Below are 277,914 nucleotides of genomic sequence, written 5' to 3'. Positions count from 1 at the left end.
CAAGTCTCAACCAATGAGAAGTCGGCAGCCATTTTGAAAATTGGTTTTTGGAAAAAAAAAATGTGGGATGCACAACTACATGTTATACTGATCATGTATACCAAGTTTCATTAAAATCGGAGTAGTACTTTAGGAGGAGTTGTCCGGACAAGCCTCAACCAATGAGAAGCCGCCAGCCATTTTGAAAAATGAATTTTTGAAAAAAAAAATGTGGGATGCACAACTACATGTTATACTGATCATGTATACCAAGTTTCATTAAAATCGGAGTAGTACTTTAGGAGGAGTTGTCCGGACAAGTCTCAACCAATGAGAAGTCGGCAGCCATTTTGAAAATTGGTTTTTGGAAAAATAAATGTGGGATGCACAACTACATGTTATACTGATCATGTATAACAAGTTTCATTAAAATCGAAGTAGTACTTTAGGAGGAGTTGTCCGGACAACTATTGCGTGACAGACAGACAGACGGACAGACAGACAGACAGACAGACAGACAGACAGACGGACGGAGGGTAAACCTATAGTCCACCCGTTTTTCAAACGGCAGGGGACTAATAATTGCTTTTGGACCTAGTGAGAGTTGTCTCCCTTGAAAAATGAGGAAACTCTAGAAAGGGATAGTTAAACTTCCACAGGGAATCTAATACCATGTATTACTATGCCTTTCAACACTCGCAACATAAACTTAAAATAATGTTCTTAGTCCAAAGATTAACTCCAGGAAGGGATAGCCTTACTCCAGAGGGACTCGACTACCAAATATCAGCACCCTAGTACAATTATAAAGTGATGTATAAAACCTTTTACCGCTTGCACCAAAAAGTTAACCCAGAAATATTTTAAGTCCAAAAATCTGTTTTTTTCCCAAAAAATCTTTTAAGTTTAACTCAAGCAGGGGATAGTTTACCCCCCACAGGCATCATATCTACATAAATTACTATGGCCAAAAACTTAACATTTCAAAAAACGGCACCGATGGCGGAGTGATAACATGAGCTCTTCCTCTTCTTCGAAGAGACGAGCTAAAATTAAGATTTATTGCCTGTTTGTAGAGTTGGATTGTACAAAAATAGATTTCAAAATATCTTTACATGATAAAAATAGTTTCTATCAGTTATGACTTATTATGAATTTATTAGGGTCAATCATGTTTAACCCTATCGCATTTGACCTCTTACTTGGTAACCCTTCATCCGAAGCTGCTAAAATAGACGTACGGACGATAGACCACAGACGTAGGGCAATTTGAATAGCCGACATTTTGATTGGATTATCTTTGCAGAGTTATTGCCCTTACATGTTTATCTCCATAGATTCTCACCCTCAGGTTTCAACAATTACATTACATTCTCATTGGAATAGTATTGTTCCAACTCGCGGTAAATTGACTACCAATTAAAGAATCGTAACTGCAGAAAGAAGTCACTTTCGTACAAGTAAAATTCAGGGTATATGTCTATAGGTACCGAGATACACGATGGGCAATAACTCTTCAAAATATAATCTAGAGGTTATCTTAGAAAAGAAATAACATTAACAAATCTTGTTATCTTCAATCTATTTATTACCCTGAAAAATTCCAGGGGCACCTTAAGCAATTTTACACCATCTTGTAAAGTCAAGCTGACCAATTTTTTACACTAAATATGCTTCTTCATGGGCCAGTGGAATGGTCTTTACCAAAATGGATTGTTGATCTGTAAGGGTGAACCATCAAACAGTCTGGCTCTATTTGGGGACCTATAAAAATAAAATTGTATAATTAAACTGACCATCATGTCAGACACAGTTTGAATATTGAAATAAGTTGAATGTTCTTGTTTTTATTAATCTATTCTACTAGATCTAAGTATCCGATAAGTATCCTGTATTCTATGTATATTGGAACATTTCTGTACTTTTCTTCTCTTTATATCTTATTGACTATTTGTTCCACTGACAAGACAAACTCATAAAATATAACTACTATTTCAAACCTGAACATACAAAAGTGGAAACTGACATTCAAACTAGATATTTGTTTAAAGATAATCATGTTTGTTGGGTTTATCGCCTCGTGAACAACCAGGATCATTGAGGCGGGGTCTCCTTGTAGTAGTTGGTGACTACCTCACTGAACAACATACGGGAGGCCCGTCGCATGCCATCCAGAGCAATAAGGGTTAAGTGTCTTGCCCAAGGACACAACCACGACAGTACTAGCTGGCCTGTTTCTCAGCTTCCAAAGAAACATGAACCAACATGGGTAGGGAGTGTCGAACCAAGCACCTCGGATCATCAGCTCGGATCATCACCTCGGATAACATGGCCGGCACTCCGAGCTATCGCAGCCCCAAGATAATCATGACTCCCCTTGGAAATCTGAAGAACCAATGCAAAGACATTATGTTTCCCTACATTTAAAGGGGAGACATGTAAGAGGATGTTAGCCAGCCCACATAAACATACATTTATGTGTATCGTATTTATCCTTCAATAAGTCCCTTCCCATGGTGTTAAAGCTTAGTGTAAGTTGGAGGAGGGCTATTTTTTTGCTAAAATCAAATCAATGGTTATGCAAAAATGAGGGGGCTAATTATTGGGCATGGGTTTATTTGCGGATAAATACGGTAAGCTGTTACCAGTTCTGCCACGTGGAGGCCTCCTCAATAGAACCAGCTGAAACAGAAAAACGGGGAAAAAATAAAAAGATGGTCTGAAAATATCTAAAGCATCAAATCAAAATATATGATAAACCAGTAAAAAACATCACCGCTCCAGTAGCCCAGGTCTGTTGCTCCTTTCCAGATCTGAAAAATTATCAATCTAAAGAGTGTTATTATTTGGAAATATTAAATATAGTGTCGTTTTACCAAACAATTGTTTAGTCAAATCAATGATACTAGATTGAAATCGGAATTTTTAATTTTCAATTTAATTTTAATTTTTAATTTTTTAATTTTTATTTTATTTATAGTGTTTTTCGTTTATAAAATTCATAATCTATTTTTTTTAATTAGATTTTATGCGGGGTTTTTTAATTGAGTTTACTTATTTTCTTTTATTATTTATATAATTCTTTAATTGATTTATGATTGTTAATTTTAAATTTACTTATTTTTTAGACGTTTTAAATCTAGTTAATTTCTTCTTGTTTTTATCTTTATTTTATTATGTATGTTTCACTTTTAGGTTTTATTGGTATTTTTTTCTTTATAATTTAATTTAATTTTCCTGAAACTGAAAATACATTAAAAAAAACTTTTTTACAAAATATAACTCACAAGCCAACTAGTCCAATCTGCTGCTGGTCTAAAAAATGAACAGTAAAACTACATTACCTATTTTGTCCGGAAATTAATGTAGCGTTGTAAGAACTACAACAGCCATCAGACAGAAAAAAACTACATTACCTACACTGTTCGACTGGATATCCTTCGGTCATATCTCCGTCGTGATCCACTGGGCGGCTGGTCCTTCCGGGATCTGCAATGTATTGATCTAAGAAGCATTAGAATGTGAAACTATTGAAAGAACGTATCGTTTACCAAATCGTTTCGGTATAAATCGGCGATACTTAATATACAGCGCCGCAATAAAATCGAAAGATACTTTTGGACAGATTTGTATCACCAGGCCGCGTCACTGATGCTACAAGGCACTATCACTTGTATCAAAAGATACTGTTTATAGGGAAAGGGAAGCAAATGTACAGAAACATCATTCAAACTTGGTGCATTCATAACCATCCGTTAAGGTTTGAATGTAGCCTTGTAAGAACTTGAATCTGACAAATAATCTGCCCTTAAGTCCTACAACAGCAAAAAAGAAAGAAAGAAATCATTACCTAGACTGGCCGGAAATACGTGACCGGATATCCGGCGGCCATTTCTCCGTCGTGGTCCAATGGGTGGCTGGTCCTTCCGGGATCTGCAATGTATTTATCTAAGAAGCATTAGAATTTGAAATTTATTGCAAGAACGTATCGTTTTACCAATCGTTTCGGTAAAATCGGCGATACTTAATATACACCGCCGCAATAAAATCGAAAGATACTTTTGGACAGATTTGTATTACCAGGCCGCGTCACTGATGCTACAAGGCACTATCACTTGTATCAAAAGATACTGTTTGTAGGGAAAGGGAAGCAAATGTACAGAAACATCATTCAAACTTGGTGCATTCATAACCACCCGTTAAGGTTTGAATGTAGCCTTGTAAGAACTTGAATCTGACAAATAATCTGCCCTTCAATCCTACAACAGCAAAAAAGAAAGGAAAAAAATCATTACCTAGACTGGCCGGAAATACCTGACCGGATATCCGGCGGCCATTTCTCCGTCGTGGTCCAATGGGTGGCTGGTCCTTCCGGGATCTGCAATGTATTTATCTAAGAAGCATTAGAATTTGAAATTTATTGCAAGAACGTATCGTTTTACCAATCGTTTCGGTAAAATCGGCGATACTTAATATACACCGCCGCAATAAAATCGAAAGATACTTTTGGACAGATTTGTATCACCAGGCCGCGTCACTGATGCTACAAGGCACTATCACTTGTATCAAAAGATACTGTTTGTAGGGAAAGGGAAGCAAATGTACAGAAACATCATTCAAACTTGGTGCATTCATAACCACCCGTTAAGGTTTGAATGTAGCCTTGTACGAACTTGAATCTGACAAATAATCTGCCCTTAAGTCCTACAACAGCAAAAAAGACAGAAAAAAATCATTACCTAGACTGGCCGGAAATACCTGACCGGATATCCGGCGGCCATTTCTCCGTCGTGGTCCAATGGGTGGCTGGTCCTTCCGGGATCTGCAATGTATTTATCTAAGAAGCATTAGAATATGAAATGTATTGCAAGAACGTATCGTTTTACCAATCGTTTCGGTAAAATCGGCGATACTTAATATACACCGCCGCAATAAAATCGAAAGATACTTTTGGACAGATTTGTATCACCAGGCCGCGTCACTGATGCTACAAGGCACTATCACTTGTATCAAAAGATACTGTTTGTAGGGAAAGGGAAGCAAATGTACAGAAACATCATTCAAACTTGGTGCATTCATAACCACCCGTTAAGGTTTGAATGTAGCCTTGTACGAACTTGAATCTGACGAATAATCTGCCCTTAAGTCCTACAACAGCAAAAAAGACAGAAAAAAATCATTACCTAGACTGGCCGGAAATACCTGACCGGATATCCGGCGGCCATTTCTCCGTCGTGGTCCAAATGGTGGCTGGTCCTTCCGGGATCTGCAATGTATTTATCTAAGAAGCATAAGAATTTGAAATTTATTGCAAGAACGTATCGTTTTACCAATCGTTTCGGTAAAATCGGCGATACTTAATATACACCGCCGCAATAAAATCGAAAGATACTTTTGGACAGATTTGTATCACCAGGCCGCGTCACTGATGCTACAAGGCACTATCACTTGTATCAAAAGATACTGTTTGTAGGGAAAGGGAAGCAAATGTACAGAAACATCATTCTAACTTGGTGCATTCATAACCACCCGTTAAGGTTTGAATGTAGCCTTGTAAGAACTTGAATCTGACAAATAATCTGCACTTAAGTCCTACAACAGCAAAAAAGACAGAAAAAAATCATTACCTAGACTGGCCGGAAATACCTGACCGGATATCCGGCGGCCATTTCTCCGTCGTGGTCCAATGGGTGGCTGGTCCTTCCGGGATCTGCAATGTATTTATCTAAGAAGCATTAGAATTTGAAATTTATTGCAAGAACGTATCGTTTTACCAATCGTTTCGGTAAAATCGGTAAAAAATACTTATATACACCGCCGCGATAAAATCGAAAGATACTTTTGGACATATTTGTATCACCAGGACGCGGTACTGATGTTACAAGGCACTATCACTTGTATCAAAAGATACTGTTTGTAGGGACAAGGGAAGCAAATGTACAGAAACATCATTCAAACTTGGTGCATTCATAACCATTCGTTAAGGTTTGAATGTAGCCTTGTAAGAACTTGAATCTGACAAATAATCTGCCTTTCAATCCTACAACAGCAAAAAGACAGGAGGAAAAATCATTACCTAGACTGGCCGGAAATACCTGACCGGATATCCGACGGCCATATCTCCGTCGTGGTCCAATTGGCGGCTGGTCCTTCTGGGATCTGCAATGCATTGATCTAAGAAGCATTAGAATTTAACATTATTGAAATTTATCGTTTTACCATATTATTGGATTGGCCATAATGTTGCTGCAGTCATTCATAGGTCCGGGATCTGCAATTGATCGATGTATGTAAGAAGAGTTAGCATCAGTAATTATTGAAAGCATCGTTTTATTAATCCGGTTATTTTACCTGGATTTATTGGGTTTTTATTTTATTTATTTTCATTGATTTTATTGAGATTTTTTTTTTTTTTTTTTTTCTCCATGTTTTATATTGATTTTTTTATACAATTCATTCACTTATTGATTGATTTTTAATTATTGATTGATTTGCCTATTTATTTTTGATAAATTTTAGTTTTTATTTTTATTTTTTTTATTGATTTATTCATTTTATTTCATTTATTTATTGTTATTGTGTTATTTCAACAGTTTATTGTAGTTTAGTTTTAGGGTGATTTTATTTCATTGTTTTAATTTTATTGCTTTTGCTTTTGTTTAATTGTTGTTATCTGTAATTGTTGTCAAGCAAATTTAATTGTTTTGTAATTGAGATGTTACGTCACCTTCGAAAAAACAGAAACAACTTACCTAAGTTTTGAAGGTAGTACATCACCAGGCCATCAATCGCTCATATTGTCACTCCTGTTGTACAGGTCCTCTGTTTCCATGATCTGCAATTTGCTATTCTAAGAAGTGAAAAAAAATGAAAACGGTCAAATTAAAACATATATACAGAATACACATTGCTACAGTAATAAAATATTGAGTTCTTAGTATAAAGGCTCAAGCCCAAGAGCAGCAATCCGATTCTATGTATTTAAAATAGTCAGTTAAAACATATATACACAATACATATTGAAACAGTAATAAAACTTCAGATCTTAGTATACAGCCCCCCTCAAATATAAAACCCCTCCCACAAATCCCCCCCGTTCCCCCGAAAACATTTATGCAAATAAAACGGTCAAATTAAAATGTATACAGAATGTATGGATACAGTGAAATATAATATTCAATTTAAATACAAGTTCTTACTATACAGCTCCCCCCCCCCCCCCCCCCCCCCCACCCCCCAGCAGCAATAAAAGATTCAAGTTCTTACTATACAGGACCCCAATAAAAAATTCAAGTTCTTAGTATATAGGAACCCCCAACCACACAAAAAAAACCCAAACTCAGTTGATATATTTAAAATGGTCACATAGACCTACAGGACCCCCCTCCTCCACACCAGTAATAAAACATTAAAGTTCTTAGTATACAGGACCCTGCCCCCATTCAGTCATTCAAGTATAAATGCCCCCCCCCCCCCCCCCCCCCCCCCCCCCCCCCAGTAATAAGACATTGAGTGAAAATGTTCTTACTATATAGGATTCCCAATAAAACATTGAAGTTCTTAGTATATAGAAACACCCCCCCCCCCCCTTCCAAAAAAACCCCAAACTCAGTTGATATATTTAAAATGGTCACATACACCTACAGGACCACCACCCCTCCCCCACACCATCAATAAAACATTAAACTTCTTACGATACAGGACCCCCCTCCCGTCAGTAATAAAACATTAAATAATAAAGTTCTTATTAGTATATAGGAACCCCCCTCCCACTAGTAATAAAACTTTTAAGTTCATAGTATAAAGTAACCCCCAGTAAGTTCTTGGTATTAATGTTGATACTATACAGCCCCCCTCCCCCAGCAGTAATAAAACATTCAATTTCTTTGTATACAATCACCCCCCCCCCCCCCTCCCACCAGTAATAAAACATTGAAGTTCTAAGTATAAAGGCCCCCGAGTAATAAGACATTAAAGTTGTTAGTATATAGGACCCCCCCCCCCCCAACAAGTAATAAAACATTCCAGATCTAACTATAAAGTAACCCCCCCCCCCCGAAGCAGTAATGAAACATTCAAGTTCTTAGCATACAACCCCACCCCCACCCCCGCCCTCCATGAGTAATAAAACATTAATGTTCATACTATACAGGACCCCAATAAAACATTCAAGTTCTTAGTATACAGCCCCCCCCCCCCCCCCCCCCCCCCCAGGAATAAATTATTAAATTCCTTTGTATAAAGCCCCCCCCCCCCCCCCCCCCCAGTAATTAGACATTAAAGTTCTAAGTATAAAGGACCCCCTCCCCGTAATAAAACATTCCAGTTCTAAGTATACAAGACCCCCCCCCCCCCAACAAGTAATAAAATATTGAAGATCTTACTATAAAGTACCCCCCCCCCCCACCTGTAATAAAACATCAAAGTTCTTACTATACATGAACCCCCCCCATACCAAACAGCCCCCACCCTAGAGCAGTAATAAAATATTCAAGTTCTTAATATAAAGCCCCCCCCAGTAATAAATTATTATATTCCTTTGTATAAAGAACACCCCCCCCCCCCCCCAGTAATAAGACATTAAAGTTGTTAGTATACAGGACCCCCCTCACACACACACACACACACACACACACTCAAGTAATAAAACATTCAAGATCTTACTATAAAGTACCCCCCCCCCCCCCCCCCCAAGACGAGTAATAAAACATTAATGTCCATACTATACAGGCTCCCGACACCAGTAATTAAACATTCAAGATCTTAGTATAAAGGACATCCCCCCCACCCACCCCGTAATAAAACATTAAAGTTCTAAGTAATAAGGCCCCCCAGTAATAAGACATTAAATTTCTTAGTATAAAAGACCCCCTCCACGTAATAAAACATTCCGGTTCTTAGTATAAAGACCCCCCCCCCCCCCCCCAGTAATAAAACATTAAAGTTCTTAGTATAAATGACCCCCTCCCCTTTTATCTTAAAACATTTAAGATATTACTATAAAGACCCCCCCCCCCCCCCCAGTAATAAAACATTAAAGTTCTTAGTATAAATGACCCCCTCCCCTTTTATCTTAAAACATTCAAGATCTTACTATAAAGTACCCCCCCAAGACGAGTAATAAAACATTAATGTCCATAATATACAGGCTCCCGACACCAGTACTAAAACATTCAAGATCTTAGTATAAAGGACCCCCCCCCACACCTGTTATAAAACATCAAAGTTCTTACTATGCAAGAACCCTCCCCCCCTAGAGCAGTAATAAAATATTCAAGTTCTTAATATAAAGCCAACCCCCCCCCCCCCCCCCCCCAGTAATAAATTATTAAATTCCTTTGTATAAAGACCACCCCCCACCATTAATAAGACATTCAAGATCTTACTATAAAGTACCCCCCAAGACCAGTAATGAAACATTAATGTCCATATCATACAGGCTCCCGACACCAGTAATTAAACATTCAAGATCTTAGTATAAAGGACATCCCCCCCACCCAGTAATAAAACATTAAAGTTCTAAGTAATAAGGCACCCCAGTAATAAGACATTAAATTTCTTAGTATAAAAGACCCCCTCCACGTAATAAAACATTCCAGTTCTAAGTATAAAGGACCCCTTCCCCTCCCCATCAGTAATAAAACATTCCGCTTCTTAGTATAAAGGACCCCCCTAGTAATAAAACATTAAAGTTCTAAGTATAAAGGCCCCCCTCCCCGTAATAAGACATTAACGTTCTAAGTATAAAGGACCCCCCCTCCCCATCAGTAATAAAACATTCCAGTTCTTAGTATACAGGACCCCCCTCAACAAGTAATAAAATATTGAAGATCTTACTATAAAGTACCCCCCCCCCCCCCCCCCCCCCCCCAACCTGTAATAAAACATCAAAGGTTTTACTATACAAGAACCACCACCCCCCCACCAATACCAAACAGGCCCCCACTAGAGCAGTAATAAAATATGCAAGTTCTTAATATAAAGCCACCCCCACAGTATAAATTATTAAATTCCTTTGTATAAAGAACACCCCCCCCCCAAGTAAAAAGATATTAAAGTTGTTAGTATACAGCCCCCCCCCCCCCCCCACACACACAAAAGTAGTAAAACATTCAAGATCTTACCATAAAGTACGCCCCCCCCCCCCTAGTAATAAAACATTCAAGTTCTTACTATACAAGAACACCCCCGCCCCGCCCCCCCCCCCAGCAAACAGGACCCCCCTAGACCAGTATTAAAATATTCCAAGTTCTTAGTATACAGGACCCCTCCACCCAACCTGTAATAAAATATTCAAGTTCTTAGTATACAGGATACAGGACCCCCCAACTTGTAATAAAAACATTGAAGTTCTTACTATACAAGAAACCCCCCATACCAAACAATTATTAAAGTTCTTCGTATAAAGGACCCCCCCCCCCCCCCCAAGTAATATTCAAGTTCTTAGTATACAGGACCCCTCCCCCCAACCTGTAATAAAATATTCAAGTTCTTAGTATACAGGACCCCCCAACCTGTAATAAAAACATAATAAAAACATTAAACTTCTTACTATACAAGAAACCCCCCATACCAAACACGACCACCACCCCCCCCCCCCCCACCCCCCAAGACCAGTAAAAAAATATTCTTAGTATAAAGCCCCCCCCCCCCCCCCCCCAGTAATAAATCATTAAAGTTCTTAGTATACAGGAACACCCCCACCCCCCAACAAATAATAAAACATTCAAGATCTTACTATAAAGTAACCCCCTCCCCAACCAGTAATAAAACATCAAAGTTCTTACTATACAAGCCCCCCCCCCTAGAGCAGTAATAAAATATTCAAGTTTTTAGTATAAAGCCCCACCCCCCTCCCCAGTAATAAATTATTAAAAGTCCTTCGTATAAAGGAACCACCAACCCCCCAACCCCCCAGTAATAAGACATTAAAGTTGTTAGTATACAGGAACCTCCCCCCCCCCCCCCCCCCCCCCCCCATCAGTAATAAAACATTAATGTACATACTATACAGTAATAAAACATTAAAGTTCTTAGTATACAGGACCCCCACCCTCCGAGACCAGTAATAAAATATTCAAAGTTCTATCTATACAGCACCCCCCCTCCCTCCCCCACCAGTCATTCAAATTCTTAGTATAAAGGAACCCCTCCACCCACGAGTAATTAAACATTGATGTTCATACTATACAGGAGACACACACCCCCACCCACCAGTTATAAAACATTAAAAGTTCTTACTATACAAGAATACCCCCTCCCCCCCCCCCCCCCCCCCCCCCCCCCCACACACGAAGTAATAAAACATTCAAGTTCTTAGTATACAGGACCCTCCCCCCCCCCCAGACCAGTAATAAAATATTCAAAGTCCTTTCTATACAGGACCCCCCCCCCCCCCCCCCCCACCAGTCATTCAAGTTCTGAGTATAAAGGACCCCCCCCCCCCCCCCCCCCAGTAATAAAACATTCAAGTTCTTAGTATTGTTGTGACTCTATGGGGCGAGTTGGTTTGCAGTGGTCCGAGTCTGTAGGTATATCTGGACAACTCGCCCGAAGGTGATGTGTGGAAGTACTCGTCACTCGTCCAGGTTAGTCTACATATGGTTGTTCTGGTATACGGACGTGTTTCACACACCGCACCTGACTGACCGTAGGCTCGCCGTATTGCACGGCATTATATATATACTATATCCTAGCAGATATTGCATATTCACGGCTATCTTGCACAACATTGGTGTCAGAGTTTAAACGGGTTTATATAGGCGAATTTATTTTCACTGTCGATACAGTCTTACTGTTCAGTGACAGCTGTTTATAGTGTGTAATAGCCCCGGGCCGTTACTCGGCGCACGGTAATACGGCTATTTTTAGAATTAAAAAAGTGCTTACTGGCCAGTGATATCTATACGTATATCACTCTCTACGGAAATTGTCCATATATTTGGTTTGGAGTTTGTTTTTTGGTAATCATTTGTTCTATATCTCTGCTGTATAATATCTGTACGTCATATATTTATATATAGGAATTTTCAGGAGAATTAGGTTGTATTATTCATTGGAGTTATGGATATCAATACGGCTTCGGAGGCAGATCTTGGTACTATCCACCAAATTGGAAAAAAACGAGCTAGAGCTATTATAGAGAAAAGGGAGGAGTTGGGGGAGCTAACCCTGGCGGATCTCAAGCAGATACAGGGGGTGCCTAGCACAATTTGGGATCCCTTGCTCAAGACGGGGGTTATAGTTATCCCATTGGATGAGTCGGAAGGGGTTCCGAGGGAACCTAGCGCGGACATCAAAACCATGAGAGCGGCTCTAGAGAAGATGGAAAATGTTATCGATCAGCAAAAGCGGGAAATGGGGGAGGCTAGAGAGGAATTTCGGAGGCAACTCCAAGACGCCGAGATCGATTATAAGAATCGTGTGGAAAACCAACGTAGGTGTTATGAAGCCATGTTTGCAGAGGAAGAGAAGAAGCGAGAGGTGAAGCTACAGGCAGACATCCTTAATAAAATTGAAGAGGTGGCTCCCAGCAATCAGTATGGTGGGCCGACTCACAGATCAGCTGGGAATGAGGAGGCGACACAAGGCAGCAGGAATAGCCATTCCAGTGTAAGGCCGGACGGAAAGGATGTGGAAAAAAGCCTGAGGGTGAAGGTGCCGCCCTATGACGGGAGGAGCGAATGGAAACCGTATTTGATCCAGTTTCAGCATATCGCGAATCGACATAGGTGGTCAGAGGCACAGAAATTGGACAAGATGGTTGAATGCCTTAGGGAGAAAGCTCTGAAGTTTTTTTAGCTCCCGGCCCCTGTCTGTACAAAATAATTTTGCCCTTTTATGTGAGAAGATGAACAGTAGATTTGTAAAAACCGATCTTCCGCACATTGTGCGCAGGCAGTTACAGGATATCCGACAGTCCACAGAGGAGTCGCTTGAGGAGTATGCTGAGAGGGCCCAGGTACTGGCTTCGGAGGGTTACGCTGACTTTTCCGAAGAAGGAATTGAGACTCTAGCAATAGATGCCTTCCTGAAGGGTGTTCAGGATAAACATGCTGCATTTTCCGCAATAGAAAAGAATCCTCGATCATTGGATGAAGCAGTCAAGTATGTCCGGAGCGCAATGACGAACCAGAAGATTATTTTTGGTAGCAAATCCAGGACAGAAATCAAAAGAGTTTCTTTTGATGAGGAGAACATCAACCACGAGTTGTTGGCTAGGGTCGTTCACAACGTTGATAGGCCACAGGCACGTCTAGGGTTGGGACTGGAGGAGCGTATGCGGCGGACTGAGTGTGACATCCATGATATAAAGGAGGAGCTCCGGAAGTTGGGTATTCCTGGGAATACAGGTAGAGGTCAGTCTGTCCAGGGTTCACCATCGAAGAGGCTCTCGGTGTGTTTCTTTTGTAATAAAGAGGGCCATTTTGTCAAGGATTGTCCTGTGAAGGCCTCCTGTGTTGCTGATAGATCTCGCTCCCCTTCCCCATCAGCTGCCAGGAAGAATTTAAACTTCAAAGGGTCGCAGATGTAGGCCGATCAGCGATCCTCCCTGATGACAATAGCAGGCCATCTCCTTTGGCGTCACATCAGCCAGTTGTGAGACAAGTAGGGGTGAAGGACCAGGATGTTGAGAATATAGAGGTCGCGTATAGGGGATTAATGATAGAGGGCGGTCCTAGGACTATGATACTGAATGTCGTGGTTGGGCTTCGCGTCATACCCGCTGTAGTAGACACTGCAGCTCAGGCCTCTATAATTAATCGGAGCATATTTAAGCAGTTGCTGCCCGACAAACAATCTGTCGGCCGATATGGTCTAAAGGGTGTAGGGCAACAGTCTCTTCTTGAAGCTCAACGGGCGTCCGATGTGCATATGAGCATTGGGGATTCAAACTTTAAAATTGATCTCCTGGTAGCTAATATAGCTGATGAGCTTATCTTAGGAATAGATTTCCTAGAACGACATCGAGCAGTCATAGACTTCTCAAACTATTCAGTCATGTTGAATGGCTACCGGTTTCAGGCGGAATGTATGCTTAATAATGGGAAGGAGCCTGTGAAAGTGTACAGATTGGTCGTTGGGAAGAGAGCAGTTGTCCCACCAGACTCAGTGAAGTTTATTGTGGTAAGGACGACAGGGCGAGAATCGCCGGAAGGGGATATCTTAGTCCAGCCTTATCAGGAATTGGAAGGCCTGCTCATTCCTCGCGTACTTCATCGTGGTTCCTCAGTCATGACTGTTGTCGTGTGTAATCTGTCGGATAAGTTCATCACCCTCAAGGCGGGACTTCCTTTTGGGACGGGGATGCAGTCCGAGGTTACGCCCGAGGTTACCACCGAGGAAGACACGGCGGAAAGAGGACAGTTTAGTGTCAGACACACAAAGATGGATCGGTACGGCAACCCAGACGATGGATTACGAGCGCTGGTCGAGGAGCTGCCGGAATATTTGCAGGACCTTTTCTTCCGTTCTACTGCCAACCTACCAGCCGGCCAGTCAATACGGGTCGCTGAACTGTTGATCCGCTTCAAGGGCGTGTTCGCCAAAGATGACCTGGACTTGGGGCTTTTCAATGGGGGTATTAAGCACCGCATAGACACGGGAGACTCTAGACCGGTTAGACAGAAGATGAGACGTACTCCGTTGGGGTTCGAGGAGGAGGAGGAGGAGGACCACATTCACAAGATGTTGGAGAAGGGGGTGATCCAGATGTCCACATCTGAATGGGCTGCCCCGCCTGTTTTGGTCCGGAAGAAGGATGGCAGTCTCAGATACTGTATAGATTACCGGCTTCTTAACAAGGCAACTGTCAAGGACGCTTTTCCTCTTCCTGCCATCGGAGCCTGTATAGATACCATCGCAGGAAGTATGTTCATGAGCACTCTAGATATGGCAGCCGGGTATTGGCAAGTCGAAGTGGACGAACGAGATCGTCATAAGACAGCTTTTATTACGAAACACGGGTTATTTGAACATGTGCGGTTGCCATTTGGCTTATGTAACAGCCCAGCGACCTTCAACAGAGTTATAGAGCTAGTGCTTCGTGGACTGACTTGGAGGGATTGTTTGGCGTACTTGGATGATGTCATGGTCCTTGGGAATGATTTTGACTCTCATATTCGCAACCTAGGTGAAGTACTGACGAGGTTCCAGAAGTACAACCTCAAGTTAAAACCAAAGAAATGTCACCTTTTCCAGACAGAGGTCAAGTTCCTTGGGAAGATCGTGAGCGCAAGCGGTGTATCAGTTAATCCTGAGAGTACAGAGGCTGTCCGTAACTGGAAGGTTCCGGTGAATAAGCGGGACGTAGAGTCCTTCCTGGGATATGTGAACTACCATCGCGAACATATTCCAGGATTTGCTCAGCTAGCGATACCTCTCCATGACCTTACGGGTAAAGCTGATTTCTGCTGGGTCGAGCGGCATCAACAGGCATTTGAGGACTTGAAGAATGCTCTCATCAATGCCGTGGTATTGGCCTATCCGAATCCAAAGGACCCCTTCATCCTGGATACTGATGCCTCCGACGGAGCAATTGGTGCTGAGCTGAGTCAGGTCCAGGATGGAAGAGAGAAGACCATCTGCTTTGCTAGTAGAGCTTTAACACCAGCGCAAAAGAGATATTGTACCACACGGAAGGAACTGTTGGCTATAGTTTCCTTTACACGGCAGTTCAGACATTATCTTCTGGGAAAAACGTTTGTGGTCAGGACAGACCATAATAGTTTGAGATGGTTGTTAAATTTCCGGAACGTTCAGGGTCAGCTAGCAAGATGGTTAGAGGAACTCTCTTCATACAATATGGTTATTCAGCATCGGGCGGGTGCGAACCATGTCAATGCGGACGTGCTCTCACGATTGTCCGATCCCCTCGAAAGCTGTTCTAGCTATCAATGTGGGGTTCCATTATCCGCGTTGCCTTGTGGAGGCTGTGCATTCTGCACCCGAGCTCGTAACCAGTGGGAGGTGTTTGAGGAGGAGGTTGATTATGTGGTTCCGCTAACTGTTAGGCGGGTGTCGTCGCCTGACACCGAAGTCAGCTCCTTGATATATCCGACATGGACGGATCACCTCTCAGAGGAGGAGCTGCGGGCTAGACAGTTGAAAGACCCAGACTTGCGACTTGTCATTGGGTGGTTGGAGAACGAGGAGAGTCCATCAGAGGTCGATCTCAGGCTCGCGGGTAAAGAAGTCCGACATTGGTGGAATTGTCGAGATCAATGGTGCAAGCGGGGTCAAGTCTGGTTTTATCGCTGGGAGGACCCTATTACTCCGAGACTATTACTTCTTCTTCCTAGGTCCTTACGGCTTCTAGCCCTTCAGAAGTCTCATGATCTGCCCAACTCGGGACACCTAGGGGAAACAAAGACCCTTCAACGTGTTAAACAGAGTGTTATCTGGTACGGGATGTCTGGTGACGGCAAGAAGTACGTATCGTCTTGCAGGGTCTGCGGACTCAACAAGAAAGCAAGTATCAAACCCAAAGCTGCCCTCGGACAATACCATTCTGGGAACCCAATGGAGAGGGTTCACATGGACATTTTGGGGCCTCTTCCCGTTACCCCACGAGGGAACAAGTACATCCTCATGGTGATTGACCAATTTTCAAAGTGGTTAGAATGCTACCCATTGCCGGACCAGAGCGCAGAAAGTGTCGCACGGGCTGTGGTGGATGAATTCATTTCCAGATTCGGCTGTCCACTGGAAATCCACACGGATCAAGGCAGGAATATGGATGGGTCTCTTGTAAGGACAGTTTGCAAATTGCTTCAGATCACAAAGACGAGAACAACTCCATACCATCCAGCTTCCAATGGTCAGATCGAAAGGTATAACCGGACTATTCTACAGTCACTCCGATGTTTTATCGACGGGAAACAAGGTAGTTGGGATCAACATCTACAGCAGCTTGCAGGGGCCATAAGAGCGACTGTGCACCGGCAAACCGGGTTCACTCCTAATCGGATGATGTTGGGTAGGGAGGTAACCCAGCCTCTTGACATCTATCTGGGCACATCTAATGTTAAGTCTCAGGTAGAGAGTCCCGCTGAGTATGTGCTCGGTTTGGAGGAAGTGTTAGAGGAAGTCCATCGGATTGGACGCCAGAATCTTGGCGGCGCGCAGCACAGGCAGAAGAGGGATTATGATCTCCGAGTTCACCAAAGAGCCTACCAGGTGGGGGATGTAGTTCTGAAGGTGGATTCTTCTACGACAGTTGGGGTATCGAAGAAGCTGAAGGCTCCTTGGAAGGGGCCCTATTTGGTGACCACGGTAAAATCGCCTGTGTTGTACACCATCACCGACCGGAAGGGCAGTAGTGTTATCCATCACGATCGCCTAAAACTTTGTAAGGACAGAGAGTTTCCGGTCTGGCTGAGGAGAATGAGGAACGAACTCCTCAAGGAGGTGGAAGTGGAGTCGGCGGCTGATTCCCGGGAGCGTGAACATGAGGGTGATATGGGACTACGGAAGTTGTTTTCTGGTCCTGGTTCCACGGCAGGGGCAGGAGAACCCGATGAGAACGGTCAGGTAACACAGAACTCTCCGACCCCGCGGAGTTCCCGCCGGAGGAGGTCCCCTAGGTATCTGCAGGATTACGATCTGTCATTCGGGAAGTGATGGGCTTTGTCGTATGAATCTGGATAGGACATGCGAGTTGCTCAGCAACTGTCGAGGACATGGAACTTGGTCTTTGTTCCAGCGACTAGTCCACATTTTATAAAATGGGGAGGAGTGTTGTGACTCTATGGGGCGAGTTGGTTTGCAGTGGTCCGAGTCTGTAGGTATATCTGGACAACTCGCCCGAAGGTGATGTGTGGAAGTACTCGTCACTCGTCCAGGTTAGTCTACATATGGTTGTTCTGGTATACGGACGTGTTTCACACACCGCACCTGACTGACCGTAGGCTCGCCGTATTGCACGGCATTATATATATACTATATCCTAGCAGATATTGCATATTCACGGCTATCTTGCACAACAGTATAAAGGAACCCCTCCACCCTCGAGTAATAAAACATTAATGTTCATACTATACAGGACTCGATTAAACTTTTCCTTATAGATTTACACTAATATGATAAAATGTTTGACCCTGAAAATGAAAATATGTTGCTGAAAGAAAATTCAAAATCTACAATGGCTTCTACTCAACAAAATACTCACATCCAGCCACGTCTTCTGAACAGCAAGTCTCGTGCAAAAGTGACGCTAAACTTCAAAACGCTGAACAAATTTCAATCTTTTCTAACCGATTGACAGGCATCCAGTGAAAACACTGGTTACATAGGGACAGTTTGTAAGCAACATTTTCACTGTTCAATATGGTCACGTTGGAATGAATTAATACGCAAACACGTGATATCGGTCCCCTGTGTCGCGCATTGTTACAACTGTGAAGACAATACCTATCATAAAGTGCGCACAAAACTCGCCTTAATTGTCTGTCTATAATATACATTTCCTGAAATTTGATGATATGAATAATAGGAAACCATTCATAGAATAAGTATACGTAGGTTTGAAAGACTAAAGCCTTGCGTCTGTGAAAAGTATTGTCTCTACACTTTTTTTATGTTGTATATTTGCACGTGCAGATTGTGCGAGATGGACTGGCGTCACGTAGTGACGTGTACAGGAACAAATGGCATTTAGGAGATAGGTATTATCCCCCGATGTTTATGGTTTTTGAAGAAATGTAGTTATTTGTCATAGAATGAATTGATACTGTACGGCCTGTGATTTTAAACTTTTATTGGTATTCAACATCTTGTTTAAATAAATTTTAAAGTATCCTAAGAAATGATATGAAATATCGATTACTGATTTTTTAGGTTTGAATATTGTATATGATTTTATCAGTTGAATTGCACCGCCTTTGTGGAGAAACATTTGTGTGTGTTTTGGGGTTTTTTTTCTGTGCAATTTATCACTGGCAAATCAAAATATATTTCAAGAAATGTGAAATGACGAAATGACATCATTTTTCATCGTTATATAAAAATATAGAAGCTGTCTGTTTAATTAACCGTGTATGTATCACTGAGTCATTTTCGCATTGTTGAAGGATCCCGGAACTATTCCCTTATTTAGGATTATATTAATCAGTTTCACATATATAGGTATGGCTAGTGTGGAGAATACTGGAGTACCTGGGAAATTCCACGTGGTCTGGCAGGTGACGCCATACCTTCACGTCCGATCGGGGAATCGAACCCCGGTCGTCTAGGTGAAAGGTAAGAGTATTACCACTGTGTCGCCGACCACGCAACATTCTTGACCAGTAACTAATCGTTCTAGCTTTTATTCCTATATAGACATATCGTGTTTAGCCTGACACCGACACGGACTTCGACGTTTGGGGGATATCTCAAGATATAAACTCAACAAATCTTGATTATAATCAAATTATATTCATATACAGGTTTTGTTGTTCCCAAACGCTGTGTTCATGCATGATAGCACAGGGACTTGACACAAAATCACAATCCATGGATAAGCCGATGTTTATGCGTTTTAAACTATAGCCCCACTCGATAACTATGTATGTATTTACATCTCTCCCTTCTTCAGCTTAATAAGGCCTGACTGAGAATAAATTAGCGTATATGTGTTGAAAAAAGGCTCAGCGGATTAATAAGTGCGGGAATCGGTACCAGAGTTACGGCAAAGTTAACTAGACGGCCCAACCTGTTAATATACCTGATTAGGTTCAACAGTGATATATAATAATGTTTGGTTATGAAGAAAAAAACAATAACAACATGTAAACGCATTGTTTTATATAGTATGCATCAAACGTGTATCGGAGTGCTGAAATTCGTACATAGACTAGCTAGTGCAGGTCCTGATGTTACTAATATAACATTGTCTTGATCTTTGAATTCCTTATACATACCTGCGATGACATGTGCACTGCATAATGACATCAGTATTCTATGTCACATTCCACCCGCTATGTAAGGGTAGAATAGGACAGAGGGTACAACATGATTTTTAGCGCTAAAACCTATGGTTTTAGCAGCTAATGTCACCGCTTTTGAGAGATAAGCACGCAACGCGCTTTTTTAACCCGCCAGTTGATGTTTTGTAAAATTACTTCACTATTGTGATATCTATGGTGGCAAATTTTCACAAATATGTAACACTGTAAGGTTTGTCATCATTCTGTTAACTTATTTTGTAATGAAAATATAATATATAGATGAAATTGGAAAGAAAAGAAAACTAATGTTAGACTGAACAGATTCTTATTTATAAATTATCCACTGATTAGTGTAAGCCCGGATAGCTCAGTAGGTTAAGCAGAAGCTTTCCAACGTGGAGGCCGGTGTTCAATTCTCAGCGGTGTAAGTTGTTTTTTTTTTTAAATAAGAAATAAGAAATCCTGGGACGAATCCCTAGCGGAGTCACAGGGATATGACACATCAATAAAATCCTAGTTTGGATCCCTATCTAAGTCACAGGGATATGACAGAATTAAGAAACAACCTGGCGAAGACAATGTGACATAGCATTATGAAGAAATCTTCATAACTGATCGCCAATATGTCGTAATCCTGAATAATGGGGATGACGTCACAATATCGATAACGTTATGAGGCAGAATCTTGTTGCCGTCACGTGATTAGAAGAAGCCTTCTCTGACAACGCAAGACCTAGTTTTCTTCTGCGATATATTTCTCATTAACTATCAACAACTCCACTAGAACCATGTACAGACTATATATCCCCCAGGCTAAATCCCTGGATACCTCACTACAAAGGTAGGTATTTTGTTTACTTTGTATTTTCTCTTCTACAAAGCTTTAGATCGAGAGATAAACTTTCAGCTGCGTCAGACTAATGAGTGAAACTTTATATACATGTAAGTTGATAAGTTTTATGTAAGTTGATCGTGTACTAAAATAGCAAACTATAAAGAACGAGTTCTGTTGGTCATACTTCTGTAGCGGAACTTCTGGGCTAATCGCCGGTGACTTCGTAGCTCAGGTGATCAGATCATCCGTCTAAGGTTCCGAGGTCCCTAGTTCGAGTCCCGGTCTGGTCGTTGCAGTTTCCTCTCCTGTAACATTTAGCGCCCAACTGGTCGTTGGATTAAACCTCTCCTATTACACTTCTAAACTTACCGAAAGCAAATTTGAAATTACTGTTAATCACTTCGATTTTCGCGAATGTTTTTAGTTCGCGAACATACCTTTTCAGACATATTCGCGAATCTAGAAATGGCTTTAAAATCGCCAATGATAAGCTATTAGTCATAAATTCTACACGACTACTAAATGGGTTATGAACGTCTTTATTTTCCTGACTTCCTTAATATGTTCAATACTCTTTGGGAATTTCACTCATTTTACTGCAAGCATACATGTGTAATATAAACAGGTCGGTGTGTATATACAATGTAAATAAAAATAAATTGTGTTAAACACGGTCTTTGTCACTCAGCTTACAGTGGATTTCTTTGGTTCAAGAGGCAGAGCTTTGGATTATCACGCGGGACCCGGGTTCGATTCCTGTCGGGGCACCCGACAGTAATGTTTTCCCTGTTCTCTCTCGAATGTAACTGTATATTTCGATTAATGTTAACCAGCAAAGAGGTTATTCAAATGCACTAACATCATATTGCTCTTTATCTAAACAAAAACAATAAACCTGGATCGCTCATTTTTACTATAACCCGTTCTAAAACGAGATATCATTAATCACGACACTCTCTGCAACCCCGGTAAATACAAGAATACAAGTCGCAATATACCGCTCGGCTAGATGTCAATCGGTTGAGCGTAATACTAGTAAGCCAAGGGTCACGGGTTCGATCCCTAACATCTGTGTCAACTTAAAACTCACAACCACACAATTTGCTCAGCATTCCATCGCTAAATATCATAATTCAGACAAGAGATAATTAGAAAGGCAATAAAAAAATATTTTGATAATTGTATGGTATATTGTGATGTTTAAACAGGAAATGTACAGCTGTATGGAGCAGTTACATATGGCGGCACTAATCTTATCTTCAACTTTTATTTGATGTTTATGTATTTATTTAATTCCTATTTATTTTTTGATTTATAAATCAATTAATTTATTTAATTTATATCTATCTATTGATTCATTTATTTATTATAATTGACAACCTTGTTTACTTTTTTATTTTCTTTATTAACTGACAACATTTGTTTGATGTTTATTTATTTATTTATTTATCTATTTATTTATCTATATATCTATTCATTATAATTGACAAAATTTGTCTGGTTATATGTAGTGTTGACCGTGTACACAGATACGCTGATTTGATCAAGGATCACGTGACTACACCGGTGACGTTATTTGATGTACCATACCCTGTCTATGTCTTAAAGAAAATTGCGAGCGACGAGAGGATTACCTACCAGGGTAAATATATATACAAATGTTTCTGATATAGATTATTATTACTATCATCTTTATGTTTTAAATTAAGATTGCATCAACAGAATAAACTCAATTAAATTACACGCGTACAATAAAACAATCATCATATTAACCATTCACATTATTATACATAGTAATTTCACAAGGGAAAAGAATTGAATTATTTTTCATACCAAAGTGCTTTATACTACATTAGCCCATATCTTTAAGTAACAACCCCTTAGATAAATCACTCTTAATATACAAAGTCACATACAGTGCGTAGCCCCTCTAATACAATACTGTAATTAGACTTACATTAAAATCACACTTACAATACGTACTCCTTCTTATACACTATTGTAATTATTATTACCCCCTGTACACTGTTGCATCCCTTGAACAGGTATGCATGACATTGTTGAGAATCTCAAGGACACCGCTTATATAGCATGCGCAGGAATGACGTCATCAAACAGAAATGGTACCGTGTACAAGACTTCCGGATGCACGTAAGTGAGGAACGTATGAAGTTATTTATTAGGATAATTAATGGATGCAGGCTGGAAGCCTCTATATCCATATCAACAATATATGTACATAAAATTTTATATTCTGTAAAAGTTTGTATGTTTCTTTAGAGAGTAAATAGTGCATGGAATTTTAATGTGCGCCGAAATGGCAGCTCCGGCTGTATTCCCCCCAGGGAGACGAGAAACACATGGGCCGGTTGAAAAGGCCCAATAACCACGGATAATAATTTGTGAAGCGCTTTTAGACGGCTATATTTCTGTGATATAGCAGTATATAAAACTCCAAATAATTATCATTACTTATAATAATCTAGTCAATGGGTAGTATATTGTAACATATACATGTACGGCATTACTATTAATACGACAGACACATTATATTTAAAACATGGAAGTTTATGTTATAGTGGCTGTATATTGATGTGTTAATGCCTTTGATTTTGTAGATTTACTTCATCCGAGACTAAAGACATATACTTGATGGTAGCGGAACTAAACAGGCGCGCCACTTCACACCAAGATATTCTTCCTCATCTCCAGGATCTGCAAGAGGTATGATCTCCGAAGACGAGAGAATTGTTTCCGAATGTACTCGAACTTGTCCTATTGATAACCTTTATATATAAACTTTTCATATTCATGCACGATTTGCAATCTTAAAGTTGTAACAGCGAAGCACTATACTAGACTATCTTGGCAAAATAGTAAAAATTGTATTCGTAGAAATTACACTATATTTTTATTTTTTAATTTACCTGATTGTTTTTTATCTTTTTTTTTTTTTTTTTTTTTAAGAAATTTCATTTTATTTCTATTTCTAAACATACAAAACTGACGTTTTTGTCGTGAAAACTGATCTAAATATTTCTCGTATCAGCAATGGTTGGATAGTTACAATCACCTGACAAAACGACAGATCATACTGAAGGCACAAGAAAAGAGGATATCTTTGCTGGGAAAAGACCATGCTTCTTACGATGGAGACATGAAAAGATGGCTGAATTACAAATTGAAAGTAGAAAGCGCCATTTCCGCCCACAACACCACAACTAAGAACTTCCAGGAAATGTTGTATAAAGAACGGCGGTTACGCCTTGATTTGGAAGAGGTATTGGTACATTGAAATTTGTCAGAACAAGTCTAATCTTATCATTCAAGTAATTCTTTTAAGTTTTCTCTTACGAGTCATTGAAGAGTAAAGCCCAAATTTTATCTTGAAAGTTTATTAGGAATTGACGTGTAATAATAAAAAAAAAATTATTTGTTACAGCTTGAGCAAGAACTCCGCCAACTTCTAAGCGTGAATATTGAAATCAGACTCCAGAAAACTCTTGAAAACATGGCGAAGACTATAGACCTCGTTGACCTAGACTGTAGTAACATAAGGTCAGTTCTATAAATAGACATATGAAACAGACATTGCGTAACTGAATTTCATAAAGTATGGCAATGCTTGACACCTGTACATTTAACAGTTCAATAAAAAAATCCCATCTATAAAACAATGTAAACAGTAAAAGTAGCGGAAGCATGTGGGTGTTGTTATAAAACTCGGAATAGACTCAGTCTATCCAATTTCAGCCATGTTTAATCGTGAAATTGCATACAGTGTACTTGTGTTTGAATACCCTCTATCATTAATACTGATAATGTTCTGTTACATTTACCACAGATACCAGGTTGTGAAATCTCGTATACAGAGCGTCAATGCACGAGACATCGTCGATAGTTTGCTTCGAAATTGCTGCATGGAATATGAATACCCAAACATTCAAGTGAGTGAATTAAAAGCAATTAAACATCTTCATTGAACATACGATGAAGATTCATCGAATCGCTCTCGTCGTACAGTAGCCAGTAGACGAAACACCCTTGTACTGCGTCACGCGAAGAACAGGAATTGTAAATTGATTTTTGTGATCAGGGACTTGACACAACATCACTATAAAGTCCGCTCTCTTCCAGTTCAAATTGACGGACCACAGGTATGGAATTTGTGCGGAGTCCCTGTGTTTTTGTATACGTACAGTATACACCCGTAACAAGGCCAATACCAGTACTAGAATAGGCGGTTTTCTTCATGGAAACTCTATAGAAACTGCTACTACATCCCGCAACTAAAGCTTTAGATATGAAAAAAAAAAATTGATATACATAGTGTTCTACACATATATATAATATATCTACTGTCTGTTTGGTCGTAGGAGTTCATCCAGACCACTGGATTCTCGGAGCCGTTACCAGGTGGTGAAATGATCTGTCTGTCACGACACAGGAAGGTCAGAATGGGTGACAAAGAATTCCTGACGTCATTTCCGCGGAACTTTGGTGACGGTACGTATGAATAATGTAAACCTGTAGATACGTATACGTCATGTTAGACATCCAGTACTACATGTGGTGTGTCAGAAAAGAAGGGCAAAACAAACGAAGGGTTTTGCTTGTTTTGTTTATTGCCCCATGACAGCCAGGTTCATTTTGAAGATGGGTCTCCTTGTAGTAGTTGGTGACTACTTCACTGAACAATATATGGGAGACCCGCGCATGCCATCCACAGTAATTTGGGTAAAGTTTCTTACCCAAGGACACAACCACAACAGTACAGATCGGCCCGTTTCTCAACTTCACGGGAAACACAAACCGACACGGGTAGGGAGTGTCGAACCAAGCACCTCGTAACTTCAAATGCAGGGATTTGTGTAAAAGTAGTATGTTTTGTATGTTTAAGTCATTTTGCTTGACTGTTTAATGAAAGAACTTTTTCCGGAGAATTGCGTTAAAAATGTTTGTTTTTTATTCGGAATGTGCACCGAATTGTATCTGTCTAATGGTCATGTACAAAGGAAAAAATCGATTAGTTGTTTTTTGTAGAGTTTATGTACACGTGACGACTGTATGTGACTAATTTTAATAACAACTTGTGTCACAAAAACTGTCTTTGTAGTATAGGAATGCGACATATGTACATGTATATATAAACTGTGGCCAACACATAATGCGCAAGTAATAATGGTTCAGCCTGGCACGTTTTTTCTTATTTTAAATTTTTTAAATTTTTTATTTCATTTATTAATTATTTTTTTCCGCTTTCTCTTCCCTTTTTTCTAACTTCCAAAAAAGGAATATTCTACTAAATGAAATATATTTCTCATTTCTAAACAATCCATTTTTCTTTCTCTTAAATGAACTTGAATCCTGTATTACAGATACCAGTGTTGGTATGGACAGAAACACAAACAATGGTTGCTACCTCAAGGCTGTTTGGTCGAAACCTTCATCCGGACCCGGGTTTTTGAAGCTAAAACGAGGTACGCTGTCATGTATGTACAAGTGTATGCATTATAATTTATCTAAGTGTATACGTTCTGTAGTCAAAACTTTACAGATATTACTTTACAAACTCGTTTGGCAAAATATTTCTCAAATATAACACAATATTCCACTTGTTGAAATATACCTAAGATGTTTACGGTTTTTTTTTCAGATCATATATTCAAACAGAAATTGACAGCCATGAACGGCGAGGTAGCGTTTGGCTGGTCAAGAAAGGGACGGATTGGTCAGAAGAGTTGGGGATTCTACGACTCCCGACTGGTCACCAGGGTGGTGTAACTCCGGACTCCCGACTGGTCACCAGGGTGGTGTAACTCCGGACTCCCGACTGGTCACCAGGGTGGTGTAACTCCGGACCAAAGATTTGAATTTGCGAAAAAAAGTGATGTCCAGAAGAAAAGAAAACCAGTTTTAGAGCAAAAATTCAGAACGGACATTCCTCATTTGTCAAAGATTGCAGCTTTGGACCAAATATTTATTTTCTATATACACGTACAAATTGTCTGAGTTTATATATCATTTCATGTAATGTTATAATTATATTTGTTTGAATTATAATGTATTGAAAAAAAAAAGTTTTTGTTTTTTTAAATTAAACTGGTAGGGGGGGGGGGGGGGGGGGGGGGCACAGTTCGTCTCCGATCAGGTGTGGAAAGGTAGGAGGGTCATGTTGTACCTACAAGATAACGTTGAGGATTTTCCTGTTTTCCAGCATTATACGACGATAGTATTCCGGCCTCCTCGATAAAATTCTGTTGAATCAAACTCTTCAGGGATATCAAAAAGAATAAAAGACCAACACAAATCTACAAGCAAAAACACAGACAAAATTGCAAAATTTTACTCAACCATTTTATAATATACAAAGGAATGATGTCTACTACATGTACATAGATCGACTACAGCAGTTCGGAAAATGACGAAAGTACTAGGAGTCAGCTGAATTGGGAAACCCCTTCAGAATTGGGAATTTGCTTCCGTAACTTATTCGGAACGCTAGAGCGTCTTGCTTCAATCGCATCAACGGTAGCATCATTTCAGGTCTGAACGTCCCTATCTCCTATTGTTTCTTACCTTACACCTCCAATACATCCTGGTTCTATTGTCTTAGAGTTTATTATATGTTCTTTTCCTCAGACCGAGATAACTGAAAGCCTGTCCAAGTACTTGATAACCCCTTGCTTGACGTTGGTTTAAAGGTTAGCGAACAAATGCCTGGATCATTAATTTGTTGACAGTGTAATGTAACCGGGTTGAGTGTTACGTTACTGTTTCTACGTATGGTATATCAATGTGATGGCAATATGTAACTACAGGTCAGTAGCCCCATCATACTTAGATATTGTCTTAAAACAACTAATGTTTATAGAAAGTACAACGAAAACTAACCGAACCAAAACAAGCCTAAATATTTCAAATAAATACACAACTCCAAACAAAATACAACGGAGCCCAACTCGTCATGCAAACATATTACAACCACAAACCTCACTTTTCAACCTAAAAGTCATACAAATGGCTACATTAGTTTTCAACTTCCTTGTAAATGTTCCATTTATAGATAGTACTTATTCCTGCTTTCCCAAACGGAAGTTTTTACAAATGTTCAGTAAAAGTCTTGTTCCAAACATCCATATCTTAGAAAGAGGTGCCGGTTGATGGAAACCTTGCTAATGCTTTTTGGTCGACATATTATTATCCCCTCGCGACGAAAGTCGGGGAGGGGATATAGCGTTCCGTTCATACGTAAGTACGTTCACTTTTGTCAGCGCTCTTGCGACTTCACTTTTGAACGGATTCTGACCAAACTTCATATATGGGTCCAGCATGGGAATACCTCAAACGAGTTCGTGTTTCAGGGTGCCAAGGTCAAGGTCAAGGTCACCGTTACTATTTATAGAAAATCTTTGTCAGCGCTCTTGCGACTTCATTTTGAACGGATCCTGACCAAACTTCATATATAGGTCCAGCATGGGAATACCTCGAACGAGTTCGTGTTTCAGGGTGCCAAGGTCAAGGTCAAGATCACCGTTACTATTTATAGAAAATCTTTGTCAGCACTCTTGCGACTTCATTTCTGAACGGATCCTGACCAAACTTCATATATGGGCCCAGCATGGGAATACCTCGAACGAGTTCGTGTTTTAGGGCGCCAAGGTCAAGGTCAAGGTCAGCATTACTATTTATAGAAAATCTTTGTCAGCGCTGTAATGCGACTTCATTTTTGAACGGATCCTGACCAAACTTCATATATGGGTCAAGCATGGCAATACCTCAAACGAGTTCGTGTTTCAGGGCGCCAAGGTTAAGGTCAAGGTCACCGTTACTATTTATAGAAAATCTTTGTCAGCGTTGTTGCGACTTCATTTTTGAATGGACGCGAGTGGATTTGTATCGTTTGCGATGCCTTGTTTTTCTTTGATTGGTGATTTTTGTGGTATCTTTATCTAGGAAATTCAAATTGAGAACACGGCTACTCTACAAATGTCATGACTGTTGCGTAGATAACAATCATATTCTGATTAGAACACAGATATTTATTATATACCACGTTGTAAAGATCTGACGGGGGCGTGTAAGGGGTCATATCCAGTTGACATCAATACCAACCATGTAACGGGATTTTTCAGCCAATCAAAGTGCGTCTCCTGTAAGCCTGTTAGAAAGGTCGGACAATCTCAGCAATTAAAATGTTAAATTAAATCTGTCTGTGAGTATGAAGGAATAAAACACTCTCTAGCATTTCTTGTAAGTTGCGTTTTTATTGGTTACTTGAAATGTCATGCAACCATGTGGAACAGATCGAGATCGCGCGCGCAACCGGGACTCAAAGTCGGTGTAGTGGGAAAAAAGTTCCCAATTTCAACACCAACATGATATTTAGAAAAAAACAATTGATGCCTCTATACAAGATGGAAAATTTACTTCGAGGCCCTTATACCAGCGAATTACAAGCGAACAGCGAATTGAGGACAGAGAGTTAATATCTATATACCTATCTTGTCTACGTGTATACGTGGCAGACATTTGTTACCGTACAGATTCCGTATCTTAGTGATTTGATATGCATGCCAACTGATAAATATAGAACATAAAAAAATAAACATGCAAAATGAAAGTGTAATTATCATTAGAGTTCTGTTCGATCATGTAGTAGTTATAATACAAATCTGTATTTTTTTGAAGCAATTCAATCTACGTGGCTCTATCTCGTAAGGGTAAATGCCTAATTATTTGCTGAAGTATATATTTTATTTCCCGTAAACAGGGCAATGTCTAACTACATTTTATTTTCCTACCAGTGTTAATTTACTACAAGGCGATACATTCTATATTCAAAACAGTGTTTTATTACTTCAAAAACAATTCAAAACATTCAGATTGAAAAAAGACAACAAAAAAGAATTCTTAAAAAATGCAATCATTCAACATTTACACCCATAAATGATCTTTAAATAAACAAAAATCATCTAGCGTGGTACTAAATTTCGTGTTGATTGTCATACAAAAAGGAAGAAAACAAGCATGACTATCGAACATTAACACCAGATTGCATCAAACACCATTTCACCGTAGACGTATTTGGTCTAAAAAAGACGATAACTTAAGTTAATTGTGAAATAACTTACATTAATTGTTAAATAACTAAAATTAATTGTTAAATTAATTGTTAAATAACTTAAATTAATTGTTAAATAACTAAAATTAATTGTTAAATAACTTAAATTAATTGTTAAATAACTAAAATTAATTGTGAAATAACTTAAATTAATTGTTAAATAACTAAAATTAATTGTTAAATAACTTAAATTAATTGTTAAATAACTAAAATTAATCGTGAAATAACTTAAATTAATTGTTAAATAACTAAAATTAATTGTTAAATAACTTAAATTAATTGTTAAATAACTAAAATTAATCGTGAAATAACTTAAATTAATTGTTAAATAACTTAAATTAATTGTGAAAGAACTTAAATCAATTGTTAAATAACTAAAATTAATTGTGAAATAACTTAAATTGGTTGTTGAATAAGTGACGTAATATGTTCCTGTTCCTTTTTTCCCACGACGAGCCTTTTGATGGATAAATATTCTTAACGTCGTTCGTACATGTATAACAATGTCCGTGTCCACCATACCATTAAGACATTAATCGAGCACGTGAAGATAATGCGTCTGGTTATGGCCAAGCATTGTAGGGTGTTTTATGGCTGTACGATTCACAACACGATTTTAGCATAAATTATCACTAATGTCTTGTAATAAAGTTCTTTCAAACATGGTTTCACTTCCTGTGTTCCGCACTGCTTCTCACAAAAAGTATCCTGAAAGAAGTCTTTTAATTTGATTTCATAATGGGATTCAAAAAGTTCATACTCTTAGATTGTGTATTTACAAGGAGCAAGTACCAGAGAATCTATATATGAACCTCTGTCGTAGATTTTAATGTTAAAGCGATTTATACTTTATCGTTAAGATTGATTGGATGGTCGACTGGCACAGTGGTAACTCACTTGCCCTTCATCTAGACGGCCAGGGTTCGATTCTCCGATCGGATGCAAAAAATGGTATGGTCCCCATCCCAACCAAGTGAGTTTTTCCAGGGTTTTCTGGTTTCCTCCCACAGTAAGACCCCGCGCGCTTACATCTGGACCAATTGTTGTAAAATAAATAAAGTTACATTTAAACAAGTAATATCTTTAAAAAGATACACGGCATAGTTTTAATGCTGGTGGTTATAATGTAAAACTGCTGGTGAAATAAATTTACGAACTAATTAATAAATGCGTTTCAGCCCGGATAACAAAATGATATCAGTTTGAATCATTTTTGGTGATAATAAGACTGCATTTGAATCAGGAATATAATTTTATTAATGTGTCATTTGAATAGATACATCCACTTATTCAGCTTGCACTCAATCTTCATTTGGTTTCGTCTTTAACTGCATATTTGCATTTTGCGTTTACCGCTACATTGACCAATCACGTACTTCATCTTGACCAGTAACGCCACCTTCCGCGTCATATCCGGGTCAAAAGAAAATGATACGGCTATGCCGAAAAAGAGGTTTACAGCGTTAATAACGGAGTATGACAGCATCAATATATCTTCATTGCGGTTCTAGTGGTTTCTCAATGTTACTTATCAATCGACAGAGCAGACACGGGTGTGTTGGTTATGCGTTGGTGCCTATCATTTCGTTTTTCTGATTGGTCGTAAATGAATCATAGCCAATGTAAGATATTATCCTGAAAATCAACAGTGGATTGAGCCGTGTCTTATACTTTATTAAAATTTAAGTAGTCTGTCATAAAATAAAGCGTTTTGTTTGCGAGGCGTAGATCAATATAAATTATTTACAAAAGCAAATATTGGCAGATCGGCAGGACAACCAAACACAGACGATAGACACATCTCTCATTAACATCATTGTCTCTGTTATAGAACGCGATATATTATTTTTCTCGTAATAGCCGAGAAAAAATAGATTGCGTATCTATATATGTGGGTAACAATTTACAGCGATATCAGATAAACCTTTTCAATAATGGCATTGTCAAAGATATATATATTCTATTATTAAGCTTTTTGCTGATTCTCCTAGATTAAGTACAGACATTTTGAAGACTGATCTAAACAAGATCTATGATGGGTTAAAGGTTTCAGAAGTGGTCGGTCAATTTAAATCCCAATTAAGCTCAATCAATATGCTGAAAACTTTGAACTCCGTTCATACCCCTTGACTAAGGATAACGTTACTGAGTTCAAGCATCTAGGTTTATTTCTATCGAGTAATGGAGGTCTGAATGACCATATATATAAGTTATTTACAAGTTATCATAAGACCTGGTACAAAATAAATACACTCCGGTCATTTAAATTTACATTACACCGCTGCTGTCATCAAAACTTATATTTTAATCTAGGTCGACCCATACTATATAATATCGTGATAAAATCTGGAAGCGTCTATAAGAAGAAGACAAACATTTTGAAGCAGCACGTATGGTGACTAGTGCAACAAGGCCGACTAGCAGACACAAGGCCGACTAGCAGACACAGGGCTGACTAGCAGACGCAAGGCCGACTAGCAGACACAAGGCCGACTAGCGGACACAAGGCCGACTAGCAGACACAAGGCTGACTAGCAGACACAAGGCCGACTAGCAGACACAATGCCGACTAGCAGACACAAGGCTGACTAGCAGACACAAGGCCGACTAGCAGACACAATGCCGACTAGCAGACACAAGGCCGACTAGCAGACACAAGGCCGACTAGCAGACACAAGGCCGACTAGCAGACACAAGGCCGACTAGCAGACACAATGCCGACTAGCAGACACAAGGCCGACTAGCAGACACAAGGCCGACTAGCAGACACAAGGCCGACTAGCAGACACAAGGCCGACTAGCAGACACAATGCCGACTAGCAGACACAAGGCCGACTAGCGGCACAAGTCTGACTAGCAGACACAAGGCCGACTAGCAGACACAAGGCCGACTAGCAGACACAAGGCCGACTAGCAGACACAAGGCCGACTAGCAGACACAATGCCGACTAGCAGACACAAGGCCGACTAGCAGACACAGGACCGACTAGCAGACACAGGGCCGACTAGCAGACACAGGGCTGACTAGCAGACACAGGGCTGACTAGCAGACACAAGGCCGACTAGCAAACACAAGTCCGACTAGCAGACACAAGGCTGACTAGCAGACACAGGGCTGACTAGCAGACACAGGGCTGACTAGCAGACACAAGGCCGACTAGCAAACACAAGTCCGACTAGCAGACACAAGGCTGACTAGCAGACACAGGGCTGACTAGCAAACACAAGTCCGACTAGCAGACACAAGTCCGACTAGCAGACACAATTTCAATTATTTTATTCCGTATGCAAATAGCATATAGGATCACAATATACATACACATGACAACAATTTACATTTGCGCAAGACGGCGGAGAACACAGCCAATGTAACACCAAGTATTATACATTTCAATAAAGCATGTGTTAATATTTTTTTTTTTTGCCATCACAAAAAGTGTATATCATACAATTACAATATTACAATTGCAATTTTAAACTACACGAATTTTTAAGACATAAAAAGACAATCACATACTTGAAATTATATTCCTAGACATATTTTCTCTAGGAGGTTCTGATAAAGAAAAAAACTATTGTGCAATTACTAATTAATTTACTATTAATCAAACATATAAATACTTATTAACTAAGTAACAGTGACTTCCTTTTGGCCGTCGCCTGAATTAAATATTTTCCAAAATTTCTTAAAGTTTTTACATTGGTACTACAGAACAATTCAGTCATTTTGAAAACAGATGGACGGCGATAAAAATATGGTTTTAAATACTTCACCCTTAAATCCAAATACTTTGGACATAACAAAATAAAATGGACTTCATCCTCAACTTCATGATTATCACACAAGGCTGACTAGCAGACACAGGGCTGACTAGCAGACGCAAGGCCGACTAGCGGCACAAGTCTGACTAGCAGACACAAGTCCGACTAGCAGAGTGACACTCTATACCAACAATGGATGGCTTCCTCTCGAGCGCAAGCGCGAACAAAATGAAATAATCAAGTTTCACAAACTGGATCATAGACTGATATTTCAACTCCTTCAAGACATACTTCCTCTGCCTAACAATAGAATACACGACCATAATGCTTGTGTTCGTAATAATCTCCGTCATATTGCTTGTTTCACCAATTTACAGCTGGAATATCGTTTTCTCTGTGAGGAAGGCTTTGGGATCTGTCCCCAGACCGAGACATACATATAATGTACCAAAGCCTTTAAAAATGGTAGTTGCTACCCCATGTTTAGTGCTCATCATTCTGGGAGTAGGACGAGTTTTCACCCGTTGTCAATATAAAGTGACTGGATGGAGTGTCCTACTGGCTGTCTTAGGCAGTATTCTTCAGTAAGGTAACACTATTAAGTCGGTATCCTCTCCGCGCTATCACAATTAGACGGAACATAAACACACCGCAGCCTCCAAAATGCACACGCATTCAGTCATACACCTCACGCATTCATCTTGCCTTTTAGAGGCCGTCCTTAAATGACCTTAGCTGTTGATAGGACGTTAAACAATACTGAGCCAAACCAAATCTATAAATAACCTAACAGGATACACAGCAGGCCAGACACATACTAAATCTTTATAGGAAATATTCACAGTCTCAATTACATGTATATCAAATACACCACATAAGTTCTCACCGATAATGGGATAAACATATTAATTAAACATATTAATTAAATATATTAATTGAAAACAAAAGATAAAATATAATATAAGTATAACAATATAAAAAGTAAAAGATATATGTCATCACCTAATCAAGCAAAACCTTGAATATTCAATTTCTGAGAGAAACAAAATACAACTCTAAGTGAAACATTTCATAGTACATGTACAGTATTAGTTTTGAAACGAAGTTTACGAATTGCACCATACAATTGGAGTGAAAGATGCAAAGATCTTGCAAAAAGACAATCTTCCTTTTGATAATAAATGTTATCCGAATTTTTTTTTTTTTTAAATTAAAAATTCTTGGATGTTTTGATATGAATGTAATAAACCTTGATTAAAATTGATATAAATGAATGTAATAAAATATATACATGTAACGAAACATAAAACATTGATATAAATGTTATAAACCCTGATTGAAATTGATATAAATGTAATACAAAGATGATGTACATTACATAATTGTGATACCTACATGGAAAAAAAGTTATATAAATGCAATACACCCTGACAAGCATTCATATCAATGTAATAAAACAATATAGGAATTTTTATGAACATAATTAAACATGAAACACATTGATTTGCAATAGAAACGATACACACTTATATAAATGTAATAAAACATATAAATGCAGCAGAAACGTTATATACATAGAAATAATGTTATACAATCATGCTATACAATGATTTAATGTATAGTTGGTAACATTTGCAGGATTGATACAACACGAATAGGAATACCCAGCGGATATTATTCTTTACAAACAAAACTTAACAAGTCAGTGCTGCACGAAATTTAATACCTACGAACAAGTTCCGACAAAAATACTTGCCCCGCGGAATTTAGTAACTTTACAGTAAATGTAATAATTAACATAAAGTGCTCTAAGTGTAATCGTTACTATGTAGGCCTATATCATATTAGCAAACATTACTATTTCAAATGATATGTAGCTCCCTGCAAAATTCAAAATGAACGTTGTTAATTGCTTAGAGGTAAATGGTAATAGAGCGACTGCATAAACTTTTATGTCTGTCGGCCAAAACAAATTCACTGATACTTCACGAAATATGCAGTTTAGAACAAAAATCAAATTACAGAGCACAACCCCATTTTTTTAATAATGACGAAAGAGAGTCTTCAACTTAAGAGAAATAAAATTATATAGCGGATCAATTGTTTTTTAAAATCAAATACAAGAATGTTATTTTATATTATTTTTTTATTTGGGTGTAGAATTTTGTTTCAGGATACACCTGACTGGATCACAGAAGACTTATCATTTATAGGATTCAGGGAATTTATGTAGGAAGACTTACAGGGGACCTCCCTTTCATATGCGTTTCATGATAAGAATATAAGAATTTGTCACTTAACTGAGCCTCTGATGAGTTCAGGCCAAGATATATATATATTTTGATAAAAGAAACTTAACATGGACATGGCCATCACATGTAGTAAGGCATATAGTCACATAAATAAACAGGCGCATGCTTTGATCATATATACATGTATATATATACATTGTATTAGTTTTGTCCTACAAGAACTTCTTTATGTAACTTTTAGACATATAAGTGAATAGCCCGAGTTTTCTCTGGCCCTGTCACCATGTCTGGTGTAGGGCTAGCCCGAGTTTTCTCTGGCCCTGTCACCATGTCTGGTGTAGGGCCAGAGCGCACTACTATATGAAAACGTGGAATTATCCGACACCGTTTGGTGTCGCTAAGAATTTGATGCAAAAACAATAAAATCGGGTGTGACATAACACCTACCTTACATATATGGATAAATGAGATATTTATGTACCCCAAAACACCCATTTAGTCTCATATAGGTGTTTTATTCCGTCCGTATAGACCCTCGCTTTACGCTAGTCAAAATTTCATACTTGACTCGACGCCATATTGCTAACTATGTAGGTCGCGGTCCGCCTAATTACCCTAATCTGTGCGCGATGGAGCGAAAAGAAAAAAAATACAACATTTATTTTTATATATTTTACCGCTTATAATTTATAAATAATGATTTTTTTAATGGAATATAACATCTTTTGGGAAATAATCAACTTAGTTTTCATAATTTAAACTTTGTAAGAAGAAAAACACAATAAATGATATGTGGTCTTTTCGGTCCATTGCGTTCCGATTTGGGTGGTTAGTCGTACTGTCACTTACAAAATGGCGGGTCAACAGTATGAAATTTTGACTAGCGTAAAGCGAGGGCCTGTACGGACGAAATAAAACACCTATATGAGACTAAATGGGTGTTTTGGGGTACATAAATATCTCATTTATCCATATATGTAAGGTAGGTGTTATGTCACACCCGATTTTATTGTTTTTGCATCAAATTCTTAGCGACACCAAACGGTGTCGGATAATTCCACGTTTTCATATAGTAGTGCGCTCTGGCCCTACACCAGACATGGTGACAGGGCCAGAGAAAACTCGGGCTACACCTGATCATGAGTTCAGTCAATTAAGAGATACGGTTCCTGATGGTCTAGCTCAATTGGTCCACCTCGGTATTTAGCCCGAGTTTTCTCTGGCCCTGTCACCATGTCTGGTGTAGGGCCAGAGCGCACTACTATATGAAAACGTGGAATTATCCGACACCGTTTGGTGTCGCTAAGAATTTGATGCAAAAACAATAAAATCGGGTGTGACATAACACCTACCTTACATATATGGATAAATGAGATATTTATGTACCCCAAAACACCCATTTAGTCTCATCTAGGTGTTTTATTCCGTCCGTATAGACCCTCACTTTACACTAGTCAAAATTTCATACTTGACTCGACGCCATATTGCTAACTATGTAGGTCGCGGTCCGCCTAATTACCCTAATCTGTGCGCGATGGAGCGAAAAGAAAAAAAAATACAACATTTATTTTTATATATTTTACCGCTTATAATTTATGAATAATGATTTTTTTGATGGAATATAACATCTTTTGGGAAATAATCAACTTAGTTTTCATAATTTAAACTTTGTAAGAAGAAAAACACAATAAATGATATGTGGTCTTATCGGTCCATTGCGTTCCGATTTGGGTGGTTAGTCGTACTGTCACTTACAAAATGGCGGGTCAACAGTATGAAATTTTGACTAGCGTAAAGCGAGGGCCTGTACGGACGGAATAAAACACCTATATGAGACTAAATGGGTGTTTTGGGGTACATAAATATCTCATTTATCCATATATGTAAGGTAGGTGTTATGTCACACCCGATTTTATTGTTTTTGCATCAAATTCTTAGCGACACCAAACGGTGTCGGATAATTCCACGTTTTCATATAGTAGTGCGCTCTGGCCCTACACCAGACATGGTGACAGGGCCAGAGAAAACTCGGGCTAATAAGTGAAGTGACACAGACATGGTCGTATGATATCGCTGAATCGATACATGTATAAATTGGACTATTGTCAAGGAGCAAGGGTGAATGGTGAAATCATACACCGTTCTGTAGTACTGTAAACGTGATTATTTTCGCGGGGGGAGGGGGGGGGGGGGGGGGGGGGGGGCTTGAGGTTAATTTCGTGATTTCAATACGTAAACTATACGCGTGATGTTATATTTCGCGATCGATCCACTTTCGCTTGTAGTTCAAGATTACGCAAATTAATATCAAAATAATACGCATGGGGGAAATTTTCGCGAACAAAAGGAGTCCGCATAATTAGCGTAAATTATCCCCTCGCGTAAATTTTAACGTTTACAGTATCCTTATTGTGTCGTCTGCCGAGACACGATTCAAACTTTTTATATATACCGTGCAATCAACATTCTGCCTATTGTGCAAAAGTAGCAAGTTAATAAAGGTAAGTATTAATGATTAATGAAACCAATTAGCAAAATAGCACACGTGGAATGAGGCAAGACTGTACTTTGAATTAATAATTTGATCTATCGACCAAAACCTATATATAATAGCGTTGAAAGAGAAACTAATATATATTGTATGGCTACTATTTGGAATTCAATAAACAGCGACACACAACAATTAACCCCCAGTGTTAGTATCCATGGTGTCAGAACACCTCTACAAACCAACTTTGAATGAATTTAGACAATATGTAAATGAAGAATGCCAATTTTGGCAATTCCGCGGCCCACGAGTAATAAGTAATTTATTTTTGCATGAAGATAGCTTAAAGTCAGTTGTACAGGGTATGTTATTTTAAACTTCATTGTTTGTGAGCCAAAAGAACGTTTAGAGGGGGCAGAATAAAAGAAAAAGGTTTATACAAATTCAATCTTGGTTTAAATGTGAGAACTGGGTTCATGTTTAGCTAAAAATTGTACCAGGTTAAAAAAAAAAAAGTTTAAAAATATCAAAATTAAAAATGTAGGTCACAGCGACCTTGTGTTATGTCTGTTGTAGTGTGGTGTCAAATACCTTCCAACAATGACAGTATAACCCCGGCCTTGCAGGTCCTCTGCAGTGCATTAACAGATTTAACCAATTTCTTCCATGAGATTTAAGGTCTGGTTGTAATTGAACGCGGCATCATTGGCATGTCTTAATGCCTACTCGGCCTCAAGGGGCACGAGGGTCGAGGACGGGGTCACACTTTGAATCACTATATTAGCCAACCGTTTGCCTACCCAGATTATCTTAGTTTGTTGTGTTGATGGGTTTGGTTTGGTTTGTTTTTGTTTAGCGTCATATTAACAGCCAGAGTCATTTAAGGACGTGCCAGGTTTTGGAGGTGGAGGAAAGCCGGAGTACCCGGAGAAAAACCACCGGCCTACGGTCAGTACCTGACAACTGCCCCGCGTAGGTTTCGAACTCGCAACCCAGAGGTGGAGGGCTAGTGACAAAGTGTCGAGACACCTTAACCACTCGGCCACCGCGGCCCCCACGTGTTGATGGGCTATTAAGAATACGGTAATAACACTATCTTTTACGTTTAGTTACTTTCAGTTTTGATTTAGAGATATCAACAGAATAAAAACATAAGCAGACCGAGAAATAATGATATACTACAAAAAAATGTTCTTGAATATGGACCTAGACACATATGTTTGATCCATTATAACCGTATAAAGTATATAACATCTATGTTCATTTTCTTAGAACCCGGAAAATTTATTTCACTTAAGTGCCTTTTGGATATTGTCTAGGGAACAAAGGTACACATCAATGTAAAAACAATGTAATTCTATGGATCTTTGCACCCAAACGATGACTTAATCAACGTTTTATTTATGTGCCTGACGTACCATCATCCGGGTCTTTTTGAGTGGTACCTTTCTAGGAGATCCCGGGAAATACCACCACGTAATATGTGCTTCGTTGCCAGTGTTCCAAAACGCAGTCGTATACAGTCCATTCAAATTGCTCTGATGACAGTAGTTGAACCACCACCCTCCTCTTGACCTTGTAGGAACAGGATTTAGCTTTTCCTTTGTCACTCGTAGAGAAGGTTGTGTCATCATGATATGCCATACAATCACCTGTAAAAGGGAAATACATGTAGATTAATATAATGGTTTTGTTCTGTGGGCAAGGATATATCAACCCTCGTGTAAGAGTTTGGCTGAAATTAAAACAAATTTAAGATAATTTGTATCACATAACGCATACAGCAGTAGCCATTTGGTTGCGCCATGTACAGTTCATGATTTGTTTGTTTGTTTTTGCTTAACGTCTTTTTAACAGCCAAGGTCATTTAAGGACGTGCAAGGTTTTGAAGGTGTAGGAAAGCCGGAGTACATGGGAAAAAAACACCGGCCTACGGTCAGTACCTGGCAACTGCCCCACGTTGGTTTCGAACTCGTAACCCAGAGATGGAGGGCTAGTGATAAAGTGTTGGGACACCTTAACAACTCGGCCACCGCGGCCCCAGCTTATGACGTAACGTCATTGACCATATGATAATATGCAATAAAAAATATTATACATTAAAACTAAATATCACAACTCTTTCAATACATTAACATGTAATCACAGTTTTGAGGCATTATTTGTCTTTGTTGTAATTGCGAGCAATTCTAGTATAAGAAACATCAAGTTACCCAGCTTTTTGGACGGTCTGTCCATATAATCATTCAATTTAAATCACGTGAGGTCGTCAGTTGACACAGAATGGAAAATCTCTCGGATAGCGTCACCGATCGCCATACATATACGTTATACAGTACGTATACATCGTGTTCGAACATAACCTTCGAGCTATAAACAGTGCGAATTCACTTTGGTTGCATGTGATGTGCGTGTACAGAAATAAACGATAGATAAGGATGCGCATGACATAGTGACAAGAGCTATACGAAACCATTTACTTCGGTCCAACCACTACAACGGAACGCTCACTTGCGCCGAGTCGCCATTTGGAAGCACGGCTCAGAATACTTTTTTTTTAATTTTGTTTTACAATTTTTTATCTCTACGATTTTACTGATACATAAAGAATGGTCACCCAATCACTCACAAATCATCATCATCATCATCATCATCATCATCATCAGTCAACTCATCAACAACATATTACCATACATGAGATGATGATCATCATATGATAGGTAACACTTCATATTTCATAGTATCATCATTTAACACTCTAGAATACTTTTTGCTATCGGCAGATGCAGTCACACTCGACAAAATAGCCTGACTATAGTAAATGGTCGACGATCCAGCTCGCTATGACCTTCATCAATAGACTAAAGAAAAGGATGAGAGATAGTTACTCACGCGTAACGTTGCCGGAATATCCTTTGACAGACAAACGGTAGCCCCCTTTTTCATCATCGATTCTGAACGCTGCATACTCGGCATACCCCGCGCGATTGTTAAATGATCCCAATTCTATCCTCAGGACTGTGGGTGTCTGCGTCAGAGCGCTTATGACGTCATTTCCTGTGCACACAAACATTTCAGTGGTACAATACCATAGTATACTTTTATGCAATAAAACAAAATTGGTATTATTTTTTTAGTAAATACCAATGCAATACATTTTATTTTTTCAAATGAAGATGATTTTAAGAGCTATCTAGTGATCGTGAAAGCTGGTTTTTGGGTTTTTTTTTTTTGGGGTTTTTTTTTTATATATAAATATATATATATATTATAATGATGTGCTCATTCGCAGTATTGGTAGTTTGTTAATTTCTAATGCTTATACAAATGCTTGATGGATGTAAAAGACACATTAATCGATATTTTATCAGTTCGATGTACATGTATATTAAATTTTGATTTAGTAATATACTTGTTTACTGTGTATGTAAGTTATTTTGGAAACATATAACATTTAACCGCCAAAAATTGTAATGTGAATCTTGTAAAAAGTTGGCCGCATTCTGCCGGTATGGAATATAGTATAAAATGCTACATCTTCCTTCCCACATGGAGCGGATAATGAACAAGAAACTAAGAAAATTACAAATAATACATGTGTTTACATATACAATGTAAGTATTGGTCTTCATCTTTATCAAATCTTCATCAAAATATATCGCTTATTCATCGAACAACTACTTGTTTATACATACATGCAATCCACGAGACACACTGTATAAAAATATAGTATAGACACATGTTTTCATGCAACAAACGTAATTTACCTAGCCAAAACTCTCCTTTAAGATCACCAAACCCATTTTTATAAGACGCCCATTTCTGTCTGAAATTCACACTGCCATCATACCGGTTCTGTATAACCTGTAACAAAATCATGCTTTGTATAACACAGGCACTGCACATGCATTTCATATTTATGTATGTTTGAAGATTATGTTATACGCTTAAGCCTTTGGCTACTGATTATGGAATTCCCGGTGAAGAAAACCTGGTCTGAAGGCACAGTGGTAGCACACTTGCCTTTCACTTAGGCGGCTGTGGTTCAATTCCTCAAAGAGACAATAAGATGGCGTCACCTGTCCAACCCATTTTTATTTTTTTTTTAATTATTTTTTTGGAGGGGGGCACTTGTTTTCTCCATCCGGGCAACAAGAGGGAAACATATAAGTTGATATACTTGTTTCGCAATTTATAATACATAAATATAGCTTACATGGTACAAGAAGGTCTAAAATGACTTTACAATGCATAGTTTTGTACAGTTTTGTTAGCCTTGCTGTCACTTCATTATCAATGGTCATTCATCTGAGAACGATATCTTCGTGTACCCAAGGAAGTATGTGTTGAAATGCTGTTTTCAAGTGGCTTCAATATGTTAGTTTGAGACTCTATTGGTTAGTAGCTTTATAGTGCTAATTCGCCCATGCATACTGCTGAAGACATCGAGTACGATACTTCACTATTCCATATTATACTGAGACAATGGGAGAAAGCAGTCGTCCCCCTCCTAGAACACTGAACCAAAATGTGGGAACTACAATGTACCATTTTAACACTCGGCCAGGGGACATTACCCCACTGTGATGAGAGTGCATGAGTGTGTTTTGGGAGGCTTGGGTATTTTCGTTTTTGTCTCCTCTGGATATTGCGGAACTGTTGCCAACTTCATAGTAGCACTCTGGTATGTGATAGCCTAGGGGATAAGCAAAAATCAAACTCACAGGGGCAAACGCTCAACTCTAATCGAAGAGTAAGGCAGTGTCAAGGTAGACATTCGGAAGACGAACAGTATTTAGAAAGAGGGGGAAAAGATCATATCGCTTTAGTAGCCTCTCCTCTCAATATCTTTTACACCCTATCTGCGAGGCAAATTAGACGTAGAATCAGATATGTTGTATTTCGACTCTAAAGAAGAAGACAATAAAAATGCTAATAAATTAGCAACTATACAGTCAAATTACGTGTACACAATTAACGACAAAATAATAAAACTGAAACATAAATTCATATTTAGTAAAGAAATCCATATTTTAGTTGAAATAAAATAAATATTTATTTAGGACAGCTTTGCGGGCAAATATCTTTGTTGGAGTTAATAAGCTGACAATTTGTTTCTCGGGTGAATGCAAATTGTCCAAAAATGAATGTAACAGTCTAGAAATGGCAATATTTTTGAAAAATGTCACGTTCCATGCTCGTTAATATACCATGTGGTATTGTTGCCGAAGTTCTTACTTTGAAAAGATGAGATCACGTGATCTATAAGAGGCTTAGTATTCTAGTTATTCTTTAACTGTCTTCAAAATATCTGTTATCAGTTCATAACATAAAAAAAAATACGTCGTTTGTTGGTAACGTCACTTTTTAATGTTATAGAGGCATAATAATTGAAAGGGTCAATCAATAAAGTATATTTCACAGGGATTAAGTACAAGTATAAATCTTAAGGATTAACATACATACATTTTTACGTTATGGAGTCATACCACAAAAACTGGAGTAAACACTCATCATCAAACCTTCTCAGTTTATTTAGGATATACTCATTTTTATGCCTCTATAACAAAACATATATCAAAGTCGATGCGTAAATCATCAAAAGGATTTGCGCTACATGAACGCTTCCTGTTTCAAGAGAAAAGTTCATCAGATAGGTATATATATAGGAAATTTTCACAACTGATATTTTATTTTATTATTATGAAAAGTTTTATGGTCTAATTATTGTATATTTTATATGTACCAGGTAGCTGCTCGATCTTAACATGGACATCACGAATTCCCTTTATACCATTCGAGACTATAACATAATAGAATTATTAAATGTAGAACCATAAATAGTTCATATTCCTCTTAACAATTAATTAAGAAATAATTAACGATGATTCGTGTATTATTGCAGGATATACAACGAGGACGAGGATATTTTGCAATTAAATTAATTAAAATTGCAAAATATCCGAGTCCGAGTTGTATATCCTGCAACAATACACGAGTCAAAGTTGATTATTTCTATTCTACCATGTACTGTTTAGTTCTGAGATCGACCTCTTTCTAATAGAAAAACTGCAAAGAAACCCCGGGAAAACCTTGTAATTTATTTCTTGAGTATTACATTATTTGTTGATGAAATATACAGGCAATACAGTACTACGATCAAGAGCATCTATCATATGGCATTGATTTTGAAAATTAAAAAAAAAAAAAGATAAAAAAAAAAAAAAGAAAAAAAAAAAGAAAAAAAAGAGGGGGGGGGGGGGGGGGGGGGGCCTCCGTAGGATTCGAACTCGCGTCGTGATAAAAATAAATTGAAAGACTAACCCATTAGCCCACTCGGCTATAGTAACCTTTTATAAAACGGGTGAATATTAGATATTTAAAATTGTAACAGCCGTGACTCACGACCGTGTATTATTGGCACGAGCGTGGGTTATTGGAAAATAATACATGGTTTTAAACCAATCAAAACTGGCGTTACATAGCAAACATGGTAGAATTAATGATAAATCGTTTGTTAATTTACTCACTGTCCATGGCCCATCGGCGCTGTCGGTGTCACAGTATACACTGACCTTATCCCCGGATGGAAGAGTGATTTGGTAAACTCCAGAAGGAGACGATAGTCCAACATCAGAACAGTCTTGCAGAACTAGAAATGTATAAAAATATATCTTTCGTTATTTCTCGATCCCATGCCAACTACTTATTTTCTTTGTGAAATACTATATAGATAATCTCTCATGATTGAAATTAAGGGTTGAAATTCTGTTGAGAAAACCAAAGGAGTTACCACCATTTGATTTAAACCTAGAACAACAAGATACAATTATGATCGCATCTAGTACCACCAATATGCATTTTATTGTCTTTCACAGACTACAAACCAAAGGAGTTTGCTATAGAACTATATAGGTTTATTTAAACTATTTGAAGACGCTAGGTAGTTTTTAGTTTCGTATTTTTAAAAGCTGGGCAAATGTTAAAATGAGAAGTTTGCCAACGGTCATTGAAGACGTTACGTCAAAAACAATTAATCTGCTTTCCTTTAGACTCTTGAGGAACTCGAGTCTGATACCATTCGGCAAACACGCCAACACGCATAATCGGGGTATTGTTGATTTATTCTGGCTTTTCGTTCTAAGAAACACTGATGAGTCCTGACGATCAACCCCCCGAATTGCAACCGGATATCTTCCTATCTGGGGTATGTTTGTGTGAATTGTTTTTGTTTGATTTAGGTATCCATCTATATAGGACAATGGTCTCTCAGGATACTCGTCCTCATATGACCCTAGTCTCCCATGACACCCGTCCCACTATGACCCTAGTCTCCCATGACACCCGTCCTCCTATGACCGTATTCTTTCATGACACTCGTCCTTCTATGACCCTGGCCTCTCAGTACATCCGTTCTCATGTGAACTTTGTCTACTAGCACAGCAATAGTCGTATGACTGATTGTTGCGATATAGTCAAACCCAAATCAGCCAATCATAGATCATTTAACGACCAGTAATGTCGTTATACTATTTCACACACATACGAAACAATGCAATGCTACACCACCGCTAGGTTTTTCTACGCGACTCAAAACATCATAACTAGATACTATTTAACCACCATATGTTTCCAATTGTTTTCAATTTTATTCGTCAATACTTAAATGCTACAAATCATTATCTACAACATTGACTTATATACTTCTTTATTAATATGATTTTCTCCCTCCCATCATTCAGAGATTTATCTCCTGTTTTACCCGTTCTAGATTTTTGTCACCCCCTAAGGCGTGGTTTCGTTTTTGCAGTATTTACCATGGTCATCATACCAATGTACATCTGTACAATATCCCTGATTGGCTTATGTAAATTATATCATTGTTTTCTTTCGCACTTTCATGATGCTAAGTTAATCCCCCATGAATATTATCAAATATCCAGTATGATATTTCCTGTATTCATTGATCAGGGTGCCAAAGAAGAAACCATTCAAAACATCGTCGATACGGTTGGTGTATATGGTTATTTGACTAAACATTGTATTCTTATTGTTTCATATTTCCTTTGTATGTTCATAATGTTTCTATCATACATTTTAGATGCCTTGACATGTTGTGAAAATCTAACGCAGAAATCATAGAGGAAAGTTCTGCTGGGAAATTTGATGATTAAAAATTGCCTTTAATCACAAGAATTAAATAAACTCACCTTTTGAAAAGAACGCTTTAGACTTTGATCCAACGTTGTTTTCTTCCGTGAAAACACTCGAATAAGTGTCGCACCTGTTTTCTTCATCAATGTACGTGAACGATGAACAAGAGTTCTCTCTACAAAACTTGGCACATTCTCCAAGATTTCCAATTTCAGTGTTAAAATTTGTTCTGGTGTCAACGTAATTCCCAATTGTTACATTCATTTTTCTATAGAATCTGCGGCTGTTGGTCGTTGTACTGATTTTCAACATGTATGCAATCAGTAGAAGCAACACTATTGAATAAGTGTTCATTGTTTAAAAATATATTGCAATGAATTGCAAATACAAATCGTTGATACGAATGTTCAAATATGTCGAGTCTAGCAAAATCTGAAATATTTGTAAAAGTTTAAATGTTACTGCTTTTTATCTGCATTCACAAGAGAGTCACAGTTTTAAATTGTATACCTGCGACTTAATCCCAGACAAGTAAGAACAATACAGCAGTTTTGGATATCAACAATGACATGAATATTCATTAAGTCAGGTATCCAGGTGTCATCGGTATAGAAAATGTCAATCATGCGTACAGTATTTATCGCTATCAGCACATAATCTCTGATACAAACCATTGACTCGATCAAGTTTGTACTTCACGGTCGGTGATGGTGAGCAGAACCATGACATATCTAATCAAATTACGGATGTTATTTTGGTCTTCACGAATATTTTATTCATCGCGATTTTAGTATAATGCTTTAATAACAGTCAGCATCATTCAAATATCCTTCGTACCTGAATCTCGTCTAACGATATACATGTATATAAACAATATAGATCAAAGATATTTTTTGTGTATCATCGTGTATGACACGTGTGTGGTTTGGAGAAGGCTACGATATGTTCCAAGTTACAGTCGGCAATATTCAAACATCCTTTGAACCTGAATCTCGTCTAACGATATACATGTAAATGAACAGTTATAGGTAAAAGATACTTTTGTGTATCATCATGTATGACACGTGTGTGGTTAGTGTGTGGTTAGTGTGGTTAGTGTGTGGTTAGTGTGTGGATGGTTAGGGAGGTTACGATATATTCCTATTTGTCTGCCTGTGATAGCGCCAAATTGAAGGCCACTTGGCTACGTTATTCTGACAAAGGAACTTATTGAAATGTGACTTACTGTGTAACTTTCCAGAATTACTTTCCTAGAACTTTATCTTATTTACCCTTCCCTGGAAACTAACACCTTTTTGATTTATTTTGTTAGTTTCCCTACTGAGTAAATTAAACCAAACCTTGTGACGTTCCTCGGGGAACTGCTTAAAGCGCATTCAACAGGAAACCACGCATTTCATCCTAATCATTCCATTACTGAGCACACAAAATATAGAATCTGCCATCTGTTTTTAAATATCCCGAAAAAAAGAAGTATTATCCTAATGTATATATTTTACTACTGTTACGTTGTAGTCATATGTATGTGTAATTATAACCATCACTGCGCCACTAAAACGTTCTTTTCAGAACGTGGATTTGGCGATGCGGTATAAACTGCGGGTATTTCTTGCTAGGCGATAGAATTTGCCGTAGATCGTGTGTTCGTACGACTGTCAATTTTTCCCCAATATTCATGCATAAACAATGAATTCTCCATTAAACAATGCTGAAACAAAATGTATGGATCGTTAGCATGATACACTGAATGTGACTTACTTCCTCAACGACATGTGTGATATTAGATTGCTTTGAGATACCATGGCAACATTTGTAATTCAGTTATAATTTCAACTGCGTTGCGGTTTTCAGATTGGTAATCCAGATTAGGCGTATACATCTCTCGTTTTACTTGATTGCAGTGTAATTTAAACCCCCTTTTGGTTTTCAGATTGGTAATCAAGATTAGTTGAATAATCTTTCGTTCTTCTTGATGTAGCTAACGCTATCAATGCCTTACATCTTTCAAAATGATAATTTGATATCTAGCTGATGTAACAGGTGCCCCTATAACTGGCAGACTATTTCAAGTATTAAGTCGCCATACGGGTCTTACTTCCTAAATTGGTAGATAGCACCAACCTTTTTTTTTCATTGACCATGAAATTGCGTCATCCTCGATAACGGGCAGGTGTATAAAAGACGGACAGCCAGCCGGCTGAAGTATGTCCATGTGCTCGTCGAAACCCAATAGACAGAAAATGAGTTATTTGTTCGTTGTTATGATTTGCTTGCTCGCCATGTCCTTCTGCTACAGACTTGTAAGTACAAACTTTTATACAAGTAAAATATATTTTATTTCATGATTGTTCATAATGTCATATAATTTTCCAAGTTAAAACACCATCATATCATAACAGGTAGCAAGTTCAAAAATATAGATAAATGTATGAAACAAAATGTATTGTAATGAATCCGGGAGACATGTAGGTACATAAGTGTTTTTGTATCAACTGCAACATTTTGCAAAAGGCAAATCATTTCTTTTGCTGACTGCTATTGATTAAGGGTTCAATAACAATAAGTGCAACCGTTTATGCTAAACCTTTCCAACTAGCTCTAAACGGTTAATTATTGAATGTACATGTGTGATGGGAAGGAGTAATGAAAAATATACAGCCCGTGCTGGGGCTCTAACTAATGACCTTTCGTACTAGGCTTAAGGGAAATTTTAGTTAGCCTGAGCTATTACCTGTAAGATGACCTTATACTGTCCACTTTCACACTAATACCTCCTTCACAAAGTCGTCAGCCTCCGAGGACAACCAAACCCGGGTTCTTTAGCTCCAAGGAAGCCTCTCAATCTCCTATAGCTTTCACTTTGAGTGGTCAAAATCACTTAATCTAAGAGGAATGGAAAAATTAATGGCTGACCGAGGTTTGAACCCGGGACCTCCGATCATTAGCATGATGCTTTACAAATTTAGCTACCTGGTCGCCGATGATCGACCAGGTCCAGTTTCGCTACACTCTTCCCTCCCTTTTTAAGTCTTCGATCTCGAAGAACCAAAAACTCACAACCAAGGTTCGGGTATTTCCTTGCTAAGTATTTGTTACTGTTACACTAGAAGCAACATCTGGTCACAGACCCCAAATGTAGACAGAAGGAGTAATGCAAAATACACTGCCCGCTCTAGTGCTCCAACTAGCTATATTTTTGCTCTCAAGGCAAACATTCTACCTCTAGGCTAAAGGGGAAAGGCTAGTAAGTGCTAGTAGGTGATCTTATACTCTGAACTTTTACACTAGTTGGACATCAATGTGAAATCTTTTCAAAGTTTTCATACTTCTCCTGATATTTTTACACTATTCCCTTGGTTTTCCTGAGAGTTACCCAAATGCTTTCAATACCACCACCAAGGGATTTTAGTTGGGCGACAACGTGAAAGAGCAGGGACAATCACATTACTGTCGAAGGCCGCGACAGGAATCGAACCCTGGTCCCCGGCGTGATAAGCCAAGGCTCTACCTCCTGAGCCAGAGAAGCATGCTCAGTCAGCTGTGTAACAGAGGCCGTATTTAACACCATGTACAAAATCCAACCCATTCCTTTTGCAATTATATACTATGAACATGTTATTTTGCAATTATATACTATGAACATGTTATATGACTGCCCTGCAGGTAGGGCGTAAGAATTGTACCTGCTGCCCCCATTGCATGATCGTAAGAGGCGACTATATTTGGGATCTTATCTTTTCTCTTCTTTCTTAACAACTTTCTTCTTCCTAATGTCTCCCTTGACAATGCCTTACTTTTGGCCTTTAGTTGAGCGTTCGCCCAGAGTCTTTAAAAATGGTAGTTGCTGCTCCTGCTTAGCGCTCAGCAAATTAGGAGTGGGACGACTGGTTCGCCCGTTGTCAGTATAATGTGACCGGGTGGGGTGTGCTGCTCGGTGTTTTCGGCAGTATGCTTCAGTGAGGTAGCACTCTAAATCGGCAAAAGATCCGGCCTATCACAAGGAGACTTAACACAAACATACCGCAGCCTCCCAAAACACACATACGCACTCATCACACGCATACATGTCGCACGCACGGGAGGCCGTCCTTAAATGACCTTAGCTGTTAATAGGACGTTAAACAAAATAAACCAAACCAAACCAAACATGTTATATGAAGGCTCAAATTAAATGTAAGACAGTGTCAAGGGTGATATAAAGCAAAGAAAAACAATCAACTTGAAGAAAAAAGGACAATAGAAATATTGCAATGGGGTAGCAGAGCTTTCGGATTTGCAATCACTTAAATACTGTAAAAACATAAAACTTTGTTATGGATTTATTTCGCGGTTTTAAAAAATTAAAGAAATAAACCCCGACGAATTTTTGACCACAGAAATAAAAAAAGTATTTGGAATATTAACTGGGTAGATTATTCTTTGTTAGTTTGTAGCGAATCATCATATAGCACATGATATGAGTACAAATCCAGCGTTCTGCATATTAGCTAACATTTGGGTCAATTAGAGGTCGTGTTTTCACACACGTGACAAGTTCACGGCTTATAGTTACCTGAAATTCACGTTTTCCTACCAAAGCTAAAGAAGTTCATACATATATTCAGTAATCAAGTTGGTGAATTGGTAAAGGTGTTATTTTGACTGTTTCTTTTCTTTTTTTTATCAAAATACAGCAGAAAGCAAATCCAAAAATGTATACAATATTCCAAAATTAATCGGGAATAGTGGGGGAAAGGTACATATTGTCTTCATTACCCGACCGGTGTTAAAATATCTATCTAACATTACTTTCTGTAAAATTGAACGCAGAATGAAGACGGGAATCGAAATACCAAAAGGAGTAGCGACCTCGGTCCAGAGCCCCTAGGGGCCGCAGACAAACCAGAGGGACATGAACTACCAGATCACCTAGAGGTAAAGACTAATATAATATTTTATTGGTTTATTACGTGGACAGGAATAATTCACCCTGGTTGTAAGAGACTTGCACATGTATTATATAACTCTGTGTAATATTGCCATGATTTTTATAAGGTTGCTTTGAGACATCTTGGCGACATCTGTAACTCGGTAATAATTTAAACTTCGTTGTCATTTTCAGATTGGTAATTATGATTCGCTGCATGCATCTCTCGTTTCACTTTTTGCAGTGCAGCAAGGCGCTATCTATACATTTCATCTTTCGAAACGACAATTCGATATCTACCTGCTGCAGAAGGTCCACTCTGTAAATGAGAGGATATTTTAAATGATTGTGTACTCCATCTGACAAATGAACCTAGGATTTAACAAAATATTACGATAGAAATGTTTATGAAATATATGGGATGGAGCACTGTTGGATTGTTAAAACCTTTAGAAATTTTCAAACTTTCCCTCATCAAAGTGTAAAATTTCTTTACTAGCAAGTGACTGGTTATAATCCCTTACAATATTTAACTTGGCGAAATATCTAGGTACAATATGATTTCGTTGCCTTGGAGGCAACTGTTGCTGTCCGTTGACCTTGTAACAAGCGCCGACATTCTGGAGTCATAGAAGTCACACGAAATGTAGAACAGAAGAAAAATACATTAGTACAGTCAAACCTGTCATATATGACCTTCCAAGGGAGGCAATGAAAAAGGTCACATATGACAGGTGGTCTCTTAATCCAGGTTCAAAAATAATGACCCGAAAAGTAAAGTTCATAATTATTCTGTCACATATGTAAAATTTATCAGCTACAAGTATCAGTACAATTATGAAAAGGAATTTCCTTAGTCATCAATTAAGATTGTGAATATAATAAAATCTGTAAGCGACCTCTCGAGGAAAATAAGAGAAAAAAATCACTATTCACTTAATGAAACAAAATGCCTATTATGATGAATGTATGAAAATATCCCCATTTTGACAGATATATACTTAAGTATTTGTTTATATGAGAATTGAACGGAAAAAATGGAACATTTTCGTAAATCAAATCATTTCATTGTGTGCATCCTATTATTCAAGGGTCCGATAAAGGAAATTGCTAAAGCTTAATTTTTCCAAATATCACTGAACGATAAGTAAATGAATGTTCTATGTCAAAAAGACTTAGTCTGAAAAGTTTATCTTAAGGCTTAAAGAGAGGCAGCGTCAGGAGAGATAAAAAAAAAAAGAGGCATGTTTATTTGAACCCAACAAAAATAAAGACTGAATATTGCAATGAAGGTCACAGATGAAACTCAACAAGGCGTGAAGGCTTTCATAAAAGTTGATAACATGCATAACAGCCATTTTTAATTCACGGTATACATACATGTACGTGTACATGTACCACAGTTCTTGTCACAAACTCGCAGAGAACATATTGTTTCTGCTGTAAATACAATACTCCAATGTCTGTCATGACTGGCTGCGTGGTTTCGTTTGTCCGGAGACACCGTAATGTATACCAAGGTCATGTCCAGTCGCGCTGTCTCTGCTCCTGAACTATCTGACTATGTTTCTGCCTCTGTCCTCATCTGCCAGATGTCCTTCGTGAAGGACACAGATATTCGATACATGCTTTTATTTGCCTTGTATTCGATATTGTAACCTGAGGCACAGGGGCTTGGCACGATTTTCCAAATGATGGTCCATATATATATGTATTATAGTGACAATACATATATATATATATATGGACCATCATTTGGAAAATCGTGCCAAGCCCCTGTGACCTGAGGTGACAAAATTATGTTAATTTCAAAAATAAGTAATTATTTCAATTGAGGTCATTTTAGTAAATGACTAAATTGTAACAAAGCAAACACCTAAAATGCCTAATTTAAAAAAGTAATAATTATCCTGAACATTAAATTAAAAGTCATCTGAATTAATGACCAAATTGTTCCACAAGCAATCACTTAATCCGCCATTTTATCATTGTTCAGGATGAATCAATACAAAACAATATTGCAATTATTCAAAAGATATATATATATATATATGTATTTATTTAAAATCAACTCATAAAATAACATTTGGTTCTATTTCAGAGGGATGAACGAAGCCTATTGACTTTGATGACAGACCTGCAGAGAGGTGTTAGAAAAATCCGGATATACAGGAACTGAACATACCGATTATCCGCGATGACGTTTCCAGTCTATCTTCTCTCTTTAATTTCTCTCTAAATAAATATCCATCTTATTGCAACAATGAGCCTACATGTACTTATTAAGATATGATTTTCAATCAGAAAATAACTGGTAAATTTGATGATTAATCCCGTGAGATGACTAATCCAATAACAATATGTTATAATTTTAAAGTGTATCTTTAGATTATGTGGGTGATCAGTTTTTGTTTAATTTTGCTAAATAACAGCAGATATTTAAACTTAAACAAAAGCAGAACAATAGGTTATTAGCTATTGTTTACCTTTAAATATAGACGAATATTTATCGTTTTTATTATTTTGTTGAATTACAGTATAGGTAGTTGTACCTGTATTATTTACTTTGAATAATTAGGCCATCTAAAAAGAACACTAACACTTAACGCTAGTATTTTTTATCAATCTTAGTTATCTAAAGAATCAACCCTTTATCAATCCTATTATCAAGAACTGCTCACTTTGCTTCAAGTTGACAGATATTACATATACATGATGTATATATAATTGGAGACTTCAAGACGTATGTAATATTAGAATGACAATATTAACCGCCAGAACGGATTTCGAATTTATGTCAGGGGGTGTTTACATTCAAAGAACTTATATGTAAGCAAACATTAGTGAAAGGCGAGGCGCTGTGCCTTTTGCATGGTTACAACCCTCGTTTTAATTAACTGCATGTAGGGTACCTAATAACGTCACCTATTCGTCGTTACATCTCTTAAAAGGATAGTTTCACCTCTAGATATAACAGCTTGTATGTAAATATTTTTCCAGAGTTATAACAACATACTTATATTTCAAATATATCTATTGTTCATTCCGTACTTTGTCTGTCATATCATGTGTAACGGACCGTTGGTCTGTGGTGAACGCCGACGACCAGGTAGAGCATCCGGCTAGTGTTCGGAGGTCCCGGGTTCGAACCCCAGTCTGGCAGTACACTTTTCCTCTTCTATTACACATGTAACAAAAACAACAGAGAATACTGACATCATCACGAAACGATATTTTTATCCAAACAAAAAAAAAAAGACAAAATAGGAACAATAATAGAAATTTGCATTGAGACCCTAGAAATAGTACAGAGAGATTAAGTAGTGTTCCAGGAGGATAAGCGTCCTCGCCTTCATCGACAACATCCACCATACAAATCTAGGTCAAATCGACAACATCCATCAAACAAATCTAGGTCAAATCCACAATATAAATCTATGTCAAATCGACAACATCCACCATACAAATCTAGGTCAAATCGACAACACCCACCATACTAATCTAGGTCAAATCGACAACATCCACCATACAAATCTAGGTCTAATCCACAACATCCACCATACAAATCTAGGTCAAAACGACGACATCCACCATACAAATCTAGGTCAAATTGACGACATCATCCATACAAATCTAGGTCAAATCGACGATATCCACTAAACAAATCTAGGTCAAATCGACAACATCCACCATTCAAATCTAGGTCAAATCGACAACATCCACCATTCAAATCTAGGTCAAATCGACAACATCCACCATACAAATCTAGGTCTAATCCACAACATCCACCATACAAATCTAGGTCTTATCCACAACATCCACCATACAAATCTATGTCAAATCGACAACATCCACCATACAAATCTAGGTCTAATCAACAACATCCACCATACAAATCTAGGTCAAGTCGACAACATCCACAATATAAATCTATGTCAAATCGACAACATCCGCCATACAAATCTAGGTCAAATCAACAACATCCACCATACAAATCTAGGTCAAATTGACGACATCATCCATACAAATCTAGGTCAAATCGGGGGTTAAGTCAAAACAGGAACGCCAAGTCGATCGCAACGGAACCACTAGGCATGTCAACATGCATGGAACATGCATTATGCAATCGGCGCAGTAGGTAAAATTCTTCCACCCTTCCCTCTTTTGGCAATTACACTCCAGTTAAGTCAGCACCTTTTCCGCACTATCACAAGAAGGTAAACTAGAACATACTGAAGTACATCGTAGGTAGGGTGTAGGAATTTACAGACAGGATGGACAAACTACAGGATGAAGATGTAAGTCGATGATGGTTGGAATCCACCGGACCACGCTGTCAACAGTAGACTAGTATCCAGAGCTCCATGTTACAAAAACCTGACCAAGAAAGCGTTTGAGTTCATCAACAGCAGTTGATAATTCGACATCCGAACATGCACCTGTGATAATCAACCATTATTAATTAATGAGCTAATTAATTTTTTATGCATACAGCCAATATCACGAAACTGATAAACAAAGCTAGCACTAGCAACAAAACCAAACACTCTCGGATCTCTCTATAGCGACAATGTTAAACGAAGGGAAGTAACTCTGATAGACCAGTAACACTATGTTAAATACTGATCCCATCTCGTGTATCATTTAATACCGCGGCGTATTAGGGCCACTTTAAAAATATCTTTTACGTACAACTTAGTACCGTGAACGTACAAGTTACTAAGTTGTTAGTACAAAATATTAGCTTGTACGTACAATATACTAAGTTGTTAGTACAACATAATAAGTTGTACGTACATGATACAGATATTTTAAAGTGGCCCTAGTAGGCCTAATTTGTTGTATTTTGTTAAAAGGTTTAACAGCCGTGAAAACATCCACGCTGTCGTTCTCGGTGCACGTGTACTGCTTAGATTAATAGAGACAACAGTCGCACTGGACAGTATTTTGTCTGCAGACTGCAAGGGAGACAACTCTATTATGAAAATGCATATCTTGTGAAGAATGGAATCAAATAACATAAATTTCCCCCACTTTCCTTTCACTCCATATTGTTAGGTCATCGCAGTATAACCTTTCCCTGGCCTTTTTACAACGTTAAGGGGCATCTAAACAGCAAATCCAGTCAAAACATTGATATTTTACAAGCCTATAAATTCCTATGGTGCAATTTAACAGAAGTAACAAGTTGAACTTTTAGTATGTATCATGTCAAACCGTACAGACAAGGCATACGCGTTTTCGAGACTAAGACGAAGCAGACACAGTTTGAATGCTACAGGAACATTTCGGAAAATGGCTTCATCTACAAGTTTCGATAATATGGATGAAGAAGTGCTGGAGAGGAGGTTTGTTTTTGAAAAAGACAGCCCTAACACGCAACAAGTAATAAAAACGGCAGCTGGCATACTGAAAGGAACGCCGCCGAAAGTTTATCTTCAGGAAAAGGGTATTTGGCACAGTAGAAATAAACACATGCAATAACCGTATGTACTATCGCTAGTTATTTTTCCAAAGTTACAAAAAAACATGAGCTATTTTCCTTACAAATGACAACCGTATGTTGTATCTCCTCTATATCTTAAATTCGTGCTGTACAATCAATGTAGATCAATTAGTGATAGTTTTCCGTAACTTACCATTTGAATTTCCAGACATTTTGTCCAACGTCCCTATCTATAGCCCAAGAAGTACGGGGAGTTGCGATGTCCTTTTCCTCCAATACCGTATACAGCATCAGTTACTATGACTTTGAATTATATTTAGATAATGCACGGTCTTCAAACGTCGGCATCCACAGGGCCTTGACACAAACTTCCAGCCCAGGTATATGATATTAGCATTTCATGAATATTTACAACATATGATAAATATATATCGACCGTTGGTCGGAGATTGGTACCAAGTCCCTGTGTCGATACCTACTTAAATCGGCTCTTTATGCTTTTTTCATAGTGTCATTTCACTAAAATGTGATATATGAGAAAAAAATGCCTACCATCTTTTCCGGTCCAATATCTTGCAGACACCGGAGTGGGCCAGTCACGTTACACAAAAATCATAGCTGTTTTTGCGGGCTTCCGACAAAATCTAATCACACATTGTATCAATATGTATAAGCATCAAGGTTTAACACGCATGAAATCCCAAGAATATTGCAGTTTTACTAGACAAAATGTGTCGGTTCTGTTTTGAGTAAGTGTTTAAGAAGAGTGTGGACATGTCTTTTCTGGCATGAATATTGATTTATCGGGTAAGAGGTAGTGTGTGATTGTAAAAAACAATTGTCACGGGTACGTTTATGTTCAGACACTTCAATCTGACGTATATATATATATATATATTTATTAGTGTAACTGTTCCATGTTCTATGTCTATATGTGATCGTATGTAATTTACCTGTGTCTTGATAAAGGGGCAGATTGCCTCGAAAATTCGACAATTTACTTGTCTGTACTGTCGTTATTACTACTTGACAATTATATTATCTATTTCTAGTAATACGCATCCAACATTTGTTTGTTAGGATCCAGTACCTATATTGGTTTATACCGTCGTTATTACTTACTAGACCCTATATATATATATTTATATATACATGTAGATACAAAATTACAAATTACAAGACTTTGCCGCTAGGCCTTTCTGCCCTCTCGGGCTTCTTCAGGCGGACTGATATATATATATATATTTTTTTGATTACTTTCACATGGAAACAAACTATTTTTTCACTTTATATATATATATATATATATATACATATTGTATCAAGAAAAATGCAAACTCGACAACACGTCTTTAGCGTTTTTGTCGCATTTCTGCGATTCTTCAGACTGATTGATTGTATATCAGATATACATAGTATATACAGACAAGTCATACGGTGACAACTCACACGGTATTAATGGATTGTGTGAAATCTCTTGCGGCGCGTGTCGTAAAAATATGAATTTAGTGACATAATACAAATATAGAATTGTATCGCGTGATAGACCGTGGGGTCGCCTTTCCTCACCAATATACATTTAATTCCTTCAGAATGAATCGCTGAGAATCATTAAAAACGGATGGATTCGAGAGTAGCGACCAGAAATCAACCTCCCCCTTATTAAGTACAAATTAAAATTAAGCCGAATCTAGGCGGCGTCTGTCCTAAATATGTTATCTCGAAGTAAGGTTGAGTCTGTCCTGATTGCGTTAGTAAGGAGTTAGATGCAGTCTGTCCTCAATCTGTTATCTCGAAGTAAGGTCGAGTCTGTCCTAATCTAATTAAAATTAAACTTGTGATTTCCTCTCCTCTACGAGACTCTACGATACCCTGCAATATTGTATTGAAGTGTATCGTAGAGTATTGTAGAGGAGTGGAAATTACAAGTCTAATTTTAATAAGATTGAGTCTGTCCTAATTCCGCTAGTAAGAAGTAAGACGGAGTCTGTCCTAAATCTGTTATCTCGAAGTAAGGTCGAGTCTGTCCTAATTCCGTAAGTAAGACGGAGTCGGTCCTAATTACGTTAGTAAGAAGTAAGACGAAGTCGGTCCTAAATATGCTATATCGAAGTAAGGTCGAGTCTGTCCTAATTCCGTAAGTAAGACGGAGTCGGTCCTAAATCTATTATCTCGAAGTAAGGTCGAGTTTGTCCTAATTCCGTTAGTAAGAATTAAGACGAAACCGGTACTAAATCTGTTATTTCGAAGTAAGGCCGAGTCTGTCCTAATTACGTTAGTAAGAAGTAAGACGGAGTCGGTCCTAAATCTGTTTTTCTCGAAGTAAGGCCGAGTCTGTCCTTATTACTTTAGTAAGAAATAAAACGGAGTCCTAATTCCGTTAGTAAGAAGGAAGACGGAGTCGGTCCTTAATCTGTTAGTAAGAAATAAGATGGAGTCGGTCCTAAATTTGTTATCTCGAAGTAAGGTCTAGTCTGTCCTAATTCCGTTAGTAAGATGTAAAATGGAGTCGGTCCTAAATCTGTTATCTCGAAGTAAGGTCCAGTCTGTCCTAATTCCGTTAGTAAGATGTAAAATGGAGTCGGTCCTAAATATGTTATCTCGAAGTAAGGTCGTGTCTGTCATTTTTTTCCTTAGTAAGAAATAAAACGGAGTCTTTCTTAATCTGTTCTCTCTAAGTCAGGACGAGTCTGTCCTAATTCCGTAAATAAGACGGAGTCGGTCCTAAATCTGTAATCTCGAAGAAAGGTCGAGTCTGTCCTAATTCCGTTAGTAAGAAGTAAGACGAAGTCGGTCCTAAATTTGTTATCTCGAAGTAAGGCCGAGTCTGTCCTAATTCCTTTAGTAAGAAGTAAGACGATGCCGGTCCTAAATCTGTTATCTCGAAGTAAGGCCGAGTCTGTCCTAATTCCTTTAGTAAGAAGTAAGATGGAGTCGGTCCTAAATCTTTTATCTCGAAGTAAGGCTGAGTTTGTCCTAATTCCTTTAGTAAGAAGTAAGATTGAGTCGGTCCTAAATCTGTTAGTAAGAAATAAGATGGAGTCGGTCCTAATTCCGTTTGTAATTAGTAAGATGGAGTCGGTCCTAAATTTGTTATCTCGAAGTAAGGTCCAGTCTGTCCTAATTCCGTTAGAAAGAAGTAAGACGGAGTCGGTCCTAAATTTGTTATCTCGAAGTAAGGCCGAGTCTGTCCTAATTCCTTTAGTAAGAAGTAAGATTGAGTCGGTCCTAAATCTGTTATATCCAAGTAAGGTCGAGTCTGTCCTAATTCCGTAAGTAAGACGGGGTCGGTCCTAAATCTATTATCTCGAAGTAAGGTCGAGTTTGTCCTAATTCCTTTAGTAAGAATTAAGACGAAGCCGGTCCTAAATCTGTTATTTCGAAGTAAGGCCGAGTCTGTCCTAATTACGTTAGTAAGAAGTAAGACGGAGTCGGTCCTAAATCTGTTTTTCTCGAAGTAAGGCCGAGTCTGTCCTAATTGCGTTAGTAAGACGTAAGACGAAGTCGGTCCTAAATTTGTTATCTCGAAGTAAGGCCGAGTCTGTCCTAATTCCTTTAGTAAGAAGTAAGACGAAACCGGTCCTAAATCTGTTATCTCGAAGTAAGGCCGAGTATGTCCTAATTCCGCTAGTAAGAAGTAAGACGGAGTCGGTCCTAAATCTATTATCTCGAAGTAAGGTCGAGTTTGTCCTAATTTTGCTAGTAAGAAGTAAGATGGAGTCGGTCCTAAATCTATCATCTCGCAGTAAGGTCGGGTCTGTCCTAATTCTGTTAGTAAGACGGAGTCGGTCCTAAATCTATTAGTAAGAAATAAGATGGAGTCGGTCCTAATTCCGTTAGTAAGAAGTAAGACAATGTCGGTCCTAATTCCGTTAGTAAGAAGTCAGATGGAGTCGGTCCTAAATCTGTTAGTAAGAAATAAGATGGAGTCGGTCCTAATTCCGTTAGTAAGAAGTAAGACGATGTCGGTCCTAAATCTGTTATCTCAAGTAAGGCCGAGTCTGTCCTAATTCCGTTTGTAAGACGGAGTCGGTCCTTAAGCTGTTTTCTCGAAGTAAGGTCGAGTATGTCCTAATTCCGTAAGTACAAAATACTAACGAGTTCGTCCTTATGCATTAAGTACTTGTGTACAAAACAAGGCCGACTCTTAGTTTCGTCAATACGATAAACAGTTGACTGAGTCTGTCACAATTCCGTTAGTACGAGTCTGTCTTATTTCCGTTCGTATGAAATAAGGCCGAGGCTGTACTAAATCCGTTAGTAAGAATGAATACAGCTTATGACCTGCTTGTTAAGAATCAACTTAAGTCGTTGAGTCTGTCCTTATCCGTTAGTTAAAAGTGTTGCCGATTCTGACCTAATTTAGTTAGACCAATTAATACCGTCCTAAAAGTAATTACCCATTTCTTACCATGACGGTATGGAGTAAATCGGAATCTATTAGCCCCTGTAAGTCTATTCTCCTCCGCATTCCAACGCCTATGAGAATTTACATATTGTTATATACATGTGTAAGACAACCAGCAGGTATGACCGCTCTAACCACGAGTACACGTACGTAATCCGTGTGTACGGGTGTACGGAATCCGGTGTACGGGTGTACGGAATCCGGTAGACCGACAAAAGGTTTAACCCAATGTTTAGCTTCCTGGTCGTCCTCCACGCATGTTACACATACATAACGATGTTGGCATGACTAGCGATAATGTCGGAGATATGGCATGAGCTCTACCAGCTCCGGCGGCTGTACTCCACCGACCAAACTTTGAATCCTTTATTTATTCACAGTTTGGCATGACTCACGTGCAAACGATCGTGCGTTCACGTCACTGAACTTTCGGAGTTTCATTTCCTCTAATGTGGACGTTCAGTTTACACTGAACTGTCGTTTCCTACACCGACCGGAGTGGAGTTAGATCCCGGAGGGTGAATAAGTGCTTCGAGAGCTATTCCCATCTACAGACAAAGGCGAAGCCAGGTGTAAGGTAGGACTAATTGATAGCCACGAAACTTTGCAGTAGTTATGCTAAAACTACGAATATGAATCCTACAAATGAATTTCCTGTAGATAAAAGTTCTTTACGTTTACCAAATATTTTATGAAAATATCTCATCATCTTTGGAAATCCTGAAAACTTCAATCAGAATACTTACTCGTTTTTATTTTCTGTATAATTGTGTAAGTATATATGTACATGTACGACAAATTATCTACCGCTCGATAAGCAGTATAATCTATACGTTTTTGTTTAAGCTAAAGTGCGTCTCTTATCTTTCCCGTTAAAAGGTTTTCAGCTGATCAGGTGATAAGAAATTTAACATGTATGTACTAGCTAGTTCGTTAAAATACTTTGTCTCAGCTAAATGTGTCCATTTCTAAATGCACATTTCGTTATTAAAACTCTCCAACCTGGTGAAATTTTCTATAATCACTTCCACAGGGATCCTGGAATTTGTTAACACAGCCAATACTCCTAAACTCTAACAAATAATCATGCCCCTGTGATCATACAGTGCACCTGTAACAATGTAGCACGTCGTAACGCCATATACACAGGAACCTGGCACGAATTACCAACCCACGATACATATTACATGCATATGCATGGACCGTAGCTTGGGAATTCATGCCAATCCCCTGTGGTCTTATCGTTGAGAGACGCATTTAACCACAGGGTCTCCATGTAAACTTTCTAACACGAAGGTCGTATTACATGAGATAAGTACGGACTGCGTAATTGTGGATTTGTGCCAAGTTCCTGTGCTTTGTTTTTTATTTTATTTTATTTTTTTAATTTATTTTTTTTACATTGCTAAAAACTATATCGCTTGTTAATGAACCTACGAAAACGTACAAATCGTATTTATTTTGCTTTTGATTTCACTGCCCCCCTCAATTTTACTACATACGTGCATTGTTGAATTATGTTAATGACTTTCATGCCATTTTGAAAGAGATTTTTCAATAACGAAAATATCATCAATTTTCTGTACATGTACATACAATACATAATGTACTCGGGCTGTGAACTTTGAGACTTGGCATTTATAGTTGATGTGAATGCAGACTGGGGATAAGTGTCACGCTCAAGGTCGCTAACACATTGGTCGTCAGACAGAGTGTAGTTTGTAGTGATGGACTTATGTTGATGCAGTGATTGAATGGTAATGTCATTATGAAATGATGAGGATGATGATGAGGATGGGGAGGATGATGATGATGATGATGATGATGAGGATGAGGATGAGGATGGGGAGGATGAGAGTGATGACGATGATGAGGATGAGGATGAGGATGCGGATATGGATGTGGATGTGTGAAAGCCTTGCATGAAAATGTGTCTGTGAAAGCCTAGTGAAAATGAATATATGAAAAAGAAAGTTCCGCAGATGGTTGTTCTTGTAAACCTACCCGGGGTAGGAATCTAATAGTCTCGGGCCACATCGGCTGTCAGGTTTCAAGAAGTAAGGGAAGTAACTCTAGATGCGTTAATCCAATACCCTACTGACTGAGCTCTAACAGTCTCATTGGTAATATTGCCACAACCGAAATTAGACTTTACTAGCAGAGTTTCCAGTACGTTTTCCAGAATTCATCTCCAAAGTGTTTTTATTCCACCGTGGCTAAAAAATACCTGTCTACGTTCATGACGTCGGTGAAACCTGCGTTCGCGTAACGATAACCAGTGTGGGCAGGCTTATCACGGAAACGTCAGTTGATCAGTCAGCGTCCGTGGCCCTATCACAAAGGCACCAGCTTAGCCAGCGTTCTCGGTCCTATTACCGAAACCCCAGCTTAGCCAACGTTCGCGGCCCAATTTAGAAACTCCTGCTTAGCCAGCGATCGCGGCCCCATTACGGAAACCCCAGCTTGGACAGCGTTCATGGTTCTATTACGGAAATCCTAGCTTAACAAAGTTCACATTAACGGTCCTATCACGGACACACCAGCTTAGCCAGCGCTCGTGTCCCTATCATGGAGGCCCAGCTTAGCCAGCGCTCGTGTCCCTGTCACGGAGAACCCAGCTTAGCCAGCGCTCGTGTCCCTGTCATGGAGATCCCAGGTTAGCCAGCATCCGTGGTCCTATCACGGAAACTTCAGCTTAGCCAGCGCTCGTGTCCCTATCATGGAGGCCCAGCTTAGCCAGCATTCGTTTCCCTATCATGGAAACCCCGGCTTAGCCAACATTCGAGGCCATATCAGTGACATCAGCACGTGGCTACTCATCTACCCTGCTACCCTATATCGTGGGATCAGACTCTCTAGACAACTCGACAGTGGCATCGCACAGCAGAAAAGAATATTTCACAACTGTACTAACACAGACAGACAGACAGACGAGCGGACGGACGGACGGACGGACATGCGTGAGAACGTGCAAACCCGGAATAAATATACATACAGATACACATCCTCACACGTACAAATGTATGTGTACATGTTTACGAGGAAAACACAGAGGAATATAGTTGTAAACTCCGACATGGATCTATTCTGTTACATGGGTCGGTTTGTTGTAGATGGTATAGATGTCACTACGCTAGAACATGGCTTTGTCGTGTTAACGAACGGAGCCCATTATATGTGTGATTGATGTAAGAGCTAATCAGTGGGTGGTTTGTTTACGTAGCAATATCGTACCTCTTGCATTGCTGTGTATACATACACGTACAGGCTATTTTCGTTATGTCAATTGGTGAACCACTGCCGTAGCAATTGCTAGCTATATGATACACTGCAACTTATCAACCGGCCTCCCTTACTATGTAGAACGCTGTGCGAGAATGCACGGGTCGTGTATATTATGATATCTACTTGATTTCTGCATTACGACATAATGACACAATGACAGCAGAAAGTGCGTTATTTCTCATAAATATCTCGTCAACGAGGACGTTCTTGAGAATCATATTAAACAGGACCACATGTAGCAATGTGAGCGGTGTTGTATCAGCTCCCTGTGATACTCATTGGGTACCTGTGATTGTAATAGAAAGGGGTAATGAAAAATACCCTGCCCGCGCCGGGTTTCAAATTAGCGACCTCTAGCTTTCCGAGCGGACATCCTGCTTCCAGGCTCAAGGGGAAATCTCGCTATTCTTAGTGAGTATGATGACCTTAGTACGGTGGCTAATTTGTGCTATTTCGTCCTTTCGTCTTTTCGCCCCGAAAATTAAGGTTTTTAAATTTCGTCTTTTTACCCCGAAAAGATGAAAATGAACAAAACTTGAATTTCGTCTTTTCGCCCCGAAAAGATGAAACATCATACGCGAAAAGACGAAATAAATGCACGCAAATTAGCGACTTTCATTCTCGTCTTTTCGACTGACGAAAGGACGAAATGGCCCAAATCAGCCACCGTACCTTAGGCTATACTCTCGATCTTTACACTACACCCTCAATCACAACATCTTCATCCCCCGAAGACAACCACAATCAGGCGATATAGCTCTAAGGAATGAAGCCTTTCAATCTCTTATACGTTTCACTTGGATTGGCACCGAATATATTCAACGTCCTATTAACAGCCAGGGTCATTTAAGGACGTGTCAGGTTTTGGAGGTGGAGGAATGCCGGAGTACCCGGAGAAAAACCAACGGCCTACGGTCAGTGCCAGGCAACTGCCCGACGTAGGTTTCGCATATAACATAAAGGAGTAACGAAGCCCGCGCCGGGTTTCGAACCAGGAACCTTTCGGTCTCTGAGCTGATATCCTACCACTAGAATAAAGGAGAAATCTCGCTAAGTGAAGACAGTTCAACGACATTGTACTCGCCACTTTTGTACCATCTCAATGTTCCTAAATCTAATAAAATAATAGCAGCATGTGTTATTAGATGCATTTATGCACTAACGAGTCTAAAGACTAGTGCATTGTCAAAACTTGTGATAGTTTTTGCCCGGCGAATTAGGTTGAGTGGGATATATTGTGCATGTCCTTTCAATGAGGGAGCCAGTCGAACAGAAATAGCGAACGTCTAGCGGGGAGAAATGGTACCTGTTTACGGCCAATGAGTCTTACAGTGGTTTTTATGATAATACCTCCTTATGTCAACTGACAAAACCGGTTATATCCAATTTTGTTACAGGGATTTTAGTTTATATTGCCTGTTACCTGAATTTACATTATTACTACTATTACTATAAACTGTATAGTTACGCTGTAAAAAACTGACATTCCAAATCGCTAAACATGCTTGTACATTAAATGTTTGTAAATTTCATTTTTTTATTATCATTATAGTTTTATTTGTTATATAGTCGGTTGTAAAAGCCTGGACGGCTTGTGTTGCCATATTTTATATATGTACCGACTTTAAATCCAGTTTTACTTGACTTTTGTTCTGGTAACGTACGATCTAACAATGTACAAATGTACTGACAATGTTCCTCATCCTTACAAATATACGAAACACTTTGGATTCTTCCATGTGTGCGTTTTGTTTATGATGAATTCACACGTGTTGACTGTAAATATAATCTTCAGACTGTTTTAAATAATTATGCATATTTCTTAACATGTGGAAATATTTATATCTGCATTACCATGTGGTTTGAAGCCTAAAAAATGCTACGCCTCTCACTCACCAGCTTGTTTACACAAAATGAAAGGAGTAGATGATAACGCCAACACTTTCAGGTTAATGGTCGTCGTTGTTCGTGACCCGTTCCAGCTCCAACAAACTTGGTAGCTGGGATATTTGTTTAATGAAATATCTAAATATAGTACATAGTTCGCGATACGTGTTTGTCTTCTCTCATCGGTCTTGCTATTAACGAGATGGCACGTGCATTTCACGAGCAGTATATATGTAGCTGGCACGTGCTGTAAACTCGCTATAATTGCATAGTTTATATGTGATATCATTTTTGTCGTCGCTGATATAAATTTTGATTTTTTTTGTATCTGAAGTTTGACATATGATGTAGTGAATATCTGTTTTAAAAAACAAAGCACGTCACTAAAGATCATGTTTTCTAAAAGATATCTTTAATTTGTTCACTTACACAAAAAGGTTTCATTTCGATCATTGAAAACTGCTTTTAACGATTTAAGGGGCTTTCAAAAATCTATTATGAAGGAGTTCCAATCCGAAGTTTTTGATTTGTTAGACGTCGCAAGTAAAGCTAAGACATTTCTAAACCTAACTTACGAGATTTACGAAGTTTCCACAAAGGATGAAAAGGGCCAATATATATATATGTGTGTGTGTCTGCAAGTCGTGATTACAACTCCGATGTACATGTAGTTATACTTACTGCTCGCCGGGTGATGGGTTGGACCCTCCTATGCCTGAGGAAAGTTATCAGAGATAAACACCAATACACGCCTCGATAACACACACTAAAAACGTGTGACTCAAGATTAAAGAATTCGGGGAGAACTTCCCAAACAAAAATCTCCTGAATAATAATAGGTAGTCTGTCCATATCAACAGTGGATTGCGGGGCCTGAAATATCTTTTTCGGGGTTTTCCAAAAACACGCGTTGAAATGTCTTGTGTGTTAAAGAGACACACGTAGTATCGAAATACAGATTAATCTTCATTTTATCTTGCAATGAATTGTTGTTTTTTATGATACGGTTAAGATAAAGCAATGCTGGATCAACCATTGACAAACGTGTATGGATAGCAAAATCTACAGATGATCGTAATATTTTTACCAGCACCTCAGCATCAAATAAGAAATTGTAATTTCATGGTATATATGGATTGGAATGTTGGAACTGGAGGAAAGATGATGAGTTGGTAATAAAACGCGTTATATAATATATAGATTTGGTAATAAGCGGTGTTATATAATATATAGATTTGGTAATAAGCTGTGTTATATAATATATAGATTTGGTAATAAGCGGTGTTATATAATATGTAGATTTGGTAATAAGCGGTGTTATATAATATATAGATTTGGTAATAAGTGGTGTTATATAATATAAAGATTTGGTAATAAGCGGTGTTATATAATATATAGATTTGGTAATAAGCTGTGTTATATAATATATAGATTTGGTAATAAGCGGTGTTATATAATATATAGATTTGGTAATAAGTTGTGTTATATAACATATAGATTTGGTAATAAGCTGTGTTATATAATATATAGATTTAGTAATAAGTGGTGTTATATAATATATAGATTTGGTAATAAGCGGTGTTATATAATATATAGATTTGGTAATAAGCGGTGTTATATGATATATAGATTTGGTAATAAGCGGTGTTATATGATATATATATTTGGTAATAAGCAGTGTTATATAATATATAGATTTGGTAATAAGCGGTGTTATATGATATATATATTTGGTAATAAGTTGTGTTATATAATATATAGATTTGGTAATAAGCGGTGTTATATGATATATAGATTTGGTAATAAGCGGTGTTATATGATATGTAGATTTGGTAATAAGCTGTGTTATATAATATATAGATTTGGTAATAAGTGGTGTTATATAATATATAGATTTGGTAATAAGCGGTGTTATATGATATATAGATTTGGTAATAAGCGGTGTTATATAATATATAGATTTGGTAATAAGCGGTGTTATATAATATATAGATTTGGTAATAAGCGGTGTTATATAATATATAGATTTGGTAATAAGCGGTGGTATATGATATATAGATTTGGTAATAAGCGGTGTTATATAATATATAGATTTGGTAATAAGCGGTGTTATATGATATATAGATTTGGTAATAAGTGGTGTTATATAATATAAAGATTTGGTAATAAGCGGTGTTATATAATATATAGATTTGGTAATAAGCTGGTGTTATATAATATAAAGATTTGGTAATAAGCGGTGTTATATGATATATAGATTTGGTAATAAGGGTGTTATATAATATAGATTTGGTAATAAGCGGTGTTATATAATATATAGATTTGGTAATAAGCGGTGTTATATAATATATAGATTTGGTAATAAGCGGTGTTATATAATATATAGATTTGGTAATAAGCGGTGTTATATGATATATAGATTTGGTAATAAGCGGTGTTATATGATATATAGATTTGGTAATAAGCGGTGTTATATAACATATAGATTTGGTAATAAGTGGTGTTATATAATATATAGATTTGGTAATAAGCGGTGTTATATAATATATAGATTTGGTAATAAGCGGTGTTATATGATATATAGATTTGGTAATAAGCGGTGTTATATAATATATAGATTTGGTAATAAGCGGTGTTATATAATATATGGATTTGGTAATAAGCGGTGTTATATAATATATAGATTTGGTAATAAGCGGTGTTATATTATATGTAGATTTGGTAATAAGTGGTGTTATATAATATATATATTTGGTAATAAGTGGTGTTATATAACATATAGATTTGGTAATAAGCGGTGTTATAAAATATATAGATTTGGTAATAAGTTGTGTTATATAATATATATATTTGGTAATAAGCGGTATTATAAAATATATAGATTTTTTCGCTGTTTGTTCCGTTGGAATGAAGAGGAAAGAGCTGGATCAGTTTAACATTGAAATTTAATGTAAGATAACTTTCTGACTTGTATGGCGGGCTATGACGGAAAATCAAAACTAAACCCGATGTGTCCCTTACGAAGTCCAGGACTGCTTACAAAGCATGCATATCAAAGTTAAATAAAACACAGGTAAAGTATGAGATATTTATGCGACAGATGTCGCTATTTGTAACGTCTAAGAAACCTATTTTGCGAAATGTTTATTTAATTACAAAATGTACTAAATTAACATGATCACAAATAAATTTAAATTAAAAACAGTCGGAGTCAGTTTTTGCACTTTACTTTTTTATCACAATTCCCTTGTGATAATTCCTTCCAGTTTCAAAAATAGACGTATGTTGGGTGCTGTTCGCTGTTTTATGGGAAGTAAGAGTTCATTACGTAATCGAAATGCACGTGCAGTGTTCAAATGGCCACTGTGATGTCTTCAGCGTGCGTTATTACTACAATTCATTTTATTGACTTTAAGCTTTACAGCTCATCAGTATATATAACATATATATTACAATTAATACATTGACGGTCACTTCAATATAGCAGTGAAGTATCAATATAGAGAATGGACAAATCTGTGAACAAATTTAGATGTTATATTATGTTTTCCCTTAATATTGCGTTACATCAAATATATATTAACATAACATTTTTAAAGCTTTAAAGCTTGTACAAATTAATTGGAATATGAATACTGATGGTTTTTTCCAGAAGTCCTTTTCAATACATCTTGATCTTAAAGTTTAAAAATTTGGACAAATTAAGAGAAAGTGATATTCATCTTCTAAGTTACCAGAGTTGTAAACTCTACACAGGCGTTCATTTCTTCATTACTTGCACGTGGTCTTGACTGTTTTGCGTCGTGGATGTGACGCTTCTGCTTGGAAGCACTCCTGATGACGGTGGCTTGATGGGACGCGATGTATTGTAACTGGAATTGCAACTACATTATACTTTTTTCTAGTCGTGTAATTTCAGCTTTCAGTTAATATATTTCAGAAGAGAAATTGTCATTTTGATTTCTGATGGCGTTATAGTCTTCTGTGATTTGATATAAATCGTATTCCATGATGTTGATCTTGAGGTCTTTGAATTTTAATTTCTGTTGCATACATTGTTTCACTTCGGCAATTTCACTCTGAATTTTCGCGTTACAGTTTGTCACATCGGATTGCAGTTTTCTGATTTGGGTCCTGGCCGACTTAATGCTAATTTTGTTATTGTCGAAGCTAATTACATTCACAATTTCTTCATTGTGCGGGGAGGGTGTGCGGTGGGGCTGAGGGTGGGGTTGTACTGATATTTTCTACATTTTTTTTTCATCTTACCTAAAACATATAGACAATTTATTTTTAAGAGAATTTCTCTTTCCCTTCTACGTTATTTGTCTTTTTTAAATATATCATTTCAACTAAGTTTTTTGATAATCCCTGAACACAGCAGGGACGTAAAACCAGTCAACAAACCAAGTTCGAGGGACAGACAGGGGAAAGAGACAGGAGGGGAGAGAGATAAAATGACGAGAGAGAAAGGAGGGGAGAGATAGTGAGGGGAGGGACAGGAGAGAGAGACAGGAGGGCAGAGATAGAGTGAGGGGAGGGACAGGAGGGGAGAGAGATAAAATGACGAGAGAGAGAGAGAGAGAGAGAGAGAGAGAGAGAGAGAGAGAGAGAGAGAGAGAGAGAGAGAGAGAGAGAGAGAGAGAGAGAGAGAGAGAGGTGGCAAAGATAGAGTGAGGGGAGAGACAGGAGAGAGAGATAGGAGGGCAAAGATAGAATGAGAGATACAGGAGGGAGAGACAGGAGGAGAAGGGGAGAGACAGGAGGGAGAGACAGGAGGGAAGAGGAGAGACAGAGGGCAAAGATAGAATGAGGGGAGAGACAGGAGAAAAGGGTAGAATGAGGGGAGAGACAGGAGGGAGAGAGAGAGACAGGAGGGCAGAGATAGAACGAGGGGAGAGACAGGAGGGCAAAGATGGAATGAGGGGAGAGACAGGAGGGAGAGACAGGAGAGAGAGAGATAGAAGGGCATAGATAGAGTGAGGGGAGAGACAGGAGAGAGAGATAGGAGGGCAAAGATGGAATGAGGAGAGATACAGGAGGGAGAGACAAGAGAGAGAGAGATAGAAGGGCAGAGATAGAGTGAGGGGAGAGACAGGAGAGAGAGATAGGAGGGCAAAGATGGAATGAGGAGAGATACAGGAGGGAGAGACAAGAGAGAGAGAGAGACAGGAGGGCAGAGATAGAATGAGGAGAGAGACAGAAGGGCAGAGATAGAATGAGGGGAGAGACAAGAGGGCAGAGATGGAATGACGGGAGAGACAGAAGGGCAGAGATAGAATGAGGAGAGAGACAGAAGGGCAGAGATAGAATGAAGGGAGAGACAAGAGGGCAGAGATGGAATGAGGGGAGATACAGGAGGGCAGAGATAGAATGAGGAGAGAGACACAGAGAAAGCTTTATTGTACAAGACTTGCACATGACAGTGTACCCAGACAAACAAAAACACGGGGCCAGTTAGGATAGACATTAGAGTATTGTATAAACAGAAGACACTATACAATCACTGTGAGTTTGTAACAAGAAATATGGTACATGTACATGTAGGTATGTATACTGTGAATAAACTATGTCTGTTATCAACTATTATGCAAGAGTTCACGCCTTGTTGTGTTAAAGTAGCTAAACAATTTCTTTTTTTATTTAAGATCGTCCACATCCTATAGATTTACACACCCCTCCTCCTCCCCACCCCACCCCACCTCCGGCTAACCGGAATAACTTACGTTGATTCCTATTGTTTGCATAGTCAACTTCGTCCGGTAAAAAAAAAACTTTATTTATTCTACAACGTATACAAACTTATATTAATCACCTTTGTGGGCCCGGATTGAAGCGCGAGAGATCTTACCCCATACCTTTTCACGTCCGATCGGGTATTTGAACCCCGGCCGCTTAGTGGAAAGGCAAATGTGCTATCACTGTACCACCCGAACACCTCGTCTGATGAAAGGGTGGTTGGTATTAAAGGGGAAATTCCTTTTGGTAACTATGCAGTCATCCGGCCTTTTGGCTTTAGGAAATTACATCTTACGTTACATTTGTAGGTAATATGTTAGACTGGCTCCCTGTCTCTAGAATATTCAGATTATAAATAAAATTGAGCTTTATGATTTTGGTCCCTCGGATATGTCTGATTCTGGACCCAAGTTCCAAACTAGGGGGAGATAATCTAGTATTAGAATTTAGCTTCGCAATTCTTTACAAAAATGACTTAGGGTCTGTGGCCAGTCTAGTAATATGCACAAATGTACGTTATACATGTACGTTTAAAAGGAAATGCATTTTGTAATGCCAACTTTGGTAATTGGACCAATATGACTAAAATTGAAAACGGGGTAAAAAAAATCCGATTTTGACCACTTGGTTCTATCTTTTCTTTCGTACTGAAATTCAGTTGTGCAAAATGTATTAAATACTAGAAATATTGTAAGTACGCAAGAATAGTATTAAGTACGGTATGCTTTGTAGTGCGGATCTAGTGAACGTGCACATCAGTGTACTTCGCTTTTATTTCCATGGTATACACTGCTACCTTCAGTGTACCATTGTGATAATATCCACTGCATTAAGCAAATCGGAAAACCAATCGGGTTTTATCGTCAATATTTTCGGAAAAACACCCCGAGAAAAGCCGGAGGTGTTTTTTCCCCCGAGATATGACGGAAAGGCCCGAATGGTTTTCCGATTGACATTACTTTATATAAGCGTAATTTCCGGTGCATTTCGATATTAAAGCACTACAGAGTTGGCCGTCTAAGTCCCGACACCATGTTTTGGAATCAGTAAGGAGCTAGGACTCGGACAATGCGGATAGATTTTCGGTGATTTATGAGATGATAATTAAGTTGAAGGAGTACAATATTGTCCAAGTGATCTGTCAGGTCGGATAATCTTTCTCGGACTAATCCATGGAGACTTTTCACATTGTCGATAAAAATCAGTAGTGTATTGTTTCTCAGAATCATTTAAATTAAAACAATAAACTAGTGTTTTCTTCAAAAATATTGAATTTGAAACCTACGTTTTCATTCTTGATAATCGACTACACTGTACAAATTGGCTTGGTTTTCATCTGTTTATTGAGATTGAAACAATAGGCTGGAGCTTACTCCGAAAATATTGAATTAATACCGAATTTTTCATCCTTGATAGTTAATGTCATATAGGCCGATGTTTTCCCTGAATGAAATATATTCAGATTGAAACCTACATTTATAAGAAATTGGTGGCCTATTGAAACTTTAGATAACATACGGTTCTCTATACAGCTTAAAGACATATTTTAAATTGAAAGTTCTGTTTAGAATTTAAACAAGGGTATTTTCAGGGTAAAACCGTATGGAAGTTATTTACATGCTAAATATCTATCGTACAGTACTTCGACAAATTTCTCGCCCTACAAGACATTTCGTCTCCGTTTTTAATCGAAATAGCAAATTCGTTTTGTGTTGACGTTGTCTAGACATTTTGCAGCTACTAGCGATAACCGAGCGGCTCGGAGCTGTTAAATACATTCTGCTGTCTGTAGCATAATCGGTCACAATGGCGTTTGTGTGAATGTTGTGGTTGCTGATTTACAATGCATAAAAATCGCTGAATGTATTCATTACATCATAAACGCAGCTTCAACAAGTCTACATTCAGGTGAAGGTGTGGCCAAGATACCTCTATTCTCGATTTAATACCTACGAGTGTTGGTGAGCCTTTTGATTGTTGTATGTGTTTGTTTGAAAAGTGTCTTCTGCTCGATAGCCCGAACGATTCTGTAAGTAGATGATCATATTATTGCTACAAGTAACTATCTGATTTGTGTTGGCACACTCAGTTGTAAATTTCAAATCAGTCTGCTAAGACGTGCGACTCCAAACCGGGTGGTGTGCTCAATTTCGCGTTTCGACATACATTGTATCAAAGAGTTCTACCATATTCGCCAATTACAGTAAGAATCATTCGGACTACCTGCTCCAATACACAACGTACATATACCATAGATTCATCCGCAATGGTATTTTTGGTAACATGAAACCTTTATTTTTCAGAATCATGGTACTTGGACTTGCTGATACTACAATGCCATATAAAGGACAAAAGTACTACAAGATCAAAAGCTCGTGCTCACGTGCTGATAAATTATTTGTTGACAAGGAGTTCCCGCCCTCCGGAGCCTCCCTATTCTTCAGTCGGCCTGCCCCAGCCGATATCGTCTGGAAAAGACCCAGTGTGAGTTTATTGTTCTAAAAATTTACTAACTCTTTTTATTTTCAATAAATTTATAAAAACAAAATGTTCTAATGTCATTTTCTCAATATATCAATCGCTAATTTCTATTATTACAGTTCTTAAAGGTTTCATTTTTTCAATTTTATTGATACATAAATATGTCCACTCACATTTGTTTAGCTTATTAAATATACAATTAATTCAATACACAGTTGTATTTACATTGTGTATTTTATCAGAAGAAGAAAAAATAATAAAAAATTAATAATAAAAAAAAAAAATCAATATTTCATTCACACCGTATGTAAACACAATCCATGCATCACTATATAGATATGTTGCAAAGTCATTCGACTCATCACTAACACAGGGTCATGATAACTCGGTTAGAGCGTTGACCACGTGATATCAGGTGAAGGTCCGAGGTCCGTGGTCAGACACTCCCTACTCGTGTCAGTTTGAGTATCTCGGAAAGTCGAGCAACATGCCGGTCTGTGTTGTTGTGGTTGTGTCCGTGAGCAAGACACTTACCTTAATTGCTCTGAACGGTATGCGACGCGACGTATGTTGAATGAGGTAGTCACTAACTACTACAATGAGACTCCGCCTGAAAATGAACCTTGCTGTTCACGAGGCGATAAACCTAGCACACAAACACACAAATTATCACTTTTACAAAACAAAACAATTAAAGCTCCCAAAGCACTTTCCATATATGGCTAAATGCATTTATTACAAGATCTTTTGAAGTCCGTAAAGGACGAGCAGAAAATCAGTATATCAATATTCAGCAGATAAAGAAAGTAAAAACAAGGGCTTCTTGATTATGTATGAGTACCATTGTCTTCTATGGTGGTTATATATTTCCTTATTTTCAGGATATATGTGCCAATCCGAAGTTTTTTACGGAGGGAGCGAGTGCCGACGATTTCTCCCAGGGCAGTCTTGGTAATTGTTGGTTTGTAGCCGCGTGCGCCTGCATCGCTGAGGATCCGAAACTCTGGAAAAAGGTGTGTGGACATGATAAATGTGAAGCTAGAAATTGGTACAGGAGCGTGTAACAATGTTTCTTGGGGAGTCTAATATACTTTAATTGGTATAGTATACTAGACTTCCCCAGAAATATTGTTACATTCCTCAGTGGAAATTGGCACACGTCTCTATACGTAAAATCCAATAGGTGGTTTGGCAAGGATGATTACGGGGTCTTAGTGTCTACAGAGAAAAACTTTCAACCAAGCTTTTAACAACCTCTCAAGCCTTCTCGTATTGATACATCTTAAAGATTGATCCTCAGGTTACAAGCTGTGTTTTTGTTTCTTATGTGGTATACCAACACATGTGTTGAAAGTCAGACATTTAAGACACCGTTGTCTATCAGATTATCTTAATCATTTTCAGACACAATGAACTGTTTAACTCTAGTAGGAAGAATAAATACAGTTCGTGTTTGTGCTGGTCATGACTTCCCTAGTTGATATTTCTGAACAAAGGTATAGACACATGTTATATAATCTGTCTTAGGAAAAGACGCTAAAGCGGCATGTCTTGTGGTGTGACTTAGATATAAACGGTAATGTGGTGTGTCTTAGGTAGAGACGGTAATGTGATGTATCATAGGTATATACAATAATCTGGTGTGTCTTTAGTTATAGACAGTAATGTTGTGTGTCTTAGGTATAGACAGTAATGTGGTGTGTCTTAGGTATAGACGGTGATGTGGTCTGTTTTGGATATAGACGATGATGTGTTCTGTCTTGGATATAGACGGTTATGTGGTCTGTCTTGGATATAGACGGTTATGTGGTGTGTCTTAGGTATAGACGGTAATGTGGTGTGTCTTAGGTATATACGGTAATGTGGTGTGTCTTAGGTATATACGGTAATGTGCGGTGTCTTAGGTATAGACGGTTATGTGGTCTGTCTTGGATATAGACGGTTATGTGGTGTGTCTTAGGTATAGACAGTAATGTGGTATGTCTTAGGTATAGACGGTTATGTGATGTATCTTAGGTATATACAATAATCTGGTGTTTCTTAGGTATTGACGGTAATGTTGTGTGTCTTAGGTTTAAATGGTAATGTATTGTGTCTTAGGTATAGACGGTAATGTGTTGTGTCTTATGTATAGACGGTGATGTGTGGTCTGTCTTGGATATAGACGGTTATGTGGTGTGTCTTAGGTATAGACGGTAATGTGGTGTGTCTTAGGTATAGACGGTAATGTGGTGTGTCTTAGGTATTGACGGTAATGTTGTGTGTCTTAGGTATTGACGGTAATGTGGTGTGTCTTAGGTATTGACGGTAATGTGGTGTGTCTTAGGTATAGACGGTAATGTGGTGTGTCTTAGGTATAGACGGTAATGTGTTGTGTCTTAGGTATAGACTGTGCTGTGGTCTGTCTTGGATATAGACGGTTATGTGGTGTGTCTTAGGTATAGACAGTAATGTGGTGTGTCTTAGGTATAGACGGTAATGTGGTCTGTCTTGGGTATAGACGGTTATGTGGTGTGTCTTAGGTATAGACTTTGCTGTGGTCTGTCTTGGATATAGACGGTTATGTGGTGTGTCTTAGGTATAGACAGTAATGTGGTGTGTCTTAGGTATAGACGGTTATGTGGTGTGTCTTAGGTATAGACAGTAATGTGGTGTGTCTTAGGTATATACGGTGATGTGGTCTGTCTTGGGTATAGACGGTTATGTGGTGTGTTTTAGGTATAGACGGTGATGTGGTATATCTTAGGTATAGACGGTAATGTGGTGTGTCATAGGTATATACAGTAATGTAGTCTGTCTAAGGTAAAGACGGTATGATGTTCTATTTTAGGTGAATAATCTGGTGTGTCTAAGGTATAGACGATATTGTGGTGTGTCTAAGGTATAAACGGTAGTGTGCTGTGTCTTAGGTATAGACGTTAGTGTGGATTGTCTTAGGTAGGTATTGATGCTGATGTAGTCTGTCTTAGATATAGACAGTAATGTGGTGGGTCTTAGTTAAAGACGGTTATGTGCTGTGTCTTATTTATAGACGGAAATGTAGTGTGTCTTAGGTATAGACGGTAATGTGATGTGTCTTAGGTAAAGACGGTATGATGTTCTGTCTTAGGTAAAGACGGTATGATGTTCTGTCTTAGGTAAAGACGGTAATTCGGCATCAATTTGGCATAGACGGTAAGATGCTCTGTCTTATGTAAAGACGGAAAGATGGACTGTCTTGGGTAAGACGGTAAGATGGTCAGCCTTAGGTAAAGACGGTAAGATGGACTGTCTTGGGTAAAGACGGTAGGATGGCTTGTCTTGGGTATACAAGTATAGACAATAATGAGGGGTTTCTTGGGAACAGATGATGACGTGTTATCTTGGACGCAGACAGTAATTGAGTAGCTTTGGCAACTAACACTTGCTAAGAAAAATGAGTCGTCTCGTCGACTGTATCAAACCTTTCTTGTCAGAATGACAGACATACGAGAAGTTTGTCTTTAAATTTACATTTATTGGTGAATATTTCGCTGACATCATGCACATTTTTATCTTTTCTGCCCAAGAATAAACAACATAGCTAACTTTTTTTCCCTTGTATATTTTCGCAGATAGCGGTTTATTTACATTATTCAGGCAGCTGACATTGTTGGTACTGCCACGCATATTTTTGTTTGTTATTTTATTTGTCTTGACACGGTCCTTTGAAATTCTGCAGTGTTTAAAGTGGCATATCGTTGTAATCAAAACAATTGAAATACGAACGAATTATAAAAGTTTCATACAGGATGAAATGATATTGAATTATTTTAATAGAATTGACATTCAGATTTGAAATTATTTCGTTTTCCTGCCAGATCACACTCTATAGTTATCTGTGGAGTAGAAACAGCTGTCTCACTCGGTGTGTGTAACGCATTGATGAGTCATATGTAGAGGGGTATTTGTTTTAGAGCATTTCGGAGACTTATAACCCGATAGCGTAAATTAAAGTGTCAAACAAAATATTTTGTTTCACGCTGCTTTAAGAATAAAACTCATCAAAATTCAACTTTCTTGTACAGAACAAATCAAGGCTTGTTCATCAGGGATGGAGCGATATGGAAAGTGCACGCAAACAGAAAAAGTTCTGACTAAGCAAAGAGCGATAAAATATTGAGAAATATTTTATATGTATCAAATTAAGAGACTAGACAGGCGCATGCGTGCTTACAAATCCCGTCTGTTTGGTGATGCAGTGATGTATACCGCCTGGTGTCGGCGATACACGCCCCGCTGTTTACGCCAGCAATGAAACACGTCTGAAACATCTATCATGTCTGTAATAAAGTTTTTTTTAAAAATCGAAGTTAACACTTCTACGCATACTTTCCAATGGTGTCTATGTCCGTGTGTGTAAAGCGCGTGCGATCTTAACCTGGCAGAGCGCGTGATGCATTTCTGTATATATATATAAACGAGGGCGTCATAACTTCTCTTCACTTGACAGGCGCCAGGCATCGATAAAAATATACTTAAAAGTATTCCATCCTTCTCTGAATCATCTTCAAACCAAAATCCGTAAGGAAAATACCGAACATTAATCATATGTATGTTCGGTTTTGTGTGGTTTATTTGTCTGCACCCAGATGATAAAAAAGTACGCCAAATAATTCCGAAAACTAGATTGAAATTGAAACAACGTACTCTGATAACAAAATTATGCATAAAACAGGAATCTATAATGGCAATTTCATTAAAGAGCTTGTAAACGGCCTGCGATAAGACTTTTTGATGGCGTAATATCTCTATCAATTAATTGACTTATCAGTTGTTTATATATTTATGATATGGAAGATCACTCGCTGAAGATAAAACGTTTCATGTACATAATGATTTGAATATATGTGCGTGAGTGCTATGCTAGCGATTTTACAATCTACTCGAAACTCACATCAAGTTAATGCCCTGTCGTATTCGAAATCACGGTACAGTTGTTACATACATTGATTTAGTTCTTTGTCCGTACACGCGAAATAAAATACAGTATTAATATTTATTGCATTTTTGCTTGTGGAGTATAGAAATTTATCAAACTGATAGAACTTACATTTTCACTGCAGTGATCGAGTAGTGAAAACATTAGTTTTCCGTTTTTGACCGATCAGAGCGAACGTTGTATTCACATTGTTGAAACTTGCCGATTTTTTCCCAATCGAAACGAAGGCAGACACATGTAGATGGGTTATTTTTCTGTATTTCTGAAATATTCGGACTGGATTTTTTGTAAAAATACTCACTTGACGTTACAATGCAGCTTGTCCATGCACAGATTCTCCGATAACAGCAGAAAACGCTTCAATTGGGCTGATCAGTCCTTTCAAAATGGCGCCGTCATGTTGACGTGGAGTAACGTCACAAAGACACAACGTCATGAATAATGTTACTGATTTCCGCACTTTTTGACACTTGGTTAATATTTCGATGTTTTTAATTTAGTTTTTAACATAAAAATGCAATAAAAAGAAAATTGAATGGTTTCTCCGTTGAATATAACATATATTTCACTCATATGACAGAATATATCGATATTGTTTCACTTGTGCCTCGCACTCGTAAAAATATCGATATTCTGTCATACTCGTGAAATATAGATTATGTTCAACATGATACCTTTCAATCCCTCGATTTATTGTTTGTCGTGAATTCTTACCCGTTGTCGTCAATGCGCCCGTTCTACAACACGTTAATATATGTTGAGAAACGTTCTGATTGGTATTTACTGCATATCTAATTAATCCTCAAATAAATTCATTTACAGTATGATGTCGCTGTGATATAAGAACTGCCCATTATCCTAATCTATTGTAATTTTCAGATCGTGCCGGACCCCGAGGAACAAGAATGGCAGACTGGGAAAAAGCACGCCGGTATTTTCCACTTTAAGTTCTGGCAATGTGGCCAATGGTTAGACGTTGTCATCGACGACTACCTCCCCACCCGATACGGTAGACTCATCTTTGCACATTCCAAGAGCGGAAACGAATTCTGGCCTGCACTACTAGAGAAAGCATATGCAAAGTACGTTTAGTTTTCATCTGCAATAAGACGCATGCATGTGTTGACATTCGTGTTGAAGGGGCGTTAAATATGCTTCATCTCCGACAAAAAAAAGCAATCATGAACGATTGGAAACAGCAATAGGAGTGTGTATGTTTTTGTTATAAAAATCATGTTGCAACCGATATGTAACCATATATGGAGATGTCACCATTACTCCTTAAAGAAAAAAACGATTAAGTGTCATCAATAAGCTAAACCAAGCCTTCAACGACACTAAGACTGTGATTCTGTGATTCATGCTTCACAATATCAACAACCTCTATAATGCTCTATTTTCTTAATTTTTTTCTCCAAAAGAAGTGAATAAATAAAAGTGCATTGCATCCCAAAGACATTTTGTCGCTCTCTACTTCTTTTTTTTTCTTAATGTAACTTTCCGAATTCTTAGGGATCATTTTTATGACGTTTTATTTTTGTCAGTGGTTAGTGTTAGATACATTTCTACAACAGTGGTGTTATTACTAAAAAAATCGCGACAAGTAGTGTACGCCGCTGGTGACGTAGTACCTCTAACACAGCTTTAAAACCCTATGGACTCAAAATATTAAGCTTTTTATATTTTCATATTATTTATATTTCTTCACCTGTCACATAGATCATTAAAGGCAGGATTACGATGTAGACCGTCCTTCATCATTTGCGTATCAATGTTATTTATTTCAAAATATATATAGCATATACACATAACTGACAAAGGAAGACAATTTTATGACTCGTCCCCTGACGTCCCTCGTCATGACGGGAAACCATTCCATATCCTCTATATATTGCTTGTAGTGAATTCTTACCCGTAGTAGTCAGTGTGCCCCTTCTACACTGCCGCAGCTAACCCCCTTGTCAAAAATACCTACAGAGCTGAAAAACAAAGAACGTTTCAATGGTACATTGATGGTCGTCCCGATACCCTGACATGATCATAGTGACAAATCATGTATTGGATTATATGAATAACTTAATATATATCTAGATTACTTTAAATACTACAATACCCCTTTGGTGTCATCAGGTTGTTCGGTGACTACGAGTCGCTGATTGCTGGGAAGGCTCGCGATGCTATGGTGGACATGACTGGCGGGGTAGGTGAGGGGATAGAACTGGAGGACTATCGCTCCGAGGAAGACAAGAAAAAACTCTTCAAGATCCTCAGGAAGTCCTTCGAAGACAGATCTCTTATGAGCGCTTCCATCAGGGTAGGTCGTCTCTCTATATATATCCTTTGGCTTTCTCTCGTAAAAAAATGTCAAAAGTTGATTATAAATCGAATCCCCTAATATCTTTATAACAAATCTGCCATTTATTTTTTATAAGAAACACCGTTATTGTTCTTTGGAAAAAGGTAAATTTGTTAATTGAAACGTCAACAGATGATCAGATAGATGAAATGAAACATTGAAGGTTGATTTGAACTTTGGTAAATGCCGTTTTCGATGACCGACGTTTTTGAAGGTCGATAGATCTTTGTAATGCAATGACATGTTAAGATTAGGAAACAATTATAATGTTAAATAAAACATGATTTAATGAATTGATATTGACAGGCTACAGGAACAGAGATGGAGTCCCAGTTATCGTGCGGATTAGTGAAGGGACATGCTTATAGTATTACAGCCGTCAAGAAAATCAAGTTAGTTGGTAAAAACCTATTAGCCGTATTCAACCGCCCGAAGATGAACATGATTCGTCTCAGGAACCCCTGGGGAGGAACAGAGTGGAGAGGACCGTGGAGTGATGGGTAGGGTTGAACACGTGATTGTTTGTTTTTTGTTTAACGTCCTATTAATAGCCAGGGTCATTTAAGGACGTGCCTGGTTTTGGAGGTGGAGGAAAGCCGGAGTACCCAGAGAAAAACCACTGGCCTACGGTCAGTACCTGGCAACTGCCCCACGAAATCGCCACCCAGAGGTTGAGGGCTAGTGATAAAGTGTCGGGACACGTTAACCACTCGGCCACCGCGGCCCCTATTTGAACACGTGACCGACTAAACATGAATTGGAAGGATTAAAGTAATGAGTAGAGCATGGCCTATATCACCATACATTAAAAGAATTGAATTGATAACCGCCAGAACATAAATACTGGAAATCGACAGTTTGCATTTGAGTGGTGCCAAAAATAGAACTTGAGAAATAAAATGTGCATACGTTGAAATTAATAGAGTTTCAGCGATGGATGATGCTGAAATAGCGATATAATGTATTAGATAACGGGAGATTCATATGTTTTAAGGAATGTGAATGGCTTGACATAAAATACAGAGCTTAAATACATACATATGTATGTAGCTGGAACTATCGGGTTTGGGTGATGGACGGTCCACGACTGAACATAGATACCTATAAGTATATACACTGTTGGTTATGGGCATTATAGATCAAACATAGAAAAATAATCACCAAAAATAAGCATTGTTTGTGTTGTGAATATTGATAAAAATTCAGTTTCGCTTCATATTCATGATTTTTTAATTGCAGGTCTTCTGAATGGAAAAAAGTCAGTGAAAGTGACAAAAAGGAGCTTGGGTTGACCTTTGATGACAACGGCGAATTTTGGTAGGTTGACTACAAAGGTATTTCGTAAAAAAAAAAAAAAAAAACGAAAAAAACGAAAATACCTACATGTTTAGCAAAATGGCAATTCTATTAGCTCTATGTAGGTAAACATGGGCAAAATAAAAAATCTTAAAATCTTAAATGGGTAACCTTGAAGAACACAGGACGGACATTAACAAACTATAACTTAGTCAAACGGATGCGATGTAATGTCATTAAATTAAGTACCGACGTGGTGACGACGGAACCTCCAAGTATTCCAATTGATATCGATATCACAGACGCCTGACTTTTCAACTTTTCATTCCTAATTCTTCAACCTGCGTCTTTCTGAGCTGTGCGATTAAGTTTTTTCCTTCAGCTGTCGAGTTCCTCACTCAATCATGTTATTGGTAGCAATCCTTTCTGCAATGACTGCAATAAAAGAATCTTTATTTGCGTTGTATTTATAACAATAGATTTTGTTGATTAGCCATACATTATAGATAGTGATTCGATATTGCTTTATTCAATTTTGCTGAACAGTTTTATATTCATGAAATGGATTCATTCGCGAGTTTATGTGTGGATTGCATGCATTTTATTTACAAATTGAAATTCTTAGTTTGGAGTCAATCGATACTGAGAAAGCCCTTTGTTGATGTTGGTTACTATGGAGACTAATTAACCCGTCGCTGTTATTTTGGTGTGTGATACTGTAGTTGTTGTGCATTTTTTTGTGAAAGCAAATTGGAAATTTTCGAGGTATACCTTTGAATTTGTGGGATGTTTTCCCCACTGAATACATGTTACTTAGTACTGGAGACGACATGTTTAACATGATCAAATATACATTGTGAAAGATGCATCATTGTCTAATTGTATCATTAGATTAGGAATGTTGTTGGACTAATTAAATTGTTAAATGCATTAATATCCATGAAATCAACCAAATGTCGGTAGACTCACCTTGAAAAGATTTATTTCTAATTCGTGTAAGATATGTTTTTTTCGGAACAATGAATTCTGATGCATCTTTGTAATTGCATACTGTAAAACTAGGTATTCTAGAGGGATGAAATTTTAGTCAATCGTCAAATTGAGTCATTAATAATCTGATAGAAGCACTATACAACGAGATAACGTCATAAAATCATGATATAACGGGACAATCGGCGATGTATTACGCCACTAAGCATGCATATGATGTATATGGCTATCCAATGTTACATCACTCAACAAGTTTACGATAAAAATGTATCTCCAGTGATGCATGACTTCAGAAAGAATATTTGAAGAAAACCAAAGATATCCAGTGATGCATGACGTCAGAAAGAATATATGAAGAAAACCGCGATGTCCAATGATGTATGACGTCAGTAAGAATATATGAAGAAAATCTGCGATATCCATTGATGTATGACCTCAGAAAGAATATATGAAGAAAACTCGGGATATCCAGTGATGTATGACATCAGTAAACATGTATACGATGCAATAAGATATTCAGTTATGTATGACTCAACAATTTATACCAGGATATTCATCACTTGAAAAGAAAAAAAGAAGAAGTTTTTTGATGACATCATTTAACTCTTACTTATATACAGCTATGATGTCGCTGCTGTTGCACCGCCGACGTCCTCAGTCAAGGCCATCGTCCTCAGTCAAGGCCATCGTCCTCAGCCAAGGATGGCCTTGCAATTGGCTGAGGACGTCGATGGAGGAGCAGCAGCAACATCATATCTGTACATAGGTAAATGTTAGATAATGTCATCAAACTTCTTTTAATGGGATATTTACTGTTTTTTAAGTCGCCTTTTTGCATCTTTTCCCTCCAGGATGGCGTTCGAGGACTTCTATCGGTACTTTACCTCCATGGATATTTGTCATATGATCAACACGTCATTCTTCTCCTTCAAGAAAACCTGGAAACAGGGCAAGGTGTTTGGTGAGTGGAAGCGTCCGGACAGGTGCGGCGGATGTGGAAACAATGGATCTTTCCTTAACAATCCTCAGGTATTGATGCTACACATATATGTATATTTTCTGGTACCTGTTTCAGAAATTTTCGTTAATTTAAGGAAATTATTTAACATAAAAAATCCCGTCACTACTTTTTTTCTTCCTAAGACCCGTTTATGATTTACTATGAAAACTTTGAAGTAAGGAATTTCTCTGAATAAAAAGAACATTTTTGAAGCCGGAGCCAGATACCATAATGTTATTTTAGATTTCACAAGATCACAGTATGTCCACGTGTAAGCGTTGAGATGTAAGTTAGTTTTCTCCCTTTTATAAGATTGACAATCCTTTTCCCTCGTTCTATTTAGAATGACCTATTTATTTACTTACCTCTATCCAACTGCATTTAATTGATACTCATGGATTATAAGTACGGTTGATAACTTTCTACAAACCGGCCAAATTATATAATACCATGGGAGTCCGGTTAAGACAGAATCCACTAAATATTGTATATTTTTTTGTGTTGAAAAAATTTGGTTTGGTTCTCTATTGTTTAACGTCCTTGCAAAATAATACGTTATTATCAAAATGCATCCTTTTGACCATGTATTTTTAATATCAATGATATTTCTCCAGGCCTTCTGCAGATAAAAAAGATGATACAACATATAGCTGACAATTAATCATTGATTGAATTGGAAGAGAATGCGTTGGTGATTTATAATATTTCACTGTTTTCAGTATGTATTCACGGTGGAAGAGGACAATGCCGAAGTTTTATTGTCACTGGAACAATGGGACAAACGTATCGATAAGGACAAGGGGAAAACCAACGATACAATCGGCTGTACGGTGATGAAGGTATTGGACAATTTTAGTGAATGATTTTTCCTAATCCAAAAACGGACGCTATGCTTTTATTTCAACCCATGATATCCTTTGGAGAACTTGCAAAATAGTAATACATATGAATGCCACAGAAATATACTTCGATATCATAGAATAGCATCAAACTTAATCCAGGCGGCTATTTATCAAAGATAATATAATAGATAAAATTAACCGGACGTGAAAACTTATCATCACATTTCGTTACCCATGATTTACACTACCTAACGGTACACGGAAAATGATAATACTAATAATTGTATTTTATGTTTTCCAGACTGATTTAAACCGGAAGTACCGTATGCATGACCGGATGGACAGGATACATTCCGGCCCGTTCTCTAACGCGCGTGGTGTGTTCGCGCGAATCAACCTACAGTCCGGTACATACTGTATTATACCATCAACGTTCGAGCCAGGCAAGATAGGGAAATACTTACTTCGTGTCTTCTGTACTACAGCCCCGTTGATGAGGTACACTCAGTTTCTGAACGATTAAAAAACCCATCCTCTCGAAATATTTCCAAACATTCAAAAGTTTAATCGCAACTAATTTTGGTTCTTTTCTTGTAGTTACTGATCTGATTCTATATTAAATATGTAGTAATTAAAGACATGCGTACTTAATACCCTCCTACAGAACTGCCTATGCACGTACAGGCATGCGTACTTAATAGCTCCCCCGGTATTAAAATGTCACCTGCAGTAAACTATCCGTGTTCATGTGAAGCGAACGTAAAATCCTAATTATTATACGATATTTGAATCGGCCAACGTTCATCGCCGGTCTCTAGACACAATATAACTATCAAAAATATGTAGAGCAAACAAGGTAATCGCAGAACTGTGACTATATTAGAGATATATAATCAGTGACAATAATTTGTTTTGACGTAGGGAGCTTGTCAATGATAAACCCCTCCCACCACAGATCTGCGGCTTGAGAGGGATCAAAAAGCCGAAGGTCGCCGCTACACAAATTACAGTTGTACGTGCTGAGGCTCTAGAGGCGCAGGATTGGGATGGAGGTAAGCTTCACTAGAGGAATGACAGTGCAGAGTATACTGTAAACCTATACATTTTGGAGGTTGTGCAGAGAGAATACTGTAAACCTATACATTTTGGCGATAGTGCAGAGTATACTGCAAACCTATACATTTTGGAGGTAGTGCAGAGAAAACTGTAACCTATACATTTTGGAGGTAGTCTTATTTTAGCGCTGAAAGACTTCGCTAAATTATGATTACGCTATTTGCAATTTCGTGATATTGTTGCAATCTTGTACGCAAGTACATCATTGAACTGACGTTTGAATTTAGTTCGGCGCTTAAAAATTTAGCTCTCCAGTATAAATGCGTTTACAGTATACTTATGATCTGTGCCCTGATAACTTAGCATTTTGTCCATATAACATTAAGCCTTCAGATAATATTGTTACCAGTTTGTGAATATTGGGTGTTTAATGTTTATGAAGAGGTGATGAACCGCCATTGTGGTAAAATGTGGTCCTATTTTTATTGGCAGGGTTACAAAGAAAAGGGGATCAACTTTTGTGGTATATGTTAGGATTTAAGTTACCAGTTTAGTGTTTTATTTTGATAATTTCTATTAAAATGTTTTAAAGATACTTAAGTAATTTGGTAAATATTTTCATTCAAGGTTCTGATTGCAATTTTTCAAATACTGTAAACGAAGCAGATTAGCGGAATAATGAATTAACGCGCCAATAATTATTGCCAAAGAAACCAAAGTAGATAAACTGCAATAATTAAGTGAAATCATAATTTAGCAGAATACTTCCAGTGCTAAAAATGCTAAAATTAGATTACCGCTAAAATATCTACGTTTACAGTAAATGTCACCAATGTAGTCAGTATACATATTACATTTCCATTTGATTGTTCTCCGACACTTCTGTGAGTTGTTATTGTGATCAATATTTTGCCTCTGTTTCCAGCTGCAGATCCCTACTGTGTTATACACTGCAACAAGAAAACCCAACGGACTAAAAGCATCCCGAACACAGTGAATCCGGAATGGAACGAAAGAGTGACGTTTTATAGACAGAAACCTGACAAGGACATTCGTATAGAGGTAAACTCTTGAAAACATGTACATATCCTAATAATCCATAGCTCTTCAAGGTAACTCTCTCAAAATATTCAATCACCTGCTTAAAACAGCTTATGCAAAAAATATACATACTCCGTTCAACAGTTTAGAACAGTTTAATGAAATAAGAATCATAAAAAACAACAAGAAGTTGATATCAATATGTCTAAGAAACAGAATTCGAACTTATAGGCTCATTAAAATGAGGACGAACGATGAACAAGATTACAAGATTAGATACAAACACAGATTCCCATAAAATAGTACAAGGAGAATAACCGTGTGTAATAACGATAAGATCCTAATACCTTAGGCGAGACCTCGTCACTTTGGGTTGCAATTTGTAGATATCTTATGACATTTTTGTTCTTTCCTTGACATATTTTTCTTAGCCATTGTATAATCTAAACCACATATACACCGACCGAGTCCAAGTTCTGTAGATTATTTGCAGAATCTTTCTGATTTGATATCTACTTTTGGTCATACACTTATTTGGACTTGCTTATCGACATAAAACTTCTGTCTTCATAAGAAATAAGAAAACAACAAAGATTTCTTTAGAGTTATTCCTCTTTTGTAGATCATTCATGTCGCCGAATAAAATGTTCTATTGATAGATATATTAAGAGTATCCAAATCAAAATTATCTCTGTAGATCACAAAAGTTAGTATTCCATACCAGAAATTAAGGTTGATTAACTATAGCAAGGCTGTGCCAAAGTGGCATGGGATTACGAAGAAAACAAAGACCTCTAACCTTGCCAATCACTGTAACATAGGCGGCATTGTGCATGATTTCTTGTTAAAACTCATTGTAAATGTTATGAATAATTAACATAATTACCTATAATTATATAAACCTATCAACCACACAGCAATATACATAGACAATTTATCGATAACACTTTCATTGGGTTTTCACAACAATCATGTGATATAATTTGAAAAAGAATAAGACAGAAATATAAAACAAAAATATTCCCGAAAACCAGTACCCCTTATCACCACGCCACATCATATCTCCAATTGTGCTTCAGAATGAAAAGCGGCGTGGATACAAAAGACAGAACAATGGGTATCACGTGATAGAACATAAAGAACAATGATAGAACATAGAGAACAATGATAGAACATAGAGAACAATGATAGAACATAGAGAACATAGAGAACAATGAGTATATAGGGAACAATGAACAATGATAGAACATAGAGAACAATAATAGAATATAGAGAACACGGAGAACAATGAGTATTTAGGGAACAATGATAGAACATAGAGAACAATGATAGAACATACAGAACAATGATTCACAATATAAAACAACTCTGGTGAACTCATAACATCAGAAGACAGGGATTTACAACATACACACACAGAACAGTTTCCTATGGCAGATATTCATTTGTAATATGAGGGAAAACATTGATCATATGTTTTTTTTATTGTTATTGTTTTAAATTAGTATTTCACGATATTCACATTTGTCACGCTCCGTGAGCTTAGGCAGTTGGGATGACTAAAACTGGTCTATGACCTGCGCGAGTGGTATAACAAGTTCATATCTACAGACACGTTCGCCATGTAACTAGTGTGATGTTCGATAGTGACGCCAATATTTGTTTTTGTATTCTGTTAACAGACAGTGTATGTACAAATGTTTCTTTCCTTCGCAAAACGTTTATTGTGATATTCTACAGCATGTAGTGCTATTACGTCAAAGTCCACGAAAGCTCGATCGATTATCTTAGTACTCTTAGCACTGTTAACTTAAAATGGTGACTAGAAACTATTTTAATTACATGCACTTTTTGTTTAAAGTTGATCAGAAGTCAATTATATACAATCGTTTCAAGAGCTTGCAAATGCAAGGTGTTTGAACAAAACACCTTCTCTGGCAAATAAACCAGCACATTCCATCGGACACGACACGCTCGCTGCCCATGCATGATGATTCTTTGTTTTTCCTATATAGCATCCAACCTCCAGACTACTGTGTCTTGTAGATTACTTATTAATCTATATGATCCATAGGGGACGTAAGACAAGGATTTCTCTTACTTTGACAGGGATATCCGCAGTTTTACTGGGGTGAGATTTTCTTATCTTACCCTAGGGGAAAGACAAGCTACGCGTGCTCTTTTCACGTTCTCAACAATTGCATTTCGTCACGTCAAAAATACCATGACGTCACGGCAACAGTACAATGACGTCACGTCGACAATTCAATCACGTCACGTCAACACTTCCTTGCAATGATGTAACGTCAATATTAGATACATAAGAGGGTAAACATGGTAAGAGAAAAATAATTATTCACCCCAATGGAAGTGATACAGGGGAATCTCAACCCTCGGGGTAAGATAATTAAGCTGCCAAACACTCGACAAGCCTCGTGTTTAGCAACTTAAGAATCTTCCCCTTGGGTTGAGATTCCCGTCTCGTCCCTCAAGGGGGTGAAAAATTATATTATTCTCACATACTTCACAGGGTTATCCGGCGGTTGCTAGGGAAAAGATAAATCGATCTCGCACAGCGGGGTAAAGACAGCCGGCACGCGCTATATGAAGCTACTCACAATAAGGTCACGTCATCATTTTAGGTTCAGTAACCAAGTCGTAAATGCATGATGACGTATTAAATTTTGACGCACATTACAAGGAGCATTGACGATGGCGCGGTGAAAAACTTACATTTTGTGGAAAGTAGGTGAGAAAAATAACCAAATGACCAAACTCTTACACCCGGGTTGATATATCTCTGTCCACAGAACACACCCATGTTAGATTCTATTAGTCCAACGCTTACCATTTGACTCGCATTCGACCATATATCACCAATTCTTGTAAACGTCTTATGCACAGTGTTGAAATTGTGATAGTGTTATATTCCCGATAGTATTTCGATCATAATATACAGAGCTAAATGCTCAATCTGTTCGTTGTTAAATTCAAATATTCTTAAATGAAATTAACTCAGATCCCCGAATGAATAGAAAGATGAGATTTTGTACCTGATTTCAAAGCAGTTCTGTGCTAGTATCTATGGCAATTTATTTTTACTCAAGCTCATCTTTTGTCTTGAAGCCGATTCCCTATTCATCATATAATATGTCTTTTTTTTAAATGTTTAATATCAAATCTGCAAGTTATCCGAATGTAAACAGAAGGCGAGTTAAAGGAAAGGTATGTGTTTTTAAGGATAAATGTTTCCATGCTTCAGATGTCGTTCAAGATACTGCAGGTAATCAATACCAATACATCTATGACTTAATAACGACTTCCTAACCATTAATATCGGCATTTTTAGCTTAACACTCGCTATCGATAACAGCATTACTGAATTTAACGACTCGATAACCTCGATAAATGTCATTGTTACTATAAACGACTCGTTAACCACGGTTAACCGTTCTTACGGAATCGGTTTTACATAAAATCGTTGCTAACCATGCTTCTCAACTTCTTGGATTGCCATTCATGATTCATTGACCTGTGTACATGCATACTGTATATTGCTGGGCAGTCAAGCATTCCTACAAGGTTTTGAGTGGCATTGCTAATTTTTATCGTTGAGTAATTCATGTATTTCTTGTAATAAATAAACCAGTCATGGTTAATGAACTGATTAAATTATTACTTTTCAGGTCTGGAATCACAATATCATTAAGGATGAGTTCATGGGTGTTTGTGTGTTACCAATGTCAGAAAAGAATTCTTACAAGGGAGGTAATACCATCAGACGATATGATCTCACCGGCCGCGGGAAGGAGAGTACAGTGAAGAGACGAGGCTACCTCTGGCTTAAAGTGTTACACAGTGGCGATATGAGCAAGGTGTGATGTAGCTTGTGATAGGATGATAAACTAGAAGAAACCGCCTTGCTCCCGACCTTTTCACACACCTATAGGCGCCTTTATCAATATTTACAGCAGATCTTCTAAACGTGACAGATATTTCTGTCAATAAACAAACTCTGTTACGTCATATAGGCAATGAAGACAACAAGACAACAAATTGGAATAATTTGAAGCACCGAAAGTATCTAACGCAGAACATCATTCATTACAGTGGTCAGCTTGGTTGATTGGTTGGTTGGCTGGTTTTACGTCTCCTTCCACTTGACAGCCATATTCATTTCTTTATATACATTTGATTATCACGTGGTTGTGTAGCAGTCGAACATACATACAAATGCTAAACTACGTGACAACGTATCTTAACTGCCCTTTACAGTGCTAGCAAAAGAACATATATAGAAATATATCGAAAGGAATATTGAGATGGATTTTGTGAACAAATATATAACGTTTACAATGTATACATATATATGTGTGTGTATTACATATTTCATTATTGCCCCATCATATTTTCACAATTATTGCCAATCAATGAAGGATGTTCTGTTGAGAATATTGTGTAACAAACAGTCTTTGCATCAGTTGAAATTAAACAGTATGGGACATCCAGGAAACCAATATTATTATTGTTATCCAATCAAAAACATATATACATACTTAAAACCATGGAGTTTACTTGATTCCCAGAAGACTGTGTACAAGCTTGTAAATCATTTACAACAGTTCTGCGTTGTGAAGGAAGGCTAATGTTATGGGCATCTCTCTTTATGAACCTTTTCACAGACATCTTCTATAAATATACGTGCATGTCGGATTTATCAGACCGGCGATCTCCCCACGTGTTTGCAAAACGTGATCTTGTTCCGTCATAAAAAATGTCAGCTACATGTTTATCTTAACGTTACCTTATTATGTTATACAGAAACGTTGCTGGAATTCCAACGTGCCCACTTTATGTGATAGGTCCTGCCATACATTTACGCATGCGCATTGAAATTATATATATATTGATTGTGTAATTAACGGTGTATACAGGCTCAAGGATCAACGCTAAAGGCTACATATCATAATATATTTTATTATACAATATTGCTGCGCTTGTTGCCATCCATTTTTATTCTTAGTCAATTATTTTTATCAGTCTCGAGTTATATGCATATCTATATATAAATTATAAGAAATATTTTAGCCGGGTAGATGCGTGTTTGATTTTTAAATCTGTATCAGAATAACAACCATAAATGTGTGTATTATCAATGTTAGAAATGTTTTCTTTACAAACGTCTCCTTTTTAGCAAATGTGCAGTGGTTCCAAAATCTGAGCCTGCGCCAGGGATGATAAAGGATGATAAAGGAAGTTAAAATTAACGCCGAATAGGCTGTATATTAAGCGTATTTAAACTGACCACTAGGACGAACAACAATAATTGTTTGGGCATTTAAGACCACATTAAGATCCTTTGGCCTGGTTTTAGAGAATATCGTCTTGTACAGGGGCTATAGTGACCAGATAGCACCGTGTTATAGAGGGATGTGTGATACAATAGACTGGTGGTGTTTCACGTACCTGTATAATGTATTGTAGAACTTGAGACACTTTATAGAGATTATTCATATAATGTGTGGTACATGCTTTATATGAAATATAGAAACGCTGATAGTTATATTATTTATGTTATTGTAAAACTGAAGGATTTTCACTACGGATATAAGTGGTCCTTTGGTCACTGCATCACTTTCTCATAGGGAAACACAACATATGTATAGATAAATTGACACGTTTTATTGACAAATAACGATAGTTACACGTCGACACATGCATCATCAGCATCCTTACTATCACTCCCATCCAATTCATATCTAACATAATTTCACTAAAACACAAGTCTAATAAATACAATACTACATCTTGCATATAAAAATGATATTGTTTTCTTCTTCTCGGCACATACACGTATCGCCTCTGCTCTTCCCTCGCTAAATAACACACATTCTACCTAATCGCACAAACTGCACGTGCAATACAAACACAAACACGCCCCTATGAGAAAACTCGCAACCTAAGGGGAAATTATTTACGTATGATTCGCTCTGCTCAAATTATGTAAATTATATTAACACTAATTACATGCTGGCATAATTTGTATTTATCGAGTTTTACAATTAAAGTATTATATACTCATGAATCTATTTCATAGATCATCATCATTCATATTGTTACTGAAAGATTTTGCTTTTTTACATTCTTATTAAAAACTATGCAAGTTAACAAAACTTTGTTGTGTTTGTCTTTATCTTTATTACATTCTTATTACAGTATCTTCAATAAAGAAACAATGTAATCACATTATCACATTCAGATAACAGAGATACGTTTTGCTTAAAGAAAATACCCTCAAACGAAATTGACTATGCATGCATTTACACATATACATAACTAATATCGAAAATGAGATAAATATATAATCATCATTATGATATAGAAATACCAGTAAAATATTTGAATTTAATAAATGTTACATATCAGCCGAATTTTTAGACTGGATACAGAAACTACACAACTCCATCAATGGCTCTCACGCTCTGCTCTTTATTCGGAACACACAGATAACATTAAAGGTAGATAACAGGAAAGTGTTCCGGGAGGTACTAAGAAACATTAAAGATGCTGACCTCACTATATGTAGCTAAACTTAATTCACTTCAATATCTATTTAATCCATTGAAAGGCTAGCATGTTGAGTTCCATGTTGAAATATTAGAAAAGATTGTACAAAACACAACAAATATTAGCACATTTCAATACAAATTGATGGTCAGATACAATAGATCCAAAATTAATGAAACTCCATCATTCAACTGCTTCGTCCTTCTGGGACACGCCAGTATGATGCTAAGGACATACAGTGTTTATTACTAAACAGGTGAGTGAGGAAATTAAAATAGGTCGAAAAACTGTCAAAGTCTTGGACGATATTGGGATGAGGGGTAAAATATACACACAATTCAATAAGTATGTTCAATATTTAACTACATGTGCATTTGATGTGATTTGATTGAACATCAATACTTTAGATGCTGTATTATTATAAGATATTGATAAATCATTGTAGTGTTTTAGGTAAAAAAAAAAGTAAAAAAAAATTGACAAAATCAGCCAAACAAGGATTGATATCAGGGAACCTACTGTACAGGTCATAGCATATTAACCTTTACTGCTTATATATATGTTTAAAGTATTGACGAGTTCACATACAAGGTTTTCCACCTTACTGACAATGTTATTGGTTTAACATAAAAAGTATAATATATGGTTAAGTACAATATCTGGACTGACGTAGCGACAGCTGTGGACAAACTTGCTTACACAGGCGTCGGACGTTCGTAAATATTTCCCCACAAACGCTAACTTGTTTGAGAATATTGGTTATAGCCTCGTTAATGGAAGAATCGTACAAACGAAATACAAAATTATAACTATAGAAATTGCGAGCAATGTACAGTAGAGCAAAATCCAATCTAAATTGTACCATACAGCTTTAAGGTCCTTCTATGTGTCGTCAGTAATGCTAAGTGTCTAAAGTATAGATGCTTAGAAAGCGACAGAGTTAAGTCAAAATTCAGGTCGAAAAATGTCTCTAAATGCTGAAGTCAATAGCCCAATAATTTATTCAATTTGATAATATTTGATATTGAATTTCAAAAGAATGTAAATAAAATGAGTCTATTCTGAACCGTGGAATAATTTATAACAATACATTATAAGTTATACGTGTCGCTCTTGTGATTCTATAATGCAAGAATCTCATATCAGTCAGAATCCTAAAGTTGTCAAAATGGCATTCTAGCAATAATGAGAAAATACAGAGTCTCGATGATATTCTTAAAAACTACAGAAATCTCAAACTAATCTAAAATGATATGTGTACCACCATCTTAAATCGGATAAAACCTCCACATTGATGTATAACGAAACATTACTGCAACATATCATCCCGATGATATTCCTGATACGACGGACGCCTGTGCTCCTTCCGTGACAGGTCTATCAATAACATACGGATTACTAGAGATCATTGCTATAAATAAACACCTGACATTAGAACCAGATTGATATTTCAGTTTAGTTTTGTGTTGACGGTAAGGCAACAGTCTGCTAAATATTGTGTCGAAGCGTTCTAAGTTCCAATAAATCTTCCGTCAAAATGTTTGATACTGGACAATCTTGGGGGAAGCTGTTTTGCCTACTATTTACCTTTGTGGTGACCTTTATTCCATGTCAAGTTTCCGCGAGACCGGTGGGAACAGGATTAACAGGTTGGTATAAATAAACCTTTAAGAATTTTTGAAACCTATTTATGATGTACTCTTCGCGACATCATGCAATAAAAAGTAAGGATATGACTTTAAAATCGGTCCCATTTGACCTTACCGAAAAATATTATATAAAACCCTGACAAATACGAAAATAATACGTATGTTTCAAGGCAAACGATATTCAAAGCAAAAGAAGAATTCTTTAAATATATTAGTAAGCGATAATATGCCCGTCACTTGTTTGTTATTGTGAGTTTTAATTACATATTCGTACTTTGGTGTCATGTTATAGGTGGGATGGCTAATGATGGGTATCCACCTTCTAACAATGAGGACATATATCTCAGGTTTAGACCCAGGACCCGGCTTTCTGGTATCCAAACTGAGGATAAAGTTCCTGCAGTCCTATTGCAAGACGTCAAGGAAAATACCTTTATTGATGACGCTAACGACACAAACAACCTACCGAGCAACGTCCCTAGCAACGTCCCTTAACGATATGCAGAGTGGGAAAATTGATGAAAATGAACCAAATATACCAAGTAACAAAAACAAGGAGCAAAACTTCGTAGAACTGGACAATGAAGATGGCGCATATCAGAGCGTCTCCGAAGTGAAAGAACAAGGCTTTGATGGAGACCTAAATAATGATGATGTCATGTCCGAAGTTCTGTCAAACGAAACACCTGATAGAGAGCAGAGTCAGGGATCAAATGTAGCGTCCAATTGTTGGCGATACAGCGGAAATGCTTCATGAAATAATTACGGGTGATGTTGATGTAATTGATAGCATTATCACAACAGAGGGAGATTTAAAACAAGAGAACAGGGTCAGAAGCTGTAAAACCAGAAACATCAACAGGCCCTACAGGAGACAATGATGAATATTTAGTATCTTCGGAAGATGTGCAGCCGGACGATATCGACGATCTTTTGAATGCACTGGGGCAGATGATGTCGAATGGATTAGATGAAGAAGGCAATGGTCATGTGATTACAGGTATCACGACTAAGGTTTTTGTTTACCCTGACGGTAACGTAATGTATGAAGGACGTCATGACCCAGAAAAAGTCTTGTATGAACCAACTGGAATTTCAGAACCGCGTGAGATGACACAGAGCTCAGTTAGTAAGGAGAATACAAACGACGATGAACAAAAGTCGGGATACCAAGGTTTACCAGCCATGCTTGATCTCAATCAAATTGAGGCGAATGGAATCAATGATGGTATCTCTGGAAATATCATTTCAGACGTTGAATCACTAGCTAGACCCTTTCTCAAAATTGTGCAAGATGTTCTGAATAATGACGAAAATGACATCATCAGCAAAGAAGAAGGATATACTTCCGTTGATGATCCGACTCTGGCTGTGGAGGAAAACAATGGAAAACGCGATGATTCTATGGATTTTCCTCTTCAAACAGTAAACGAGATCGAGATTATTTATTCGCTTTAAAATGTAACATTATTTTCAAACGTATTTGGTGTTTCATCAGCAACACTCGATATGTGTTGCTTGTTTTCATGTTTCGTTGGAAATACTTGTAAATCTTAGGAATGTTCAACTGCTGGAAATCCGCTGTATATTAACGAGAATCGAAGGCTTTTAACTCACTTTCTGCTTACATTATACAAGAATGCAATTATAATATCACAATCTTGGGTATTGATATAAATCATACCATTAGCCATTCGTATGCCTGACGCTAGTGATATGTTAGATCTCGCCGGGACTTGTATGTATAAAAAGAATTCCGGATCGACATTATTCAATAAATATAGGTATATGGTTACGTGAATTTTACAAAATACAATATTAAACGTCAAATATAATGTTTTGTAGAATTATTATTTTATAGGACTGTATAGATACTATAACATAGTTGCTATGCAATATAATGAACAAATGTCCTTCAAGTTGATAGTACTAAGCATTTATGGTAATACGTTGAGTTGATCCAATTGGAAATGCATGTGTGATGTTTCGCCGATTAATCCTGTACATTAGACAAAAGACCTATGATGTGTATTAAAACAATAAAATCGATAGCTTTATTTAGACGCAATCCAATCATAGCAGCATTAAACAGAGGGGAAAAAAACCCAACGAAAACAGAGACCATCGACGTTTAAACAAAAACGATGACGGGGCAAAAAATGAACGATAGAAATATTTACACGGGGATCATGATAACTTGAACAAGACCAGATGTTTGCAAAGGTCAAGCGCCTCCTGCTAACTCCCCGTGTTAATCTAAGTTAAACCCGAGGAATGTCATGCTCTTGAATGACAACATGATTAAATAGTTCATTTACGCATATCTACAGTCTACGCGTAGGTATAAATAACTACTTATAATAGATAGTATGAATTGATTGATAATCAATATCAAATGATTTTAAATAATCATGAAATCAAAATGGGCATGTCAACAGCCGGTATCGAACTATCTTATTTCATCATACTATTAGTAACGTCAGAGGTAGGCGGCTGATGTAGAAATTATGTAGTGAACTGAAGTAAACGAACGACGTATTTAATACATTTAAAAAAAATTGTTAATATATATCAATAAAACTAAAAATCCTGAAACAATAAAACGTAAATTTTGAACATGTTATGTTCGCACGTTCGCAGATGAATCCGGAAAATTTTAATCTAAACTGTTGAGAATCGTGAAGGTGATCATGATATTATCTACAGCATGCTACAGTAATGCCTAGTAATCGATCTATGACAACAGCTGGTGATCACCCCTCCTCTATAAGCCTTTTTGTCCGACGTCAGATTTGTCAATAATTTAAGATGACGAGGTGAGGACACACGTCGACCACACCACGTACACAGACTTTAAAACGTAAACAACACAGTATATATAGACATGATAACATAAAGATTAGTATATATATATAGTTGATATTGTGATACGCTTGGAATTAAGACGTAAGTGACATTTTAACTAACTTGTATTGACATATAAGTGGTGTTTGTACATAAGTTTTGATATATTTCGGGACCTTAGGCCAGTCATAATGTCTCCGGCCAGTGTGACTGCGATTCTTATTCTACTGCATTGGACAGTCGATGGAAAACCTACACTGGAAGGTGAGTATATTTCTTGCTGTCCAAAATGATTTATTCTCGCAATTATATATATCTTTACAGAAAATTGCTAATTGTAGTGATTATTTTAGTAATCGTTTTACGTTTCAGTTTGTTAACATGTAAGAGATATGTTAATATGTGAGAGATAGTTATGTAAATATGTGAGAGATATGTATGTAAATATGTAAGATATGTATGTTAATATGTAAGATATATGTACAGTGGAACTTCGTTAACTCGAACTCGGATAACTCGAATACCCCGCTTAACTCGAAGTACCTCGCCGGTCCCGGCCGAATTCTCTCTTTATCTTAGTAAAAAAAACTCGGATAATTCGAATTCGGATAACTCGAAAAACTCGGATAATACGAAGTAAAAATTTGGTCCCAACAATAAAAATCCTACTTGAAATGTTCGAATAACTCGAAGTATAATTTTCGTCGATCGGTGGCAAACGCCGACATTTTTTAAGAGCTAAATTCCGTTTGTAATACTGAACATATCGGCACTACTAACCTACATGCTATTATAAGTGTTTCATAAATTCATAAAAGAAATTGTCGGTTGAATCTTATAACAACAAGTCTTGGTGATAAAAAGTACTGCTTTACTTACATCAGGTAATTTCCCAAGGCGGTCGCCGATATCAGTACACACGATAGTCAACAACTCATCTACCCGTTCGCTCAAGCGGAACTAATCTCTGACACACCGGTAGATCTACCCGGCTGATGTTTTTACAGGTGTAGAAATGACATAGTCACCGGCGCCTATTAGATCTTTAAACTGCTGAAACAATAGCGTAATTACTAAATCTTTAAACTGCTGAAACAATAGCGTAATTACTGCTGAGGTGTTCAGAGTACAACTGTAACGGTCAGTGCTGTCTATTAAATCGGATTAAACGCCAACTCAGTTACAGTAACATTTTATACGCACATGCGCAGCCCAACTTCCGGTGCTAATACACATGGAAATGGCGTGGTTATCAATAAAAAGTAAGTAGGCCGATCAAACAGTATTTTATATATGTCCAATAAAAGGTAATGGTTCTGTTACGTTTTATATGCAATCTGTGTTAAACTTAAACGGTTATTTGTTTTGACATTGATAACTTATTTTGTCGAATTCCGTTTTATCGTTTACCTTTTGCAAACATGACTTGCACATCAGATCGTTATTGAAGTGACTAAGTGAAAGACACTTTATCGTGACTTTATATCGGCAAAATTACACCAAATTACAAGTGACATAACGAAACATTACATATATATTTACATGTATTGACCAGTCTTCACACTAAACTGATGAGCGACAGAGCGAAGTTATAATGATTATATAATGTTGACAAATATTGACCAAACTTTTCACCAAAAACGATAACTCGCTTAATTCGAACACTCGGATAACTCGAAGTTTTTTCGTGGTCCCGTCGACTTCGAGTTAACGAAGTTCCACTGTATATCAATATGTAAGTGATATGTTAATATGTGAGAGATATGTATGTAAATATGTATGATATGTATGTTAATATGTAAGATATGTATGTTAATATGTGAGAGATATTTATAATAATATGTATATGTATGTTAATATGTAAGATATGTATGTTAATATGTGAGAGATATTTATAATAATATGTAAGATATATGTTAATATGTAAGAGATATGTATATCAATATGTAAGTGATATGTTAATATGTGAGAGATATGTATGTAAATATGTAAGATATGTATGTAAATATGTAATATATATGTTAATATGTGAGAGATATTTATAATATGTATGATATGTATGTTCAAATGTAAGAGAATTTGTATGTTGGCATATCAGAGATTGTATGGTTTGTGTGAGAGATGTATATGTTATTTGAAGATATATCTGTTAATATGTAAGAGTTTTGTATGTTTATATGAAAGAGAAATGTATGTTAATATGTAAATGATATGTATGCTAATATGTAAGATATTTAAGAGATATCTAGGTTAATATGTAAAAGATATGTTTGTTAATATGTGAGATATGTATGCAAATATGTGAGATATGTATGTAATTATGTGAGATATTCTAATATGTAAGACATGTGTTTGTTGATATGTAAAATATGTATGTGATTATGTAAGAGATATGTATGTTGATATGTAAGAGTTATGTGTGCTAACATATAAGAGATATGTTTGGTAATATGCATGCGATTTGTACTGTGTTTTAATATGTAAGAAATATGCATGTTTTTAAGTACGAAATTGTATGCTGATACGTAGGAGATACTTATGTTTTATGCGAGAGATGTGCAAGTTACTATGTAAGAGATTGGTGTGTTGATTTGTAAGAGATTTATATGTTGATTTGTAAGAGATTGGTATGTTAAAGAGATATGTATGTTTAACTTAATGTTTAAGATATATTTGTTAATATGTAAGAGATTTATATGTTGATTTGTAAGAGATTGGTATGTTAAAGAGATATGTATGTTTAACTTAATGTTTAAGATATATTTGTTAATATGTAAGAGATTTATATGTTGATTTGTAAGAGATTGGTATGTTAAAGAGATATGTATGTTTAACTTAATGTTTAAGATATATTTGTTAATATGTAAGAGATTTATATGTTGATTTGTAAGAGATTGGTATGTTAAAGAGATATGTATGTTTAACTTAATGTTTAAGATATATTTGTTAATATGTAAGAGATTTATATGTTGATTTGTAAGAGATTGGTATGTTAAAGAGATATGTATGTTTAACTTAATGTGTAAGATATATTTGTTAATATGTGAGGGATATGTATTTAACTCCTATTTGATATAATCGTGTAAAGAGAACGTTCCAACTGGAGATATATTTCTACGGTGGCTGGCAACGGACAACCAATTGTCTTTCGTTCGAACGAAAATTTCAATAATATTCGTTTACAGCCACCGAAAAGGAAATACGTTCAAGCGTACATGGACATATCACAGACGTATACATCTGGCTAGTATTTGAAGAAAAAAATATTAGCCCCTACTCTACTGTATCTTATATTTTTCGTATAAATACCAACCGGATGCAGATGCCTGTTGGCAAATGAAGATCAATGATATTTCGTTCGAACGTTTTTTCTATGATCCGAGCTAGCATTTATGTGGGACATTGCAGATACACTATACATATATATAAAATATAACTATTCCGAAAATTCATCTGGAGTTTCTCATATCAACTTTAAACAAGATTACATGTAAAAATCTAAAATTTAAACGCAAAATTCAAAAATCGATGAAGCTATGACAATGCATTAATGGTATGAATATATACAAACAGATTTCCGGTGTTTTTAAGTAAATCTGTATTTTGTTTGCATTTTGCACTCGTTTTGTCAATTTTGCGTAAGAATTGAGTACAAGTACAAAACAGAGTACCGTAATATATAAAGTGTTTGCTACCATTTCGATTGCTGACAATGATTTTTTAGCTTTCGATCCTCCACATTCTTATTTTGAACAGATATTGTAAGCATATTAGGTTTGATTTGGTATCTAACAGATGCGTCTTTATTTATACAGGGAAACTGGTTGGGCCGTGTGCAGACGCTGACGATCCAATGGCTTGCATGCATGGGATTCTCATGCATGGAGACAAAGTCAGTGGAGAGAATCATGATGCGGAGGACGGGTACCTGAAATTCAAATCCAACCTAGAAACAGGAGCGAAGGCGAAGGTTGGACCAACAGATGCCGAGGAGATGTTCCACGGCGCCCTGATGCATGGTGATGATGACACAAATGGTGTACACGAACACAAAGACACAGCCGTAGTAAATCCAGAAAGTCCAAAACAGGTCAACCTTCCCGAAGATATCGAGGATTACATGCATGGTGTTCTAATGCATGGCGATGACGAACCAGGAATTGACCACAAGAAAGATCATCAGAAAATGAAAGAAGAAAAAGGTGAGAGCACAAATGTTGCTACAGGGCCTGATGATCTTGAGGACATGATGCACAAAATGATGCATAAAGATGGTGATATATCCCATGATCACGAGAAAGATGACGCACCGGCCGTTGCTAAGGGGCCAGCTGAGGACCTTGATAATATGATGCACAAGTTGATGCACAAAGATGGCGACATATCCCATAACCACGAGAAAGATGGCGCTCCAGCCGATGCTAAGGGGGCAGCTGAGGATCTTGACAATATGATGCACAAGTTGATGCACAAAGATGGCGACATATCACATAACCACGAGAAAGATGGCGGCTCGGCTGTTGCTAAGGGACCAGCTGAGGACCTTGATAATATGATGCACAAGTTGATGCACAAAGATGGCGACATATCACATGATCACGAGATAAAATCAAGATTCAAACGTTGATAAGGGACCAGTCGACCTTGATAACATGATGCATAAACTCATGCATGCAGACGGGGACATTTCACATGATAACGAGGATAGGAAGGAAAATCAAGATTCTGACTTCTCAAAAGGGCCAGGTGATATAGATAACATGATGCATCGATTGATGCATAAGGACGGAGACCTGTCACATACCACTGATGACAAGGATCATCATCAGCAGACTGGAAGCATAGGTCCTGATTCGGATGACCTCCACGGCCTGTTGATGCATGGTGACAAAGAAACCGGACATGTGCATGAGCATTTCAGCTGGCAGAAACCATTCAAGATGGACAAGGAAGCACTACGTAAGCTTAAAATCGACGAAGACATCCTGCGATCCGTGGGTTTGGAGTCTGTTCTTCAGGACCTTGAAGAGTATGACCAATGGAAAAAGACCAAATCCAAAGATACTAAAGACGATATGGACGATATATCGGAGAATATTTTGTCCGATATCGAGGCTATGAAAAAACGCTATCTAAAAAGGGCACGTGAAGTGGACTTCAAGGCAAACGTAGGAATTACGGAAAAGGAGTCCTTGGACCATCTGGCGAAAACTTCCGGTCATGAACACGTTGTTGATGACGCAACACATAGCCTTGAATTGATTGGTAGCACCGAGCCGATCAGTGAGCGTCACAAGTTATTCAAGGAAGGGAAGCCATCGGATGATTTATAGAATGTGAAATTATATACGTTAATGAATGAATACATTAATGTGAATGATAATATTGACATTTTGTATTATTTATACTATTTTCATTTGCTTTCATAAAATAATGTCTATCACAATTTTGATGTTATTTATGACTGATTTTTCTTTATATCATTCAGGAGCAGAAGTCTAAAGCAACCAACTTGAAATTCCCTATAAACGACAGTCCTTTGACAACGGTGTCCGCACCAATGTCATTCTGAGTCGTTTTCAAATTTAGGTTTCACTTCATTTGGTTAAAATCCAATCAGGGTTTCAGGAGGAATAGGCTTTCAATGGGCAACACAAAACGGATGCAGGACATTAGTTACACGTATATGACCCTTAGAGTTTGATGTGGACTCATAAATAACCAAATAAAACTTATTGTCTACAAATATTACTCGAAGTCTAAGTACAAAGAACATCTCAAATCTGCCATTACATATGCTAATAATTTTATTAACAAATAGATGATCATATGTATAAATGTATAATTACAATTAATGGATACATATCTGATTCAATGTACAAATGGATAACTAAACTATATTTCATTCAAATAGATTTTTCAAAGATTATCCCAAGATAATTCAAATTATCATTGAACAATTGAATAAATTCAAATATCATAACGGAAAAATAACATAGAAATTGTAATTAAATATCTGAAACTAAAATTCAGGACAGGCAACTTTAGAAAACATATTTCAATGATCACTGAAGCTACGGGGTAATAAAACATAAAATACTTTCCAGTTTTTAGATATTTTTCTTAACAACAGATAGACTACGGTGTAAGTTTATCTAAGGGGTAAGGGACTCATGTAATAGCTACAGTATTTGTTGCCTTTTATAGCTTTTCAATATACAGTATGAATAAAGGTATATGGGGCAGATAATATAGGAGTGTGGAAAGAGGCTGGGCTTTGGGGTGGTCTACAATAATAGATACTATTCAAAATATCCAGGAAAAAAAATCCATGAGATCAGGCAAATACCTGGTCTTGCAACTTGTGTTTTATGACACCTTCAAGCACAGCACCATAATATGCAATCCGACATGATACATACCGATTTCATTGGGATCGGATGTTGATAAAGTTTGTAATTACACTGATCATTAAAATAATTAACTGAATCTAAATCTGCAAATCTAGATGAAATTACAACACCTATACAAAAATCCATAATAATTTGTTTAGGTGGTTTTCTAGACTCGAAACATTTTGTATGTAGAAATTAAAACAATGATAGCGAAACAGACAACAAGATTGCATGATTTATATACAAGTTAAGAAATATGCAGGAAAACAGTCAAAAGACGAATTCATATCACAATTACAACTCAATATCATTTTCTAATATGATGTAAACCTTACTCTTTTTCGTTTGGACGGAAACATGGCGAGTAGGGGAAGCCTAAAAAGGGTTTCTGAGATTCTATAAACAGGTTAATCGATATTTAGAACTCTTCAACTTGTAAAACAGTATTTTTTTAAGATAGAAGAGTACAATTCTCAAACACATTCGTCATCATGACATTTTTTTGACTTGATAAACATCAATCTGTCATATTGTAAGACTTCAATTTTTCATAATTTCAAAATTTCAACTTTTAGGTTACTTATCTTCATCATTATGGGTGTAATGCATCATTAAAACCTCCATGGACTAAAATCTGAAAAGTCATGATGTAGCTGTCCAAGTGGAATACAACAATGAATTACCCATATCACTTGATATGTTCAATAATTTTACACTGCATAAAACATTTGGATGGAATCAGTTAATATCAGAAAATTCACAATAGGCACTAACAACAGAAATTTTTAGAGCATTAACAAAAGGCACAATTGAAACAATAATTCAAAATTACATGAAAATTCTGAAGCATAAAATTCTTAAAATCCAATTCATAACAATTTTAAAACACTCAGTCGGTAATTTTAAAATCAGTATTCACAAACATTATTAGTTAAAATTGTACTTTGATATGTAATATCTGCATACATATTATGATATGTACAATGTATATAAAACATAAAATTCCCCAGAAGTGTAAAGTGACTGACAGGAACATCATTTTTATGATGAAAAACATGTGTCTGTATCCATAAAGGTATGGATATCTCCTAATGGGACATAATCATGCATGACTACCGATATGTACTGGTCAGGACGGAGACTAAAGATTTAAACTGACATTATGATATATAATATCTAAAATTTGTAACATCAGTATTATGTCTGAGAGTGAAAAGTCTTATTTGGAGGGCACTATCTTTTCTTAAAACTTGAAAAGTTTGTACATTTTATAAATATCGATCTGCATGTAACAGATCGTGAGAAGGGTTAAATATTGAAATGATCTTGGTACTTACTTAATAGAAACCACAAGAAATACATTGACATAAATTAGATACAAATTATGATCAAGTTTAAATTAATGTCTTAGGTATATCACATTCTTACATTAAAATTTTGATTGGCAATCATCAATTAAAAGCACTATCATGGCCAATGCACTTTATGTGATATAAATAAAAAATAACTTAATTTCATGAAGTAAAAGGAGCTATTTGAAAAGTCCATGTGTATATATAGAGTATTCCCAACAATAGATGTTGGTTTCAATATAAAATTTGTGACTTGATTTAAATTTCATTTATTTTTGTGACACAACATGAAAAGTCTGCATGCATATATTCACTGATATGAATGAAATGTCAATTTCATTTTACATAATATCTTGCGCCTTTATGAGTGGCTACATAATACATCACGTTATATATTTACAATTCGAAATGTAGCTTATAAAATCACTGTAGAAGTCACTTAAACACAAGTTCTGCAGCAATACCTGTTAACAACCATTTCAAACAATACCCTGTGGTTTTTTACAACCATTTCAACCATATCCTGGTTTGTCTACAAAGATTTCAACCATATCCTGGTTTACTTTGTTTACAACCATTTCAACCATATCCTGCTTTGTCTACAACCATTTCAACCATATCCTGGATTGTTTAAAATCATTTCAACAATATCCTGGTTTGTTTACAACCATTTCAACCAATATCCTGTGATTTGTTTACAACAAGTTTCAACCATATCCTGTTTTGTTTACAACTGTTTCAACCATATCCTGGTTTATTTACAACCATTTCAACTAATATATGGTTGGTTTACATCCATTTCAACAATTATCTGTTTTGTTTACAACCATTTCAACAACGTTTAAAGGCAAAAGTAACACATGCTAACAATATACAGTCAAACCTGCCTTTAAGGCCACCTCTTCATTACAAAACCCTGTCTATAAAGGTCAACTGCTTAAGCCCCCAATGTCACACAATTCATGGTATATAAACCTCTATATAGAGGTCAACTGCCTAGCTAGATTGACCTTAATAGACAGATTGGACTGAATCAGCATTTTTTGTGTAATAACTTATATAAAAACGACTTTTACCTGTACTGATGTAGAAATCAGTAAACAATATTGATCATTATATTAAACAGAAGATTTCCACAGGTTACCATGAAATCTAACAAGCCCTAGCATTTAAAAGATACCATTTGGAGAGGAACTGAGTTTGAATCCTGTCTAAAGAAATATGTACATTTTCATTTGTACAAAAAAATTTGGCAAAGGACTTTTAAATAGAAATTGTAATGGAAATTAAAACTGCAAAAAGTGTTTAAATGATGATATTATTCTTTGTGACATTGGGAAAATAAATTGTTACAATTCCCAATGTAATGATAATAAGAGTGATTACAGTTTCAGTGTATGACAGCCATTTACCTGACTCTGTGTAAAATCTGCCATCAATTTATAGCATTCAAGCAGATACATCTCTACAACAAACTATGTCAAAACTAATCTCTCATTAACAATGTATACTTAATGGACGGTAACTTCAAGCACAACCTAATCTCACAAGATATATAGGCACAGTATGTAAATTGATGTAAAGGCTGTTCCAGTATAATATTTATCCAACGAGAGGACTCCAGATCTGCCGAACAGGGACCACACAGAGAAAATATTTAATTAACAGTACTGTATAATAGGCTGTATTTCTTCAGCACCTGTCATGTATATTATTCCTGTATTTCTGAATTTGTCCCATTGGATATATTTTCACAGGAAAAAGCCCAAAAATGTTTAACTGAGGTAAAAATATGTATGTCTTGTATATGGAAGCCATATGTTTCACTACCAACACATCATAACTTCGAGGAGATGAGCTGTCGTCATTGTGCGATTCAGACTTGGCTATTTCACAGGTTGGTGTCCAATAGAATAACTGGGTTTGGAGGTACTTGTTACGGATACAGGTAAGTATGGCAAGCATAGTGAACTAAGATTTATATATTGTCCAAGTCTAACTCGTCATCTAAACTCACATCGGATATATCTGAAGTTGATCCTCGGATCAGTGCAGACCTTGCAGGAACAGTACTGGCAGCTGTGGATAGAAAAAATATAGTGCAGGACTTGTCTGGAAAATACTTCAACAATGTTATACTTTGCTGTGATCACAATAAAACAAGAAATGGAACCTATATTATTATGAAAATGCATGGAATAGAGAAGAAGAAAAAATCATGCTTTGAATTTTCAAACGTTTTTAAGGGAATCTATTTTGTGCCCCTTTTCAAGGATAAAATTGTGAAAATAGAATGATATACTATAAGCAGAGAGTCAACTTACCCTTGATTGTTTGTTTTCTTTAAAATATTATAAACAATAGAATTGGAATAATTGCAATTCCATCAAATTTTGAAGAAAAAGATTTCCTCTGTTCTATAACTGTTCAGTACGACTTACCTTTGGATGAAGACCCCCAGACACTAGTTCCGTAGGTGTTGGAGGTATCAGATGCGTGGCTTCCCCTCACCGGTAATGGCGCCTTCCTGTCAATGGTAATTGAGATTATGATTATAAAATCTATAATGTACACATTTTAAGACAGAATTAGTCACTGTGCATGTACAAGCAATATACAAAAACATAGGCAGAATTAGATACAATTTACAACCAAGACGAGACAAAGTTTAAAAACCAGAATTAGACAAAATTTGACAAAATGTCCCATAGACAAAATAGACATAAAACACAATTACATTAGGGAACAATTCTCGTGAGCAAGATGTATAATTATAATTGACTGGGCTTGGAAAGCCATCTGACTTAATCGGGAGATCCACACAGGCCAGTGAGATTCACTTACAACAATTGACTTACATGTACTAAGGAGCAGTTGATTTACTTGGATCTAGCAGATCTAGTGTGGAACATACACTGCGACATTTGACTTACTTGTGTCAAGGTAGATATAGTAGGGGTTACTTATATCATTTAAAAAATTGTGTTAGAGGATCTAGTAGGATTCACTTACAACATTTGACTTACTTATAATAGTGCATATTTTAGTAGGTTTTATTTTTTAACATTTCACTTTATATGTACTTGTGTTAGAGCAGATCTAATAGGGTTCACTTACAACATTTGACTTACTTGTGAGAGAGCATATCTAGTAGGTTCCATTTTTAACATTTGACTTACTTAGGAGCAGCTCTGGCAGGTGAGATATCCTCTTCTACTGAAGACACATCCCAGTTACTGTCAGATTCATCCTGGTGAAAAAAAAAATAACTTGTGTAAGTCTACTTAAACACAGATCTGCCTTAAAAGTTAATGTAACAGTCGAGAGTGAAATAAATGTTTATTCAATTTCAAATTGGTAAAAATATTGCATATCTTTTAAGATACTGCAGAAATTTCCTGTGTCATTGACACAATATCAGCTGTGTATTAATGATTTTTTAAGTCTCATATATATATATAGTCTTAATTAGTTGATTTACCTCATTGTTTTTATTTTTTGACATAACATCTATCCCTCCTACTGGCTTTGCTGCTTTCCTTCCCTGTAAAAGCAAACATCATAAATGTAGACATGTACATAAAAGACCAATATTGCTTTCATCAAAATAGCAAGCATACAGGGTATAATCGCTAAAGGAATACATGTCCCCTACCAGCCCTGCTAAACATAGAAACAGTGACCTTGACCTAAAAATCCCTAAACTCAAACTTGTGCGAGATATTACAGTCCTATATCATAGTGTGAAGTTTGTTCAAAATCTCTCAATGAATGAAGCCGCTAGAGCGCTGACAACCATTCGCATTACATACATATATATATATGTACGTACAAGACAGACTGAGAAGAAACCTATAGTCCCCCTGGTTTCACCGGTAGGTAGGGGACTAATAAAATCAGTGTTATTGAAAGAAAAATAAATTATTCTTAAATATTTTAAATGTGTTGATAATTCTTCATTATTCAAAAAATACAACAACAATATCCTTTCTTGAGAATGACTTTTGGTTCTCAGTCCTTTTGAAGGAAATGTAGCTAAACACAAAAAATAATCCAAACTTCAACCTATGATTTTTTGGCCAAATAGAGGCAAACAAGTGTTTAATAGAAACATAATATTAAGATGTCCTGAAAATTCTTTCATCAAACATTTTGAAAATCTAACTCGGCTGAATCAATATTGTAAGATATTCTAAAGAATTAATAGTGAAGGGAATCAGTTGAAACTTCCTGATCAAACATCAGTTTTGTCTATCCAATCGGAGATCAGTTAACTAAAAATAGATTAATTAAACAGCAACCTTAATCAAGTGATAGATTGTGACAAAGTTTTTTCTCACATGTTATACCAATCAGTTAATATTCTTTCATGTATTATGATGTCGAGCATTTCTGATGAAACAGATTTCTTACTCTTTTCATTGGTCAAAAACCCCAAACAAGTGATACTAAAAAAACTTGATAAATGAATCGGAACACCATGAATAATCAATATTAGTTCTAAATAAATAGATTACTAACATCACAAACCATGTACTGACCGAAACATAGACATAAAATCAAAGTCTAGCCAACATTTGATTGACAGACGGACAGCTGTATGTTAAAAGATTCAAAAAAGGGGGAAAAAATATTGTTGAACCATCTCAATACACAAAGTAGACACCTCATACACAATACAGGTAACAAATACACATAATTCACACACTTACAGCTAACTGGTACTCAATAGATCGAGAGAGTTCTGCGACCTTTTGACCTTTGGGCTGTACATTGGTTGGTCCTCTCATAGGCAGACTACTAGATCTCTGAATTGCTGGCTTACCAAATCCTCCCTGGTCCACTTCACTGGAAAAAAACAAAACCTCTTTTACAATATTTCATTAATAATAAAAGCAATTGTAAAATAAGCTTGTCCCAGGAGATTCCACTCAACAAGTTATATTTAAATCTGTCTCAATTTCACCCGAATCGGAGTCTACCATAGATTGTATAATTACTGTGACAACAATTAAACCAGGTATATTGGAGACTCATAAACTGTCCACCTGTGAAATTTCTTGCACACGCATGTGGGTTAATGTTGCGTCCCGTTTTGTTGCTCATTAGTGTATTCATGTAAAAAATACATTGTTGTACATTGTTGCAACTTGTACATTCCAATGACGTCACATTGTTTACAGATCCCGCGTTGTGTCTGCACTGCCTGACACGAAGGCTTCATTCTGTGTTTTTTAGTGTTTTTGTTAGTTTTCTTACAATTCAATTGATCAGGTATGATTAAACAACCCCAATCAATATGAGGTGTGAATGCAATTTTAAGTTTAAACGGCATGTCGCGAAAAATACTTCAACTTTCACTTTGACAGTGCATTCGTGATCGGAGCTTCGATCGGCTGTCATGGCAACGACGAGGACGGTGGTTTTATCACAGTGTCGAATTTACAAACTTGCATGTACAGCCGAAAACGTCTATACCTTATGTCTTTGGAAATCATCTGTAAATAAGTATTTGAATTAATTACGATCCATTGCATTCGTTTATTAACGTTTGTTCTTTTCTATATGCCGATTTCGATACGTAAAACACTGAAGAGTTCCAATATTGGAGAATGAACATTAACACTTGCTCTATAAATCGTCCCAGAGCACCCGACTACCCTAAATCAATAATTATGAAACAGGTAAGAGCGTAAAGGTCATTGTATGAGAACAACGAAAAGTGCTGTACATTCTTACGAAAATGACAAACATCGTCAAAATTACTTAAAAAGTAGTCAATTAATCGGCACTTCGTCAATTAAGACCAGTTTACAACGCCGTTATGTAACCATACTTGAATAAATAGAAGAATGTACAGCACTTTTTCTCGGTTTCTTAGCACGATGAATAAGTGCATCATATCTGTTTGTACGACAAAATACGTTGGTCGGGTGCTCTGGCCATATTTACCGACCAAGTGTTAATGTAGTCCTTCGTGCCGGTCACGTGACCACGCGAGAACACGAGGACCGACGAAAACATCCCGATAAAGACGTTGAACACCTAACATTAAAATCCGATCAAGAAAACAAACAGAACTTACCGGGAAATCATTAAATATTGAATTTATATAAAAACATGACGATTTTTGTTCTTTTTAATTATAAATGCAACATTAACCCACATGCGCACCCCTTCCCCACTCCCCACAAGAAAAAAATCACTGATGAAAACTGGTTTTATTTTTCAGAAATAAATGTCACTTACAGATTATTGAATAATTCATAATCTTTAAATTAATGCACAAAAAGAATTTCTGTGACATAAAAAATATACTCTCCCCAAGCTATCATCACTCAAGACAAGTAAAATCTACCTTTCATCATCGTCCCAGTCATCATCATCAACATCATGTAAAGGCTTGGAAATGACTGTTTTGACCTGTGGGCCGGGCGGACGAGACACTGGAGCGGGCTGATGTGGTGACGTCCTAGGTTTAGGTGTAGGTGAGATGTTACGAGGACCTGATTTTATTTGAGTTACATGTCTAAAGACTTGTTCTTCCTCGCTTTCTTCATCGTCATCATCGTCATCTGAATCCCACTGGGTACTTGTCCAGTCTACACTGGATCTGGAATGTGAAATCAATTAAGTATTGTAAGACTTTTTTTTGTAACAGACATTCTGTCTTTTTAATCTTAGCTAAAGTCATACCAAGATACCTTATTAGCATACCTGAACATTTACTTATTTTGGTACACTTAAATTTAAGACCATAACCTAATTAAATTAAAACTGATGAAAACCAATGGTGAGAATTAATGGCACGGATTAACAGGTGTATGGGGTTTTAATGGGAAATTAATGGCATTTTAATTGTATCTGCATACAGTTAGTGGTCTGATAAATTGGTGCGAACACAATAGGTACTTGCCACAGAGAACAATGTACAGAAACTACGTTTTAACAGAATGGTTCAAGAGTAAAACTCAATTAATAAGTAAGATTAATGTCAAAGCATGTACAATATTGTATGATTGATCAGTTTATAATATTTTATGTAATGTTTAAAGTAGATTAAAAAATTATGATAAATTACGAGTTAAACATGAATTATTAATCATCAATATTAACACTAACTGGTTAGCCAATGTCAAAAAATATTATTTTCTTACAAATAGTCACGAAGGGTTTGAATTTTTGATTGACTCTCCTCGTATATTAACGCGAAAATAAATCCCACACAAAATATAAGTGATTTTCAGTACTCCAGAAATAGTGCTTTATGAAAACAAAATCACAAAAATTATTTTATACGCAAGCCTATAAAACATATCTGCAGTCTTCCACACAGATGATCAGAGACGGATGGAATTTTTATTCAACAATTGAGCTGACATACCCAGTTCGTCCTCCACTTGTCGTTCCTGTTGACTGCATGGTACGTTGTGGGCTCGAAACACGAGGTTGAGGTTTGGGGACTGGGGTTTGACTAGGTCGAGACGGGCTGCTTTTTCCTGATGACTGTGGAGCCTTGCGTTGAACTCCAGGCTGATTTGACGGACTGATGGCTTGTGACCTCTGGGGGCTTGTGGTCCGAGATCCAGCTGTAAAAGAATTTGTGAAGATTTAAAAAGATATACAATGAAAATGTATCAATATCAAAAACAGTACATAAAATTGTTACCTCCATTATTGAGATTTTTTACAACATACTTTACTTAATAATATGATTGTTTTTACAAATACTACATTTCTGACAAAGAGTGAATACATGCATGTATAGTTGATTAAAAACAAGAATTTCATACAGTACCATAAGTTCTTTAAGCTATCTCTTCCCAAAAAAAAAAAAAAATTCTCTTTTTACGTACTGAATTTAAAGTGAGTAAATAACTAATTACATACCAAAGAATTTATATCATGTTTTGCCTGTTATATTTAATTTTATATATAACTTTAAGTTTTACATGGGAGAAAGAGCCAGATTCTTGAAATACTGAAAAAGCTATGTTCCTCAAAAGTTAAGTGTACAGTTATTGGGGGAAAATATTTCCGAAATACTAAATTCAGTATTAATGCTGAAAACATTCACACATGCATGTATAGCACATCGTCGAAGACCAACGGTTGATTGCACTAAGCTATGCTACGCTTACTAATAGTGTAGCGTGGTGCATTCAACCGTGGGTCTCTGACGATGGTATAATTGATCATAATGAGGAATTTGAGAAGCAGGTTTTACCATTTCATTTATCGGTTTTAGATATATATATGTCTGTATGCCTTACGATATAGATAACACAGCCATTGATGGATATGACAAAACAGACGTGTATAGGTCGACTGAACTGACGACAACTGACATCAACTGAATTGAATCTTGAGTTAATTTAACATTTTATGATAAATGCTGTCAAATCAACTGAAATATACACTATGACTTTACATGATAGTTAATTCAAGATTTGATATTCAATACGGCCACCAACATCTTCAAGATTCTTACCTGGAGATGTGACAGGTGAGCGCTTCATTTCTTTCAGCCTTTCTTTGGCCTGCTGTTCTGCATAAGCATTACACTGTCTTCGAAACTCGGGAAATATTGGGAACTTCTATAAACCAAAGAAAATTACTGTCAGTACAAGGTTATATTTCATAAATTTTCGGGACAACTTTCCAAAATGAACCAATATCAAATTAGCACATTGATTTTTGCCGAACTTATACAAATATTTAATATTCTCTGAAAGTTGAACAAATATTTCTAGTTGAACAAATATTTCTATCAAAGAGAACCTAACATTGATGTTACTGAAATACAGCACTTTACCAAATTATCCAGAAACATACCTTAGGGCTTCATACAGTTTTATTGACAAACAATCAATACTAGAATAATAACTACATCCTTAGGACTGTTCCAGGAAAATATATCAGGGACAGGGGGAAGGAACCACTTATTGAAGCGATTTAAAACTTTGATAACCCTCCCACATATCCACTTAGAAGCAATTTTGATGTAGAAAATGGTACACATACAAACATATCGTATACACCCAACAACAGAATCAATTCATTCAAACCCCACCAACCTATAGATGTGATTTTAGTTTGAACCCACTCCACCACATGTAATTTATTAAAGAGCCTTCCCCCGTCCCATATATGTTTTTGTGGAATAGGCCTTACTACAGAAGGCTGTCTATCGATATAACTGTGAATTACCTCTCTTTACAGCCCGTGTTTGCACTATCTACTGACCTGTATTGTTGCCTGTCGGCGTGTCTTCAGAAGTCCCATCTTACTGACAAGGACGTCATTTGGAATGCCTCTCATCTCCTGGTAAACAAAATTCATAATCGGAAATGAAATTTAAATTTGGAACATTTTATCTAAATTTAAACCCGGGTCAATATATTTTTTTTTTGTCTTTTGTTGTTGATATTTTGCTGTAATTGTTTTCTGTTGTTATTTTTTAAGGCATTATTGAAAATATTAACATAATTATTTGATTTCAATAATTCTTGAACCAAGAAAATTCACTACGTGACAAAGTTGGGTTTAATCAATCTGAGAAGGTTGGGTAGACTTACCGGAGCGATACCAATCTTCTGGAGATGGTCTTGTAGTAATGAGGCCAGTTCATCACGCATAACCTTAAGTGTGGGATTCTTACGAAGTTCTTCCAGGAACTGGGTAGTTCTCAATGTCAGCTCTCCACTCCTACAATACAGAACAAGAATTGGGAAAGATGCTACAACATGGGGCATGGTTGGATTAACCATAAATAATATATTAACATTTACCCCGTGAATTACCTCCATTTACTGATTTCTCATTTTTCACAGACCTATAACACAATTTTCTCAAGAACCAATCATTTTGCTATTTTTCGGCATAGCCGTATAATATTCTTTTGGCCCCGGATATGACGCGACAGGTGGCGTTACTGGTCAAGATGAAGTATGTGAGTGGTCAATGTAGCGGTAAATGCAAAATACAGATATGCAGTTAAAAACGAAACATAGATAAGAATGCAAGCTGAATAAGTGGATGCATCTTTTCAAATGACACATTAATAAAATTATATTCCTGATTCAAAAGCAGTCTTATTATCACCAAATTTTTTTTAAAACTGATCTAATTTTGTTATCTGTGCTGAAACGCATTAGTTGGTTGATTTATTTCACCAGTAGTTTTACATTATAACCACCAGCATCAAAACCATGCCGTTTTTTTTTTTTTAAAGATATTTTTTGTTTTCGTATTAATTTTCATTAAAGAAGTGTACTGCCAAACAAAGTCCTTAGACGACTCACCTGTAGGTACTGTGGAGAGACTGGGTCAGGCTATGTGAAGCTGTGGCCATTTCTACAGAAAAGGGAAAATCAGGAATTCACAGTTAAATATACAAATAAACCTTCATACCAGAGAGATCAGAGGGAAAAAATCCAAATCCAAATATAATTCTTTGTAATTTAAGTCTGGATTACATTCATTAATCAGGATAGATAAAATTGTATATCTGCTGAAGACAGTTGGCAGTTCATAGTATATTTATTTCAAATCATTAAATTTTACCTGTTGTTTCATCGTCATCATCATCACTTGGCATCATCATGCTCCTTCGTTGACTAGATTTTTCAAGTCGTAGAGGCGTCACCTCACTTCGGGCTAATTCTTGCTGTAATTGACACCCAATGTATATTTCATTAAGTGTCATGATTAAAAGACTGTACAACTAGAAACACAATTTGGTGAGGATCGCATCAGCAGTTCCTGAGTTTAGCTAGATACATTGCCTCGGGACGGGATGGGACGGATGGGACGGGATGGGACGGGATGGGACTTGGTTTATCCCCGTGAACAGCCAGGGTCAATTTGAGGCGGAACCTACTTGTTGTGGTTGGTGACTACCTCACTGAACAACATACGGGAGGCCCGTCGCATGCTATCCAGAGCAATAAGGGTAAAGTGTCTTGCTCAAAGACACAACCATGACCGCAAGACCCTCCCGTTTCTCAGATTCCCAAGAAACACAAACCATCTTGGGTAGGAAATGTTGAACCACGCACCTCTGATCTTCACCAGAGATTACATGTCCAGAGCTCTAACCACCTGAGCTATCACAGCCCCTTCATCTCATTAAAAGAAGGCAGATAGGGAGTGTTGAAATATACAAAAAACAACTGTACCGTTAATTTTTTTCTTAATAAGGTTTCTTATAAAATATGAAATATCTAAATAAACCTTGAACAAAATTATTTGTGGCACCGCAACAGTAATGAAATTCATCAGGATTGTGGTAATAAAGACATTGTTAAGAATACCTTATAAATAAATATAAAATCATAAATTAAGAATTTTTCATCGGTAATGACATTTTAAGGATAAACATCTAAATCAAGACTTATCTACCTCTTCCCTGAACATCCGTTCCACATCATCCTCATCACCCTGACTTCCTTGACTCCTTAATAGCTCCTCCTGTTCCCTGGATCGCTGCAGAGAAACAACACATGAGAATTAAGACTTTACAAGACATTAAATTGGTAAGTGATACATATAGTAATGATGTCCTCTAACAAAATGGATTTTTATAAAATGCAATTATCTTCCAATTTTTCATTATTTTTTTTTTCGGTTTCAAATTTAATTTTAGGGATGCCAGGGCTGGGACCCTTGATTCACCACTATTACACCATGAAGCCTCACACATGACGTCTCTTTCACTTGTTCATTTTCATTTCATCACGTTTGATCGTTTTTGAAACACCATTCATTCTCCAGATTAATTCATACCATTCAATTTTTTTTTAAAAAGGTAGAGAGGGGAGCTACATTTGCACATATTTATGCTATGAACTACATAAATTTTGAATTAATAAAATCACATATTATCTATCATATTACATATTCTTTATAATTGTCTTCGAAACTTGCGATTGAGCACAACTTTTTTTTATATATTTTTCACTTTCACATTTGCCATTTTGGCTCTAGAAGGTATTTATTCTTGCAGGAAGGATATAGGAAATTTTCCAAGAACAAGTGCCCAAAACATTTGAAAAAGTTTAACTATAAAAATTCAATGCCTCTTTTCTGCATCTATTATGAATTATGAATTAAAATTCTTGTAAGTTTATCAAAACTGAATTATCTCCCCTTATTTATTTTGTTTTTCTTAACTTACCTTGAGAACAGATTGAACCTCTCTTTGATGTTGCTGGCCATCTTTATTTTTGGCCATAGCTTGTCCAGCTTTCGCCAGAACAACATTCAGCTGTAAAATATAGATACATCATAAATCATAAACATATTTAATGTACCTCACAAATTCAACAAAAGTTTCTTTAATATAATTCTTTTTTGATAATGATAGGATAATTATAATTTTCAAATTTTAATGATTAATTCATAGATGTTTAATTTCAAGGACTTCTGACAATTAAACTGTTTCTAATTTCATAAGTAAACAACACAACAAATCCTTTCATTGGAAAATCATTTTTACTTCAATGATTCATACTAAAATAATCCTGATATAACCTAAGGAATCGAGATATACAGTACCTTGCCGATATCATCTGCATGTTGGCGGGTCAAACTCTGGACCTTTTTCTGCCATCTCTTCTCCTGCTTTGCAAACCTGCTTTCTACATCAGACTCTACTGTTTTCATCTGTGATAAAGATTATTTGAAGAAAACATGAAGAATTGGCTTTCTCTCTACCATTTCATCAAAATGTAAAATCAAAAGGCGCTTTAAATTGATAAATCATTTTCCATTCTATTAAAATAATTGTGTATTTGAACACATAAGATATGACTGGACATTTCTCACTCAATATTGGATTTACCATAAATCCTTCATAGTTTCCTTTTTCAATATCAAGAATGCTTACAATCCTATACTGTTAACGCTGAGGGGGAAATTTACGCTAATTATGCAGACTCCATATGTTTGCGAAATTTTCCCACCTTGTATTATTGTGATATCAATTTCAATAATCTTGAACTACAAGCAAAAGCGGGTTGATCACGAAAATTACCCCCACGCGTATAGTTTACACATTGAAATCGCGAAATTAACCCAACATCCCCCCCCCCCCCTGAAAATAATCACATTTACAGCAACTTTGGATCAGCAGAGTTTTCCTACCTGAGCACCGAGCTCTTCTTTCATCATGGCGACTTCCTCGCGCTGCTTGTGCAGTAGTTCTTTTTCGACCTCAATATCATCCTCTAATTCACCAAGGCCTGACCTCTTCGACAGCTTTTCATTAAAAGCTTTCTCAAGGTCATTGATTTTCTTATTAGATGCATTAATTTCTCTCTGGTACACATCTTTTTCTGAATCCTAAATTTTCGAATTAAAAGAAAATGTATTTAAATTAAGGTTCGTCTACATGTGCATCTACGTAAGAAAGGAAAGAAAAAGCTACCAAATAAAACATGTCATCAATTTAAAATAAAAGAACATTCAAATTTATTTCATAAGCTAGTAAGGATTTAGAGGATTTACTGCTATTTCCCCTATTGAGCCATGCCCCTCGGGCCCCATCCTTCATTTATACAACATTAGTTCTCCTTCACCCAATAATGCTCGATTCTAAATTTTATCAAAATCTGTTAAAGCCTTCAGGAATAGTAGGGATTTAAAGGCTTTACTTCTATTTCCCCTATTGAGCCGCACCCCTCCGGCCCAAAGGGAGCCACACCCTCTAGCTATGCAAAGTAAGTTCTCCTTCGCCCAATAATGCTCCGAACCAAATTTTATCAAAATCCATTCAGGCATTCAGGAAAAGTAGGGATTTAAAGGAAATGTTGATGGACGACAGATGGCCTGATGACGGATAAGCTCACCAGCTCCTCTGGCCAGGTGTGCTAAAATTTCCATACACATACAATGCATGGGATTCGGATGTTAAACTTCTAGTCTGAAGTATAAGTTATCTTTGATAAAATAATTCTATATTATTATATACTTTGTAATACACCATGTATATCCTGTGATAAGCAGTACACAAACATGGACTTCATTAGGGATAAGCTTAGTTTGTTAACATGTTCATCTTCAAATGGAATAGACCTTGGTGACTTTATCACCAGGCAGATCTTTATTGCCAGATGATTGTTTGTTTGTTTGCTGCATTTATCACCCCGTGAACGACCAGGGTCATATTGAGGCTTGGCCTCCTTGTAGTAGTTGGTGACTACCTCACTGATCAACATAGAGACTCATCACATGCCATCTGGAGCAATTAGGGTAAAAGTGTCTTGCCTATGGACGCAACCACAACAACACAGACCGGCCCGTTTCTCAGCTTCTGAGAAACACAAACCGACATGGGTAGGGAGCATCGAACCATGAACCTTGGATCTTCACCTGAGAATATGTGGCAGGTGTTCTAACCGACTGATCTATCACAGCCCCATTATTGCCAGATTAAAACAGGATTACAAATTCCTAAATCTAGATATAACTTTACAATTCTACCCCTAGCTGTATTGTCAATTCAAAATATAAAGGTAATAGTGTTTGTGACATATTTCATTACTCTACATTTGATACAAATATCGGGGTAAATGGTTAATACTTTAGACATAGCTATCTCCCATAATGTAAATTGCATGAATTTGATTATAGAATGTCCAAGGAAAACATAACTTACAGGCATAGCCTCTACTTGCTGTAGTTTCATCTTCCTTTCTTTCTCCTGAAATTAATAAATAAATAAATTCATACCCACAAAATGTCACTTTTTTAGCATTATGAAACATCAGATTTTTTTTTCTTAATTAGAAAAGACAACTTCCATATATTGTTTGTATTCTGGTTTATATAGATCTACAAACAGTTCTTTATTAAATCTTGATACTATGACAGGGTAGGGTAAATGCAATCATTGAATTGGGATTCAATCCTGGTAAATTATCTGTATCTTAGTCTAAACTTGACAGTTTACCTTGGGTACATTTTTCACTCCTTCACTTATTTAAAAGCATTCAAATCAGACGACACACAATATATATATACAATGTACACAAAATTACATCCTGTAGGTATAATAGACTTAAATGGATGACAGTGTATCTTAAACTTAATGAAATGACAAGATTGGACTCAAAACTAAACAATCTGGGCCCACATCAAAAGGTGATTAGCTTCATCACTTGATCAGTGAAAATCTAATTTCTCATTAACTTAAAAATCTATGATATATTTTCCTTAAAACAGGCAGGTAGGAAGAGACTGGAGAGAGCTAGAGGTTTAATAAGATTTTATCAAGTTAGTTTTACCAGAATTTATTTTATCATAATTTTAAAATTGTTGTAAATCCGTGATTAGCCTGATCACCTTTTGAACAACTGGGCCCAGGACAGATACACTAAGCTCAAGGGCCCAATTGTTCAAAAAGTGATTAGCTTAATTACTTGATTAGTGAAAATCTCATTTCTCCTTTACTTCAAAACCTGAGTGTGTATTCCTTAAAATTGTCAGGTAGGAAGAGACTGACAGGTGTTATAGTTTCATAAAATTTTGTAAAGTTAATTTTACCAGAAATGATTCTATCAGGATTTTAAAATTGTTGTTAAACTGTGATTAGCCTAATCACCCTTTGAGCAACTGGGCCCTGGTTATACATGAGTAGGATCATAGCTATGTTGTACTGGGGCTGCTTCATTGATAACATGGCTACATTATAACTGTTGATTTGTTGTATACCTGTTTGCATTTAATTTTTACATTTTATTTTTTGTATGCCTGTTTGCGTTTGACTTTTTATGTTTGATTTTTTGTTTACCTGTTTGCATTTAATTTTTACGTTTTATTTTTTGCATACAATATGTACCTGTTTGCGTTTGACTTTTTACAATTTATTTTTTGTATACCTGTTTTTTATTAATTTTTACGTTTGATTTTTTGTATACCTGTTTGAGTTTGACTTTTTACGTTTGATTTTTTGTATACCTGTTTGCGTTTGATTTTTTCCTGTTGTAGTTGAGTCTCTGTAGCATGTAGCCTTTCCCTCATTTCTTCCATCTGAAGTTGAAATTCAGATGGTTTTTCTGGTTGCTGTTGTGTTGGCGCTGCAACGGATGCTGGACGGGCGTATGACTGATCACCATGTCGGCGATTAATGTGCGATTGAAGGAAGGAACTGTTTAAAAATGCCTTGGAGCAAAACGGACACTGCAAGGAAAATTAATGAATGTCAACTGTTGAAAAAATATTCATTTTATATCATTTTTTACAATTATTTTTCAAACAGATATTATAATGTAGCATAAGTTCTTGATAAACGGTTAAGATATTATTATATATATGAGCAAAAACGATATACTGTGAAATACAAATCATACATAACAATTTGCCTGTTGGTTTTCTAGAAAACCATGGGTACCACTAATACTGCATTGGAGAAATTCATTTTTTCTTTTAAAACCATGAAACACTTAATCAGAATTACTTCCCCTATCAAGGCATTGATCATTCATGTTTTCACTATTTTTGTTTATAATTTTAATATGACCGGTATATGGCCGACTTGGTGTACTACTTCTTCACTTAAGATTTTCCATCCATTTTTCTTAATTATTCTAATTTTCAATAGTCTTTTTTTTTTTGTGTTTTTTTCACACCTCTTAATTCCATATCATTACTATATATAAACTTCAGTAAGCATGCAGTCAAATGATTATGTACTAAATTTTTATATTTAATGAGATGGCACCAGTAATGCACCAGGAGTGATTTTTTGTACAGGCATTACATGCATTATATGCTTTTTTATGTATTTATCTGTATAATATGACTTTTATGTATTAGTGACTATGATTTTCTGCATGCCTAGAGCTTTCAGGGATTTTTCAACAATTTTTCAACTGGGTCCAGGGTCCATTGAATTTGGAATATCTACGCAACAAAATGTGACCTTGGGTTAGAACCTGGCAACTACCCTACGTGGGTTACGAACTCACAACACAAGGTAGATCGAGGGCTAGTGATAAAGTGTCAGTAAATCCTTAACCACTTGGCCATCATGGCCCTCTGTACATGCATGTATACAGCGATCATTGCCTTACCTTATTATAACTACCGGATCCAGCATGTATCAGCTGTTGTTGTGCCATAAGCAACTTCTTCCTTTTGTGACTCTCTTTCTTTACATCTGCTAATTGTTGTTTCAGTTTATCTTCTGCCTGTTTGACCTCGTTTTGCTCCTAAAACATTATTTTTAGATATCAGTAACTTATTTGAACTTATCAACAGTGTATGATTTTATTTACAGTGTAAACACTTTGGTTCACTACATTGAGTAAATCCATTTCAAATTTTATATCAAATTAATGATATAAAAAATCTACTCACTTCTTGAGATTTCTTCATCTTTTCCTCCACAGAAGCTATCACACCAGTCAGATATTCTTGAGAATGCTGTGGGTAAAATGATTATGTTACTGGTGACCTTGACTGTTATGTTGAATTATTGCGTTCTCAGTTAACAGATATTCTGTGAACTTAACTGCAATGACTGTGTGAGACTTAACTTCAGCTTTTTGTAGAAATTCCTTTGTAGCGGGGGGGTGTTATCGTATATGTACTGCCAGAATAAGCTGACAGGGTTAAGCTTAACGCTAACTATATGTCATGTCTATATGTTGTGTCTGTACTATGTGTACCTGTGTCACCTTGACCTTTGCTAGTCCTCTGTTCATGTGTTCTGTCTCTGGTTGATGTTTTTGTCGTGCATTGTTCGTAGTCGCTTGCTTTTTCGTCAGTGTCTGTCGTGCCTATGTGCCCCTGTGAATCCTCTGTTGTGATTGGTCCTTATAGATTTGTATTGTTAAATGTGGAATAAATTCAGGGTGGTGTATCGTATACTGGGCAGTCTGATGGACTAGTTTCCTGTGTGCTGTCACGTCTTCCTCGTCAGTACTAATGAAGCGTTAGGCTTTGTAGGGTCTTGGGTGGATAGTATTAGTCGGGATGTTGGGTTTCGTTAGGTCGTACAGGTATGGGGGTTGGTTTTAGGTTAGGATGTTAGATATAGCTAGGCCTATGCTGTTGTGTGTTTCTATGTAATTTCATGTTATAAATGTTTATGTCATCATTAATAAATGGTTAATTGTAGTTCAGGACGTTTGTTCTCTCTCTATACGACAGGTACAAGTTACCCATCGAACCTGGGTTGTTGGTCCACAAGGGCGAGCCGGGTGCAGTTTGACGTACCCAAACTGGGCCCGACACCCTCCTGTTACCCCTTTATATTTTACTTGGGGCAATTTTGTTTTTAAACTAACATGTTAAATAATCTTTTAATTCAAAGCTACAAGAGTATCAGCATTCAATATTTGATGAAATAAATATATACCAACACAAGATAAAGTAGATGTTTTAATGGGTTATGAAACACTCTTAATATGCTATCTCCCAAGAAAAAAGATTTCCATTCGAATGTCAGAAGTACATAAAAGTACAGTTTGTAAAGAGTTATTCCCCCTGCGAGCACTGACACATACAAAATGTAGTCAGGAGACCTATGACACCAGCAATAGGGACAAAGATCACTCATGCCAATTTATATGACAAAGGGAGTGGGTATAATTACTTCCTATCATATCCCTTTAAATCATCCTTTTCTCAATAAGATAACCAAATATAGGTGAACATGCTGTAAGTAAGTTTGCATTAGCCATTCTCCTCACCAGTAAGTACTCAATGGACAGCTGGGCGAGCTTGAACAACTTGACAAAGTTTGGATCCACCATACGTAAATCCTGCAAAAAAAAATAAAAAGTGAAAGATTCAATAAATGAAAGACAAATGGTTCATCAGAAGAAAATCAACTTAGCTTATTTCTTTCATAGTATAGTTGTTACACGAAAGGACAAGAATCACTTACTCAGAAGCCAATTCAGTAATGTAAAATAATATACCCTTTAGGATCCGGAACTCACAAAACCAAACAATTTACTATCAATAATGATGTGAAATCTATATCAAATTAAAGTTTGAAGATTTGACTACCTGATAAATGATGTAATTGTATATAGGTTAGATGGCAAATAAGAGCATGCAGTTACTCAAAAGACAGTAACCCCGACATTAACAGTGGAGTGGGGAACCCCGATCTAGGGAGTTCCAACCTTTGTCCATCTGTAGTCCTACATCATTCTATTTTCAGCAGGAGTGTATATTTTCGATTTTCAAGTTTAAAAAAATTATTCTTTATTCTTATACAGGAAAAAACCTATTCCATTTATGTTAATTACTCAGGAAGTGGCTACAAATTTCAGAAACATGAATTGTTTTCTTTAGGGCTATGGGTTCGGGTGAAACATCAACTAATTGGCTGATTTAGTTGTGGGAGTCCTCTATAGATGGTTTTTGTTCTTTTTTGGATAAAAATGTCCCAAAACATATCCAGTCTATACAGATGTGTATTTCTGTAATTTCATTTACAGACTTCCTACACAAGCTTCGTCAATTTCATATGAAGATCAGGTCCAGGTATATTTAACAGATTTGTTTCTGATAATGGTTCTGCCTTGCCACTTACCAACTCTGCTTCAATATTACAAAATGTAATGTTCATGATGTTTTCCTGTAGGGCATTGAAGTCAAGAGTTTGTGCAATCTGATTAATGTCTACAGAAGCAATCTTCCGCCAATCCACTCTCTCAAATCTTTTTCTAAAGGCAAAGCTCTTTCCATTTTGTTTTGGTCCATATCCATTCATGTGACTGCCATAACTGGAGTTACTGTACGGACTCCCCATTGAAGGGTTGTGCATGTGGGAATACATGAATTCGGTCGCCATGGTTTCTAAAATTAAGAATATACAGATATATACAATGTATATCTATATGTTTTAATTATAATTTCTAGTGCAAATAATGCATGTTTTCAATTTAATATGTTCAGAAATTATGATCTTCAAGATGAACATTATACTTATGTAAGAAAAGGATTAGAAATATAATTTTCATCATATTTGATGCCCCTTGAAATTAATGTAACTGACTATATCCATATCTGTATTCTAATTGATTTGATGAGGACTAGTTATAAAAATGTCCATAAACATCATATTAAAACTTATTACAATGAACAGAACAGAACACGAAGATAATAGTGGTTACTCCAGCCAGTAACCCATATCATAGAGAAGAAAAATCCAAGATGCCCACAATTTAGTTTGGTTTATTGTGTCCTATTAACAGCAATGGTCATGGGACATGCCACTAGGTTTTGAAGGTGGAGGAAAGCCTGTACCTGGAGAAAAACTGCCGGCCTATGGTCAGTACGAAGCAAATTCCCCATGTGCATTTTGAACTCGCAACTCAGAGGTGGAGGGCTAGTGATAAAGTGTCGGGACACCTTAATCACCTGTTCTTTACTTTTTTCCCCTTTGAACAGTATTTCACCACCTCAGTAAAAATGGTTTCACCTTCTGGCCAGTTCTTGTGAACATGAACTTACATTATGGACCATTGATACTTATACTGAAATTTTATTTCTTGCCCTGATATCACTGTCAGGAACCAGACATGGTTTTGGTTAGATGATTTTTGTCAAACACATATCAAAGTGACATGAGGTGTCAACTTTAAATACATGCTTCAGCCATATAGATAAGTTGTTAACATGCATCCTGACCATGACCTTGCTTCAGCCATATGATAGATTAGTGGTCAACCTGCAGTCTGATGACCTATATACATAGTATGTCATACGTAAACTACACTGATCAATCTACAGTCTATTTTAATGAATCCTTTAATTTTCAACTGTATGACTAAAAACAAAGAGTCCAACAATAAGAAGTCAAATCATTTCTAGAAATTCTGCAAGTCCCATGAATCAAAATGAGTACAGGATTGGGGACACGCTCATAGATTCACACTGAGACTAATATATACGTATACATTGTACATACTGTAACAGTATACATAAGTTTAACCATTCTTAAATCACAAGGAATTAAAGTCAAATTTTGATTATATGATAATATGCAAGGTGGGATGTATCATGCATCATCAATTACAGTACATATATATATAGTTTCAAATAAGTATACAGTGTTCCAGCTAGGATTTGAAAAGGGCAGGGCGCTGCCTAAAAAAAAGGCATTTTTGTGCCAACATTTTTTCCAGGCCTATCTATCTTCTACCTTATTTTACAGGACAATGACCCGATTCATAGAGACAAATAGAAATCTGTTAATTTTTTTTTATTATTTCGTTTGTGTGTAAAAGTGTCTTCTTTCTTCTCTTTATTCTTCAAATATTGTTTTTAATTTTGATGGTAAAAGTTACAGTATGACCTAGAGTAATTCAAAAATAAAATGATATTAGCATTATTTCAATTTAAGGGTGTATTGAGAGAATCCATATACGATAATTACGTCCAATCAAAAAGTTACTATCAGATTATAGTCAACAGAGCGATATTTTCAACCAGAAGTTGGTCTGTCCAGAGACCTATATACTAACTAATTAATATAGGTCTCTGGTCTGTCCGTTGTGATTGTAAGACGACTAATTGTAAGTGAAGATATTATGGAGCAAAGGAGAAAATGTGGTCAAGCATATACGAGAAAAAATGATTAAGTAAAAGAAAATCTATTATTTGATATCTGAATAAACTTCGTCCAAATAACTTCGTCCACATAACTACGATGTATCTTGTAAGCGGCGGTAAATTTCTACTTTCACTTTAGACTCTTTAGAAATAACGGCAAACTAAAATCAGGAAATTATAGCAAGTTAACATTTTCTTGAATTAATTATAAGAAATGGTAAACGAATTAGGGCCGGTCATGATTCGCAAGATTCTGATCAAACATTTGTTCCGTTGCTCTCGTAAACAAACGGTCAACATTTTGTTGTAGAAATGTAAGTTAATCACTTGGCTATCACATGACCCGCAGTTAATGCAGAGTCGGCATTTCAGATACGAAAATAACACAATATAAACTAAACTTTTGCAACAATTATTCACATGAGCAGATATTTTTATATGTCCTTTATTTATTTATGAAAAATAAACATTTTGTATAGAAATCCGTCAATCCAACAAAGAATTTGCGACATCTGCATTTACAACGAACCATTTCCGGCGTCCCGCCAAACTTCATCAAATAAAATCAACCGAAAGCTAATTTTGATCACTGGAAAATCACTGGAAAGTGATCTCATGATCATTTACCTAAAAATTGCTTGGTTTACACTAGAAGGATTTCATGTTGTCATGTGAAGAAAATTTCAAAGATATATACATTGATCGCCAATGCACACGTGCTCATGGGATAACTTTACGACAAACGTGCGGCTCTTTTCGGTCTTGTCAAAAGTTGTTTACATAAGTAAAACAACATTTCCATCCATTATCATTACTTTGTCCATCTTCAAAAAGCCTTGGTGATCATGATTTAATTGGATTACCAGCCGACCTATCGACTCGTCACGGTTAAATGAATCTATTAAAACACCAGCTCGATCCCCAGCTGACCGATCTCTGCCTCGGGCAGCGTCCATCAGCACCGTGGATAAGGGTCTACAGGTAAGGGGCCTAGTGTTACAGGTGACCAATTAGTGACTGACTGACTGTATATTGCATGGCTTCAGCAAATCGGATCTACATGTAGAGTATACGAGGCAAAATGAGCATCAATGACACTTAGAAAAAGGGCAGTACAACAGGAAAAGGGGCGGGGCGAATTTCTAACTTTGAATTAGGGGCAGGGCGCCGCGCCCTGCTAACCCGACCTAGCTGGAACACTGACTATATATACATACATGTATATACTGTAATTATAAAGTATATATATATATACCCCTCCCCACTGGATTTCCCCTCAAGGGTTTTCTTCTATTATTTCTATTGACAGTACACAGTACAGAACTATATGTTGTTGTCTGTTGAATTTCAACCCCCCCCCCCCCCCCCCCTTTCCTTCTTCAAATAATGCTTGATGAAAAGTGAAGATCAGAACACCTATTCTATACTTGTATCCTTGGTTATTGGGGACCTTCATCTTATATCACCATTCCTACAGCACTGAAAGTAAACATTGCAATATATATGGGCCCTCTCATGATCGGCCAGCAAATTCTTATCAAAATTATAATAATATGCATGTACCCATAAATCTGATTTAATTCGAAAAAGTATGTACTTACTTAATCAAATTTCATTCACATTTAGCTTCCCTCGTGTAAATCCATTATAGCCATCACACAGTGAAGTAAACATAGAAAACTATGTAATGTCACTGTCTATATATGACGTCAAACAAGTCTCAACAAGAACAACGAGGCGCGTATTGCAATTTTCAAAACATTCAAACTAATCTTACCATCACAAGCATCGGTTAATTGGCACCATTCATAGTTAAGCGATCAATCCCTTAACCTCAAATCACTATAGGAAAACCAACAAACGATCTTTACCGTCAGACAATGTACAGGTAACATGCGACAACGACGTCACTTCGTCACTCACACAGGTGCGAATCTGACAGGTGTTGACAGTTTTGTAGCATGCGTGCAACACTTTATCTATATGATATAACAGCTGTGTGTTATGACCTACCTTATCAGACTTAACCCATACAATCGCAGTGCGACCGGGATCCAAGTATCAGCACAACGAAATGGAGTTTTCAGTGAATAAAAGTCGCCTTCGCGACAATCAACAACTTCTATGATTCCATGATGGAATTTGCATCTCGCCAAGAGCGAGATTTTGGCGTGAGTCAAGTTTATACTGAGCGCGTTCGATACACAACATCTAATTTCAAGTAAAACCTGTGCTAATTTTTTACACGGACTTTGATATAAATATACATGAACATATCTATGTCCGTGGTTTTTACAACGAACTTGCAGTACTTATTTGTCACATCAAATACTATGTATTGATCAATATTGGACGAGTCAACATGTGGTAGTTAAATTATTGATACAACCCACTGAGCTAAATAATGTACACGATATTGAGTGCATTGATTGTTAATATTATCGGTCTGTCTCGACGCGACCATTTGTCCAGCTAGTGTATGATTTTACCTCAAAATAATCGCAACGAAGTTTATTTTTGGTTAATCACACTGATTGTTATAAAGTATATACTATCTTTTGGGGGGATAATGTAGATAATGTTCTTTTTTCACCAAAAAATTATAAGTTCAAGAAAATAAAAATGATTAATAACTGGACCTTATTTTGAGGTGTATTTACATGTATCAACCGCTTGTGGATCATTGATTAGAAGAAATTAACTGTAGGCTATTTATTGCAAGACAAACTAGTGTAGTTAGTCAAAAATATCAATAGTGGCCATCACATTGATAAATATCACACCATGAATATTGTAAAAGGTATTCAAATATATCGAATCAACATCAGTATTGATACAGACTTTGTAGAAATGCGTAGAAATACATTTTTTTTTTGTATTTTAGTTTCCTAAATGAGAAATCTTGCTTTCACACATTATTATTTATGAATGTTCAAAGTTGGTCCGCGGGGCCGACCGGGACGCAATGTTTTTGGACCAAATTGAACGATGCTTCAACTTATGCGTGTGCTTTTCTAATAAGTTCACTCGGCTTCAGTAAATGATGAGAAGTAAATTAAACTGTATTCTTAATTTATTGTACATATGTCCGAAATTATAAGCCGGTATTTTTTTAAGAAATGCCATCTTGGAAAAGATATCACCAGATATTGAATGAAAAGGTTGATGAAAACCTCACAGCTTCATGCAAATACAATGTATTTGACCGAGCCGTTGAAAATGGCCAAGTCCATGATTTTGAAAAACAGAAATTTCATTAAATTTTTGGTGTTTTATCAGACAGCTAAATCTTTTAGCAGTAATTAACAAAATAACATTTCACTCTTGATTAAAGTGAATTTATGTTAATCTTATATATTATATTTAATTAGATTGATCTTTGATATAGCACGGAATGGAGTATTCATAATTTTCAATAGAATGCTCAAATTGTATGATTTATGTTTAACTTCAAATTTATTCCATGAAAACATCAGTTTTACTATTTTTCTTCTGATTTTTTTTTATCTGAAGTCGGACAAAACCTGTCCAAAAAATAAAGGATTCTGTTTAAGGTGAAGCTTTCTCCATCAGAACGTGGATACGTTTATAAACTCACCCTACCAATATAAGTTTATCCAATAAGTGCTGCAAATACACATATCATTAGTATGGGGTGTCATTTAAACCCCAACTTGACCTACATTTGACCTCGACATTGGCCCACTTTTAATGTGTGACCTACTTAGACCTAAAACACCAACGTGACCTAGCCCCTGTGCGACATCATGGATCAACCGCTCGTTAACATTAGCTTTTCCATTTTCAATAACATATTAGAGAAAGATTGACATATTGTTCCGTTTGGATACAAAATAACACCAAATTAGATTTTTTAAATATTTTAGTATGTACATTATGTAATTGTATCATTTTTAATTAATTAGATAAAATGTAGCTTTAGTGCATTCATAGGTATACATAGTATAACTTTTATAGAGTATTATCAAAGTCTCTGATATCATATACTGTGTGTGTATGTCGCTATACTAGGTTTACAAGAAGTACTATTAACGAATCCTGGAAAGATCCATGAACAATATACATTTTGTATGTGTGTGAAGCTGGCTGTTCAGTAGACTCAAAGTTAAAAAAGAGCTTGAAGAGTTTAAAGTTAATTGGAATTATAAAACGATAAAATATGCGCAGCCAAACAATGGCTTAATAGGCACAATTATAAATTCATAACATATACCCTCTCATTATTTGACAATCAATTGGCGGTAAAAAGACAACCTTTCCTTAATATACATATAATACAATTGGTTATAAGTAAAACTGTTTGTTGTATTTGTATTGTGGATTGTAATGTGGATTGTAATGTGGATTGTATTGTATTGTATTTCAATTGGCTAAGAATCCGTATAATGCATGCTCACGGGTAACCCCCGGTAACTAATTAGCCAGGTAAATGTCAATCATACATTTTAATAATTTCAATATGCTAACAATATGTATGATACGTGTCCACAGGTAACCTCGGTAGCTAATTAGGTCAGGTAAAAGAGACTGCCTAGTAAGATCTTGCTGTGAATAGACCCCCTGTGGGGATAATGGTCTAATAACCAGTGGAGGGGAGGAGAACTGCCCAGGTGTTGTCTGTAATCCTTTGTCTATGTTGTCATTAGCGGGGTGGTAATGTCCATTGGCGTTGTGGTGATGTCCATTGGTTGGGGTGGTGATGGTGGGTAGGTTTTAGTTGCTGAGGCTCAGGTGAGGTTTTCACTGTAGAATACAATAGCAACAACCGAGATAAAAAGTGGAAGAGGAAGAGACACGTGTCATTAAAAAACGGAAAAAAACCCCAACAAAACAAACAAACAAACAAACAAACAAACAACAACACACAAATAGCAAACCTTTTGTTGTTTTTTAAGTGACTGAAAATAATATTCGAAATTTTGATTTTTTGTTTTGCTTTTGTTTGTTTTTGTTTTGTGTTTGGTTAGATTTTTTGTTTATTTGTTTTCATCTAAATGAAATAATTATGAGTAAAAGAATTACTCTGACCAGAGACCTATATACTAAATTATATAGGTCTCTGCTCTGACCATGCATCTACTATACTACCATATTTGTATTTACTGAAATGCCACCGATACGAAACAAGCATACTAAAACATGTAAATGGATTATGTTTCGTTTTAGTACAATATATCGATAAAATATATAAAATACACTTTTGGTAATATAAGAATTCAAATTAATTTGAATACAATATTGTATTGGCTTATATTATCATTTTTAAGGGCTGTCAATGTCCATTTAGGGGTGGTGATGGTGGGTGGGGGTTGGCTACTGAGGTCCAGGATGTTAACAATGTTGTCTGGATAGATAAAAATAACAATGTATAGGGTTATATAGAATGTAAATGTTAGTATATAGGATGTAAATGTTAGTATATAGGATGTAAATGTTAGTATATAGGATGTAAATGTTTATAGGATGTAAATGTTAGTATATAGGATGTAAATGTTAGTATATAGGATGTAAATGTTTATAGGATGTAAATGTTAGTATATAGGATGTAAATGTTAGTATATAGGATGTAAATGTTAGTATATAGGATGTAAATGTTAGTTAGTATAGGATGTAAAGGTTAGTATAGGATGTAAAGGTTAGTATGGGATGTAAAGGTTAGTATAGGATGTAAAGGTTAGTATGGGATGTAAAGGTTAGTATAGGATGTAAAGGTTAGTATAGGATGTAAAGGTTAGTATAGGATGTAAAGGTTAGTATAGGATGTAAAGGTTAGTATAGGATGTAAAGGTTAGTATGGGATGTAAAGGTTAGTATAGGATGTAAAGGTTAGTATGGGATGTAAAGGTTAGTATAGGATGTAAAGGTTAGTATAGGATGTAAAGGTTAGTATAGGATGTAAAGGTTAGTATAGGATGTAAAGGTTAGTATGGATGTAAAGGTTAGTATAGGATGTAAAGGTTAGTATAGGATGTAAAGGTTAGTATGGGATGTAAAGGTTAGTATAGGATGTAAAGGTTAGTATAGGATGTAAAGGTTAGTATGGGATGTAAAGGTTAGTATAGGATGTAAAGGTTAGTATATGATGTAAAGGTTAGTATGGGATGTAAAGGTTAGTATAGGATGTAAAGGTTAGTATAGGATGTAAAGGTTAGTATGGGATGTAAAGGTTAGTATAGGATATAAAGGTTAGTATAGGATGTAAAGGTTAGTATGGGATGTAAAGGTTAGTATGGGATGTAAAGGTTAGTATAGAATGTAAAGGTTAGTATAGGATGTAAAGGTTAGTATGGGATGTAAAGGTTAGTATAAGATGTAAAGGTTAGTATAGGATGTAAAGGTTAGTATAGGATGTAAAGGTTAGTATGGGATGTAAAGGTTAGTATGGGATGTAAAGGTTAGTATAGGATGTAAAGGTTAGTATGGGATGTAGAGGTTAGTATAGGATGTAAAGGATAGTATGGGATGTAAAGGTTAGTATGGGATGTAAAGGTTAGTATAGGATGTAAAGGTTAGTATGGGATATAAAGGTTAGTATGGGATGTAAAGGTTAGTACATGATGTAAAGGTTAGTATGGGATGTAAAGGTTAGTATAGGGTGTAAAGGTTAGTATAGGATGTAAAGGTTAGTATGGGATGTAAAGGTTGATATGGGATGTAAAGGATAGTATAGGATGTAAAGGTTAGTATAGGATGTAAAGGTTAGTATGGGATGTAAAGATTAGTATAGGATGTAAAGGTTAGTATGGGATGTAAAGGTTAGTATAGGATGTAAAGGTTAGTATAGGATGTAAAGGTTGATATGGGATGTAAAGGTTAGTATCGGATGTAAAGGTTAGTATGGGATGTAAAGGTTAGTATGGGATGTAAAGGTTAGTATAGGATGTAAAGGTTGGTATGGGATGTAAAGGTTAGTATAGGATGTAAAGGTTAGTACAGGATGTAAAGGTTAGTATGGGATGTAAAGGTTAGTATAGGATGTATAGGTTAGTATAGGATGTAAAGGTTAGTATAGGATGTAAATGTTAGTATAGGATGTAAAGGTTAGTATAGGCTGTAAAGGTTAGTATAGGCTGTAAAGGTTAGTATAGGCTGTAAAGGTTAGTATGGGATATAAAGGTTAGTATGGGATGTAAAGGTTAGTATAGGATGTAAAGGTTAGTATGGGATGTAAAGGATAGTATAGGATGTAAATGTTAGTATAGGATGTAAAGGTTAGTATAGGCTGTAAAGGTTAGTATGGGATATAAAGGTTAGTATGGGATTTAAAGGTTAGTATAGGATGTAAAGGTTAGTATTGGATGTAAAGGTTAGTATGGGATGTAAAGGTTAGTATAGGATGTAAAGGTTAGTATAGGATGTAAAGGTTAGTATGGGATATAAAGGTTAGTATGGGATGTAAAGGTTAGTATAGGATGTAAAGGTTAGTATGGGATGTAAAGGTTAGTATGGGATGTAAAGGTTAGGATGTAAAGGTTAGTATGGGATGTAAAGGTTAGGATGTAAAGGTTAGTATGGGATGTAAAGGTTAGTATAGGATGTAAAGGTTAGTATATTATGTAAAGGTTAGTATAAGATGTAAAGGTTAGTATAGGATGTAAAGGTTAGTATAGGATGTAAAGGTTAGTATATGATGTAAAGGTTAGTATAGGATGTAAAGGTTAGTATGGGATGTAAAGGTTAGTATGGGATGTAAAGGTTAGTATAAGATATAAAGGTTAGTATAGGATGTAAAGGTTAGTATAGGATGTAAAGGTTAGTATGGGATGTAAAGGTTAGTATATAGGATGTAAAGGTTAGTATAGTATGTAAAGGTTAGTATAGGATGTAAAGGTTAGTATATGATGTAAAGGTTAGTATAGGATGTAAAGGTTAGTATAGGATGTAAAGGTTAGTATAAGATATAAAGGTTAGTATAGGATGTAAAGGTTAGTATAGGATGTAAAGGTTAGTGTAGGATGTAAAGGTTAGTATGGGATGTAAAGGTTAGTATAGGATGTAAAGGTTAGTATGGGATGTAAAGGTTAGTATGGGATGTAAAAGTTAGTATAGGATGTAAAGGTTAGTATAGGATGTAAAGGTTAGTATAGGATGTAAAGGTTAGTATAGGATGTAAAGGTTAGTATAGGATGTAAAGGTTAGTATAGGGTGTAAATGTTAGTATAGGATGTAAAGGTTAGTATAGGATGTAAAGGTTAGTATGGGTGTAAAGGTTAGTATAGCATGTAATGGTTAGTATAGGATGTAAAGGTTAGTATATAGGATGTAAAGGTTAGTATAGCATGTAATGGTTAGTATAGCATGTAATGGTTAGTATAGGATGTAAAGGTTAGTATAGGATGTAAAGGTTAGTATGGGATGTAAAGGTTAGTATGGGATGTAAAGGTTAGTATGGGTGTAAAGGTTAGTATAGCATGTAATGGTTAGTATAGCATGTAATGGTTAGTATAGGATGTAAAGGTTAGTATAGCATGTAATGGTTAGTATAGGATGTAAAGGTTAGTATATAGGATGTAAAGGTTAGTATAGGATGTAAAGGTTAGTATAGGATGTAAAGGTTAGTATGGGATGTAAAGGTTAGTATGGGATGTAAAGGTTAGTATAGGGTGTAAAGGTTAGTATAGGATGTAAAGGTTAGTATGGGATGTAAAGGTTAGTATACATTCAGTTATGAAAAAAAAGAGGTAAGAGACCTTATCAAACAGCTGAGCGAAGTCCACCTCTGTAGAGTTTCACAATACTGAGTCGTCCAGCGAAGAATCCGTGTTGGAAAGCATAGATAAAGTTATTGGATCGAGATGATTTGTGATGTTACTATACAGAGAAAATGTTCTCAGGATATTAAAAACAATTTTGTTCATATCACGGACCGATATTTGGTCCGTTGCATTTTTGTCACCTAATTCGCTGCAAACAGAGACAAATATTTATTCTTCGCTTCTTCAATACCACTTAATTGAAATAAATGATATATAGTTTCTAGACAAAGTAAATTGCATTTAAAAAAAAAATTGTCTACGTGTGCATGCATATACTCATGCTTAATGAACATGCTAAGTTGGTGTATATATATACTGAAAGATGTCATTTATTCATGGAGCAGCGTTGATCCAGTACTTATCCGAATTACCGAAGGCCGGTGGTTTTTCTATTCCGGGTTTCCTCCACCTCCAAAACCTGGCACGTCCTTAAATGACCCTGGCTGTTAATAGGAGGTTCAACAACAACAACAACAACAACAACAACCCTATAAAAACCAAAACCGAATTACATATCCTATTGATCATCTTATAAAGTATATGAGGGTTGTATATGCTTCTCTTATTTAAAGTGTATTAGACTGTATCTCTGATACAATAATTGAAGAAAGGTTCAATTCAATTAAAGATAGGTTCAATTCAATTAGAAATACATGTAGGTTCAATTCAATATGTTCAAATAATTTGACCTATCTTCAATTGAATTGAACCTTTCTTCAAATAATTGAACCTTTCTTCAAATAATTGAACCTATCTTCAAATAATTGAAGATAGGTTCAATTAATTGAATATATGTTGATTTGGCGTTCCATATAGAACGCTGTCCATTTTGAGAGGATCGATGACCTTAGGTTAGATATATTAACCAAATTCGACGATGGAATTAAATATACACAGATGACACACATATTTTAATTCCTCGAAGTAAACCGGCCAATTTCTGTGTTGGACTTTACTTGTTGGAAGTCTCTTTTTGCGGCTTATTGCATGGATATACTATTATGTACATTTCTACAAAATCGTTTTCACAGTAAAAGAGATAATTTCTACAGATAAATTAGCATCGATATCAACTGATGTATGGGATCATTGATAAATAAATAATTAAAAAATATAAATAAATAAAATCATAAATGCTTTAATAAATAAGCAAGATTATAAATATGAGATTGAATTTCTTCTGAAAATAAATACATATAGATATTATCCTTTTTTTCTGAAAATCTTTTTATATGTACGCATACATACACGTGTACACGTTACTGCATTTATATATTTTGACGGCAGTTTATGGCAACAGGATTTTCATTTTCTTAGCATTATTTTCTTTAAAAAATCATCATACTGAATTAAAATGCTAGCCGGAATATCATGTCTCGGGTTCGATCCCTACTGGAGGAAGACAGACAGTCCACGGGAGACAACTCGTATTGGCATCGGGACAACAAAAAGTGTTAAGAATGCACGTGGACACGCGTCAATGTCATGTGATGTGAATAACCTAAACAAAAAGGAAACAGTCGATAAATAGTTTTAATATAGTGATTTTAATTTTGGTTTAAATGTCCATTCCGACTAATTTTGACTTCCTATTCAGTGCTGGTCAGCATTCCAGCCTTTAGCACTCGCCACAACATAAGATTGACCCTTGACCTCTCATCTACCACAAACCGAAAGTTCAGGAAGAGGAACACGATTTGATGGCCGATGTGATAATTACATACGATATGTATTTAGACTATTGATCAATGAGTCGAAGAAATCAAACGTTTATGGTGAATGGAACGCATCTTCTCTTGGAAATAATACATTGACGATGTCTCTGAATTAGTGCCATATATTGCCGATACCAGAGACGAGAACAAGTAGGTAAACAGTGTCATCCCCACCCCCTATATTATATTTCACCTGTACTACATGTAGGTCATCAACGCCTGACATGGCCGTCTCGTAAGAATGCAACGGCTTGCATGGACACTCTAATCAGCTGTAATTTAATACAATGAACATTTAAATTTGTTGGCCCAGATGTTGTAATACATATATTATGAAAACAATAATTTGATCATTATATCACACGTGCTTGTCACGTGTGTAATAGGAATGAATGAAAAATATCCTGACTGTGCATTAGGCCGTAGTTCTGAGTGACCTCATGTAGCGGAAGTGGACTTGGCTCAATTCTGGTGGCCAGGTAAATACATTTTATATACATGTAGCTCAAATGGTTAGGCCTAGTGCCTCCACGGATCTAGATTTTGTGATTCCAAGTTCATTAAGTGGACATACTAGGCCTAGCATCTGTCTTTACTATATATAATTTTCACTGACCAATTCATATTTCCTCCTTCACAAAGTCCTAATTGTCCACAAAAACAACCACAGCACGAATTCTTTTGCTCCTTCCATATAAACTGTTCCGTCTATGGTAAAAGGAATTCCACTTTCTGTGTTAACACCATGATATGATATTCCAGTTAGAAACAATTCTTGCTGAATGTAACTTGTGTGACCCAAGATTTTAACCTGACCTGTTTCAATAGAGCTTCTTGTTGTGTCCCCTTACGCTTTTGAAGTTGACAAATTAAAGTCCAGTTTGTTTTAATATGGTCCTGTACAGTACATGTATGTTTCATGATCATATCTGCCTGGAGACATTTGTATTCCAGGTGAAAATCCCTATCACAGATTTACAGGCAATAGCTATAGTGGGTTTTCCACCTTAGACCAACAATTAGAGACCTTCAGATCAATGCGAAGGTTTTAAACTTTTAGGAAACTTTACTAGTTTCTTAGTATAAGCTTTACTCTGTCACAAAGACTTATGCTAGTCTTTGCTTTTATTATATAGTGTTCAGAATCAGTTCTTAAATCATAATCAGTTATCACTATGACATAATTTTCTATACCTACATGCTAAAAATATATAAACTTTTGTCAAGTTTCCTTTCTTTCATGCATTTTCATCTATTTCCTCGAATTTCACTAATTTTATTTTTCCAATGGATTTGTACTAATTGTACATAGTGGTAGAAAATTGTCTCATTCATTTAATAATATCAACATCATCTTCCGCTGTTTTATTTTAGAAATATGATTATTTTTCTTAATCACTAACATTTTATAATTAATGTCGTTTTGATGCCATTTTCATCTTTGTCCTACCAAAATGGCATTTCCAAAAATTTTGCTCACTGGTATAACATTGATTTCTCAGATAATAGAAAACAAATAATGATGTGAAAATTATGAGCTGAAAGAGGAGACAATTTTCAATAACTGTGCAATTTTTTGTATACTGTTATTAAAAAAAGACAATTGAAAAATAAAATCAGGAAAATTCAAAGAAAAAAGATGAAAATGAATGAAATATCCTGGAAAAATTACAAAAGTCAATATATTTTTGGCATGTGAATATGATTATCGATATTAAATGCAAAATTTTCTCACAACATTTTAATGGGATTTCAGCTAATTAAGTTTTCAACGATCTCACTATTGCATGCACAGTACATTCATCATAGAGTCAGTTGCTCATCAGCTTCTAAATAAAGATAAACCTAAAGAACCTCGTCTGGTCTCATACAAAATTGTATGTGAAATATCAGTCACAATAATCAATTTAAATGGATTTTACCTCCAATTAGCTAATAATTTGTTATAAATTTAACCGATCAATTATCAATTATAATTAAAAATCAGCCTGAACACCACTTATGAGAAACATTACACCTTTATAAGTATTCTTAATAAATCGGACATGATATGGTTGATTGATAAGTAGTTGATGATGTCTGATGGGACATACAAAATGTCATGTAGCTATATATAGTTAGTCATTGATTTTAATTACCATTTCTATCCTAAAGTAAGCCCCCTTCCCTAGTGTAATAATTAGTACTTTATTTTATGATCAAATCTGATAAGCCCCCTCCTATATGGCATAAAAGTTTTAGTGTTAAATTTGAAGGAGGGCTTTTTGAACCAATATAAGCTTACTGATATTATTTCAAAATTGATTGCTCTGAAAAAATTTGTGAGGGGGCTTATTTCTGGACTGTTTTTGAAGTGGATAAATAGATATGGTGTTATAGATTTCTTAAATCTATAATCGTATAGTCTACAGCACTGCATGTTTCAACCCCAATAAAATGTAACATGGGACAATCAGAATCACATTACTGACAAAGTCCAGACTCACCTTACTGACAAAGTCCAGAGTCACATTACTGACAAAGTCCAGAATCACCTTACTGACAAAGTCCAGGATCACCTTACTGACAAAGTCCAGACTCACCTTACTGACAAAGTCCAGGATCACCTTACTGACAGTCCAGAATCATATACTGACAAAGTCCAGAATAACTTTACTGACAAAGTCCAGAATCACATTACTGACAAAGTCCAGGATCACCTTACTGACAGTCCAGAATCATATACTGACAAAGTCCAGAATAACTTTACTGACAAAGTCCAGAATCACATTACTGACAAAGTCCAGAATCACCTTACTGACAAAGTCCTGGATCATCTTACTGACAGTCCAGAATCATATACTGACAAAGTCCAGAATCACCTTACTGACAAAGTCCAGAATCACCTTACTGACAAAGTCCAGAATCACCTTACTGACAAAGTCCAGAATCACCTTAGGTCCAGAATCGATCACCTTACTGACAAAATCCGGATTCACCTTACTGACAAAGTCTGGAATCTCCTTACTGACAAAGTTCGGAATCTCATAACTGACAACCCAAATCACATTACTGGATGCATGTGCGCTACAAGAACCAGAAACTTTAACTTACAGTACAATGGTGTAGACACAGCATGAATTCAGATGTTTTAGCTTGCACATTTATCTACAAATAGATCTGTCATAATTAAAAGAGTTATATTGCCCTTGTCTCTTACAAGAATATGAAATCCATGATATGATAATTGGTTCTCCCCAACCACCATGTAACTGCATTGGAAAAAGCTTAAGAGATATACCAGATTCAAGAAAGTTGTCATATATAATGTAGTTGGTTGCCTCCTGTCCTTGACAATATTTCTGACTTTAGATTTTTCAAAAGTTAATAAGCTACGTTATATCTATATATGTAATTCATTTTTTAATGGAACGTCGGTTAACATTAATATCAAGCATCTTCACGCGATGGATACAGTTTTTTGTGTGTGCATATATATTTAAATAGTATACCATCATAAAGAACATGGTTCTGTATAACTTCTGTACATGTAACGCTAGCAGCAGGCCTTCTACCCACGAAAGCCAAAGGGGTCATGTCTTGTTTTTTTCCCAACTACTATATATACATACATATATAGATTGCTCTTGCTGTATCTTATTGTATTTCTTGTACTGCTTAGCATTTTCCACTCCTACTACATTTAGTGCCTGTGACCAAACCTTGTTTCAAGTGAGGTGAATACTTGACAAGGGGATACCTGAACCTGGGTTGTGAGTTGTTAGGTCTGCGAGGGCGAAGAAATCAAAGGAATGGAAGAGTGTAGCAGAACTAGATCGGGTCAATCATCGGCGACCAGGTAGCTCAATCGGTAGAGCATCCGGCTATAGTGCTCAGAGGACCTGGGTTCGAATCCCAGTCTGGCCATGCAGTTTTTCACTCCTACTACATATATATCAACAGATATTGGTCATAGACAGGTATCACATATATATACAGTCAGTTGATAACATAAGGGTAATAATATACATATGTATGTGCCATATGTTTTGACAGTACCAGGTATAGGACAGTCCTATTAAATGAATTTTTACTATGAAATGTTTATCTAACAAGTATCACATCGGCTGCCTAAACATACAGACTTTTAAGATATCATTTACCGTTGTGTACCCTACTGTTCAGGTGTATTCTTCTATCATCACTTTAAAGTGGCTTTGTTTACATTGTCTCTAAACGAGAGCCAGCTGATAAGGTATAATCAGTGTCTAAATATAGGACACCGATCCTTTATAAAAAAAGCAATAACTCCATGTAATTGCTTTTACTATATAGCGTACATGACGTTTGTCAGCATGGGTCATAAAGTAAAACGTACGTGTGACTGAGATTATCAAGCTAGGTGTATAAAAGGAATGTCGGTCAGTATACAGACAGGTCAGGCTGCTGCGATATTAAGTGCTTGTTGCATCAGTATAATGACAGTAGGGTTAATATATAGGTTATGAGGTCTAGATTTAGACCGATATGATGGCTGGTAACACCACTATAAAGACTAATAGTGTTCCAGGTCTAGGATCATTATCATTGTAAAGGAGGTCCGAACTAGGTTCAGCCAGCAGTATCCGTGTGTATGTACTTAAATTGGTAATTAATTAGTAAAGAGCTCTTGAAAGCCAACAATTTTCTTTGTTTGAGTACAGAACTGGTCATTGTTTTTTTTCATTTTATATTCTGTGGTTTCAAACTACCTTTAATTAATTAGAAGTAAGGGATTATTTGAATGGGACTGGCTAGTCTGATCGGGGGTGATGAAGTTCATGTTCACTTCTTTACTTTATATACAGATTTCAGGAGTACTGTACAGTTCATGTCTAGATAATCTTCTTGGTCATGGCATTATATTCATCGCCAAATTTATAGAGTAATTATCATATTTACATTTGGCGCCATAGTTTCCTGTTACCCCAGTGTTGATATGCCTGCTGCATATATTCATAGGCACGCATAGATGCAGCGTAGATCACATGAAGTAATTTTTATGCAATTTTGATCATCTTCATGCACGGAAATGCTTCCCACTTGTTAGAAATAAGTATATATTTATTTTTGCAGAATTGCATGATGGGTGATAAACAAGATGATGACAGTGACCTTGACACAGTTACAGCGACCTCTCCACTCAAATTAAAGGATGACATGGATGACCACCCAGTACATCTTAGTGAAGAAGAACTCCAGGAGAGCAATGATTCTGACACCGATGACACAGGGTAATTTTTTGTTGAGAAAACATTTTTCAGTGCTTTACTTTGCTACAATATTCATCTTATTAAAGATAAGATAAATTATGACAAAAAAGAATTCTTATTTAAGCAAATTTAATCAGGCATGTCATTTCATAACAATAACAACAACAACAACAACAGATAATTAGAAAAATTAATTACAGTATTGTGGTCCAATGGCAGCAAACATTGACATGATCAAATATTCAGTATTTTATTTGTCTATTCGCTACACATTTGAATTAACAGGTTCTGTTTTAAAAGCCCACATAATTTTTCAATCAATTAATGTTGGAAATTTTTTTTTCAGATTACTCGACCTTGAGTGTCAGATGGCTTCTGGTCTAGACCTGAGTACGAGACAGAAACGTGGGATCCGAAAATACAAACATGCTCTGAAATCACTAAAGCCTTATAGAAATAGCAAAGCGTGAGTATAAACAGTCTACAATTTAGTGTATGGCAGGGCGTGAAGTCACTAAAGCAAAGCGTGAGTATAAACAGTCTACAATTTAGTGTATGGCACGGCATGAAGTCACTAAAGCAAAGCGTGAGTATAAACAGTCTACAATTTAGTCTATGGCACGGCGTGAAGTCACTAAAGCGTGAGTATAAACAGTCTACAATTTAGTGTATGGCAGGGCGTGAAGTCACTAAAGCAAAGCGTGATTATAAACAGTCTACAATTTAGTTTATGGCAGGGCGTGAAGTCACTAAAGCGTGAGTATAAACAGTCTACAATTTAGTGTATGGCAGGGCGTGAAGTCACTAAAGCAAAGCGTGAGTATAAACAGTCTACAATCTAGTGTATGGCAGGGCGTGAAGTCACTAAAGCGTGAGTATAAACAGTCTACAATTTAGTTTATGGCAGGTCATGAAGTCACTAAAGTGTGAGTATAAACAGTCTACAATTTAGTGTATGGCAGGGCGTGAAGTCACTAAAGCAAAGCGTGAGTATAAACAGTCTACAATTTAGTGTATGGCAGGGCGTGAAGTCGCTAAAGCGTGATTATAAACAGTCTACAATCTAGTGTACGGCAGGGCGTGAAGTCACTAAAGCAAAGCGTGAGTATAAACAGTCTACAATCTAGTGTATGGCAGGGCGTGAAGTCACTAAAGCGTGAATATAAACAGTCTACAATTTAGTGTATGGCAGGGCGTGAAGTCACTAAAGCAAAGCGTGAGTATAAACAGTCTACAATTTAGTGTATGGCAGGGCATGAAGTCACTAAAGCAAAGCGTGATTATAAACAGTCTACAATCTAGTGTATGACAGGGCGTGAAGTCACTAAAGCAAAGCGTGAGTATAAACAGTCTACAATCTAGTGTATGGCAGGGCGTGAAGTCACTAAAGCGTGAGTATAAACAGTCTACAATTTAGTGTATGGCAGGGCGTGAAGTCACTAAAGCAAAGTGTGAGTATAAACAGTCTACAATCTAGTGTACGGCAGGGCGTGAAGTCAGTAAAGCAAAGCATGAGTATAAACAGTCTACAATCTAGTGTATGGCAGAGCGTGAAGTCACTAAAGCGTGAGTATAAACAGTCTACAATCTAGTGTATGGCAGGGCGTGAAGTCACTAAAGCAAAGCGTGAGTATAAACAGTCTACAATCTAGTGTATCGCAGGGCGTGAAGTCACTAAAGCGTGAGTATAAACAGTCTACAATTTAGTGTATGGCAGGGCGTGAAGTCACTAAAGCAAAGCGTGAGTATAAACAGTCTACAATCTAGTGTATGGCAGGGCGTGAAGTCACTAAAGCAAAGCGTGAGTATAAACAGTCTACAATCTAGTGTATGGCAGGGCGTGAAGTCACTAAAGCAAAGCGTGAGTATAAACAGTCTACAATCTAGTGTATGGCAGGGCGTGAAGTCACTAAAGCGTGAGTATAAACAGTCTACAATCTAGTGTATGGCAGGGCGTGAAGTCACTAAAGCAAAGCGTGAGTATAAACAGTCTACTATCTAGTGTATGGCAGGGCGTGAAGTCACTAAAGCAAAGCGTGAGTATAAACAGTCTACAATTTAGTGTATGGCAGGGCATGAAGTCAATAAAGCGTGAGTATAAACAGTCTACAATTTAGTGTATGGCAGGGTGTGAAGTCACTAAAGCGTGAGTATAAACAGTCTACAATTTAGTGTATGGCAGGGTGTGAAGTCACTAAAGCAAAACGTGAGTATAAACAGTCTACAATTTAGTGTATGGCAGGGTGTGAAGTCAATAAAGCATGAGTATAAACAGTCCATTATCTAGTGTATGGCAGGGCGTGATGTCACTAAAGCGTGAGTATAAACAGTCTACAATTTAGTGTATGGCAGGGCGTAAAGTCACTAAAGGAAAGCGTGAGTATAAACAGTCTACAATCTAGTGTATGGCAGGGCGTGAAGTCGCTAAAGCGTGAGTATATATAAACAGTCTACTATCTAGTGTATGGCAGGGCGTGAAGTCACTAAAGCGTGAGTATAAACAGTCTACAATCTAGTGTATGGCAGGGCGTGAAGTCACTAAAGCGTAAGTATAAACAGTCTACAATTTAGTGTATGGCAGGGCGTGAAGTCACTAAAGCAAAGCGTGAGTATAAACAGTCCACTATCTAGTGTATGGCAGGGCGTGAAGTCACTAAAGCAAAGCGTGAGTATAAACAGTCTACAATCTAGTGTATGGCAGGGCGTGAAGTCACTAAAGCGTGAGTATAAACAGTCTACAATCTAGTTTATGGCAGGGCATCAAGTCACTAAAGCAAAGCGTGAGTATATACAGTCTACTATCTAGTGTATGGCAGGGAGTGAAGTCACTAAAGCTTGAGTATATACAGTCCACTATCTAGTGTATGGCAGGGCATCAAGTCACTAAAGCAAAGTGTGAGTATAAAAAGTCTACAATTTAGTGTAAGGCAGGGCGTGAAGTCACTAAAGCGTGAGTATAAACAGTCTACAATTTAGTGTATGGCAGGGCGTGAAGTCACTAAAGCGTGAGTATAAACAGTCTACAATCTAGTGTATGGCAGGGCGTGAAGTCACTAAAGCAAAGTGTGAGTATAAACAGTCTACAATTTAGTGTATGGCAGGGCGTGAAGTCAGTAAAGCAAAGCGTAAGTATAAACAGTCTACAATTTAGTGTATGGCAGGGCGTGAAGTCACTAAAGCAAAGCGTGAGTATAAACAGTCTACAATTTAGTGTATGGCAGGGCATGAAGTCACTAAAGCGTGAGTATAAACAGTCTACAATTTAGTGTTCGGCAGGGCGTGAAGTCACTAAAGCGTGAGTATAAACAGTCCACTATCTAGTGTATGGCAGGGCGTGAAGTCACTAAAGCGTGAGTATAAACAGTCTACAATCTAGTGTACGGCAGGGTGTGAAGTCACTAAAGCAAAGCGTGAGTATAAACAGTCTACAATCTAGTGTATGGCAGCCTGCAGGGCGTGAAGTCACTAAAGCAAAGCGTGAGTATAAACAGTCTACAATCTAGTCTATGGCACGGCGTGAAGTCACTAAGCAAGCGTGAGTATAAACAGTCTACAATTTAGTGTATGGCAGGGCGTGAAGTCACTAAAGCAAAGCGTGAGTATAAACAGTCTACAATCTAGTGTATGGCAGTAATGAAGTCTGCATTATCTACCAGGTTATTAGAATGTCTTGTAAGACACTCATTTTATTCCTACATACTGTCCAAATTAATTAATTTAATTACAGTAACTGTGAATCTAAAAATTAAAATATAACCAAGTTATTATGATGCAATCAACATGATTTATATATTCTTTACTTATGACATGCTCTGAGATCATGATTTAATGCATTTATGTAATATGAATATACCTATGATCATTTTAGGCCCAAGGATGAACTACCGGAATCTACAGCAGGATTTTTCTCCTTGCTCACATATGCATGGCTGACCCCCATCATGTGGAAGATATACAAAAAAGGCACCGGTTTCCTTAGCAACATGAGATGTAGTGACATCAACAGAGCTGAGATCAATTCAGAAAGGTAAATATACAGACACCTGTATATGGTCATAATGTATTGGAAAAATATATAATATTAGCTTCTATTGCTACTGTGTACTTTTGTAACACTTAAAGATCAGACAATGAATCGACTGTGGGATATAAGTAGGCTATCTATCTTAGAGCTGTTTTAAAGCAGGGCAGTTTGAGCGTTGAACAATTATAGGTAGTTAGTATTGGTTACGGAGCTGTCGACCAATCATATTGCCTGTTACAAAACTTCTCAAAGATAGATAGCCTAACTTCTTTTCAAAGTCGATACATCAATTGCTAGCATGACTGCTTCAGTTCATTTTCAAATCTTTAAATCATGGTCACACAACAAAAGAATAACCTGCATTTATATTTAAGGATTCTAAAATAAAGAATGTTACTTAATGTGACTGTGCATTTAATATTTTAGTTGTATTAAACTGAAAATAAAAGTGAATCGAAGCTCACCCCCACTTCGGACTTTTCAGGTGTTAAACCATGTTGATATAGTTGGATTAAGCGCTGATAATTAGTTGCTTAAAATACTGTTAAATCTAATGCAGATATGCCTATTGTGAACTTTAGTCATGGGTGATTAAAGAAGGGTGCAGTAATTAGCTGGAATATATGATTTGGTAAAATTGAGCACTGGTCAATTTAATCAAAGTATGCCCGAGTGCTTTCTGAGATTTTATATTAATAAGTGATTTTCTTTGATTTCATTACTTTCATATTTGATGCTTAATTTGATGTGTTTGGACATCGACAGTTCCAAGTTTGATCTATAAAATGTTCCTGTGTTTCCACTAAACCCTACAGATCCTCTATTTTTGTGCCCACCCTGGTTTTTTGTTTTGTTTTTTGTTTTTGCCATATTCAAGGAAGGACTATAGTCAAGATTCCTTGTCTATAAAACCTTAGTTAAACCTATTTATAAATCTTAATAAAAAAGATTCCTAACCTCTTTATTTACTCTCTGGCATGTTAGGGAATGGGCATATATTTGTATGGGCCTGAGTTACCAAATAAATAAATTTTCTATATTTAACAATACTATTAAGTGGCTATTGAAATCTTAAAAAGTCCATGGTTGATGATGGTCAGACTTATTTCAGTTCCATTAATTACATATCAAATTTGTCTATAGATAATAATGTTTTGAGATAATTAAGTCACTTCATTTGATGACAACCAAAAGGTACATGTAGGTTTAATTAATTTTATTTCTGAAAACTAAAATTAAAAACAATCTTAAACATGATTTGTTTATTTCAGACTTGAAAAGTTATGGAAGGAGGAAGCTAAAGAGAAAGGGCCCTAAGGATGCCTCGTTTGGCTGGGTGATATTCAGGGCTGTACGGACACGAGTTTTCTTTGGAGGATTCACCATAATACTGTCTGTCAGCTTCAGTTTCTTTGCTCCTGTAAGTAACAATTTTGAGGGACATCAAGACATTGGTATTTCAAGCACAATTAACTATACACACATTTTGCATATATACTTGGAAAGTTTCACTTTCAGTTCGGGGCACGATAGCTTAGTCAGTTACGTAACCTGAGCTGAGGTATGTGCAGATTCAATGCTCCCTACCCATTCTGGTTTGTTTTTCTCGGATGCTGAGAAAGGGGACAGCCTGTGCTGTCGTGGTTGTGTCCTTGAGCAGGACACTTTACTCTAAATACTCTGGATGGCATCCTGCTGGCATCCCTTATGTTGTTAAGTGAAGTAGTCACCAACTACTACAAAATTTGCAGGTTCAAAAACTAAGGTACCTCTAATTCTCTAAGTATCAAATCACCCCTTTCCACCTTTCTCTAGAGTTATGTGGGTTAAAAATATGGTGGAGTCTAATGACACTTTGGCTACATTATTTATCCTCTACTTATTTGGTGAAAATAAAATTCCAAAAATCCTTGGTATATATTGTTAGTAATTATATAAAGTTTGCTGTAACAGTTTGAGTTGGTAATTTTAGTATTTGATAATATATGACCAGTAAAATTTTAATCGTGTGTAATAAGGAAGGAGTAAAGAAAAGTACCCTGCGATTGCTGGGCATCAAACTAATAACCCCTCACTCTCTGAGCTGATATCCTACCACTAGGCTTAAGGCCCACTAGCCTAAGCTAGTAAGGTGACCTATACTCTCCAAATCCTACCACTAGGCTAAAGGGAAATTCCCACTAGTCTGAGCTAGTAAGGTGACCTATACTCTCCACATCCTACCACTAGGCTAAAGGGAAATTCCCACTAGCCTGAGCTAGTAAGGTGACCTATACTCTCCACATCCTACCACTAGGCTAAAGGGAAATTCCCACTAGCTCGAGCTAGTAAGGTGACCAATATACTCTCCACATCCTACCACTAGGCTAGAGGGAAATTCCCACTAGCCTGAGCTAGTAAGGTGACCTATATACTCTCCACATCCTACCACTAGGCTAAAGGGAAATTCCCACTAGCCTGAGCTAGTAAGGTGACCTATATACTCTCCACATCCTACCACTAGGCTAGAGGGAAATTCCCACTAACCTGAGCTAGTAAGGTGACCTATATACTCTCCACATCCTACCACTAGGCTAGAGGGAAATTCCCACTAGCCTGAGCTAGTAAGGTGACCTATATACTCTCCACATCCTACCACTAGGCTAGAGGGAAATTCCCACTAACCTGAGCTAGTAAGGTGACCTATATACTCTCCACATCCTACCACTAGGCTAGAGGGAAATTCCCACTAGCCTGAGCTAGTAAGGTGACCTTATACTCTCCACATCCTACAACTAGGCTAAAGGGAAATTCCCACTAGCCTGAGCTAGTAAGGTGACCTATACTTTCCACATCCTACCACTAGGCTAAAGGGAAATTCCCACTAGTCTGAGCTAGTAAGGTGACCTATACTCTCCACATCCTACCACTAGGCTAAAGGGAAATTCCCACTAGTCTTAGCTAGTAAGGTGACCTATACTCTCCACATCCTACCACTAGGCTAAAGGGAAATTCCCACTAGTCTTAGCTAGTAAGGTGACCTATACTCTCCACATCCTACCACTAGGCTAAAGGGAAATTCCCACTAGCCTGAGCTAGTAAGGTGACCTATATACTCTCCACATCCTATCACTAGGCTAAAGGGAAATTCCAACTAGCCTGAGCTAGTAAGGTGACTTTATAATTCCACTTTCACACTACTCCCTGCTTCACAAAGTCTTTACCCAAAAGATAACCACAAGCCAGGTTCTGTTGGTCTAGGAAAGCCTCTCAATCTCCTATAGCTTTCATTTGGAGTGGTCAACAGCACCAAATCTGTATTAGGAAGGAGTAATAAAAAGTACCCTGAAGATGCTGTGCCTGGAGCTAGCATCCTCTCGCTCTCAGAGCAGACATCCTACCACTAAGCAAGCTAAAGGGAGATTAATTACTGCTAGCCTGAGCTAGTAAGGTGACCTTATACTTTAAACTTTAAACATGGTAATTTTTGGGAGGAAAGGGGGGTAAATTTCACGATTTCAATATGTAAACTGTACGTGTAGGGGTAATTTTTGCGGTCGATCCACTTAAGCTTGTAGTACAAGATTATGCAAATTGATATCAATATAATATGCATGGGGGAAATTTTCGCGAACATAAGGAGTCTGCGTAATGAGCATAGATTTCCCCTTCGTGTAAATTTCAACGTTTACAGTACTTTTATAAGACTTGGTGTAATGTTATACATACTGTGTGTTTCAGGCTATTGTGTTGAAGAAGCTGCTGAATCTTCTGTCCGACAAAGAGGAATTTGACGTGGGTTATGGAGTGTTGCTTGTTGCTATAATCTCCGTCATGGAGTTCTCTCGAACAATGCTGTTTGCCCTCGGCTGGATAATCAACTATACAACAGGTCTGTGCAATGTACAGTATATAATTAGTTTTCATTCTATTTCTATATTATTTTATAGTCACCAATTTGATAAAAGCTGTCTGCCTATTTACCAATCACTCCCAGAGTGCTTTAATTATATCAATATATTACTTCCTAATTTTTCCCTTTATTTCGATCCCTTGTGCATATAGCACTTGTGAGTGGCACTACATTATCCCATTGTTTGTTAATAGTTTTATGAAACTGTATTACTTGTACCTTTCAAAAGATTCCTAAGCTAAATTTACCTGATTTTGTAATTGTATAAATTAAGATTTCTGAGCTAAATTTACCTGTACTCTATACACACCTTTGTTTTATTTTTTTATAATTAGTTTTTGTAATTGTAAAAATAAAGATTTCTGAGCTAAATTTACCTGTACTCCATACACACCTTTGTTTTCTTGTTTTATAATTAGTTTTTGTAATTGTATAAATAAAGATTTCTGAGCTAAATTTACCTGTACTCCATACACACCTTTGTTTTATTGTTTTATAATTAGTTTTTGTAATTGTAAAAATACAGATTTCTGAGCTAAATTTACCTGTACTCTATACACACCTTTGTTTTATTGTTTTATAATTAGTTTTTGTAATTGTATAAAGTAACTGTTTGTCTGTGCAGGTATAAGACTTCGTGCTGCTACACTCAGCCTCATCTACAAGAAAATCCTAAAACTGCGAAGCTTAAAGGACAAGTCTGTAGGAGAGGTATCAATTGACATTTTGTAAAATCATTACTTAAGTCAAATACTCCCAAAGAGATATACATAAATGTTTACATTTCGAGCTCTTTACAGTTTTCAGACTTAATGTATACTTAACAAATTATTGTGAATTAAAAATTGGAGGAAAATTTGTATTTATGAAAGAATAAGTGAAATTTCCAAAAATAATAAGTCCAACCGACCAAGTTTCTATGCGAAATAGTCCTATAATGCAATGGGCGGGTTATCAGTCTATACATAATTGCGGAAAGCCGAATGCGTGAAACTGCAACAAACACAGACAGATTCTGCCAAAAAGAAATATAAAAGGGACTGAAATCGGCAAAACCCGAGTATTTCCTTAGGTCAACTCCACCAATCTAAATTTTATTGATGTTAAGTTGTATGCATATTGCTACATTTCAAAATTAAGTATCTAAATGTATATTTGTTTATTTTATTCAGTTATTACATGAATATTCTGTTAATATGTTTAAATGAAAGCATAATTAGGCAAAGTTAACGTATATATAATGTATTCGGCATGTAATTAACGGCCATGTGTATAGTTTATGTGCAGTGCACTACGTTGTTATAGCCCTCGTTCTCGGCTCTGTGACAAATCACATGACAAATGGTACAGCATATCAGGACAAAGAGTAATTTAAAATTGCATCATGCAACTGTTTCATCTTTCTAGGGAACTTTAGTGATCCTATCAAACTTTCAAATTTATATATAAAATGATAATTATTTTTAATAATAAATGCAACTATGAATTAGTTTTAGACTCATTTTTAAATTAACAAAACTGGACTTGGTTGATCATCGATGACCAGGTAGGTCAATTAATAGGGTGTCTGTCTAGATGTTTGAAGGGTCCCAGGTTCGAACCCCGGTCTGGCCGCTACATTTCCTATCTCTCCTGTTACATTAGTAAAGGGAGGTAATTTACACCTGACACAAAGTCACAAATAAACAGTATGCATGTATTACAAACAGTCTACCATACAACCTTAAACCCCAGACTGGAAAAATAAACGATCTGTACTTTACATTGCAGCTGGTCAACCTGTGTAGCAATGATGGGCAGCGTCTGTTTGAAGCGGCAGCTATAGGTCCTCTGTTGTTTGGAGGGCCAGTCGTGCTGTTGTATGGTATTGTGTACACAGTCTTTCTGATTGGACCCTGGGCACTGGTAGGGAGCGCCACCTATCTCATGTTTTATCCATTCATGGTAAGTGTTACCCTGGTGATGGTAGGTAGCGCCACCTATCTCCTGATTTTTCAGTATTCATTATAAGGATATCCTTGAATGGCTCAGAAACTGACATATCGTTGCCATGGCAATCACGATCAGAAAGACACTCCAGTCCGCCGTTTCGACTCTTCACTGACTTGTTATGATTCACTAGCAATGATTTTCATTTTAACATTCACACATTAGTGATTCAGGTAACAAAACGTTTTGTAGGAAAATGATTAATAAATAATATTAATATAAATATGGAATTTGAAGATTTAAACCTTGTTTTCATGACTCGGAAAATATCATACATATCATACCTGCCAAGTTTACCGCATTGGGTGGGAGACTCCCGAATATTCAATTCAGAAATCAAATTCTCCTGTTTGAAATTAATGACCCGCGCAGGTCCCAAATTTTATCAAATTCTCCAGATTTTCTCCCACTTGGCCCAAGTACCTTGCCATCGGACATGACGTGCGTCAATTTGATGCTCAAATCCTGACTAAAATTAGTGTGTATATAAGTCTTAAAACGTTGTCCAATATACAGACTCAACAAAGGGCATATTAGCTATGGTCAGTGACACTAATTGACCCCTAGGGGTCAATTAAAAGAGTCGGGTCAACTGTGACAAACCCCGACTGTCACCAAATTGGGTCCCCGGTGAAGTTTCCAATTATCAACATACCTGTAGTAAAATAAGCTATTTGCAACGTAGATTTTTCCATAGAAGTTATACAAACCCTAAACTAGCCATATTTGCCAACAAATCAGTATATTTTTTATTGATTTAAGAATGTTGGCAAAGACCTGCAGTCAGACTCTCAAAAAAATCAGCACCATGCTGTTTACTGCGGCCATGCATGTTTGTTGTGATGAATATCCTAAAAATGGATCCGGAAATGGACAATTTTTACAGGATATTTTTTTTCTCTCTCCTGATTTTAGACAATTATTTTCTGGGAAATAACGTCATTGAAAAAGAAAGATACTTATTTTTTCTTTTTTTTTCCCAATGAAACTTACACATGGATTTGATTTAAAAAGAAGAGCCTTCAATTTCTATATTTAGATTATTAAAAAAAATATATATTGATTTAATAATAATATATGGAATTATTTGAAGGAAAATTCAATTGAACTAATGTTTTTGAATATGCTACATTTTATTTAATCCAAAATTGACTTACATAATAATCAGTATACATTTGAAAACAATTCATCTCAGGATTTTTATTTGACTCTAAGGATTTTACAACTGAGAGTCACTGACTCCTGATATTTTGATCCTACTTTTGTTTACTGTTCAGTAGTTTCATTCACTATTCAGTTCAAGTTATAATAACTATAATTTACTTGTTATCAAATTGAATACTATTATTCAATTAATTTGTGTTTTTTTCGTTGATGAATTCAATATGTTTAGTAAAAATGTCGCTGCGCGCAATCTCCAGTTTGAGGAACGTCCTCGAACTGGAGATCTCGGGTTTGTCAACATTTGACCCTTGGCAGTTATGCATATTAATTTGTTCTCACTTAAAATTAATGTTACATATATTACCTTCCATCACAAACTTTGAATGCTATTGTTTCAGGCTGTGATTAGTCGATTGACGGCTTACTACAGACGTACTGGAATCAAGATCACAGACAGTCGGGTAAGCTATTCTGACGTAGAGAACTTTGGTGAAAAGTGTATCCAATGCAGTCACTGTTGCAATGTATAAACTACATAAGCTTGTTTAAAAAGAAGGAGAAAATTAGAAAACCTTGAGGAAATTACAAAGAATAAGGTTTGTATGTACCTGAGTGAGTTTGTTTCTCTTGGTAGGGAAAGTTGTCTATCTCAAGTCTTAAATTTACAGGCAAAATGTCTTGAGGTAAACTTGACCTGAAAAAAATATTGACCTGAATTTGACCTGTGATTGACCTGAATTATTTCTGAATTTCACTGGGAAAAAAATTCATGCCAAATTCATGTAAAACAATTGAACTGAATTTGACATGATTTTTTTATGTCAACTAAAGGTCGATTTTAAGTTAAATTCAGGTCAATATCATCAGGACAAATTCAGGTCATTTTCAGGTCAAATTCAGATCAATTTTTCAGTCAAATTCAGGTCAAGTACAGGTAAATTTTAGGTCAAATTCAGGTATTTCTTGATAAGAATTGACTATTTTGTTCTTTTGAGGTCATAGATCAATTTGACTTGAAAATTTTCACAAGTCATGACATTGACCTGAAATTGACCTGAATTGACATGAAGACATTTTGCCTGTGTACAGCTGGCTTGTAAATATTTTATATCATACATGTAATTGCTTAAAATAAGATGATTTTTTTTTTAAACTTACAGGTACGAATGATGTCAGAGCTTTTGACCTATATAAAACTTATAAAGATGTACGCCTGGGAAGTGCCATTTACCAACAAGATATCAGGTAGGTTAATCCATTAAAATTAGCAGAGTAGAAATTCGAAAGTTCATGTTGAAATGGTGATGAGGCTTTTATTATTTGAGGATAAATTAATACTACAGTAACAGTAAGTCTTACTGTAAACATGGTTATTTTCGTGGGGTTTAATTTCGCGATTTCGATACGCATTTGGGTAATTTTTGCGATCGATCCACCTTTGTTTGTAGCTAGAGATTATGCAAATTGATATCAAAATAACATGCGTGAGGGAAATTTTCACGATCAAATTAAAATCCAATATCCTCAATACATACCCAGTGTAAAGTTCATATATAGGGGCTGCGGTGGCCGAGTGGTGAAGGTGTCCCGACACTTAATCACTAGCCCTCTACCTCTGGGTTGCGAGTTTGAAACCAATGTGGGGCAGTTGCCAGGTACTGACCGTAGGCCGGTGGTTTTTCTCCCGGTACTCTGGCTTTCCTCCACCTCCAAAACCTGGCACGTCCTTAAATGACCCTGGCTGTTAATAGGACATTAAACAAAAATAAACCAAACTAATGGTTGGCCCTTACAATGTAATTGCCTGAATTTAAATGATGAAATTGTTTCAGTCATTCTGTATTTAGGTATTCGGTCTAACGATTTAAATGATGAAATTGTTTCAATCATTCTGTTTTTAGGTATTCGGTCTAACGAGAGAAACATTCTAGAAAAGGCTGCATTAGTTCAGGGCTTCAGCACTTCATCAGCTCCCTTGGTGCCCGTGATGGCGTCCGTGTTTGTCATTTTGGCACATGTTCTGACAGGAAATGATCTTACGGCAGCACAGGTACGTACACATAAATATGTAAAAGAACTATAATTTTAATAATCCGTCACTTGGTACAAAATTTCTTAATCAACATATATATAGTGACATAATAAAGCACTACCATTTGCTCTTAATTTCGTTGATAAGGCCATCTATAAAAATATCTTGGTTTACTGTAACCCGACCAGGGTGTTTTACATATGAGTAGGTAGGTTGAGGTTAATTTTATTTTTATCCAGTTCTGAAAACAGATTTTCAACCTTCAGTACAAAAACAAACTAGAATATAAACTGTTTGGAAATCATTAGGTATTTATTTTGTGATCTTAAACGAAAGAAACACACACCAAGTTATTTTGGTTGCAAGATGTATTTTCAAATTTACAAAGCAACTTTTGGACATAAATATTCAGAACGGTCAAGTCATTGAAATAAAAAAAAAGTTTTATTTTCTACAGTAAAATTTAATGAGTAGGTGCATTTTTTCTGGCTCTGACGGGTTACGCAAAACCAACTATATTTTTGTTTTGGCCTTAAAACACCATGAAAATATCATGATTCATCAACCTTTCACTATGTATGAGATTTCTTATAAACATAACCATTAATATTGTGCCATATGTTAATATTCATTAAAATATCATGTATTCATTATACTTAAAGTAATCGGGTAAGTGAATTAATCACATCAGCCTTAAATTAAGGATGTTTTTAAATTCATTTGCTACTCGTCGACCATTTTCGCTCTCGCAAACTTCTTCCAAAGCCTGAGAGGCCGAAAACCGGTCGACACTTACCAAAAAAATTTAAAAACATCTACCCTCAGGCTGGTGTGATTGATTCACTTACCTGATTTCTTGAAGTATGATATAAACAACAGCACAGCCATATTTTTATGATATAATTGCTATTTTTACTGAGGAAGGGGTGTCATCCTGTTTCTCCCAAAACTGAAATATATATATCCTGTTTATCCCAAAAACTTAAACAATATAGGTGGAGTGTTGTTTTAACAGTTAGGTTACCTGTATAGGTAAATCCAAAGTTCCTGTTACCTGTACAGGTAACTTATGCTGATATCTACAGTCAAACCTCGATGATTCAAACTTTTTTTATTCGAATTTCTCGCTGTATCAAACTTTTTGCTTGGCCCCGAATTTTCTTACTATATAACCCTACTAACGAACTTATGCATGATTCGAATTTTTACAAATCAAAGTTTTCGAAATATCAAACTTTTTATATGGCCCGTTAGCTATGATATTATAGGTAATTGACATCTTATGATTCGAAATTTTTTTTTACCTGTACTGACCACTGGACAGGTGTTTGTCGTGACCCCCGCGGCAAGATTTCACACCTCTACCCCAAATGCCCTGACTGACAATAGGGATAACGATAGCGTGTGTTGTCACTCCCGATCATGGGGTTAATTAATAATCAGACCAAATTGATAGATACAAGGTGTATTTAGAAGCCATGACATTAAATCACTCCGGTAAAACATTTCGGTACTCGTCGCTGATGATCTCTGTCGCCGTTGAAATCAACGGTCGGTGAGTACATTTTATGGAACAGTAAAACAAGTGGATCAATTTTAAACAAAAACAATTTGTGATGTCTTCACTCATATTCAAAGTGTCACATTTCAAACTTATACATAAACATCCAAGTAAATCAATTATTTGTCATTCAATCATGCATTCTCCAACTGTTCGGCATTCCGTATTTTATATGCACATAACGTAAACATGTGTCTTTAGCAGAAAAGCCTAACGACTTACGTAAATGTGCATTGTACTTCTTTTGCTTTATCTGTTAAACATGATATTAGTGTTTTGCAACCGATACATAATTTGTTTAATTAATAAAATGCTAAAGGTATAATTAATGAAACTATTTTTTACTTTGTTGTGTTTGAGGTATAAATTAACTTAACTTTTCGATATGAGCCTGACGGGCAACGATCGACACGAAGACACCGAGGACATGTAACGTTAACATATATGGTCATTATCAAGAAAACATTGTTCTATTGCCAACCATGAATAATTTGAAGTCCCGCTGTTTCAAAGTTTTTCTGTTAGTCCCTTGAACTTCGAAACATCGAAGTTTGACTGTATAAATAAAATAAAAAATGATGTATATAGTATAATTTATGATAAATCTATAGAAAAGACTTTAAGTGCATGATTTCTTTTATATTGAGATCCATAAATTCATTTTGTGTAGAAAAAAATCTACACAGAGGGATTGGATTTAAAAGGAAAACTAATAAGGTGATAAATCATTGAATTTAAAGGTATTAACATTGTAACATCTTTAATATAATATGGTTAATTTCAGTAACCCCTTGGGCTCATTGCAGGATAATTATGGTAAAACTGTTTATTTGAGACTAATGAGATTTTTTTCAGGCTTTCACTCTCGTGGCAGTATTAAACTCCATGAGGTTTTCCCTCGGAGTTATCCCTTATGCAGTGCGAGCAATAGCCGAGTCCCTTGTGTCGTTTAAGCGTTGTCAGGTAATTCCCTGGGTGTTGTGATTTCCGTTGTTGTGTTGTTTCTGCTGTATCATCCTGGGCTTTGGTTCAACTTATAACTCTGCATGTATCCTTTTATTTCATATTTCTGTTTTTATCTCACTGCCATTAATGGATTGGTGTGTTCGTCTTACTCACGAACAGATTTATAGGCAAAATAAGCCCTTGTTTATCAATTGCTTATGAGGTTCGCCATCAATCTTAACCACAACACAGTTTAAACTGCACTTCTAATTAACGAGCATTTATTTTCTGTCATTCTGCCTTTATCTCATAACCGGTTCATCAGTTTCTAACAGGGGTTGTACGGCCATCTTTGGTCACACACTGACCAAGACAAGATTTCCCAAATATTACTCAAATCTATTGCCGAAATATGAACAACTAACTGAATTTGAATCTCAACACACTGACTAGACTTTTCACACCACAACACAAATATTAATATAAGTTTTATGAAAACCTTGGTAGAACCTGGACACCATGATTTGTCCAATGGAATATGGGTTTGTACCAATTCTGTTGTCCTTTGTTTGGACACCCAAGTTAAATGAGAGTTTGTCAAGCAATTTATTAATCTGTACAAATCGGTATAATTTCATTTTTTTGTAATTCTCTGTTTTTCTTCTGAAAACAGATCTTAATCGTTATTCTTTCTGGTACTGGCCACGGTAGCTAGTGATTTCTGATTACTTTTAGAATTCGACTGTGTAGCTCAGGTGGTTTGAGGTTTTTTCTGTGGGGTTGGTTGTTGTGATGGTTTCAGAGTTCTGTGTGTGTGAAGGGAGCTTGTTGTTTGGAAGGGTTTTGTGTGTTTCTCTGACTTAAATTTCCGGTTTTCATGGCCCCACCATGAAATGGGGATCATATAGTGTTACCCATGTCTGTCACAATGTGTCTCGTCTCGTTGTGTCCTGTCGCATCCTGTCCCATTCTGTTCTGTCCTGACCTGTCCTGATGCAATGTAACTAGCTATCTCAGGAATTGCTGATGCAGTCCTCCCCAAACTGTGTTTCTGGGTGTCAAGTGGCAGCAGAGGCATTTTTGTCTTACAGAATTTTCTAGTTTTTAAAAATTTTTCTAAAACAATTCTAGGCCTTCGTCCTGGTTGCCATCAACAACTCATTGAAACGTACTATGAAACAGATACCCCAACTGGTACGAACTTACGTAGATGTCAAAGTTTCTGGTGAACGGATTAAGGTTAGTTTCATGGAGAAGGGTTTAAGTTGGTATCAGGGAGAGACAATAAAGTTTAGTATGATTGGAGACATTTGACTTCAGTGATATGGAGAAGGATTTAAGCCCGGATCAGGGGGAGACAATAAAGTTTAGTGTCACAGAGAAGTATTTAAGTGGATGTTAGGGGAGACGATCAAGTTTAGTGCCACGGAGAAGGATTGAAATCAGTGTCTGGGGAGACAGTTAAGTTTAGTATAAGGAAGATAATTAAGTTTATTATCACGGAGAAGGATATAAGCCGGTATTAGGGAGAGACAATTTAGTTTAGTATAAGGAAGACAATTAAGTTTATTATCACGGAGAAGGATATAAGCCGGTATTAGGGAGAGACAATTTAGTTTAGTATAAGGAAGACAATTAAGTTTATTATCACGGAGAAGGATATAAGCCGGTATTAGGGAGAGACAATTTAGTTTAGTATAAGGAAGACAATTAAGTTTATTATCACGGAGAAGGATATAAGCCGGTATTAGGGAGAGACAATTTAGTTTAGTATAAGGAAGACAATGAAGTTTAGTGTCATGGAGAAGTATTTAAGTCGATGTCATGGGAGACAATTATGTTTAGTATAATCTGAGAAATTTAACTTCATTGACATGAAGAAGGATTTAAGCCCGGATCAGGGGGAGACAATTAAGTTTAGTGTCATGGAGAAGTATTGAAGTCAGTGTCTGGGGAGGCAATTAATTTCACAGAGAAAATTAAGTTTAATGTCAATTGGAAAATCAGTGGAAATTGGAATATCTTTTTTGTAATTTTATCTTATTTAATCATTTCTGATTAATTTTAGAATTTTACCCAGTAGCTGGTGGTTTCAGGGTTCTGCTGTGGGGTTGGTGTTTTTTGATGATTTCAGGGTTCTGCTGTGGGGTTGGTGGTTTTTTATGATTTCAGGGTTCTGCTGTGGGGTTGGTGTTTTTTGATGATTTCAGGGTTCTGCTGTGGGGTTGGTGGTTTTTGATGATTTCAGGGGTCTGCTGTGGGGTTGGTGTTTTTTGATGATTTCAGGGTTCTGCTGTGGGGTTGGTGGTTTTTTTATGATTTCAGGGCTCTGCCTTGGGGCTGGTGGTTTTTGACAAGGTTCAATTAAGATTCTTTCTGGATGTTAGGTGGTTCTCATGTTTAATGATATATTTCTTCAGATGTTTTCTTGTAATATTAAAATGTTGTTGGATTTTTGTTGTACGCTGTTGATTTCTGATTGTGACTTGGTTTTGCATGAAGGGAATTTGCTATTTCGATAGGTTTTAGGACATGTTGATGGTGTATGCTGATAAATTTTGGATTTGTTGTTGTCTCAATGTATCAAAGTGTTTTCCTTTACTTAAATTTCAGTCATTTTCTGGTCAATATTTTCTGAAATAATTTTAGGCTTTTGTCAATGAAACCTTCTATGAAACAAGTACCCCAACTAGTACAAACGTATGCAGACATCAAAGTTACTGGGGAATGGATTAGGGTTAGTGTCATGGAGAAGGATTTAAGTTAGTGTCATGAGAGACAAATCAGTTTAGTGTAAGGGGAGACAATTAAATTTACTGTAAAGGGAGACAATTATGTTTAATGTAAAGGAAGACAAATAAGTTTACTGTCAGGGGAGACAATTATGTTTTGTATAAGGGAGACGGTGGAATTTAGAGTTATGAAGAAGGATTTAAGTCAGTGTCGGGTGAGATGATCAATTCTAATGTCAATTAAGTTTACTGTCAGGGGAGACAATTAAGTTAAGTGTCAGAAAACACAATCAAGTTTAATGTCAGAGAATTATAAAGACAACAGTATCCACACTGTGATTGAGTTATAGCTATGTCTGACTGTTTTGTATTTTATATAATTATCAAGATATTGTGCCATTTAATATCCTTTATTTCATTGTATCCAAATACTGACCCCATGCCACTCACACACAACCAACCCTGCCCCCACTTCCTTGTTTCTTCTTGCACAGGTACCTCTCAATTCTTTTCAATGAATTCCTCATGTATTCAATATCCTGCATTTGATTTATGAACTTTGCATTTGTCCAAGTTCCATATTACACTTTGAAGTAGCTGAGATTCTGCTGTGGTGCACGCCAGGCCTCCATCCTTTGTCTTCCAGCATCTGTCTTTTTAGCCCACCATCATCAGATGGTGGGCTATTCAAATCGCCCTGCGTCCGTGGTCCGTCGTCCGTCCGTCCCTCCGTCCGTCCGTCCGTCCCTCCGTCCGTCCGTCCCTCCGTCCGTAAACAATTCTTGTTATCGCTATTTCTCAGAAAGTACTGAAGGGATCTTTCTCAAATTTCATATGTAGGTTCCCCTTGGTGCCTAGTTATGCATATAGCGTTTTGAGACCAATCGGAAAACAACATGGCCGACAGGCAGCCATCTTGGATTTTGACAATTAAAGTTTGTTATCGCTATTTCTGAGAAAGTACTGAAGGGATCTTTCTCAAATTTCATATGAAGGTTCCCCTTGGTGCCTAGTTATGCATATTGCGTTTTGAGACCAATCGGAAAACAACATGGCCGACAGGCAGCCATCTTGGATTTTGACAATTGAAGTTTGTTATCGCTATTTCTGAAAAAGTACCCAAGGGATCTTTCTCAAATTTCATATGTAGGTTCCCCTTGGTGCTTAGTTATGCATATTGCATTTTGAGACCAATCCGAAAACAACATGGCCGACAGGCAGCCATCTTGGATTTTGACAATTGGAAGTTTGTTATCGCTATTTCTGAGAAAGTACTGAAGGGATCTTTCTCAAATTTCATATGAAGGTTCCCCTTGGTGCCTAGTTATGCATATTGCGTTTTGAGACCAATCTGAAAACAACATGGCCGACAGGCAGCCATCTTGGATTTTGACAATTGAAGTTTGTTATCACTATTTCTGAGAAAGGATTTAAGGGATCTTTCTCAAATTTCATATGTAGGTTCCCCTTGGTGCCTAGTTATGCATATTGCGATTTGAGACCAATTGGAAAACAACATGGCCGACAGGCAGCCATCTTGGATTTTGACAATTGAAGTTTGTTATCACTATTTCTGAGAAAGTACTTAATGGATCTTTCTGAAATTTCATATGTAGGTTCCCCTTGGTGCCTTAGTTATGCATATTGCGTTTGAGACCAATCTGAAAACAACATGGCCGACAGGCAGCCATCTTGGATTTTGACAATTGAAGTTTGTTATCAGCTATTTCTGAGAATGTACTGAATGGATCTTTCTGAAATTTCATAAGTAGGTTTCCCTTGGTGCCTTAGTTATGCATATTGCGTTTTGAGACCAATCTGAAAACAACATGGCCGACAGGCAGCCATCTTGGATTTTGACAATTGAAGTTTGTTATCACTATTTCTGAGAAAGGATTTAATGGATCTTTCTCAAATTTCATATGTAGGTTTCCCTTGGTGCCTAGTTATGCATATTGCGTTTTGAGACCAATCTGAAAACAACATGGCCGACAGGCAGCCATCTTGGATTTTGACAATTGAAGTTTGTTATCACTATTTCTGAGAAAGGATTTAAGGGATCTTTCTCAAATTTCATATGTAAGTTTCCCTTGGTGCCTAGTTATGCATATTGCGTTTTGAGACCAATCTGAAAATAACATGGCCGACAGGCAGCCATCTTGGATTTTGACAATTGAAGTTTGTTATCACTATTTCTGAGAAAGTATTTAAGGGATCTTTCTCAAATTTCATATGTAAGTTTCCCTTGGTGCCTAGTTATGCATATTGCATTTTGAGACCAATCTGAAAATAACATGGCCGACAGGCAGCCATCTTGGATTTTGACAATTGAAATTTGTTATCGCTATTTCTGAGAAAGTACTGAAGGGATCTTTCTCAAATTTCATATGGAGATTCCCCTTGGTGCCTCGTTATGCTTATTGCATTTTGAGATCAATCTGAAAACAATATGGCCGACAGAACCGCCATCTTGGATTTTGACCAATTGAAGTTTCTTATCTCTATTTCTCAAAGTACTGAATGGATCTTTCTCAAATTTCATAAGTAGGTTTCCCCTTGGTCCCTTGTATTGCATTTTTTGGACCAGTCTGTGCTGATAAATTTTGGATTTGTTGTTGTTGTCTCAATGTATAAAAGTGTTTTCCTTTACTTAAATTTCAGTCATTTTCTGGTCAATATTTTCTGAAATAATTTTAGGCTTTTGTCAATGAAACCTTCTATGAAACAAGTACCCCAACTAGTACAAACTTATGCAGACATCAAAGTTACTGGGGAATGGATTAGGGTTAGTGTCTTGGAGAAGGATTTAAGTTGGTGCCAGGGGAGAAAAATTAGTTTAGTGTAAGGGGAGACTATTAAATTTACTGTAAAGGGAGACAATTATGTTTAATGTAAAGGAAGACAAATAAGTTTAGTGTCAGGGGAGACAATTATGTTTTGTATAAGGAAGACAGTTGAATTTAGAGTTATGAAGAAGGATTTAAGTCAGTGTCAGGTGAGATGATCAATTCTAGTGTCAATTAAGTTTACTGTCAGGGGAGACAATTAAGTTTAGTGATGGGGAGACAATTCTCAATTAAGTGTAGAGTAGACAATAAAGTTAAGTGTTAGAGAAGACAATTAAGTTTAGTGATGGGGAGACAATTAAATTAAGTGTAGAGTAGACAATAAAGTTAAGTGTTAGAGAAGACAATTAAGTTTAGTTATGGGGAGACAATTAAGTTATGTGTAGAGTAGACAATAAAGTTAAGTGTTAGAGAAGACAATTAAGTTTAGTGATGGGGAGACAATTAAGTTAAGTGTAGAGTAGACAATAAAGTTAAGTGTTAGAGAAGACAATTAAGTTTAGTGATGGGGAGACAATTATGTTTAGTGTCGAGTAGACAATAAAGTTAAGTGTCAAGGGAGACAATTAAGTTTAGTGTCAGGGGAGACAATTAAGTTAACTGTCTGGGGAGACAATTAAGTTTAGTGTCAGGGGAGACAATTAAGTTTAGTGTCAGAAAACAATTAAGTTTATTGTCAGAGAATTATAAAAACAATCAGTATCCAGACTGTGATTGAGTTATAGCTATGTCTGACTGTTTTGTATTTTATATAATTAGCAAGATATTGTGCCATTTAATATCCTTTATTTCATTGTATCCAAATACTGACCCCATGTCACTCACACACAACCAACCCTGCCCCCACTTCCTTGTTTCTTCTGCACAGGTACCTCTCAATTCTTTTCAATGAATTCCTTATGTATTCAATATCCTGCATTTGATTGATGAACCTTGCATTTGTCCGAGTTCCATTACACTTTGAAGTAGCTGAGATTTTGCTGTGGTGCACGCCAGGCCTCCATCCTTTGTCCTTCCAGCATCTGTCTTTTTTTTCTTTCAACCACTTCTTCTCTAAAACCAAAAGGCCTAGAATCATGATATTTGGCTGTAGGTATATATATACCTGAGTTGAAGACATGTGAAAAGTTCATTCGAAGAAATGACCTTGAAACCTATTCAAGGTCATAGTAGTGAAATTTATTAAAACATGTACAGAAACATGTTCTTTTGGTGAACTGGAAAGTACAGAATCATCGGTAAAATAAAGACCAGGTGGACATTGCAGGCCTGTTTGGCCTCTTGTTTAATCTTCACAGTAAAATCTGAGGCAAATATAGCTTAGCGTCACAAACAAGCTGATGTCATTAGTTCCGCTGATTGATATCGGACCATTTATTCAATAATTCTCCACTCTTAGCTCTCAAACCTTCAAGATCTATTATTTCACTTTCACGCTGTTCCATTTGATACAGAAACTTCTAAACTCTCATCGATGCGTTGCCAGGTACTGACCGTAGGCCGGTGGTTTTTCTCCAGGTACTCCGGCTTTCCTCCATCTCCAAAACCTGGCACGTCCTTAAATGACCCTGGCTGTTAATAGGACGTTAAACAAAAACAAACAAACATCCCTAGTAAAGTAAGTTGGTTGGACGTTTTATTTTCTGAGAGACTAAGAATCTGGTTGGTCTACATTTTCTTACAACTGAGACTATTTAATTGGCAAAAGAAATGGCAGAGAGAATTTGGATACAAGTTATGGAAATAACCATATTTCATTTCTTAATTTCAGTACAAATGTACTTTAAGTCCATCAGATCAAGGAATGACATCATTGTTTGGAAGGAAATTTCAGGGATTTTGTGTGGACATTTCATTCAAGGCTACATCTATACTGATTGCTACCAGTACGCAATGATTCTATCATATAAGGTTTGGATGTGGTTTCAACGGGTGAGATTTGAAAGCCGTTTTGGCTGGTTGGTTTGTGCACAGTTTTTTTTTAAGTTTACTTTTCAGCTTTCGGTAATTTCCATTTGGTGACCTGTGGTTGCTTGTCAGCTTCAACCTGAGAGAGCATCATGCTTAGACAATGACATTGAGTCCTGTATAGAGTTTTACTGTCAGTAATGCAGTAAATCCTTCTGTTATCGATTCTACAGGCGTTCACTTTTCTGGCTATCAATGGTAAACTTAAGCCTATGCTCGGACAGGTAGTCGGAGGTGTTCGTGCTCTTAGTGAAGTGAAGATAGTTTGCATTCGAATCAAGGTATGTGGCTGCACGAATGGTTTTAAAATATCATCCCCGCAAAAATAACCAGGCTTATAATATACAGAATATACTTAATACAAAGAATTCCTCAAATAGTGATAAGTTTTATTGTTTGGTTAAGATGTTATCCTGCTATTTCATCTGACCTGAAGAGTCTGAATCTTACATTTGCTCACATATTTTGTGCTTTGAGCATGACTGTCCTAAAATTGTCCTACCTGTCATTAAATGTCTGCCCTTCAGTGAGTTTGTCCCCATGCATGATCGCCTGGTTATCTTAAGAGCCAAATAGTTGTAGTTTGTTTCTGAGTTTTGTTGGGCCAGTGGCCTTTTGTAGTGTTGTTTTAGTCCTTGAGTAAGGCAGTCTCTACCTTCTGAGTGACTCATGAGCCAACAAGTCTGTTAATTTGTTTATCCCGGTGTCTTGTTGAGAGTTAAGCTTTTTTGCGGTGTTGCTCAGTCCTTGAATAAGGCCCTCTATCTTCTGGTTGCCTCTAAAGCCAAATAGTTGAAGTACATGTCTGTTAATTTGGTTGTACCGAAGTCTTGTTTAGCGATAAGCCATTTGTGGTGTTGTTCAGTCCTGGAGTTAGGTACTCTCTACCGACATTACTTTATATGTCATTTAATGTGAAACAGTTACTAACATTTCTGTTCAATATATTTAGCCACCTGCATGATCACAAACACTAAATCTATATAATTATGCTGTATTTCTGATATATCTTGACCTGACCTTTCAGTACATCAGTTTGAGTCAGTGGCTGTGACATCTGCCTATTAAATTAATTTGTCGAGTATGAAAACTTACCTCTACTCTAATCTGACTATTAAATTGATTTGTCCAGTGTGCAACTCACCTCTGCCTATTTTTCTTAACTTGTTGAGTATACAACTCACCTCTACTCTGCCTTTTTTCCTAACTTGTTGAGTATATAACTCATATCTTCTCTGCTTATTTACTTAATTTGTTGAGTATACATCTACACCTCCATCCTCTATACTCCAGCAGGGTAATGTTCACTTTCTACTCCTTTGTAATATGCCATGCCAAAATTGAAGGCTCTTTTACCGCAACCTGCTTGATTAGACAAATAGATTTTTTTTGATGCTTTGACAAACATCAAACAAATCCCTAGCTTGCTGTATCAATTCACGTGCCTACGTTTGAACTTGGTTGTAGCGGACCTTTGTGATCTTCAAAACAAATGCATCAGCTTCGTGAATTGTCCATGTATTTTTCAGACACCAATCAAATAGCTAGTTGTGTGCCTTCAATTTTGCTATGATAGATTTCAGGGGTGTGGAGAGCCAAATTGAACATAACCTCTTCAGTATCGAGGATGCTAACCCCTTTAGTATCGAGGATGCTAACCCCTTCAGTATCGAGGATGCTAACCTCTTCAGTATCGAGGATGCTAACCTCTTCAGTATCGAGGATGCTAACCTCTTCAGTATCGAGGATGCTAACCTCTTCAGTATCGAGGATGCTAACCTCTTCAGTATCGAGGATGCTAACCTCTTTAGTATGGAGGATGCTAACCTCTTCAGTATCGAGGATGCTAACCTCTTTAGTATCGAGGATGCTAACCTCTTTAGTATCGAGGATGCTAACCTCTTCAGTATCGAGGATGCTAACCTCTTTAGTATCGAGGATGCTAACCTCTTTAGTATCGAGGATGCTAACCTCTTTAGTATCGAGGATGCTAACCTCTTCAGTATCGAGGATGCTAACCCCTTTAGTATCGAGGATGCTAACCTCTTTAGTATCGAGGATGCTAACCTCTTCTGTATCGAGGATGCTAACCTCTTCAGTATCGAGGATGCTAACCCCTTTAGTATCGAGGATGCTAACCTCTTCAGTATCGAGGATGCTAACCCCTTTAGTATCGAGGATGCTAACCTCTTCAGTATCGAGGATGCTAACCCCTTTAGTATCGAGGATGCTAACCTCTTCTGTATCGAGGATGCTAACCTCTTCTGTATCGAGGATGCTAACCTCTTCTGTATCGAGGATGCTAACCTCTTCAGTATCGAGGATGCTAACCTCTTCTGTATCGAGGATGCTAACCTCTTCTGTATCGAGGATGCTAACCTCTTCTGTATCGAGGATGCTAACCTCTTCAGTATCGAGGATGCTAACCCCTTTAGTATCGAGGATGCTAACCTCTTCAGTATCGAGGATGCTAACCCCTTTAGTATCGAGGATGCTAACCTCTTCTGTATCGAGGATGCTAACCTCTTCAGTATCGAGGGATGCTAACCTCTTCAGTATCGAGGGTGCTGCACAACTTTTCTCACTTACCCTGCATGCCAGTAGTAACATACCGTTTATGTATGCTGTTATGCTTAATGTTCGTTGCCCCAGCTTATAGACTGTTCACTGCTTGTATAATAATTGTGTATTACCCCAGCTCATTTTCTCCAACCTATTTAGCATTATACATTAATCATGTTTAATACACTATCACAACTAATTATTATGCCAACTAATGTCATGGTGTGGTATCCGTCATCTATATCTGTTGTCCCTCATCTGTCTAGCATCATCGTTTTCCTTCAAACGACTTCTTCTCATCGAAGAGCCCCAGAGACCTGATTTTGGGTCTGTGGCATGCTTTGGTGAAGGACTAGCAAGTTTTCTCAATTGAGTGACCTTGACCTACATTCAAGGTAACAGGGTCAAAAAGGCTAAAGTCTTAAACGATATTTTCTCAGTAATCAAGTGATATAGAGACCTGATATTTGGCCTGTTGCATGCTTAGGTGAAGGACTACTAAGTTGAATGACCTTGATCTACATTTAAGATCACAGGGGTCACACAGGCTAAAATATTTTAATTACTTCTCAATAACCAAGAGGTATTAGATCCATAGCATGTTGGCATGAAGGGGCTACCAAATTTGTTTAAACAAGTAGTTTTCATAAACAAGACTACCTATCGAATCAGGCATCAATGTCTTTTCTGAAAGGCCTATAGGGCCTGATGTTGAAAGTGAGGTACGTTCATCAGAAAACTCTCCGGAAAAAAAAGAAAATTAAAATGTACAAAGTTCAAACCTAATGTTAAATGACCTTCATTCATGGTCACAGGAGTCAATATGATATAATCATTAAACAATCTCTTGTTAGTAACCAAGAAGCCCTAGGGATCTGATATTGGGTCTGATTCATGCTTGGGTGAACGGCTACTAAATTTTTTCAAATGAATGTCCTTGACCTAAGTTTAAGGTCACAGGAGTCATGTTAGAATCGTTAAACATTAATTTTTTGATGACGAAAATGTCCAGAGACCTGATATTGGGCCAATAGCATGCAGTAAATGAAGGGATTCAAAAGTTATTTAAATGAATACACCTAGACTTATATTTTATTTGAATAAAGAAGGCGTTTTAGTTTCTGCATAAATTACCTAGATCAACTTCAAAGTTGCCTCAGAAGCAGATGAGTGATACAGGCTCATTGGGCCTCTTGTAGTTGTCCCAGCTACATGTAAATGTACATTGTTCTAGCATATTGTACACCAAAATATCCAGAGATCTGATATTGGGCCAATAGCATGCAGTAAATGAAGGGATTCAAAGGTTATTTAAAGGAATAAACCTAACCGAAGCGATACAGGCTCATTGGGCCTCATGTAGTTTGTCCTAACTAAATGAACATTGTTCTAGCATAGTGTATGTTGTTCTCTCTTGTTTTATTGGGTTGTTAGGGTAAGGAAGTCTGTTGAAACTTTTAAGTTTTATGAAGGATCCGAGTATAGGTTGTGATCCAGTCTGTGGTTTTCAATTTTAAGATAGAGGCTTCTGGGTAGAGGATTCAGGGTGTGGGTAGTAGTAATTTAGAATCAGTGCTTTCAATGATCACAAGATATATATTTTACACTCACTATATATATCTTCAAGCATTTTTGTAGTTTATTAATTAGAAATATAATAGGAAATGGTTGTAATGTTCAATTAATCCTTATTTCAATTGATGAGTAAATTAATTTCTGAACTTTTTCAGCAGCTTTTCATCAATGATTTTATAGCTGAATTAACAGTATTTCTATTTTCATGTTTCTCTTGATAAATCCTATGTTCTACATAATGTACCTATCAAATATGAGTATATTATTATAATAGCTAAACTAATTTGTAATAGAGGTTCATTAACTGACATAGTCAGGTCTTTCATTTTCCAGAGTTGAACTTTTACAGATAGATTACAATGCAAATGTTGAAATTCATTGATTACATAAATTTACCGATTGACCTCTTTAGTTATAATTATGATACAGCTGTAGTAAAAAATTGAACGTGCATGTGGATGACCTTTGACCTCACATAATGTTTTGTATGTAACCTTTGACCTTTTCAGAGTGTTTTGTTGATGGAGGATATAAAACCCCATGTCTCCCAGATCACAAACCCCAACCATGTGATAGTGCTCAAGAATGCCACTTTTGGCTGGGATGCAAGCAGTCTTACGGAAGGGAGCAACAAAAAAGTTCAAAGTATGTGCCCGAGATGTTCCACTTGGACAACAAGAAAAAAGAAACAAAAGTGCATAATTGTATTCAGTAAATGTTCAGAACTTTTTCTCACTGATTTGGAAAAGGGCCTTTTTGTCTCATTTTGGGAAGAAAATTGGTAAATTGGAAAAGATTTTTTTTCAGGAGTAAACTGAAAATTTTGGGAATTTGGTTAGAATATGAAATAATTTCAATTGGGAATGGGGTCCATTAACAGGCCCAAAAGCCCCCAGAAAGGCCCTGATGTTTTTTTTACATGCACTCTTTAAACTTTATTTTTAATATATGCATAACCAAATTAGGTACATGTGGATGAATTTGTTTGATTCTTTGGTTTGCTTGCTTTGTTTATTGCCTGGTGAACAGCCAGGGTCATTTTGAGGCAGGGTCTCCTTGTAGTAGTTGGTGACTACTTCACCGAACAACATAGGGTAAAAGTCTTGCTCAAAGACACAACCAAGATATATCGGCCTGTTTCTCAGCTTCTAGAGAAACACCAACAGACACTGGTAGGGAGTGTCGAAAAACATGTAACAAATGCTTGTTTTAACTTTTGGAAATTTTCTTAAAATGATAACTATAATATGATGGTGTTTCCTATAGAAAAACAAAGAAAAAAAAAGAAGAAATTTTTTTTTAAAAAAGTACAGTACATGTTCTGCACAAGGTCTTGAGGAAGAGTTGCGTTGGATTTTTATCTGCTCAAAACAAGCTTTGAAGCGGATAGACATACACATGCTAGTATAAACACATTCTATACGCGAATTTACGTGATCAGTTTGTCAAGAACTTAGAAATTGTCAACATGATTTTGAGAAAGCAGTATATGCATGCCATTGGTGAACTTTGCATATACATGTAGTTCCATTTGAGGAGAGGCTGAAAGTTACATATATCAATTCCAGAGGGCAAAGGTCAAGGTCACTTTGGATGATATTGATTAACAAGCCAACATGAAAGATCAGATAATACCATGAATAAGGAATACACCACTAGCCACTTTTAGACTTCAAGAAAAAAATGAATGATTTTTTTCCTTAATGATATATGCTCCTAGTACAAACTTATTATTTGTTAATTCCTTACAGTTGCAAATGGTAAGTCCAAGCTGAACAAAGCAGAAGAAAAACAACGACTGCAAGATGGTGAGGAGGTGGCCGATTCTGATCCTGATGTTTTACAGACCCTTATTGATCTTAACTTTGTGTTGGAAAAGGTGAGGCTAAATTTGACTCCAGTGTTTTTGGGTACTGAAGCTGAGGTTTTGCAGCTATACATGTGTACAGGTCTGCAGATAGTCCTATGTATTTGTTGTCCTGTGAACGAATTCGTGAACAAATTGATAAAGCAGCAATGAGCAGAACCGCCATTGAAGGATAATATTACATACTACTCTATATTCCAGCTATTTATAATTTTTTTCCTTTTTTCACAGGGAAAACTTATTGGTGTGTGTGGAAGTGTGGGCTGTGGAAAAAGTTCCCTGATTTCGGCCGTAATGGGACGGGTAAGTCAAATAGGGAATCGAAGTCTTTAAATTACTAAATGCTCATTTTACGTAAATATATTTATACCTTACTCTGATGCTGTTTTTCTGATGAAAGAAATCTATCTGTTTAACTGAACTACAAGTAAATTGTTCATTATTATTAATGGGTGATATTTAAAGAGGCATTTTACGTAATTATATACATTGTATACCTAACTCTGAGGCTGTTTTTCTGATAAAAGAAATCTATCTGTTTAACTGAACTACAAGTAAATTGTTCATTATTATTTATGGGTGATATTTAAAGAGGTATTCCTTCGTTTGAATAAAGGTTAGGTCGTCAAAATTAAACTTCCTGGAAAATACATATTTTTTTCCAAGGAGTAAAAGTTATAATCTTTACATTAATAAGGCACTTTTACTCTCAAGTTCTTCGAGTATTAAGTCCTGAAAATTCTTAATTTGCCCTGAAGTATCACTAATTACGGCAAAGACATACAGTATTTGTATACAATACGTCTTTTTCTTGTACATTTTGGTGTTAATTTCCTTACTTGTAGGCACAAACACTCCTCGGATCGTTGTTCATAATAGATATCATCAATATAAATTGTTTCTGATGTCCAAACGAAGGAATACCCCATTAATCTTATTTGCAAATTAAGGAGAAAAATCTAGAAACTCAAGGTCATGTCAATGTCATAAATAAACGCAGTTCCAAAAAAGGTGAAAATACCACCTTTCCCTTGTTGTAGACCTCAATGCGATTCTGTGCATTTTTGGGCATGGGTATAATTACTTTTCACAGGGTTTCAGGTCTTATGATGCAACGTACTTGCTACACATGTACATTGCATGGCAATGAAAGTGTAGGATAAATTTTTGGCTGACTGCCATTACATCAATGTAGGTAATTTGCTTCATCATGAGGCCTTGAAAATGTCTGATAAGTAACTTTCTGACGGACTTGTAGTCATTTCATCAATGTTGGTAATTTGCTACATCACAAGGCCTTGAAAGGGAAATTTCCACCCTTTCCTTTTTTGGACATTTCATTGTGATTCTGTGCCTATTTTGGTATAAAGAGCTTATCGTGGAATATGGCTATTATATGATATAGCTGCTACATCGCGGGGCCATAGTAGCTTATAATTATGTAAATATTTGGTATCAGGCTTTTTCACATCATATTGAAAGACCCTGGTTTATTACATTTTTACCAGTGAAATATCAAAAATTATTCATTCTATAAAACTGATATTTTTCACTAGTGAAGAATATCATGTTTTTCACTAGTGAAAAATATCACTTTTGCTGATTTGACCAATCAAATTAATGATTAGAAAATACCAAAATAATTGACCAATCAGAAAGCCCGACATATATGTCAGCACCTGGACAGAGGAAACTACTTTTTTTTTGTTTACAAATTATTGCTGTAGTCCTAGTTAGCATACGGGGTAGGGTTTCCGTTGATAAAAAATGTAATAAACAGAATATCTAACAGTGTCTTCAGTAAAACCAGTGAAATATATTTGGTATTACTGAAGACACTGTTAGATATCCTCTATTTATCTACAGTATGTTCATTGTAGGAAATTTCTAGGGATGTCACCGTAGTTGTACTCTGAATTTACAGCCACAGAATGTGAATGTAGGAGTTTCAGCTGATTCATTTTAACCCACTTAATACTACCTTATTATTTTGTCGTCATTGTGATCCGTTCTTATTTGACCTGGACAGATGGTGCTTCTGTCTGGAAAAGTAGCAACGAAGGGCAGTGTGGCATATGTATCCCAGCAGGCCTGGATCATGAACTCAACGGCGCGTGAGAATATCTTGTTTGGTCAAGTTTACGATGAAGAGAAGTAAGTTCTAAGTAGATTTTTTTTTTGATTTTTTGCTAACTTAATCCTCTTTGTAGAGAATGTATTGAGAAGTCTTGTTTTTAAAGAGTATATTGAGAAGACCTCTTTGTATATATATAGGTTATTGAGAGGTTTGGCATACTGCAAAAAAAAAGAAGGATAAGAATAGTGATAAAATGGAAAAAGTTAAGATAAAAAACAATAAAACAAAAAAGGAAGGATGAAAATAATAAAAGAAAGGATAAAAAAAGAAAAAAAGAAGGATAAAAAAGAGATAATAAGGAAAGAAATTGAAAGTGAAGGTTGCAGAAATTCCAATCCAACAGGCAATGGATTTATCTGCAGAAAGTTTAATTGTAGTGTTGAATTCTAGGTATAAAGCGGTGGTTCAGGCCTGTTCCCTGGAGGAAGACTTTAAAGATTTTGTGGATGGCGATATGACTGAGGTATAGTGTAGTTTCATTCATGCTCCAGTTGTCCCTGAGCTCGAAACCATAGATTACTTACATGGAAAATTTTAACGGTCCTGTTCATTCTTTGACATCCTCCCAGAACTTGAAAGAGAGCATTCTTGCAAAAATTTATGATTTTCGCAAGTTTACGTTCTACACAGTAATTGTACATGATCAGTGGAAATTCTAAATGGTTGAAAAAGTTTTTTTTTTTGTTGAGAGTACAATTTTTGGCATACAGTACATGTAGATAAATATATCTATAAATACATTTTCCTCATTTATCTAAAGCTTGCCATAGTTGCCAATTTATTAAGGTGTCTCAACACTTTATCACTAGCTCTGTACCTCTGGGTTGCGAGTTCGAAACCTACTTGGGGCAGTTGCCTGGTACTGACCATAGGCTGGTGGTTTTTCTCCGGGTACTCCGGCTTTCCTTCACCTTCAAAACCTGGCATGTCCTCAAATGACCAGGGCTGCATGTTGATAAGGCGTTAAAGAAAATAAACTGAACCAAACCAATCAAACATGCTGTAATTACCATATTTTCATTAAATACAAGTTGAAACATTCTATATTAACATATTAAACAGTTATCAGTTCTGAAAAATATGAACATATATATATGTACTGTATATATATTTACAGCAAGGTGGAGATAAGTTAATTTAATTAGTAAGCATACATTGATATTTCTGACCATGTCAGTTGGCTGCCAGTCAGCAAACTCTTTTACATATATATTTTATATACATGTATGTATGTAAAAGACAGAAATATCTATGTTTACACTTTGAATGACATAGTTTCCATTTATACCTGTTCTAAGGTAAACGTATCTCATTGTAGATAGGAGAACGAGGTATTAATATGAGCGGTGGACAGAAGCAGAGAGTAAGTCTAGCACGAGCTGTGTACGCAGACAAGGACGTTTATCTTCTCGACGACCCACTGTCCGCTGTCGACATCCATGTCGGGCGTCACATCTTCAGCGAGTGTCTCGTCAAATGTCTTAAAGGAAAAACAATTTTGTTTGTCACTCACCAGCTACAAGTAAGTGATGTTTTTTACAGTCATACGCCAATAGCAATATATATAGCTACCAGTTACATGCATATTTATTTGCGGAAAGTAATATTTTTAGGTCACCTGAGGGGCGGGGCCAAAAAGGGTCAACATGACTAAAATTGAAAAAAATCTTCTTCTCAACTCCCAGATATGGTAGAATCAAATACTCTTCACAGAGAGAAGTAGGTCCTTTACCAAAATTGTGAATTTCATGACCCTTGGGTCTCACATATGCCCCTGGGGAGGGGGTAAAGTTTACTTTAGATTATATAGGGAAATCACAATTTTGACTATCATTTGTTTGATTTCTATTGGAATTTATTATTACTTTGTAAACATTTACATGTTTGCCCTGACTGACTCCCTGGGCTGATGGGCAGGGCCAAAAAGGTTCAATTAAATGAACTTAAATATTTAAAAACTCAGGTAACTTGCTTTATTAGAAATTAAAAATAATATAAAGGCAATATTCATCAAAGAAAAACTGAAATTTGTATAATTTCACTACTTTTTGTTTTTCCCAATATCACATTTTGTCGAGTAGAAATTCCCAATTCAATGGACCCTGGACCCAGTTGAAAAATGATAGGAAAATCCCTGATGTCTAATTATATTCTGGTTAAAAGGTCAGAAGTCACAGTTGATAACCTTCTTGATAAGACACATTGGGTCCTGTCCTGTTCTGATGACCTTTTGTACCCCTCAACAGGTTGATACATGTTAACCTGGTACATCATTAAGAATCATAAATCAAGTTCCTTTCAATAGAGAGGGTGGCATTTCAGGGCTTTTTCTGGGGGCTTTTTGGGGCCATTAATTGGCCCCATCCCCAATTGAATTTATTTCATGTTTAAGCCAAATTCCCAAAATATGCAGTTTACTCCTGAAAAAATCTTTCCAAATTTACCAATTTTCTTCCCAAAATGAGACAAAAAGGCCCTTTCCCAAACCAGTGAGAAAAAGCCCTGCATTACCGTTTTACAGACATTTTCTAGTTTGTATTTCTTTTGTCAAAAACCTCATAGTGCTTTGTATCACCTGTTGTAGTACCTAAAGCATTGTGATGGTATAATTGTGATGAGTGACGGCAAGATAACCGAGAGCGGTAAGCATGACGAACTCACCAAGAACAACGGTGAATATGCCAACCTCATCAGCACTTATTACTCCAAAGGAGAGAGTGATTCAGAAGAGGAGGAAGAACAGGAATTTAGAGGTAAACAATTTGACCTTTTGCATCCTGGTTATTCATTCAAATCTGTTGTCTCTACCCTTGTTCCCACTTTGAGAATATGACATTACATATATTTACATAATTGATATTGTTGATTGAGCAGAGTACAAAAGACACTTACTCTTCAAGATGACCTGATCTTATTCTCCGTGTAATTTGAAGAATTGATATTGTCACTATACCCTGATTCCCTTTTTGAGAACATGAAATTACATGTATTTAACTTATATTTACTTGATGGATGTTGTCAAATTTGAATTGTCAGGGGTCATCATGTATATAATATCTATATTTTGTTCATATTTTGCCACAGTTTGATCTATTTTTAATTAGAATTTTAAACTTTTATTTACATATCTGCAATTTTGGGCATGTTTTAATCAAACTAATTATCAATTCATTGTCACTGTCAAATCAGTGGTATATCTAACTGTACTCCAGTTATGAATTAATTTTCTTACTCTTAGAGAGGCTTGGATCTTCACCTAAAAGTCCGAGGGAAAGAACATTTTCGGGGACACGACAGAGGAACTCTTCAGGGAGAGAACGGACATTGTCATCATCTTCAAATCATTCCCACAGGGCCAAAGGCAGTGCTGTTGACAGGCAGATAAGTACGATGTCTGCGATGAGTGATGCATCTGGAAAGCAGCCAGTTCAAAATGGTGAGAATACTGGAAATTTTACGTAAGGTGAAATTTACTCTTAATACGTGAGAACCATTTGGTCGTAAAAAATTCCCCCATGTGTATGATTTAGTGAAATATGTGGTATTTATTGAACATATGGAAATCAAAATAAACAGATTACATTGATTGCAGAAATACTGTAACAGTAAACGTACATATTTTAGCAGTTATCTTATTTTTGTGCTATTCATCCTGGAAGTATTCCGCTAAATGGTAAACAGTGCTAACTGCATTTTCTCTATTATATTACTGTTTCTGTGTGAAATGGTTTTGGTGCGCAAATTTAGCAATTCGCTAAATCTGTTAAAATTCGGAAATGTGCTAAAATTTGAGTGCACCAAATATTTAATGGAAATAGCAAAATTATCTCTTCCCCACAGAAATAACCAAATTTACAGTACATAGAACCAGACCATTATGTATGTGTACAATCACATACAGCTGGAGACTTATTCTACAATCAACAGAGATAATTATAGTACAAAAAAAATTGAACAGTATCGCAAACTTATTTCTCATTATCACATGATTCTGTTCACAATGTTGACGTCTATTTTAGCCTTAAATTGATATTAATTTATACAAAATGAACAATATTTTTGATTCTCAGCTGGAAAATTGATGGTGGCTGAGGAGAGGGCAAAGGGCAAGGTGACTGCACAGACCTACTGGAACTATATACAGTCTGCGGGCGGGGTCTTCGTGACTGGCTTTGTGTTACTCACCTACCTCCTGAGTGTTGGTGTCCAGAGTGGGACCAGCTGGTGGCTGTCTTACTGGCTAAATCAGGGTAGTGGGGTAAGTACGGAAACACAAGCAGTGGGGTGATAGCTAGCTAGTCTGTCTTCCATCATTCACAGATTTGTCTCACTGGTTTACTGCTAGGTTTCATCTCAAGAGCTATAGTTCTGTTGGGATGTACATCTTTTAATTGGCTTACTGTATAGGGAGAGTGGGATAAAAACTATCCAGCTAAAGGACCCAGCTAAAGGAAATGAATAATCTATATATTAATGGCTTTTTAACTATTGATTATCATTAAACTCAAATTCATGGTGAAAATTAATGGGTTTTTGCATTTTCATGCAACTTCGATAATGGATTTAATGGTAAGTTAATGGAATATGTAAATTGTATGTTGTGGTTGTAACACTGGATTATATAATGACTTCATTGAATGAGAGAATTCTGTTTTTACAGAACACAACAGTGCAGGTAACAATTGGGAATATGACTGTGAACAGAACAAGTACAAACATCCGACACAATCCCGACATCAATTTCTACGCCATGATTTATGGACTTGGCATTGCGGTAGTCATCGTGATAACAATTTTTAGGACACTTCTCTTCATGAAAGTAAGATATTCTGAACAATCCTCTCTGGTCTGGCCATTTAAACTTCATAATTATATTTTACTGTTAGATATTAAGTTGAATAGCCAAGTTGTGTCCTAGAGGCCGTATATAATAAAATCCTGTCTATATAGACTACTTGTATATATTAATAAAACCTGTATATAAAGGCCACCTGTATATAGCAAAGTCTGTTTCTAAAAACCACTCGCTCGTATGCTTTTATAAAATTTATCTACAGAGGCCATATTATTTCAGTTATTAATGTAGCAAAATCATTAATTAGAGCCATGTACTCATGAAGGCCACTTCCTCTGGTTATTTGATTAAGTAGACTGACATTCATATTAATAGTAGACTTTTCAGAATATAAACTTATATAAATTTAATTTATTTAGAACGCAAATCTGGTATAGAGTATTTGATGATGATTTTTATTTAGGAATGTGCATGGAACTTTGATTAATTCTTATTTTATATTTCAAGGAAATCTTACTGATGTATGGTTCCTTGTCGAGACGTTTCACATAATCACACTCGTTACTATTTTCAGGTCACACTTCATGCGTCCAGTAAGATGCATGATACCATATTCAGGAAGATACTCTCCTGCCCAATGCAATTCTTCGACACAACTCCAGTTGGTAGAATCATCAACAGGTTTTCCTCGGATATGGACGAGAGTATGTACCACATAATATTCACTTCCATCATAAAATCATAGTGTCTTGTCCAAGCCTAAGGACACATCCTTGTCAGCAGGAATGGTCTGTGTTGATGTGGTTTTGTCCTTTGGTGAGACACTTTACCCGGCCAACTTGTTTGGATTGCATAAATGGGCCTCCATTTTTTGTTCAGTGAGGTAGTCACCAACTACTACAAGGAGACCCTGCCTCAAAATGACCCTGACTGTTTACAGGGTTATAAACCCAACACACAATTCCATCATAAATTGTCTTTAATATTTTCTTGAGAATATTTTCTGTAAAATGTAATGTTTGGATATGAGGTAGGCTTAAGTCAAAGAATACAATAATAGATAGGAAGGATGTATAACAATGGTGGTTTAAAATGTGTGCACATACAATCGAAATGTAAATGTTTAGAAGCATTCTGTAAAATTATCAAACCATATAATTGTCATATATTTTGTTTTTCTGAACAGTTGATATCCGTCTGCCTGGAAGTGCCGAAGTTTTTCTGATGAACATCCTGACTATAATATTCGCCCTCGTTTCCATATGTTACGTATCACTTTGGTTCCTGATCGCCCTTGTTCCATTGGTTGCCTGCTTCGTCCTCCTCAATGTCATCTTTACCTCGGGAGTACGAGAACTGAAACGACTGGACTCCACAACACGATCTCCATTACTTAGCCATGTCACGGCCTCTATTCAAGGAATATCTACCATTCATGCTTTTGGAAAATCACAAGAATTCTTGAATAGGTCAGTTTAATTAACGATGCAATATATTCCTCTGCCATACTCCAAGAAGGTAATATTATATATTTGTAGTGTATCAAATCTAGTTGTTATATAACCATTCCAATGACTTTAAAAATTCTCACTTCTACACCAACCATTCAGTTAGAGGGAGTTAACTTTAAAGTCTAAACATCCAATCAGTGGCATTTACTCTCAGCTATTTACATAAAATGTTAAATGGTTTTAACTCTCTCTCTCTCTCTCTCTCTCTCTCTCTCTCTCTCTCTCTCTCTCTCTCTCTCTCTCTGTTTATCATTCAACATAATAAACACTTCTTTCTATAAAAGAACATTCAAGGGAGTTAACGCCCTAATTTATGAAATCCACATAATGGGATTGATACTCAAGTTTACGTACATCTACATGAATAATACAAGGGAATTAACTTTCACATCTGCATGATTATAATTATAAAAAAGAACATTAATTTCAAGGACATTTACTCTTGAATTTAAACAAACCACTCAAGGGTCAGTTAATTCTCATGTTTACAAAAATCACTTAACTGAATTAACTTCCCAACATATGTAACCTTTCAAAGGAGTTTGCCCCCATAGATTGAACCATGCATGGGAGTTTGTTTTCAGGTAAACTTGAAGCTTTTAAGGGCATTAACTCTCAAGTTTACATAAAATATTCAAATCAGTTATTTACAGATAATTTTTATTTATTTTGATGTGTCTGTACATATTTTGCATCATTAGATATTTACAGATTCCTAAATTTTATTAAAGATTTGTTTTTACTTGTAGATTTCACCAGTTAATGGACACCAATACTCTGCCATTTTTCCTCTTCTACTCGTCCAATCGCTGGCTGGCGGTCAGACTTGACTTACTAAGTGCAATAGTTATTGGAATAACAGGACTTCTGGTTATTCTCACTTATGAAAGCATGACCCCTGCTCTAGCAGGGATGGCCATGGCCTTTGCTATTCAAGTAAGTTGTTGATGATAATTCTGGGTACTGGAGAGGCATTGATACATTTGATCTGTATGAATATTGATACAAATATTGGCAAATCTGTATTAACTGCAATTTTTAATTGGTTATTGATTTGTTTATTTATTTATTCATTTTTTTCTTTTTTTTTTGAGGACAGAATTTAATTTACAAAGAAAATAGTATGTGATTCAGTGAAAATAATACCATTAGAGAAAAATATAGTCCATTTCATAATTATACTTCTATGTAGTAATGAGATGGTAAAACAATATATCATTAGAGAAAAGTATAGTCAATTTCATAATTATGCTTTGAAATAGTAATGAGGTTGTAAAACATTATCATTAGAGAAAGGTATAGTCCATTTCATAACTATACCCCAATTTAGTAATGGGATGGTAAAAATATTAACATTGGAGAAAATTATACTCCATTTCATAATCATACCCCTTCTTATTAAATTAAACAAATGGTATAAAATTATGCATCAGTGCATCTTAAATGTGAGTACACCAATTTATCATAGCCTGTGTTAAAATTTGAACCATTGAAAGAAAAAAAACAATCATCATGATACAGTTTTAATAATGATAATATAATGAGGAGTGAACGAGATAGTTTTGTTGTTGTAGATGACCGGACTATTTCGGTTGAATGAGATATTTTTTGTTGTTGTAGTTAACCGGACTATTTCAGTTTACCATCAGACTGGCTATAGAGACTGAGGCTAGGTTTGTTTCTGTAGAGAGACTGCAGCATTACTCCAAGGTAACCTATAGTTAAGTCTTTTTAGGAGAGTTTATCGCTTACCAATACTGAGTCACCTTACCAATACTGAGTCACCTACCAAAACTGAGCCATCATACCAATACTGAGTCACCTTACCAATACTGAGTCACCTTACCAATACTGAGTCACCTACCAATACTGAGCCATCATACCAAAACTGAGTCTTCTTACCAATACTGAGTCACATTACCAATACTGAGACTGAGTCACCTTACCAAAACTGAGTCTTCTTACCAATACTGAGTCACCTTACCAATACTGAGTCGCCTTACCAATACTGAGACTGTGTCACCTTACCAATACTGAGTCACCTTACCAATGGCGAGACTGTGTCACCTTACCAATACTGAGTCACCTTACCAATGGTGAGACTGTGTCACCTTACCAATACTGAGTCACATTACCAATACTGAGACTGTGTCACCTTACCAATACTGAGTCACCTTACCAATACTGAGTCACCTTACCAATACTGTGTCACCTTACCAATACTGAGACTGTGTCACCTTACCAATACTGAGACTGAGTCACCTTACCAATACTGAGTCGCCTTACCAATGGTGAGACTGTGTCACCTTACCTAAACTGAGTCACCTTACCAATACTGAGTCACCTTACCAATACTGTGTCACCTTACCAATACTGAGTCACCTTACCAATACTGAGTCACCTTACCAATACTGTGTCACCTTACCAATACTGAGTCACCTTACTGAGACTGAGTCACCTTACCAATGGTGAGACTGTGTCACCTTACCAAAACTGAGTCATCTTACTGATACTGAGTCATCTTACCAAAACTGAGTCATCTTACTGATACTGAGTCATCTTACCAATACTGAGTCACCTTACCAATATTGAGTCACCTTACCAATACTGAGTCACCTTACCAATGGTGAGACTTACCAATGGTGAGACTGAGTCACCTTACCAAAACTGAGTCATCTTACTGATACTGAGTCATCTTACCGATACTGAGTCACCTTACCAATACTGAGTCATCTTACCGATACTGAGTCACATTAACAATACTGAGACTGAGTCACCTTACCAATACTGAGTCACCTTACCAATACTGAGTCACCTTACCAATACTGAGACTGAGTCACCTTACCAATATTGAGTAAAAAATATGGAGTAAATATACAATACTTAGCCAACTTATCATTACTGAGTCACCTGAGTTACACTTAGTGCTTAGTCACCTTACCAGTACCAAGTAATGTTACCAATACTGATTCATTGGTGTATGTTACTTATGAGTTATTGTTGTATGTTACTGATGGGTTATTATTGTATGTTACTTATGGGTTATTGTTGTATGTTACTTATGGGTCATTGTATGTTACTCATGGGTTATTGTTGTATGTTACTTATGGGTTATAGTTGTATGTTACTTATGGGTCATTGTATGTTACTCATGGGTTATTATTGTATGTTACTTATGGGTTATTGTTGTATGTTACTTATGGGTCATTGTATGTTACTCATGGGTTATTGTTGTATGTTACTTATGGGTTATTGTTGTATGTTACTCATGGGTTATTGTTGTATGTTACTTATGGGTTATTGTTGTATGTTACTTATGGGTTATTGTTGTATGTTACTCATGGGTTATTGTTGTATGTTACTTATGGGTTATTGTTGTATGTTACTTATGGGTTATTGTTGTATGTTACTTATAGGTTATTGTTGTATGTTACTTATGGGTCATTGTTAAATGTTACTTATGGGTTATTGTTGTATGTTACTTATGGGTTATTGTTGTATGTTACTTATGGGTTATTGTTGTATGTTACTTATGGGTCATTGTTACTTATGGGTCATTGTTGTAGGAAGAAGCATCTGAAGCACCTGCCATCATCAAGAACAATCGCCCCGAGTCCTCTTGGCCCAAAGATGGCGCTATCACATTTAAATCAGTGAAAATGCGTTACAGAGAAAACCTGCCATATGCTTTAAAAGGAGTGTCATTTGATGTTCTCCCTCAGGAAAAGATTGGCATAGTGGGAAGATCAGGATCAGGTAAGTGTTTATGATTTGTTCAAGGTCAGACAAATGCTTGTCAGGGAAAGAAGATTGTGAACAATTGGCATCTCTGTCAATAATAACTGTATATATTTTCCTGACAGGTAAAACGTCCCTATAGATGTGGCACTGTTTTTTCTCTCTCAATAATTACTACATGTACATATATATATGTATGTATTTTTCTCACATGTAGATTGCCCCTAGATGCATATATGTGGCATTGTTTCGTCTGTCTTAATGATAACTATGTATTTTCTTGACAGGTAAATTTTCTCCAGGTATGGCACTGTTTTTCTCCCTCAATGATAACTGTATGTGTTTTCCTGACAAGTACTGTACATCCTCTGTAGGTGTGGCACTCAATAATAACTATGTATTTTGTATTTTCCTGACAGGTAAATCCTCCCTAGGTGTGGCACTGTTTCGTCTTGTAGAGTTGAATTCCGGTTCCATCTTGATTGACAAGATGGACATAAGTAAAATTGGTCTCGAAGACCTGCGGTCAAAACTGGCCATAATTCCCCAGGATCCTGTCCTGTTTGTTGGAACAATCAGGTTTGTACATCTTCAGAAGTACAGAAGTTTGCTGTTTAGTTTTCAATCCATAAAAATGAAATACAATTTTACTGTTTGTACAAATTTTGCCATCTTATATTATGCAAGATAAAAGACAGGTTAATAAGCAACCCTATATGTATTTGTGCATGTACATTAAGAATGGAATTCCCCAGAATTATGTGTGAATGACATCATCAATTTATGTGGTTTTTCATCTGCTGATTGAAAACAGTAGCACCTTGTAGCACTGTGATTACAAGTTAGTCCAATAGAAGGCAATTGTGTTTGAGTGGCAGATTATCACAATGAAGTTTTCTGTTGATAGTGTTTTTGAGCATCTGTGTTTTCTCACAAAATTATATCCTTCTTACTTCAGTTACAAAATATTGAGAAATTGAGTTTAAAATATACCTAAATTCATACACCAACATAATATTGTAGCATTAATATTGTTTTACGACGTTCCAGAAAATGTCAAGGTGTATGTGATTAGTTTATTTTGTCACACAACTGTGCCCATGCTGACGTGTCAGTATTCTAGTTTGCATTGAACCTTCTTCGGAACCAAAATGCTGGATTTGGTTACAGGAAAACGCTGACAGTAATACATGGTACTCAGAGGCAGATTCCAAAACGGGAAAAATATTTGTTATACTGGTATATTAAATTAGGAGTTCTTGCCATAATTACCGAAATGTCCTGGTACAGGCCCTATAGGCCTATTGTTTTAGTGCATATCTGTATAGTTCAAAATGTTCACCTTGTGTGTTATTAACTAGATGTATGTTATGAAAATATAGTTTTATTCCTAGAATGCCCCTCAACTTGTTCAGAATATTTCAAGTCGCTTACTTTACAATTGTATTAACACTGATTTCTTTGTTGACAGGTATAATCTGGACCCATTCCAGCAGTACACAGACCCACAACTATGGGAAGCTTTAGAAAAATGTCATATCAAGGAAACGGTGAGTGTTTGCTTTGTAATCTTTCATTTATCTAGAGATGAGAAAGCGGTGGATGAAAGAGGCTTAATTTTGACTATTTGTTTTGTGTACTTGATTTGCTAAGTGAACACGGAGACATATATAGAGAGATTGGCTACTCTCTATTTGCCCCTATGTCTACGTGGCGGCCCCTGACCTTCCCACAATTCTTTGCCGTCGCTCGGTTCAGTCTTCACTTAAATTGACGCCATATTGGAGAAAACTTGAAAACCAGACACATAATTATAGATAATTTCTATTTGAAATCATCACCCAGATCCAAGAATTTGCTTTAATTTTATTAATATCAAAGTACAAATGTGTCATCAATATTAAATATATATATAAATATTAAGTATGAAAGTCGAGCACACCGCACGGAAGATTGGCGGAAAGTTCCAATTTTCGAAAAGTCCCTTTGTGGGTTTTCAAAAATACAGATAAATGACAACAATGTGCATGATAAACAAGATCATATCCCATAAGTATGATAGTTTTTGGATAATGTAGTAACTTTTGCAGAGGCCTATTTAAAATGATAATATCATATGTTTTTTGTGTGTATTTAAAATTGACGATGTTTTGGTCTGACGTAATGGCGGATTAACCAGAACATGTCGAATAAGTTACAGTACATGATCAATACACACATGCACAAAGCCTGATTTACCTGTGCTTGCATGCGTTTGATTGAGGACAAGGCGCTTTCAATGAGGGATACGCTTGAGTGGTCACGAATAAAGGGAACCACCATTTGTACGGGAAAATAGCGATGCTTCTTAATTATCTCTGTGTATATATGTCTCTGGTAAACAGTGATAATGAAAATTGTTTGATTATTGGTTAAGACTTTTCATCTGTTACTGTCCACAGATTCAAAATTATATAAATCAAGCTGTTTTCATTGTTTCAACTAATTACAGATTGTTAGCCTGGAGCAGCAGTTAGACTCCCCCGTGGTGGAGAATGGAGAGAATTTCTCCGTAGGTGAGAGGCAGCTAATGTGTCTGGCCAGGGCTCTACTCCGCCACAGTAAGGTACACACCTTTTATTTCAGTGTCAAACAAATCCCCTTTCATTATTGATGTCATTTTTTTTTAGTTTCATCGGGGTATGAAACAAATTTTGTTTGCAAACTATGCGGATTCATACAGAAGTTTGCAAACAAAATCTATGAAAGAAATTCTCAGAATTTTTTTCATAGAAGAATGAAAAGAATTTTTTGACCAATCACATTGGAGTATTTACCATGAAAACAAAGAAAAATTAATTATATACATTATGAATGTTGCTAATAATATCAATGACAAAATACAAATTTAAATATTATCCATACAATGGTACATTAATATGGTAGTCTCATTGTTTAGGGGGATCTCAGGTACTTTATTTTTTTTCCAAAATTTATGATATGTGCACATGTATATATACACCGGTAAACAATTGTATCAAATTTGTATGTTGAATAATGATATGAGCTGTCACTATTTCAAAGTTCTGTAATTTGACTGAATTGTCTCCCTTGTGGATTATGTGTCAGCATATGAAGGTTCCCAACTGTAAGATTGGGATTAGATAAAGCAGGAAAATGCTTAACAGTTAGCAGAAGAGATTCCCTGATTGTGTATGAGAAATATCCCACCATATCCCGTCCTGTCCCGTCCCTTCCCAACACATCACGTTCCATCCCACCACATCCCAACACGTCCTGTCCCACCACATCCCATCATGTCCCGTCCTGTCCCACCACATCCCATCCCGTCCCGTCCCGTCCCGTCCTGTCCCACCACGTCATGTCCCATCCTGATTCAGTGTACCTAGATAATCTTAGGAACTACTGATCTGATCCTCCTGAACTGTCTTTCAGGATGTGAAGTGACATTTATGTCTAATAGACATTTTCTAGTTTTATTTTAAATTTGAAATTCAAAATGGTGTACACAATTCAAATTGATTTGACATTTCAAATAATAAACGACTTAAAAAGTCCATTGTAACTTATAAGTTGAGATACCAGAGATATTCATCGTAACTTTGACCATTCCTAGATTCTGATGCTGGACGAGGCGACAGCTGCCATAGATACAGAAACTGACGCCCTAGTGCAGACCACCATCAAGGAAGCGTTCGCTGACTGTACGATGTTAATCATCGCCCACAGACTGAATACAGTTCTCAACTGTAACAGGATTCTTGTAATGGAGGATGGCAAGGTGAGATCTAAGAGTTCACTCCACATTTAATACAGAGGTATTGAGGTATTTAAACCCTCGACTACAATTGTTTATGAACCAAAAATATGTATATCCCCGTATGCAATAACAGAATACATTTAAAAAATTTAAAACTGATTTTATGCCGGTCAGATTTGATAATGACATGGCATTGTCCATCCATCTTGCATTAACTTTTGTTTGTCCAGTAGTCTCCTCCTTTTTGGACTAATTTCTTTAAAATTTGGAATGCATTATAATAATTATTTGAAATTATGTTTTGCCTGAAAAGAATTTAGTTTTGTCTATTTTTGCAAGTTATCACGGTTTGCTCATGTCAGTAATTGATTTTTGTCTGGCGATCTTTTCAACCGACTATTTGAAACTTGGAAAGCATTAAAGTAATGATATGCTTCCCCAAAAAATCTTTGATTTAGCTATTTTTGCAGCAGCTCGATCTTGCCGTTCATTTATTTCTATTATGGTATTTGAATCTTGTCCGGATATTTTCTTCTGTTTTATATCAATTTCTTTGAAAGTGTGTAAGGTTTTATAATATCAAATTGTTTTTAATGAGATGGAGACTTTTGATAACCTTTTTTTGCAAACTTTTAGAAAATTGAATATTGACATTTACAGCACGCTTGAGCGAGCTACTCTTAAGGTGATGCAAATCTTATTTCAGTTCAACATATTAATATGTAAAACTATATCATGCCATTTGACGGGCATATATTGTTCCGACCTGCAGTACTGTTGTTTTTAAATGGAAAATCCAGAAAGATTTTTTTTTTTTTTTCAGATGGTGGAATTCAATTCTCCAGCAGTTTTAGTTGCAAACCCAAAGTCCAAATTTAAGATGATGCTGGATGCAACTGAAGGTGACCATGATCACAGATGATGGAGGACAACAAATAGGAATGTTTATAGCTGATCTAAATATCACTTACATTTAAAATGTTTTTATAGCCATATATTACGTAATGGGCATCAATAGTGATGAATGAATTGTTTTATAGAAACCCTGAGTCAACGTGAAAATATCTTTGTTGACACTAGTGTTCAGTATGCTTGTTGATGTATCATTATAGATATTCATTTGTTTGGTGTGTATGTTTCTGCCGGTTTGAATGCAAAAAAAAATAATTTAGATTACTGAAACACATCAAGCTGATCTGCTTCCTATACATGCAGCCCTTGGTATAACTCAATGTAAATATTATTATTGAATTTTTCAGTTTGTTTTGTTTTGTTTTGTTTTTTTTATCTAAATTAGGTATCAACAGCCCTTTTCATCTCTAGTTGTATATACCGTATTTATTCTAATAAATGCCCCGGGGGCATGAAATTTTTCCAGGGGGGGGAGGAGGGGGGGGGGGAGGGGGAGGCGTTTAATGGAGATCAAACTTTCAGAGTTGGTAAGTTGTGAGATCTGTTGTATATACCCATTTCACACCATGAAACATGTGTATATGTATCCAAAACATTGTAAAACTAAGTGACAAACATTTTGACACCCGTGTATGAAATTGCAAGAAACATAAACTTTGTTATTTATATTTACGGTAGTTGTACATTACATAATACATAACAACGGTAAGTCCTTTTTCTCAAATCGAGAAATTTTTCCAAAAAAGGGGGGGGGGGGGGGGGGGGGGGGGGGGGCATTTATTAGAATAAATACGGTAATTACAATTCCGATTGTTATTCACAAAACATTCATTGAGGGAAAATGTCTAAATAAATGATATACAGTGACCTAAATTGTATGGTAATTTTGGTCAGTTCCTTCTGAGATCTGCATCAGTCCTTAATCAATAGCTTTGGAAAGAGTTTTGGCACAAAAAATGAAATATGAAAAATTGATTCATAAATAAATTGAATGACCTTATTTCGGTCCACCATTTTTTTTTCTTGTGTGTATTTGCAAACAAATTTTTCTTACCTGTATCTGTATATAGGAACACAAGATTTGACCTGGATTTAGTTGGAAGAATCCAGGTTTTTAATAGGCACAATGAAAACCTTAAGAATGTGATATACGAAGATTACATATCCATCGTCCATAGATCATATATTGTATAGGTGACATTATTTATAATTGTATTGTTTTAGCATATTTTTGTTATATTTACCACAGATCACTGGGCCAGTGATTTGTTATCTTAGGTGTACATTGTAAGTTTTTGTGTAGATGTGTGAAATGAGCACCAGTGTCATGACAGCTGTTTAGATGCAAGACGTGATTTTTTTTCATATATTAACTGTATTTCATATTAAGTTTCTATCTGATTATCCATTGTTGTTTTATATAACTCAAGACACAAACATTGGAGGGTCTCATTAGGTAGGGAGTAGGGACAATAATGTGTAAGTGTATGCGTAGATGGCCCCTCTGCCATCCCTGTACCATATTCAAATCCCACCCATTTATCATTCCATATGTCTGTGGTCAAAATAGTTATGATGCTATTTATTATATTAATAATTATTGTAAAATGATATTTTTTCACTATCTGATTGGCTAAAGTAATGTCACAGGTTTCCCACTAAAAAGTTATATAAACTGGCCGTCCCAAAAAAAGCTGGTTAATTTGGTGTTTTGAAAAATAGATTATGAGATATATCTCCTCTGGTATGGTCAAATATTTTGCAATCAATTGAAATGCTTGAAAGGTATTCCATTATTTGTGAATTAGTGTACTGAATGTAATGAATTGTATAAATTAATTGTATTGATTGTATGGTGTTAAGATATAAATAGATACTTTGTATTTATGACTTCCGGATGCATCTATAAGATTTTTTGCTTGTATTCTTTTTTTCCTCTTTTTTTTCATCAAAATGCGGAAAAAGAAATTTATATTTATTTATAATAAAACTACTACAGCAATTTTATTTACATTGATACATGGTTTTATTAACTTGAATAAAATATCAACCTCTGAGTTCTTCCTTGGTTAATATTTTTCTCAGGTTAATAAAATTTATCGACCTTATCAAAAGGCAGTAATTGTATATTATAATAAGAAGTTTATTATTATTATTTCTTGGGAAAAATATTTTTGTATAATTTATAGTTTTTGTAATGTTTTGCTTTTAGTCACAAACATACCATGTAAATATGTTGAAGGCTATAGATTGACAGAGTGTATTTTATTTTTGTATGTAAAGTGAAGATTTGTTTGTCCGAATATTTTTTGCAAATCGTTAAGTTAATAACCTGATGTTACATTTTCAATTATATAATGTTAATATAACTATATGAATCTAATTTATGGTGCTAGATATACCCCACCTCTAGTAAATGTAGCCAATGTATTAAGTAATAATTTATTATATTGCGAATATTGTAAAAGTTAACTACAATATGTAAGTTCCAGTATTCAATAACAGAACTGGACGGCCATGCACTGACTCATAAAATCAGAGACAAATGTGGGAAAATGATACCATACAAATGTGCTCTGTAACATATGTCATGCAATTTAATTAGGGAAATTGTGCAACTTCACACACTCATCAAAAAGGGGAAATAATTCAAAAACAATTTTTGTGCAACTTCACACAAACACATCAAAAAGAGGGGGGGGGGGGGGGGGGGGGGGATCGAAAACAATTTAAAAAATTGGAGCATGTGTTTTTTCCAGGCACCCACACATATAAATTTAGTCATAGATTTTTAACCCTTTATACCTCAGATTAAAGTCCAATTAATGTCATGCAGTGTTCAAAACTGGTAATTTGGGTAATTATTGACAAATTAATTTCAAACTTTTATCATTAATTATTAGCCAAACTTACACAAAGTGATGAATCATAATATCATTTGACCATTATTGATGAGTTATTTAAAAACAATTGCTTTAATTGTTCCTAAACCATATCATACAATTATATATAATGTAATTTTTATGCTTTTACTGCATTATTCAAGTTATTGGAAATTTTCTCAATACATTTTTATTATCATTATCCAGCTGCCACATGTTTAACAATACATAATAGATAATAGTTATATTGATGCATTAAGTTACAATTTGTAACTCTGCCCAAACAATTGACCATTCATTATATAAGGGGTCATGTACATGCATTTATATGCATACTAAGTCTACTACAAAAGTATATCTTGTTTAATAGTGGTGGATAAATCGGGAAATAAAGGGGAAATAAAAGAATTTTTGCTGTTAAGTATAAACTTACAAAACAGAAATTTTTGCCACTTATTCCCCAGCTACTTTTGATACAAAACTGCTTTTGAATGAAAATAAATTATAGCAAATGCTATCCAGATATTGATTATTTCCTAAAGTTTGGACTATACAGCCTTGCCTTATTACATACTAGAAGATGGAGAGGAACTGAGTATTGAATTATCTAGTCATATTTGTTTGAAGGAATTTCCCTTTAGTCTTAAAAGTAGAGCAATTAAAACTGTAGTTTGTTTGTTTGCTGGGTTTATCGCAACGTGAATAGCCAGCGTCATTTTGCGGGGGGTCTTACTGTAGCAGTTGGTGACTTCTTCACTGAAAATCCATCCGTCGCATGCCATCCAGAGCAATTAGGGTAAATTGTCTTGTGACTAAGGACAAACCACAACAGCTTCCCTGAGAAACACAAACCAACAAGGGTAGGGAGTGTTGAACCTCAGATCTTAACCTGAGGTTACGTGGCAGGCGCTCTAACTTATAAAGCTCCCTAAAACTATACAATCAACCACAGACATTTTACATGTTGTAGCTACCAGGTAAGTCTGTGGTATGGCATTCATAGGGCGATAACTTCACCCAGTCTTTTATTATCAATATTTAATAAATTTATATGTAGTTTGACATATGTTCTGTGTGTATTATATATATAGTATTAGCCTAACTCGAAATATTTTTATTATTGGTGTCCTTAAATATGCCGTATAAGGCTTATTTGTGAGCTTCATGAGACAAAGTTTCCTGTGTAGAATCTACCCATGTTGATAATTCAACATAATCCTTCCAGTATTTCAAGTAAAATCTATTGAATTTATTTTCATGGTTCATTATTTACCACAAAAACCATGAAGTTTTACACACCATGAATATTCAACATTTTACAGTATTTTCTGAATATTTACGGTAATGGTTTTGGGAGTATATAGGTTGTAATGTTCAGGGCCCCCACTGTAGCGTCCGCAGAATAATTATATTCATTATATATGGGCAAATATTACAATGTGATTGAATTGTTTTGTTCATCTAGCTTACAGTAGTTCACAAATATTTCACTTTGTCACAACATTTAAGTTTTTAATATCATTTTATTTTTTATGTTATTCAGGGCTATTCTAGTAATACATCTATCCCACCCCAGGACTCCAGGTTTTATAATAGAAATTAATTAATAAATTACATAGAAGTAATAGGAAGGGAATTCAACCATGGATAGAAGTGATTTATTTTGGGAGTCCTGGGGTCAAGTAGATACTTTAATGGAATAGCCCCTAGTTTGAGTCTTGCTAAAATAACATACTTTTTAAGTATCCAATTGACATTGGACTGGTGTCTCTGATTTATTTCAATTTGACAATCTCCAGTGCACGAAATTGCATACCAAACTGGAGAATTAGTCACAAGAATGCATTTCATGATTATTTTCCCCGTTATCCTATCACAGTACCGGAGGTTGTGTTAAAAATGTTAACTTTAATTCAAATAACAAACTTGAGATTTTTGGTCCAAATATTTATTAATACTTTAAGTCTTGCTAGGAACTTTGATATGTTCATGTGAGAAATATATTGTTCAGTTTTCAGGGTGACAACTCTCAATAAATGAGTTTAAAAAATAGCTTACATTGTTTTGTTTTGAATTCACTCATAATTATAGTTTACTAATTAAGGAAATATTGATGATTGTCTTCTAATAACTCATTATATATAATTGTACAGATAATTAATTACTGACCAATTTTTCACATACATTTAAGCATTGATGTAATTTTTTTTAGTTTCATCGGGGTAATTGAAACAAATTTTGTTTGCAAACTGTATGATTCCACGTAGCGGATTCTTACAGAAGTTTGCAAACAAAATTTGTTTCATATCCTGATGAAACTAGAACAAAATTGACATCAACGCTTATAATTAATTTTTGAAAATGATTTTCTAATTTAAAACATGTTCTATGTACAATTTTACTGGTTTTAAATGTGATTCTTTTTCTCAAATCAATATGCAATGTCAATTGTCGTATTGTGACGTCACATTTTTCGCGCCATTCTCGGAATTTCTTTCATAGAAGAATGAAAAGAATTTTTTCAACCAATCACATTTGAGTATTTACCATGAAAACAAAGAAAAATTAATTACAGTATTATAAAAATTGCATTTCTCATATGAAATTAAAGTAAAAGAAAGTCATACAATTTTTAATCACACATTGATATATAAATTGAATGGACAATGTTTTTGTGAGGAAATATAATAATTGTAGATTATGTGTGTTTAAATTAAATTATTTTCAATTCAACATTTTAGATTAACGCGCCTTCCTGTACTGTAATCATGCCATTAAGTTTTCCAGTTTTTAACCCAGTCAACCGGTGTGGAAATTGCTCTAATGTGTATTCCTGTTGTCATTTCCTGAGATTGTGCTATCTCTTGTACTTATGATTGATTTTATTAATCAATGTTCTTTTAAAAATAATTTATTGTTTATAGAATATATACATGTTATTAGATATTTGTAAATTATAAAATTGATCTTTCGTATATAATTAATTTGTTTAGCTCGCCGGGATGAAGTCCAGGGGAGCTATTGCTATATCCTCACCACTGCGGGGGGTATTGCAATGTATGTATATAAAACAGTATTGTGTCAATACTTAAAATGAGGATACAGCTTGCTAGAGGTAATTCACTCATGTACTCCTTGTGTAAAAGATCTTTCTATTGGTGCTACATTCACGGACCTACTGACCTTGACTATGACCTTTGACCTACTTTTAAAAAACTATAACCTTAGCCACATTCTATGGGGGTTGGGAGATCCAACGTCTGTGTAAATAGTTCGGTATATGGTTCTGTGTTACCCAGCAAGAGTCCGGCTGTGAAGTTGAGTAGTCAAAGGGTAAAGATGACCATAACAACGTCGTGCTGGGTGGATCAGCTTTAATCATGTAGTTGACTAGTTTCGTCTCTTAGGTGTGACCACATTATGACCTTGACTGCGACCTTTGACCTACCTTTAAAAAACCTTGGCCACATTATGCTAATCGTACAAGAGAAGGCTTTCATATTTAACATGTGTGTTCCTTATGACAAGACTTTTCATTGGTGCTACATTTGTGGACCTGCTGACCTTGAATATGACCTTTGACTTAACTTGAAAAAAAAACCTTGGGTACAGTATATATTAACCTTATTTGACATGTTTCCATTGTGTTAATAAATTTCCTTTGGTGCTACATTATATAATTAGCAGTTTTGCTACCCTTAATTATGACTTTTGACCTACTTTAATGAATAGCTATTAAATAAGAATTTCAACACACTCATTGAGCTATGATGTCTTCTGACAATTATTGTTATGCATTCAATGTTTTATTATATATAACTTACCTTTATTTATATATTAATTATATAATCAATGTTTTTATGATGAGTTATTTGATGGTTTGTTAATTTTAAGCTATTTATTGATAGGAATTGAACATTATCAGCTGACATTAATTCAATTTTGAATGGGTTGATAGGGTGAAATTTACTTTGTAAAGTTTAGGTATTATATTGATAAATATTATCATTAATTATTACAAGGGGCATGTGTGTTCATCACAATCTGAAGGTCCAATACGGTAATATTCATTTATTGTGGGAGTGTTACATGTATATTATAATTATGAAATGTTACCTGTATCATATTAAAATTTAGAACTTAACTAAATCAGATTCAAATAGAGTAAAAAAAGCAGATGAGTAAGTACAGTCATTTTCAACATTATCTACCTGGTATATTGTCACATTTTATAATGAATTGGTACATTGTATAATGAATCGGAACATTGTATGATTAATTGGTACATTGTATAATGAATCGGTGTATTGTTTAAGAATCTGTATATTGTATAATGAATCGGTACATTGTATAATGAATTGGTACATTGTATAATGAATCAGTACATTGTATAATGAATCAGTACATTGTATGATTAATTGGTACATTGTATGATTAAATGGTACATTGTATAATGAATCAGTGTATTACCATATTGAATTGATACTGTTAACAGTAAATTCAGTTCATTGTATTTTAATTGGAGAAGTTAATTGGTATAGTAAATTGATACTTGTAATAATAACGAATTGGTACATTGTATAATTTTGCTAATTGTAGTAATTTTATGTATTTACTTGGCAAACATTCTTTGAGAACATCATTAGTACAGATTATTGTAACTTCCAATATGCACTCGGAAGTTCTTAACACCAGGGTCAATGTAATATAGAATTTATTTATTTACAATTTTATGTCACAAATTGAGGAAATGTCAGAAGAAATGTTGTAAGATATCTCCACTTAATAAAGGGGTGAATATGTATAGTGATCAAGTAATTACTTTGCCTGGGCATTTGTGGCTGCACAAGTTGGTCCATCCATCCATGTGTCCATACAAAGCTTGTGTACAAGCTCTTTCATTAACCCTTGGACAGATTTAGTCGTTTTTCACATCTCATCACAACACACCATAAAGTTCTATATTAGGTTTCAATTTCGGTCACTTTCAAAATAACATTTCAATTGATGACAGTGTCCAGATATGTATCTACCTGAATGCGAGCCCCTGTTTACTCTGCTTTTATTAACAAGTTTAACATGTAACATGTTAACGACGTTTAAGATTTTACTCCTCCTTTATGAAACATAACTCATTTTCTAGGAAAAGATGTAAGCAAATAATTTTTAAATTCAATTCCCATCAAGAGAGACAAATTTGTAAGTGGACACTCTCAAAATGGACATTATACTTTTCACTTTTAAAGCATAGACATAATTGTAGTGTTTTGACATGTAGGGTACAAGTGCATTTCCAGGGTATGTATGTTAGAAAATTATGTACAGGATATAGGTCACATTTGTTAAGATTGTTCATTCCTGTGATGTACATGGTTGTGGCAGCCGTTTGTTACAGTGAAATACTTGTATAAATAAACCATTTTCGATGCAAAATTATATTGTAGTTCTTGTTTCATATTGCAAATCAATACTGTTAAGACGGAACACTGGACTTAAATTACCTTGGACAATTAAGATGCATGTTACAGAAATATCATGATTAACAATTTGTTTATTTATTTGTCAACAGCCAAGATAAATTTGGGGGGTTGTCTCCTTGTAGTAGCTTGTGGCTACCTCACTGATGACATTATACAGGAGACCTGTCACAAGCTATCCAGAGCAATAAAAATGATAAAATGTTTTGCCCAGGTTATGAGTCAAAATTTGTTAAACTTATGCAGATTGTATCAATATATACTGTAGTATGTAAATAATTGCAGACTATTAGTGTACCCTTACTGAAAAATTACTTGTTTTAAATTTGTATAATGTTAAAAAAATTATTCCAGTCATTTGTATGAAAGAAAATCTTTAATGAACATGTAATGAACAGGTTATGTAGCTTGGCAAGTAGTATGTACAATTCAAATGCATGGTTTTCCTCACTTAGTGAATAATAACAGATGAATGATGATCTATTCAAAGACCTTTCCTTTGGTATGAATGAGAATGATGACGATGAATGTACCATTTCCTGTGTTAGATTGAGCACCAGTCACAATGTTGATATGTCCTGACAAGATGAGGATACACTGTTATATAGTCCCGACTCCCTGATGTGAATATCTAGTGTCTCACTTAAATTGTTAGTCCTAATTGTGTCTCTTCAATGTCTCATTGGTATCTGTTCTGACGTCTCTGTCGTAAATCTTCTAAATCTGGGTACAGCCTCTCCTGGTTTTCACCTATTAAATGTTAAATACACAGATTTTACAATGTTAAGTTTCGGTGTCAAAGCTTAATATTTTCACACTATGTATTTATACTTTAAAATGTAAAATCTATTAGTTTGATTATATTTGTGGCAATTTATGTGCTAGCTACTAGGTGCATAATATATACCCCACATTCATGCTCATAAACGCCACCAACCCTCCCCTTCTAATCTCCAAAATGATGTACACCCTCACATAAACTAAATGCATATGCTGTTTGTCTCAATATTACTTATCTGTTAAGCTATGTTGCCTAACAAAGAAAATTTTAAATAAATTTACACGATATCATAACTGTTACAGTACCAATCAAAAGGGGAACTTCAATGCAAAGCCCCAGCATCCGTAAACCATTTATTGACTATTCGAAATTGACAAGTCCTAAACCAAAGTCCAAGATTCTATTTTTCCTCGGCCTCAGTTGCTTCAATTTCAGACTAATAATTGTTACCTCTGTTCCGATTGAGACTCTGCTCTGTGGCTTGTCTTGTCTGCTCCTCCTCGCTGAGTCCCCCTGTGTAGTAACTGTAGTCCCTTCCCCCTGGGGCGTTGTCCCCTTCCCCAGGGGCATTCCCATCTACATTCCAGCCATATCCTCTAGGTGTCCCCCGAGGCTGTTGGTTTGGATCTCTGTAGCCAGATCTTTGACCTATTTAGAGGAATGATTTAGTCAAGTCATGAATTGAAAATCATCCAAGTGAAAATACATCATTCCTAATAAATTTCTTATAATTATGAAGTTGAAAATGAGGCAAGTGTTACACCTTGTTGATTTAGTAGGAGTAGGGGCTAATATTATTTCTATAAACACTAACCAGATGTAGACACATGTGGTATTATTAAGAGGTGATCATTTTTAACAACAAATAAAATGGAATAAAACAAAAACATGCATGACCTACAGTACACTTTAGCTCCAGGGATACCCGGAAGATCCTTTCAGTAGTCATGCAGTAATAATGGTGACAACCACTGGTGGCCATCTTGAATATTCAATCAAACTCAATATTTTGCATGAAGATACCCCTACAGAAAATGTTCCTATAGGTCATTTATAAGATCCCTCGGTTCTTCTAGGAAGTGTTGCCATGATAACCAATACTTACCAGGATCAAATCTGTAATTATATATACCGGGTGCTGTGTAACTATGACGACCAATACTTACCAGGACCTAACTCAAGCCTGGTGTTGTGTAACTATGACAACCAAAACTTACCCTGACCAGACCAATAATCAAATCTGTTGTTGTTTAACTATGACAACCAATACTTACCAGGTCCTGATCCATATGAATGCCTGGCATTGTAGCCACTTCTCTGGGCAGTGTATGTGTAGGAAGGTGCTGAAACAGCAGGCAGACATCTTGTTTGTATATTTCAAGATAACATATGTATTGCTGGTAAATGTTTTAACAGTTTTGTTAACGACTAGTGAAATTATAAAGAGAACAATGAGTTTTGGTCAGTTTAAACAAAAAAAAATTCTTTCAGAAATTCTAGTTTAATCAAACAGTTCATTAACATTGCTGGGGAATCCAAGTGAGGTAGAAATGATTTTCTATTGATATGAAGAGACTTTGACCTTCACAGAGGTTAACTGAGACCGACCTTACTACCGAAATTAGGAACCAGTAGTATTCGCCACTGATCATACTGTTCTTCCCTTTGAATAAAAATGAATTCCCCATCAAGAAAAAATCACATAAAACAGGAGAAAATTATCCAAAACGAGGGAAATCCCCCAAAATTTTCATGAAATATGTAAGAATTGTAGCAAAGAATAGCTGAAAAATGTTAAAGTTTAAAGAATAATTTAAGACACTTAAGGCCTTTATTTCCCCCAAATTTCATAATGGGCAGCTGTATTCCTCAAATCCCTGCTACAGTATATACTAGTAACCTTGATTGAGGCACTGCTAACAGTGTAATCATTGCAGAAATCATTTTCGTTTTTCTGTCATTTAGATATATACATATACAGGTATTGTAATACATATCATTCTGTATATACCTGTGGGTACAAAGCTATCCATGAGGGTCTTCAGCGGTCCTTTTATGTACAGTAGACCAACCAGAATTCCTGCCAGGTGTCCTAAATTACAAATACATGTTAATATACAACTCAGGGTTCTGAAGTCAAAATATTTTGTAGATCCCTAGAGCAAGTCTGCTGTCAGCCAATCATGCATGGCTACTATACTTCTTCCCAATAATTCTCGCAAATAGAGCTTCTGCATTAGATACTAAAATCAATTAATTGACTTTGAGCAAATTAGAATTGTCAGTATTGAAACAGTACACTCTATGTATTACGCTGTAAGTTCATGACACTTACACCTTTCTTTCATTTAATGTGAAAAGTATATGTTACATGGATCAATATAATATACATACATGTATGCTGTGTATAGTTTGGAATTGAATTGTAATGCTGCTAGTATACACTGTTAAATTCAAATGTCATGTTTACATGACTAAAATAATTATCAAGAATATTAAAGGGGTAAAAAATCTCACACTCCCTACCTGTAAATGATGCATGTGGCGTTATGATTTGTATGAGGACCAGTTCTGCCCAGAAGACATGGCGGGTAGGAACAGGGATGAAACCCAATATGTACTGGGTCCCTCGGGGACTGTAGTAGCTCACCAGTACTTTCAGGGCAAACAGCACACCTGTAAGATACAAAATTCAAGGAAAGTGTCATGTGTAAAACTGTCAGCTTTGATCAGGTACCCTTATCTTTAAAAACTTATATTAAAGACCCTAAATTTTTTTTAAAGACTTTATCACATTTGCACAAAGTGATCTTATAAGTGGGTTAAGCTAAATCACTTAATAAATATAGTTTTCTCAGCATGTTAGTGGCCTTATATCGGGGGCTAAGGCATTTTGGTATTTGAAAAGAAGTCATTTAAATATCTGAATACATGACTCTGTGACCTTGAAAGTTGGTCAAGGTCATTCCTTTAAACTAACTTGGTACCACTTTATCCCTGCATGTAACGGGCCAAATATCAGCACACTGCATGGGTGTTTTGTCATTGGGGAAATTTGGTTTTAGATTTATAGTCATTTTATCCGTGACCTTGAAAGCAGGTCAAGGTCATTCATTTGAACACCTTTGGTAACCCTTTATCCTAGCTTAATACAGGTCCAATATCAGTACCCTGGTCCTTTTTGTTATTGAGAAAATAGCTATTTGAAGATTTGACCACATATGACCCTGTGACCTTGAAAGCAAATTGAGGTCATGTTTTTATTAGAACAATTTAAGCTTTGTAGCCCTTCATTACAACATGATACAGGCCCAATATCAGTACCATGGGCAGAAATTGTTTAAGGGAAAAGTTGATGCTGGGCAGAGAACAGATGGATGACTAGCACAGCTCTGTATCAGAAGCTCACTCACTCTTTGGAATATTTACCTGAGAATCCAACTGCACATGTTAACTCGTACGACTGGTCATCAGTGAAAAAAGTCAAAGCCATATTCAGACCTATTAGGACGACGCCACAAAGTATTGTGAATACAGCTAAAAGAAAAGCAAAGTACAAGCTTTTAAATCTGTTTTCCAGTTGTTTCCCTTTCCACAGCATTGATGCCATATTGTAGTATAGATGTATATCATCTGCATGTGTAAGAGAGGCCAGTATCAAAAGTTTCCAGTTTCCTTTATACCAAACCTTGTAAGCACTCATACAGACACTCCGGGGAGGACCAAACCACCTTGGAAGGTCGCCCAACTGAAGGAATATAGCAACCTGTAGAACCACAGTTGCCAAGGTGACAGCAGGGATAGTATGGATCCCCATCCTCATCATTTGGGCTCCCAGCAGTAGGACTCCCAAATTGCCCTGACCACCACGTCTTCGCCCAGCAAACATAGTTCCTTAATTGTGCTGAACCAAATGCAGAATGTAGTAGTATGTTGTATTAGTTGTGGAAGTACACTGTCTTAATCAGTATTGTTTCTTCTACTTCCTAAAGCAGTTCAACCTTCTTCATCCAGATTGAATGTACACAAATGCTCTGCTTTCTGAAATAAGACACAATATTATATATTAAACACAGAAGTAAATTTATCCAAATGAAGAAAACACTAAATAAGTTTGTGAATAATACATATAACATGTACATTGTGTGCCCCTTCTCCCATTTTGATGGAAATGAAGCTAAATTAAAGTATGATTTATCTTAGGTCAAAAGTGTTACAATATTTGAAAAAAAAAAAAACAACAAAAAACAGAAACAAAAACAAACAATATTAGACATTATTCCAATTTCAAAGCACAGCATTAACATTTGACTAAAAAAATCTTTCAGGCTATACATGTACATAATGTACATACAGGCTAACAGGAAATTCTCAACAGCCTGATAGAGTTAATATTGTATTATATATCAGGTTTAGATCTCTAACTGCATGGTTCTCTATACAAGACATTGTAACACTACAGGAAAGAGAAATTCCCAACACCAGCCTGTCCTACAGTACCGGTAGTTCGGATGACATTGCTCTCTGTTACACTATTCCCTCTTTCCTGATTAAGTTTTTCCCCTCAAATCGAAAATCTTATATTTTCACCACATGGACACCTCAGTATTTTCATTTTCGCCACTTTTTGAAGAAAAGTCGGTACTTAGGTACATATTTTCCATGCAGAGCTCAATGTGATGAACTGAATAAGTGCGGAGGTTACCCGACTCCTTTAGCTCCATTAGGAAGCAATTAAATTCACAGACTGACACAATATATGTCCATGAGAGCTCAAGACACTAGCCAGCTACATCGTAGCTTCCAGGAGTCTGCAATATATTTCATAATTCAAAACAGAGTTGAGACTAATATAAACATATAATCCTATTTTGGATTATCACTGCATTATCATTATCATTCATTACAAACCCCTGTGGTCTGAGCTTGAGACAAACTCACTGTCCAGTGTGGTACCCTAGTGTCAAAATCATGTTCATGTGCAATGGACTATATGAAAGATGAGCTTCCAGTAATGTTAAGTAAAGCTAACTTTATTAGATTATTTTAAACAATATTTTATTATTATTCAAGTATACTTACACATAACATCACAATACAAATCATATAAACATATATAGGATTGGAAAACAATTCAAGCTGAAAGCTTATACTAATTAGTTAAGTTCATTGCCAGAAGAGGGCCAATTAAGATCCGGGGCCCTTACACTAGCCCGAGTTTCCATCATGTCTGGTGTAGTGGTGTCAGGGCCAGAGGAAATTCGGGCTACATATACCTCGACACAAGAATCAAACAATTGAATAAATTATGTGTGACAACAGTTACATTTATTACAGAATTTCTTATTTATAACTATTTAAAAGTTTTTGATCTGCCCAAATTAACAATAGAAAGTGGATCTAACACAAACATAGTCCGAGTTTCCTTTGGCCATGACACCATGTCTGGTGTCAGGACCAGAGGAAACTAGTGCTAACACAAACAGCTAGTCCTAATCAGCTAATAACAAGACTCTATTGTAGCGGAACTGGACCGGGTCGATCGTCGGTAGCTCAATCGGTAGAGCATCCGGCTAGTGTTCGGAGGTCCCGGGTCCCGGGTTCGAACCCCGGTCTGGCCGTGCATTTTTCCAATCCTACTACATTTGGTGCCTGTGGCCAAACCTTGTTTCAAGTAAGGTGAATACTTGACAAGGGGATACCCGAACCTGGGTTGTGAGTTGTGAAGTCTTCGGGTCGAAGACTTTAAAAAAAAGGGAGGGAAGAGTGTAGCGGAACTGGACCGGGTCGATCGTCGGCGACCAGGTAGCTCAATCGGTAGAGCATCCGGCTAGTGTTCGGAGGTCCCGGGTTCGAACCCCGGTCTGGCCGTGCATTTTTCCAATCCTACTACACTAGACACTATGTATATATTACCGAAACACGATTATGCGTGTTTAAAGCAAAATATTGGCCATTAAACACGCAGTTGCTCCTGATTATTTCTCAATTTCAAATCACTTCCGTAATCCAATAAGGATGACTTGAATTATTTCCACAGTTTTCACCGTCAGCAAAGACTTACATCATCCAATGTGAAAGTAGGAACATGGGCGCAGCCATGTTGGCGATGTTTATATTTTGGACCAATCAAATCACTCCACTGACGTGTACTTGGTAATATTCGGTGAAGGTGAAATCTTGTAGTCTTGAGCTGTTCCCGGTCCGTTTGTCGTAGGCGTGTCTGGACGACTTTGGAATTAATATTTTCTACAATAATCCAATTGAATAATTGAAAAATAATATATATTTGAAACGGAAATCCTATTGATTGATAGAATTTGAGAAATTCCACGGAATACCATGAAAAAAAGATAATTAAGAGTCGGTGATTTTTTCCCATTTACGGGGTATCCAACAATTGATATAAATCAAAACTTCGCTATTTGTAAAGAGTATCGCTTTCTTGTATAATAGCAACGTTATTCACTTCAAATGATTTATAACAGTTAAAAGACATCGCGAATCTTGTTTACGAGTAATTCTATTCATCACACGTGCATATATATGTAATCGTTAATTGTTTAACTCATTATTTTCAGTCCACATTGAAACAAGGTGTTTCAATTTCCGTACATAGATTCATTTGCCTTTCGATGTACCTGGGAAATCAATACATATAACATCTAACCTTATTTTCCAATCCCATATTGATATATACACAAAATTTATGTGTAATATGGTTGGATACCCAATAAAATATTATTTAAACTAAATTGGAAAATATTGTGGTATATCACAATAGGTTATTTTTTTTAAAGATGGCTTATAATTTGAACATGAACGTTATATTATGTTATTGGTGTCTCGACATGTGCTCTAGATACATGTTCGTCGGGCACATTCTCGGCCCCATCGGCTTCAATTTATAAAACGAAAGGAAGTAGGCTAACTCCAGATCTGATTGATCAGAATGCCGTCGGAGAGAGCGAAGAGGTATGGTTTTCCAAGTAAATCTGTCCATCATAGAATCTTGATCCGTACTTCATTGTCATGACATTCCCCGTGTGAAGCTATGTATGTATACAATAAATGCTACGCTCTCAAAATAAGAACCGAGTTGGTGACAACAGAATCACGGGGTATTATAACTACATGTATAAATTGGTATGATAACAGGATAGATCGACAATAATTAACACTTCGATAAAGGTTCTTAATCAAGAAATACAAAGAATTTTAAAACTATGATGCCGTCGAAGGATCTTAAATTTTGAATTCCTACATAAAAGAAAAGAAAGAAAGAAAAGATGATGATTATGATTATAATATGACTATTAATTGAAATCACATCAAGGATGGCATCGAAAGTGGTGAAAGGCTATCAGCATATGAGACAAGCTGGTAAGTACATGGCGTACCAAGACAAACTATTAGTTCCTACATATGTATATATACTCTTACTTTGGTAGGAGACTGGGCTAATATTTTAGCTATAAATACTATAACTGCTGATGCAGACACATCCACTTCTTTAAAAACAGGAGAAAACACATGATAAACCTATAATATTTTATGTGCATGAGTGTTTTACACGATATTGTAATAAAGTGACACTTAATTGATAACATATTTACATACAGTCCAGGAGAAAACACATGATAAACCTATAATGTTTTATACGCATGAGTGTTTTACACGATATTGTAATAAAGTGACACTTAATTGATAACATATTTACATACAGTCCAGGAGAAAACACATGATAATCCTATAATGTTTTATTTGCATGAGTGTTTTACACGATATTCTAATATACTGACAGTTAGTTAATAAGATGTTTACACACCTGTACAGTTATTTGATTCAACAAAATCAATATACATATTTCAAATAAAAATCTGTCAATGTTATTAAATTATTATAGTTCATACTTGTCGCAATCATCTTCCCGTGTACGTTGGAATAAATTGGATTGTGTTATTTTGGACAAATTGAGATAATTTAAGTATAGAGTTATACTGAACGTACTCTTGGTCAACGCTTCCGTTATACTCCCACACACGGCAGTGTTGTCAGTGTGTATTACACGGCACGATTTGCAGACAACCTGCTACATATCTAGCACTGCTGTGTCCAATAACACGTGTCAGCGTGGCGTACCATATATATGTGTACCTTCTGAAACCATGTGTACGTTTTAAACACACATACACTTGTATAGTTGAGGGAATTACAACCAGAATTACATCACACAGGAACAGGATGGCTCGGGTGAGTTAAAGCTATATGTACTAATATTTTATGCGGTACACTACGAATATACACGTGGTGCTTATTGACAGGTAGCCTACATGTACAGTACGTACTGTACTGTATAACATGCTGTTCGAGAGGCAGGTGTTCATGTTTAAATATAATTCTACTACACATAGGCCCTATAAATGACCCCAGTACGGACTGTGGTACAATAGTTTTCAAGTAAATGTATTTACAATTTCACGGCATGAGCAGTCGACAATGGCGGTGTCGTTTTTTATTTGATCTAATTAAGTTTTATTTAATAGACGGGACGCTGTGTAAAATGTTAGCATACACGTGCCAATATGTATATACTGTATATATATCATTGGTCATGTAGTAATAACGACAGAACAGACAAGCAAATTATCGAATTTTCGAGACAATCTAACTCTTTAATCAAGACACAAGTACATTACAAATGATCACATATATACAGACATAGAACGTGTAATTTACAGTTATACAAGTTTGAATTAGTAGATACTGTAAACAAAGAACAGTATATATACATTAATATATAGAGAGATTTTCATGTGTTAACAATAACCAACATGTTGTCGAGCCATGAAGGTTTCGAGACGATAAATTATATCACAGAGCTAAACGTAATGCACACACATACATATATATTACATCATGAAAACATACCGGTGTTAAACTGTTAATGATATAACAAAATTATCTACATGCATATGTTGTATAAATAGTCAGAAACATCCCAACACATGATCCATAACATATAATACAGTAATGATTACACATGTGTGGACAGAGAATTGAGAATAAGCCAAGTTCCCGTGCCTTTTTGTAAGTTTTAATTATGCACACACAATTAAGCATATACATGATTTATACACACAGCTATAATTTAAAGCCAACATCTAAGTTATCTTAGAAGATCTCATTTAAATAGTTGACATCCTGCATCCCACATATCCTATTTCATTCCTGGAATTCGCCTTGAAATTTAAAATAACTATCAAACAGAATATATAATTGTATTATACATGTATGTGCTTATTGGTGTGAGACAGAAATACCCGGAATTGTTTGATTAAGCGTTTAGAAGGAACTCGTGTCAAGTATTGTCAGCATGGAATATACGATTTTCAATAATTGTAAGGTTAGTGTAGGTCCATACATAGATCCCACCTTAAACGATCCAAGTTCTTCTTTATTCCATCGGATAAAAATCTACTCCGGTCAATGTGTACGGAATTCGACCTATCCTAGTCCGCAAAACTGACCACTATCGCAGTATGAAGAAATCAGACCGGTCAGAATTTTAGAGCCTACCGTTTTGGTCAGTTTTAGCGAACTACATGTACAATGTAAGGATATCCTATACACTGTAGTTTGTTGGATATGTATTTTCGTTATTTAATTGTTTACCAGTGAAATATCGAAAATTATTTATTCCACAAAAGTGATATGTTTCACTTGTGAAAAAATATCAATATCACTTTTTTTCTGATTTGACCAATTAAAGCACTGCTTACAAGCGACAAAGAGAAAACTTAAAAGCTGTCCCAGGATATTTTGCTATAAGATGTTACAAAATAATGTATAATCAAAACGAAATATCCAACAGTATATTCAGTAATATCTAACATATTTCACTCAGGAGGCTAACATTTTAATATTTTTCACTCGTGAAAAATATCAAGATATTTTAGCCCCACACGTGCACGAGTGAAAAATATCAAAATGTTAGTCACACGAGTGAAATAGTTAAATATTTCGGTATTACTGAGGACACTGTTAGATATCCTTTCAATCTTATTCTTATCAAGCAATAGTTAGGTATAAAATACACTGGCTGTACATAACACGTCTTCGGGTCCGTGATTATGACGATACTTCATGAGGTTAACCCTTGATTTTTGAATCTTGTTTTCACAAAAAAAAATGTGTTGCTTTGATGTATTCAAATGACTAAATGTGTCACGAAAATAATAATTTAGATCAAATTGGTCTGTCAGGTCCTCACCTCGGGACAAATTCATTAATCAGTCTGGTGTGAACGTGTCATAACATGGTGGCGTCGTGTTTTATGAGGGATGGGTACAGTACATATATACATACACAAATATAAACCATCTATGTTAACATACACTGTACCAAAGTTCATATAATATAAAAGTTGTAAAGCGGTTGTAAATATGTAGGTGATTGTCATTAAATAACTTTTTAAACGTTTTACTTGAATAGTGTCTATGAAGGGGATGTAGATATTGTAAATCCATTTGAATGAATACTTGTGTATTACAAGGTTGTTCCTAAAAAAAAATAAAAATCACCCATTATGGGTAGATACGTTTTAGGAATCTCGAACAAAGACGGGTATTTGTTTGTAAAATAAATGATATATTTGGTATGTATAGGCCGGAAATAATTTTCCAGGTACATAATATAAATGCTAATTAAATGAAAACACATCCGAAGTATGTTTGTGAACCTTAGGTACTTATTTTAGGATAGAACTGGTATACAAACTGTCCTTGATGTCAATTGACCACAGGGACCTGACACAATGATCGTATACTCATCTTTATATATAGGATAAGTCCGCTATACACCTGACCATAACCACAGACCCAATCCCTGTTTAAACGACCAATCAGAATTTGGGAGATAGCGTGCATAACGGTCGCGGATCGAGGCGTTTTGAATTTGTACAAAGCCGCCGTGAGTTCCACAAAAGGTCAACAGCATACCTGGCCCGAGTTTCCTCTGGCCCTGACACCATGTCCTACACCAGACATCGTGTCAGGGCCAGATGAAACTCGGGATACAGCATACCCTGAGGCCTCTGAATGAAGTTACACCAGGAAGCGTCCGTCTAGAGTCAGAAGGCTCTAGGTTCAAATACCACTCTGGCTACGTATCGTAACATAGCTGCGATATCATATGCCGATATTCATTCATTTATTTATTTTAGTTTTTGTTGATTGTACTTTTTTTTTACAATTATGATAAAAATGAAATTGGTTGCCCAGGGGAAACACGTAATTGGTATTAGTGATGGGACAATCCATGTGGCCACTACCTTCGATCAGGTATCAAACCTCTGTCGTCTAATGCGATTAGCAACCCTGCCATCTTATAGTACATCTTTAAACACGGAACAAAGAAAACTGTCAACATAGAGGATTTCAGTATTGTACGCCCTGGTAACAGCTATGCATGACACGGTCATGATGACACGACTTTGGACAAGGACCCAATCAAACGTTCATGTGTTACCAGCGTCTGCGGAATCCGGACGAACGGCCAAGGCTGACTTGTGTAGGTGTAGGATTTTGTCTATCGACAGTCTTTTAGGGTGCACGCCACAAGTCCATCAGAATTTCAAAAAGTTTTTATTTTAGTTCATTCCGTTGCTAAAAAAGTCCCATACGCACTTCGATTTAATGTTGAATTATGGATAAACAAGAAAATTACTTTAAAATTCGTCTCCTTTAGGCGACGAAGAGATTTTGACCCAATGAAACGGTGAATGCACCCCACAAGGGTGAGTACGAATATAACGTCAGTTGGCCGACTGGCTTACATTAATACTGTTGTAATTAGTTCCAATAGATGGTGCATCATTGTGATCTAGCTGTTGGCCAGGAAGTGACGTCAACGCTGCATGTACATCAGATAATTATAAAACATGACACAGATATTACAGAGGTCATGTAGGTACATTGTAGAACATGTGCGCGTGATTGTTCCCTACATAATCCAAGGTCTTAGATGTGATTGGTGGAGTCACGTGTACTTGTCTTCAGATGCGGAGCATGCACGGAGGTTTTGTGAATAAGCGTTATCTTGTCCACGTGTAGAGCTCTTCACGTCCGTTCCACGAACATCTTGGATTAACTACTAAATGAGACAGACAATTATCACGCTATACATGCATGTACAGTAATTGTATATGGAACTAATTAGGTGAATAAGAATGAGAACGACCAGGAGGCAACATATTGTCTTTATTCTTAGGTATAGACAGGTCGGCACTGTATCTCGAATTAGGTCGGTACATGTAGGTCGGCGATTGTCGACACTTTACATAGGACACCATTATAGGTCGACAGGTCAGCGCAATGTATTTTGAATCAATATACTGTCAATAGGTCCCAAGAAAAACTCGCAAATGGTTTAATGTAACACGTGCGGAAATGTGTATGGTACGTGACAGTACACGTCACGTGACATTACTGTATATGTCACGTGCTGTTATTTTACAAGGCATGTGATGTACTCTACAAGATTCGTGACATAAATATACAGAACTTGACTAAATTGTCCCATTAACTGTACACCACATGTAACCGAACTGTACATGACACGTGACGTAAATGTACACCACACGTGGCGAAATTTTACATATGACACGTGACGTTACTGTACACCAAACGTGCCGCTACTGTACACCACACGGCAGATATGAAAATAATCGTAACTACAGTTGAGTGTAGACTAAAGGTTACACCCAAGTGTACTCCGAGTGCACTCCATTTGGACTTGGAGTGCACTCCGTTTGGACTCCAGGTAAACTTGGAGTGCACTCCGAGTGGATTCCGAGTCTACCTTGAGTCCTATAAGACACCATGTATATGACGCGTGAGGTAAATATAGACGTTGTAACTGTGCATTGCACGTGATGTCTACAGACGACATATGGCATAACTGTACATGTATATGACACGTGTCTTAACTGTGCACGGCACGTAACTTGGCGTTACTGTTCACAGACAACACTGGCATGACTGTACATAGCTCGTGACGAAATGTCATGACACGTGGCATAAATATGTACGACAAGTGACGTAAATGTACATGACAAACGCCGTAACTATAAACCTGTATGTCACATGACGTAACTGTCTTCAGACGACATGACGTAACTGTACATGAGAGGTGAAGTACGTACATAATGCTTGACGTACACTATACCTGTAGCCGATGATCGACCCAAACGCTTACCTGCACAGTTAAATGACAATTCAGATTTTTTTATTTTAAATGCATTTAAATAAATTTTATTGCAAATATATTACACAAAAGGATCAGATACAAGTTATCGCAACTTATCAATGTCCTCTACACAATGATAGTATACATATGCAAAACATAGCAATGGCCTGATAATAATAGACAGACATTGCATTTACATAGTATCTAAATAGAGCAGATAAAGAATAGGCAAGAAAAAAGATAGGGGAACACAGAATTTCAATTATACAGTAGAAGTAAACGGCTATGAACTATAAAAGGCTTTCATGTGTAATATTTCTATAACATGATAAATGTCTAAACAATTTATTTCTTGTACATCATGTAATTTGATTTATAGATATTACAATAGTATTATATTGTTGAGTTATTTGGACTCGGTATACATTTCCAACAGTCTGATTAAAAGTCACGTTAAGCGTGTGTATCTACCGAATACGTGTGTAGTTTGTTATTGATTACACGCTTGGAACAATCACTGGACCGATAAAATGCTTTTTAAATGTCATTATGACTTGTATTATACGGGTCCTTGTGTCCTGTTACGACAACTAATTATATTATGATGCAATATCCCAGCCTCGTGACCCTTTACCTTTGTACTGAAACACTACAGTTGTCTGATTCATGAAATCATGTGAAACTACTTCCGGCGTTGTTTTCATTGTTTGACAAACCAAACTTGGATTTATATACAATGAAAGGGTGAGTTTTTCTACAACTTCCTCTGTTTACATATATCTATACAGTTCGTCCTTGTTAAACATACATTTTACAGAGTCCTTAAGTACAGTTTGACTTTAATTAAAATAAACTTAATTTGGCACTTTATCAACAATTAATAGATCTTTGATCGTAAATTGAACATGTACATGAGGCCGCCCTTATGTTTCTGTTTGACATAATATGTATGGATACTGATAAAGAATTCCAAAATATGTTTGTATAATTGCATGATATATAACGGAATTTCCTATGTTGGAAGTGACTCGTATGGAAGTTTCGTACATGATAATACACGTGTGCTGTATGATGTCGTGTTTAGTTATGAGCAAAATGAGTAAACGTGAGCAAATAATGGGTAAAATGAGCAAATAATGGGCAAAATGAGCAATATAATGGGCAAAATGAGTAAATAATGGGCAAATAATGAGCAAATAATTATCAAAATGAGCAAGTCAGTCTGTAAATATGAAGGTAGGTAGTGATATTCTATACATGGTGTTACACGTGTAATTAATTGTCATTGTGATACACGTGTGTTTCATGGTTATACACGTGTAAGTGTCCTATGAGTTGATACACATGTAAGTGCCATACATGGTGATATGTATGGAAGTGTCACATATGATGATTGCACGTTCATGCGTAAGAGGAGTGGGTAAATGCACTGTCAGACCGGGGTTCGAACTCGGGACCTTCGAACACTAGCCGGATGCTCTACCAATTGAGCTACCAGGTCGCCGATGATCGACCCGGTCCAGTTCCGCTACACTCTTCCCTCCCTTTTAAAGTCTTCGACCCCGAAGACCTAACAACTCACAACCCAGGTTCGGGTATCCCTTGTCAAGTATTCGCCTTACTTGAAACAAGGTTTGGTCACAAACACCAAATGTAAGAGGAATGGAAAATAAATGCACGGCCAGACCGGGGTTCGAACCTGAGACCTCCGAACACTAACCTGATTCTAGCTCTACCAGTTGACCCGGTCCAGTTCCGCTTCACATGTATTTGTTTGTTTGTTTGCTGAGTGTATCGCTCCATGAATATATATATATATAACCATGGTCATTTTGAGGCGTGGCCCCCTTGTAGTAGTTGGTGAGCACCTCGCTGAACAGCAGACGTGTACATATCTTGGTGATACTGTAATTGTAAGTGTCGAGGTGATACACGTACGTGTGATTGAGATGATGATGGTGATACATGAGTAAGTGTCCTGCATGGAGTGTCCCTATTTATAAGTACACACGTGTAAGTGTTCTACTTACGAAATATTTACAAGATGGAGGTGTTACAGGAAACATCCGGTTTAATTAGTTAGGAACTTGCACAAGTCTATAAACTTTTATCTTGGTGAGTGTTGTCTTTGTGCCAAGTCTAGCATTTTTAATCCGCGAGAAATGTAAATATTAAGCTTTAATGTTTTCATATTACACGCAATGTTATTTTGGCATGAGCGTGAACAATAGAGCTAGGTATGGTACCTGTTACGTTAATCCCAAGAGAATTAACCCGAATACCAATACACATGGTAATCCGATTGTACACAGTGTTTGGCACTCGACCTGGCGATGTTTTGTAATTCAAATTAACGAACGATTTAAACTATGCTAATTTATTGTAGTAGGTTAGCGAATGTGTGATTGACTTGGGAATTGAGGCCTTGAAACAACATGACAACGTTTCTCAATTAAGTCATTTGCATCATTTGTCATTTCGTCTATATTTACGGTAAATTTCCCATTGTAGATAGTCAGGCCTATACCATATAAGGCAGATGACGCCACATGGACTTGAAGTTAAGTCCCGAAGTCCATGTTATTTTTGTATATAGCTAACGACCTATTTTAAAGATATGTCTTTATATCAATCCGTCCGTTCCACAAACTTCCTCCACGCCAGGAACGCTTTTACTTCAGAGGTAAAACTAAAGACAAATACAATATCATATAGACACATATATATACATATAACTTAGTTTTCTTTGCAGACATTAATATATATTGCGAACTATTGTAACAATGTGGCCATGTTGAGTCTTTGCCAGCCAAATTGAATTTATATACATTTGTATATGTATGCACATTGTATATGCTTCTTCCTACATATGATATATATATATATGTATCAAATTCCTATTTACAATCATTCTAAATGTACATAAGAACAGGTCATGCTGTAGATATGCACTGTATATTAAATTCAAATGAAGACTATCGCGTCACGACTGCATTTCGTTCAGGGTACATGTGTATGGCAAGCCGTTTGGGTTTTTACCTATTAAATACAGATATCTGTTTTCAAAATAAAGATATCATTATTAATATAAAAATTAAAGATATCTTTAATTCAAATAGAGATATCTTTAATTTAAATAGAGATATCTTTAATTGAATTAGAGATATCTGTATTTGAATTAGAGATATCTCTATTTAAAATACAGATATCTCTAATTAAACACGAAATAGAGATATCTTTAATTCAAATACAGATATCTCTAATTCAATTAAAGATATCTTTATTTCAATTAGAGATATCTGCATTTCATTGTAAATAAAGATATCTGTATTTAAAATAAAGATATCTTTAATTCAAATACAGATATCTCTAATTCAAATACAGATATCTCTAATTCAATTAAAGATATCTCTATTTCAAATACAGATATCTCTAATTGTTGTAGAAATACAGATATCTTTATTTTAAATACAGATATCTCTATTTGAATTAAAGATATCTTTATTTGACATGAAATAGAGATATCTGTATTTAACCATCAAATAGGAAAAACGACTGCTCCCTTGATTCTTCCTTTTGCGCATGACGGAAGTAAAGCAGTAGTGGCGCAAAATGGCGGGAAATGCAGACCGTGTGCTGCTTTCAATAGTACTGCGTATAGCCGCAACAGTTCGCTCTATTTCCCGTAGAACAGTTGCCATATTCTGTTCTTTAGAAATCCCCTCCAAGTAGCAAGTTTATCGGTTTAGACCTACATCTCTCAAGCATGCATATGGGATCCGGATAGTCCAATTTAACTACAAGCGTTTCGTTAACACTGATCAGGATTAGGGAGTAATCATTATTTTCTTTGTGTTTCAATATTAATCTTCGCACTGAGCAAACACGTGTAAATACAGATATCTTTAATTCAAATAGAGATATCTGTATTTGAAATAGAGATATCTGTATTGCAAAGTAATTGCAGATATCTCTAATTCAATTAAATATATCTCTATTTAAAATAGATATCTTTAATTGAATTAGAGATATCTGTATTTGAATTAGAGATATCTGTATTTAAAATGAAGACATCTCTATTTAAACAAAATTAAAGATATCTCTATTTAAAATAGGGATATCTTTAATTCAAATAGAGATATCTCTATTTTAAATAAAGATATCTTTAATTGGACAAGAATTAAAGATATCTCTATTTAAAATAGAGATATCTCAATTACAATTAAAGATATCTGTAATTCAAATAGAGATATCTGAATTTGAAATAGAGATATCTGTAATTTAAAAGAAGATATCTCTATTTTCAGTAGAAATAGAGATATCTGTATTTAAATTAGACATATCTTTATTTAAATAGAGATATCTTTATTTAAATTACAGATATCTCTAATTAAATAGAGATATCTTCATTTTAAATAGAGATATCTTTAATTAAATAGAGATATCTTCATTTCAATAGGTAAAAACCCAAACGGCTTGCCATACATGTGTGTGTGTAATTCACATACACATGTAGAACCGTTATAAGCTCGGGGTTAGCCGGGATAAAAGTATTTAAATATAATTCGCTTGACTAGCCAAGCTCGAAGTCGTTTAAAATCTTGTAAAGAAGAATCTCTGACCATTGATTGCAATAAATGGTGAAAAATGGCGGCTGTTGTACACATGCTCACGTATACTACAGAAATCACTAGCGGACAATATCCATGTATGGACCATAAATAGAAGGTTTGTATTAATTATTTACTTTTGATTTGTTGTCCAGTAAGTGTCCAAAATAACCAGTGCTCAGGCCACGACTATGATTAATTTTTGATCAAGATTGTTTTGATATGCATTGTAGTATGGGACTTTAACTTATGAACAGGTTATATATCACTGCAGATATAGTCCGAGTTTCCTCTGGCCCCAGTACCAGACGTTAGACATTTTGATTGATCGATATATACAAAGCTCTCCATCATAGAAATATCTAACGTTTGATTTAGAGGTTTGAGAAAAATCATTCTATTATTTATTTGGTACTACCATCTCCGGGTCCATATCTGCGAAATAAAAGTGTTTCGATTTAGAATTGATTGCCTTCTCTACACATAAACGTAATATTACACCGTATAAGGTAGTGAAATAGGAACCCTTGGATCTCGATTGTATACGAACCTGACGTAAATAGTGTACCATATCACCATTGTTCCTACTGACAGACAATTTTATACAATCATTATCGAATTTAGCCATCTTCCAAAATAGTGTAGATAGATAGCTTAATAGCCTTTACAGCGTCACGTTTTCACAATACCTGTTTTAAATTAGAATTATAAAAACTAAAATGAGGAATTATAATGAGCGCTTTCTAACTAAATTAGTTATAAAAGAACGACCCAAACTTGTATTGTAGGAATGTATTGCGACCGTCACGGGTATACATACGCCGGTAACCTGAGGACCTGTATTACATAATAGTATGCTGATCAAGAGGGATTTTTTTCTTCTGTAAGCTATTTCAAAGATTAAGAGTGCAGTGCACAGGCAAACGTATAGTATATCACAATGTCACGTGTATAAATTACAATATTTTTTTTTATCGAAATCTGACTTCCATATTAGGTGTAATCAAATACTTACTCAAACGTCAGATCGGTGTATTGAAAATTTGCCAAAATACAAAATGACACACAATTTTTTATAATTACATTGCACTTGAAGAACTGAGTTTGTGTTTTTTCCGCGTTTAGATCTACTGTACATGTCGATATATAAATGTTGGACATATGTTCGATGTCATTTACACTTTCTTAACAATATTGACGTAAAAAAACTAACGAAATAACAGGGAAATAGACATTTCACCTACAGCGGTAAAAAAAATCGGCAGAGACGTGTATATCAGACGTCACTGGTATAGGTGACAGAGAACTTATACCAAATCTATTGGCTCGTTGAAGACTGCTATTTAGAGTATGATTTATATATTATATATATCACGTATATATAAATTATTTTCCGTATATTTTTACATGTCCTCTTGCCGAGTTCATTCGATTTACATAGTTGTTCAGTTTTTATATATGAACAAAATAGATATAAAAATATATTTGAAATACCCACATCTCCATAATTTGACTAAAATAATATTCAATACCGGGAATTTAATATCAGATTTTATATATGCGTCCCTGACAACACTGATAATACTCAATTAAACGACTGATATAATCGGACTAATTGGCAATGTTTGAAGTTTTCTAGCATTAAAAAAAAGAAACCTGCTAACTTAGTTTTCATTTTAAAAATCGAGATATGCCTTAATACAGAGACCTATATAAAGTTAGTATATACATGTAGGTCTCTGCTTAGTATAAGTAAAACTGTGACCCGAGAGTACATGTACTGCAATGCACACGCATACTCGATCGTATATGTCTCAACATTGGTGATCATTATAATTAGTTTTAATTGTTTGAATTACCGACGAAATTATTGAAATGGAACGTGTTTATATCATTTCAGTATTACAGTTGGCGCTGAACATGTCTCGTGTTTAAGTTTTTTTCATTTGAAGTTATGTCAATTTTGACGCAAAAATATGTAATGTCATTTGTACAGACATAACCCCAGTTTCAGCTAACGTCATGCTCTAATCTAGCGTTCGGAGACACAAAAGTATAATACATAAATCCATTGTAACTACCACTCCAGCCACGCGGTACATATACGTCATAAGTCTATTTATAGTATCAGTCTGTGATGTAAACAAAGCTACCACGTGACCTTGCTAGTGTACCGAAATCTGACCTAGTAGTGGCTCTATCAAAGTCAGCTGTTTGCTGTCAAGACGTCCCTGCTGGTTCGGTAGACTTTCGCCAACTGGTGCTTGGTATACAAAAATATACTCTGTGTAATGGGGACGTGATGGCGAAGCCTTGTTACGCAACGAAACGGTAAGAAACTGTAGCGAATGTACTCGGCAATGGACGCTCGTCTTTGTTCATTCGCCGTGTATATAGGAGATGGCGATGTGTATTCGCGGTTTTATAATTGGCGTTGTTCGTGCCAGTCCAGGTAACTTAAAACTTCATTAATGGGTTTTATGTAGATACATGTGTGTTATTAAATCTAGTTAATGTACCTGATATTTGCATGTATACATCGTAAAGTGTTTACAATTTTATGTTAATTGCAGTTGGTACAGTATATATATATATGTGTATTTACTGTACATATAGATCTAGTACCTATATCTCTTTTCAACCCCCGGGCCAGATGAACTTATTCAGACACGTTTTACCCCATGGCTACCAATACTATACCCTACACCGTCCAATAGTTCCTAGTTGGTATTGATCATCGTGGTTTCAGGTAAATACTGTGTACATATGTTCTCGAGCACAGAGACATGTGGCCGTGAAATCAATTACAGGGTTTACGACTGTACATGTACTCGCGTACATTTTTATATGGAAGGGTACTTTGTTCGTCCTCCCCTACCCAAACCGAACCCTACCAAGTGAAACAGAGGGATATGTCACACCTGTAAACGTGGAATCGCATCATGTAACTATATATACACCTGTAGGTGTGCATTCATGAACGCTAGAATGTTATACGTAACACATTGTGTTCTAGGTAGGGGGTAGGTTTTGTTTAATAACCGTATTAAATTAAGAGGAAATGAGGAAATCAACTGTACTCTGTTATCATTTTCATATGAAAATTATAGGTAGGCCCTAACATTCACATGCAAACGGCACCATATGGATGGGAAGTCGTACAACAGCTGGTGAGAGATGTTTGTTCATGTATGTACATGTACAATCCCATAAAAGTACAAACAAGAACTATATTTAAAAAAAATATAAACGGCATAGTTGTAATGCTTGTTGTTATAATGTAAAACTGCTGTTGAAATAAATTAACAAACTAATGCGTTTCAGCACGGATAATAAAATTATATCAGTTTGGATCATTTTTGGTGATAATAAGACTGCATTTGTATCAGGAATATCATTTATTGAGGTGTCATTTGAAAAGATACATCCACTTATTCAGCTTGCATTCCATCTTAACTTTGTTTCGTTTTTAACTGCATATCTGCATTTTGCATTTACCGCTACATTGACCAATCACATACTTCTCATCTTGACCAGTAACGCCACCTGTAGCGTCATATCCGGGCCCAAAAGAATATTATACGGCTATGCCGAAAACATTCCTGTTTCTACCATAGCCCAATACACGGAGAGATATATACCATTTCTCTATAATCGTCAGCCAATGTAGTCACGTGATATAGAAGTCTGTATACCACACCCCCATTATCCCCAACAAATGTAGTCACGTGATATACAGTCTGTATACCACACCCCCATTATCCCCAACAAATGTTGTCACGTGATATAAAAGTCTGTATACCACATCCACATAATCCTCAGTAAATGTTGTCACGTGATATAAAAGTCTATACCACATCACCATAATCCTCAGTAAATGTAGTCACGTGATATACCACATCCACATAATCCTCAGTAGATGTAGTCACGTGATATAAAAGTCTGTATACCACATCCACATAATCCTCAGTAAATGTAGTCACGTGATATACCACATCCACATAATCCTCAGTAAATGTAGTCATGTGATATAAAAGTCTGTATACCACATCCACATAATCCTCAGTAAAGGTAGTCACGTGGTATGAAAGTCTGTATACCACATCACCATAATACTCAGTAAATGTAGTCACGTGATATAAAAGTCTGTATACCACATCCACATACTATGTTGTATGTAATATAATTGTTTGTATATAAACATTGTAGTATAGATGTCTGTATGTAAACATTGCAATATAAATGTTTGTATGTAAACGTTCAATATAAATGTAAGTATATAACGTTGTAATGTAATTGTATGTATACAATCATTGTGATAAAAAGTCTGTATATTAATAGTGTATTACAAATGTCTGTATATAAACATATATCACAGCCCCATCAACACTGTTATACTCTGTATATATAGACGTGTAAATAATTATGTGATTTGTAAATCTATGTATATATAAGATATACCACAGTCCCATAGACATATACATATATATATATATATAATATACCACAGTCCCATAGACATATACATGTAAATCTATTATATATATATAATATACCACAGTCCCATAGACATATACATGTAAATCTATTATATATATATAATATACCACAGTCCCATAGACATATACATGTAAATCTATTATATATATATAATATACCACAGTCCCATAGACATATACATGTAAATCTATTATATATATATAATATACCACAGTCCCATAGACATATACATATATATATATATATAAGATATACCACAGTCCCTTATACATATAAATCTATGTAAAATATACCACAGTCCCTTATACATATAAATCTATGTATATATATGATATACCACAGTCCCTTATACATATAAATCTATGTAAAATATACCACAGTCCCTTATACATATAAATCTATGTAAAATATACCACAGTCCCTTATACATATAAATCTATGTAAAATATACCACAGTCCCTTATACATATAAATCTATGTAAAATATACCACAGTCCCATATACATATAAATCTATGTATATATATGATATACCACAGTCCCATATACATATAAATCTATGTATATATATGATGTACCACAGTCCCATATACATACAAATCTATGTATATATATAATATACCACAGTCTTATATACATATAAATCTATGTAAAATATACCACAGTCCCTTATACATATACATCTATGTATATATAAAGTATACCACAGTCCCATATACATATACATGTACATTTTATTATATATTATAACACCCCCCAAAAACATTGTAAAATTAATGTCTGTATATAAAATCTAGACATAACAAAGGCCATACTTATCGTGACGCATATCTGTATAAACCATAACTCCATACAATTTGCTATATAAATATCTGTATAATATCTGTATACTTGTACATGTATATACATAATTTGAATTATACATACGACAGCCTTATCCACGTCGTATGACTTTATTATATAATATCCCTCAGCCTCAGCCACACTGCATGTGTGTAGTATATTATAACATACAACATCTCCGGAAATATTGTAACATAAATATCTTAACAGCTACAATATGTAATTATAACCACAACTGTATATTTGCTTTGCCGTCACATCCCGTGCAGATATGAGTTTTTGTTGGTGTAGCGCTTACAAGTCTAGTATACCCCGACAAAATTCCCTTTCTGTTATAAACAGTGCTTGAATAATTTTATATTTGATTTTATTGGTGGATAGGGATAAAGTTCAATCCAAGACCGTAACGTATTTTCTATAGATGATGCAGGCTTACGCTCACCACCTGTCGACAACGATTTATGCCTTGTGGCGCGGCATTTAGTTTTGCTGTAGATTTGTGTGTTCTGCAGGAAAACAGTTTTATGTTTGTGTAAACGCCAATAAAAAATGATGATCTGTATTTTATAGGATTTCTCTCGATGTATGTATCATTCTAGCACCGGGGATGTTCTTGTAACGGAGACCCGAGATCACGTTTCGGTTTACATGGCAACCTCAAAACATCCTGTATAAAAAGAAAACCTATCACGGAAAATTGCAATTTCCTGTGTAAAAGTCAACTTCCTGGTAAATTCGTGTGTAAATGACAATTATTCTCTTGTATAAAAAAAAATCAACGCTTATTTAAAAAAAATATCCTTTTGTTAATGTCAGATTTCAATGTAAATGACAACTTCCTTAATGAATAATGACAGCTTCTGTATGTAATTCTATCAAAGTGCCTCGTGTTCATTACGACAGTAACGACACAATTATGTTCATGTCGTTTGGTCGGCAGACATCTTAATTCACTTCTGTCTGATAATTGTCGAGATTCACTATATGTCTGACCATTATAGTGGACATAGACTGGGGTAATGTTGATGAGTATATTACAAAGTTTGGCCAACAGATAATGAAATGATTCGGCGGTATTCCTTGGCTACTTCGTGTGTTGAAGTGTCGACAGCCATTTGCCATCATTCCTTGTCAGATATGTTGCTTCGTAAACAAAACGTTAATGGCATCTTCCCAAGTCACTTTCGACAAGTAGGCCAAGCGCGTGCCGTACATTGATTTTGTAGCCTGACGTGCCTTCTCGCGTATGTGCACGACTTACAAACGCATGTTTTTGGCTAATGGGGTATTTGCACGTGCAGCAAAACCAGCACTACAATGGCTATAAGTGTAGACAATTGCAATTGATCTTATGCTATTGTTTTCGGCCTAACGACAATTTAAACTGAATGTTAAAAGGCAAAAATATGTAATTCACTGATATCAAAATAACTGGTTGCAAAAGACATTATATTTTATGGCATAGTTCTATTGCACGCACACAATCAAAATGATGAGCGATGAAGAAAGTGTATCAAAAAAGCATCTCATAGCCATAACATTTAAGAATGGTCTCACGAATCTGTTTGAAATCGGAGCACTCGATCATAAAATGCTTGACAGTGAAAAGTTGATCGCAGGCATGACAAAAGGGGAGACTCTTCCTTCATTGAAATAAATATAACTGGACGATATCTGTATGGCCAATGCGCAAGCGCGAGAGGACAACTCCTTCTCGAGATGAATTGCCAAATACATCTAGCAATAAGTTTATAACATGCTTAAACAATAACTGATAAGTTTTCTCTTTGGTAAGTTTTGATGAAGATTTACATCGAAGATGAGGGAGGATGGCAAAGTCCTTCCGACAATTGTTCCATCGTAAGTCTCTGATTATGTCAAATGTATATACATATTGCATGAAATATAATTTGGATGATGTCCTGTGACTAGGCCAAAAGGTCAAGGTCACTGCGAAAAGCGTCGATTCCAATATTAATATACGCATATAAAGATCCCTGCAATAATCGCATGTTTTATATTATAACCAAAATTCCGCTTCTAATCTCGTTTATATTATGGGTATTGGACACAGGGATGTGACACGAATTCCGAACCCACGGTCCATATATGCGTGCCAAGTCCCTGTGGTTATAGGCATAGTGCACGACTTATGCACTTTTACATGCAGTTCGTGTCGCCATTCGATTCTAAGTCTCCCTGATACGCAACGAAAGGACTACAGTATCTCGAGGTTTCTATGACAAAGTCTCATAAACATAGTCTGTAGAGCGGAGAGGAAACCTATCTCTCTCTCTGTAAATATATATATATTATTCATACCATGATCTAACAGCCCACGTAACAGTCCACTATGACCTGATGTAGGTTTGTGATAGCGGAGACACACTTGACACAACAGTATGGGGCACGAGGGTCATAGTCCAGTACGGAAACTGCTAAATTAGGGAGAAAGTGAGCGAGATCCACGACCGACGAAAAGATTAAATACCAGTTTTTATCATTGTCAGGTCAAGTGGTTTTCAACCAATGACGTCGGTATAATAATATTTTGTCGAGGTATCCTAATGTTTATTTGGGATATCCGGATATTTTAGTTGGGATATCCAAATATTTAGTTGTGGTATTCGGCTATTTAGGTATCCGAATATTAAGCTGGGGCTTCCAGAAACCATTTTTTAATTTTTAGTAAGGGTTTCCTAATATTTAGTTGGGGTTTCATAATATTTGGTTGGAGTTTCCTAATATTTTGTTGGAGTTTCCTAATATTTGGTTGGATTTTCCTAATATTTAGTTGGAGTTTCCTAATATTTGGTTGGATTTTCCTGATATTTTGTTGCGGTTTCCTAATATATTGTTGCGGTTTCCTAATATTTTGTTGGGGCTTCCTAATATTTGGTTATATTTAGGGTTTCCTAATATTTGGTTGGGGTTTCATAATATTTGGTTGGATTTTCAAAATATTTAGTTCGAGTTTCCGAATATTTTGTTGGAGTGTCCTAATATATAGTTTGAGATTCCTAATATTTGGTTGGGGTTTCCTAATATTTGGTTGGGGCTTCCTAATATTTGGTTGGGGTTTCATAATATTTGGTTAGGGTTTCCTAATATTCAGTTGGGGTTTCCTAATATTTGGTTGGAGTTTCCTAATATTCAGTTGGGGTTTCCTAATATTTGGTTGGAGTTTCCTAATATTTAGTTGGAGTTTCCTAATATTTGGTTGGGGTTTCCTAATATTCAGTTTGGGTATCCGTCTATTTAGTTGGGGTTTCCTAATATTTGGTTGGAGTTTCCTAATGTTTGGTTTGGGTTTCCTAATATTTGGTTAGGGCTTCCTAATAGTTGGTTAGGGCTTCCTAATATTTGGTTGGAGTTTCCTAATATTTGGTTGGAGTTTCCTAATATTTGGTTGGAGTTTCCTAATATTTAGTTGGAGTTTCCTAATATTTGGTTTGGGTTTCCTAATATTTGGTTGGGGTTTCCTGATATTTGGTTGGAGTTTCCTAATATTTGGTTGGAGTTTCCTAATATTTGGTTGGAGTTTCCTAATATTTGGTTGGGGTTTCCTAATGTTTCGTTTGGGTATCCGTCTATTTAGTTTGAGTTTCCTAATATTTTGTTGAGGTACCCTTATATTTAGTTGAGGTATTCGAATATTTAGTTTAGATATACAAATATTTAATTGAAGTATCCTAATATATAGTTGGGGTATCGGAAATATATTCAGTAGTTGTATCCCATTATTTTGTTGGGGTATCCTAATATTAAGTTGGCTATGCTTCCTAGAATCATTGTAGTTTTTCAATTCTCTCTAGTTCTAAAATAAAAATATGAGGAGGTCGACGTAATTTGATAATAATCGATTTAATTCTCTTCTGTATGTGTGTCTGTCTTATACACATGTACATTGTACAGCTATTTTTGAAACTTGTTTATCGGAGTCTGTACGTGTGTATCGAACAGACCCAAACAGACCCTGGCCCTGATCTTGTGAGCCATGATAAGGTCAAGGCTATTCAGGAAGCTCATCTCATGAAATGTCACGTGAAATAACATGGACGTTCGAAAGTGCACTGTGTCTCTGAGCTGCCATAAACAAAGATCCCAGGGGCAATAAGAATGGTGCTTTCCCGAGATGTGGACTGTGCGACCTAAGTTTATAACAACATTGGTACATACATAATTTACGATAAATAAAGATGGCAAAACTTGTTGTCTAGACTCGACGAGAAGGGACGTGGGAAAGCACTCGTCCGCCAGACCACAGGGGCTTGACACATTCCAATGACCCAGAATGAAAAAATAATAAGTTATCTGGGGGGTCGGACACAATAGGGTGATATTTTCATTCTGGGTCACAGATTTTTGCCGTGAGGAGGGGGATCGGACGGGTTGAAAAACAAATTATATTGAACAGTGATGTTTCATGAGAAAATCAAGTCATGAAGTCGGTTGCTGGTGGTTCGGATATTATGGCCACGGTTCAATCAGAGATATATCTTATTTTCTTTTCGTATTGAACATTTTATCTCGGCCAATGTTTAAACATTATTCTTACTAATGACACTGTTAAACATTTATGAATAGAACCTGTCGAATAAACAAAGGCGCCTTAAACTTTCACAAAACTCGTTGATAACTCGTAATGGTTGCTCGAGCGCATACCTTCGAAATCTTTGTGTTAAACTTCAGTTTTGACAGTCATTTGTATTCATCGTGAAAAAAATGATGTCGTAAGGGGCAAATACATTTACTGGTGTCATGGATATTTGGGGCATTATTGTTACGATATCGATTGTACTTTTGGGTATGTGCGCATGTACATCGTCCATGTTCACGAAATAGGCCAATCAAGATTATAGATGTAGATTAGTAGATATCAATATCAGATTGACAGCTAGAGATAGCCCGCTAGTTTGTACCAGTAAGCTTCACTCGTGATTATTGCCTCTCTAGCAGCTCTCGTGGTTGGACCTATCAGGGATTTTAGGACTAGGCCAGACCTATCACCATGGCTGTACATGTAGGTGAAATTTCTTGATATCTACCTCCATAGTTTTGTTTTACATTTTTTTTCTATCGGTTAATGACAATTTTATGTTCGGCGAATTATCTTGAATCCCATCTTATATAGAATGAGAAATGTTCTAATGCCGAAAATGTCACTAGATTTTGTCTCCTAGTTATGCAAACTTTCAGCCCTTAGCAAGCACTTCATGAGATGTCCTAGAATGACGAAACGGCTGTATGATGTAGTTTTATTGAGTTTTTTTGGGGGGCTCTTTTAAAACTCACAATTTGTATTGAAAGGTTTTGATATATTTTGTGTCCTTTGTGTGGTCTTTAGTCATTGGGAAGTGAAAATAAGACAAGTAGAGTAATATGGAGGATAAAGTCTTCGTTTTGATAAATTAAATGTTTTCATACCGATTGACGTAGATCTATATTGTCATCAGTATATGTGTACGCGAATTGATGACGTAGCTTATATAATATTTCATCATTCTAAAGACATTCTTGCATTTAATTGAGTATTTGACTTCCTGAAAGTTAAAAACAAAAACGTCGACTGATTTCACTTTTCAAGACCTCGCTTACGTCGCTGATAACGTTTTAGTGTGTAAGAGTTTCAATGAAGACATTTTGTGCTTCACGAATTCACGTTTTGGAAAATATTCATCTAAGTTCCTAAAACGTTTACTGTATCTGTATTACAAGATATGCTCAAATATTCATCCTGTAAATAATTCACTCGGTTCCGTGTCATTTTAGAAGTGACTTAATCCCATTTAACACAGAAGCAATTGTCTGGTTTTATCACGCTATCTCTAACCGGGTTCTAACAGGGTTAATCCAGAACTTTTCGATTATACCCGGATATCTGTGATCAGACTTTGCAAGCGAATCCTGTTTCGGTGACATCAGGATATGTGCCTTGTATAGAACTTGTGTTTTATCTGGTAGCGGGATCTCCCTACACCGATTTACATGGATATATTGTCAACGCTACTAGCCCCCGACAAAGTGCATGTTTATAATGATCCTCTCACGATCCATGGGTTCACTGTTGTGTAGAGTATGCGTTAGACAATATAGGGCCTGTTTTAAAGTCGCACAACCGTCTAAAATACACATGCATATAATTCAAATGACGCCATTTTATGACTTATTCCTCTCGGGGATTAATTAGAATATATTCCTCTATGATTACGTACTTCCTTGTTCCTTTCTAATAATATCACTTCGAATTTCATGTCGAATGAAATTAGTGACTACATATTCATCAGCTATTGTTATAACCTATTCGAATGATAATTTCAGTTATATTACCATTCGAGTAAGTGTTTTCAGCTATTCGTTGATCAGTGATAGTGTATCACCTATTCGCATTAGTCATGTATATCTCCTCTTTTGCTTATTTTGTGAACGATATTTTAAAATAGGAATACATGATTAAACTATAGCAAACGTCCCGAACAGTGATGTGTTTGAATTCAACCGTGCCTTCAAACACAACGTCACTTTAATTTCCATTCGCCTTTTTGTCACATTGAATGCCATTCCACTAAAATTGTCGTCGCCTTTATGAAAACATATCTACTGCACTTCGTTATCTTCCAAATCACCCCGGGCTAACATGGTGTAAGAATATGATCTAACATAGGTCAAGATCACCTTCGAGATCGAGCTGCTTCGGACGCCATCTTTAAAATGGCCCAAACGTCGTCCGACGTTCAAGTTACACTACGTGTGGTCCTTAATAATACTAAATCTTTAAACCCCGAAGAACATACTTTTAAATATTTAGAAATAACTTCATGACCCGAATCATTGAAATTTCAGAGGTAGGTAAATATGTCTCATGAATGGAGTTTTAACACGATATATTTCTTACCTGGTCATGCTCATTTAAGTTTTGAACTGTTAACCCTACCAGATGCTGGAATGTAGTCGATGTAAATACAATTTGGGTGACAGATAAACAGAATGCCGTCGTCCGACTGTATAGTGTATACCTACACGTACATCTAGCAATGGTTCAATGATTATATTTACACTTTAGCATAATCTTAAACAAAAAAAAAGATGATTAAAATTCCACTCTTTGCGATTATCCAGTTGGCATTCACGTAACACACTTAATTGTCACCCAAAAGCACTCCAATGCTTAGATATAATATAATTTGGAATACTAACGGCATAATGGCAAATACAATAAGGGTATTAAAAAACATATTATGACTGTTTAAAAATGTTTGATTTTGTTTCTTGCAGGTCCTAAATGATTTACCGTTACGTGGGAAGATAAGAGCAAGATGCGCCAGGAAGAGGAGGGTGCCCGGAAGTGGGTGGTCGTAGTAGCTGCTTTCTTCGTCCAGTTTATTATATGTGGGATTACGTATAGTCTCGGAATCTTTCATCACGTTTTCCAACAAGTGTTTGAACACGACCATTTTGACACGTCATGGACGGGGTCCATTCTCTTGTATGTGACCGCTCTTACAAGTAAGTTCATTTCTGTCCCTTACAGAATGTGAATACTGGTATCTCGCAACGCTTGGGATCTTTACTTCGGATAATCGGAAATTCTTCTGTTTCTAACAATTAACATCTGACCCCAATGCTTGAAATTTCCTATCAAACACTGTATTGCCTGAGTATTCAATATAGTTTTATAGAATATAATTTATTTATTGGAGACGCAGGAGAGCACGTACTGAATGCTTGTATTTTGCTACATTGATGCTAATATGTTGTCTTAAAGGATGCTATCAAATTAAGCTTAACTCATTCACCCCTGAAGTGTGTAATGAACTCTTCCAACATTTGAATTGGAAGAGTTCAAATGTGTCTATAGGGGTGAAGGAGTTAATATATGTTATTTATGAAGAAAAGAACTATGTCATTAATGCTAATGCTTCCGTGTAGGTTCATTGTAAGACTATCCACAGGGACTTGGCACGTACTCCCAACTTACAGTCCACATCGTGTCAAGTCCCTGTGAGACTTGGTGTTGCTTGTAAGTCATAAGGCTAATTAATATCAATATTGTAAACGACAGAACATCGACTATACACCGACTATAGTCGGTGAAACAAATCAAGCAGTCGACAGAGCATTGACTAGAGTCGGCGAGACAAAACAAGCAATAGGCGGAGTGATTTAGGCGGATAAACCAGTATCTAAAGTCGACAGAATACTGACAATAGTCGGTGTGACAAAATCTAGCAATGGGCGAAGTCGTGTAGGCGGTAAAACAGTATCTTATACTGACAGAACACTGACTATAGTCGGTGAGACGAACCCTTGCAATAGGCGGAGTCATGTAGGCGGTAAATCAGTAACTGTAAGATGCAATTTAAAACAGGACTAATGGCAATATTGTGTATTGTAGGTGTGGTTATGCGTTGTTTTATGAAGTCGTTCGGCTGCCGGATCAGTGTGATGCTGGGCGGAGTAATATCAGCGACCGGACTCGCTCTGGGGATGGTTGTGACCGACCTGTACCAGGTGTATCTGACCTTTGGGGTTCTTACAGGTAAATGAATGCGTTCATTATGTTAAGAATGCCGATCCTTCGAAAAATAGTTTAATTTCAGTACTCATAGCATACACATACTGATACAATAAATTGTTGACTTAATTAATCAGATATTGCCCTCGCTACTGATAACAGTTGGAGTAAGTGATATCGCCTTCAGATCAATACGTTATAAGTACAGTGACATCTTTACTCCTTAATGTAGAAACCTGGGTTGCATTTTCCTCTGAAGTTAACTATCCTTCAGGGCAAATACCTACTACAACACAATGACGCCTTTGATGTTGAATTGCCTCCCTCTTATGGTAGCAGTTATTTTAAGCTATTGTCAATCGAAAAACTTAAATCCGTTTATGATAGCAGTTATTTTAAGCTATAGTCAATCGTCGATAAACTTTAATCCGTTATTTCACCACATAGTGTAATGACCGATATTTCATAGACCAGCTCGTCTTCCCATATCTAATCAATAATTAACATAGATCATTTGACAAGTATTATATGATGGGTATTCGTTATGAGAGTAAAAATATTATATGATGGGTATTCGTTATAGGAGTTGAAATATTATATGAAGGTTATTCGTTATAAAAGTAGAAATATTATATGAAGGGTATTCGTTATAAAAGAAGAAATATTATACCATGGTATTCGTTATGAGAGTAGAAATATTATATGATGGGTATCTAGTGACTTCTTCAAGAGTGGCACATTTTAAAAACTTACCTAATACAAATAAAATCAATTTCTAGATATTGCTCACAGTTTGTGTCTGTTTCAGGTATCGGGTTCGGTCTTGCTTGCACACCGTCTATTATGATAGTGGAACAACACTTTTACGAGGGTCGGTTTGAGGCCCTGAGCGTTGTGCTAGGAGGAGTCGGTGCTGGCATGATCACATTCCCAATTATCATTCGCACCATGCTAGAATACATGGCATGGAGGGGCACCCTTTGGATGCTAGCTGGGTGCGCCTCTAAACATCTGTGTGTGTGGTGCGCTCATGAAGCCCGCCAAAAACGCTAAAGAAATGCATTTGATGCCTTTACTATCATGCGTTCCGTTAAGGAACGTTATATTCCTGGGTTTGTGTATTGCTAATTTATTCTGGAGTTTTGGGTCCACCATTATATATATGTATCTGCCATCATACTCTCTTGAGCAGGGCACGGACTTTGGACTGTCAAGTTTCCTTATCGCGTGCGTTGGCATGTCCAGTTTCACATCACGCATGATATTTGCCTTCATGGGCAACAACAGCACACTGGACGATATGACGTCATTGTTGTGTTCCGTGGGGCTGGGTGTGGTAGTAACTGGGATATGCCCATTGTTGTTCGAGGACTTTGCCGGACAAATCGGATATACTCTTCTGTTTGGATTCTACAGTGGATATTGGACAACTTTTCTGTCACAAGCGGCACGTGAACTTGTTGGACCAGAATACATTGCCATGGGCAACGGCTACTTGTCATTCATGATCGCCCTTGGATCTCTAATGGGCGGACCCGCAGCAGGTAATCGTGTCTATCATAGCTTTTAACGGGCCTACTGATGCGTCCTTTTTTCGGAGAATTTTCATATCCATGTAACTGAGTAAACACATGATCATTCAAAAGAAATGCAGTTAATTGGAAAAAAAAAGAAATTACCATGAACTTGTTATTTGAAGACACTGGCTTGTAGATTGTAAATATCTGATTATTGACATATGCTACTATGTTCACATGCTGAGAGGTGGATAGTAAAATCCCGCATAATGAACCCTTCAGGGTCGTTTCTGTTTGAAATGGTGTAATGTAGACATTGTCAGATATTTAAAAAATCTATTTAAATTTCAGGTCTGTTGGTACAAGAAGAAAATGAGTTTAAATATGTTTTTTACCTTGCTGGTAAGTGACATACGTCTTCTTAACATATAGATTTTAATTATGACAATCGTACCAAGTATTTGGTTTGTATATATATATATGTATCAAATCAATGGCGACAGTTTATTTTTGTGTCTAATGTTACATTTGCACGAGACAATTCAAACAAAAGTTGACAGAATACATATTGTCCAATATCCAAAGTATGCAAAGTAGATGGTTTGAAATATTTACTAGTCGAAAAGTAACAGGATATTAGCTAGGTATTATTATACTGTGAACATACATATTTTAGCGGATATCTTATGTTAGGGGTTTCACACTGAGATCACCCACTAAATTTCGAATGCGCTAATGCAGATTCTTTAAATACGTATTATTTTCTATGACAAGTACTGTTGGTGTGTCAATTTCTCGTTGCGCTGATCAATGTAAATTTTAGTTATATACGCTAAAATGTGAGTACGCCAAAATGAATGGTATTACAGTATGTAAATATTCTAGGTTAAAGGTGGTAAAATGTTCATTGTTAGAATTTCAAAGTTAGAATGTCTTATGTAAGATATTCGAGGCAATAGACGACATGATATCTGCTGTCTTAAGCTATATCTGTTACATGTTTTTGTATAATATTTATGTAACTACCCCAGAGAGAACAGGGACTAAAAGGGCCCGTAGGTATGTGCAGGTATGGTTCATAATGGAATTGCCAACTGATAAAGGCCTTAAAAGGTGTGAATATTGATCAATTATAGACCTTCGATGAGATCAATATGGTGTTATAACGACTAGAAAGAATCAAATATTGACGAGGGCGAAACTCGAGGTCAATGTTTTAGATTCAAACAGGTCGGTATAAAACCATATTGACCGAATTAAAGGTCTTTAATTTCTATATAAGTTTTGAAACTTGTTTGCAAAAGGTTGGAATGGTATTATATTCATATTGATAACACGCGGTTTACATTGATTATGATGTCGTAAACCCTAGTAACCCGGTATTTCTAAAATAGAAGCATCCGATCAGAATATCAAAATATTGATATCCACGTGATCATGTTTTAGCCAATGAAACTGAGAAAAGTCTGATCATTCGATCGAAATGCTGTCTTACCTTGCTATTTACCATAAATATTGTATTTTATTTGATGGAACTCTTTCGTTTGTTTTAAACAGGTTCATGTCTGCTGTGGAGCTCCATTATAATGATGCTATTCAAATATCAGAAGTGCGGATATCTAACCATGGGTAAAGAGCGCGAAGAGCGACCTTCACACGAACAAAAAGTCCCTCTTGTCGCCATGTTAGAGGACAGCAACGATAAGGGCATTAATCTTAACGAAAAGGCTGTCTTCGTGTAAGTGGTCACGTGATTGTGTTTGGTGTGACAAAGAAGGTAAATAGTTCGTTTTGATTTCCCACTTCCGGTGCACTGAATATAACCAACCTAACCTTGCGCCAGCTGTGTGACGTCTCGGTTACGACAGGCGAAGCTTTCGGCTCCAGATAAAAGTGGCATTTGGTTGGTAAAGGGGAATTAACAACAGCCAGATGTAACCTGGGTTCGTCATTAGAATTGCATTTTATACCCAAACTCTAACACTGCTATCGGGTACAGAGCTAGAATTCTCCCACACTCCACATGTGCATTCCTTTCCTTTTTCTCCCTGGAAAATAATAAACCTGTAATTTCCTGCTTTCGGGGAAGGGCATAAACTCACTTTCATTCATTAAAAATAGCACTAATCCATTAGAATGACGTCATCACTTTATACAGCTCATTAACCGTAATAATCGAATTACGTCATCAATTTTGTTGTACTATTGACGGGCGATAGAGGATGACCTGAGATGCTGAGATCTGTATGACAAATTGCTCTATTTAAACGACTGTGTATGAGAAAACCACCACTCTGTGATGTATACTGAGATATACCTGTCTATTTATATACTGATGTTTAAAAAATCTATCTTTAAACTTGAAAGATATAATCCAGGTAATCAAGAACATTCTGTTACGCACAGGTGATGTGTTGAAAACCAAACACCCACCAAGTCTAAAGATGAAAATATCAACACTTGATCTATTTCACACCGATACTATCATTATACCTGACACGCTTCTATACATCCGGTTTGAAAAGACGAAGGTACTGCTTTCTGCACACATGGGGCTTATTCATGCACTTACTGATTTTCTGTTTCGTAAAATGGAAAATATTATAATTACATTTGCAATATGAATATGACAAAAATAAATTTATTGTCATTGTCAAGAATATGAATATGATAAAAATAAATATAATTATAGTCATTGTCAAGAAATGCCTAAACCGATAAACGTCAATAATAAACATAGCAACATAATGCAAGACCTTGTTTGGACACATGTCCAGCACGTGTTGATATTGCAATTTCAAAGGACATATAGCAAAGTATCTATTTCGAATTAATAGACCGTAAATTTGCGTAAAAAAGAAGGATTTCAGCAATAGATTTTGTATACCGCAGGTTATAAAATGATGAAATGACACCGATAACGTGTAATATCCCTACATACGTACACAATGACCGTAATCAAACGTTCAAAAGACTGATGAAAATTCTGTCAATGTTTGTCGAAATAAACGCAAAATATGACGGTGAAAAAGTAATATATGATATGTTCATAATTATAACTCGGTATTAAGCAAAGAATGGTATTAAATTAGCAAACGTCTACTTTCAGACATGAAAATGGCGACGCAATTGGGAAACCATGATATGGTAGGTTCTCTATTGTGTAGTAACCATGGATACTGTCTATATTTGGGTCATGTCTTGTGTGTTGTCTGCATGTATAATGCATTTTTAATTAAATGCAATATTTCTTTCAAGTTCCGCCATTTTCTTCAGTTTGTTCATTTACGTATTATGAACTCTGCTCCTTTGCTTTCCTCTACCATTTTTACCAAATTTTCGACTTGACTACAGAATCCTTTAACATTTCCATTGATAATGTAATTGTCTGATTCTTAGAATTGTATCCATGGAGACTTAATACGCATTGGTGATTTTGCTGCAAAAATACCCCTGTGTCCAACTGCAACAACGCCAGATTAAGTTTTAACTAGGAAAATGTAATTTGAATACATCCGTGTAAAAAGATGAAATATTGTTAAATCTTGGCCCAGGATGTAAAGTTAAATATGGATTTGTAAAACGAAGCCATGGGATTATTAGAATTAAATATACATGAATTCTTACAAAAGGGCGAGGAATGGAAAGTCATACATGTATTTTACATGTGCAAATAACCCCACGTTATGCTTCCATGTTGTACTTTTATGGCAATAGAAGTGTTTTGGTGCCTGGGATCTCTATAAATAGATAGCTTTCAATTTTGTTTTGATGTTGTACGATGTACATTCTCTAGTAATTGATTTGTGTTGGTTTCTCGGAAACTCTATATAAAAACTCTCTCTGTTTTTAAGACTTCAATTTTCTAACAGTAGATGCGTTTTGGTGAACGTTCTCTTTAGAAAGCACTCTTCTGTGTATCAAAGGTCAATCCACTGCTTTTTTTTTTGTGCAATAGATGTGTTTTGTTGTCCAAAGAAACATTCTTCTGTACTTGAACGTATAATCTTACGTCTTCTTACAGAATTTGTGTTTTAATTTCAGAGAATTTCTGTATCAAGAAAACTCTCATTTGACCGCTACCAAATAATGCTTTAATTATGCTCCGGATATTTTCAGTTGTCTCCAAAAATTGCAGATGACGGCGTCGCCAATAAAAAAACAATCCAGATGCCGAGCACATTTAAACTAATTTCAGACTACATACATCCGCCTAGATTATACAAGGTTTGGCAAAACGTCGCCTCACGGTGTTCAGTAGATTGTTAAAGTAAAGAGTGAAGATAAATGATGACAAATTAGTCGCTGTGTTCAATCCTTGTGCTACAAGGTCGTCACGTGATCGTATTATGGTTACCGTTAATTATCAACTAATCAACGGCTACCGTTTAAAGGACTGCAATAGCTTGCGCGTACGGTGTATTTCGCCAAAGTGTTAATTGTTGCAAATTTGACCTTTCGGAAAACTCCGGTCACGTTCCTACAGCGGTAGTCCAACATTGAATTCATCTCTTGAACAGTCGCCATTCAATTGGAAACCAAAGGCCAGTTAGCTACTACATGTAGTTTATCGATTTGATAACGACTTCATCACATGCGATCAAATGTTTTATACATTCAGTTGGTCGTAAGCCCTGCGACATATTAGTTCCTCGATAGGCGTACAATATAATTATTTGACCTAATCGTCCGACCTGTTTGACGTTCCATGTCTGAATGCCACACTGATTTGAATTTTGAAATTCGAAAGTAAGACCGTTAACTGACTGTTCATAAATTGAAACCATAATGTTAATACATATGTAATATGTATTAATGTATATATTCGTGTACAATGTACATCAAAATTTGTATAAATGTTCATCTTATTGTCGAGGTTTCCAAAACATCTTCCTAACCAAGAAGGGTAGCATAGCCACTTTGTGGATCCTCAAGTAATGTGACCGTCACTGAGCCTAGAATCAAACTGCTTAGTTTGTCGAAAGATGAATATGATAACAATGTTCAACTTTGATTCAAGCTGTAAACATTTCCACAGTTTCTGATCATCTGATACAATATTAAACAAATCATACTTTAAAATGCAAATCAATAAAATGAGGACAGATATGATTTGCATGAAGACCCTTGATGACCCTGATGTCTGGGTGATCAGAGTACACCGTGAATGGTGACGTCATAGCATATTTATAATAAATCAGCACTTTTACAATGACAGTAGAGTACGTACCTGATAAGCTGGGACATTCCGGACCTCGGTGGACTGATAGAGTGGTTACAACAACACAGTTTTTATTCTAAGGAGCAATGTCATTATAACTTTATGAAATAAATAAAGTAAATTAATGAAAAAAGAGTGTTTCCTTCGTTATCGTTAAAACGTTAGTGATGTATCTATAGTGTTTGTGTTAAGCAGCAGAAGTATATATTTTTGAATAAAACTAAAATCAAAAACCTTTTGTTGTTTCGAAAACATATACTAGTTATACATCATATTCTTTATGCCCACTAAAGGAGTACATTCATACCTACATACATACAATGGGTTTTAATAGATTAGTGCTGAATCGCCTCATCCTCAGTATCTGATCTAGCAATAGTATATAGAAACTAATAGGCGTAATCATACTAAACCACAATGCTTCAAGCGCGAAAATAACATTTCCATTATAGTCTGTATTTATATATTAACAAATATAATAGAAAAAAATATATATATCTATATTGATATTTACATAGGCGTCTGCTTCTGTTTAGTATTAATAGAAAGACATGTTACCCCTATTCCTTCATCAAAAAGATGTAACACTTGAAGATCACACGATGCATCGGCTGAGGAACGGAAGTAGGCAACTTATCTAAGATCTGAAACGGACAGTCAGATTAGTCGACAATTACAGTTGGTATTGTTTACAGAACTGTCGACCAATCAGATAGCCCCGTGCATGCCACTGTAAAATATATAGACTACCACGTTCCACAGTCGATGCATCGTCGGCTGTCACGACCACTTTTGGTCCATTGTATCATTGAAATCATTGTCAAACAACAAAATAATACCACGTATTGATATTAAAGGATTCTAAACCAAGGTAAATTTCTGAAGTTTGTGTGCATTTGATGTTTCAGTGGGATTGAACTTTAATTCAAATTGAATCATCGCTCATCCCCACGTTTTTTTCAAGTGTTACACCTTGTAGATAAAGTAGTAGGTGCTTATATTTTTGTCATATAAATACACGTACTACCCAGAAGCAGACACCTATGTCTTTATATGCAAACTACATGGATTGGTTCAGATAAAAGACCGAGATTTATTTTCTTGTATACTTTCGTTCTTTCATCGTCATTATCGAATTGTAATTTAATGTCATCGTAAGAAATATATTATGGACTTTTATCACTAGCGTTGACTGATGTTAGAATTCTTTTATTAATCATTATGTCTTCGAAATGTCCTTTGTTTCTCATTTTATTTTTTCACTGTAATATGGGACAACAATATATATATAATGGATATGGGACAACAATATATATATAATGGTGGAGGGTCTGGTCACCTTGGGGCTGGGGTTTGGCCTAGTAGTAGAAATATATGTAAAAGTTGTTTTTCCGCCTGTATACTAGTAGAAAAAAGGATTTTAACCAAGTAATGTCTGAAGCCCATATTGGATAATTTGCTATTAATCAACATTGGATTAAGAAAATCCAATGCTGTATTTTTGTAATCATGTGAATTATAATGTTTTGCCTTTTCTCTCAAGGCCTGTTATTGGGGTATATTACTTTTTTGGTTTATACACAAGATTTACAGATGTACATGACTTTAGAATTAATTCAATAACTGATATGTGCCGAATAATGAATATAGAACTGCACAATACCGCGCTGTTTGATCTTTTTAGGACTCGACAGTGATATTAGGGACAAAGCATTAACATATAAATGTAGAAATGTAGAATAAATGTTACAATATAGAGGAGATGTATTATTCCCATTCTTTATCAATTGATGATTTTGTGGATATTTAATTATATATGGTTTCTTAGATGTGACAAACTTTCTGTCTTGATTTGTATATGTAACCTGCCTTTCTCCTTCAGTTATAAATGCTACATCTCCGACAAAATAGTAATTATGATCGATTGAAAACAAGATTCAGCTGTTGTGTAGTTTTAAGCAATATCAAACGTTAACACTATTACCACCCTCAACAAGTTTTAAGCTTATCTTGTTATATTTGAAATTCTAAGTGAATTAATGAATAATTGAATCCCATAGGTATTCCGGCTCTATATTTGGAATGTCACTTTTGGTCTAAGAACTGACCACTTAACGGAATTTGTTACATTTTGTTTACCGTTTGTTGGTATTTATTACATATCTTTATGTACATTGGGCGACAATTTATTATATTCTGTGAAAAGCAGAGTATACACTGTCGGCGCTGTGGCATCTTTAATTGATATGACATAAATTCTTATCATGATGTTACAAACACTACTATGATGGGTTTTCTGTTACAGAGAGGCAATGGTAACCTCGATCTGAATACTAGGAAGAAGACAACCAATCCATTTGGGTAGATACTTAGAGACATACATTTGCTAGATGACTCAGATTAAGATTCAAAAGGACGAGACTCCAATGTACAGATAAAAAGACCATGGGGGTATGGCACTGGAAAGACTCTGTTGTGCAGTTGCACGTTAAGCATTTCGCCGTTACCTTCAACCAGTAGAAGATAGCATTCCTGAATGTGTGTATTGTTCTTTATATACAAACCAGATGGAAGACAGAAAATATGTGATATATCGAAGTGTGATACGTTTGACATCGTCTCGTCCATGACAGAATGAAATGGTGAAAAGGTTTTCATAGCACAATAGAAATCAGGAGTAGTTCGCGAGCCATTCAGCTTTTATTTGGAACTCTATTGCTCATTGCTAGTCTGACTCATTAGGCATTGTGTTCTAAACGTTTGAACAAGTTGTGTACATTTTGTACGGCATTGAACATCTCCAAATATTACATTTCCCAATTGGAAATGATACATTTTCCAAACGTTTGAAAGAACTATACTTTGTCATAGAAACGAAACCTGTTTGAAGTCGAAAGAGGTATAAAAATAAATCTAACTTTCAGGTATCGGCAATTTACACATGAAAAGGGATCAACTACCTCAGTGATAATTTGGGACCAATTTTAAGAACCAACGTCATCAATTTGATACCTTGTAACATCCATTTATTCCGCAGTATTTGTGACAGTGCAATCACAGTTGACCTAAAAATGGAATATCTATGTATTATCTTATCAAAACATGTGGATACACATTCTGACCCAGATGAGTTAGCTGTAGATCTGTATATATAAATAAGTGATATCAGATAGGAACCAGCCTGAGTGGAGCCGGACCCCAATCAGTAGGCTACACTTTGTACAAGTTACAATTGTATATCTCTGTGCACATCATTTCTCACATACAGGAGCAAAGACCAAGGCTAATATTTTTATGCATATTAGCAACATTTCTTGCAAGACTGATGTGAAGGTCGGTTATAATGAACGTCATTTTTTTCCCAAACGATACTCTCACACACTTATCACAAATTGAATGATTAGTTGTCAACTTGTTACCTTTTTTGAACAAATATGATTGTTGATCATCCTTTGGTTTCGTATATATCCTCATATTGCGATGTTTCGTGTGCGATGTGCGTGGTTGATGTGTGTATTTCACGTTTTTTTTTATTAAACAAAGAAAATTAAAAGGAATCGATGTTGTAGCGTAATGATCACTACGCATGCCATCCTTCATATTTTACATTACTATAATCAGAACGCCTTCAGACTTGGGAGACTTTTGATTTTGTCAGTTCTGCATGAGTAAAGAAATACAAAAGGAAGCATTTCATCCCAGCGCCTTTTCTGTATCATCTAAATTTGTCAAAACAACACTTTGAAAGTAGTTGTTTCTCGTTTACTTTCAATTTTTACCAAGGTGACAATATTCCACACCCCGATTAGTTCGATTTAATAAAAGGGGTAGTTTCACTTTCATGTTTTTGTCATCCTTCATTCGTTTCCATTGTAATGTTTTAAGTCATTTGATATTGTTTATATAGTTTTGCCAAGCGTGTCATTCAAGGACATTGATTCAAGCAAGATGTGTACGGCTATTATTGTTTATATTGCGAATTCATGTCTTCACAAATGAGAGACACAATCGCAAAATTTAAATATTCTTGAGATTTTCTGTGATTTATTGTAATATTACTATATTATGTGGTTTTTGACAGTGCTAAACTGTTGAGTATATGCGCAATGTTTGATAATCTGCAACGATCAATGCAATTTTCATGGTAGGCAGGCCTCAGGAGATTAAAAACATTTAACACACTGCCGCATATTGTTGCTGAAAACCTGACAGTCAGCAGAAACTCTGTTTTCTGGTTATTTTGTTTTATTTAGTAAGTTTGATGGTGTGACTTTTCCCCTAACATTAATAAACCGTAAGATCAAGAGTTAAGTGAAAAAGCTTTCGCAATCTACTTTAAGATATATATCATTTCTCGTTAAGAAATGATAACCGAATTTGTCGATAAACATTATCAATGTTCATTGCTATGGTAGCCCACGTTTTTGCGAAGAAAATTTACATCAACAGTATATCGTCAAATAGAGATGCCCGCTGTATTTCAGGTTTTACACAGTTAAGTGGCGTTGAGGTTGATATCGGAATCCATACTTCTCCGCACTCTCTTTAATCATGTTAGATAATACCAGCTTATGAGTAACTCGTAAATAAAAAGGTCTTTTATAAATTATCTTAAAAAACCTGCTCTGGAGACATTTTCAACATCAAAAGTCACCAACGTTAAAATAATGCTAGCCGTTGTTAATTAAATGAAGAACTTGAGCTTCATTAGTAGAGTGAGCGATTCAAGGATAGGTTCTGATAGTCAAAAAAATCTTTGTAGATATGTAAATAATCTTATTTTTTGCATCTCCCTGAAAATAATATCTTATTGTACATATTATTTAGATAGCTTGACATTTGTATGTCGTTTCTTATATGCCACTACAGCAAAACTGCTGTCAGAAAAATATCGGGTGGTCCTCTCTTGGTTGAATCATAACGGAGTTGTCTGATCTTGATGGAATATTTACCGGGTTATCAGCTATTGTTTTTAGGTCATCTGACCCGAAGGGTCAGGATGACCTATAGTCATCATGTTTCGTCCGTCGTCGTGCGCCGTGCGCCGTCTGCCGTCCGCCGTGCGCCGTCCGCCGTGCGTAAACTTTTGACATTTCAAACTTCTTCTCAAGTTCCACCAGTGGGATTGAGCTGAAACTTGCCTGAAATGATGCTTGGATGGTCCTGACCAAGTGTTGTTATTTTTCGGGTCAGTCTGAAATCCAAGATGGCCGCCATGGCCGCCATTTTGAAAACACATTTGAAACTTCCTCTCAAGTTCCACTGGTGAGATTGAGCTGAAACTTGCCTGAAATGATCCTGGGATGGTCCTGAGGAAGTGTTGTTATTTTTCAGGTCGGTCAGAAATCCAAGATGGCCGCCATGGCAACCATCTTGAAAAATACATTTTAAACTTCTTCTCCAGTTCCACTGGTGCCATTGAGCTAGAAATTGGTGAGGATGTTAAGGAAGGAAAGCCAATAAAGTGTTGTTATTTTTCGGCTTCGTGAAAACTTTGACATGGCAGCCACGGCAGCCATTTTGTAACATGATTGCGCAATCATGGTTTTTCTGAACAACACCTATTTCAAACTTCTTCTCAAATTCCATCAGTGGGATTCAGCTCTAACTTACCAGAAATGATCCTGGGATGGTCCTGACCAAGTGTTGTTATTTTTCAAGTCGGTCAGAAATCCAAGATGGCCGCCATGGCAACCATCTTGAAAAACACATTTTAAACTTCTTCTCCAGTTCCACTGGTGCAATTGAGCTGGAAATTGGTGAGGATGTTGAGGAAGGAGAGCCAATAAAGTGTTGTTATTTTTCGGCTTCGTAAAAACTTCGACATTGCAACCATGGCAGCCATTTTGTAACATGATTGCGCAATCATGGTTCTTCTTAACAACACCTATTTCAAACTTCTTCTCAAATTCCATCAGTGGGATTCAGCTCTAACTTACCAGAAATGATCCTGGGATTGTCCTGACCAAGTGTTGTTATTTTTCAAGTCGGTCAGAAATCCAAGATGGCCGCCATGGCAACCATCTTGAAAAACACATTTTAAACTTCTTCTCCAGTTCCACAGGTGCGATTGAGCTGGAAATTGGTGAGGATGTTATGGAAAGAGAGCCAATAAAGTGTTGTTATTTTTCGGCCTCATAAAAACTTGAAATGGCAACCACGGCGGCCATTTTCATTTTTTGACATGATTTGCGCTTTTCTAATCATGTATGTTTTACCTCCGAAACAACACGTGTATTTTACCACCACTATCTTCTCAAATTCCATTCACAGTTTGGTGAGATTGGCCTCAAACTTTACCAGAAAATGATACTGACGCAGCGGCATTGCAAAGATTGTTAATAGTTTTGACAGGCGTATGTCAGCCGAAATCAACAGATGGCCCGTGCCGGGGGGGGGGGAATAGGCACAACAGTGCCACTAAACCTGCAGAGAATGCATACTACAATATTATAAGGGTCTTTAATTTAGAGTCAGATGACCGTTAAGGCCCCTGGGCCTCTTGTTTAGAATTATTAACCGGATGTTCTGATCTTTGTGGAATAATTACCGGGATGTCTACTCTTTGTTAGAATTAGCGGGTAACCGGTATTCGTGGAATAATTATCTAGTTATTTGTCATTGGTAGAATTATTACCTAGCTTTTTACTCCTGTTGAAATAATAACCTAGTTATCTGCTCTTTGTTGAATAATGACTTAGTTATCTGTTCGTGGTCGAATAATTACCTAGTTATCTGCTCCTGGTGGAATAGTTACATAGTTATCTGCTCTTGGTGGAATAATTACCTAGTTATATTTTCTTGGTGGAATAATTGCCTAGTTATCTACTCTTTGTGGAATAATTACCTAGTTATCTGCTGTTTGTAGACTGATGACCTAGCTATCTGCTCTTGGTGGAATAATTACCTAGTGATCTGCTCTTGGTGGAATAATTACCTAGTTATCTGTTCGTTGTTGAATAATTATCTAGTTATCTGCTCTTGTTGGAATAATTTCCTAGTTATCTGCTTTTGGTGGAATAATTACTTAGTTATATGTTCGTGGTTGAATAATTACCTAGTTATTTGCTCTCGGTTGAATAATAACCTAGTTATTTGCTCACGGTTGAATAATTACCTAGTGATCTGCTCTTGGTAGAATAATTACCTAGTTATCTGTTAGTTGTTGAATAATTACCTAGTTATTTGCTCTCGGTTGAATAATTACCTAGTTATCTGCCCTTGATGGAATAATCACCCAGTTATCTGCTTGTGGTGGAATAATAACCTAGATATTTTCATTTGGCGTAATAATTAGCTAGTTATCTCCTCCTTGTGGGATAATTTCTAAGTTATCTGTTCTTTGGGGAATTATTTCCATGCTGCCTGACATTTCGTTTTATCAATATCCAGTCATACTAATTTCGGGTTAGTGTGTTTTACCGAAAACTGATATATTTACCCCCACTAGCTCTGCAAATCTAATGTTAACGTCAGCCGTTCTTCCAAAACGTCATTATTTTGAATATACAACGCTCCGGATTAATCTTAGTATCAAACGTTGGTTGCTTTTACTGTTTCTTAGTATTTAGTATCGTTTAAGTATTAAAGTAGTCTTCATAACGGATACCTTTATCTTCTCTTTTAACGCGACAATGTTTGTACAAATAAGGGTCATTGGTAATGCCTGTGCGATCTGACTCCGTTCCAATGCATGGCTTTTTCATTGTTTAGTTCTCATTAGATAGTCGGTAAAATATTAAAACTGGCTCTGTTCAATATGAAAAAGGTTTTTGGCAACCCGGATGCTATTAGTTTTATTCTGGAAGAGTCCTTATTAGTTTGATTGTGATGCCTCTACGATTGTTTTTGTTCTAGTCACTCGTTGTCTATTTAATGGTGACACCGTCATAAAACGTCATAACACATTCTACTTTACAGGAATGCAGTATGCACACACGTTTTGATTATGCAAACGCTAAAAAGTAAATACTAAATAAGACAGTACAGAAAACAATGTAGATGAGTGCTTCAATAAATTTTAAATTTATGTTGGATATCGTCTTGTTAGTTTTACTTAGGGCCTATATAAACAGATTTATATGCTTCACAAGCTTATCAGGAAAGATGGTCTGGTCAATATTTTCTCGTTCTCATGCCCCGATATTTAACGGAATTGGAAAATTTATTGACTTAGATATAGGAAACGAAGTAAAGGAAGCATTTGTTCTTAATATGTATCTGTGATTAGTATGACGGTTCAGTAATGTTGTGTGTTACCTGGAAATGTTAAGAGATTATAGTTAATGTTTTCAACTGTTTGACTACATAAAATGGATGTATTGTTTGCGTTATCCTTGTATCTATTAAAATAAATGTTTCTCCGAAGCAGACATTGTTGGTTTTGTTTTTACTGCGCACTTTGATTGATAGCAAGGAGAAGGTTAAAAGACATCATTTTCACCTGCAATGCCGATTGACCAAGACCATGGGAAGTATATATGGTCGACATCGTGGTCTTATTCAAATTACTCAGTTTTATGTTGTGATATGACGGTAAACCTGTTTCAAAATTTCGAAAGCTCAAGCAATCTATTTTAATCGTCTTTTGTCTGGCGTTGTCAGTCGTGCGTCCGGAAACAATTTACATTTTCGACTTCTTCTCAGAAACCTCTGAACCTATTCCAATGAAATTTTGTAAAACCTTCCATGACTTTGTCTCTAAAATTGTTAAAGCCAGTTAAACTTTCATCGGCTGTCTACCGTATGTACATTTCCAATAACATGGCGCGAAAATGCAACAAAGGTAAACTTAAAGGCGTAAATTTGAAAAGAATATAATTTTATTTATTGTAGAAGCTGTGAAAACATAATAACACACTTTCCTTCTCACGAACGAGGATATGATTAATTAATTTGATAATGCGAATACGTCTGTATATGAAAAAATGTTAAAAAAGTGAACAAATCTTTGATCAAGACGTATTTCATCATTAAGAAATTCGAATTAATTTATACACATTCTACTATGCTTGTTATCTGCTCCTCGGCGTGTGGAAAATTCCAAAACGTAGGTTTGTTATGATGGAGTTCCCTCCCTCTGCCGATCAAGTCGTAGTTCTACAGGCTAAAATACATTTGTTCTCCTAAAGCATCTGACAGGTACTATCTCAACAAATCATCAAAATTGCAAAGACGGGACCAAGCCGTGGATTTAATTTAGTATAAACTATGTGTAAAAGCACTACCGAAAACTGTTTCATTACCTGTTAAAACTATAAATAATTTAATAAGATAACACTGTAGACTGTTTAAAGTGGTAGCGCTGAATGATTTCTCATTCGTCTCCTCAAATATTTGCAATAATAATTTTGTCGTTGCGACCTTGGAGAGTACATAGGAAATATACCTTATTCCTGTAGATATATTGTGATTATACACTAGCTAGGAAGCATCGTTTGTATGTAACCAATCAACATGACCTGTGCACTTTATCTACATTTCGTCAGCATTGTCTTGCATTGATGTAACGGCAATATCAGATATAAACGAGGGTACACAGGGAAAAAGAAAATAATCATTCAGCCCCTTGCATTGGGAATGTGACAGGTGATCTCTTCCTATGGGGTAAGATTCTTAAGCTGCATCGAATTTGGCAATTTAAGAATCTTCTCTTTAGGCTGAGATACACCTGTCTCACTCTCAAGGGAATTAAAGATTATATTAATCTCGCACAGGAAATGGAATGACAACTGGCACCTGCTATGATGCTATTCACAATAGTGTAATCATTTTATGTAGTGTAACGTTTCATATCGAACTGATGATAACGCGATGATAACGTGAATCAATTCAACAATTTGTTTTTGTTATTATATAGTACACCGTTATCTTTAAATAATCTATCTTTTGAATTTCACCATATGTATATTTATAACAACTTGACATCGGCTAAGGTTAATGTTGGACCGTCGCCCTACATTGACACTTACCATAATTTAACGAGTGTCTACAATTCCAAATTGTAATTCCAAATACATAATAGAATACGTATTCTGGAGAAGACATCATAAAACAGAAGCTTCTTTAGACTAGGATGAAATATTATAAGGCACTGGCTTCGCACACGGCGTTGCTAACAAAGTTGACACAATTCACATCATTCCAACCATTCGTCTTAAGGATGACGCATTCTTTGTTGAAACCAAATGGTTCACCGGGTGCCCACCCTTCATTCACCACCGGATCGCCAGGACCCCAGACCCAATGGTTTTTTGTCCCTCTTTCGTTTGCAGCAATCCATATTTGTGTAATACCTGTCAATAAGATATTTGGTTGTTTAATCAATTGCATAACGTTGTGTAAATGGAACAGCATGCGTCGCACACTAATTTTATGATATCAAAATTTGTTTTCATGGCCGAACAATTCAGTCATAGTGATTATTTTATATATTATCATATAAAGGGCCGATTTGTGAACTTGATGAAACGATAATTTTCAAGTAAATGAAGTGTTGTGTTTAATAGGTTTTCCCAATGACTTTAATTTACATTGTCAATTTTATGATCGCCAAGCTGACCCCACTTAAAGTTTCATAGGAATTCATCATCTAACCCCCCCCCCCCCCCCCCCCCCCCTCTAAAAAAACAAAACAACAACAAAACAACAAACAAACAAACACTTATCAGTTAAAAAAACTCCTATAAAAACCCTAACAAGCGAAGTTCAGAGAGTCTCAATAATTAACATATATGTATGTTATTGTAAATAACCCGTCAATAATTCATACAAATGGTTAAAGAAATACGAATCGACATTTATTTATCATCTGAACCAAACAAGTATCATATAATTGTTTCATTTATTAGAACTAAATTACTACAGCCAAGAGCTATCCTTTGTTTATGGCCGGTATTCATAAAGCTGTACTTGTGTTTGAATACACATTTCATGCTCAATATTTTTGGCGATAAATTTGATATCTGATCTTTGTTTTCAGTTATTTGAACGAATTATTGATACAGTTCAAGTGTTGTATTATTTTCAATGTAAAAGTTTTATTTTCCTAACTGACATTTCATGATTTAAACGGGATTAAAAAATGGTTGAGCACAGATTTCAGGTTTAAGCATGGGAATGGTTTCAGGATCATTTACTATGATATATGAAAGCTTAAACCTTTAGTTTAGCAACATGATAACAAAGATTAGAACATTTTCAATATATCTATATCCAAATACCCAACATCACTATTTCTATGATTCGATTGACGTAAGGATGAAAATCTTGTTTCAAAAGAATCTTTTCCAATTTCTTCCATTGATCTTTCTTTGTCCCATCATTGACACACATATGTCTGTACTGACCTGTTTTCCAGACTGATTTCGTTTCTGTGCCATCATATCAATCTTGAAATTTACATTAATATGTGTTAAACATAGAGTACTGTACCGCATCAGAATATTATGGGCCTGTTACCCGGCACATAATGAACATTGCATATCCATACACGTACAATAGTTGAATTACCCTAAGAGAACTATTTCTTGCCAAAACTTTGCGATATCGTTTTTGCGAAGCACTTAAGAAGAAAACAGAAATGCAGTTTTCTTAAGTACTCTGTTTGAGTTACAATTACAGATCTGACTGTTGTGAAATTATCTAAATAATGGTAATTCATTGCCATGCTGAATTCATATCAATTATTCAAAATCTATTTTGAATATGACATCCAACATGTTTTTTTTTTTTTAGATAAATAGATAAGGCAGTATCTAGATAAAGGCGTTGATGTAATTGGTATACTATTCTTTTTATGTATAAGTAATAATTTTACTTTCTTTTACGAGTTTTATTTTTCCTCGCCTCCTTTCATTAACACTTTAGGCCCTTAACATCACAGAAGAGTCCTACAAGGACTAAACACCCATATTATACAGTATTACTCAGTTATGCTCTCCTGCATCTAACTCTAAATATGTTTTAAAAGATGTAAATACATTGTGTGTGTTTTGTATAATCCTTTCAGCTAGTGCAGCATTTTGATAAACCTGATTGTATCAACTGATTGTATCAACTGATCGTTGTTGATGAGAACGTAAAATAAACTCAAACGTACCCCTTCTTGCCATTTCCTGTTGGAGAGTAAGATGCACAGCAGCATCCTCTACTCGTACCATTGAGGCGTTCATACTGGCACACCGCTCCTGTTACCAACAAATAAACTCTTAACAGGCACTTAAGGTAATTGGTTGATATGTTGGATACTTCTAAATGAGTAACATCCATCATATTGATGCAAGAAGGAACATTACGAGGGCTGAGTTTTTGATACATTGAGCCTCATATTAAAGGATTTGAATTTGGTCAATTTTGCAAAAGCCGATTGTCTTGTTTACTTTCGAGTGCTATCTCGTTGATACAAACTAACAAAATGAGACCAGTCCTCAGGTACAAAGGCCCTATACCGTAAGAGAATAGTAAGAACATCATTGAGTACATTTTTCAATACGAGGCTCACAACATATAAATCATCTCTTGTAAAGCATACATCGCATAATATACATACACATGCATGTAAATGTTAATTATTTACGTAAACTTGTGTTACTTGAAATGCTTGTCTGGTTATATTTTAATTGTGTGCATTGTTAGAAATATTCCTAATTAGTGTTATTTGTTAAAATGAACTATCGTTTTTATTCAACGCATTATTCAGTATCGACACTTTTGACCACCCTGAAAATCGCTTACGAATTCTAGGAGGACGATCCAGCTGCATAATATATTTTAGTTAAAACTGTATTGAAAAATGTTATTATTTTGTAGTCTTTTGCGCAATTCTTCTGCCATGTTTTTATTTGTAATATGACATCAGGACAATAACTACATGTATTGAATAATGTCTGTTCATGCTACATGTAGCAATCAAAGGTCACTACAAAATCAGCTTGGAACGCCAACGCAAAAATGTTTGAATCATTTGCTTAAAGAGATCGTTTTTTTATTGTTTGTAAGAACAAAAACAAAAACAAAAAACACAGTGACAAAATTTATCCATCTGTTCGCTGTGTTGGATTTTTTCAAACGAAATTTCATTTCAGATTTTTTAGTGGGTTTCGTCTTAAAACACCCTCACAGACTCCTACACAAACAGCCTCATGCACACCCTCACACCCACCACCACCACCACCACAACAAACAAATTGAAACAAACAATAAACAAAAAAATGTAATGAAAAAATAAACTTTTTATCCGGATGATATACTAAAAGTAGATGAAAATCGCGTTGTTTGTATCATTCAAAAAGAAAAGAAAAGAAAATAGATCAGTTACCAAATTATTGTCTGCGTTTAATTGTTCTTCTAAAAATAGGTAACATATGCCGTTGAAAGGCAGCCATTCCATAGTTGGACAAAAATCTGAAATACGAAAAAAATACTTCATGAAATATTGCTGAAATCTTATGCTATTTTCAAAAATGTGTTTATTTATATGAAATAATTCTTTTGGTAGAATCCGTAACTATCAGAATCCATTAAATTTTTTATTACCTTTCTCTTACCTCTCGCTAGTCCTGCTGAACGTACCCCTACCAAACCAGTACTTCATAATTGGCTAAAAATATTTCGTTTAATCGCCAACAGTCTTATAAAAGTTGTGAGTTCCGAAACGATTTTGATTTTCTCTATATTTACGCATCAAGTTTCCTATAATTATTTTGGTTTTGCAAAGAATCTTTAACAATACAAGACTATGACAAACCTTCTCTGATACAACTGTGGCTTTCGTCTTTCATGTTGGTACAAACTTCGGTCTCTGAACACCTAGCAGGTGAGCAGCTTTGGTTGTCAATCTGAAAAATGTAGCAAGCATTAAAATCAAATTTCCTAAAAGAAATATTTTCTACATATATATCTATCAATTGATCGTTAAAAAGTATAAATGAACATATTACATTCAGAAATATATGCTGTAAATGCCTTGTTAGCTAGCATGGATTTGTTTAGGACTCAATACCTCATCGACAAGTCATGTGAGAATCCGTATCCATTTAAATCACAAAAGATGGGAAAATGAGTGTAGTATGCATGTTTTTTTTAGCGTGGACATTCCGATGAATGAATAAAGTAGTTTCTTGATGGTGTTAAAGTATGTTGAGATCTGTTCCCCTCTCAAGCACAATGGAGATAAATGACATACTGAACTCTGGAAGGAAGTTGTCTGTCCGGCTGTTTGGACGTACTCACTTAACATCCTTGTGTGGTGCATTCATCGACTAATTGCTACAAAATATCTTCGTCAAGTATGGGAGACGAAACATTAGACCTTTTTTTTTGTTTTCATCCCTGATTCGACATTGAATCTCACTGTGTATGTTTCTTTTTCTAATGATTGAATGACCGGAATTTGTTTTTTTTGAAATTCCGATCGACTTGTGAGTTGCAGCCCACAAGTTCACAGACAAAACAGTACACCCCACTCGTCGATCTCGGCATCTCGTGTAGCCGCTGTGTCAATCAATTATCCCGACAACTACTGTTTTTAACTAAACCATTTTAATTTAAATGATAGATGTAGTCGACACACTCTGGAATAATAAACCTCTGTATTTACTTTTCTATTTTGTGTATGACAGCCTTTTCCCGTTTTCTGTACGTTTCAAGACATATTATTGTCCCACCAACATCTACAGTTTCGCTTAAAACGATTCCAAACTTAACTGATGTAGTCAGCATACACATTGAATATTGCGTTTTTTATTCAATCATTTGTTATGGCGATTATGTCCCTTTGTCTATGTCTGATGTCAAAATCTTATGCAGCCAAAGGGAAACTGTTCTTACTTATTATATTGCTCTTTTTCATCTTAATCAACGCGTGGTATTAGTCAGCTATCGAGACGTTAAAATTTGCTTTATTTGCTTTTGGATGTTAACTAATTGCGTCCAATTGAACTATTCAGGTCAGCCATCTATTTGTAGGTCGCTAAGAACATGATCAAAAGTCCAATGGGCATCAATACGTTTCATGTTTTGAGAAAGCACAGCCGTATAGACACAGCTATATGTAGCATGGCCAATATTTCTTTTTATTCATAGAACATTACAGATTAAGGAAAATCCACTTTCACTGGGTGCAGACCAATCTTTTAGAAAAGAAAGTTAGTACCTAACGGCCATCAACACTATAAAGGTCATAAAGGATGGATTTTAAGGACATAATTTAACTCTGTACTGAAAAATCTCATAGGGACATGATTATTATGCATATGGAAAAGATATTTAGTTATGAACTCATAACGGCCCATCAACACTATAAAGGTCATACAGGAGGGATTTTAAAGACATAATCAAACACTACCGAAAAATCTCATAGGGACACGATTATTATGCTTATGCAAAATATCCCATCAACACTATAACGGTCATACAGAAGGGATTTTAAGGACATTCGCACTGTAATAGAAAATTATCATAAGGACTGGATTATCATGCTAAATATTAGAATAGTGAAAAGGGAATTCCTTTACGGGTATGACACCCCATATAAAGAAAAAATCCTCATTGACTCACCTATTGAAGGCATTGGTCTGTGGGTCAGATACACAGCAAAGATATATCACTAGCCTTAAGAACTAGCTTCACTCGCTCAACAAATCTATTATGATTGTAACAGATCATTAATAAAAAACAGCGATAAAGTCGCCCACGTACATCATATACACGACGGTTAAGAACAATTCAACAACCGGAGCGGAATTACCTGAAAAGGAACATCGAGAAGGACGATGGCTCGTTATTGATTGATTGACTGATTGATAATTTTTACGACTGTGTTTTATCTAGGGTCATATAGGTCCGAACAAAATAGTAAAGAGATATGGAATACATTAAGCACAAATGGAACGAAAGTTACACACAATCCACCATCACCATAAACAGTTTAAAACGAGTGGTAACCTAAAGCTAGAATGCAATTGTTATTATAGTATATCTTTAAAGACAATATTAATAACGCATGAATTATGACAAATTAACAAAAATATGTTGAACGATATAATTTAAACCGTAATGATGATATGATACATAGTTGCAATTAAAACCGGAAAATACCTATTGGTTACGAGGAATCTGTAATGATGTGGTCCACTCTCTATGTGTAAGTGAGCTCCGTAAAATATGTCATAAACGCATAAGCAAGCTGTTTTTTTAAGAATGGTGCCCTGGCGATCAAAGCCAGGGACCAGAAGCCTAAAGTCGAGGAAACGTACTAGTAGCCGCCGCGAAGGCAAATACAAGGAGTGGATAAATTCATAATATCATCTACGGCTTACTTGTCTGCATGACAAAAATAAAGATTAAACGTGAAATACCACGATGAATTAGCAATGAAACTTCTCGGCATCTGATAAACAAAATTATGCTTTTTCTGTTGATCATATCGGCGTTCTCACAGTTGGTCAACGTTCTATTGTTTATGTTTATTGGATACCTTACCTATGAATTGTTGGTGTAACTGAGCAGATGTGAGTGAAAATAAAAGAAGATTACCCCAAAGGGGATTATGAAGTTTAGCGTAAATTTGATATCCATAAACAAAGCCATAGAAAGGCTTTAAGATATTTCATTACAATGGGAATACCCATCTTTTGAGAAACAGGTCCTTCACTTGTTTAACAAAGTAACATGCTTAAAATCACTCTTTATGGATTGTATTTATTCTCAGTATTTTAAGCATATCGCCTCTTTAATAGGACAATATAACAGGGTTTCACTTCATAGAAGATGATCTTGAATATTGATTGATGACAATTACTCTCAAATAAAGAAATTCAGAGGAAACATTGGCGAAATTTAGTTAAGTTTAAATGACATAAAAACAGGAAGTTAAAACATTTTGTACTCACCTCTAAAGAATTAAAATCCAACAGTGACGTCACGTCCCCGTTTACGTCGTAAGCCATCATGAGGTCACATGTGAGTAGCTCCCTATCATAGTCAATTGTGGCACACTTTCTGTAACGTTTGCACTGTCTCATACACTGTTGCACCCCTATGTTGTCTAGGTGTTTAAAAGACCGATGGTACCCGTTCAATTCCTGAGCAACTTGTATGCTATTGGCACAGATACCATGTCCGTCAACATGAAAAAATATCAAAATATTGGCAAATGCCGCTAAAAGAATGAAGTATTTACATTGAGTGCAGACCATCATGATTCCAACACGAACTTGCAAGAATCTTAAGAGTTGCTTATGTTTTGACAATCAAATTAAACACTCTTTCCTCAACATGTCAATAGTGATAAGCAGTTTGTATCATAATTCAAATCGTTATGATCCCAAACAGATAAGCAAATGCACAAGACGACTCCCAAACATGACAAAAATTCACTTACTAGCAACAACCACTCATAAAGTTTCTGTGTAGTCCTGCTTACGTGGATCACACAGCAGAGAAGCGCAGATAATTCATCCGAATGCTGCTTTAACCTGAGAATCAAGGATCGATCAAAGTCTATACTTGGACCGATAAAGATACACAGATTATAATTCCTTGCTACATGTATACGTGATTTATTCACACAGCATTTATATTTGTGTGCATAAGTTTTTTTTATTAATCTTCATTTAAATTTTGTTGTAATTATATACATGATAAATGGATAAAACAATATTGTAACCATGACTAAGTAAACCTTAATCTCACGTTCTCAATATACAGAAAATTTTCCTACGTATCTTAATGCCTCTCATCCTCCGACAAAGACCTATTTTCTAAAAAAAAAAAAAAAACCCCCAAAAAAACACGGTATTTTAATGGCTGTATATGTCGCAATAGATAGTTAAACGGTCAAAAAAGTAGGTGTACCGATCGGAGATACCAAAGAATGCATATGATTGGTGGAAGGACACAGGGTATGGGTGGATGGACTACAGTTTTGGCGATCGGCCGGTCGGAGTTAATCGCTGGATTGATGAATAGGTTGGATAATTAAAAAGGAGGGCTTTACAGGCATATATACTCCAACGAGGATTATACAGCAAGAAACTGATGACGGACTACCTCTATTATTTATCATGGAGGATTTACCAGATATTGACCCGATAAAGTCATTATTTTTTTTATCATAAACATTTAAAATAGCATTTAGTTGTTGAAAGCATCAGGTTCCTACAACGTTTTCAAATACATCACAATGTCCACAGACTTAGTTAGCGCATATATTTAAGCACTTATCTATTCATAGGCACTAATCATGTTAAATCAGAGTTAAAGTATAATACAACTCCTAAATACAAAATTGATGACAACGTAAAAATAGGCGGAATGCTATTTTTTTACGTATAGTTTGTATTGTCTTATTCTGACAAACCAAAACCGACATGTTTGAAAGAAAGACCAATTAAGCGATGGAACAAAACTGTAGAGTGTTTGGTAGAAAATACTTTTTGTTCTGTGTGAATTAGTGACAAAAGCATTTGGATGGAAAACGTGATGCCTAAACTGCAAATACTACTTGACATAGACTTAATAGCTGTTAAATTATTCTCTCCTCACGGCTTTCAGGAATCAAAGAATTGATACTTTGGAAATTAGATATTGCAATTAATAGAACAATATCAGACGACCAGCGGTCCCACATGTTAAATGATATGGAAGGAACGGATGAGTGATCAAACAAACTTTCCTTAAGTATTCCTTGTTTATATAATCCTGTTACAAAATGTACTTGGCGATAAACTAATGTTTGGATGTGTCATCGTAACACTTCATTTCAATCTTAAATCGCCAGAAATGTTTTGCAGTTGGTTTAGTAAAGGTTTTCAGAAGACGTTTACTAATTTTTAGTTGGTGACGTGACCTTTCCGGAAAATCATATTACCATTTGTCGTCGATGAAATCCGTTTGCAGTTTAGGCTGATGTTGTTTAGTTTCCGAAATATTCTATAAGGGACTTAGACTTGGTTAGCGTGTGGGAGGATGCATAACTGGCATGAGTTTGGTTTTGCAAAAGCGTCAAATAGTTTTTGGGTTGTTGCTGGTTTTTTTTGTTTCTTTTTTGCTGGTTCTTTTTTTTAAGTTATTTGGTTTAGTTTGAAAAAGTTTGTAGATTTCAGAAAAGCTTAAGGTAAGGATTTGACAGATTTTTAGTAGACGTTGAGTAAGTGTTGAGTATATTTCAGTTAGGAATTGATAGATTAATGGTTGTCAGGAAGGTTTTTTGTTGGTGTTAAATTTCGGTAGGCATATGGCAGGGTTAATTAATAATAAAATAGTTATTGTCAAGCGGAAAACCCCTGAAATGTGATACGTAAAAGACTATATATAGACTATGCTGTACTTACACTATACTTAGAATCATAGGAATCAAAATGTATCCGATCACTCGTGTTTAATTGTCCGAGCGAATCCAAGGACAGTAAAACATTTTTTTGCAAGCATAATTTTAGGATTGACGTAAACATCATGTTATAAAATCGAAATAAAATCTTACCCATCCCCAATGTATATTCCACGTTAAGTTCTGAGAAACAATATGTTGTTATTAAATTTTAATTGCATGGTATTGATTTAGACGCGACATTACATTTGGGAATCTATCTTAATGACAGATACGCAAAGGTGAGGTGGGGACGCTTTGAAAGAATGTCAATACCACGCACATGGTAACACGCAGATATATACTTGTTTGACTACAAGTTAATTTGACAGAGAGAAGATGAAAACCCTCCGTTACTAAAGTCTCTACATTCCTCACAGTGTGCAAATATGTTCGCTTGTACTCCACTCCAATTTCTGCTTCTGATACTAACAATCATGTCTAAAATGTTTTCTCATGTGGACGGACACGATCTGTGTGACAGTAGTGTACCTATTGACCAGGAATCGAACAGGTACTACCGGCCTTTCAAACACCTGGACGACATTGGGGTACTACAGTGTATTAAAATCTGCAAACGATACAAGCTGTGTGAGAAAATTCATCACAATAGGGAACAACTCACATGTGACCTCATGATGTTGCACACAGGAAAGGGAAACATGACGTCACTTTTGGATGCGCAATCTTTGCAGGTGAGTGACACATGCATTAATTTAGTAATTTGAACCAAATAAAATGTAGAGGGGGGCGTTTCTAATATGTGAATATGTGTTAATGTGTTGAATGAAGTTCCCGTGCTAGTTAGGTAAGAGTGGCCGTGGTGTGTGTTTGTCCACGTGTACCTGTCATGCATTGTGCATTGTGTCGAGACCCTATGTGAGTGTACTGTGTTTGATTGGTCGGTCGTGTGTGCATTGTTACCGGGGTGTATATATACGGGTGCTGCGATCTTTTACAGCGGGCAGTTTGGAGGGATTGAGTTCCTGAAACCGTCACATTTAGCAGTAGGTGTTACTAGCAGTAGCGGGGTGCATTAGGTGGGAATGGGGTTGAGCTATAGCTGATAGAGGGTAGGGTAAAGGATGTTATGTATGTTGTAAACGTAGGGCCCAGTATGTGATTGTGTTGTGTACTTTTTGTGGAAATGTAATAAATATTGTTAACTGTTTAATTGTGTCGAGTCTCCTTCACCAGCATTAACAAGCAGACCCAACGAACCTGGGTTGACGTGCGATTCAGGGTAGTGTGCCGGGTGCAGTTTGTACATAACAAACTGGGCCCGACACGCTCCTGTTACAAAAGTGGTGCCGTATTGACCAGAGCTTTTTCTGTTTATAGAGAGGAGGAAGTGTCTTGAATAAAATCCCTGTTACAAGTTGTTTAAATTGGTCAGTTTTATTAGTGATCTTGGAAATAAACTAATAGGTACACCAATATGGCACAGGGGCGCGTCACTGTAAACAGTAATGGCGGAGAGCCCGATAATCAGAATGTTCGAACAGTCGATAGTATTTCGAGCCTATACAATATTGTAGGGATGATGGCAACATAAGGCAATCGTAAATGTTCTGTAAAGAAGGTATTGACTTACCTGTAGATACAGAAAAAACCCTTTCATTTAACATTTAATAATCCAACACAGACAACACAAATTCTGTTAATTTTTATTAGTCTCTAGTCAATAAGTATTATGGGACACATGTAGACGTACATAGAACGTTCCGTGATCACTGTCGAGAGCCATTCTATATGAAGACTTGTCAAACGAAACAATGCCTATAGTACGTGCTCGTGTGTTTGATAGTCAGGTAAATGTAGCACGAAAGGGAGAGTCGGGAACCACAAATGTGAGAGGAATGGGCTCAACAGGGATATCCGGAAATGACACGGAAATAGGTGTTATTTCCCATATAATTATCTCCTAACAGTGTAGAAATGGGAAGTTTAAGAGGGTATGTCATAGTGAAGGTGTATGAAAATAGATGTAAGCCATTGAACTGGTCAAGTACCGGTGTATGAGCTGTATGTGTCAATGGAGGGGCAAACGAGGCTATCGGAAACATTGATTGGGTGAAGGGGCCAACAAAAGTGTATACATTCCTGCAGGTGGATCTTTGGTCTCTCTCAGATCAACCAAAGTGTGGATAGCAGTCAATTTGTACATATAGGAGAATAAGTCGCCATGAGAGTAGGCGCACGACTGCTAGGTCTGACTTGGGAGACATTGACGCTTCCACGGGGCATCGTTGTAGGGAAGAGGAGTTCCGGTCCAAGTTTAAAAAAAAAGGAGATGGATGGCCTATTGCTACCAACGTGACCATGGACGAGTAAGCGGGGAGGAATCAGTAATCAACACCGATGACTGGCTACCACGACCTGATGAAGGAAGACCTAGGATGTGTAATTGAACTGTGCTAAAAATGGAATATTACCCGAGACATTCCGGAAGTACTATTTGTTCGGGTGTTTTCACTTTCATATCTTTTTCAGAATTACAGACTTTATATTTGAAAATGTGTATGCCATACTGATATCATATTTTCTTTGTTTTTAGCTCTCAATTATATTTTATATGTATTAAACTTTGTTTTAACTTCATAAAAAACGGGGGCTAACTTTTTCAAAGAAGGGAGGTGTGTAGCGGGGGATGTTATCGTATATGTACTGATATGTTAAGCTGACAGGGTTAAGCTTAACGCTAACTATATGCTGTGTCTGTACTATGTGTACCTGTGTCACCTTGACCTTTGCTAGTCCTCTGTTCACGTGTGCTGTCTCTGGTCGATGTTTTTGTCGTGCATTGTTCGTAGTCGCTTGCTTTTTCGTCAGTGTCTGTCGTGCCTGTGTATCCTCTGTCGTGATTGGTCCTTATAGTTTTGTATTGTTAAAAAGTGGGATAAATTCAGGGTGGTGTATCGTATACTGGGCAGTCCGAAGGATTAGGTTCCTGTGTGCTGTCACGTCTTCTTCGCCAGCACTAATGTAGCGTTAGGGTATGTAGGGTCTTGGGTGGGTAGTATTGGTTGGGATGTTGGGTTTAGTTAGGTCGTACAGGTATGGGGGGTGGTTTTAGGTTAGGATGTTTATTATATAGCTAGGCCTATGCTGTTGTGTGTTTCTATGTAATTTCATGTTGTAAATGTTTGTCATCGTTAATAAAGTGTTAAGTGTAGTTCAAGACGTTAGTTCTCTCTCTATACGACAGATACAAGTTACCCATCGAACCTGGGTTGTTGGTCCACAAGGGCGAGTCGGGTGCAGTTTGACGTACGCAAACTGGGCCCGACACGCTCCTGTTACAAAAAATTAAACCAAAACTTTCCGAAAACGTTCCTAGAAGTGTTTTCATTGTATGTCAATTAGGAAATTGTTGATCGACGATGATAATGAGGACGATAAAATAATAATAATTGTGCGTAAGCAGACTTTTACTGTGGGAACTATAAAGAGTACTTACTGCATCCCACCTCAACACTAATGAAAATTAACTTGCACTCCGTGGATAGCTTTATAGGTCCCTTTTATCATATTCTTTTGCTAGTATCTCCATAAGAATCTGGCTGAGCAGAGTTGTTAGTATCTCCCAAAGAACTTGGCTGTTGCTACTCCCACCCCCGTTAAGAGTTCTATCTCGATAGGACCCTGCCTGTTAGTATTCCCCTAGGTGTCTGCCCTGATATGCTTGTGTTGTTTTACCCTTAAACGGACACCCTAGTATGACACTAATGGTCAATCAGAACCAGCAAGCACGTCAGGACCGAAACTGGGCAATATACAGAAATACCACTATCTGCCAAAACAGGAGGGATCAAATGTGCTCTTCTATGTATTCATCAAACCCTTTTCATCAACAATGCGTCCGCCAACACACCAGTGAGCAAGTTTGCCTGATGTAAATAACTGTTCCTTCCCATCCGCCTTCTGATTGCTGCCCACTCTTGGCTGCTGTCGTGTCGTTTGTTCCTGATTTGGTTGCTAAAATAATTTCAATGACCCTCCTCATTTAGTAGGACACGTGCACTAATGATCGAGTGGGTATCTTTATTGAAGTGGTTGAATCGTTCCTCTGATAATTCACACATTCCTCCAACCTGTCTTCAATATTTCATTTTTAAGCTACATTTACCAGCAGGCAGTTATCCTGTTCTAGTCAGCACCTTTTACAATTGATAGCCAAAGAAAGGCATCTGCTTTCTTTGTCTTCTTATTTCCGAATAACAGCAAATATTAGAAAATCTGGTGCAACTAATATACAGCTAATACAACACCTTGATCGATTTTTCTTCAAAATTACAGTCGCCAGGTATTTCGTAAAGTGATCCGAAATTACAAGGATATGCTTTTGCAGAAGTTAAATGAATGGAACTCCTTGGTAACGAGCTCTTAAGAATTGAATATGGATTGTCTCAATTGTTTCTTATGTGTATGCAAATTCCTACGATGACCTCAGTAGCAATTCCTGATCAATTTTTCAGTTCTACCTCCTTAACCACCCTACGCCAAAATAGGACCCGCTTTCCTGCTGTGTAGAGGAACCTTATCTTTGGTACCTCTTTACCCAATGCCGTTAAAAAGATAGACGTTAAGTAAGACGTCCTCAACGCGGTCTATCCCGAGTTCTGCCATATTGCCGATATATAAAGTCCTACCAAAGACTGAACAGTATTCTTATGCACATGGAAACGCTGTGCGGCGTCATGTTGGGTAGTTCATGCCTCAAGCATGCCGATTATTCGCAAACGCTTATGTCCCGTCAATCGTGACATTGCCGGAAATTGCGATTTCTTCAAACTAGGATGTGTTTTTTTTTTGGTTCATATGGTACCCTTAGAAAGATACTGACACAAATATACTGATAAGTATTCACTTACACCTTCCAATAACGTCCAAATCATATTGCCCGACTAGGTCGCAAATCGCACGTGCAGCAGGTGACCTAACCAGATTATAGCATGTGGAATAACACAATAAATATGTCCATGAAATTTTATTAAGAAAAATTCGATAGTTTGCTAGAAAATTAAACTTAAGTGATGCACAGTTTCTTTTTTCCGATAGTATAACAGGAATTCAATGTTACTGCGCGTACTGTAGCCACCTTGGTTGTGAGGACCACAATGCACAAATAGCCCCGAGCGGTTGAAATTTCTATTCATACTGAGAAATCAATACAATATATAACAGAATACCTTAACTCAACGTTGGGAATTAACAAAAACAATAAAATGAGTTTAATTTTAAATGGACATATCAATGCAAATCGAATTTAAAACATGCAATAAAAATCGTTGATTATACGCATGCCATATATTTTGTATTGAACGGAAAGAGTCTATGGTAAACACAAAACAAACTCTGATACATGTGTATAATGAACGCAATTTATTGATATTAAGTTACCAAGTTGAATATATTGAGGTTCATTACCACAACTGCCTAAACAATGCGATATAACCAGCGAATGTCATATCCGACTTACTATCAAAGGTTTCAATTCGTCTTCTGGTACAAAATACCGAATCCCGAGCAAAGCATACAAACCATCCAAAGTCAAAGGACCGATCCTTATTTGTTAATGGAAATGTATAGATTTTGTTAATAAATCATGTGACTCTCCTAGTTTAATATGTTTCAGATGTTATTTTGTGATTAAGAAGAGAAATAATCGATTTTCATGTTCGAAGTGAATGTGTTTATTAAATATTCTATATATTTTTTAGCTAAGCGTGCACTGAGTCTGACTTGAGATATTGCATTGTGTATGAAAAATTGAGAATCGAAGGTACATTTTGTCTTCTACTTTGACGACATTGAAGACATCGATATTGATTCGCTAACCTCATTGCAACATATATTTAAGCTCCGTTTCTCCATTGTTTACCGTAACTGTAGAGAGGGTTGCGATGGTATTAGAAACAATAATAACCTTTTAAGTTAACAAGCCAATTAAATATAACATAACTGAATTAAACATATTTGTTTCACGTTATGCGAAATTACCAATGAAAAATATTGAAGGGTTCACACGAGTGGAAATATAGGTAAATTCTGTCATACGAGTTAAATATATATTATAGTCAACGCCAAACCCTTCAATATTCTTTAAATTTCAATTTTGTAAAGAAAAACATATGTGTGTTAATCAGTAGCATAATCTGTGACGCCGTGTCCTGATGACATTGTGACGCCGTATCCCGATGCCATTGTGACGTCATATCCTGATGACATTGTGACACCGTATCCTATGATATTGTGACACCGTATCATGATGACATTGTGACGCCGTATAATGACATTGTGCCACCTTATCCTGATGACATTGTGTCACCTTATCCTGATGATATTGTGACCCTGTATCCTTATGACAAGGTGACGACGTCCTTTGAATGAGTTGCTCGACGCAATTTCATTGCGTTCTGCTTTTACCTTGAACGCTTTGCTTGCATAACTTTTGTCAAATGAGTGTTTTATCTACAACCGCAACGTGCACTGCAGACGTTCTGCAACATAACTGGAGAAAAAAGAAATATTCCCACTTTGATAATATTAGTTTTTATCAAGTAAACATTTTCTCTTCACTGGTAAAATAAACCAAAAATATGTTATTTATTGTTTGAAAACATATAATGAACGTTTTAAACATAGTGCTATGAGAAAGCAAAATTTTTACTTTTTGAAAAAGGTTGGTCAGGATGCGCAGTCGTAACACACTTCCTACTTACCTAGGGGGTCGCGGTTAAATTCCCCTATCGGACTTGAAAAGGTATGGGATCATCTGACTGGGTACTCCGGTTTCTTCTAACAGTAAGACTTCCGCGCTCTTCCATTATGTAAGTTGGTATATTTTAGTCCGTATTTGTTGTAGAGTAAATCATTATACATGACAAAAGTTTAATGATGATTATTTTTTTTAAGATGGATATAAAAAGTTGCTCCCATGCTAAATGTGCGGGGAATGAAGTTTGCGTCAACATGAAAAATGGAAGCCATGTGTGTCTTGTACTAGGTAGGTGACATTATAATGCTGGTCATAAGCAAAATATACGTGGGATGATTGATATGTTATGAGCATCGTATTGAAGGGGGAATTTGAGGATGTTATATTTAACTTCCACTATTCTCTGACTTTGCTGGTCTCCTTTGGCTAGTTTATATCGACGAGGTAGCACTCTAAAGTAAACAAGACAAGCGGCTTTTGCAAAATGGATAAAATCGGTGAAAAAACAGTGATCCAATATTTCCATAAAAAGGTTTAACACCTAAGGATATTCATAATGATATGGTGGCAACAGGGAAAGATGTCCCTTCATATGCTACGATGAAAAGGTGGATATCGGAATTAAAGCGGGGTCGATAGAGCCTTGAGGATGACACCCTTCCTGAAGGCCTGTCAATGTTGCAACCCCAGAAATGGTAAATAAAGTGAAAGAAATTGTTATGACAGAAATACGAGTAGAAGAAAGATATATAGCCTGTATCGTTGGCATTACGCAGGAAAGACAACATTCAATTCTGACAGAGGATCCTGCAATGAGAAAGCTTTCGGCCCGATGGGTACCAAGACTTTTGACAGTTGATCAGAAGCAAACCAGGTGCAAATGATCAAATTATCCTGTCAACTTTCTTCAGATATTTGTCACTATGAGTGAAAAATGGGTCCATCATTTTACCCCAGAGGCCGTATAACAATCGAAACAATGGAAGCACTCTGTCTCTACCCCATCAAAGAAGGCAAATACTGTTCCATCAGCTGGGAAGGTTATGACCTCGGTTTTCTGGGATGCAGATGGTATTCTGCTGATAGATTTTCGCCAATAGGGTCAAACAATTAATGGCATATACTATGCTTCATTTCTGGGGCAGTTACGGGAAAATATTAAACTTAATCGCCGCGGAGAGGTCAATAAAGGTGTGCTATTCCATCAGGACAATGCTTCTGTTCACAAATCTATCATTGCCATGGCTGCCACACAACGATTGTAACTTTAACTTGATTGAGCATCCGCCTCATTTCCCTGATCTCGCTCCATCAAACTTTCATCTATTTCCAAAACTAAAAACAGCTATTTCAGGCACACATTTTCAGTCCGATGATGACGTCATACATGCAGCCGATGACTTTCTGAATAGCCAAGAAAAGGAGGTCTATAAAAGTGGCATTGAGGCCCTTAAATACAGCTGGCAAAAGGGTATAGATACTGAAGGAGATTATGTTGAAAAATAATACAATATATCCGGCAAAATTCAAATCCTTCAATATGAGGCTCACAGCATATCAGTCAGCTCTCGTATCAACAGAAATTTGAGTACGTCCACAAAGATGAATATCAGACCAGTACGATACCCTATAATCGTATAATATCCACGCTCGTGACTTTTTTTTAAATTTATTTTTTCATCCAATGATGACTTATTCGTATATTGAGCTAACCAAACTCATATGGTACATGTCTTATACAATTCATTTGGAACTGACTAAAGACCAAAACAGGACACAAAATCGTTATTTGTTATTTAAGCAATGAACAGTGGTTTAATGTTGTTATAGTCGATATGGCATCTTGCTGCCATATCGACTATAACAACATTAAAACCACTGTTCAATACTTATATTTACATCGTCTTACCATTTTCGTCAACTTTGAAAAAAACTAAACCAACACAAAACAATCCCGCCTTTTTTTAATGTCACATGACCCACTTGGTGTTATAGCCTGAGGCACTGGGTTTTATAGGCGTATGGTGGCAACTGCCTCTTAGCATTTTGTCAATGGGGGAAATGCGGAGCAAATGTAAATATCTGCATATAATACATGTACCATTATGACGACTATTTTCTTTTCAGGTGTATGTCCGACGAAACAATGGGTTCCGTTCAACAACAAGTGCTACCTGTTTCGGGAAAAAATAATGACTGCTGTTGACAGCTTGGTAACTGTTACATCCCATGATCACATTCAATCTTCACATATCACAAGTTATATTACCTGTATTTAGAAGTTTACCCGCCAATTTTTAAAGTTTAAAGATGTTTTCCTTCTGACATATTACAATATATGTTCGCTGAGAAAATCATAAATTGCAAAGTCCGTGCGCGGTGACCTGGGAACTTTTTTCTTCTTTTCATTTTCATCAAATATTTTGTTTTGTAATACAGCAATCACTTTTATAAACATCATAGCTTTCATTGGTATATCGGAGCATACTTTTTTCAGTTTATGCTTATACGTGTGTTTGTTTTCTTTTCTGTCGGTAACAGGCCTACTGTGAAAGCATTAACGCTAAAATGGTACGGATCGATGACGAGGCTGTGAGTGATTTCCTCCAGTCAGAGAAGGAAAAAAGGGGTAAGCTTAAAAACAGTCAACCTTACAAAATTCATGTTAACGGCTTCTGATAAAATACGAATTTCGTTAAAGCCCTCAAATCACGCATAAGCAATATATGATATAAATAATGGCAACATTTCAAAGATCAGTTGAATATATATAATGAGCTAAGAGAGATTAATGTCTATAACACCCACACATAAAACATACAGATCGTAATTTCCTGCAGAGTCAACTTAATCAAAAAAGGATTTTTGCCTTTTTCTTTGAATATTTGTAATAGTAATGAGTTAGTGAACTGAACCCTATTCAGATGTCCAGGCTATGTCTCCTGATTATGATGCCACATCAGTGACAACATGTGTCATTGACACTGCCCCTTCTCTACGGAGGCCCTGGAAGGACATTTTTAACCACCACTTTTTATATTCCTTATTATTACTTATTTGTTAGCAATTATTATTAATACTATTGTCTTTTTATATGATAATTATTTATCATCATATTATCATCATATCATATTATATCATCATTATTGATATTTCATATCTAGCCATCGATTCATCCTTTGATTTTTTTATTTTTAGTACCCTCGAGTATTCAATTTTGGAAACTATTTGATGTCTTTTCGTTAGTTATTTGTAAACTCTTATTTGTTATAACTTATTTTCTAACGCTTAACTTTGAGTATCTGTCATCCCTTTTAGTTGTCAAATGCAGACAACATTTGTTCAGATGTATGTATGTATGTATGTATGTATGTATGTATGTATGTATGTATGTATTTTTCATCATCAACATACAATCATCTTTACAAATGGGATTATACTAAAAATGTCAAAACACCTTTACTCAATCATTTTTTTTTTCATTTGACCAAATAACACATTTAAGATAATTTTAAAATAGAACCTAAACGGTGAATTTTTGAACGAGATACTGAATGGCAATGTTAACCATATCTATGATTTCAATAACAGGTTTGACAACATTATGGATTGCTGCAAACGATAGAACTACGGAAGGAGAATGGGTCTGGGGTCCTGGAGATAGTGTAAGGAATGGCAAGTGGAGACCAACTGAACCAAATGGCCACACAGAAGAGAACTGCGTCATCTCAACGCCTCTATGGAATGATGTAGGATGTTCGAACTATTTATCATATCCCGTGTGTGAAGTTACTTATAACATTTCGTTCTAATTTAGTTTTTACTACATTGTTGTGTTGTTGTTGTTGTTGTTGTTGTTAAGAGTTTTATTTCCCGCAATATCAGGACGCTTAGGTAGTCTGAAATCTTGAAGAACATCAAAAAAAAAGAAAAAAAAAAGAAGAAATGTTGAAATGTTGGAGACAGAATCATGGAGAATAAAATAAGAAAAAAATATTGAAACTTCGCTCATTCAATGACCCAAAAGAAAACGGCAGGTCATGAACCACTTCAAGACGTCGTCAAGCATTCCATACAGCGTACACATATTGCTCATTTGCAGTGTATTACCGTTGGAACTTGTGAACTTAACTGGAATAAATAAGTGTGAAATTATCCCTTATTCGACAAAAACTGGCAGAGTTAGATTATGCAGCTTTCAATCGTTAAGTCACCACAACATTGGTCACGGTAACTTTTTGCCAATTTTCCTTTTTTCTTTTCACTTGGTAACACGATACCTTATCAACGTGAATGGTGTTTGATTTAATTTGTTAGCTTGGTAGAAGATCTCGGACAGTCTTGAAATATTTACTTTTTCCAAAACTGCATACCCTTTTCGGGGCCAAATATCCTAGGATATACAACGGTACAGAAATTGGTATTTTGTTTTGGAACAACGGATACCTGTCTTTTACCATGCATATAATTATGTATATTTGTATAAGAGTATTGTAAACATTATTATATCCCTGGTACACATTTGACAAAATATCGAGGTTATCGGGGTCAAAGTAAAATGTGTTGCAAATAGCTAATCATGTCAGAAAATGTAGGTACATTAGAGTACTTTAGACATTGATACAAGCTGCAGAGCTAAACTTCTGTAGTCTGATGGTAAAACAATTGAAATTGCTGAACGACTTTATATCTTTGAAACAATAGGTACATGTATTTTCCTTACGCATATATATATATTTGAGTACGAGAGGGATGGATCGAAGCTATTATTTGGACGAATCTTCGAGATGAAAATGGTCAAAGTTCAACATATATCGTATTGTAGATATTGGTGTAATCTGCGCGTTAAAGGTCACGGATGAGATATTGTACGAAATCGTCGATATATGGTTTTACACAAACTATTCGAAAACAAAGCTTTTTATATACTTTCTTGGCACCGGAAACAACGCATCCAATATCGCGACCAGTAGTGATCTAAGGTGGAACTCTAATACCTTCAAACAGGAACTCGTAGAATGTAGTATGTAGAATCTGATCGCAGGTACTACGGTCGTATTGTAAAAGACATTGGCGTAGCAATAACGTATGCGTATATGCTTAAGCATACACTAGAATTCCATTGAGAATTTTTTTCTGACCTTTGTTTTTACTTAACTTTGAAAAATCGTGTTGCTTTGTTCGATAAATATGCATAAACATGTACATATATAACATTAAACTATCATTTTCTTTTCCGCGTGTAGTATACATGAACATGTATATTGATTTTGATACGGAATATTTAGCCATTCAAATATATTCGGTTCTGGTTATTGTTGTAACGATTCTGTATTCTGGTTATAAAATCTATTCCCGCTACACTACCAAGATGGCAGAGCGTAAATTACCGAACTTTTTAATGTTAACCGGACATTTTGATCTGTCTCGGGATGGCAATTTAGAAAGTGAAAACAGAAAGACAAGCCCTTCTGATACTATGTCTAGTGACACATCTCAGGGCAAATCGCAGCTTTCCGACTAAAAAACTCCTTATGCTAATATCATTTCAGAAAACGCACTGAAGGATGAGTGTTCGTCGTTCTCTTCTATTGGCGACTAAACATGATATTGCTCACTTTAATTTTCCAATCAGTGAACAAGTTGATGAATTTATTAAACAAATACCTAATCAACAGTTATTTGTATGTCTCTAAAACCAATTGTAAATATTTTACATACAAGACTCAGGCATCAGTGTAGCTCCTTGAAATATGATTTGTTCCCTGGTTAGATTGTTGACAACCCTTCATGTAACTGTGGACATTCCTGTGAGGATGTTACACACTTTTTCTTAGAATGTAAACTTGATAATGCAGCACGAATTACACTATTTCAAAACACTAGGTCGTTAAATATATATCCAGTCAATCTAGACTTATTTTATTTGAAATGAAAATCTGTCCGTAGACATAAATAAAGAAGTTTTCAGACGCATACATATTTTCATCAAATCAAGCAACAGGTTTTAAGTAAAATGTATTGATTGTATATTATTATTTGTATGCCTTGTTAAATGTTATCATGTAAATATCAATATATGAACTGTATCAGAGGAAAAGGGCGTCGATAAGTAGGAAAAACTTGTGCCTAATCCTCTGCTCAATTTTGGGCCAATAAATATGTTAAAATCAATCAAAAACCCGATTCCGTCAATGTTTCTAAACTCATTGTAATTCGCATAGTTAAGGTTATGCCTACCACTACCAGTATACATCAACGAAAATTAAAAAGGAATCGAAAAAGGTAACGGAAAGATTGTCATCACTGGCAGCGTTGCATATGCAGGGCAGTGGAAACCTTCCGCGAAATCAGACAAGCGACTGGCATATTTTATCTAAGTTTGACATATAGTTGATGAAACAGCGATAATTGTCAACAAAAATAATTTCTGCATTTTGTCACTTCTATCGAATAAAAAGGTGTCGGTGTAAATAGAAAAGATAGTAAAGATTAATAGCTAAATAACGACAACTCCAGCTCCAGAACCCCCTCCCGCCGCCTGAGGCTTCGCCCCCGACCTCTGAAACCAGGACCCCCTCTTGAATTTAAGCATACACTCCTAAACAAGATTTGCTACGTCACTGAAAGAACTTCAGAAATTTTCTTAAGCCACGAGAGGAAGCTGGAATAAAGCGTTGTTAAACTTTAAAAGGAATACTATCTGATTGAATTCTTAGCATCTATCAATATCCTGGCCTGTCTTTAGTTAAAGGTGTTCAAAATTAAGGATCGAGATCTACAGTGATTTAAAGCAGCGACTATTACCTTATATTTCGCCCTCAGGAAACGGAGAGGCCTATAAATAATTAAATATATAAATGATAAAAGCGATTCACGAGCCTTGATCAAGGATGGAACTCTACTGCCTAAGTGCAGGTTTCCTATCGAAGTAAGAACGAAAATAAAGCTTAGTCAAATATAAATCACTTGTCCTATGGTAAAGGTACTTTATCTGACATTTGCAGATACTTATGCGACCTTTAAGGGAGTAACCATTATTTGTTGTCGGTTTACATTTAGTGTTTACTGGTATGATGATTTTTCCTATAAATAACACGCTGACGTACGGGATGCGCATATTCTACTTTATACATATCTGAAATATATAGTCGCACATTACAAAAACTTTTTAAAACCTTGGAATAATGTTTACGAGAGTCATACGTCTCCAAGAAACGTCCTTTGCACACACAAAAAAAAAAAAAAATAAATAAAAAAAATGAAAAAGAAAATCGATGAACTATTACACTTCAACAGTTTAAATTATTCATGCTTGTAAAGCTAAGGTTCGCGAGACAAGTTAATTACAATGTTTTGCTGAACGCCTATAAATGAAATCAGAGATAAGGAAGTAACGATTATATGGTTTAAAACGCTTCATTTAGAATGTACTTGTATGGTGATATGTTTCTCTGGATTGTACGGTAACCTACGGGATGCGCATGTCTGAGATATATAGCCGCACTTTACACACACCGTGAAATTATGTTAACGCGACTCGCAAGTCTCTAAGAAATGTCATTCACACTTTCTCACATGAAGCAGAGCAGAGAAAATCGGCGTTCCATCTGAGATTGATCAATGAATGATTAGACTAAGATTGTTAAAACTAGTCATGCTTATTTACTATTTAGCTAAGGTTCGTGTCACAAGTTGACAATAACAATGTCATACTATAACGTCAATAGATGAGGTCATAATAATAATACGTATTCCAACCAAGACGACCGTGATAGTGACCCGGGGGAACAACTACACGAACAAACAAAAGATTTTTTGCTGTCTTGCAGATCATCGATGTAGCCTTGCATAATTATATTAGTCAGTGTTACATTTAGAGCAATGTAAGACAACTGATTCTAAAGAAAATATGGTTATTAACGGTTCTTCAGTAGAGGGAAAACATACATCTAAAGATACGTGTACCGGTACATTGCGGGGGAAGAAATTAATCCAGACATTGATAACAACTGAAACTACTAGGCTACCTATTTCTATAGACGTACTAGATAACTATTTGACTTAATCAGTTTTTTGAGGAACTACTCCTGGATGCGCGTGGATATGAGGTCAGCTCAAAGGGTTTAGTCCCATTACCTTTCTTTTCAACATAACATCTTAAAGGCTTCATTTGCCTTTTGGAGGTCCTTCATCAATTTTGAATTCTTGTGACGTTTTCTGCTTGTTTGAGGTCTATGTCTTGCCCAAACTGCAGGTCGTCCTCCGACGCCGACATAATTTCTTTAGTATTGGTCAACGTTTTATCAACAGTTATGGTCATTTGGGGATGGCCTGTCCTGTGTGCAAGATACATGGGTATAGTCAATGTTTGTGTTTTGGGAAACGACGTTATGTTCGTGTATGTCTCTACAATAACGCTGATGCCGACTTTATAATGCTACCTCACTGCAGTACACTGCTCCTCCATCCATTCATTTTATTGATGGTGATACGTCCCGGGCAGGGAAACAACATATTGTTATGAATTATACATTTCATGTTATCGATCGAAATACACGTGACATAATCGACGTGATTGCGTAGCCAGTCACAATGTTATGAAGAAAAGAAAAATCAGAGGTGGGGACGTTGGGAAGCCATGCCAATACCATGGATCTGTTATGATTACAATGATTACCATATTAGTGATTAGTTCAATTTAAAGAGAAAATATGACAACCATTTAAAACTAAAGTCTGTATGTTACTCTAAATGTGGAGTCATGTTGGTCTTTAGTCTTCTTCAGTATGATATACTGATAATATCAGTCATAATATTCTCTCTTGCTGACGGACATGAACTGTGTAGCAATAATGTACCCGTTGGTCACGAATCGAATAGCTCCTATTGGCCTTTTCATCATTTATCTGACATCGGGGAATTACAGTGTATGAAAGTGTGCAAACGATACAAACTTTGCGAGAAAATTCGGCACAACAGGGAACACCTTACATGTGACCTCATGATGACGATTGCAGAACCGGGTAACGTCACGTCGCTTTTAGATGTAGAATCTGTCCAGGTGAGTAATCTATGTTTTGTCTTTATTTGATTTGAACACTATTTTGACTAAACAAATTGAAATAAATGTGGTAATTCCAAATATTTCCTCTAATGCTTAATTGAACTCATTTGTAAGACTTGTAAGGACGACTTTTTCTTTACTCCTTTTTTACGATTTCGAACCTCATTTGTAGGAGGCCAAACATGTTCCTTCCAGCTATTCATCAAGATATGCCTTAATGCATATCGAGTATCAGACATGCGACTTACAACAAAAACAAAAAATGAACAAACCTGCCTGATGGATCTGATTTTCCTTCTGAAACGGAAACGTTCATAAATCTCATTCTCGCAGTGAAATGCTTGTCAACTTGAGTCGAGAGATCATCCCATTTTTTTCTTATCATCCTCATTATCTAGGCGTTTGTAGTAATCCTCACGGGAACAAACCGCTTGCTGAGGGGTTACTTCTAATATTACCTTTTTGCTCTGCTGACAGGGATCAAAGGCATCTTTTATTTCTTGATTTTGATGGTAGGTTGCTTCTCTGAGTTTAGTTCCTATGAATATTTGTCGTCTCGTCTTCCTGCTCTGTACATTGTGTACAGGAAAATTTGTACATCATCCTTGGACTGGCTCCATCCTGCAATCTCTCTTTAATTATTAAAAAAAATCATATATATATATTTATAAACGAACTGTCATGATTAAGTTTTAAGATTTGGAAAAGTGTTATGTAAAGGTTTTGTTAAAGAAACTGAGAGAAACAGAACTTGCGACTACAAAAAGACTCCCTCCGATAACAAATCGACTGTATAAAATCAATTTGATTGTTTTTCTAGAGAAAAATGAATGTCAAGACAGTTTCATGGTTAGGAAAACATTAGTAATCAGGAAAGATATATATGAGATATTTTCTTAATATCGGAATATCCCGGATAAAGTATCAGGAAAACCAACGTCGCTGAATGACGATACTTTCTAGATGCGGACAATAGAAACAGTTCAAAAAGAAGTAAATGTAATGCCACTGACAGAGTAAGCAAATAAAAGCAACGATTCTGAGTATAATAAATGAGGAAGAAATTCCATTTTGAATGGTTCCATCAATGCTAAGTTTCCAGATGGCTAAATTTTGATAGATAAAGTTATCATATACTTCTGAACTGCAAAACATATCGATTCTCAACAACAGTTGATGATAGAACCAAGCAAAACGTTTGAAATATACTACTGTGTATCAATTATTTGTAAGCGTGCCATCGATTCAAACATTATAATAATATTAGGAGATATCATAGCTGTTTCCCAATCGATGGAGTTTGTAGACGTTTGAATATTGCAAAGCAATATATACAATGGAAATGTTACAAAAGCAGTGATGTTTTGATTAAGGCAAAGTAATACAGACGGAACATGTACATCCTTCAAAAACTTAAATATGTATGCTTCTCTCATTTCGGAGACATGTCGGTGTCTACTCTGTTGCAATATCTCTTGTCGAAGGACACGGCAGGGTCTATGAACCATAAATGTAAACATTGTCCTGGAATCGATGATTAAATGATATTGTAATCGCATTGCAGAAATTAACCAGGCTCAAATATCGTTGAGACTTTCAATGAAAATATGATATTTCAAAAGGTCGACTAAATTAGTGTTAATGCACCCGTTTACTGTAGGTAAATTTGTGTCAACACGATAAATACTACATCAAGTTCGATATGTAAAGAAATAATTAAAAAAAAACACCAACAAATTAATAGAACAACAAACTGAAAAAACATGGATTACGTATTAAAATACCAATAAATTTCATCAACAATTTAACAGAATTTTAAAAAGATATATTATTGAAATGAAACAGCAAGGTCTGGTATAACAAAGCTTATGAAATGTATCGAGTGGCTTACACAATGATATAAAATCAGACTATCTACGATTATTGGCGCAAATACATGTTAAGATAAAGAAAATGAAACATTTATGTGAGCGATAATTAACATGCTATTTATTGCAGACAGAATGTGATTGTATTTATTATAAAAATATATAAGTTATCTGAATATATCTTCTTCAGATGGACATGCATGGTTGTTCAAATGCAACTTGTATGGAGAATGAAGTTTGCATAAACAAGCATGATGGAGGCCATGCATGTCTTAAACAAGGTATGTGATAGTTTGAGGTCGGTAACAACACACAAAAGTATCAAATACATCAACCGAACATGATTACGTGTACAGATACGAATATAAGATCATTATCAAACTTAATATATGTAACAAATGAATTAACAATACAAAACGAAAACATAAACTGAAATTGATTACTATTTATTTGATACATTGCTGAAACGAGAGCACCAGTAGAACATGACATAGTTAATTCGGTATTATTTGATGCATACAAATGATAAACGCAACTTGATGTATCTGTCGGTATAATTTGTTATGTTTATGTACAATACAATGGTGTTGCCACACTCTATTTCCAGATATATGCCCGACAGCGGAATGGATACCATTCAACCACAAGTGTTACCTGTTTCGGGACGATAAAATTACTGCAGATGCTAACTTGGTAACTCATATATCATAAGTAATTGTATGAACAACCTATGTTATATTACTACCTTAATCATTGTTTTCTGCTCCTCCTCTATTAATTCGATTACTTATTTCCTGAAACAAACCACAGGAAATAGCATGAAGGAGTTCTGCAAACCTCTATTAAATGTTGTATTTATAGGTCATACAGCGGCCCGTTAGTGAGAGGCCTAGGTATAGATTCCCATAAGGATCGACTGAGATAATCTTTGAGGCGCAATAATCCTCTTTTTTTTAATATGGTCATATATAGTATATAATTTGTGATATTTTGGTAGTGTTTGATGCTACCTTTTAAAAAGTTCAATATGACAGTAAATCAGAAATTGCAAATGGTATAGAAATGTGATCCAATACTGAACTATGATCCTATACAAAATTTAAAAATAGAAATAAAAAATAAAGTTCATAATTACACAACTCTGCAGATCACTTTTTGATTAATTACGGATGATTACGTAAGCGATATTGGAAACTAAATTCATGAGTCCAAAATACTCCAGAAATAAATACTTATTATATGTAACTAGGTCATACTGTCATGGTGATATGGAAATTGGAATAAAGGAGCATGATCAATGGGCGATTCTAACTTCATTAATCAGCAATTATACCGCTCTAATAAATTACTGGTATAACCTTACATGTATATGTTGCAGCTTAACTAAAAATGACATTTTGAATAAAAATTGAGAAATATTCAACTTTGTAATTGTCTATGCATCAACTAATTACCGTAAACGACTTACATTGTGAATTATTTTTCGGTGACAGGAATGGTGTAGAATGCTAAACGCTACTATGGTACGAGTCGATGACGACGCAGTGAGCGAATTTCTCCACTCAGAAATGAAAAGAAGTGGTGAGTTTGCACATATTCAACGTTTTGATGAACCACAAACACAACAGTCATTGAATATGATATCAATTTCGTTAAATTCTTCATCAGAGGAGAAGAATGATATATTCAAGGTCCAATAACAAACATTAATGTATTACATAATTGAATAGAGGTTACACCACGAGTGTTTGTTATATGTAGTATTTGTTCACTCCAGTTTGTTATTTTTTTAAAGTTTAAAAAAGGTAAAAAAAAAAGAAAAAAAAAGAGAATAAATAATTCAATGAAGAGATTGTGTGACCTGTTTCTACCACACTAGAAAAAAATATTCAGGATGACATGACCTGTTTAATGTCAATGTGTCAATATTAGGTGGTACGTTAGGCTATGTCATACAGTGGAATGCCCCTAATTAATATGTAAAAAAACCCAACAATTTCGGAGATATGTACAGATATTACAATTTTTTATTGTTAATCATAACAAATAATAAGCAATACTTTGATAGAAATCTTCATGAAAAGGAATTATCAGAAAACAATTGCGAACTACATTTTATGTGTATTATTTCCACGACCCCTTAGAGCGGCATTCAAGTGTTAGCCAATCACCACACATTGAACCACGTGATTATAAATTAATCCTTGTCAAAGGTCAGTATATCATCCTATAAAAACGCATTAGTTTTTTACTCGTATATAATAATCTCTTTGTTATTCTTCAGTTGTAACGATAATTTCATGTCTTTGGAGTTGAATAGCATCCATCTATTGTGGTTGATTAGCATGAAATCGGCCTGGTATCCAGTAAATACTCCCATGCAATATTCTTGCATATGTCATACGTCTTCATAACCTAGAGAGGTTTTTGCGCAATTCAAAAATCGAGACTGATGTCATAATGTCAACGGTGACGTCACCTCATGAATTGAAAACACTTGATTTTTGTCCTAAATATTTTAACCAGTCAAAATGTATCTTTTTGTTGTTATAAAAATGCCATTACCATTAGAATAGCAATTTTCAATGAGTATATATGATTTCGTAATAAGTTCAAATGCTCAATAGAGGACATATTTGAAAAATAATATATGCAACAAACATATCTTTTTGTTTCGAAATTGTTGATAGTGTGCCAACATGTAGTTTTGATATCAAATTCAGTGGTTTGTTGTAGATGTCAATTCCAAATGTTAAAATGCTCCAAACGCAAAATCCAATTTATCTTTTACTAAAATACCCACTTTCATTGATATAGCTTGAACTTGTTTTTTAAATGCAAAGATATGGTGGTGGCTTTAAACAGAATGTCTGTTCTATAAGTTGATATTGATACATATTTTATATCCCGATCATTACGTGTTAATTGATGAAAATAATTCATTTAGAAAAGTATTTGGCCAGAA

General features: G+C 36.1%; 8 protein-coding genes, 1 long non-coding RNA gene and 1 pseudogene across 10 annotated transcripts in view; 7 read left to right on the top strand and 3 right to left on the bottom strand.

Moving 5' to 3' along the window:
- Nucleotides 1–22,792: 22,792 nt before the first annotated feature.
- On the top strand, nt 22,793–26,749 carry LOC117342909. Its single transcript, XM_033905208.1, has 8 exons — nt 22,793–22,893; nt 23,361–23,466; nt 23,792–24,022; nt 24,185–24,300; nt 24,587–24,689; nt 25,119–25,248; nt 26,121–26,222; nt 26,399–26,749. The coding sequence occupies exons 1-8, from the start codon at nt 22,844–22,846 to the stop codon at nt 26,524–26,526; spliced, it is 966 nt and encodes a 321-aa protein (XP_033761099.1). The 5' UTR covers nt 22,793–22,843; the 3' UTR covers nt 26,527–26,749.
- Nucleotides 26,750–61,510: 34,761 nt separating this feature from the next.
- On the top strand, nt 61,511–94,388 carry LOC117341637 (calpain-5-like). Its single transcript, XM_033903496.1, has 13 exons — nt 61,511–61,859; nt 74,497–74,677; nt 75,556–75,687; nt 80,514–80,716; nt 81,765–81,948; nt 82,297–82,490; nt 83,230–83,307; nt 85,128–85,305; nt 85,996–86,115; nt 86,420–86,616; nt 87,040–87,170; nt 88,100–88,236; nt 91,902–94,388. The coding sequence occupies exons 2-13, from the start codon at nt 74,501–74,503 to the stop codon at nt 92,094–92,096; spliced, it is 1,926 nt and encodes a 641-aa protein (XP_033759387.1). The 5' UTR covers nt 61,511–61,859; nt 74,497–74,500; the 3' UTR covers nt 92,097–94,388.
- A 4,883-nt stretch (nt 94,389–99,271) lies between these two features.
- LOC117341636 lies at nt 99,272–106,520 on the top strand. The gene is given in 3 exon segments (XM_033903495.1): nt 99,272–99,539; nt 103,091–103,896; nt 103,898–106,520. Coding segments are annotated over 3 exon segments (1,590 nt in total). The 5' UTR covers nt 99,272–99,466; the 3' UTR covers nt 104,609–106,520.
- A 1,838-nt stretch (nt 106,521–108,358) lies between these two features.
- LOC117341635 (zinc finger protein Dzip1-like) lies at nt 108,359–130,753 on the bottom strand. 2 transcript variants are annotated; one of them, XM_033903493.1, is made up of 23 exons: nt 130,612–130,753; nt 126,575–126,840; nt 125,721–125,792; nt 124,384–124,449; nt 124,098–124,235; nt 122,983–123,204; nt 121,682–121,726; nt 120,169–120,366; nt 119,581–119,688; nt 119,201–119,290; nt 118,426–118,509; nt 117,589–117,691; nt 117,327–117,378; nt 116,601–116,730; nt 116,269–116,346; nt 115,514–115,619; nt 114,407–114,611; nt 113,381–113,635; nt 111,735–111,870; nt 110,504–110,566; nt 110,202–110,272; nt 109,464–109,549; nt 108,359–109,101 (listed from the first exon to the last, which is right to left on the bottom strand). In XM_033903493.1, exons 2-23 carry the CDS (start codon nt 126,833–126,835, stop codon nt 109,001–109,003), a joined length of 2,670 nt encoding a protein of 889 aa, XP_033759384.1. In that variant the 5' UTR covers nt 126,836–126,840; nt 130,612–130,753; the 3' UTR covers nt 108,359–109,000. The 2 variants fall into 2 exon arrangements, with proteins under 2 accessions (XP_033759384.1, XP_033759385.1); XM_033903494.1 differs by lacking the exon at nt 130,612–130,753 and adding an exon at nt 130,200–130,307.
- Nucleotides 130,754–139,025: 8,272 nt separating this feature from the next.
- Nucleotides 139,026–190,800, top strand: LOC117342237 (multidrug resistance-associated protein 5-like). The gene is given in 33 exon segments (XM_033904297.1): nt 139,026–139,240; nt 144,185–144,342; nt 144,668–144,787; nt 148,190–148,348; nt 149,617–149,641; nt 149,643–149,765; nt 152,066–152,216; nt 152,863–152,948; nt 154,008–154,181; nt 155,789–155,851; nt 156,551–156,635; nt 157,292–157,440; nt 159,839–159,946; nt 172,121–172,256; nt 173,363–173,490; nt 173,710–173,781; nt 175,508–175,632; nt 176,006–176,078; nt 176,934–177,137; nt 178,200–178,368; nt 178,854–179,051; nt 179,686–179,873; nt 180,276–180,434; nt 180,985–181,114; nt 181,597–181,879; nt 182,671–182,857; nt 183,542–183,631; nt 185,488–185,677; nt 186,079–186,238; nt 187,131–187,209; nt 188,151–188,264; nt 189,276–189,440; nt 190,243–190,800. Coding segments are annotated over 32 exon segments (4,344 nt in total). The 5' UTR covers nt 139,026–139,240; nt 144,185–144,190; the 3' UTR covers nt 190,342–190,800.
- An 8,251-nt stretch (nt 190,801–199,051) lies between these two features.
- On the bottom strand, nt 199,052–203,513 carry LOC117342935 (rhomboid-related protein 4-like). The gene is made up of 6 exons (XM_033905233.1): nt 202,901–203,513; nt 201,998–202,147; nt 201,483–201,563; nt 200,746–200,814; nt 199,922–200,119; nt 199,052–199,440 (listed from the first exon to the last, which is right to left on the bottom strand). The coding sequence occupies exons 1-6, from the start codon at nt 203,358–203,360 to the stop codon at nt 199,370–199,372; spliced, it is 1,029 nt and encodes a 342-aa protein (XP_033761124.1). The 5' UTR covers nt 203,361–203,513; the 3' UTR covers nt 199,052–199,369.
- A 15,975-nt stretch (nt 203,514–219,488) lies between these two features.
- Nucleotides 219,489–246,296, top strand: LOC117342933 (annotated as a pseudogene).
- Nucleotides 246,297–246,728: 432 nt separating this feature from the next.
- LOC117342932 (CD209 antigen-like protein E) lies at nt 246,729–251,756 on the bottom strand. Its single transcript, XM_033905232.1, has 4 exons — nt 251,672–251,756; nt 251,243–251,328; nt 250,025–250,112; nt 246,729–248,219 (listed from the first exon to the last, which is right to left on the bottom strand). Exons 1-4 carry the CDS (start codon nt 251,703–251,705, stop codon nt 248,008–248,010), a joined length of 420 nt encoding a protein of 139 aa, XP_033761123.1. The 5' UTR covers nt 251,706–251,756; the 3' UTR covers nt 246,729–248,007.
- A 14,383-nt stretch (nt 251,757–266,139) lies between these two features.
- On the top strand, nt 266,140–270,474 carry LOC117342931. Its single transcript, XR_004535927.1, has 3 exons — nt 266,140–266,227; nt 266,556–266,643; nt 267,606–270,474. It is a non-coding gene; the product is annotated as an uncharacterized LOC117342931 (long non-coding RNA).
- Nucleotides 270,475–272,660: 2,186 nt separating this feature from the next.
- The window catches only part of LOC117342842 (aggrecan core protein-like), a 6,734-nt gene continuing 1,480 nt past the window's right edge, over nt 272,661–277,914 (top strand). Inside the window, exons 1-4 of the mRNA XM_033905111.1 lie at nt 272,661–273,078; nt 275,140–275,230; nt 275,557–275,642; nt 276,443–276,530. Of these exons, the coding sequence (XP_033761002.1) occupies nt 272,779–273,078; nt 275,140–275,230; nt 275,557–275,642; nt 276,443–276,530 (565 nt within the window). The 5' untranslated portion in view covers nt 272,661–272,778. The remainder of the gene's footprint in view (nt 273,079–275,139; nt 275,231–275,556; nt 275,643–276,442; nt 276,531–277,914) is intronic.

Source organism: Pecten maximus, chromosome 14 (assembly GCF_902652985.1).
Source record: "Pecten maximus chromosome 14, xPecMax1.1, whole genome shotgun sequence".
Lineage (NCBI taxonomy): Eukaryota > Metazoa > Mollusca > Bivalvia > Pectinida > Pectinidae > Pecten > Pecten maximus.
The sequence above is the reverse complement of the archived record's forward strand: the minus strand, read 5'-3'. Positions and strand labels throughout refer to the sequence as shown.

Coding starts and splice junctions, on each gene's coding strand:
- LOC117341635 (XM_033903493.1), bottom strand. CDS start 126,835: ATGGCGACCGAATTCATGTATTCCCACATGCACAACCCTTCAATGGGG. Junction 113,636..114,406: donor ACAAGTGGAGGACGAACTGG/GTATGTCAGCTC, acceptor TTCACATTCCAG/ATCCAGTGTAGACTGGACAA. Junction 109,102..109,463: donor CTGGGGGTCTTCATCCAAAG/GTAAGTCGTACT, acceptor TTCTATCCACAG/CTGCCAGTACTGTTCCTGCA.
- LOC117342909 (XM_033905208.1), top strand. CDS start 22,844: ATGACGTCATCAAACAGAAATGGTACCGTGTACAAGACTTCCGGATGC. Junction 22,894..23,360: donor TACAAGACTTCCGGATGCAC/GTAAGTGAGGAA, acceptor TTGATTTTGTAG/ATTTACTTCATCCGAGACTA. Junction 26,223..26,398: donor GTTTTTGAAGCTAAAACGAG/GTACGCTGTCAT, acceptor TTTTTTTTTCAG/ATCATATATTCAAACAGAAA.
- LOC117342935 (XM_033905233.1), bottom strand. CDS start 203,360: ATGTTTGCTGGGCGAAGACGTGGTGGTCAGGGCAATTTGGGAGTCCTA. Junction 201,564..201,997: donor GCCACATGCATCATTTACAG/GTAGGGAGTGTG, acceptor TTTGTAATTTAG/GACACCTGGCAGGAATTCTG. Junction 200,120..200,745: donor TTCATATGGATCAGGACCTG/GTAAGTATTGGT, acceptor TCCTCTAAATAG/GTCAAAGATCTGGCTACAGA.
- LOC117342932 (XM_033905232.1), bottom strand. CDS start 251,705: ATGAAAGACGAAAGCCACAGTTGTATCAGAGAAG. Junction 251,329..251,671: donor CCACAGTTGTATCAGAGAAG/GTTTGTCATAGT, acceptor TTCGTATTTCAG/ATTTTTGTCCAACTATGGAA. Junction 248,220..250,024: donor ACAGGAAATGGCAAGAAGGG/GTACGTTTGAGT, acceptor TCTTATTGACAG/GTATTACACAAATATGGATT.
- LOC117341637 (XM_033903496.1), top strand. CDS start 74,501: ATGGTACTTGGACTTGCTGATACTACAATGCCATATAAAGGACAAAAG. Junction 74,678..75,555: donor TCGTCTGGAAAAGACCCAGT/GTGAGTTTATTG, acceptor CCTTATTTTCAG/GATATATGTGCCAATCCGAA. Junction 86,116..86,419: donor TCGGCTGTACGGTGATGAAG/GTATTGGACAAT, acceptor TATGTTTTCCAG/ACTGATTTAAACCGGAAGTA.